This window comes from Macaca thibetana, chromosome 14 (assembly GCF_024542745.1).
Source record: "Macaca thibetana thibetana isolate TM-01 chromosome 14, ASM2454274v1, whole genome shotgun sequence".
NCBI classification, from domain to species: domain Eukaryota; kingdom Metazoa; phylum Chordata; class Mammalia; order Primates; family Cercopithecidae; genus Macaca; species Macaca thibetana.
The window spans coordinates 48,214,263-48,440,273 of NC_065591.1; the positions used below are offsets into that span (position 1 = coordinate 48,214,263).

General features: G+C 41.5%; 2 protein-coding genes, 1 long non-coding RNA gene, 2 other non-coding genes and 1 pseudogene across 6 annotated transcripts; 5 read left to right on the forward strand and 1 right to left on the reverse strand.

Annotated features, from left to right (window-relative positions):
- Positions 1-58,494: 58,494 nt before the first annotated feature.
- PIK3C2A (phosphatidylinositol-4-phosphate 3-kinase catalytic subunit type 2 alpha) lies at positions 58,495-177,601 on the forward strand. 2 transcript variants are annotated; one of them, XM_050758943.1, is made up of 33 exons: positions 58,495-58,629; positions 96,012-97,141; positions 111,249-111,358; positions 116,219-116,376; positions 118,717-118,837; positions 119,820-119,931; positions 121,529-121,608; positions 121,740-121,803; positions 128,125-128,268; positions 129,622-129,670; positions 129,758-129,968; positions 132,376-132,498; positions 134,624-134,791; positions 141,617-141,728; positions 142,099-142,244; positions 144,596-144,784; positions 145,562-145,655; positions 146,136-146,230; positions 146,860-147,040; positions 150,093-150,197; positions 152,245-152,337; positions 154,360-154,489; positions 159,653-159,789; positions 162,421-162,590; positions 163,516-163,672; positions 164,996-165,105; positions 167,714-167,921; positions 170,691-170,815; positions 172,819-172,936; positions 173,027-173,099; positions 173,436-173,545; positions 173,633-173,758; positions 174,282-177,601. In XM_050758943.1, exons 2-33 carry the CDS (start codon positions 96,077-96,079, stop codon positions 174,462-174,464), a joined length of 5,067 nt encoding a protein of 1,688 aa, XP_050614900.1. In that variant the 5' UTR covers positions 58,495-58,629; positions 96,012-96,076; the 3' UTR covers positions 174,465-177,601. The 2 variants fall into 2 exon arrangements, with proteins under 2 accessions (XP_050614900.1, XP_050614899.1); XM_050758942.1 differs by lacking the exon at positions 58,495-58,629 and adding an exon at positions 72,880-73,171.
- LOC126936312 (60S ribosomal protein L29-like) lies at positions 71,720-72,473 on the reverse strand (annotated as a pseudogene).
- Positions 116,383-118,691, forward strand: LOC126936313 (uncharacterized). Its single transcript, XR_007719426.1, has 2 exons — positions 116,383-117,613; positions 117,940-118,691. It is a non-coding gene; the product is annotated as an uncharacterized LOC126936313 (long non-coding RNA).
- Positions 148,804-148,915, forward strand: LOC126936651 (U6 spliceosomal RNA). Its single transcript, XR_007719482.1, has one exon. It is a non-coding gene; the product is annotated as a U6 spliceosomal RNA (small nuclear RNA).
- Positions 177,602-184,082: 6,481 nt separating the features above from the next.
- Positions 184,083-187,354, forward strand: RPS13 (ribosomal protein S13). The gene is made up of 6 exons (XM_050758945.1): positions 184,083-184,224; positions 184,365-184,413; positions 184,596-184,674; positions 186,229-186,398; positions 186,636-186,736; positions 187,277-187,354. Exons 1-6 carry the CDS (start codon positions 184,202-184,204, stop codon positions 187,308-187,310), a joined length of 456 nt encoding a protein of 151 aa, XP_050614902.1. The 5' UTR covers positions 184,083-184,201; the 3' UTR covers positions 187,311-187,354.
- Positions 186,997-187,087, forward strand: LOC126936775 (small nucleolar RNA SNORD14). Its single transcript, XR_007719571.1, has one exon. It is a non-coding gene; the product is annotated as a small nucleolar RNA SNORD14 (small nucleolar RNA).
- Positions 187,355-226,011: the final 38,657 nt, after the last annotated feature.

Below are 226,011 nucleotides of genomic sequence, written 5' to 3' on the forward strand. Positions count from 1 at the left end.
ACCAACTCCAGCTGGAGATTTATTGAGAGGCTAGTGGAGTAACTCATAGATAGACCTTGAGTAGGATACAAATCCTAGGGGCTGGAGATCTTCAGCCTTCTTTCTAGAAGTTGTCATTAGGTTAGTTCCTTCTGTCTTTGGGTATTCCTGATTAAGCTTCAAATTCTCAGTAGGAAGAATCTAAGTCCTGTTTGGGTCTGGTGTTCACTCCTATAGCCTGGAGAATAGAGTCTGTGACTAGCATAAACCTAGGAAGAGGTATTCAACAGGAAAAAAGTAATAGCCACCATACTTCCTTTGTATTATGTATCTATATTCTGTTAAAGTGACATAAAACTGGCTACAAAGACTTCAATAAATTGGAGTTTATTTTTCTATGATAAAGAAATACATCTGTCGGAGGCAGTTTTTGCCCTGTGTTCAGCTGCTAAGTAATATCATCATAGCCTCTCTGCATTCCTCAGCTCTGACTTTTCATCTTCAAGCTTATTGCCTGAGGTTGAAAGACAGCTAGCATACTTCCTAACATCATGAGTCATGACCACATTCAGAAATAGGAAACAGGCTGGGCATGGTGACTTACCTCTGTAATTCCCGTGCTTTGAGAGGCCAAAGTGGGAAAATCACTTGAGGCCAAGAGTTCGAAACCAGCCTGAGCAACATAGCAAGACCCTATCTCTACAAAAAGAAAAAGAAAAAGAAAAAAATTAGCTGGGCATAACAGCACTTTGAGACCCCATCTCTACCAAAAAAAATAAATTAAATGCAGAAATGAGCCAGGTGTGGTGGTGTGCACTTGTAGTCCTAGTAAGGAAACTGAGGTGGGAAGATCGCTTGAGCCCAGGGGCTCAAGGTTACAGTGAGCTATGATTGGCCACTGCCCTCTGGACTGGGTGAGAAAGTGAGACCCCATCTGTACAAGAAAAAAAAAAAAGTGAGGCGGGGCCAGGCACAGTGTCTCACACCTGTAATCCCAGCACTTTGGGAGGCCAAGGTGGGCAGATCACCTGAGGTCAGGAGTTCAAGACCAGCCTGGCCAATATGGTGAAACCTGTCTCTACTAAAAATACAAAATAAGCTGGGCATGGTGGTGGGCGCCTGTGATCCCAGCTACTCAGAAGGCTGAGGCAGGAGAATCACTTGACTCTGTCTCAAAACAAAGGAAAAAAGAAAAAAAAGAAAGAAAAGAAAAGAAATTGAAACACTCGGGATAGGAGATGGGGGGATGCAAGGAGGCAGCAAAAGAACCTTTTATGTAAGAAGTTCCTTCTCCTTTTGTTAGTAAAGGAAAAACTGTCACAGAGCCACCCCCACACACCACCCTACTCCCACCCACCAGCTCCAGCAAACAAGCCTTAAAGTTCCATTGACTAGAAATAGGTTATATGACCATTCTCCTGGTACAAGGTATGATAGGAAAGTTAGTGTCTGGCAAAGAAAGAGGAATGCAGTCATCATGACTGGCTTACACCAATTACAAGGAATCCCCTAAGTATGGACACACTGCTACCCCCACACCAAATTTTGGGTTCTATTAACAAGGAAAAAGAGGGTCTGGCTGTTAGGCAATCGTGCAGTTTTTGCCACATCTTCCTGATATAAAATCCCCAAACACTCATGATTCTGTACCCATGTCCTCTTTCCTTCCTTCTGTAACAACAAAAGGCAGTCCCTTTACCTATACTCTGAATTCCATTCCCCTCACCTCTCAAGGACTTCACTCCTTTATTTGGCTATTGCCTTTCCTTCCTATATGATGAATCTTCCCCTGGTTACAGAATCACATTCCAGGCATACAAACATGCTATAGGAGTGTCTTCCATCTTTTAAAAATCCCCTTCCCTATGGATAAAGAAATGTGATAATGCAAGCAGAGTAAAATTTTAAGTAGAAAATTTAGCAATTTTACTGCAAAATTCTTTCAACTTTTCTATATGTAATTACATACTTTTTATAATGTAATGTTGGAAATAAAAGCTGTTCCTTGACCCCAAATCCCCCTCCAAATTTCCCTGCTTATTGTTCAAATTCATTGAAAAAGTTCCTTCCCCTAGTTGCTCACCTCTCTTTTCCTCTTATTTATACTAGTCTGGCTTCCCTTTTCTCCAACAGTATACTGAAGTTGCTCTTTTTTTTTTGAGATTGTGTCTCACTCTGTCACCCAAGCTGGAGTGCATTGGCACAGTCTCGGCTCACTGCAACCTCTGCCTCCTGGGTTCAAGCAATTCTCCACCTCAGCCTCACAAGTAGCTGGGATTACAGCCACTCGCCACCACCCCTGGCTAATTTTTGTATTTTTAGTAGAGGCGGTGTTTCACCATCTTGGCCAGGCTGGTCTTGAACTCCTGAGCTTGTGATACATCCACCTCAGCCTCCCAAACTGCTGGGATTACAGGCATGAGCCACTGCGCCCGGCCTATTATTTTTATTTATTAAATTTTTTGTTTATTTTGTTTTGTTTGAGACACAGTCTTGCTCTGTCGCCCAGGTTGGAGTGCAGTGGCACAATCTCGGCTCACTGCAACCTCTACCTCCCAGGTTCAAGTAATTCTAGTGCCTCAGTCTCCTAAGTAGCTAAAATTACAGACATGAGCCACTGTTCCTGGCCGAATTTTTTTTTTTTTATTTCCTCAAGACAGAGTCTTGTTCTGTCATCTGGGCTGGAGTGCAGTGGCTGGCTGCAACCTCTACCTCCTGGGTTCAAGCAATTCTCCTGCCTCACCCTCCCAAGTAGCTGGGATTACAGGTGCCTGCCACATGCCCGGCTAATGAGATTGCTTTTATTAAGGTCACCTTTGAGTGGACACTTTTCTGTCCTCATCTTACTCAACTGCCCAGCAGCACTGTTTGCTGCTGACTCCTCTCTCAAAACACTTTCCTCTCTTAGCATCTGACACCACTCTCTTCTAGTTTTCTTTCTACCTTTCTAGATAATCCTTTTCAGGCTCATTTGCCATCTTCTTCTTCATTACCCAACTTCTAAAAGATAGAATGTCCCAGGGTTGGTTCTGGGACCTCTTATCTGTCCACAGCAAATTTTTTTCACAGGAGCACTATTGGCATTTTATGTGAGACATTTCTTCATTGAGCAGGATTTCTCGTGCATTGCACAATGTTTTATATTCCTAGATTCTACCCACTAAGTGCCAGTAGTATCTCCTTTGTCCCTGCAATCAATGTGACACCCAAATTGCTTTCAAACAATCTCTAGAAAAGTAACACTTCTCCAAGTGAAGAACAATCTCCTCTTTCATTCGGTGGTGCGAGCCAGTCCATAAACCATACACCTACCATGTACAGTATATGTAAATTCTCAAATATCTCTGGCCCAAACTTCTCTTAGGAAATTTAGACTATCTTTAACTATCTACATTTTTATTTGGATGGCCTGTTGTGGAAGGTCAATAAATATTTGATGAATTAATGATCTAATTAACTAACTTAGTCCCTCTTTTTTTGTGTGTGACAGAGTAAGACTCTGTCACACACACACACACAAAAAAAAAAAAAATCTGGAGTACAGTGGCATGATCTTGGCTCACTGCTACCTCTGCCTCCCGGGTTCAAGCGATTCTCCTGCCTCAGCCTCCCAAGTAGCTGGGATTACAGGTATCCACCACCAGGCCCAGCTAATTTTTGTATTTTTAGTAGAGACAGGGTTTCACCATGTTGGCCAGGCTGGTCTTGAACTCTTGACCTCAAGTGATCCACCCATCTTGGTCTCCCAAAGTGCTGGGATTACAGGTGTGCGCCACTGTGCCCAGCCTGTCCCTCTTTTGTCTAACACTAAATTGCTGATCTTCTCATGCCCGTTGTTCCCTGTGGGAGACCAGGAAATGTGCTGCTCAGACCCCCTTTCAAGAAAGGACCTGTTGCCCAGCTGTAGGAGTGTGGTTAGCTGAGAGTCTCTAGCTGTTACTGGCTTTAAGGTCTACCTCAGCTCTACAGCCAAAGTCACACTCTTCTTAGCATGTAGTTAAGTCATACTCTTCTTGGGCAGGTTTCCAGCCAATGAGTGGGCAAGGTGGTAGTTCATGGGTCTAGTCTAACACAGAACCCCTCCAACCGGAAATTTTTGCTCAGGAACCCCTCCATTGAGCTGGCAGAGACTTTGTCAGGTTTACATCATTATCTGCAAACTCTCCCTGCACAATTCTGCTTCTGTCCCTTTTCCTACACAGGTATTACTCCCCTGATAAGCCTTTGGCACACCTAACTCTGTCCTAGGATATGCTTCCCAAACAATCTGCTCTGCACTCTCTCTATCCTTCTCATTTTAATAATTTGTATGCATTCAGTTGATCAAGCTAACCCCCTACGAGTCATCTCTGATTCTTTGTTTTCCTTCATACCACATATTTACTTCATCAGCGTCAAAAGGTTCTGTTGATTCTACCTCTAAGGTACATAATCAATCTCTCTCTCTCTCTCTCTCTCCCCCTCTCCCTCTTCCTCTCCCTCTCTCTAATAACCCAGTCTCAGTTATCATCATATCTCAATGGAATACTGTGAATAGCCTCCAAATTACTGTCCTACTGTCAATTTGGCATCCATTCTTCACGCAGCAGTTGGAGCAATGCTTTAAAACATAGCACTACTTGCCACGCACGGTGGCTCACACCTGTAATCCCAGCACTTTGGGAGGCCGAGGTGGGTGGAGTTCGAGACCAGCCTGGCCAACATGGTGAAACCCTGTCTCTACTAAAAATATAAAAATTAGCCGCGCGTGGTGACACGCGCTTGTAATCCCAGCTACTTGGGAAGCTGAGGCAGAAGAATCGCTTGAACCGGGGAGGCGGAGGTTGCAGTGAGCCAAGATTGTGCCACTGCACTCCAGCCTGGGCAACAGAGTGAGACTCTGTCTCAAAAGAAAAAAAAAAAAGGGCACTACTCTACTTGAAAATAATGTGTTCTCACTTAACTTCTTACCATGTCTGTCAATCCTCTGTATGATGTCTCATTCATCTTTCTGTCCAGCCTCATTCCTCACTATTCTCCTTCTCTATCATTATACTTTAACCATGTTGGTTTTTCTGATCTTTGAAACTATTTCCACCTGAGGCCTTTGCCGAAGCTGTGCCCCTTTCAGCACATCACTATTCCCCCAACAGTTTGCATAGCTGGATTCTTTTCATTCATTGGAAGTCAAATGCCACTGCTTCAAAAAAAAAGCTACTTAGACCATTTAATCTAAAGCCATTTTCCTCTCCTCCCTCCTATTACTCTCTCTAATTGTGTGTGTGTGTGTGTGTGTGTACTTTTTTCCTTAATTGCTTTTTGTCTGTGTCTTTCACTAGACCATAAAATCGATGAGGGCATAAACGATATTTGATTTGTTTATGCCCAGAGCCTAGCATATAGCAGGCAATCCATACACATTTGTTGAACGCATGAAAAGTCATCTAATTATCTTAGGTACTCATATTGTTGGGTTGTTTTCCTCATAGTGTTTTGGCAAAGGGATTTAATTTTTGTTTTTATTGTTTTCTTTCAGAAAGAGAATAGGGCCTAGCATGGAGGCTCATACCTGTAATCCCAGCACTTTGGGAGGCTGAGATGGGTGGATCACCTGAGGTCAGGAGTTTGAGACCAGCCTGGCCAACATAGTGAAACCCCACCTCTACTAAAAATACTAAAATTAGCCAGGCATGATGGTGCGTGCCTGTAATTCCAGCTACTCAGGAGGCTGAGGCAGGAGAATCTCTTGAATATGGGAGGTGGATGTTGCAGTGAGCCGAGATCATTCCACTGCACTCCAGCCTGGGCAACAGAGCAAGACTCCATCTCAAAAAAAAAAAAAAAATGTAGTGAGAAAAAATAAGTTATGGCTGGGCGCGGTGGCCCACGCCTATAATGCCAGCACTTTGGGAAGCCAAGGCAGGTGGATCACCTGAGGAGTTCAAGACCAGCCTAGCCAATTTGGCAAAACCCTGTCTCTACAAAAATACAAAAATTAGCCAGGCATGATGATGGGTGCCTGTAAACCCAGCTGGTCATGAGCCTGAGGCAGAATCGCTTGAACCTGGGAGGCAGAGGTTGCAGTGAGCTGAGATCACATCATTGTACTACAGCCTTGGCAACAGAGCGAGACTCCATCTGGAAAAAACAAAAAACAAAAAACAAAACCAAATAATTTATAAGTTCAGTCATACTGCAGTGAGGAACATTATCAAATAAATATTGAGTGCTACACTTATATATATTATTTTTCATCCAAGAAAAGACCTTAGAGAGGCTTTGCAACGATCAGATCAATTACATAGATCTTGTTTCCTAACCTCTGGATTTTCATTCTATAAACTTAAACAAACAAACAAACAAACAAAAAAAACTCTTACCACCCCCAAGGAATAGGCAGTATATACAGTGAGCAGTCTTTTCAGGTAATTCCTGTAATTCTTCACTATGATAAAAGTTGGGCCAGGTGCACTTGCTCAGGTCTGTAATTCTAACACGTTGGGGGGCCAAGGCAGGAGGATTGCTTGAGCCCAGGAGTTTGAGACCAGCCTGGACAACAAAGTGAGGCCTCTGCTAATCAAAAAATTAGCTGGACATGGTGGTGTATGCCTGTAGTCCCAGCTACCCAAGAGGCTGAAGTGGGAAGATCACTTGAGCCCAGGTTTAGCCTGCAGTGAGCTGTGATTGTGCCACTGCACTCCAGCCTGGGAAACAGAGTGAGACCCTGTCTCAAAAAAAAAAAAAAAAAAAAAAAAAAGCCCTGAAATACTTGGAAAACTGAGTTTACATTTTTTATTCACTCTAAAACAATCTAAATCACATATAAACATCAACTTTTGGCTGGGCGCAGTGGCTCACGCCTGTAATCCCAGCACTTTGAGAGGCTGAGGCGGGCAAACCATGACCTCAGGAGTTCGAGACCAGCCTGGCCAACATGGCGAAACCCTGTCTCTACTAACAATACAAAAATTAGCCAGGCATGGTGGTACACACCTGTAGTCCCAGCTACTTTGGAGTCTGAGGCAGAAGAATTGCTTGAACCCGGGAGGTGGAGGTTGCAGTGAGCCAAGATCAAGCCATTGCACTCTAGCCTGAGCAACAGAGTGAGACTCTGTCTCAAAAAAAAAAAAAAAGAAAAAATAAATTCAACTTTTATGACTTTTTTTTTTTTGAGAGAGAGAGAGCGCCTACCTATATTGCCAAGGTTGGAATACAATGGCGATTCACAGATGTGATTATTGTGCACTATAGCCTCAAACTTCTAGGATCAAGGAAAGGATCCTCCTGCCTCAACCTTCCAAGTAGCTGGGACTAAGGGCACACACTACCATGCCCAGCTGTGATTCTTTTTGAAAGCTCTACTGATGCAGACATTCTCTTATGACATCACGAACTTACCCAAATAATCTTATGCTTTTTGGTGATGCTGTAAAAATTGTATCTTCCCACTCAATGCAATCCTGGGTTGCAGTCCTGAGATGAGATTAACACATGATGTCATAGGGGGATGATACAAAGAGATGTGCAAAGGCTTGCAATGGTATGGAGGAATGAGTTGTTATTCCAAGGTGTTAGAGCAATTCATGATGTCATAGAGGGTGTAGCCAAGCAACCCTCAAGAGTGGAGGGGAAGACTGTTCATCTAGTTTCATATAGTTCATGACATCACAAAGACAGGGCTCAGGACATTACAAAAACTTGACATCTTAAAGGGATGGTCAGACTCTGAAATCACCAGTGGGAGGTGCACAACAGGAAAAGGGTTGGGCCCATATTTGGGAAGTCAGTGATCAGCGATGTCATAAGGGAATGGAGCAGTCATTCATTCCTTCGAGCATGAACACATAGAAAAGTTTGAAAGTTTTAGGACAAAGATTATAGACTACTGCCCAGGGGTGAGATCTCGCCCATAGACATGTTTTGTTGGCCTGCACACAGGATTTTGTGTGTTTCTTGCCCAGTTAATTGCTGAATTTGGAATTTCTATAATAAAAATCAGGATTTCTGGTTTCTTTTCAAAAATGTTAGAGTTCTGACAACCTTTGGTCTACATTCCTACCTGGGAACAGCTGGCTGGAGCACACTAACAGCTTCCTTTTTTTGGGTGAGGCAGGTACTCTTAGTTTACCACAGTCCTCATTTAGTTAGTTTTACTCATATTATCCACCTAGCACTTGTGGGCATTCAGGTTTGTGACACTGGTTTGGGGAATTCCATATAACAAAGAGGTAAGGTAATGTCGGGAAATACATTGTAGGAGGGGAAGGTAATCTATGACATGAGAAGCTATGTAGACCTTAGGAAATTCATTGTGACAAGGATAGAAGCAGTGGGATATTGATACACTGCTATTTTAGCCCCAAGAATATTCTGATCCTGCCACCCTTGACTTCTGAGAGTATTTTGCCCCCATTGTGTTGAAAGCATTAAGAATATGCCACCCCAAAATACACTGCTCTGGCATATTGACTATTTTGAATTAAATATATATACACGTATATTGAGATGTGAGAAAAACAGTCGCACACTGTTGCCGGGGCTAGAGTGCAGTGGCGCGATCTCGGCTCACTGCAATTTCCACCTCCCAGGTTCAAATGATTCTCCTGCCTCAGCCTCCCAAGTAGGTGGGATTACAGGTGCCTGCAACTACTCCCAGCTAATTTTTGTATTTTTAGTAGAGACGGGGTTTCACTATGTTGGTCAAGCTGGTATCAAACTCCTGACCTCATGATCCATCTGCCTCGGCCTCCCAAAGTGCTGGGATTACGGGCATGAGCTACCGCACCCGGCCTGAATTAAACATTGAAAAAAAAAAACAAAAAAAAAAAAACCAGCGAATACAAGATCACTCTGACCTTCATTTTGTTTCTTAAAAGCAAGAGATGAAGTTCCTATGTGAAAGATGCCCTCTCTATAAACCAACAAACATTCTTATTATCAAGAACAGGAAGAAAATTCTGCACAAAGGAACCTTTTAAAACTAACTCTTATCTTCCTAGTCACTTCTCTACCCAATGAGCTACCCGAGTCCAAACTCTTTTGCCTTATCACATTTTCACAGTTACTATTCTTTGTCCAAAGTCCAATTCAGTATATAAGTGATTGACTCTCACTGCTTCTTTGTGTCTTCATTTCTTTATGATGGCTCTGGTGCCATTTAAAACTTGTATTAAATAAATTTCTATGCTTTTCTCCTGTTAATTTGTCTTATGTCAATGTGATTCCCAGGCCCAGCCAGGACCCTAAGAGGATGGAGGTAGAGTTTTGCTGCCCCACAGTGTATTCAAGAGTTTTATTGTGCATGCATTAATCATGGAATTAAACTGAATCAATAAAATTTGACTCATAAAATACTTTCCAAGAAAATTCACTGATATTGACATAATTCTTATTATATGTTTGTTGTTAAATATCCTTGGTGTTGACCGGACATGGTGAATCACACCTGTAACCCCAACAACTTGAGAGGCCAAAGCAGGAGGATGGCTTGAGGCCAGTAGTTCAAGACCAGCCTGGGCAGCATAGTGAGACCCGCAACTCTACAGAAAAAATAAATACATAAAAAGAACAAAAAACCCACACAAATCCTTGGTGTCAAATATCCTTGGGTCAGGTTTAGAAGAAATCTTATTACTCCCCAAGTGGTATAAACCATGATATTTTCAAAAGATCCATAATATCATCAACAATTGTCCTTGAAACATCCCACTCTCTTTACTGCCTGCATGCCTCAGCTCAAACTGCTCCTTTTCTTAGAAGGCCCTTCTCTTTCACTGACATCTGAATTATTCTTCAAATAACAGTGGAGAAATTACTTCCCCAAGCCACACTCTCCTAGCATTAAGAAACAACTCCTGGCTGGGCACGGTGGCTCACGCCTGTAATCCCAACATTTTCAGAGGCAGAGGCAGGCAGATCACGAAGTCAGGAGTTCGAGACCAGCCTGGCCAACATGGCAAAAGCCCGTCTCTACTAAAAATACAAAAATTAGCTGGACTTGGTGGTAGGTGCCTGTAATCCCAGCTACTCAGAAGGCTGAGGCAGGAGAATGGCTTGAACCTGGGAGGCAGAGGTTGCAGTGAGCCAAGATTACACCATTGCACTCCAGCCTGGGCAACAGAGTGAGACTCCATCTCAAAAAAAAAAAAAAAAAAAAAAAAAAAAAAAACAACTCCTCCTCCTACAGAACTTTGAAGACATCTTTATTATAAAATTTATCACAGTGGAGTACCTTTTTAAACAATTTTATCACTTTCCTTTGGTAGAATTAAAGATTGTGAGTTATTTAAAGGTAGTATTTTCTTTCTAGCAATCTAAAGTCATTTAATAAATATTTGTATAGTGAATGTTCATAAGCCAGTATAGGTCAAAAGTTTATGGGGTGGGGCCATGATGAGAAATGCTACTATATGACAAAAGTTGCCATATGAAAATGAGGCAGAATATGATGTCATGGGGAAAATCTATGCAAGCTTATCTGATGACACTAGTCTGGATGTGCTGACTACAACAGGAAGAGGAACTGAGCCCTACATTTGATCACTAGGGTGGCACAAGCTTCTAGGAAATCCTCCCATGTCCAGATCATCCTGAGCACTTACCACAGTGCTTGGAAGAGAATAGACCTACAGTGAATACCTACTTGATGAATAAATCAATGAGTGAATGAATATGAGAATAACCTAGCATATTCTAGGCTCTAAGCAATCCTAAATCAGGCTTCCCCCACCCCCCGAGATAGTCTCTCTCTCTGTCACTCAGGCTGGAGTGCAGTAGCACAATCAAGGCATACTACAACCTTGACCTGCCAGGCTCAAGCCATCCTCCCACCTTAGCCTTTGGAGTATCCGGGACTGTAGGCATGCACCACCATGCCTGCCTAATTTTATTTTTTGTACAGATAGGGTCTCTCTGTATTGCCTAGGCTGGTCTTGAACTCCTGGGCTTAAGTGATCCTCCTGCCTCAACCTCCCACAGGCTTTGGTTCTGAATTAGGTTAGTCTGGAGTGGTTCAGCTCTGTTGCAAGCTGTTCTTTGTTGAGCCAATGTCTTAGTTGAGGTCAAGCGTAGTTGTCTACGTCAGCACAGTATTCCCCCGCTTATATGCAATTTCACTTTCCTGGGTTTCAGTTTCCAGCATTCAAGTACAGTCCAAAAAGATTAAATGGAAAATTCCAGAAATAAACAATTCATAAGTGTTAAATTGTATGCCGTTCTGACTAGTATGTAGTATGATGAAATCTCAGCCATCCTGCTCTGTCCCACTCCAGATGTGAATCATTGCTTTGTTCAGTATATCCATGCTGTATACACTACCCATTTATTAGTCACTTAGCAGTCATCTCGGTTATCAAATCGACTGTCACAGTATCACAGTGCTTGTGTTCAGTAAGTCTTATTTTTCTTAATAATGACCCCAAAGCCCAAGAGTAGTGATGCTGAAATATTGTTATAATTTTTTTTTTTTTTTTTTGAGATGGAGTTTCACTCTTGTTGCCCAGGCTGGAGTGCAGTGGCCTGATCTCAGCTCATTGCAACCTTCACCTCCTGGGTTCAGGCAATTCTCCTGCCTCAGCCTCCCAAGTAGCTGGGATTACAGGCAGGCGCCACCACACCTCATGTTTTTGTTTTTGTTTTTGTTTGAGATAGAGTTTCGTTCTTGTTGCCCAGGCCAGAGTGCAGTGGCCGAATCTTGGCTCACTGCAACCTCCACCTCCCAGGTTCAAGCGATTCTCATGAACACATACAATGATGGTCCCATGATTTTAAAATGGAGGTGAGGGAGGCCGAGACGGGTGGATCACAAGGTCAGGAGATCGAGACCATCCTGGCTAACCCGGTGAAACCCCGTCTCTACTAAAAAATACAAAAAACTAGCCGGGCAAGGTGGCGGGCGCCTGTAGTCCCAGCTACTCGGGAGGCTGAGGCAGGAGAATGGTGTGAACCCAGGAGGCGGAGCTTGCAGTGAGCTGAGATCCGGCCACTGCACTCCAGCCTGGGCGACAGAGCGAGACTCTGTCTCAAAAAAAAAATAATAATAAAAATAAAATAAAATAAAATAAAATAAAATAAAATGGAGCTGAATAATTCCTATTTCCTAGTATTTACCATACTATACGTTTGAGTGTGTGTGTGTCTGTGTGTGTTTGTGGGTGTGTGACAGGGTCTCACTTTGTTACCCAGGCTGGAGTGCAATGGTGCAATCACAGCTCACTGTGACCTTAATTTCCTGGGTTCAAATGATCCTCCCACCTCAGCCTCCTAAGTAGCTAGGACCACAAGCTAATTTTTGTATATATACTTTTCTTTTTCTTTCTTTTTTTTTTTTTTTTGAGATGGAGTCTCGCTCTGTCGCCCAGGCTGGAGTGCAGTGGCGCGACCTCAGCTCACTGCAAGCTCCGCCTCCCGGGTTCATGCCATTCTCCTGCCTCAGCCTCCCAAGTAGCTGGGACTACAGGCACCCGCCACCACGCCCGGCTAATTTTTTTGTATTTTAGTAGAGACGGGGTTTCACCGTGTTAGCCAGGATGGTCTCGATCTCCTGACCTCGAGATCTGCCCACCTCAGCCTCCCAAAGTGCTGGGATTACAGGCGTGAGCCACCGTGCCCCGCCTATACTTTTCTTTTTTAGCACAAAGTCTCGCTCTGTCACCCAGGATGGAGTGCAGTTGTGCCATCTCAGCTCACTGCAACCTCCACCTCCTGGATTCAAGTGATTCTCCTGCCTCAGCCTCCAGAGTAATTGGAACTACAGGTGTGTGCCACCATGCCAGGCTAATTTTTGTATTTTTAGTAGAGATGGAGTTTCACTATGTTGGCCAGGCTGGTCTCGAATTCCTGACCTTGTGATCCACCCGTCTCGGCCTTCCAAAGTGCTGGGATTATAGGCGTGAGCCACAGCACCCGGCCTGTACTGTATCTTTTATCATTACTTTAGAGTGTACAAAGGTTGATGCAAAAGTGACTGAGGTTTTTGCAATTAAAATTACGGCAAAAAAATCAGGCACGGTGGCTCATGCCTGTAATCCCAGCACTTTGGGAGGCCAAGGTGGGTGGATCACCTGAGGTCAGGAGTTCAAGACTAGCCTAACCAACACAGTGAAACCCCATCTCTACTAAAAATGCAAAATTAGCTGGGCATGGTGGCACAAGCCTGTAATCCCAGCTACTTGGGAAGCTAAGGCAGGAGAATGGCTTGAACCTCGGGAGGCAGAGGTTGCAGTGAGCCAAGATCGTGCCATTGTACTCCAGCCTGGGTGACAAGAGAGAAATTCTGTCTTAAAAAAAAAAAAGGTAATGGCAAAAACCACCATCACTTTTGCACCAACCTAATACTTCTACTTATAAAATAAAAAAGTAAAACAGCCTCAGGCACACCCTTCAGGAGATATTTTAGAAGACAGTCTAGAATATCCAGAAGATGATGCTCTGTGCACATTATTGTCCCTGAAGACCTTCCAGGGTGACAAGATTTAGAGTGATATTGATGATCTTGACCCTATGTGGGCATAGGCTAATGTGTGTGTTTGTGTCTTAGTTTTTAACAAAAAAGTTTACAAAATTAAAAAAAAATTGTTTTAATAGAAAAAAGGATTATAGCATAAGAATATAAATAAAATACTTTTGTGTAGATGTACAATGTGTTTGTGTTTTAAGCTAAGTGTTATTACAAAACAGTCAAAAAGTTTTTAAAAAAATTTTAAAGTTGGTTGGGTGTGGTAGCTCACGCCTGTAATCCCAGCACTTTGGGAGGCCGAGGCGGCAGGATCACCTGAGGTCAGGAGTTTGGAACCAGCCTGGCCAACATGGTGAAACCCCGTCTCTACTAAAAATACAAAAATTAGCCAGGAGTGGTGGGAGGCGCCCGTAATCCCAGCTACTCCAAAGGCTGAGGCATGAGAATCGCTTGAACGTGGGAGGCGGAGGTTGCAGTGAGCTGAGATCATGCCACTGTACTCCAGCCTGAGCAACAGAGTGAGACTCTATCTCAATAAAATAAAATAAGATAAAATAAAATTTAAGTTTATAAAGTAAAAAAGGTACACTTAGCTAAGGTTAATTTTTTATTGAAGAAAGAAAAATATTTTTTATACATTTAGTGTAATCTGAGTGTGCAGTGTTTATAAAGTCTACAGTAGTGTACAGTAATGTCCTAGGCCTTCAAATTTACTCACCACTCTTTTAGTCCTGCAAGCTTCATTCATGGTAAGTACCCTCTGCATGTATATCATTTTTTATCTTTCGTATTTTTACTGTGCCTTTTCTACATTTAAATACACAAATACTTATCATTGTGTTACAATTGCTTATAGTATACAGCAACATTCCATACAGGTTTGTAGCCTAGAAGCGATAGGCTATACCACATAGCCTAGGTGTGCAGTAAGCTAACCATCTAGGTTTGTATACTCTATGGTAAGTACAGCTAGGTAAGCACACTCTGTGATGTTCATACAATGATGTACAACAAATTTCTCAGAATATATTCCTGTCATTAAGCGACACATTAAAACTACCTTTGCAAAATTATGACTGAGACAGTGAAAGAGATCTAACTTTACCAACTCCATCTTGCTTCGAACCTCCAAGCCATCCTTGTTCATTCCTGGGCATAGGCTCAAATAACTTTGGCAGAAACTCAGTTTGTAGTTTATAGTTTAAACAAAGATGGTAACAGCTCTTTCCCAAAGCAGACCTCCTTCTTGCCTAGGGACTAGATTGCTTTTGTAGGACTAACATTAGCCACAAGATTAGAAATTTTGGTTTAGGAGTCATACAGTTGGAGGCTACAAGGTTCAGATCCTCCCTAAACTGCTCCTAAAATCAGTGTTTGAGGTATTTTGCAGACCCTGCACTTGATGGATCAGCTGGCCCCACCCAGATCAATAAACTGGCTCAGTTGATATTGTGGCCCCCCCGACCTAGGAACTGACTCAGCACAAGAAGATAGCTTGGACTCCCAGTGATTTCATCCCTGACCAATCAGCAGTTCTGGCTCACTGGCTTCCCCCGACCCGCCAAGTTATCCTTAAAAACTCTGCTCTTCTGCGGGGCGTGGTGGCTCACGCCTATAATCCCAGCACTTTGGGAGGCTGAGGCGGGCAGATTGCCTGAGGTCAGGAGTTCGAGACCAGTCTGGCCAACATGGTGAAACCCCATATCTACTAAAAATACAAAAAAATTAGCTGTGTGTGTGGCGGGGTGTGCCTGTAATCCCAGCTACTCAGGAGGCTGAGGCAGGGGAATTGCTTGACCAGGGAGGTGGAGGTCACAGTGTACCAAGATGGTGCCACTGCACTCCAGCCTGGGTAACAGAGTGAGATTCCGTCTCAAGCAACAACAACAACAACAACAAAAAAAAAAACCACGCTGCTCTCCAAATGCTCAGGGAGACTGATTTGAGTAATTATAAAACTCCGGTCTCCCATACAGCCAGCTCTGCATGAATTACTCTTTCTCTATTACAATTTCCCTGTCTTGATGACGGCTCTGTCTAGGCAGGGGACAAGGTGAACCCCTTGGGTGGTTAAAACATGACTGTTTATATAGGGTTTAGTACTAGCCAAGGTTTCATTCATCAACTGGGGGTTTGGGAACTTATCCACCACAGATAACTAGGAACTACCCTAGTTATTTCATCCCTGGAATTAGAAACCCAAAAGAGTTCTGTAGTGACTTCAACATACCTATACATCAGAACAAGCTCTTTATGAGAGCCTTGAAGATTTTCTTTTCTTTTTTTTTGAAACGGAGTCTCACTTACTCTGTTGCCCAGGCTGGAGTGCAGTAGTACAGTCTCGGCTCACTGCAACCTCTGCCTCCCAGGTTTCAAGCCATTCTCGTACCTCAGCCTTCCGAGTAGCTGGGACTCCAGGTGGGCGCCACCACGCCCAGCTGACTTTTTAGTAGAGATGGGGTTTCACCATCTTGGCCAGGATGGTCTCCTCCTGACCTTGTGATCCACCCGCCTCGGCCTCCCTAAATGCTGGGATTACAGGAGTGAGCCACCACGCCCGGCTTCTCTTCCCAATCTCACCAGCTCCACTGTTTTTCTTATTGTCCCCAACACTTTCCATTGCAGTAAAATCTAGTGCTTATATGCCATGTTTGCTCAGTCTTCCTTCTCTTTCCCTAAATGTATCCTTTGGACTAAGATCCTCTGACTTTTTTCACTCTTCTCTCAATGTATATTCTTTGTCAAGGCCGAATTCAAAATTAGTCCTATGTAGGAAGTCTTTGACTGACCTATCCCAAAGCCTTTCTCTGTATAGGAAGGTAATCTTGGTAATTTCTCACTTAATCAAACCCAGCCCTTGTGCAGTCCTTATCCTTCTCGGGTCCTTGGCAGCATTTGATGCTGTTGGACAGCCTCTCCTTGGCACTCTCTCCTCCCTTGTCTTCCCTCATGGGGTTTTCTCAATTTTTTTTTTTTTTTGAGAGGCAGGGTTTCACTATATGTTGGCCAGGCTGGTCTTGAACTCTTGACCTCAGGTGACATGCCCGCCTTGGCCTCCCAAAGTGCTGGGATTACAGGTGTGAGCCACAGCACTTGGCCATTTTTTTTTTTTTTTAAGACAGTCTCACGAAGGCTGGAGTGCAGTGGGGTGATCTCAGTCCACTGCGACCTCCACCTCTCAGGTTCAAGTGATTCTCATGCCTCAGCCTCCCGAGTAGCCTGGATTACAAGTGCCCACCACCACACCAGATGAATTTTTGTATTTTTAGTAGAGACGTGAATCACCATGTTGGCCAGGCTGGTCTCAAACTCCTGACCTCAGGTGATTCTCCCATCTCAGCCTCCCAAAGTGCTGGGATTACAGGCGTGAGCCACTGCACTCAGCCCAGGTTGTCTCAACTTCTTCCTTCCTCCCTGACCTTTCCTCCTGTCTCCTCCTCCACCTCCTATCACCTAAACATAGGGAATCTTCAATGATCTCTTTGGGTTGAGCAGACTTATTTATTAGCAATGCCTTGTATGTTCCTTACCTCCCCTTCCCATCACACAGTACTAACCACTATAAGATCACGGCTTTACCTCCCCTTCAGTATTTGCACTATTTCTAGTGTTTGCCACACTCATCTGACAAGGAAAGAGGCAAGCTAAGAGCACACATGGGTCCCTGAGGGTCCCTGAGGCTCACAGGTATTGAGGTCTGCTCTGGAAGATGCCTCGTGAGCCCTGGTGGCCAAAGTCTCAGCATGGAGTGCATTGGCCAGTGAGGAGTGTATAGCCTTCAAAGGACCACTTGGAGGCTGCCATAGTTTCCTAGAAGTCGAGTGACTCAGATCCCCAAAGACTCAGCAGTCACTCAGCCAGAGGGAATGGGCCAAAGCAACTCCTGGCACTCAGACTTTGAAGCTGTTCTGGGAGTCAGGTAAGTTGGAAGGCAGCATGATTGTGTCAGCCCAGAAAACTTAGTTCCTTAAAATTACGAAAGTTCTATAGTAGCTGACTTTGCCTTTTCCCTACGTTAGAAAGAGAATCCATAGGCTTTTGGTTAATATGAGATACTACGATCAAGAAAGGCAGCAGCTGGAGTACAGGCCTAGGCCCTCAGAACATCCCTTTATCTTTGGAGGAAGGACAAGGCTCCATTTGTGAGCCTCCATTTGCAAGAGTGAGTGGACCTTGTTGCTCCTGCCAAGAACTGGGAAAACTCTTAATTGGAAAGACACCAAGCTGTGGCTTTCTATGAGAGCAGATCCTGACTTGGACTTCAAAGGAATGATCCCCAGAAGGGTTAGTTAAATATGTGTGTTGAGGATTTCAAAAAGATATGAATGCTTACTATGTGTCAAGCCCTGTGCTAGTCACTTTATGTATGTGTGAGAAAAGTAAGTTAAGACCAATTAATTTTTTCATCCTCCTAGGGATGAGCACACCCATATACTCTACAACCAGTAAAAAGAATAAGACAATTCTGATATGTAATAATCTTCAATATGGGCTGGGCGTGGTGGTGGCTCACGCCTGTAATTCCAACACTTTGGGAGTCAAGGCGGGTGAATCACCCGAGGTCAGGAGTTCAAGACCAGCCTGACCAACATGGAGAAACCCTGTCTCAACTAAAAATACAAAAAATTAGCTGAGTGTGGTGGCACATGCCTGTAATCCCAGATACTCGAGAGGCAGAGGCAGGAGAATCATTTGAACCTGGGAGGCGGATGTTGTGGTGAGCTGAGATCACGGCATTACACTCCAGCTTGGGCAACAAGAGTAAAACTTAGTCTCAAAAAAACAAAAACAAAAAACAAACAAACAAACAAACTTTTATATTTTTAAATTAAGAAATAAATAAGTAGAAACATTACGTATATATATGTTCATATTTGTGAATACAAATACACATACACATGGATGATCCATCTAGCACCTTAGTTTCTCAGTTCCTTAATATCTTGAATTATTGCCTTATATGAACATGACTAGAAAAAAACAGACAATCATGCTAACTGATCTAATTTTAAATGTATGACCAGCTGAGTGCAGTGGCTCATGCCTGTAATCCCAGCACTTTAGAAGGCCTAGGAAGGAGGACTGCTTGAGGTCAGGAGTTCAAGACCAGCCTGGTTAACATAGTGAGATCTCATCTCTACAAGAAATTTTTAAAAATTAGCTGGGCATGTTGGTACACATCTGTAGTCCCAGCTATTCAGGAGGTTGAGGCAGGGAGGATCACTTGAGCCCAGAGGCTGGAGGCTACAGTGAGCTATGATTGTACCACTGTACTGCAGCCTGGGCAACAAAGTGATACCCTGTCTCAAAATAAATAAATAAACAAAAATGAATAAATGTATGGCCAGAATCCTCAAGTGGACCTTCAGTGGTATATAGCCACCCTAATTTCCCTAAACCAATTCACTCTCCCACTCTCCTTAGTATACCATTTCACTCCTTCTCCTTCTCAACCTCTAATACTCCCCCTCACTCTCAGCTGATAACATTGCTCTTCATTTCACTGAGAAAATATTAGGAACCAAAGAGAATTTCCACATCCTCTCATCAATAAAATCTACTCATTGGCCTACATGTTTCTCTACCTGTACACTGTGTCTTCCCATTAACAGTGGATACTTCATTCAAGTGCCCACCTAAGGCCAACTCCCCCATTTGTGTGGTGGCTCTAACCACCTCTCCCCTAACTAGTTGGATTTTAGATTCATTGAATGGAATTTGAGATCCCATAAATCCAAGAAACTAAGACTTAAAGGCAAGTGTACGTGACAAGTTAAGGAAACTGAGTTGACTCCCAAGTGCAAGGCAGGGGTAGAGGTCCTCAGGATTTTTCACAGGGAGATCAACTGGGCTAAAGATTATGAGGTCTGTTGGAGGGTGTTGGAGGTTTTAGTAATGGCTATGCCACCTGCTGTGTGAACTTGGCCAAGTTACTTAGATTCATGGAATTGGGCAGGGGGTGAGGAGGCCACAGATAAGACCAGCAAAATTACCTTTTGACCCATGGAAGCCCTCTATAACATATTCCCTAAATCAGTCAATGTTCTCACAAACAACAGAAATCAATTGAGCTAAGCAGAAAAGAACTTGATTAAAATAATATTGGTGGTTCACAGGATTTCAATAAGGACAGGAGAATCAGGATTGAAGATTTTTACAGCTACGGACCAAGCTCAAAATCACATCCTAGAGCAATCTGATGAAGACAGTCCAGCTGCTACTGGGCCTACTGGACATCACAGCTTACAAGGGGCATCCCCCAAAACTAGAAACTAGACACTGGGTGCCTGCCTCTGAACCTGCTGCCATTGCTACCTCTGAGAATGAATGGAGCTGTGATTCTTGGAGCCACTTCTCTAGAAGAGATTCCACACAGCCCTTGCTAAGGAAGGAATCTCTTAGATCCCCAGCTTCATACCCACTGTCTTTTCCTAAGGAAGCTGCCTCACCCACAACCCTCTGCTAAGGGAAGGTGTGGGAGCCAAGGATATTGCATAGAGACCGCTATACTTGAGCAAGCCATAGGACCCAATTTAAGAACTCAATCCATCTGGCACAGTGGCTGATGCTTGTAGTCCCAGCACTTCACGAGGCTGAGGCAGGAGAATTGCTTGAGCCCAGGAGTTCAAGACCAGCCTGGCCAATATAGCAAGACCCCATCTCTATTAAAAAAGAAAGAACATTTAAAAAAATTAGGCCAGGCACAGTGGCTGATGGCTATAATCCCAGCACTCTGGGAGGCCGAGGCAGGTGGATCACTTCAGGTCAGGAGTTTGAGACCAGCCTGGCTAACATGGTGAAACCCTGTCTCTACTAAAAAATACAAAAATTTACAGAGCATGGTGGCATGTACCTATAGTCCTAGCTACTTAGGAGGCTGAGGTGGGAGAATTCCTTGAACTCAGGAAGTGGAGGTTGCAGGAAGCTGAGATCACACCACTGCACTCCAGCCTGGGTGACAGAGTGAGACCCTATCTCAAAAAAAAAAAAAAAAAAAAAAAGAAAAGAAAATTTTTAAAAATTAAATTAAATTTTAAAAGAACTACAAACCCAGAGACTGGCCTGTGACCTATGAGATGGCTCAGTGCTCATAGCTCTGACCAATGGGCCTAATAAAAGTTACCTAAGGCAATCTGGCTCTCTGTGTCTCAAATTTGAAATTTGTTTTTTTTTTTTTTTTTTTTTTGAGACACAGTCTTGCTCTGTCACCTTGGCTCACTGTAACCTCCACCTTCTGGGTTCCAGCAATTCTCCTGCCTCAGACTCCCGAGTAGCTGGGACTACAGGCGTGTGCCACCACACCTAGCTTTTTTTTTTTTTAATTATTATTTAGTACAGACTGGGTTTCACCATGTTGGCCAGGCTGGTCTCGAATGCCTGACCTCAGGTGATCCGCTTGCCTCAGCCTCCTAAAGTGCTGGGATTACAGGCGTGAGCCACTACGCTTGGCCAATTTGGGAAAATGTTAAGAGATTCACCAGTTGGCAGCAGGGGAAAATATGAAAAGACACAGAGAAACAAAGAGAGCTGCAGAAATATCATGAATGGGGTAATAAGTAAAAAGCGATGATAAAATAACCTTGCATTCTGAAGGATGGTTGGCATTAGATTTCTGTGAAACTCTCTCCCCCTTAGTGCTGCATGTATCCACCATTTGAGAACTACAAACAAGGCCAGGCGTGGTTGCTCACGCCTGTAATCCCAGCACTTTGGGAGGTGGAGGCGGGCGGATCACTTGAGGTCAGGTTATGTAGCTGAGCGTGGCCAACATGGTAAAACCCCATCTCTACTAAAAATACAAAAATTAGCTGGGCGTGGTGGCTCGCAACTGTAGTCCTAGCTACTCAGGAGGCTGAAGCAGGAGAATCGCTTGAACCTGGGAGGTGGAGGTTGCAGTGAGCAGACATGGCACCACTGTATTCCAGCCTGGGTGACAAAGCGGGACTCTGTCTCCAAAAAAAAAAAGAACTACAAACAGTTGGGCACAGTGGCTCACGCCTTTAGTCCCAGCCTGCCTGGGTGATGACTACAAAAATTATTAATATATTAATATTCAAACCTTCACATTAATACATTATACGTTCAAACCTTTTACATTAATACATTAACTCTCAAACCCTCTAATGAGAGCTCAGTTTTTCCAGGTTAGTTCCTAGACCTTTTGAGATGGAGTCTTGCTCTGTCACTCAGGCTGGAGGGCAGTGGCATGATCTTGGCTCACTGCAACCTCTGCCTCCCAGGTTCAAGTGATTCTCTTCAAAATTCCAGCTACCTCCCATGTAGGTGGAATTACAGGCATGAGTCACCACACCCAGCTAATTTTTGTATTTTTAGTAGAGACAGGGTTTCACTATGTTGGCCAGGCGAGTCTTGAACTACTGACCTCATGTGACCCACCCGCCTCGGCCTGGGATTACAGGTGAGAACCACTGCGCCCAGAGAGTTCCGAGACTTTTATGTTGCAGAATCAAGGAAAAGAGTAAAGAGAATCAGATGGAGAATGAGGAATCTGTTTCTCCGAGTCTGAAATTTTCTTGCTGGAGAAAATATTGAATGGAGACTGAAGGAAAGGCTGGGGCAGAAGGGTCTTCAGCTACATAAGCTAGTCGAGTTCAAAGTTAAGAGTGAGGGAAAAATTGAGTGAGAGAATAGTTGCTCTAAAAGTGAAGAGTGCTGAGTGAGGCAGAGGTACGAAGGAAACTTAGATTTTTTTTCTGTATCCTTTCCATTTCTAATTACATTTCTACTGATGGATTTGTTTCTTATAATGTGACAGAGACCAGGCTAACTCGACTAACTGGACCACACAGACCTTTGTTGGGTGGCTTGCTGAAGTCAAGACACTTCGAATGCCTGATAATAGCGAATATTCTATTTTTTTTTTTTGAGACGGAGTCTTGCTCTGTTGCCCAGGCTGGGGTGCAGTGGCGCAATCTCAGCTCACTACAACCTCCGCCTCCAGGGTTCAAGCAATTCTCCTACCTGAGCCTCCCAAGTAGCTGGAATTACAGGCATGTGCCACCACGTCCGGTTAATTTTTGTATTTTTAGTAGAGATGGGGTTTCACTATATCGGCCAGGCTGGTCTCAAACTCCTGACCTTGTGATCCGCCTGCCTCAGCCTCCCAAATTGCTGGGATTACAGGCGTGAGTCACCGTGCCTGGCCGTGAACATTTTTTAGATGGTTTTTATTAATTAATTGAAATTGTGCCTACTTATACTCCCTCACTTTATGGTGACATGTTCTTGTACAGGTTACCTTCTCTGTGCATCAATTTCCTCCTCTGTAAAATGAGAGTAAGAAAAATACCCATATTATTGCTCAGATTGTTGTGACAATTATCCAGTAGGACAGAGGTAAAACATGGCATCTGGAAGAGGGTCATCTCCCAACAAAGGTCTGCAATTATCATCTCCTTAAGGACCCTCATTTTACAGATGGGACATTTGAAGCAAAGAGAAGTTAGGCATCCTGCTCAAGGGTAGGAGCCAGGACTTAAAGCCAGGCTTCTGCCTCCAACTCATCCTCTTAGCTATTCTCTCTGTGCTGCCTAAACCAGTTCTGGCGCCAAGGCCTCTGCAGCTACCACTGCCTCCAGAGAGGATTTTCTGGGTCCTCCTTTTATCATTAGCTTCAGATTTAAGCTGTTTAGTGCATCAGAATGGCTGAGGCTAGCATGTGCTTGGAATATGAGTATCTGCCATTTTCAGCTCAGAGTGGGAAGTGACTCTGCCTCTTTCAAGTCTCACCAAGATTCTCCTAACCTAAGAAGTGAGCTTAGAAACTGAGCAGCCAATGGCCAGGTGCAGTGGCTCATGCCTGTAATCCCAACTTTTGGGATGCCGAGGCAGGCGGATCACCTGAGGTCAGGAGTTTGAGACCAGCCTGGACAACATGGTGAAACCCGTCTCAACTAAAAAAAAAAAAAAAAAAAAAAACGCCAGATATGGTGGCCCAGGCCTGTACTCCCAGCTTCTCAGGAGGATGAGGCAGGAGAATCACTTGAACCCGCACGCCGCAGGTTGCAGTGAGCTGAGATTGCACCACTGCACTCCAGCCTGGGTGACACAGTGAGACTCCTGTCTCAAAAAAGAAGCTGAGTAGCAAAGGGAGAAATGCCCACTCTTACCACTTTGTAGTCCTTTCTCAAGGAGAAAGCGAAGCTTGGTGGTTAGGAGAATAGAATCAGGAGCAAACTGCCTGGGCTCTGCTCCTTACTAGCCATATGTCCTCGGGCAAGTTACTTATCTCTCTGTGCCTCAGTTTCCTCATTTGTAAAATAGAGATAATAGGTTACTTATCATAGAGTTCTTAAAAGGATTAAATGATTTAATATTTATTTGCAAGTACTTATAACAGTGCCTGGCACTACTAAGCATTATATAAATATTACATAACTATAGAAATCATAGAAATTTAAAAATGAGTCATTTTGTCATGCAGTTTATCTCTTTTCAAGTAATATGTTGAGATACACTAATGTTAAATATATAATAACTTCAAAACTTTCTCAAAGGAAAAAGGGTAGGGAGGGATATATTTAGAAAACATAGATGGGGTTTCTTTTCTCTATGGTTCCCTTCCACATCCCTGAGTTGTGTGGAACTATGGTTGAGGATACCCGACATTTCTACTCATGTGCCTATGCACAGGACTGATTTATGTTTGGCTACTATTATAAGATCTCCTTCCATACCTGCCTTGTCCTCCGGAGATGCCCCTCCCTAATGCTTGAGCCAATTCCTTTGCCTCAGTCCTGCTCCCAGGCCCTACACGCATGGGATCTCCAAGATGCAGAATACCTGCCTTGCTAACTACATAGATGGGCCAGGCATGGTCTCTGCTCACAGGTCACTCGTATACCAAGAGGATCAGTACTGTTTTGTCTTGAAAACAGGCATTTCTGCTGTGTATGAGAACTTGACCATCTTTCATGGGGTTCCCTAGAAATAATTACATCCACACTTCTGACCACAATCAGTTACTTATGACTTATATTAAGCTACCCAGGGAAACAATCATTTCCTTAGAAGAAGTTATGTTATGACCAGCCTGACCAACATGGTGAAACCCTATCTCCACTAAAAGTACAAAAATTAGCTGGGCATGGTTGTGCATGCCTGTAATCCCAGCTACTCGGGAGGTTGAGACAGGAGAATCCTTGAACCCAGGAGGCAGAGGTTGCAGTGAGCTGAGATTGTGCCACTGCACTCCAGTCTGGGTGACAGAGTGAGAACCTGTTTAAAAACAAAACAAAGCAAAAAAGAAGTTATGTTAGCTTAATGTTTTATGTAGTTTATTTGGTTACAGTTTCATACATATAGCAGGAAAGCTCATCTCCAGAAAGAATTTCAAGCTGCATGACATTCTGTGCTGGAAGTCAGACATCTTGGAGTCTAATCCTAACTCTGCTTCTCTGTAACCAGGGGTGAGTTGCTTCACCTCTTGGGTCCCCTCTTATTTTTGGATGCTCTTTTTGATGGTAAATACTTTTTGATGCTCTCAAAATCAAAATCAGGCTTTTACTGAATCAATGAAACATGGGGACTAGGTACCAACTAGTCCAATCCCTCATTTTACAGAGAAGAAAACGGAGGCTAATGTTGATAAAGTGGTTCACCATGGTCAGACATCTAGCTGAAATCAAAGTGAAGACTATGTGATGAAGAATTATGCTTTGTTGCTTGCTAGACCCCAAGTCATTGTGTGCCTGTTGGTTATTATGAAGCAGTCAACAATATTGTGCTTAGCTTATTACACAGTTTTCCCCCTTTATTTAGACAGCTCCCTTTGAAGAAAAGAAAGGCCTTGGATTTGTTGTGATTTGCTTTGAGGGATTACAAGCTTTTATCTTAAGTTTTTTGTAATAATTAAAACTTTGAACAGCTTTAAACATCAAAACAAGTCAAAGCCTTGCTCTAAGTCCCTAGATATAGAAAGCCTAAACAGCAAGCATTAGGTTCTGAATTGGACATTTATGATCTTCAAAATAGAGGGGATGGTAAATATTATGGATGAATCCTTGTTGAAAACAGAGGTACGGTCAGGCGCAATGGCTCATGCCTGTAATCCCCACGCTTTTGGAGGCCAAGGCCAGAGGATTGCTTCAGCCCAAGAGTTCAAGGTTGTGTTAAGCTATGATTGGGCCATCATGCATTCCATCCTGGGTGACAGGAAGGAAGGAAGGAAGGAAGGAAGGAAGGAAGGAAGGAAGGAAGGAAGGAAGGAAGGGAGGGAGGGAGGGAGGGAGGGAGGGAGGGAGGGAGGGAGGGAGGGAGGGAAGAGAGCATCCTAGTGTCTCTCTGTGTGGAGGAAGGGGAGGAAGGGAGAGAGAGAGAAGGCAGGAAGGAGAGAAGGAAGGAGGGAAGGAGGGAAGGAAGAAAGTAAGGAAAGGAAGGAGGGAAGGAAGGAGAAAGAGGCAGGAAGGAAAGAAGAGGAGGGAAGGAGAGAAAGGAAGGGAAGGAAGGAAAGAAAGAATGAAAGAAAAGTAGAAGTGTAACTGGAAGTGCTGATGGTTGTTTGCAGCTTTGCTGCTCAAAGTGTGGCCCAGTAGCAACAGTAGCAATTGAGAGCTAGTTAGAAATTTGACATCTTAGGCTGGGAGCAGTGGCTCTTGCCTGTAGTCCTAGCACTTTGGGAGGCTGAGGTGGGTGGATCACTTGAGGTCAGGAGTTCGTGACCTGCCTTAGCAACATAGTGAAACCCTGTCTCTACCAAAAATACAAAAACTAGCTGGCTGTGGTAGCATGCCTGTAATCCTAGCTACTTGGGACGCTGAGGCAGGAGAATCGCTTGAACCTGGGAGGCAGAGGTTGCAGTGAGCCGCGATTTCACCACTGCACTCCAGCCTGGGCAACAGAGCACGACTCTTTCTCAAAAAAAAAAAAAAAAAAAAAAGGCATCTCATGCTCCCTCCTAGACCTAATGAATCCAAATCTACATTGTAATAAGACCCCTCAGGTGATTTTTCTTGGCACTGTCTATATTAGTCTGGTAGGGCTGCCACAACAAAATTCCACAAACTTGAGTGGCTTAAACAACAGAAATTTATTTTCCTGAAGTTCTGGAGACTGGAAGTCAAGATCAAGTTTTCAGCAGGTTTGGTTTCTTCTGAGGCCCCTCTCCTTGCCTTGTAGATGGCTGCTTTCTCTTTCTTTCTTTTCTTTTCTCTTTTCTTTCTCCTTCCTTCCTTCCTTTCTTTCTTTTTCTTTCTTTCTTTTCTTTTTCTTTCTTTCTTTCCTTTCTTTCTCCTTCTTCTCCTTCCTCTCCTTCTTCTTCTCTTCTCTTCTCTTTTGAGACAAGGTCTCATTTCCATGCCCAGGCTGGAATGTTGTGGCATGATCTCAGCTCACTGTAGCCTCAACTTCCTGGACTGAGGTGATCCTCCTACCTCTGCTTCTGGGGTAGCTGGGACCACAGGCATGCACCACCATGCCCAGCTAATTTTTTTGTACTTTTTGTAGAGACAGGGTTTCATTATACAGCCCAGGCTGGTCTTGAACTCCTGGGCTCAAGTGATCAACCCGCCTCAGCCTCCCAAAGTGCTGAGATTCCAGGTATAAGCTTCCGCGCCTTGCTAAGATGACTCCTTTCTCTGTGTGTGCATCCCTAGTGTCTCTCTGTGTGTCCTATGAGGACAACAGTCAGATTGAATGAGGCCCTTATAACCATCTCATTTTAACTTCGTCACCTCTTTAAAGGTCCTATCTCCAAATACAGTCACTTTTTGAGGTACTGAGGGTTAGGACTTCAAAATATGGTATGTCAGTGGGGATAGAATTCTGCCCACAACAGTGTCTAAAGCAAGTTTGGCTTGATCTGTCCTTTCCTTTGAAAGTCCCCAGCGTGACCAGAGCCTCAGAGACAGACTTGGGCTGCCCAAAATACACAAGAGCCAAATGCCAAATGCTAATCCAGTCATCAACAGAGAGACATCACTGTCATAGGACTGACATATTTGAAAGCTGCATGCCCTCATTTCTCTCTGTTGACTTACCTAGGAGGTCAGATCCTCCACAGGTCACCAAGTAAACTTGGCATGTTTACCCCTTCTCAATGACACTGTATTCCTCTAGAAACCTTAATGCGATCCATGGTGTTGACATATTACCAACCTGGGAAACCCTTAGTGTCCTTCATTCATTTCTTAAAAGCAATCCTGTGTCTCTCATTTTCTCAGGTTGGGGCGCATATCCCAGTAACCCCCAAACAATGTGATATAACTCACCTGATCTTATTATTATTTTTGTGTGTGTGTGAGATGGAATCTCACTCTGTTGCCCAAGCTGGAGTGCACTGACGTGATCTTGGCTCACTGCAACCTCCGCCTCCCAGATTCAAGTTATTCTCCTGCCTCAGCCTCACTAGTAGCTGGGATTACAGGCACGTGCCACTACGCCAGGCTAATTTTTGTATTTTTGTTAGAGATGGGGTTTCGTCATGTTGGCCAGGCTGGTCTTAAACTCCTGACCTCAAGTGATCTGCCCGCCTCTGCCTCCCAAAGTGCTGGGATTACAAGCGTGAGCCACCTCACCCGGTCTCCATGATCCTATTTAATGCTCACAACAACACTATGCAATAGATACTATTATCCCCATTTTACAAGTGAGGAAAGTGAGGCTCAGGAATGTTAAGGAACTTATTTAATGTTACACATTTGGTAGTAGGAGGTCAGAATTTGAGCCAACTCCAAAGCCTGTGGTTTTAGGTCTTGCAATATATACACCACCTCTGTGGCCTTTTCCTCAGGGAAGCTCCAAACCTGCTTTGCAAGCTATTATTTACAGACTTGTGACTGACTTGTTTTACTGCTCCTGCACGTGGTTCATATGTCATATGTCAACCTCATCATTATGATCACTATCATCTTCATCATTAACATTTGCTGAAAGCTGTCATGTTGCCAGGCAATTTAAGTTTAAACTCTTAAGGTATTTGTTTTAGTGCTGGAAGCTGGCGGAAACAACCATTTTGCTCAGTTATTCACCATGCACAAAATCTGAACAATTGGTCCTCTGGTTTCACCCTTCATGCTTGATGCCTTCAAATATCAAGATAAATCCTTTTAGCCAAAATAAAAATAAATCCAAAGGAACTTAATCTGTGGGCCTATTACTGCTCAGTGTTGAATGACTGTGCTTTTATTCTAGTCGGACTTCTTTTAAAATTTTAAAATGTGGCTGGGCACGATGGCTCATGGCTGTAGTCCTAAGCACTTTGGGAGGCTGAGACAGGCAGATCACCTGAGGTTAGGAGTTTCAGACCAGCCTGGACAACATAATGAAACCCTGTCTCTACTAAAAATACTAAAATTAGCCAGGCGTGGTGGTGCATGCCTGTAATCCCATCTACTCAGGAGGCTGAGGCAAAAGAATTGCTTGAACCCAGGAGGCGGAGGTTGCAGTGAACCAAGATCGTGCCACTGTACTTCAGCCTGGGTGACACAGTGAGACTCTGTCTCAAAAAGAAAGAAAGAAAGAAAAAAAATAAATTAAATTTTAAAATGCTTTGTTACTGGAATTTACAGTTTTGCTGCCTAATCTTCAGATCATGGATTTTTATATCAGTCAGTAAATGAATGTAAAGGAAGACAGATTATTTTGTATTTGAAGTTTGGTTAATATACTTACCAGTTTGGTCACTTTGGGAATGTTATTTAACTTCAAAGAGTCTCAGTTAATCTCCCTATTACAATGGGTTAATCAACTTTTTGTTTGTTTTTTGGGTTTTGGTATTTTTTTTTTGAGATGGGAGTCTTGCTCTGTCGCCCAGGCTGGAGTGCAGTGGTGAGATCTCAGGTCACTGAAACCTCTGCCCCCAGGTTCAAGTGATTCTCCTGCCTCAGCCTCCTGACGACCTGGGATTACAGGTGCATGCCACCAGGGCTGGCTAATTTTTGTATTTTTAGTAGAGACAGAGTTTCACCATGTTGGCTGGGCTGGTCTCAAACTCTTGACTTCAGGTGATCCACCCACCGTGGCCTCCCAAAGTGTTGGGATTACAGGCATGAGCCGCTGCGCCTGGCTGATGGGTTAATCAACTATTAAGAGTTTTTATTTTTTAGAGGTACATACTGAATAAAATGATATGATGGCCAGGAGTTGCTTCATGTCATCCAAGTGTAAGGGAAAGTGGGTGGGTATACAGTTGAAACAAGACAATATACTGATAATGGTTGAAGTTGGGTGATGGGTACACAGAGATTCTAAACTATTCTGCCTACTTTTCTATATGTTTGAAATTTTTCTTTTTCTTTTTTTTTTTTTCCAGAGATGGAGTCTTGCTCTGTCTCCCAGGCTGGAGTGCAATGGCGTGATCTTGGCTCACTGCAACCTCCGCCTCCCGGGTTCAAGCGATTCTCCTGCCTCAGCCTCCCGAGTAGCTGGGACTACATGCACATGACACCATGCCTGGCTAATTTTTTGTATTTTTAGTAGAGATGGGGTTTCACTGTGTTAGCAAGGATGGTCTTGATCTCCTGACCTCATGATCTGCCCGCCTTGGCCTCCCAAAGTGTTGGGATTACAGGCGTGAGCCAGCGTGCCCTGCCGCACTTTCTCTAAACTAGCAAAGAGACAAATTTGGAGTCAGTGTGACTGAAGCTCTTACTTTTCAATTGAGTAACTTGTTTGGTCTGCTCTATAACTAACGTGTCAACAATGCATGGAGTACTAGTTCAGGGTTAAGAACTGACTCTCTGGTAGGAAGACGGGGGAAGTTCTGATTTGTAACATTTGCAGGAGTAAATACATACACCATTGCCAATCTTGCCATGTCACTGAGTGCAGAATTGGGAGATATGCAGTTACTGCATACCATTACATAGGATTTCTACCATACAGGTGTAGTAGATATAAGTAACCTCAAAACATAGATCACAGTGAAATGTAGCAAAAATAATTAAGAAGTGATTAAACATGATTATCATGTTTTTGCCTTTTTTTTTTTTTTTTTTAAGACAAGGTCTGGCGCTGTCTCCCAGCTAGAGTGCAGTGGCACAATCTCAGCTCACTGTAACCTCTGCCGCCCAGGCTCAAGCAATCCTCCCACCTCAGCCTCCTCAGTAGCTGGGACTACAGGTGTGCACCACTATGCCTAATGTTTGTATTTTTTGTACAGATGGGGTTTTGCCATGTTGCCCGGGCTGGTCTTGAACTACTGGGCTGAAGCAATCTCCCCACCTCAGTCTCCCAAAGTTCCAGGATAACAGGCATGAGCCACTGTGCCTGGCCACATAAGTTAATTCTTTTTTTAATTTTTATTTTTATTTATATATTTTTGAGACAGGGTCTTGCTCAGTTGCCCAGGCTGGAAAGCAGTGGTGCCATCATAGCTCACTGCAGCCTTGAACTCCCGGGCTCAAGAAATCCTCTAGTCTCAGCTTCCCAAGTAGCTGGGACTACAGGTGCACACCACCTCACCCAGCTAATTTTATTTTATTTTATTTTTATAGTAGAGACAGGGTCTTGCTATGTTGCCCAGGTTGGTCTTGAACTTCTGGGCTCAAGTGACCCTTCTGGCTCGGCCTCCCAAAATGCTGGGAATCTAGCCATGAGCCACCATGCTCAGCTGAGAAGCTTACTGTTAAAGAGATCCACTGTTCACTTTGTTGAGGGCAATCAAGAGGGGAAAGTTTTTTACACAAGGAGGATTCCAGCCCTTTGTTAGAGCCAGCAATACAGCCTGAGAGGTGAAGGGTTTAATATCCAAGGAAATGACTGAATCAGGATTCTCATCAAGAACATCTTAGCACATCCTCAAGGTTCTATAGGTATTTAAAAGTTCCACAATGTGCTGTGTGATGATGTGCTATTGAGAGAGAGAGGGAAAAAAAAGACACGCCCAGAGCATAGGCTGTTTTCTTTGTGGTATGTCAGAGGACAGAGCACTTCTTACATAAGAGAGCTAATAAACATATTTTGGACCCTACTTATAGCATTTCTAAGCCATTTTGTCCTGGGCATCTTCTAAGATTTTACACCTTGGAGATACAGAGACAGCTCACTTAAAAGGTTTTCTCTTTCTGTCATGAACCATACATATTAAATCTGGATGGGTAGCAATGTAATCATTTCCCATCCAAGATGGCTGCATTCAAATGAGGCCACTAAAGAGTATAAAATAGATCATGATCATTTAAGAGTTTAAGAGTTTCAGTCTGAATATGCATCCTTGAAGTAGCATTATATTTCAGCCTTAAAAATGTTCATATCCTTTGACTTTGTAAAATTCTGTATAAAGGAAAGAATCCCAAATATGCAAAAAGTTTTATGACAGCCGGACGCAGTGGCTCATGCCTGTAATCCCAGCACTTTGGGAGGCCGAGGCAGGTGGATAATTTGAGGTCAAGAGTTCAAGACCAGCCTGGTCAACATAATGAAACCCCGTCTCTACTAACGGTACAAAAATTAGCTGGGTGTGGTGGCAGGCGCTTGCAATCCCAGCTACTCAGGAGGTTGAGGCATGAGAATCACTTGAACCTGGGAGGCAGAGGTTGCAGTGAGCCAAGATTGAGCCACTGCACTCCAGCCTGAGTGAGAGAGTGAGAGTGAGACTCTGTCTCAAAAAAAAAAAAAAAAAAAAAAAAAAAAAAAAAAGATGGCCGGGTGCAGTGGCTCACGCCTGTAATCCCAGCACTTTGGGAGCCCGAGGCAGGCGGATCACGAGGTCAGGGGTTCAAGAACAGCGTGGTCAAAATAGTGAAACCCGGTCTCTACTAAAAATGCAAAAAAGTAGCTGGGCGTGGTGGCGGGTGCCTGTAATCCTAGCTATTCAGGAGGCTGAGGCAGGAGAATCTCTTGAACCCGGGAGGTGGAGGTTGCAGCGAGCCGAGATTGCACCACTGCACACCAGCTGGGGTGACAATACGAGACTCCGTCTCAAAAAAAAAAAAAGAATTTTATGACAAAGTATTTACCAAAACATTATTTGTAACAGTAGAAAATTGGTAAAAACCTAAAGGTATAATAATAGAAGATATATTAATTATGGTATTTCAACTGGATGGGCTATAACGCAGGCATTTAAAAAGATGTTTCTGAATAATTTATAAACCCCTAGAAAAACACTTAATAATATAACATTGTTATTAAAAATTAAGACATAGGCTGGGTACGTGGCTCACATCTATAATTCTAGCACTTTGGGAGGCTGAGGTGGACAGATCACGTGAAGCCAAGGGTTTGAAACCAGCCTGATCAACATAGCAAGACCCTCTCTCTACAAAAAATAAAAAATAAAATTAGCCAGGTGCAGTGGCGCATGCCTATAATCTTAGCTACTTGGGAGGCTGAGACAGGAGGCTCACTTGAGTCAAGGAGGTCAAAGTTGCAGTGAGCTATGATGACACACCATTGCACTCCAGCCTGGGCAAAAGAGCAAGACATTGTCTCCTAAAACAAAACAAGGTGAGTGTGGTGGCTCACGTCTGTAATCCCAACACTTTGGGAGCCAAGGCAGGTGGATCACTTGAGGTCAAGAGTTCAAGACCAGTCTGGCCAACATGGCGAAACTTCGTCTCTACTAAAAATACTAAAATTAGCTGGGTGTGGTGGTGGGTGCCTGTAATCCCAGCTACTCGGGAGGCTGAGGCAGCAGAATCCCTCGAACCGGGGAGGTGGAGATTGCACTGCACTCCAGCCTGGGTGACAGAGCGAGACTCTGTCTCAAACAAAACAAAACAAAAAAACCCTACAAAACATAAAATTGGATATACAATATGATTGCAACACACACACACAAACCTAGGCTTAATTTTTTAAAAGTCAGGGGGAGGAAATAAACAAAAATGTTAATAGAGGTTAGTTACCTTTGGTTATGAGAGTACAAGAGGACTGGAATTATTTTCCCTCGTTCTTTTTTTTTTTTTTGAGATGGAGTCTCGCTCTTTTGCCCAGGCTGGAGTGCAGTGATGCTATCTCGGCTCCCTGCAGGCTCCGCCTCCCAGGTTCACGCCATTCTCCTGCCTCAGCTTCCCAAGTAGCTGGGACTACAGGCACCCACCACCGCACCTGGCTAATTTTTTGTATTTTTAGTAGAGACGGGGTTTCACTGTGTTAGCCAGGATGGTCTCCATTTCCTGACCTTGTGATCTGCCCACCTCGGCCTCCCAAAGTGCTGGAATTACAGGCGTGAGCCACCGCGCCGGCCCCCTCATTCTTTCCATATGTATTTTTCAATCTTTTTTGTAAAGAACCTACTGTGTATTTTCCTGTTGTTTCTTCATCTGTTTTATTGCCCTGTGTAACTCTTAGAGCCCTGGGCAGCAGTGTCACAGCAGCTGTGCTGTGGAAGGATTAGTATAACACCAAAGGAATGGAGAACCCAAGGAGGACTCATCCAAAGCTAATATTAGACAATGTTTCTCATGCGAACTTTTAATTTGCTTAGAATTTGTAAAAGTTACATAAGTCCCTAAATGACAACGAAGTAGCAGGCTTAGAAAACAACCTATCCACATTAAAGGAGACTAAGAACAGAGCTCCAAGATCAGAGCATCTCCAGGAAAACATGAACTGTCTGATGTTTGACTCTAAAAGCCTGCAATGAGAAGCTGTTGGAGTTTATGGGAAGAATTAGCAATAGATATATAGAAAATTAAGCCAGGCATGAGCCACCCCAACACTTTGAGAGACTGAGGCAGGTGGATCGCCTGAGGTCAGGAGTTCGAGACCAGCCTGGCCAACATAGTGAAACCCTGTCTCTACTTAAAATACAAAAAATTAGCTGGGCATGGTTGCTGTAATCCCAGCTACTCAGGAGGCTGAGACAGGAGAATCTCTTGAACTGGAGGGGCAGAGGTTGCTGTGATCTGAGATTGCCACATTGCACCCCAGCCTAGGCAACAAGAGCAAAAAACTCCGTCTCAAAAAAAAATAAAAAGAAATAAAATAAAATAAAATTAAATTAAGCAAATGTTAAAATGAGGCAATTATTAAATCTGGAGAAAAATAAATGTTAAGGAAACATAATTTATGTACAATACATGGCTCAGTAGTAAATGATACTTAATCATATTGAATTAACTAAACATGTTTACATAACTATACTGGAAAAAAGGGAGGAGTGGAACAGAGTGATTGAAGGATGCTAAATCTTTTTCTGCCATAATTACAAAATAATAATAATTTTAGAAGATAAATTAAGAAATAACACTATTAGGCCAGGCGCAGTGGCTCACGCCTATAATCCCAGCACTTTGGGAGGTTGTGGCAGGTGGAAACCCCGTCTCTACTAAAAATGCAAAAAGTAGCTGGGTGTGGTGGTCCATGCCTGTAGTCCCAGCTACTTGGGAGACTGAGGCATGAGTATCACTTGAACCCGGGAGGCAAAGGTTGCAGTGAGCCAAGATCACACCACTGCACTCCGGCCTAGGTAACAGAGTGAGACTTTGTCTCAAAAAATAAAAAATAAAATAGGGTGGGCACGGTGGCTCATGCTTGTAATCCCAAAACTTTGGGAGGCCGAGGCTGGTAGATCACTTGAGGCCACGAGTTCCAGACCAGCCTGGCCAACATGGTGAAACTCTGTCTCTACTAAAAATATAAAAATTAGTTGGGCATGGTGGCGCATGCTTGTGATCCCAGCTACTTGGGAGGCTGAGGCAGGAGAATTGCTTGAACCCGGGAGGTGGAGGTGGCAGTAAGCCGAGATCATACCACTGCACTTCAGCCTGGGGGACACGGGGACTCTGTCTCAAAAAATATATATAAAATAAAATAACACGATTAGCATATTACTTAATAATGTGGGTTCATGGACCAGAAGAACAACTAAAAGTATTGAAAATGGCTGTCTGTAGGGAGCAGGATCGGGGGACAAAGAGGATAGGATAGGGCTGAGGACATTACAAACCTTGTAGAACTGCATTATTTGACTTTTTAACCTTATGCAGATTTCATGTTGATTAAAAAAGAAACCACAGAACCACAATGAGATACCACCTGACACCCATTAGTATGACTAATATAAAAAGAAAGAAAATAGAAAATAGTAAAGTTTTGATTAGGATGTGGAAAAATTGGAACCCTTATTTTCTGTTAGTGGAAATGTAAAATGGTACAGCCACTATGGAAAACAGTATAGTGGTTCCTCAAAATATTACAAGTAGAATTACTATACAATCCAGCAATTCTACTTCTGGGTGTATGCCCAAAAGAACTGCAAACAAGGTCTGAAAATTTTTTTTTATATATCCATGTTCATAGCAGCATTATTCATGATAGGCAAAAGGTGGAAGACAACCAAGTGTCCACCAATAGGTAAATGGATAAACAACGTGTGGTATACATATGCAATGGAATATTATTTAGCCTTAAAAAAGAAAGAACTTCTGAGACATTCTACGACATGGATGAACCTTGAGGACATACTGCTAAATGAAATAAGCCAGTATCACAAAAAGGCAAATACTGTATGAGTCCACTTATGTGAAGTACCTAGAGTAGTCAAATCCATAGAGACAGAAAGTAGAATTGTGGTTGCCAGGGACTAGGTGGGAGGGGGAAATGGGAGTTATTTAATGAGTACAGACTTTCAGTTTCTCAAGATGAAAAGAGCTCTGGAGATGGATGGTGGTGATGGTTGCGCAATGATATGAATGTCCTTAATATCACTGAACTGTATACTTAAAAATAATTAAGGTGGTAATTTTTATGTTATATCACTTTATTTTTTTGTTTTTTTGAGACAGTCTCATTCTGTTGCCTAGGCTGGAGTGGAGCGGCATGATCTCGGCTCACTGCAACCTCCTCCTCCCAGGTTTAAGTGATTCTCCTGTCTCAGCCTCCTGAGTAGCTGGGATTACAGGCATGTGCCACCACGCCCAGCCAATTTTTGTATTTTTAGTAGAGATGGGGTTCCGCCATGTTGGCCAGGCTGGTCTTGAACTCCTGACCTAGGTGATCTGCCCACCTCAACCTCCCAAAGTGTTGGGATTAACAGGCTTGAGCCACTACACCTGGCCCATAAATGGGTAAATTTAAGCTGAGTCTTCAGCCTCAAATAATCTTTACACAAATTGACATTCTCTGCCTTGAAAAGGAGTCAAAAAAGTGAAAGTTTTCTATTGTGACCTGTCTCAACTTCAGATTTATGCCCTGAAGTCTCAGGAAAGAGCTGCTCAGGGATTCCAAAGGAAGGCGGAAATACAATACTTCGGAAATTAGACGGCATTTTCTTTGAAACAGGAATTTCTTTGCCTGAACCTCCCATTTTTGTTTGTTATTTTTCTTTCTTTCTTGTGTTTTGTTTTGGATTTTTTGTTTTGCCTTTAATCAACATGGACCTGGCTCCCTCTGCTGGAGCTAAAGTAAAATGCTGCTTTAAAAATCAATTCGGGGCCAGATGCCTTGGCTCACACTTGTAGTCCCAGCACTTTGGGAGGCTGAGGTGGGTGGATCACTTGAGCCCTGGAGTTCCAGACCAACGTGAACAACATGGCAAAACCCCGTCTTTACAAAATACAAAACTTCACCAGGTGTGGTGGTGTGCGTCTGTAGTCTCAGCTACTTGGAGGCTAAGGCAGGAGGATTGCCTGAACCGGGGAGGCAGAGGCTGCAGTGAACAGAGATGGCATCATTGCACTCCAGCCTGGGAGACAGGAGTGAAACCCTGTCTCAAGGGGAAAAAAAAAAAAATTAGCTGTACACATGAGTCCTAGCTATTTGGGAGGCTGTGGTAGGAGGATTGCTTGAGCCCAGGAGTTTGAGACCAGCCCGGGCAAGATGATGAGACCCCCATCTCTACAAAAAAAGTTTTTAAAAAATAGCTGTGTGTGGTGGCAACTGCCTATAGTCCCAGCTACTCAGGAAGCTGAGGCAAGAAGATCCCTTGAGTCCAGGAGTTGAGGCTGCAGTGAGCTATGATCTGGCCACTGCACTCCAGCCTGGGCGAAAGAGCGAGACACCGTCTTGCTCTGGTGATTCATTACCATTGAATCTCTTGAATTATATCAATATTGGGTACCGAATGTCTCCTGTGTGTACAGCAATATTCAGGGCCCTGGAGGAGGCTAAGAACTGCCATGTTTCTCCCCTCAGGATCTGTGGGTTTATTGTTTTGTTTTGTTTTGTTTTCGAGACAGAGTCTTGCTCTGTCACCCAGGCTGGAGTGCAGTGGCACAGTTTCGGCCCACTGCAACCTCCGCCTCCCAGGTTCAAGCGATCTTCCCACCTTAGCCTCCTGAGTAGCTGGGATTACAAGCATGCGCCACCACGCCTGGCTAATTTTTATATTTAGTAGAGACTGGGTTTCACCATGTTGGCCAGGCCGGTCTTGAACTCCTAACCTCAGGTGATCCACCCACCTCGGCCTCCCAAAGTGCTGGGATTAAAGGTGTGAGCCACCATGCCCAGCCATGGATCCGGGGTTTTTAAGGGAACATGGATGCTGTATACAGCGATTAGCATGGTGTCTAACATGTAGTAAGTCCTCTGTGGATGTTCACTTACTTCCTTTTTCCGCCCCTGAGTGCGGCTTCTGTTCAGGGCTAGAACCTCTGATCCAGGCCTGGTGGAACTTTTTTTTTCAGATGGATTCCTCCTGGCCTCTGCTAAATTGTCAATACCATGAGAACAGGAACCAAGTCTTATTCATGCTCCATCCATAGTTCTTAGGATACCTGGCACATGAAACACACTCAAAACATTTTGCTGAGTTAATGATGTCTCAAGGAAACTTACTCTACCCGTTGCTTGCTCCCATTGTTTAAAAAAGGGAGGTGACTGGCTGGGCGCGGTGGCTCATGCCTAAAATCCCAGCACTTTGGGAGGCCGAGGTGGGCGGATCACCTGAGGTCAGGAGTTCGAGACCAGCCTGACCAACATGGAGAAACCCCATCTCTACTAAAAACACAAAAAAATTAGCCAGGCGTGGTGGCGGGCACCTGTAGTCCCAGCTACTTGGGAGACTGAGGCAGGAGAATGGCATGAACACAGGAGGCAGAGCTTGCAGTGAGCTGAGATGGTGTCACTGCACTCCAGCCTGGGCGACAGAGCAAGACTCCATCAAAAAAATAAAATAAAATAAAGGGAGGTGACGCCAGGTATGGTGGCTCACGCCTGTAATTCCAGCAGTTTGGGAGACCGAGCTGTAATCGTGCCACTATACTCCAGCCTGGGTGACAGAGCGAGACCCTATCTCAGGAAAAAAAAAAAAAAAAAAAAAAAAAAAAGGAGGTGAAATATATCTTCCTATGACTTGTTTTGCCTAATCTAAGTGGTTCTCAATAAATGTAAATTCCCTTTCTACCTCCCCTTCTTGTCCTTCTATCATTGCCCTTATTAAAAAAAAAAAAACTTAGGCCGGGCGCGGTGGCTCAAGCCTGTAATCCCAGCACTTTGGGAGGCCGAGACGGGCGGATCACGAGGTCAGGAGATCGAGACCATCCTGGCTAACACGGTGAAACCCCGTCTCTACTAAAAATACAAAAAATTAGCCGGGCGTGGTGGCGGGCGCCTGTAGTCCCAGCTACTCGGAGGCTGAGGCGGGAGAATGGCGTGAACCCGGGAGGTGGAGCTTGCAGTGAGCCGAGATCGCGCCACTGCACTCCAGCCTGGGAGACACAGCGAGACTCCGTCTCAAAAAAAAACAAAAAACAAAAAACAAAAAAAAACAAAAAAACAAGTTTTCTTCTACCTTCTTCTTCTTCTTCTTCTTTTTTTTTTTTTTTGAGACAGTCTTGCTCTGTTGCCCAGGCTGGAGTGCAGTGGTGCGATCTCTGCTTACTGCAACCTCTGCTTCCTGGGTTCAAGTGATTCTCCTGCCTCAGCCTCCCGAGTAGCTGGGACTCCAGGCATGCACCACCATGCTCGGCTAATTTTTGTATTTTTAGTAGAGATGGGGTTTCACCATGCTGCCCAGGCTGGTCTCGAACTCCTGGCCTCAAGTGATCAGCCCACTTTGGCCTCCCAAAGTGTGGAATTACAGGCATGAGCCACCGCACCTGGCCTCTTCTACCGTCCTCTATTCAATTACTGGAGGCCTGCAAATGAAACTGACAAAAGACCAAGAAGAGAGTTTATGCATGCAATGCACATATATGTGGGAATGCTCAGTAATGAGTAACACAAAGAGGTGGCTAGAATTTGTGGCTTATGGCTGGGCGCAGTGGCTCACGCCTGCAATCCCAGAACTTTGGGAGGCCGAGATGAGTGGATCACTTGAGGTCAGGAGTTCGAGAGCAGTCTGGCCAACATGGTGAAACCCCTCTACTAAAAATACAAAAATTAGCCAGGCGTGGTGGCACACACCTGTAGTCTCAGCTACTCGGGAGGCTGAGGTGGGAGAATTGATTCAACCCGGGAGGCGGAGGTTGAAGTGAGCCAAGATTGCAGCATTGCACTCCAACCTGGGCAACAGAGCGAGATTCTGTCTCAAAAAAAAAAAAAAAAAAAAAAAAAAAAGAATTTGTGGCTATATCTAACAGTAGAGGAAGGAGGAGGAAGAAAAGGACAAAGAGATTTTTAAAGGAAATGTAAGTGGGTTTTTTTTTTGTTTTTTTGTTTTTTGTTTTTTTGAGACAGAGTCTCTCTCTGTCGCCCAGGCTGGAATGCAGTGGTGCAATCTCAGCTCACTGCAAGCTTCCGCCTCCCGGGTTCAAGTGATTCTCCTGCCTCAGCCACCTGAGTAGCTGGGACTATAGGTGCGCACCACCACCCCTGGCTAATTTTTGTATTTTTAGTAGAGTCTGGGTTTCACCATGTTGGTCAGGCTGGTCTCGAACTCCTGAACTTGTGATCTGCCCTCCTCGGGCTCCCGAAGTGCTGGGATCACAGGCGTGAGCCACCACACCCAGCCACAAGTGGATTTTTAAGAGAACAAATGAGAGTTAAAGTTTGTGATAATATGTGGCCATATAACTAAGTCTTTCTGCCTTCTTCAGGGCCATAAAACTTCCCTGGAGGGAGAATTCATGATAGCCTCATTTCTCAGAAGTTGCTGCTTTTAGTCAGATAAGGGAAGCTCCGAGAAGAATTCTTTATGAATCTATTGAATCTCAAATGTGTTCTGCTTACAATAATCTTTATACTAACTCTGGAGTTCTGAATTAGTATAAAGGTTCTTGCACCCTCATGGATATGAGACTATTTAAATCCCTTGCTGATATCCAGATTCTACTGCCTGTGCCTTCAGTGTTCCCCTAACAATCTATTAGCCAAATAATTTAAAACTTACAAAGTAACTGGGGAAATCCATCTTGAAACATGAAACAAAGAGGTATCGAGGCCTTTAAATGTGCTGAGTGACTAGGTTCAGACCAGATAGGAGTAAATTCAGGAGTTTCAAAAAGGGAATATTCCTTGGAGTTAGAAGAGGTTTTCTGCAGTTCCTAGGCTCAACAACTTATTCATGCATCTGAAGACCTGGATTGCTGGGAACAGTGGTTCATGCCTTAATCCCAGCTACTCAAGAAGGTAAGGCAGGAGGAGGTTGAGGCCAGGAGATAAAGACCAGTCTGAGGCTGAGCATGGTGGCTCACACCTGTAATCCCAGAACTTTGGGAGGCCAAGGCAGGTGGATCACGAAGTCAGGAGTTTGAGACAAGTCTGACCAACATGGTGAAACCCTGTCTCTACTAAAAATATAAAAATTAGCTGGGCATGGTGGCAGGCGCCTATAGTCCCAGCTACTCATGAGGCTGAAGCAGGAGAAGCGCTTGAACCTGGGAGGTGGAGGGTGCAGTGAGCTGAGGTCATGCCACTGCACTCCAGCCTGGGCAATACAGCAAGACTCCATCTTGGGGAAAAAAAAAAAAAAAAAAGACCAGCCTGAGCCACACAGTGAGATCCTGTCTCTTAACAACAACAAAAAAGCAAAGAACATGGTACTTACCCTCATGGAGTTCACCCTCTAGTTGAGTAGACATATAACTACCAAAGGAATAAATTAAGATAATGACGACAGAATATAGCGAAGAAAGTAAGCAGGGTGCTGTTTATATGTGAGGTAGTGTGGGACAAGAGTCAGCTTTAGAGAGGATGAGGGTCAGGAAGTCTCTCTGTGTAGCTGGCAAGGAACTGATAAGGAGTCTGTCAGGAAAGAACATTCCATGCTGACAGAGCAGCTAGTGCTGAGGCCCTTCGAGGAAGATTTGGCAATGAGGAGAAGAAGGAGTAGAGAATAGCTTAAGAAAAAGCAAGGGTGGGAGCGGTTTGCAGCATGGGTTGGAGGATAGAAGCAGTGGAGTATAAAGAAAGAAACAAGGCCAGGTGCGGTAGCTCATGCCTGTAATCCCAGCACTTTGGGAGGCCGAGGCAGGCAGATCACCTGAGGTCGGGAGTTCGGGACCAGCCTAACCAACATGGAGAAACCCCATCTCTACTAAAAATACAAAATTAGCCAGGCATGGTGGTGCATGCCCGTAATTGCAGCTACTCGGGAGGCTGAGGCAGGAGAATCACTTGAACCCAGGAGGTGGAGGTTGCAGTGAGCTGAGATTACACCATTGCACTCCAGCCTGGGCAACAAGAGTAAAACTCCGTCTCAAAAGAAAAAAAAAAAAAAAAAGCTAGGTGCAGTGGCTCACGCCTGTAATCCCAACACTTTGGGAGGCTGAGGCTGGCGGATCATGAGGTCAGGAATTTGAGAGCAGCCTGACCAACATAGCAAAACCCTGTTTCTACCAAAAATACAAAAATTAGCCAGGCATGGTGGCGCACACCTGTAATCTCAGCTACTTAGGAGGCTGAGGCAGGAGAATTGCTTGAACCTGGGAGGTGGAGGTTGCAGTGAGCCAAGATCGTGCCACTGCACTCGTGGCTGGCGGCAGAGCAAGACTCCATCTCAAAAAAAAAGAAAAAAGAATAGAAACAAACATGAATTCCAATGCAAAATTTTTAATGAAAAATATGCAATAATAGTGTTTAAGGGTACATGTATCTCAACATCTTTTGTTATTCCAAATATTTGAGCATTACTTTATATCTAAGCATATACATGTGAGTACATGCTCAAACATATAATTCCTATGTTTCTAAAGTCTTTGAAGCAATTTATAGAAATATAACATGAAATAAATTAATGGGTTAAATAATTGGTGTGGAGGAAAGAAGGCAAGCAGGAGAAGGAAAATAAGCTAAAACCAACTGTTATGACACACAAAACTGCATATTATATAGTTCTAGACAATAGCTAGACCTGGGCCATAAATTTGATTCTGAGCTTCCAGGGACAAAGCCATAGGGAAATCTGAACAATGATTGATGAAATTTACTTTCCCTTTGGAGTCTTGCTCTGTTGCCCAGGCTGGAGTGCAGTGGCACAATCTTGGCTCACTGCAAGCTCCGCCTCCCAGGTTCACGCCATTCTCCTGCCTCAGCCTCCCAAATAGCTGGGACTATAGGCGCCTGCCACCACACCTGGCTAATTTTTTGTATTTTTCGTAGAGACAGGTTTTCACCATGTTAGCCAAGATGGTCTCGATCTCCTGACCTCAGGTGATCTGCCCGCCTCAGCCTCCCAAAGTGCTGGGATTACAGGTGCGAGCCACCGCGCCTGGCCAAAATAAAGCAGCTCTTAAGAGAAATATAGCTTCCTGGTAATAAGATCCGAGAGAAATTTTCCCTAATTATGAGTCACTCTATAACACAGTGGTCAAAGTCCTCAACAATATCTTTACAATAACTACAACAGCAAGATTCCTAGGGCCATCTCTTACAACCAGCTTTGGTGTGTAAAACCAAAATGCAATTCAGCACAAGCAATTCTACAAGAGACAGGGGCAATCCAGCTACATAGCTTATTCTAATAGTCATAAATAAGGGATAACGTTTACATTGTTTAGAGAAGTGGATAGATTACTTATCTTTCAAGTAATCCCCAGTGAGTGTTATTTTTTTCACTTGAGTTTTTGATGAATAAAGTGCAGAGAAAGTTTGAAGTTATTTTTCTGGTATGAAACTAGAATGGAAATGATTTTGCTGCTGAGTAATAGTTGATTTAGCACTCAATGGAGCTGAAGGTAGGACTGACATTCTTTCAGAACAATGAGGCATCTAACAGTGTGATAGCCCTAAAAGAGGGCCATCCTACTGCCATTTGGAAATGGGCCTAAGAAGTTATATGTGCAAAGACAAGACTTTCTTCAGAAAATAGATCTAGACTCACTTAAACACATGGACAAGTGATGTCTCAGGCCCCAAAGTTCTTCCACACAAATGTAGTCGAGGTCATTCTAGCTCCCAGAAGTCAAGAGAATATCTTAATAAATTAGTTAAGAAATTTACTTACCAGATAAGGGCATTATTTGTATGCTATTTAAGTTTTCTGACAACAAATCAAAATATTGGAGAAAAGTTACCAAAAACAATATTTGAATGAAAAAAGAGTTGTTCTCAAGTCACGCTTTCTGACAATAATTATGCAGAAAGACTGGATGGTAATAATACCATATCTACAACATAAAAATAAAGGACTTTTCCTTCTTAACAAAAGACCATAAACTAAGCTCATCTAAAAGTTGTTACAGTTTGTTAAGGAGCACCTTTTGAAAAAAAAAAGGAAGTTCTCTCCTTGAACCAATAAAGTTATCTGATCTGCTGGCATGACAAAGACTGGCTAGCTGGTTACCAAACCATTTTTTTCCCCTGTGGGACCAGAGTTCAGCTACATTTCCCAGCTTCCCTTTTAGTTAGTCATGGGCAAGTAGTTCTGACCGGTGGAATTTGATGCATTTAACCTTCAAATGAAGGTACAAGAAACCTCAGAGTGATCCTGATATACTGACGAGAGCAGACTTTCATCATTCTGAGTTTCTCAACACCCAACCTTATATTGGGCTTATGTGGAGAGAAATACTCTCCTATTGTGTTAAGTCATTGAGGTTTCAAAGTTTATTTTTACAGCAGCTAGCATATAGTCAATATAGCATTTAACTAATAGTCAAGAATTATACTTCTAGGACAGGCGCAGTGGCTCACGCCTGTAATCCCAGTACTTTGGGAGGCCGAGGCGGGCGGATCACCTGACGTCAGGAGTTTGAGACCAGCCTGACCAACATGGCAAAACCTTGTCTCTACTAAAAAATACAAAAATTGGCCGGGTGTGCTGGTGGGCACCTGTAATCCCAGCTACTGGGAAGGCTGAGGCAGGGAGAATTGCTTGAACCCGGGAGGTGGAGGTTGCAGTGAATTGAGATTGTGCCACTGTACTCCAGCCTAGGTGACAGAGTAAGACTCTGTCTCAAACAAACAAACAAACAAACAAACAAACAAACGAATATACTTACATTTCAACTGTTCTGTACAAAAAAAAGTCTTTTAAAAAAGAAAAAAAGAATATACTTCTACTCTATCTTAGAGTAAGTCTTTTTTTTCCCCCCTGGCTGCTGGGTGACATGCAGGCCCAAATAAGTGTAATTTTTTATTTTTTTTTGAGACGGAGTCTCGCTCTGTCACCCAGGCTGGAGTGCAGTGACCGGATCTCAGCTCACTGCAAGCTCCGCCTCCCGGGTTTACGCGATTCTCCTGCCTCAGCCTCCCGAGTAGCTGGGACTACAGGCGCCCGCCACCTCGCCCAGCTGGTTTTTTGTATTTTTTTTAGTAGAGATGGGGTTTCACCGTGTTAGCCAGGATGGTCTCGATCTCCTGACCTCGTGGTCCGCCCGTCTCAGCCTCCCAAAGTGCTGGGATTACAGGCTTGAGCCACCGCACCCGGCCAAGTGTAATTTTTTATAAGAATTTACCTCTACCTCTCTGCACTTCAGTTTCCTTGCTTGTAAAATGAAGATATTAACAGCACTTACTTCACAAGTTTGCTCTAACAATTAAATATGTTAATGCATGTAAAGTACTGTACTTCTAACAGTGCCTGACAAATAGTAAACATTTCATTCATGTTAACTATCATTGTTATTATTACAAATCTTCCTAGTGGTATTAAGATGTAGCTTCCATGTAAGAATATCCCAAATTTTTTCTAACTCATTCAGACTGCAATTACAAATGATGTCACATTTATGTTTCTATCTGCATAGTGCTGATCCATGCCTCCATCACTGTAGAGATTCAGTACATTTCTCAGCACCCTGGGTTGTCTCATACATGCTCCGAAATTGTTTTTCCTCTCTGACCTCCATATTGTTGTCAGCCCACCATGTTTGAAGCTCCTGGGGCAGAACTGGGGGCAGAATGAGGAGAGCTTGCTACCATGAGTATGCTGATCCTGCCCAGAGATCCTGCCTCTCATTTGTCCCCAAGCTGCAGACACTCAGAATGCCAAAATAGACTTCTATCCACTTGTAATTGTTTTTTTTTTTTCCTAAATTTGCTTTAACTTTGGAATTTTGTGTAATAATTTACCTCATTTGGGGAAACATTAGAAACACATCTAAAAGATTACCTCAGATATCACAGAAACAAATTTTACTTCACTTATTTTTTCATTGTCCTTTTTTTTTTTTTGAGACAGAATTTCTTTCTTGTTGCCCAGGCTGGAGTGCAGTGGCGCGATCTCAGCTCACTGCAACCTCTGCTTTCTTTTTGGGCTATCACACTGCATTCTCCTGCCTCAGCCTCCCAAGTAGCTGGGATTACAGGCATGTGCCACCACGCCCAGCTAATTTTGTATTTTTAGTGGAGGCGAGGTTTTACCATGTTAGTCGGGCTGGTTTCAAACTCCTGACCTCAGGTGATCCACCTGCCTTGGCCTCCCAAAGTGCTGGGATTACAGGCGTGAGCCACCGCGCCTAGTCACTCATTGTCCTTTATCAATCATCAGGCTTATCGGAAGGGGAGACCAGTTCACACCACTGAATCCCTCTTCCCAGTAATTCCTGGTCAATTACCTGGGTCTACTTCTTGTCCATATACCGGGTCACTACCGTATACCTAGAAACTGCTCCCAGGCTTGGTGGCAGGGATTAATAACCTGGGGGTATATGGACCTGTCTCACCCAAAACTCCCTTCCCCAAAGAAATCAATGGAGGGAATTCAAGAGGCCTATGAACTTGAATGGGAAGGAAAAAATATCATGTCTTCATCTTCACTAACCTCAAATAGAAACTTAGCAATTCCTTCCCTTACTAATGTAGGCCACAAGTCATAGCAGTACTAGCTATATCTGTAACTTTGTCACTAACAGATATCCCAGATATTTCTTTTCTTTTTCTTTTTTTTAAATGGAGTCTCGTTCTGTGGCCCAGGCTGGAGTGCAGTGGTATGATCTCAGTTCACTGCAACCTCCCCGTTCTGGGTTCAAGCAATTCTCCTGCCTCAGCCTCCCAAGTAACTGGGATTACAGGCATGCACCACCACACCTGGCTAATTTTTTATATTTTTGGTAGAGATGGGGTTTCACCATGTTGGCCAGGCTGGTCTCGAACTCCTGACCTCAGGTGATATGCCTGTCTCGGCCTCCCGAAGTGCTGGGATTACAGGCGTGAGCTACCGTGCCTGACCACATCCCAGATATTTCTATGTCATATTATTGCAGTTAAAAATATCTTGAAACATCATTTGTGTTCATATTGCTATAAAATTATGGTAGTCATTAGACTGCCATTAGATCTTTTTATTTTATCAACAAAAAAGCATGTATATTTTATCCCATATGCTGATTTAATATTTTGAGAACTGTATTTCACTATAATAGGTTTCCAATTCTGTTTTAGCTTTGTATGTAAAAACATTTTTCTGAGTAGGGGGTCTACAGACTGACTGCCAAAAGGGTCCATGGCATAAAAAAGGAAAACCTCTGGGATTTGGACTTGATTGGATTTGACACTTACCTCTACAATCCCATGTATTTTTCCTTATTTACTCTCCTCTGTAGTCCCAAAGGACAAACATTCGGACCCACTGACATGCATTCCCCAAGGCAGCATGGTAAGATGATTAAAAGCTCAGACACTGGAGTCAGCCTGCCCTACTCTACCACTCATTAATCATGTGACCCAGGCAAGTTACTTAACCTCTCTGTGCCTCATCTTTTAAGTGTGAATTATAATTGTCCCTCATAAGGTTGTTCTGAAGGTTAAATGAGTTAATCTATTAAATGTTGGTTGGGTACAGTGGCTCATGTCTATAATCCCAGCACTTTGGGTGGCTGAGGTGGGCGGATCACTTGAGTCCAGGAGTTCAGGACCAGCCTGGGCAACATGGCAAAACTCTGTCTCTACAAAAATATACAAAAATTAGCTGGGTGTGGTGGTGTGCACCTGTAGTCACAGATATTTGGGAGGCTGAGGTGGGAGGATTACTTGAGCCTGGGGAGGTCAAGGCTGCAGCAAGCTATGATCATGCCACTGCACTTTAGCCTGGGGAACAGACTGAGACCTTGTCTGAAAATAAAATAAAATAAAATAAAATAAAATAAAATAAAATAAAATAAAATATCTAGCACAGAGCAAGCTCTCAGCAAATGTTAGCTGCTCTTCCAAGTACCTATCACCTGTTTCTTTATGACATTTCTGGGGAGGGGAAGAGGAGAGGAGAGAAAAGAGTAGGTTGGCTATTCCTCTTGTGAGTCACAGCCTACACATCATACTTTTATGGTGCACAAAATAGACATCCTTTTTAAAAGCACACCAAAGAAACAGTTGATAGTTCTTTGAAATTTTTCTAACTTAAATTTAGGTTTTATATAGTAACTTACAACTGAATTTAAAAAAATGATTCAGTGCAATACAAATGCTCCTCACCACTGGCTTACAAAGCAGGGCTTCCACTGAAATATTAGTCTTTCATAATTCATGCTCAGGCCAGATGCAGTGGCTCATGTCTCTAATGCCAACACTTTGGGAGGCCAAGTGGGGAGGATTGCTTGAGCCCACAGGTTCGAGACCAGCCTGGGCAATATGGTTAGACCCTGTCTCTAAAAAAATTATGTTAATTAGTCCAGTGTGGTGGAGAGCACCCATAGTCCCAGCTACTCAAGAGGCTGAGATGGGAGGATTGCTTGAGTCCAGGAAGTTGAGGCTGCAGTGAGATGTGATCATACCACTGCACTCCAGCCTAGGTGACAGACTGAGATCCTGTCTCAAAAAAAAAAAAAAAAAAAAATCATGTGAATTTCTATACAAGAGGTGAGTCTTGGCTATGTTGTTTTAAGTGAAGGGGAAAAGGTATTAAATACAAACGGAAGTAATTTCATTCAGTCACTTAACAATTATTAGGTTCTCTGAGCCAAGCACTGCTCTAGATGCAAAGGAATTAATGGTGAACAAGACAAAGTCCCTGCTGTCATTGAGCTTACATTCTAGTGTGGGAAAACAAACAGCTAAAATAAATAAGAAAAGTATCAGGAGGTAGTCAGTGCTTCACAGAGCATTAAAATAAAGTCTTGCTATATATATAGGGACTAGGTGAGTATTTTAGACTGGGTGGTCAGAGAAGTTCTCAGGAGGTAACATTTAACCAGAGATATGAACGCCAAAAAGGAGCCAGTCATACTCAAAGGGACAGCATTTCAGGCAAGGGAATAGCTAGTGCAAAGTCATTAGAGCAGGAGTGAGCTTGCATATTCTTGGCTGTTTAGGAATAGAAAGAAGGCTGCTGTTGCTGGAACACAGTGGTCAAGGGGCAGAGCGATACAGGAGAGGTAAACTGGATCAGGTCTGCAAGGCTTCGGAAGCAAAGGGAAGGTTTATTCTAGGTGCAATGGAAAGCTACTAGAGAGTTCAACCAGTTGGTGAGGTGATCTGATTTGCCTTTTATTATCTTTATTTTGTAAGAGACATGGTTTCCATTTGTTGCCCAGGCTGGAGTGCAGTGGTCCAATCATAGCTCACTGCAGCCTCAAACTCATGAGTGCAAGGAATCCCCCTTCCTCACCTTTCTGTGTAGCTGGGAGTGCATCACCATGCCCAGCTATTTTAAAAAATTTTTAGAGATGAGAATCACTATGTTGCCCAGGCTAGTCTCAAACTCCTGGGCTCAGGCAATCGTCCCACCTCAACCTTCTTAGCAGCTGTGATTTACAGGTGATTTATCATTTCATTTTATTTATAGACAGGGTCTCACTCTTGTCACCCAGGCTGGAGTGCAGTGGTGCGATCATAGCTCACTGCAGGTTCGAACTCCTGGGCTCAAGTGATCCTTCTGCCTCACCCTTCTGAGTAGCTGGGACTACAGGCATGCACCACCACACCCAGATAATTATTTTATTTTTTGTAGAGATGGGGTCTTGTTATGTTGCCGCGGCTGGTCTCAAACCCCTAGCCTCAAGTGATCATCCTGCCTCTACCTCCCCAAGTGTTAGAGTTGCAGGCATAAGCCACCCACCCAGTGATTTACCATTTCAAATCACGCCAAGAATTGCATGGAGTACAAACTTAAGGGGTTAAGACTGAATGCAGCAAGACCAGTTAGATGGTGGCTTAGACTAGGATTACAGCAGTAACATGGCAAGAAGGGTCAGGTTTGGCTTTACGAGGTATTTTGGAGATAGAGCCAGTAGGAACTATTAACTGGGATATGGGAGAATAAGAGGAATCAAGGATGACTCCTGACCCTCTGGCCTATGTAACTGGGCTGATGGTGCCAATTATTTAGGTGGGTAAATCTTGGGGGCAATGAGGGGATGCGGAAGTAGGGAACAGATACAGGGTGATAAATTGAGAATTCTCAATTTGTGCTCATTTTAATTTTGAGTTGCTTATCAAACATCCAAATGAGGTAGACAGTTACACAAATCTAGAGTTCAGAGGATGGGTCAGGAGCTGGAGATAAAAATTTCAGAATGATTGACTTAGGAATGGTACTTAAAACCATGGATCTTGGTGAACTCACCTCACCTAGCTGAACCATAAAATCAAAGAACTAAAAAAAAAAAAAAAAAAAGAGGTCAGGCACGGGGGCTCATGCCTGTAATCCTAGCACTTTGGGGGGCCAAGGTGGGTGGATCACCTTTGGTCAGGAGTTCAAAACCAGCCTGGCCAACATGGTGAAACCCTGTCTCTACTAAAAATACAAAAATTAGCCAGGTGTAGTGGCACACGCCTATAATCCCAGCTGCTCGGGAGGCTGAGGAAGGAGAATCGCTTGAACCCAAGAGGTGGAGGTTGCGGTGAGCCGAGATCAGGCCACTGCACTCCAGCCTGCGTGATGGGAATGAGACTCCCATCTCAAAAAAAAAAAAAAATGCTGAAGATGAAGTATTAGAGCTCTCCTACCTTTGGAAGTCTGATAGAAGGGAAGGAGCTGATAAGAGACTAAGAGGTAAGCAGGGAGGTAGAAGGAAAACTAGGGGGATCTGGTGTCATAACAGCCTGGAGAACAAAGTGCTTCCAGGAAGGAATGGTCACTACAGTCAAACACTGCTGAGTGGTCTGGAAAGATGGGGACAGACTTGACCGGACTTGGGCAAGATGTGGGTCACTAGTGACTTGATAAGAGACATTTCAGTATACAGAGGATATAAAATCACAATAGAGTAAGAAAGTAGGGTCAGCAAGTACAGGTAGTTCTTCTGAGTTTCATTATAATAGGAAGCAGGGAAGAAGGCAGAAGCTGGAGAAGGTGTAAGGTTAAGGGAGAGAGGGAAGTTATGTGTATAAGTGTTAAAGGGGGAGAGACCGGGTGGGGAGGCTTCAAGAAGAGAAAACATAGACATCAACTTTATTTTATTTTTTTAAAAGATTTATTTTAAGTGATATTTTCACTGTGCACAGAATTTCAAGGTTGGCATTTGTTTTCTTTTAGTACACTTGATCCTTGAACAATGAGGACATTAGGAGAACTGACCCCTACACAGTTGAAAATCTATGTGTACCTTTTGGCTCCCTTAAATTTTTTTTCTTTTCTTTTTTTTTTTTTTGAGACAGAGTCTCGCTCTGTTACCCAGGCTGTAGTGCAATGGTGTGATCTCAGCTCACTGCAATCTCTGTCTCCCAGGTTTAAGCAATTCTCCTGCCTCAGCCTCCCGAGTAGCTGGGACTACAGGTGCGCACCCCCATAACCAGCTAATTTTTGTATTGTTAGTAGAGAGGGGGTTTCACCATGTTGGTCAGGCTGGTCTCGAACTCCTGACCTTGTGATCTGCCTGCCTCGGCCTCCCAAAGTGCTGTGATTACAGGTGTAAGCTACCGCACCCAGCCAACATCAACTTTAAAAACATAGACATAAACTTTGGTTTTATGCAGACTAAATATACTACATACCAAAATTACCAAGCTCTCTTATGCTTCTTTTTTTATTTTACTTTAAGTTCTGGGATACATGTGCAGAATGTGCAGGTTTGTTACATAGGTATACACTTGCCATGATGGTTTGCTGCACCTACTTCTTTTTTAATTTGAAAGTAATACATGCCCATGGTAACAAAGTCAACCTGTACAACAGAAGTATATAGTAAAAAGGCTCCCTCCTATTGCTGACCTTCAGGCTCCCAGTTCCTCTTTATATACGTAGCCACTATTGCCAGTTTCTTGTGTATCTTTCCAGAAATATCCTATGCTATTACAGCACATTCCATTTTTTTAACATAAATACTGGCATGCCATAGATTACTTGGCAACTTGCCTTTTTCCCTTAATAAAATATATTGGAGATTATTCCATATTGGAAAATTTTCTTATTGGTACCTCTTTTTAACAGCTGCATAGTATTCCATTTTATGATATACCATAACCTATTTACCCATTCCCTATTGATGGGCATTTAGTTGTTTTCACTCTTTTCCTATCACACGAGTTTTATGGTGTGGGGACAAGAGTGACTGTATTTTAGATGCTAATCTGCCATGTGATTCCTGACTAACCCCCAATCCAGGAATACCTACCTCCAAGATGTCTAGTTGATTTATTACTCTTTATGTAGAAACACCTATTCACTGTAAGTTTTGTCTTTCCTTCAAAACCACCCCTGATGTCATTGCATAAATCACAAGCTATGAGATCCATAACCATCTACACATTTCTCCCAGAGCATGTATGATTCAAAATATAAGCCCTGGATTAGGGAGTTTGTGATGTGAAGATCTACCTGTCTTGTGGCCACCAAAGACCATACTTTTGTCCGTAAGCTCCCTAATAAAACACTCTATACCGACAAACCAGATTTGTCTTCCTTATTCTTTGGTTTCTTGGTTCCTTTTGTGTCTGCGGGTTGCTTTGCATATATAGCCCTTTCATGGAACATATGGATGGAATTGTGTACAGTCCCCCCAAACTCATATGATTAATTTCTAACCCTTAATATCTCAGAATGTGATCTCATTTAGACGCAGGGTCTTTACAAAGTAATTAAGATAAAATGACATCATTAGTGGGGGCCCTAATCCAATATGACTAGTCTCCTTAAAGAAGCAGAGATTTGGATAGAGACATTTAAGGAGGGAAGATGATATGAAGACAGGAGACAATGACCATCTACATGTCAAGGAGAGAGACCTGGAACAAATTATTTCCCTGGCAACCCTCAGAAGTTGGGTCCTCTGAAAGAAGCAATCTTAGGCCAGGTGCAGTGGCTCACACCGGTAATCCTAGCACTTTGGGAGGCCAAGGCGGGCGGATCATCTAAGGTCAGGAATTTGAGACCAGCCTGGCCAACATATTTAGACCCCATCTCTACTAAAAATATAAATATTAGCTGGGCGTGGTGGCGCGCATATAGTCCCAGCTACTTGGGAGGCTGAGGTAGGAGAATTGCTTGAACCCAGGAGACAGAAGTTGCAGGGAGCCGAGATCGTGCCACTGCACTCCAGCCTGGGTGGCACAGTGAGACTGACTCAAAAACAAAAAAAGAAGGAACCAATCCTGGTGGCATTTTGATCTGAGACTTCTAGCCTCCAGCATTTTGAGACAATAAATTTGTTGTTTAAGCCACCCAGTTTGTGGTCCTTTGTTATGATAGCCCTACCAAACTAATATGAAGATGGTGCTCTAATGAATATATTCATATGTATGTATTTTTCACAAAGATGCAGGTATATTGGTAGAATTCAAAGAAGTAAATGTATCACCTTTCAACCTATGATACTTTACCTCCTCTTCAAATTTCCTCAACTAAATAAATTATATTCCCCAAGCCCCTCTCACCTAGTCATAGAATGGCCAACAGCAGACCCTGAACACATTAACTTCTTTCATGCCTCTGTATCTTTGTACACATCCTTTGCTTTTCCTGGAAAGCCCTTTCTCCTGAAATGCTCCTGAAAAACTTGAATACAACTACTCATGTACTGCCTCTTCTGTGGAACCTACTGTGGTAGGCAGCCACTAAAATGAACTCCAATGATCCCCACCTCCTGCTATTCACACCTTTGTGTATTCGTCACCTTTGTGTATTTCCCTTTTCTTGAACGTGGACTGAATTTATTGACTCACTTATAATAAACAGAGTATGGCAGAAGTGTAAGACCATTTCTGAGATTAGGTTACAAAAAGACTGTGACTTCTTTCCATGGGTGCTCTCTCTCATATACTCTTGGTTCTCTTGCTCTCTTTCTTGGTCACTTACATTGGGGAATGTCAGTTCCCATGTTGAGAGGAAGCCCTGGGGAGAGGACTGCCTATGTCGGGAGAGATCAAGGCCTTCTAACAACCACATGAGTGAACTTGGAAGTGGATCTCCCCCCATTCAAGCTCTTAGATGGGATTGGCAGCTGACAGCTTGACTGCAATCTCGTGGGAAATCTTAAATCAGAAACACCCACCTATGCCATGCCAACATGCCTGTCCCACAGAAACTGTGATCTAGTAAATGTTTATTACTTTAAGCTGCTAAATGTTGGGGTAATTTGATATGCAGCAATAGATAATGAATACATTTTCCATCTTCCCTCTTATCTTTTCTCCAACCTTTCAGAGTTATTTGGGCTTGCCTCTAGTAGTGCTCATAGCACAATATACTATTTTTACTTCTAAGTTGTTCTCCCCTACTGGACTGTCTCCAAGGCCAGGAACCCTAGCTCAGTCAGCTTCACATTTATGTGTCTTTTTTTTTTTTTTTTTTTTAGATGGAGTTTTGCTCTTTTTGCCTAGGCTGGAGTGCAATGGCACGACCTTGGCTCACTGCAACTTCCACCTCCTGGGTTCAAGTGATTTTCCTGCCTCAGCCTCCTGAGTTGCTGGGATTACAGGCATGCACCACCACACCTGGCTAATTTTGTATTTTTAGTAGAAATGGGGTTTTGCCATGTTGGCCAGGCTGGTCTTGAACTCCTGACCTCAGGTGATCCACCCACCTCAGCCTCCCAAAGTGTTGGGATTACAGGCGTGAGCCACACATTTATTGTGTCTTATCCAAGGTTCAAGCCACTGTCATCACTTCCCTACACAGTTGCAATAAACTCCAGACTGGGCTACCCAAATCCCCTAGACCCTTCTAATCCTTTCTCCTCCTAGCTCTATGAAATCTTTCAAAAATGCAACTCTGATCACTTGAAGGCTTAAAATCTTTCTCTTCATTCTCAAGATAAAGACCTAAATTCTTAATATAGCCTCCCAGGCCTGGCATTATCGTCCTGTCTCACTATAGTGCCTAAGATGCTTCTGGCCAGGCACAGTGGCTCACACCTATACTCCTAGCACTTTGGGAGGCTAAGTGGGAAGATTGCTTGAGGCCAGGAGTTTGGGACTAGCCCAGGCTACATAGTGACATGCCGTGTCTAAAAAAAAATTTTTTTTTAATAAAGATACTTCCTTCTTCTCAGTATAACAACAACACTAGCCTCTCAGTTCCTCAGCTGAGCCATGCTCCTTTCTCAGTGTCTTTGCACACACTGTCCCCTCTGCCTGGTATGCTTTCACCCATCCTCAATTTCTACTTATCCTTTAGATCTCAGCTCAATGTCACTTTGTCAAGGAAGGCCTTCTTGTCTTCTATTCTAAATCAAAGAACACTGTAGTTTTCCTTCACACTGCTTATCATAATCGGGATTAAATAATTGGGCACAGTGGATCATGCCTGTAATCCCAGCACTTTGGGAAGTTGAGATGGGAGCATCGCTTGAGGCCAAGAGTTCCAGGCCAGCCTGGTCAATATGGTGATCTGTCTCTACTAAAAGTGCAAAAAATTAGCCAGATGTGGTGGTGTGCACCTGTAATCCCAGCTACTCTGGAGGTTTGAACCCAGGAGATGGAGGTTGTAGTGAGCACAGATGGCGCCACTGCACTCTAGCCTAGGCAACAGAGTGAGACTCTGTCTCAAAAAACAAAAATATATAAATAAATAGTTTGGTATAGTACCCAGCAGAGTCCTTCTACTCAGATGGGGATACGACATTGAGAAAGGAAAAAAAAAAACCTAACTATTATACTTATTAACAGCATTTTGTAGATGTTAAAATCTCCTTGGCCTGCTGGGGGAACTGTGAGGTTAAAAGAGCATGGGTTGTGCAGCCAGACCCAGTTTTGGATCCCAGCTCTACTCTTTAGTAGCTGTGTGACATTGGGCAAGTTACTCTCCTCTCTGTTCCTCAAATTTCTCAGCTATAAAATTAGGATATAATAATTATATCTTTTAGGAAGGTGGTTGGAGGAAGTCAATGAGACTCATAAAGTCAATGAGACTCATAAAACACGAAGAACAGGGCTTGGCCTTAGCAAATGCTAATCATTGTACGCCACTCTATTTTATCTGTGGTTAAAAAAAAAAAGATTGCCCATTTCTCATGTGGTACTGGAAGAGGCTGGGGAATATTTGTGTTACTGGGAAGTTGTCTGTGGGAAGTTAGGATTGAAACACTTAAAAATGTAAGGCCTCTGCCTGTAATCCCAGCACTTTGGGAGGCCAAGGCGGGCAGATCATCTGAGGTTGGGAGTTCGAGATCAGCCTGACCAACATGGAGAAACTCTGTCTCTACTAAAAATACAAAAATTAGCTGGGTGTGGTGGCACATGCCTGTAATCCCAGCTACTCAGGAGGCTGAGGCAGAAGAATCGCTTGAATCAGGGAGGCGGAGGTTGTGGTGAGTGGAGAGCACACCACTGCGTTCCGCCCTGGGCAACAAGTGTGAGACTCCACACTTTTTTCCAAAAAAAAGAAAAAAAAAAAAAAGTGAAGCCAGTGGAAGAAAGGAAACAGGAGAAATGGTTGCCACGTATGTTCTAGTTGGTTCCAAATGACAGCAGCACCAGTTTGTACTGTCTCCCAGAAGTCTGTGTTCCTACTGTTTACATATGCATCTTCACAAGCCATTGCTGACAGATGAGATATGCTGAGAGAGGGTTACCTGTTCTGGTTCTTGACACCTGGCAACTTGAGAAAGCTAATTTTTTTGGAATCTGGAAAACCATCAAACTCCTTTTCTTTCTCTTCACCTTATTGGGAACCTTTTGGTTGATGAGAGGCTACCATGGATCAGCCATTCAAAAGCTATAATAATGAAGTGGGAACTGCAACAAGGAAGTGACTCAAGAACCAGGGCCCTCTGCTGCTGGGACTCAGGGGAAATACTTTTCATTAAAAAAAAAAAAAAAAAAATTAGAAAAAAAAAATCCAGTCTGTCTGGCTGGATCAAAAAAAAGAAAGGAGGAAAGAGAAAGAAAGAGAAAGGGAGAGGGAGAGAGGAAGAAAGAGAAAGAGAGAAAGAGAGAAAGAAAGAAAGGAGAGAGAAAGAGAAAGAAAGAAAGAAAGACAAATAGTTACCCTTCCCTGAAGACTCAGTGTTCTCTCAAGGACTCTTCCTTCTTTCCTGAAGGCACACTCAGTTCTGGAGCAGAAGCTAGGAAGCTACCCTGAGATAAATCACTTTCCCCACCCTTTTTAATCTTGTGAAAGAGTTGCTGCCAATTTTAGAATTCCTCCTGTGATCAGAAGATAAAGCAGAACAATGCTGCGGAACTAAGTTGATTTCTAAGGGACATTCTTCTAGAACGTGTAGCCTGCCTGGAAGTGTGTGTGCATGGAGGAGGGGCGGGTTTGGGGGGAAAGAAAGGAGTAAGAAGTGGGGGTGCACAAGAGCCGGTAGCTACAGCCATAAGAAATAATCACACATTTGCTTCTAGAATTCCCCATAGAATAGAAACTCCATCCAATTTTCCCATCCCTGGGGAGGTGTAGGCATGTTTATTACAGCGCTATGAGGGATTCATCCACTCCACACTCCCCATTGCCCTAGCCCCCTTTCTCCGACCCCCGTCCCAGCCAAATCAGACCATTTTTTCTTTCCCGTTATTTGCTGAAGGTTCAACTTCTCTTAGAGCCTTCTAATTATGCGTATATACATATAGGCTGATAATTTTTAGTTTAGGCTGAGAAATGCAGGCTAAATCAGTCTGCTACATTAGATAGTGAACGTCTGGATGATGTGGACCCCCTTCTCCTATTGCTTAAAGGACAATCTGTTGTAAAACGCTATGGAATCTTTCCTCTCCGCTTAACATCTTTGTGCCCCAGAAGCACCATCTGTAAATGGGGATAATTTTCCTATCTCTTCCCATGGTTACGTAATTTTTAAATCTCACACATGAGGACCAAACGACAAGCATAATCTCATTAAATTCTCAATAAGAAGGTATTATTATGGAGATTGCATGTGAAAATACTTTGTAATGTAGAAAGAGTCGTCTGGCTGTGAGTTATTATCATGGGGATATCTTCCTTACCTGGCTGTTGTGAGGATGAAACGAGATGCCGACCTGAAAGCGTTTTACGTGCTATCAAGCATTTTACAGAAACCACGTGATAGGCTACTAATTACCCACCGTACACCACCTGACCCACCGTGAGGCCTCGGTAAATGCTGGTTGGAGTGGAGGAGTTTAAGTCTCGCCTGTTCCTTTCAGTCTTCCAATCACAAAGTAATCTCGGCGCCGCCGGGGGCCAAGACACAAATCTGGGAACCTCAGCCTAGACGGAGGAGGGTGCGGAGTCCCTGGAGAGGGGGTAGGAACAATAGGGTACTTCAGTGCGGGGCTTCGGACGCAGGGCCCGAGGAGCGGCCAGCTGGGGTGTCCTGGGAGCTCCCCTCCCCAGGTCTGGGGTGTGCACGGAGAGGGTCCGGAGCCTGCTCAGCATTCCCCGGGAGGGATCCGGACCCTGGTCCCCTGGGCTCGTGCTCCCCAGCGCCCCAGCTCCCTTGCTCACGCCACACGGGCAGCGACAAAGCCCCGCCCGCCCGCTCAGGTAGGCCGTCCGCGCCAGCCAATTCACAACAAGCCCGGGCGGGGAAGGCGGTGCTTCCCTGGTCGGAAGTGACGTGCTGGCTTGGCTGGCTGTGGAGTCGGCCGAAGCTCTCGGCGGCGGCTGAGCCAGCTGAGGGGAAAAATGGCTCGGACTGTGGCGGCTTCGGCGGCTCAGGTTGTAGTAGAGGCGGAGGCTCAGGCAGCTTGAGGTGAGGAGCGGTCGGTGCGGCTGGGGACGATATTCGGGATCCTGCTCTGCGAGGGTGGAGAGGGGCCCCGGGGTTCCCGGGCTGGAAGGGTCTCTTGTCGCGGCCCCCAGTGCCTTGGATGCCCGCGTCTGACCCTCCATCCCGTGCTCTTGGCGCTGCCCAGCCCGACTCCCCTCCCTCCGGGCCTTACTTCCCCGCAGGCCGTCGGCAAGTGCTGCGCTGGAGGTGCTAGGAGCCCGCGTCCCCACCAGGCCCCTCTTGTCGGGAGCGGAGGTGCGCCTGGGAGTTAGTTTTGTCCCACAGAAGGAGGGCAGGCCCCCTGGCCCGCCGGCCCCCCCTCCCCCGCCTTGTCCCGCGGGACCGGGCTGGAGCCGCAGTGGCCGGTCCTATTCTCTTGGCGGATTGTTCTGGCGAGTGTGTGTGTTGCACTTCTCAGTGACGGCCCCTTCTTTCACCTCCTGTCCCATCTCTGGCTCTGGGGGCCAAGGATACTTTTTCTTCTCCCCGGGCCCCCCACTCCCACCGCGTTGCCTGTAGCTGCGAATCCACTTGCTTTGGGAAGACTTTTCTTTCAGTGTGTATTTAGCGCATCATCCTTCTGAGAGAGCGGTCAGATTAAAAAATACTAGCTTAACTCTTCCTGAGGGACGGAGGAATAATAAATAATTGAAAAAAAAGGCACATACTTATTTTCCTCACTGAATTTTTGCCTTTAAAAACGAGATTCTCTAGCTGTGGAATTATTTTGCGGGGGGCGGGGAGGAGGGATTGAGGAGGGAAATGAGGAAGGAGAAACTAAGGAAAAAAGTCTGGAGATGAACGTGGAAGAGAGAGCCTGTTGTGGTTCTTTTCCTATACTGGCCTGATATAAATTGAGGTTATAATTATATTCTTATTTTGAACAGTGGGGGTTTGAATTAAGTGAAACGAAGGAGGCCTTCCTCTTTGAACAAGATTAGTTATTAAAGAAATGTCCTGAAATCTTTCCTAGTGGGTTTCAGGCAGAAAAGCTGTATTGGGAAAATTTTTAAATATATTGTAGCATCAAAGGCCACAGCATAGAAGAGATGCAAGAAGAAAGCTGTTTGCAGGGGAATGGTGAAGACATAGTAGAAAGGGGGAAGGCTGCACAGAAGTCCAGGAACTAATTCCAGGAGAGACTTTGTACCTTTGCCTCCTTGGCTTATGGTTCAAGTCTCCACAAGAGACTCCTTTAGCAGCTCTGCCATAGTTGGGGTTGGTGCTCTTTTTTTTTTTTTTTTTTTTTTTTTTTAATTTACATGGGGTCTCACTGTGTTAGCCAGGCTGGTCTACCATGCCCAGCAGAATGGTGCTTTTTTTTTTTTTTTTTAATTTGATCTAACCCTATCTGGACAGGATGGTGCTGTTATTCACAGTAGCAAATTAGACGAAAGGACCCTAGTTGAGGTATACAAATTTTATATTTATTTTTATGCAAGATATTTGTTTAATATCAAGACAGTGGATACATACTGAAAAACAATGTAACTGAATGAAAATAGAGAAATTTTATTTGTTAACTCAAATTTAGTTCAAAAGTGATTTTACGTAGGTACAAAGCACATGTGGAGTTTCTTCCATAAATTCCATACATTTTGGCTAAATTAATATATTCTAAAGCAGGTTTTTTCTTATCAAGGTCTGTTGGTATTTGTGTTTTATATGCATGTTTCCTGCAGTTTTCTTTACAAATGACATGTTTTAATGTTTTCATCCACAGATTTTACAATTTTTTCTGTTTTGGTTTGTTTTGTTTTTTGAGACGGAGTCTTGCTCTGTTGCCTAGGCTGGAGTGCAGTGGCACCATCCCAGTTTACTGCAACCTCCACCTACAGGGTTCAAGCGATTCTCCTGCCTCAGCCTCCTGAGTAGCTCGAATTACAGGCACGCACCACCAAACATGGCTTATTTTTGTGTTTTTTCAATAGAGACTGGTTTTCACTATGTTGACCAGGCTGGTCCTGAACTCCTGACCTCAAGTGATCTGCCCATCTTGGCCTCCCAAAATGCGGGGATTGAAGACTTGAGCCAGTGCGCCTGGCAGTTTTTTTTTGAGAGGGAGTCTCGCTCTGTCGCCCAGGCTGGAGTGCTGTGGCCGGATCTCAGCTCACTGCAAGCTCCGCCTCCCGGGTTCACGCCATTCTCCTGCCTCAGCCTCCCGAGTAGCTGGGACTACAGGCGCCCGCCACCTCGCCCGGCTAGTTTTTTGTATTTTTTAGTAGAGACGGGGTTTCACCGTGTTAGCCAGGATGGTCTCGATCTCCTGACCTCGTGATCTGCCCGTCTCGGCCTCCCAAAGTGCTGGGATTACAGGCTTGAGCCACCGCGCCCGGCCTTATCTGTTTTATAGAATACAAAAGTTGGCATGTTTGCATGGAGGAATTTTAGAAACTAACTTTTTGTAACGAGTAGCTGTATACTAAGTTTGTTTCTTCTGCAATTAATAGTTCTAAAATTTTCAATTAATTGAAGATTGCTTGCATTAATTCCCATGTCCAGGACTCTTTCTTTAATCTACCACACAGTTTTGCATTTAGGTAAGCACATTCAATAAGTGAACTTATACCTAAAGAGAGTGTTGAATTTCCTAGGAACTCAAGAGTTCTTATAGAGCATCAGAGCAGCAGTAGTGCAAAGCATTTTTTGTAACTTGTCTTTCTTTGATAACATAAGTTATTCCTTTTCTTTTTTTTTTTTTTTGAGACAGAGTCTCGCTCTGTTGACCAGGCTGGAGTGCAGTGGCACGATCTCAGCTCACTGCAACCTCCACCTGCCGGGTTCAAGCAACTCTCCCGCCTCAGCCTCCCGAGTAGCTGGGACTACAGGCGTGTGCCACTACGCCCAGCTAATTTTTGTATTTTTGGTAGAGACAGGATTTCACCACGTTGGTTGGCCAGGATGGTCTTGATCTCTTGACCTCGTGATCTCCCCGCCTCAGCCTCCCAAAGTGCTGGGATTACAGGTGTGAGCCACCACGCCCGGCCCTTTTTTCTTTTTTGAGACAGCCTCACTCCATCACCCAGGCTGGAGTGCAGTGGCATGATCTCAGCTCACTGAAACTTCTGCCTCCTGGGTTCAAGCAGTCCTCCTGCCTCAGACTCCCAAGTAGCTGGGATTACAGGTGCACACCACCATGCCCAACTAAGTTTTGTATTTTGGTAGAGGCGGGGTTTCACCATGTTGGCCAAGCTAGTCTCGAACTCCTGACCTCAAGTGATCCACCCGCCTTGCCCTCCCAAAGTGCTAGGATTACAGGTGTGAGCCACTGCGCCTGGCCTATGCATTGTATTAATTTTACATATTCCAAAAATAATTTAAGACAGGCAAGTAATAAAGGTGAATGCTTTTGGGTGGTGCATCACATTGTAGGTGATTTCATTTTAGTAGTTGTACCTGCGTAGGGCTAAAAAATAACCCTCTGAAAGCTCTGAGAGTGCTGGAGGGCCTGAAGGAGTGCCTGGCACTTCAAAGGTTCCCAGGGATAAGAAAAATGAGACAGTGCTTGATCTCAAGAAGTCCTCATCCATTTGGAAGACAAACATACGTTTTATAACAGTATAATTATAAGGGCAGGCTAAATAGGATATGGTCACCTGGGCTAGGATATGGAAAAGGAATGAGTGGGTTTGAGGAGGAAGAGGATGCTCAAGTTGAGTCTTAAATAATTAATTCCTTCTATTCATAAGGGCAGGATGAATAAAAGTGATCAGGTTCTAGGCCCTGCTCTGCTTCTATCAAGCAGTGAGATATTGAGCAAACTGCTTAATACTTCTGGTATCCATTTTCCTTATTCAGGATTCGACTACATATATAAAGCTGTACATTAGAAATATGTGAGCCAAAAATGGGAGTCACATAGGTAGGAGATTTTACATTATTTTTTTCTCCTAAATCTTTTAAATTTGGTGTATGTTTCATACTTGGTACATCTCAATTTGGAACAGCCACATTTCAGGCATTTAATAGCTCCATGTAACTAGTAACTACCATATTGGACAGTATAGATCTAGAGGTTGGGTGCGTTAGTGCATGCCCATAGTCCAGTGCTTTGGAGGATCGAGGCAGGAGGAGGATCGAGGCAGGAGGATCTCTTTTTTTTTTTTTTTTTTTTCTTTGAGACGGAGTCTTGCCGTGTCGCCAAGGCTGGAGTGCAGTGGCATGATCTTGGCTCACTGCAAGCTCTGCCTCCTGGGTTCACGCCATTCTCCTGCCTCAGCCTCCGGAGTAGCTGGGATTACAGGCGCCGGCCATCACACCCAGCTAATTTTTTGTATTTTTTTTTTTTAGTAGAGATGGGGTTTCACCATGTTAGCCAGGATGGTCTCTATCTCCTGACCTCGTGATCTGCCTGCCTCAGCCTCCCAAAGTGCTGGAATTACAGGCGTGAGCCACCACACCCGGCCAGCAGAAGGATCTGTTGAGCCTAGGAGTTTGAGACTGCAGTGAGCTATGATCACCACTGCACTCCAGCCTGGGTGACTGAGTGAGACACTGTCTCAAACAACAACAACAACAAAAAAGATCTAGAGGCTATTCTGTCTTGGTTCCCTGCTTGAAAAAGGAAAAGGAACTCCAATGAGAAAATTATCACTGGTAATTTATAATTTGTAATCATTTTGATGGTACTTGTATATGATGTTCTTTTGATGAGAATTATGGTCATACTTGCAAGTATTGCTGTAAGTATCTTTCAGGTTGTTCATAGGATTATGGTTGGGAGGAGAAGAAATGTCTTTGTTTTTTCTGCCTCTGTAGTGGAGTCATATTTTTGTTATCTTTATTTTGTTCATTTATGTATACTTTGTATCTTTTTTTTTCCTGCAGTATGTTCTTTCTTTCTTTCCTTCTTCTTTTTTTTTTTTTAAAATAGAGATGTCTCACTATGTTGACTAGGCTGGTCTTGAACTCCTGGCCTCAAGGGATCCTCCCATCTTGGCCTCCCAAAGTGCTGGGATTACAGGCATGAGCCACTGCACTCGGCCTGCAGTTTGTTTTTCTTAGGTGATGGATTTAAAACACAATGAGAGAGTGCATATGGACATTTTAGAAAGTTAAAAGGAGATTTATACAATTTTAAACTACTTGGATTTCTTAAAATTTTAAACTGAGCTGTTTGGGTACAAAAACAAATGGGATTTATAAATCCTCTTTTAATAGATTTGAAGGCAGTTATTGTTGGCTTAGCAGCAAGTATTTATCTTTTAACCTTGAGACTGCATTAAGATAGTGTATAATTAACATGCTTACTGTTAAACATAAGGCTTTCTGTTAGTATTACAGTATAACAGTTACATTATTTATATGACTGATGTGCAATGTTGGTTCACTTAATTTGCTGTGCATTGAGTTTGTTTAAAAAACACTAGTGGCTAATTTTAGACAAGATAACTATGACTGACAATACTACATCTTTACACTTGTATTGACTGATGGTTATAGCTTAGCTAACATTGTTTTCCCTCCAAGACCTTATTACCTGTGAAGTAAATACAGCAAGTATTCTCATTTTGCTGAGGCCCAAAGATGTTGTGACTTACATAATAAATTAGAAGCATTGCTTGAATTCAGGTCTTACAATGCTAGGCCCAGTGTTCTGGTTTTTTTTTTTTGTTTTTTTTTTTGTTTTTTGTTTTTTTTTGGAGGCAGGGTCTCTCTGTGTCGCTCAGGCTGGAGTGCAGTGGTTCCATCTCAGCTCACTGCGACCTCCGCCTCCCACACTCAGGTAATCCTCCCACCTTAGCCTTCCAAGTAGCTGGGACTACAAGCACGTGCTACCATGCCTGGCTAATTTTTGTGTTTTTTGTAGAGAAGCGGGTTTGCCACATTGTCCAGGCTGGTCTTGAACCCCTGGGCCCACCTTGGCCTCCTAAAGTGCTGAGATTACAGGCATAAGCCACCACGTCCAGCCCAGTATTCTTTTCTTTTTTTTTTTTTTTTTTTTTTTTTTTTTTTTTTTTTTGGAGATGAAGTCTTATGCTTGTCGCCCAGGCTGGAGAACAATGGTGCAATCTCAGCTCACTGCAACCTCCACCTCCTGGGTTCAAGCGATTCTCTTGCCTCAGCCTCCCGAGTAGCTGGGATTGCAGGTGCATGCCACCATGCTCGGATAATAGTTTTTGTATTTTTAGTAGAGATGGGGTTTCACCATGTTGGCCAGGCTGGTCTGGAACACCTGACCTCAGGCGATCTGCCTCCCAAAATGCTGGGATTACAGGTGTGGGCCACCGCCCCTGGCCCCAGTATTCTTTTCATTGCATCTCTTCATATGGCATTTGAGTGTTTAGATACACAGTACAAACCAGATTTTTGCAGTGTGTAATAAAGAAATGGTTACTTCCTGGCTTTAGGAAGTTTACATACCAACTAGGAGAGACCAACTAACTACAATCCATGTAGCAAAAAGTACTTCAGTTATTTGAAAAAAAATTGTTACAGGAAAGAAAAGATGTAAGGGATAATATAGTCAAATGGAAAATAGATAAGAGTTAATTAGACAAGATTTTTGAGTAAAGAGTTTAGATTATAAATCCTCACTATGGGAAGAAGATGATGAGGTGTTAACGATAGTGTTATTTCAATGCACAGAGAACAAGGGAAAACGTAGCTAAGGGAACATAAAATGTATGTTTAGGAAAGAGTTGTTTTTTTTTTTTTTTTGAGATGGAGTCTCCTTCTGTCGCCCGGCTGGAGTGCAGTGGTGCGATCTCGGCTCACCGCAACCTCTGTCTCCCGGGCTCAAGCGATTCTCCTGCCTCAGCCTCCCAAGTAGCTGGGATTACAGGCACACATCACCATGCCCAGCTAATTTTTGTATTTTTAGTAGAGATGGGGTTTCACCATGTTGGCCAGGATGGTCTCGATCTCTTGACCTCATGATACGCCTGCCTTGGCCTCCTGAAGTGCTGGGATTACAGGCATGAGCCACTGCGCCTGGCCTGGGGAAGGGTTTTCAAGGCTTATTTTTTATTTTTATTTTTTAGGTGGAATATTGCTCTGTAACCCAGGCTGGAGTGCAGTGGCACGATCTCAGCTCACTGCAACCTCTGCCTCGCAGGTTCAAGCGATTTTCCTATCTCAGCTTCCTGAGTAGCTGGGATTACAGGCATCTGCCACCACATGTGGCTAATTTTTGTGTTTTTAGTAGAGACGGAATTTCACCATGTTGGCCAGGCTGGTCTTGAACTCCTGACCTGAAGTGATCCGCCCACATCTACCTCCCAAAGTGCTGGTATTACAGACATGAGCCACTGTGCCTGGCTTGAATAGCCTAGTTTCATCTGACTAGATCTCATAATGACATTCATCAGGCTAGAATTCTGTGCATAGTGAAATATATGACATGATACTACAATTGTTAAGGATTCTTTTTGAAGAGTCATACTTATTAAGGTATAATTTACATATAGTAAAATTCATCTGTTTTAGGTGTAACGTTCTGTATAGTTCTGCTAAAACAGATGAATTACAAAAAACAGTGACAGTTGTGTAACTGCCACCACCACGATTAACATACAAGACATAGAATATTTCCATCACTCCAAAAATTTCCATAATTATGCCCTTTTGAAGTAAATCCCTTTTGCCCACCCCTCACTCCTTGGCAAGAACTCTTTTGTTTTTTATCCCTGTAGTTTTGCCTTTCCGAAAATGCCATATAAATTGGCATCACACAGTGTATATAGCCTTTTGAGTCTGGCCTCTTTCACTTAGCATAACACTTTTGAGATTCAAGAAGAAGTCTCTTTTTTATTAATAAACTATTTTTTAGAAAGTTTATGGAAAAATCGTGAAAGAAAATTTGTAACTATAGTACAGAGAAATCCCTTAAACCCTGCACCTAGTTTCCCCTATTTTTAAATTTAAACTACTAATTTTTGCTAATTGTCAAACCTGCAAGGTTCTAGAATTAAGTTTGTTGAAAATGGGAAACAATGTGAAGATTTTGATGAAGACGATGACTTTCTAATTTTTTTGCTTGTTTGTTTTTGAGATGCAGTCTTGCTCTGTCGCCCAGGCTAGAGTGCAGTGGTGTGATCTTAGCTCACTGCAGCTTCCTCCTCCTGGGTTCATGCGATTCTTGTGCCTCATCCTCCCAAGTAGCTGGGATTACAGGCACGTGCCACCATGCTCAGCTAATTTTTGTATTTTTGTATTTTTTGTATTTTTCACCATTCCAAACAGAAACTCTGTAGCTGTTAAGCAGGTACTATTCATTCTCTTCTCGACCCAGTCCCTGGTAACCACTAATCTACTTTTTTTTTTTTTTTTTTTTGAGATGGAGGCTGGAATGTAGTGGCGCAATCTCAGCTCACTGCAACCTCTGACTTCCGGGTTCAAGCAATTCTGCTTCAGCCACCCTAGTAGCTGGGACTACAGGCATGTGCCACCACGCCCAGCTAATTTTTGTATTTTTAGTAGAGACAGGGTTTCACCATGTTGGCCAGGATGGTCTCAATCCACCCGCCTTGGCCTCCCAAAGTGTTGGGATTACAGGCATGAGCCCCTGTGCCCAGCCTCTATTTTTTGTCTCTGTGAATTTACCTTTTCTAGATCTTTCGTTTAAGTGGAATTGTGTAATATTTAGCCTTTTGTGTCTGACTTATTTCACTTAGCGTAATGTTTTCAAGGTTCATACATGTTGTAGAATGTATCATTTTTATGACTGAATCATATTTAACGTACCACATTTTGTATATTCATTCATTGATGGATACTGCATTGTTTTCACCTTTTGGCTATTATAAACAATGCTGCTATGAGTATTAGTGTACTCCTATTTTCAGTTCTTTTGGGTATATATCTAGGAGTGGAATTGCTGGGTTGTTGTAATTCCATATTTAATTTTTTGAAGAAACACTAAAATGTCTTCCAAAGTGGCTGTACCATTTTACATTCCTCTAGTAGCAAAGTATCAGGGTTCCATTTTTTCTACATCCTTGCCACCACTTGTTGTTTTCCTTTTTTTTTCTTTTTCCAGTTACAGCCATTCTAGTAGGTTGACTAGTGATATTGAGTATCTTTTCATATGCTTATTGATAATAAGTTGGCTTTTTTTTTTTCTTTTTGAGACGGTGTCTCACTCTGTTGCCCAGGCTGGAGTGCAGTGGTGTGATCTCGGCTCACTGCAACTTCTGCCTCCCAGGTTTAAATGATTCTCCTGTCTCATCCTCCCAAGTAGTTGGCATTACAGGCACCTGCCAGCATGCCTGACTAATTTTTGTATTTTCGGTAGAGTGTTTCACCACGTTGACCAGGCTGGTCTCGAATTGCTGACCTCAAGTGATCCACCCACCTTGGCCTCCCAAAGTGCTGGGATTACAGGCCTAAGCCACAGCGCCCGGCCTAAGGTTGCTTTTTTTTTAAATGAGGTCTTGCTGTGTTGTCCAGGCTGGGGCACAATGGCTATTCACAGAGACAGTCGTAATGCAGTACAGCCTTGACCTGATAGGCTCAAAGGATCCTTCTGCTTCAGCCTCCAGAGTAGGTGGGAGAACAGGTGCATGCCACCATGCAAAGTTAATGGTAGCAACATATTGATGCTTGTTTCAACAATGGTCAAGGCAGGGTGATGTTAACATTTTTTAAAAGGAAAAATAATTGGATGGCAACGTGTATTTTAAAATCCCTATTATATGCTAAGCATTTTATTACATAATTTTATTTAACTCTGAAAACACTCTATTATCTGTGTTTTACAGATGAGAAAATTAAAGACAAAGAGAGATCAAGTAACTTGCTTTAAAAATCACAGAGTTGACCAGGCAATGTGGCTCATGCCTGTAATCCCAGCACTTTGGGAGGCCGAGGTGGGTGGATCACCTGAGGTCAGGAGTTCGAGACCAGCCTGGCCAACATGGTGAAACCCTGTCTCTGCTAAAAATACAAAAATCAGCTGGGTGTGGTGCTGGGCACCTGTAATCCTGGCTACTTGGGAGGCTGAGGCAGGAGAATCAGCTTGAAGCTGGGAGGTGGAGGTTGCAATGAGCGACAGAGCAAGACTCCATCTCAAAAAAAAAAAAATCACAGTTTATAAGAGGAAAGTCTGATATTTACTTGCTGCTACATGGTTCTTTCTCCTCTCCGCTACCACTATTATATAAAACTAAGAATTTAATCTACATGTTGATGTCATGTGAAAGTAAGACTTTTTTAGTCATAGAAATTGATGGAGTTTGGGGGAAGATTCCAGAAGTATTCATGTCAGTTTTTCGTTATTTATTATTTACTATTGAGGGTTTCTCAGTTGCAACTCAGTTTTATCTTCTTTCTACCTTAAGCCATGTTAAATGCAGGTATATACCATAACATTTAACACAGAGGCTTTACTGTTATCTGTCATGTTGGAATTGGGGTGATGTCAAAGTTTATTTAATGATTCATGTCAAATGAATGAACAATGAAGTAGATCAAAGTTCAGTAATCATCTCCACAAAGCAGTACTACTGTTGGGATTCTGAGTTAGATTGAAAACTTCTTGGTGAGCAAAATGTCTTTCAACAGGAATCTCTTGCTGTGACTATATCCCATTTCCTTGTCCCCCTCCCACATACATACAGTGATACACATATGCAGACATAGAAAATTGTCCTTGTTGGATTCCCTGGTTGTGAATCACTTATGTGTAGGAGGTTGCTCCTAAAGACTGAAGATGGGATAATGACTACTAGTGGATATTAAGCTACAGTGCAACCACTGCCTTTTGTCAAAATAGAATTAAGCCCTCTATTAATGTGCTTGTAGTACTTGTGCAGTGGATAATCATTTTAATAGAGTAATATGGAGGCTAAAGAATGGAGTGGGGGCCAGGTGCAGTGGCTCATGCATGTAGTCCCAGCACTTTGGGAAGCTGAGGTGGGTGGATCTCTTGCGCCCAGAAGTTCAAGACCAGCGTGGGCAACATGGTGAAACCCCATCTTTATGAAAAATACAAAAATTAGCCAGACATGGTGGCATGCACCTATAGTCCCAGCTACTTGGGAGACTGAAGTGGGAGGATTGCTTGAGCTGGAAGGTGGAGGTTGCAGTGAGCTGAGACCATGCTACTGCACTCCAGCCTGGGCAACAGAGCAAGACCTTGTCTCAAAAAAAGAAGAAGAAGAAGAATGGAGTAGGAGGCAGGTTAGGCTCACCTATCATTTTTTTTTTTGTTTTTTTTTTGTTTTTTTGAGATAGAGTCTAGCTCTGTCGCCCAGGCTGGAGTGCAGTGGCGTGATCTTGGCTCACTGCAGCCTCTGCCTCCTGAGTTCAAGCTATTCTCCTGCCTTAGCCTCCTGAGTAGCTGGGATTATAGGCGAGCACCACCATGCCTGGATAATTTTTTATTTTTAGTAGAGACGGAGTTTCACCATGTTGATCAGGCTGGTCTCGAACTCCTGACATTGTGATCCTCCCACCTCAGCCTCCCAAAGTACTGGGATTATAGGCGTGAGGCCCCGCACCTGGCCAGGCTCACTTATTTTTAAACATGTGACGAAGCTTGGGAAGACTCTCCACTTTTCTCATGTCTCACTCTTTTTTATGTCCAGGTTGTGGCTCCAATTTTTTTTTTCCCTGACTGCCCTATTAAAAATAGTATCCTCTCCGGGCGTGGTGGCTCACACCTGTAATCCCAGCACTTTGGGAGGCCGAGGCAGGTGGATCACAAGGTCAGGAGATCGAGACCATCCTGGCTAACATGGCGAACCCCCATCTCTACTAAAAATACAAAAAAATTAGCCGGGCATGATGGCGGGCGCCTGTAGTCCCAGCTATTTGGGAGGCTGAGGCAGGAGAATGGCGTGAACCCGGGAGGCAGAGCTTGCAGTGAGCCGAGATCGAGCCGCTGCACTCCAGCCTGGGCGACAGAGCAAGACTCCATCTCAAAAAAAAAAAAAAATAGTGTCCTCCCCAACTAAATCATTCTCTCTCACATTACTGTTTTTTTCTCCTATGTCATTTACTGTCTATATGTATCATTTTGTTTGCTTGTTTGAATCAAATCACTTCTTAACATTTCCATTGCTGTTATCCTAGTCCACATCATTATTCTAGACTTTTTCAGCTACCTGTTAATTGCTCTCCCAGTTTCCATTTTTGTTTCTTATGCCTATTTTCCACAGAACAACAGGGATCTTGAGCAATGTAAATAAATCAGATCGCATGACTGTGTCTGCCTAAAATTCACCCGGGGATTCCTATTATACCTAAAATTCAGTATAGCATCCCCCTTCTTGGGGGTATATTAAATTTAATAATTAAAAAAGTTTTTATTGATAGATGGAGATTTTAAGATTTTTTTGGAGAGAGTTCTGATTTTTGATAGTTGAGCTTAGTGATTTAACTTGTTTCTGATTTTTTTTTTCTTTCTTTTCTTAATCCCCAATGTGATAGTATGTTTCTTTTATTATTATATATTTTTTTCTTTCGAGACGGAATCTCGCTCTGTTGCCCAGGCTGGAGTGCAGTGGCGCTATCTTGGCTCACTGCAAGCTCTGCCTCCCTGGTTCACGCCATTCTCCTGCCTCAGCCTCCCGAGTAACTGGGACTACAGGCGCCTGCCACCTCGCCCGGCTAATTTTGTATTTTTAGAAGAGGTGGAGTTTCACCATGTTGGTGAAGCTGGTCTTGAACTCCTGACCTCAGGTGATCCACCTGCCTCGGCCTCTCAAAGTGCTGGGATTACAGGCGTGAGCCATTGCACCAGGCTAGAATGAATCTTATCATCCAATGTCTAACAACTTTATATACTTGAGAAATTGAAGCTCAGAGAGGTGAAGTGCTTTATTCAAGTTGAAATAGCTAATTAATAATAATAGGGTTGGGGCAGAAACTCAGTTTTTCTTTTCTTCTAATTCAAAGTCCTCATTTGTTAGTTTGTGATGCCTATATTTAGTGATTTTTTTTTCTTCTTTTTCTTAAGCTGTGGCTCCCGAAGCATCTAGAACCGGAAGCTATATTCAGCAATTTTTAAGTTGAATTTCTGTTAATACTTTTTACAAATAGGACAGGAGGTGAGGACCCCAGCCCCATGCAGATGGCAGCCCGGGCAGGTTGCACCAGTCCTTCTGTCCTCACGTTGGCAGACAGATACCTACTCTGAAGCCTTTGTAGGGGCCTGAGCACCTTTGTGAACCTGAGCCGGAACTGAAGCTGGAGTTGATCCTGGGCCTTGGTTTGATCCTTGGCCTTGGCCTTTGGCCAGCACAGCTGGAACCTCTTGGCAATGTGGGCACAAGCACGCTTCCTAGGCTTGGGGTGGGCAATGTAGGCAAGTCGTTGGAGCTTGCTGCTGACACCCTTTGGGATCTTGGGCTTAACCTCCTTTACGAGGGCCTTCATAGCCTCAGCACGTGGACTGATGGCCTTGGCATTGTCGGCCTGGATCTTCTTTAGGCCCTTCTTGTTGTGCTTCTTGGCAAAGCACATGTTCCTCAGGAACTTGGGGTCCACCCCCTTAAGAGATTCGTATCTTTGTGATCGGGGTTTCTTTTCTAAGAGTCTCGCTCTGTTGCCAGACTGGAGTGCAGTGGTGTGATCTCAGCTCACTGCAACCTCTGCCTCCTGGATTCAAGCAATTCTTCTGCTGCAGCCTCCTGAGTAGCTGGGACTACAGATGCACGCTACCATGCCAGCTAATTTTTGTATTTTTAGTAGAGATGGGGTTTCACCACGTTGGCCATGCTGGTCTCGTTCTCTTGACCTCATGATCCACCCGCCTCAGCCTCCCAAAGTGCTGGGATTACGGGTGTAAGCCACCACGCCTGGCTTGATTGTGGTTTCTTAATACCATTTCTGTGCCATTTGCGGGAATGGTTGTGTGTGGTGTGGTTCTTGGACTTGGCCATATCTGCACCTTAAGCCGTGGCTCCTGAAGCACCTAGAACTGGAAGCTATGTTCAGCAATTTTTAAGTTGAATTTCTGTTGATACTTTTTCTTTTTTTCTTTTTTGTTTTTTTTGAGACGGAGTCTTGCTCTGTCCCCCAGGCTGGAGTGCAGTGGCGCGATCTCGGCTCACTGCAAGCTCCGCCTCCCGGGTTCACGCCATTCTCCTGGCTCAGCCTCCCGAGTGGCTGGGACTACAGGCGCCCGCCATCTCGCCCGGCTAGTTTTTTGTGTTTTTAGTAGAGATGGGGTTTCACCGTGTTAGCCAGGATGGTCTCGATCTCCTGACCTTGTGATCCGCCCGCCTCGGCCTCCCAAAGTGCTGGGATTACAGGCTTGAGCCACCGCGCCCGGCCGATACTTTTTCAAGTATAAAACTTAGTGGGATAACAAAGCTGATTTCTAAGGAAATATTCTTCAGGGAATTTCAGTTTCTAACTACAGCGTAAAAATCTCTTATTTCAGGATTAGTTTTTATTGGAAGAATGTCTTAGTTTGTTTTCTGCTGCTATAACAGAATACCACAGATCGATACTTTATAAAGAAAATACATTTATTTGGCTTACAGTTCTGGAAGCTGGGAAGTCCGAGGGCATGGTAGTACCAACATCTGCTTGGCATCTGGTGAGGACGTTCTTGCTGTGTCATAACATAGTGCAGGTGAGCATATATGATAGAGAGGAAATCTGACTGAACTCATCTTTAGTCAGGTACCCATTCCTATAGTTATGGCATTAATCCCACAATTATGACATTGTGTGAGTGCACTCCCACAATCATGGTCATGAGGACTATTCCCTCCTGGCCTAAACATCTCTTAAAGGTCCCACCTCTTAATGTTATGACAATGGCAATTAAATTTCAACATGAGTTTTGGAGGGGACATTAAAACCATAGTTGTTTTCGTAGTTACCACATAATAATTGGCTGAATGTTTAAAGTCAAATAATGTATTTGCTATAAAAGGTTGACTAGTGATGAGGTTTCAATAACAGTTGTTTTGTGGCCAGGCATGGTTGCTCACGTCTGTAATCCCAGCACTCTGGGAGGCTGAGGCAGGCCGATCACTTGAGATCAGGAGTTTGAGACTATCCTGGCGAACATAGTGAAACCCCATCTCTACCAAAAATAAAACATTTAGCTGGTTGTGGTAGCACACACCTGTAATCCCAGCTACTCAGGAAGCTAAGGTATGAGAATCACTTAAACCTGGGAGACGGAGGTTGTAGTGAGCTGAGATCGCACCACTGCACTCCAGCCTGGGTGACAGAGCAAGATTGTCTCAAAAATACAAAACAAAACAGTTCTTTTGTGGGGATTATTTGTAGTTGTTGGACCAGAAGCAATTATTTTTTTATTTTATTTTATTTTTTTTTGAGACGGAGTCTCGCTCTGTCGCCCGGGCTGGAGTGCAGTGGCCGGATCTCAGCTCACTGCAAGCTCCGCCTCCCGGGTTTACGCCATTCTCCTGCCTCAGCCTCCCAAGTAACTGGGACTACAGGCGCCCACCATCTCGCCCGGCTAGTTTTTTGTATTTTTTAGTAGAGACGGGGTTTCACCGTGTTCGCCAGGATGGTCTCGATCTTCTGACCTCGTGATCCACCCGTCTCGGCCTCCCAAAGTGCTGGGATTACAGGCTTGAGCCACCGCGCCCGGCCCAATTATTTTTTTATACATTAAAAGAGTTATATAAAATATGAAATGGAGATGTACAGTATAGTAACGTAGCTTATTCAACTTGTTAAATTAAGTCTCCTGTTCTGATTTAGATTGACCCACAATGTTGAATTTAGCTTGGAGAATATAACTTTACGATATCAGCAATATTCCCCAAAGAGCAGGAGTGCCATCTTTAAACATATGGTTAAATAATAGGAGGATCCATACATTTCTATTACACCTGAATTATTAATTAATTAATTTATTTATTGAAACAGGGGTCTCACTCTGTTACCCTGGCTGGAGTGCAGTGGTGCGAACTCTGCTCACTGCAACCTCTGCCTCCTAGGCTGAAGCTTTCCTCCCACCTCATCCTCCTGACTAGCTGGGACTACAGTCATGCACCACCACGCTGGCTAATTTTTCTATTCTTTTTTTTTTTTTTTGGTAGAAGCAGGGTTTCCTTATGTTGCCTAGGCTATTCTCAAACTCCTGGACTAAAGCAATCTGCCCGCCTCGACGTCCCAAAGTGTTCAGAGTACAGGCATGAGCCACCACTCTTGGCCAAGCCTGAACTTTTAGCTAGCTTTCATCGTTGAACGAACCTAAAACTTTTATGAAGATCCTCTCCGAGTTAGCTAAACTCTAAAGTTTGAGGACACAGTCTTCCAGAAGACCACTTTCATTTCTGACACCAACTGCAAGTCTTTGGGAGCTGGGGAGGTTCCCAAAGTTTTGATAACTTGCTAAAAAGATGCTAGGAGAACTCACTGCTAAGAGCTATTATGTTCATGGTTACAGTTTATTTCAGGGAAAGGGTACCGATTAAAATCAAGGCACGGAGCCCATAGAACCAAGTTCAAGAGGGTTTCAAATGTTGGAGCATCTGGTGTTTGCTCCCCATTAAGTCAGGAGGTGTTACTCTCAGTATCAGTACGTGACAGTATGCATGGACTATTGCCTTCCGGGGAAGCTCACTTGTGCCTCAGTGTCCAGATTTTCAAATTAGGACTTCATTAAATAGGTATATTTGATTGATGGGTTGCCCACATAGTTGAACTCAGTCTCCAGGTTGGATTCAGACTGATACTGGGTGACCCAAAGTCCCATCCTAAATCACATGGTTGGCCTTTCTGGTTGGCCAACCCTGCCCAGAAAGACACCTCTATTTCGTATGACATAGATTACCTCTCAGGAGCAGAGGGCACCTGTCTTTGGGCAAGGCTAAATTCTTTAATAGGTAGGATGTAAAATTAAAACTTACCTCCATGGTTTCTTTAGGAACAGACTCTGTAGATAATAAATGGATTTGATCCTAACTCCATGTATTAATAAGAACCGACATAATTTCTTTCAAGTAGTCACTTAAACTACATTATAACCTCATTAGGTGAATCCTCTACTATATTTTTATCCTGCTTGGGCTTCACTGAACTTCTTGGTTTTGTTTGGTTGATGTCTTTCTTCACTTGTGGAGAGTTCTGGCCATTTCCTTTTAAAATATTTATTCTATTTCATTCTCTCTCCTCTCCTTCTTGGACTCCAATTACACATTATATTAGACCATTTGAAATTGTCCCACAGAACTTAGACATGCTGTTGTATCCCCTTCCCCGCTTTTTCTCTGTTTCAGTTTGGATATTTTCTGTTGATCTGTCCTCAGGTTTGTCAATCCTTCTGCTAAGTCCATCTAATTAATTATTGATTTCAAATATATTTTTCCTTTCCAGTATTTCTTCTCTATAGTTCCTATTACTCTGCTGAAATGTCTCATCACTTCATACATATTGTCTGTCTTTTCTACTAGATTTTTATCATAATTTTTTTTTTTTTTGAGACGGAGTCTCGCTCTGTCATCCAGGCTGGATGGAGTGCAGTGGCGCGATCTCAGCTCACTGCAACCTCTGCCTCCTGGGTTCAAGTGATCCTACTGCCTCAGCCTCCTGAGTAGCTGGGATTACAGGTGCGCACTACCACACCTGGCTAATTTTTGTATGGTGTTTCACCATGTTGGCCAGACTGGTCTCAAACTCCTTACCTGAGATGATCCACTTGCCTTGGCCTCCCAAAGTTCTGGGATTACAGGTGTGAGCCACCGCACCCAATCTATCATAATTATTTTAAAGTTACTATTTTTTTTTTGAGATGGAGTCTCGTTCTATTGCCCAAGCTGGAGGGAAGTGGCATGATCTTGGGTCACCGCAACCTCTGCCTCCCAGGTTCAAGCGATTCTCCTGCCTCAGCCTCCTGAGTAGCTGGGATTACAGGCACGCGTCACTATGCCCAGCTAATTTTTGTATTTTTAGTAGAGACGGGGTTTCACCATGTTGGCCAGGCTGATCTTGAACCCCTGACCTCAAACGATCCACCTGCCTTGGCCTCCCAAAGTGCTGGATTACAGGCATGAGCTACCGCGCCTATCCTAAAGTTACTATTTAATAATAATTCCAACATTTGGGGCATCTTTGAGTTTGCTTATTTTGACTATTTCCTTTACTTTTATTTACCATTGGTCACATTTTCTTGCTTCTTTGTATATCGCATAATCTTTTATTTTATACCAGACAACTTCGGTTTTTTTGTTTTTTTTTGAGACACAACCTTACTCTGTGACCCAGGCTGGAGTGCAGTGACTCAATTTTGGCTCACTTTTTAGTTTTTCATACTTCTCCAAAACTGTCTTCTTTTAAAATCACTAATATTAGGGAGGGGAAATATGACTGCTAATGAGTGCAGGGTTTCTTTATGGGGTGATGAAAAGTATTCTGAAACTTGGTAGTAGGTGATGGTCACATACCTCTCAATATACTAAAAATACACTAAAAACAACTGAATATACTAAAAACAACTGCAATCTCTGCCTCCCGAGTTCAAGCAATTCTCCAGCCTCAGTCTCCTGAGTTTCTGGGAGTACAGGCCTGTGCTACCACGCCTGGCTAATTTTTGTATTTTTGTATTTTTAGTACAGATGGGGTTTCACCATCTTGGCCATGCTGGTCTTGAACTCCTGACCTCAGGTAATCCACCTACCTAGGCCTCCCATAGTGCTAGGATTACAGGTGTGAGCCGCCGTACCTGGCCTGTATACCAGACAACTTCTATAAAACAAAGGAGAACCTGAAGTTTACTTATTTTTTACTTAATATTTACCTCCAAAATGCCATTTATTTTGTCTGGCCACTAAATTAAGTCTAATTTATAAGATGAGTAAGATGAGTCTGTGCTTTGTTGCAGCTGTAGTTTGATTCAGTTTACCACTGGGTCTAAATACTTTGGGGCAGAATTATGACTTTCTCCTCAGCAGGATTTGGGATCTAAGCACTGATATGATTTCAGAGATCTGTTTTGCCAGCTGAGCTGCCAGCTTTTTAGGTCGCTGGGAGGTTCTCTTTGTTCTTTAATTGTGCCTCTTGCCTTTTTGTGTCTCAGGAGATCTCTGCCTTGCTGCTCTTACCCTTGCCTCAGGAGGGCAGCTGTTTTACATTCTGTGAAGGCTTGGAATGCCTTGGAGGGCTTTTTCTCAGTTCTTGCCTCCACAGCCTTTGGTAGCCGAAAGCTTAGATTACCTCAGATGGATTTCTGTCTGCTCACTTGCCAGCCTCCTTTGGAAGATGACTGCCTTGTACTTCAGGGAGGCCTGTATACTTCAAATGGGATCTCTTTCAGTTCTTCTGACTTGTCTTCAGCTTTCAATGCACTACCTGTGTATTTAGTGAAGATCTGTAGGAGAGTTGGTAGATGGGTACAGATGGGTTCCGTGTCTGGGGCTCCTTGTAATTCTTATTCCAGCACATTAGACTACTCAGCTTTACCTCCACCATGCCTTGGAATTTTAATCTGTCATGCTAGCCTACATTTGGCATTAAAAATTTCTTAAAAGTCTGGTTTGTTTCTTCTTATCCCTGTCTATAGTACATTTTCTCCTGCTGCTGCTGCACCAGGGAAGAGAGTAGTATTGGGCCTCTCTCTCCTATTAAAGGGCAATCACTTTCTGAAATTTAATTCATTAGGTGTTTGTGTGTTCTCTGTTCTGTGACATTTCTTTTTCTTTTTTTTTTGAGACAGGGTCTCACTCTGTCGCCCAGGCTGGAGTGTAGTGGTGCATGATCTCGGCTCACTGCAATCTCCGCCTCCTGGGGTCAAGTGATTCTCCTGCCTCAGACTCCTGAGTAGCTGAGATTATAGGCATGCACCACCACGCTCAGCTAATTTTTGTATTTTTAGTAGAGATGGGGTTTCACCATGTTGGCCAGGCTGGTCTCGAACTTCTGATCTCAAGTGATCCATCCACCTTGGCCTCCCAAAGTGCTGGGATTACAGGCGTGAGCCACCATGCCCGGCCCAAAATCCCTGTATTTATCATCTTTATTTTGAGGTAGTAAAACATGCAAATGATGAAAAATTTAAAACTACTGAAATTTAGCAAAAAGTAAATCTGCTTCCTACCATTGGCTCCCAGCTGTCCCTCATTTTTAGTTATTGACTTAGTAGTTTCTTACTTTTATCACCGTAGTCCCCTAAGGCGTCTCTTCCTTTCCAAGTAAAACCTTTCTATCTGTGTTTCTGATAGTATCCTATTCAACTATATCCAGTTTGTGAGCGAGTATGCATCTTCTGTCTCTGTGCGTCTCAGTCTTTTTCCCTGAATCCTTCCCTTGAGTCTGTGGCCTTCCCCATTTTAAACAGCCATTCTGATACCACCTCCTCCTATCTACCTCTCTCTCCTAGTTCCCTCTGAAAGAATAATATACTCTTGTTACTTATAATTCCTTACTTTTAGTTTTTCATACTTCTCCAAAACTGTCTTCTTTTAAAATCACTAATATTAGGGGAAATGTGAAACCCTGCCAATTAGAAACTCTGCTAATGGGTGCAGTTTCTTTATGGGGTGATGAATGTATTCTGAAACCTGGTGGTAGTGATGATAACACACCTCTGAATATACTAAACACAACTGAATAGTATACTTTAAAAGTGTAAATTTTATATTAAGAGTTATATCTCAATAAAGCTATTATTGTAAACATCACTGAGTTCTTAGACCTAGTGTTTTTTTCCAGTCCTTATCCTATGTCATCTTTCTGTAGTTTCTGACAATATTAACCATTTCCTCCTTAGGATACTCTGTTCCTTGTATTTATTTGATACCGGTCTTCATGTGCTAATGGCGCTCATGATTTTTTTCTTGTTTCTTTTTTTATCTTCACTCTACACATTCTCCCAGGGCAATCTTCAACTACTTCCATGACTTCAGGTCTTTAGCTGTACACATAGATAACGCCTAAAGATTTATCTCTAGCCAAATTGCTCTGTTGAGCCCAAAGCCAGTATTTCTTTTTTCTTTTTCTTTTTTTTTTTTTTTTTTTTGACAGGATCTGCTCTATCACCCATGCTGGAGTGCAGTAGCACTAGGGAGCCTTGATCTAGCTCAAGCAATCTTCCCACCTCAGCCTCCTGAGTAGCTGGAACTACAGGCCCGCACCACCACACCCAGCTAATTTTTGTATTTTTTATAGAGATGGGGTTTCAGTATGTTGTCCAGGCTGATCTTGAACTCCTGGGCTTCAACTCCTGACCACTCGCCTTGGCCTCCCAAAGTGCTGGGATTATAGGCGTCAGCCACCGTGCCCGGCCAAGGTCGGTATTTCTATCTCCAAGCAGACATGAACTGTGTTTCTCACAGGTACTTCAAAATAGGAATGTGTTTTGGTCTGACTAAAAAGGGCCTTGTGGCTCTGAAGAACAATTCTGAGATATACATATGGATTTTCTTCTCTTAGAGGAAGAAATTGATGGCATATTATTTGGCACATTTAAGATGGCTTCTAGGCCGGGCGCGGTGGCTCAAGCCTGTAATCCCAGCACTTTGGGAGGCCGAGGCGGGCGGATCACAAGGTCAGGAGATCGAGACCACAGTGAAACCCCGTCTCTACTAAAAATACAAAAAATTAGCCGGGCGCGGTGGCGGGCGCCTGTAGTCCCAGCTACTCAGGAGGCTGAGGCAGGAGAATGGCGGGAACCCGGGAGGCGGAGCTTGCAGTGAGCCGAGATCGCGCCACTGCACTCCAGCCTGGGCAACAGCGTGAGACTCCGTCTCAAAAAAAAAAAAAAAAAAAAAAAAAAAAAAAAAGATGGCTTCTAAATACTTTAAAAATGAATGCAACAAGAGTGGGTTAAAAATCTATTGTATCTCTTTATTGTATCTCTTAGGTTAAAATACTCATTTTGAATGTGATATTTTTGTTCCATATTAGATTTAATTTCACCTATTTCTTTAACAAATACTTGAATGAAAGCTTTGTTATTCCAGGACTAGAGTGCTGGGACTATAGCAGTAAACCAGACAAATAAATCCCAGCTTCATGAAATTTATAGCCTAGAGGGGGAAATGCAGACAATAAACAAAATAAATAAGTAAATATATAGTATACTAGATGGTAGTAAATGCTGAGGAGAAAATTAAGGTAAGGTGATAGGCAGTGGAGTTGGAGAAAATTGTAGTTTTAACTCGGTTATCAGGGAGGACTTTACACAAGTGTCACCTTCTCAATGAAGACTTGAAGAAAGCAAGGGATTAAGCCATTCAGCGATTCAGGGGAAGAACAGCCTAGTCAGAGGTAACAGAAGAGCAAAGGCCGTGAGTTGGGAGCATAAGGTGTTTGAGGAACAAGGGGGCCAGTGTGACGGAAGCAGTGCAGAGTTACAGGAGAGAGATAATGAGAGGCCAAATATTAGTGTGCCTGGTGGGCTATTGTAAAGATTGTACCTTTTCTCTGAATGAGTTAAGAGCTGTTGAAAATTCTGTGCAGAGGAGTGACAGGTTCTAGGTTTTTCAAGATCACTCCAGCTACTGTGTTGAGGATAGTCTGAAGGTGAGGAATGGAGGGGTTATAAATATAGCAGGGAAACAGTTTGGGGAAGGCTATTTCAATAATCCAGGAAAGAACAAGAGGTGATGATTAATTGGTCTAGGATGATATTGAGAACATAATGAAGGAATGTTTACGTTCAGAAATATTTTGAAGATAGAGCCTGTAAGTTTCTGTTAAGTATCTGATATAGTGACCACTAAACATTGTTGCCTTCCTGATAAGCTATAATTGAATTAGAATTTTCTAATATAATAGAAATAAGCAAATTTACTAGATATGCATAAAATGATGAAAGTGTATAATCGTTTCTCTCACTGATTGTAGTATCTTACTACAGTAAGATATTATCTTACTACAGTAGTTTTCCCACCTTATCTTTGGTAGGATATGTTCCAAGATCACCAGTGGATGCCTAAAACTTCGGATAGTACCAAACCCTATATATACAGTCATATGTTGCTTAACGACAAGGATATGTTCTAAGAAATGCATCAGTAAGCAATTTTGTCATTGTGTGAATATCATAGCAAGTACTTAAACAAATCTTGATGGTGTAATCTATACACCTAGGGTATGTAGTATAGCCTTTTGCTCTTAGGCTACAAACCTTATGGCATATTGCTGTACGTATATTAAATGCTGTACATACTATAGCATGTTACTAAATACTGTAGGCAGTTGTAACAATTGGTAAGTATTTGCATATCTAAACATAGAAAAGGCACAGTAAAAATATGGTATAAAAGATTTTAAAATGCACCTGTGTAGGGCACTTAACTATGAGTGAAGCTTACAGGACTGGCAGTTGCTCTGGGTGAGTCAATGAGTGAATAGTGAGTGAATGCAAAGGCCTAGGACATTATACTACTGTAGATTTTATAAACACTGTACATATACTATCCTATATTTGCAAAAATATTTTTTTCTTTTTAATTAAAAAAAAATCTTTTTTAGACAGTCTCACTCTGTTGACCAGGCTAGTGCAATGGTGTGATCACAGCCTGGAATTATTGCAGCCTGGAATTCCTAGGCTCAAATGATCCTCCTACCTCAGCCTCCTGAGTAGCTAGGAATGTAGGTGTGTGCTACCACACTCGGCTAATTATTTTTTAAATTTTTTGTAGTTGAGGAAGGTGTTCTTGCTACATTGCCCAGGCTGGTCTCAAACTCCTGGGCTTTAAGGATCCTCTCCTCTTGGCCACCCAAACTGCTGGGATTATAAGCATGAACCACCATCCCCAGCTGTTTTTCTTTCTTTAGTAATAAATTAACCTTAGCTTACTGTAACCTTTTTACTTTATACACTTTTTATTTTTATTTTTTTAACTTTTGACCCTTTTGTAATATAAGAACATAGTACAGCTATACAAAAATACTTTATATCCTTATTCTACAAGTGGCTATTTTCTATTTTTTAAATTTTTAATTATTTTTTACTTTGTAAACTTTTTTGTTAAAAACTAAGACACAAACACACGTGGTAGCCTAGGCCTACACAAGGTCAGGATAATCAATGTAGCTGTTTTCCATCTCTACATCTTGTTTCACTGGAAGTCCTCAGGGGCAATAACATGCACGGAGCTGTCATCTCCTAGGATAACAATGCCATCTTCTGAAATACCTCCAAAAGGACCTACTTGAGGCTGTTTTACAGTTAACTTTTTTTTTCTTTTTTTTTTAAATAGAAGGAGTGTACTATAAAGTAACAATGAAAAATATAGGAAATATTACTAGGAGTTTTTCATCTCTGTTATAACATTATAATCTTTTTTTTTTTTTTAGAGACAGGATCTTACTCTGTGCTCAGGCAAGAGGTACAGTGGCATGATCATAACTCACTGTAACTTCAAACTCCTGGTTTCAAGTGAGTCTCCTACTTCAGCCTCCCAAAGAGCTGAAATTGAGTGGCTAGAACTGCAGGCATGTGCCACCATGCCTGGCTAATTTTTTTTTTCTTTTTAGGAGGATTCTCACTATGTTACTCAGGCTGGTCTCAAACTCCTGGGTTTAAGTATTCCCCATCCTCGACCTTCCAAAGGGAGGGTGCTGAGACTATAGGTGTGAGCCACCACACCTGGCCCATTATAATCCTGAGGGCCCACTGTCATATATATGGTCTGCTGTTGACTGGAGTGTCATGTGGTACATGACTATACTGTTTTTTCCTGTATGTACATACTTACGATAAAGTGGGGTTTTTTTTGTTTTTTTGTTTTTTTGAGACAGAGTCTCTTTCTGTTGCCCAGGCTGGAGTGCAGTGGCATGATCACTGCAACCTCTGTCTCCCAGGTTCAAGGGATTCTCCTGCCTCAGCCTCCCAAGAAGCTGGGATCACAGACGTGTGCCACCACACCACGCCTAACTCATTTTTGTATTTTTAGTAGAGACGGGGTTTCACCATGTTGGCCAGGCTGGTCTCGAACTGCTGACCTCAGGTGATCCACCCACCTTGGCCTCCCAAAGTTCTGGGATTACAGGTGTGAGCCACCGTGCCTGACCAATAAAGTTTAATTTAAGTTAGGCACAGTAAGAGAATAACCATAAGTAATAATAGAATAATTGTAACAGTATACTTTCATAAAAGTTATTTAAGACTTATGAATTGTTGATATCTGGAATTTTCTATTTAATATTTTTGGACCACTTTTGACTGTGGGTGACTGAAACCTTGAAAAGGGAAACTATGGATAAGGGGGAACTTCTGCATTCATTTTTTAATGTTTTACTTGTGTTTTAAAATACATTGAGGCCAAGCTTGGTGACTCATGTCTGTAATCCCAGCACTTTGGGAGGCCAAGGCAGGAGCATTGCTTGAACTTAGGAGTTTGAGACCAGCCTAGGCAACATGCATGGCAAAACCTCATCTCTACAAAAATTACAAAACTTAGCTGGGCATAGTGGTGCATGCCTGTAGTTCCAGCTACTCTGGAGACTGAGTTGGGAGGATTACCTGAGCCTGGGAGGTCGAGGCTGCAGTGAACTGTGATCATGCCACTTCACTTTAGCCTGGTGACAGAGTGAGAACCTGTCTCAAAAATAAATAATAAATAAATAAAAATGCGCTGAATGTTTTACATAAATTGATCATGTTATGTGCAGTGCTCATTAATTCACAGATGATGAACATTTGAGAAACTCTATTTTATAAAGTTTGTTATAGTCTTATCCTTTCCCCATATCTCTTAATGAGTAAGGGCAGTCTCCTTAATTTAGCCTCTAGATTGGCAGATCAAAGGGAGACAGTATAGCTTTTATTTGTATTTTTTAATGTTATCACTAAAAAAATAAACTTTTCAAGTTGAACTTTTTTTTTTTTTTTTTTTCTTTGAGGCAGTGTCTTATTCTGTTATCCAGGCTGAAGTACAGTGAATGATCTTGACTCACTGCAGCCTCACCTTTCTGGGCTCGAGTGATCCTCCTACCTCTCAGCCTCCAGAGTAGCTGGGACTACAGGCGTGCACCACTATGCCCAGCTAATTTTAAAATTTTTTGTAGAGATGGGGTTTTGCCATGTTGCCCAGGCTGGTCTCAAACTCCTGGGCTCCTCTTGTCTCAGCCTCCCAATGTGTTTTGTGAGTCACTGCACCCAGCCAAGAGTAGATTATTCTTTATGGTTAAGTAATGCACAGAAAAGTGCATAAATCATATATGATTACTTAACAAATAATTATAAACACTTGTGTAACCAGTCACTAGGTTAGGAAGCAGAATATTGCTAGTACCCGAAGTCCCCACTATATTTTTTTCTGATTATAACTTTATCAGTAACTACTATTATAACTTTTTTTATTTTTGAGACAGTTTCACTCTTATTGCCCAGCCTGGAGTACAATGGCATGGTCTTGGCTAACTGCAACCTCTATTTCCCAGGTTAAAGCGATTCTCCTTCTCAGCCTCCCGAGTAGCCGGGATTACAAGCATCCGCCACCACACCTGGCTAGTTTTTTGTATTTTTAGTAGAGATGGGGTTTCTCCATGTTGGTCAGGCTGGTCTCGAACTCCTGACCTCAGGTGATCCGCCTGCCTTGGCCTCCCAAGGTGCTGGGATACAGGCGTGCACCACCACCTGTGATAATCATTTCCTTCACAGTTTTGCCATAATGTAAGCATTCTTAAATAAAATAGTTTTTCATGTTTTTGAACTTTGTATGAATCAAATCGTGTGTGTGTGTGTATATATATATATATATACACCAAATGCTGGGATTACAGGTGTGAGCCACCGCACCTAGCCTTTTTTTTTTTTCTAGTAGTTGTTTTTAATGTATTAGAAAGATTAGCTCTTTGTGATACGAATAGCAAAAATTTTTTCTTGGTTTATTGCTTTTCATTGACATTTTTTATGGTTCTGTTGTTTTTATGTATTTATTTCTGACAGAGAGTCTGGCTATGTGGCCCAGGGTGGAATACAGTGGCACGATCATAGCTCACTGCAGCCTCGACCCCCTGGGCTCAAGCAGTCTTCCCATCTCAGCCTCCAGAGTAACATGTGCCACCACGCCCTGCTGATTTATATATATATATATTTTTTTTTTCCATAGAGATATGGATTCACCATGTTGCCCAGGCTTGGTTTAGTTATTTTTATTTTTGGTTTTCATTGCCTATAGCAGTGCCTGATGCATAGTATACACCCAATAAATATTTACTGAGGAAATGAATACATTCACTGGTGCTTTTTTGCCAAACAAAAGTTATTTTAAAAGATGTTTGTGTGCTTGAATCTTTCACATGTGGCTTCTAGATTTTGAGTCATATTAGGAGGCCTTTATGCTGAGGTTACAACGGAATTCTATGTTGTCTTTTGTTTTCACGATTCAATTTCTTTACACTTATTTAGAGCCAGGACAGTGGCTCACACTGTAATCCCAGTGATTTGAGAGGCTGAGGTGAGAAGATCACTTAGGACTAGGAGTTCGAGATCAGCCTGGGCAATATAGCCAGACCCTGTCTCTATAAACAATGAAAACATTAGCCGGGCCTGGTTATACTGGTAATCTCAGCTGCTCGGGAGGCTGAGGCAGGAGGATCCCTTGAACCTCTAGGAGTTTGAGATTACAGTGAGTTATGATGATGTCACTGCCCTCCAGCATCAGTGATAGAGTGAGACCTTGTCTCTATTTTTAAACATTTAATCTTTTTGTAACTTATCCTTTGTGGTTGATTGTGAACACGTTTCTCTCTAAATTGTTAACAGTTTTCTAAATCTAGAATATTAAGGTAATTAGGAAGTATATACTTTAAAAATTAAAAAATTATAAAGGATAAGACCTCATTTAAAGGCTATAGGTTGGCCAGGTACAATGGTGTACACCAGTAATCCCAGCGCTTTGGGAGGCCTAGGTGAGAGGATTGCTTTGAGCCAGGAGTTTGAGACCAGCCTGGACAACATGGTGAGACCCTGTCTCTACAAAAAATTTAAAAAGTAGTTGGATGTAGTGGTACATGCCTGTAGTCCCAGCTACTCGAGAGGTTAAGGCAAAAGGATTGCTTGAGCCCAGGAGTTCTAGGTTACAGTGAGCTATGATCGAGCCGCTGCCCTTCAGCCTGTGCAACAGAGCTAGACTCTGTCTTCAAAATAAATAAATAGGCCAGGTGCAGTGGCTCACACCTGTAATCCCAACATTTTGGGAGGCTGAGACAGGCGGATCACCTGAGGTCTGGAGTTTGAGACCAGCCTGACCAACATGGTGAAACCCCATCTCTACTAAAAATACAAAAATCAACCAGGTGTGATGGCTAGCGCCTGTAATCCCAGCTACTCTGGAGGCTGGGAAGCGGAGGTTACAGTGAACTGAGATTGTGCCACTGCACTCCAGCCTGGGCAACAGAACAAGACTCTGTCTCAAAAAAAAGTAAATAATAAATAAATAAATAAAGACAGTAAGTTATCTGTGGGACTTAAAAAAATAAAAAGAAAATTTTGTTCTCCCCCAGAATAACAGGAATTTGAGATATTTTTTGGCATGTGGAAAGAGATGACTGTTGAGAAGATACATTTTTCCTTACCACCCAGAAAGCAAACATACTTGTTCACCATGTTTTTTTGTTCCTGTTTCTCTCTTCATAAACTCTTAACCTTGCACTGTTCACTAGATACCTTTGGCTGCTGAGCACTTGAAATGTAACTAGTCCAAATTGAGATGTGCTAATGCATAATATACACCAGATTTCAAGGATTCGTGTTTTTTAAAACCATGAAATATTTCATTCATATTTTATATTACCTGTTAAAGTGACAATATTTTTCATATATTAGATTAAATATCTTTTTTTTTAAATTAATGTAGCTGTAGAAACTTTTATATGTGGCATTCATTTTTTTCTTTTCTTTTTTTTTTTTTTTTTTGAGATGGAGTCTCACTCTGTTGCCCAGGCTGGAGTGCAGTGGCGTGATCTTGACTCACTGCAACATGCACCTCCAGGGTTCAAGCAGTTCTCCTGCCTCAGCCTTGGGAGTAGCTGGGATTACAGACACCCACCACGATGCCTAGCTAATTTTTGTATTTTCAGTAGAGACAAGGTTTCACCATATTGGCCATACTGGTCTCAAACTCCTGTCCTCAGGTGATCCATCTGCCTTGGCCTCCCAAAGTGCTGGGAATACAGGCGTGAGCCATCGCTCTCGGCCTGTTTCTGTTTCTTTTGGACAGTGTTACTCTAACCTAATCACATCGAATACCTGGACATTCTTTTATTTTTGTCTTTGTGACAGATTTTTATAGTTCCTAACACCAGAATACTTGCTTTCTTTCATCAGATGACGTTTTTTCCTTCCATGAATCAGTAGAGTTAGGAGAATATTATCTTGTCATGTACTGGGGTTTTTCCTTTTAACAGAAATGGAACAACTTTTACTTTTAGTTTTCTATTACCATCTCCCTCCTAGTTTTTAAGATAATCTGCTCCCCCACCCCACCTGTTTATTCTAAACTCAACCATGTTATTTTTTAGTAAAGTTTGAATTATTAATAAATGAGTCATTTTAGCCTTTTTTTTCCTATTTCAGAATTTGAGCTTCTCTTTGATAAAAGGAATGGTGTCTTAGGTTCTCTAGTCATTGATGCATTCATTCAACTGCATTAGAAGTTTGAGAGTAGACGATGAAAAAAAGTTCTTGCCCTCAGTGAAATTACAAATTTGCTAGTCATCTGGTGATGATAAATTAACTGATAAATTGGTACATGTTATTTTTATTTTTATTTTTATTTTTGAGACAGAGTCTTGCTCTGTCACCTAGGCTGGAGTGCAGTGGCGCGATCTTGGCTCACTGCAAGCTCCGCCTCCCGGGTTCACACCATCCTCCTGCCTCAGCTTCCCAAGTAGCTGGGACTACAGGCGCCCCGCCACCGCGCCTGGCTAATTGTTTGTATTTTTAATAGAGATGGGGTTTCACCATGTTAGCCAGGATGGTCTCGATCTCCTGACCTTGTGATCCACCAGTCTCGGCCTCCCAAAGTGCTGGGATTACAGGCGTGAGCCACCACGCCCGGCTGGTACGTGTTATAACTAAATAACAGTATTAATTACCTCATGATATAATTAAAAGAAACAAATTTATTAAAATAACGCTATGATTGAAGATGAAAGTTGATATTTATAGTGGATAGATTATAGTAATTTAGACACTTACTCAGATAACTTTAAAGTACATTGTGGAGAATTAGTTCTGCCTGAATTTGAGTCCTGATTTCATCACTTGCTAGCTGCTGTGAGACTGAGCAGATTACATAACTTGTATGCTTAAATTTCTTCATTTGTATACTAAGGATACTAATAGCTACTTTATAAAATTCGTGAGGATTAAATTAGTTAATGCATTGCTTAAAGCAGTGTTTGGCATATAGTGTCTATATATCTCTCTGCATAGATAGAGATATGCAGATATTTGCTACAGTTTTATCAAATACTTTCCATGGTTACTGCAGTCGTAATTATTTTATTTTGGTTTGGTTTTTGTTTTATTTTTTAGAGACAGAGTCTCATTCTGTCCCCCAGACTGGAGTGCAGTGACACAATCATAGCTCACTGTAACCTTGAACACCTGGGCTCAAGTGTTCCTCCCACCTCAGTCTCCTGACTAGCTGAGACTACAGGCATATTCCAACACATCCAAATAACTTTTATTTGTAGAGATAGGGGTCTTGCTATGTTGCCCAGGCTGGTTTCGAACTCTTGACCTTAAGTGATGCTCCTGCTTTGGCCTGTCAAAGCCTCAAAGTGCTGGGATCATAGGCCTGAGCTGCCATACTCAGCCCATAATCTTTTTTTTTTTTTTTTTTTTTTTAATTTTTAAAATTTATCTATTTATTTATTTGTAGAGAGGGGTCTGACTATGTTGCCTAGGCTGGTCTGGTACCCATGGGCTCAAGCAATCCTCCTACCTCAGCCTCCCAAAGTTTAAGAGTCACCTCGCCCAGCCCATGATTTTATTTTTAATGGTGGTATAATATTCAGTTCTGGCTGGGCTCGGTGGCTCACGCCTGTAATCTCAGCACTTTGGGAGGCTGAGGCAGGTGAATCACCTGAGGTCAGGGGTTTGAGACTAGCCTGGCCAACACGGTGAAATCCCATCTCTACTAAAAAATATATATATACATATATATATATAAATTAGCTGGCATGGTGGTGGGCACCTGTAATCCTAGCTACTCAGGAGGCTGAGGCAGGAGAATCCTTTGAATCTGGGAGGTGGAAGTTGCAGTGAACCGAGATCGCGCCACCACACTCCAGCCTGGGCGACAGAGCAAGACTCTGTCTCAAAAAAAAAAAAAAAAAATTCAGTTCCATGGAAGTACCATAATTTATTTTACTTTAAGCTTTATATTCATTTGGGAGGACAAATATCTGTGTTGTTCAACTCAAATAATTCTTTTTTAGTTTTCTTAGTTGTCTTGAAATTTTAAGATCAGGAAAACATTTAGATGGGTAGCAGCACCGACTTGCTTTTTTCTGTTTTCTGGGGTTTAAATTTAAATTGTAAATGACTGTCTAACACAGAAGAAGCCAAGAACTTTTAAATTAATTCTTCTGTTTTGGGATATGCAAATGGTGTCCAAACGTTTAACTCAATAGTTTAATTACCCACTTTTGAAGAATTTTAAAGTAGCTACAGCCTTGTGATCTTCACTGGGTTACTTTATGTTGAGAAAATTTTGGCAGATGATTTGCAGGCCTCATTCAAATACTAGTTATATTGTCTTTCTCAGCTTGAATTAAGGGGACATTAGCATTGAAGTTTTCATTTTGAATTAGGATGTAGGAAATTATTTCCTGCTAAATGTTTGTCATCAAATGAAGTTTTATTTTAAAAAATAAATGGAGCATGTCAATGCAGCAGCCCCAGAAAAATAGCTGAAGCACAGGGTTACTTTTGGACAAACTGTTAAGTTCTTTTATTGCCATTTTAGTATACATGCATGATAACCTCTTGGAAAACTAAAATATGGTAACTTAGCTGGTAGCATTCAGCTCACTTTTACTACTTAGAGTTGAATTTACTTTAGCATGTACTACTTTGGTTGTTGGTACTAGAAACAGGGCAAGCAAATAAATTGGTGATGTGAGAAAAACCCATACTCACTATTAAAATATATTTCAAATGATTAATTTTATACTTTTATCAGTAAATGAGAGTTAACATTCATTTGAAATACTTAGAACAAGTGTATTCTCCAGTGAATAAACTATTGTAAACTAATTTTAAAAAATCTAGATCCTTCTTTCAGAATAATGCTGCATTGTTCATTACCAAATGTGGCAACAAGGAGACTACTTAAATAACAAATTGACATTATGCTTGTGGAAGATGAATTATATCTAAGTAGCTTTCTCTTTGTAAAATGCTATTGTGTTATTTTGTTTTGTTTTGTTGTATTGTGTTTTTTGAGACAGAGTTTCGCTCTTGTTGCCCAGGCTGGAGTGCAATGGTGACCTTGGCTCACTGCCACCTCTGCCTCCTGGATTCAAGGGTTCTTCTGCCTCAGCCTCCTGAGTTGCTGGCATTACAGGTGCATGCCACCACACCCAGCTAAATTCTGTATTTTTAGTAGAGACGGGGTTTCACCATGTTGGCCAGGCTGGTCTTGAACTCCTGACCTCAGGTGATCCACCTGCCTTGGCCTCCCAAAGTGCTGGGATTACAGGCGTGAGCCACTGTGCGTGGCTGCTATTTTGTTTTAATACATCTGATTTTATGAAAAATAGGCAGTATACTTTGGTGTTCCACGATAGGTGATTACACTTGTTTTATTTTTCCTACCATATATCCATCCTCTTGTGCCATTGGAAATGCCTTCTTTAAGACTGTCCAGGCCGGGCGCGGTGGCTCAAGCCTGTAATCCCAGCACTTTGGGAGGCCGAGGCGGGCGGATCACAAGGTCAGGAGATCGAGACCACAGTGAAACCCCGTCTCTACTAAAAAAAAAAATACAAAAAATTAGCCGGGCGCGGTGGCGGGCGCCTGTAGTCCCAGCTACTCAGGAGGCTGAGGCAGGAGAATGGCGTGAACCCAGGAGGCGGAGCTTGCAGTGAGCCGAGATCGCGCCACTGCACTGCAGCCTGGGCAACAGCGTGAGACTCCGTCTCAAAAAAAAAAAAAAAAAAAAAAAAGACTGTCCAATAGCCCTCATTCCCTCTTGTTAAAACACATGTTCAGCCAGGTGAGGTTGCTCACGCCTGTAATCCCAGCACTTTGGGAGGCTGAGGCAGGCGGATCACTTGTGGTCAGGAGTTCAAGACCAGCCTGGCCAACATGGCAAAATGCTATTAGTCTCCACTAAACTTTTTAGTCTCTACTAATAATACAAAAATTAGCCAGGTGTGGTGGCAGGCGCCTGTAATCCCAGCTACTCGGGAGGCTGAAGCAGGAGAATTGCTTGAACCCAGGAGGCAGAGGTTGCAGTGAGCCGAGACTGTGCCACTGCACTCCAGTCTGAGCAACAGAATGAGACTCTATCTAAACAAACAAACAAACAAACAAACCCCACATGTTCAGTAAATTAAGTTTTCATTCATTAAGCAAGGTACTTTTAAATGTTATGGGGAACTCCAAAAATAAACAAGTAGGCCTTTGCACTTAAGCTTATTTTAGTCTGTTGGGTGTAGACACATAGGTTCACAGATTCTGTGTTCATCAGGACATTTTTTGTTATGGCAGAAGCTTATTTTAAACTGGCTTAAGCAAAAAAGGAGACTTACTGGCTTACATAAATGAAAGGCTGGCTTTGGGCTTGGTTGGATCCAGATGCTTAATGTAATATTAGCCAGAATCTGTCTTTCTTCGTTTTATCTTAGCTCTGCTTTCCTCTGGATTGGATTCATTCTTAGGCAGTATCTCCTCAAGTGGCGACAAAGACGGCCACACCAGGGCCAGGCTTACATCTGAGTTTAGTAAGCTCAAAGAAGAGCTTTCTTTCCAAATAGTTTCAGCAGAAGTCCAGGAGTTAACTCTGATGGGCCAGATTTGGATCCTCTGGAGTGGATGGGGGTGGGGGACAAGGGTAGAGATGGCCAGTTCTATTTTAACTATGTGGGATAAAGGGAGATCAGTCTCCAAAATGGAAGCTGTAGGTTCAACAACGGGAAGCAAAGATGTTGATAGGCAAAAACAGCAAAAGGTCTACAGAAGTGAAGAAGAGAAAGCTGTGATAAAAATGTTTTGGTTAATCTAAAAAGATGAATTCTGATAAGAGCTGCTTAGGGAAAGCTAAAGAGAGGAGACAGTATTTGAACTGGGCCCTGAAGTACAAGTAGAGTTTTTCCAAGGAAGGATGTGTAAAGAAAAGATTTTCTAGGTCACTCATTGGAGAAGTATGGCATTGAAAAAAGAAAATTAAAATGGAAGCTTCTGGAATCCAAAGGGGAATGTTAAGATTTCCCCCCCCTTCAATATGGAGAAGACTTAAGCATTTTTGTGGCACAGGACCCTAAGCAAGTAAATAAGTTAACAATGCAAAGGAGGTAATCATTGATGAAGAAGTGGAGGGGAATTCAGTGGCGTTAAGGATACACATGGAGGAGGTCTCCTTAGAAAGGAAAAGAAAACCATTTGTTCCCTGAGGATAAGTTGAGGAAGGTGGTGGTGGAAGTTAAAACAGAAGTTTGTTGCTAAATAGTAAAGTGGCTTGCACTTTGTTTTCTAAAAGTAATAAGAAAAAGTTTATCAGTTATCTATTGCTATATAGCAGATCATTCCAAAATGATTCTGTAGGTTATCAATTTGACTTTAGCTCAGCTTGGTGGTTTCTTCTGCTGGTCTCACCTTTGGTCACTCATGGAATTGTGGTCATCTGGAGCGTGGATGGATGGTCTAAGATCCATGTTTGGTCTAAGATCACATGTTTGGTGGTTTGTGCTGGCTGTTAGCTGGCCCCTGTCATCCACAGTGAGCATTCACATAGCAGTGGCTGCATTTCAAGAGACAAAGAACTGAAGTAGTAAAGCCTTTTAGGACCTAGATTTGGAACTCCTATTCCCACAGTGTCACTTCCATTTCATTGGTAAAAGCCAAGTCACAAGGCCTGCTCAGCTCAAGAGAGTAAAGAAATAGAGTCCTCCTCTTTATGGGAGGAGCAACAAAATCATGGGAGTATGTGTTGAAATGGGAGGAATTTGTGCTCCTCTTGTTCCCTACTACCTAGCCTTTTATTTTGAAAATTTTCAGTCTTGGCAACCAAGTTAAAAGAATTTCAAAGTGAACACTCATATTTGTATCACCTAGATTCTACTATAAACATTTTTCTTTTTTTTTGAGACAGAGTCTCGCTCTGTCACCCAGGCTGGAGTGCAGTGGCGCGATCTCTGCTCTCTTCAAGCTTCACCCCCCCGGGTTCACACCAATCTGTCTAATCACATATTTATCCATCTATTCTGCTGTCCATTAATTCATCTTTTTAAAAAATGCATTTCAAAGTAAATTGTAAGAGCGAGGCACAGTGGATCATGCCTGTAATCCCAGCTGAGGCAGGAGGCTCGCTTGAGGCCAGGAGTTCAAGACCAGCCTGGGTAACATAGTGAGACACACCCCCCCATCTCTAAACGTCAAGAACAACAAATTGTAGACATTAGTACTTTCCTCTAAGTACTTTGTGCATATTTAACAAGAGTTCAATATTTACAGCATTTTCTTTTGATATAAAGTTTACATACAGTAAAGTGTGCATATTTTAAATATACATTGTGCCCATGCTTTGTAGTCTACCACAGAAGGGAAAATAATTATATGAAGGATTGCAAAATAATACCCCCCAAGAACATTCCAAGAACATTCTTTGAATTCCTCTTTCTTCATGACCTCCTCACTAATTTTTTTTTGTTTGTGTAGTATTACCTCAACACTTCGATTTTTGTTTGTATTATATTAGAGTTTATTTTGTTTTTTTCCTACTTCCTTGCATCACGCATATATTGAGCATATATGGTAGACGAGCACTGTGTTTGCTAGAAAGAAAGACCATAGAATGTAAACAGGAGCTCTCTTGCTTTCTAGGTATTTAAACTAGATGTATCACAAACCAGATTAGATTAATAATATGTACCATTTATTTAATGCTTATGCCCAAAGCCAATGATAAGCACTTTTATGTGTATTATTTCATTTAGTTTGTATACTAATTTAGATTGATACTTTTTTATTTAAAAAATTAGGAAAGTAAGACATACAGAAAAGTTTTCATTTGCCCAAGGTTGTATACCTTCTTTTTATTTTTTTTGAGATGGAGTCTCGCTCTGTTGCCCAGGCTGGAATGCAGTGGCGGGATCTCAGCTCACTGCAAGCTCTGCCTCCCAGGTTCATGCCATTCTCCTGCCTCAGCCTCCTGAGTAGCTGGGACTATAGGCGCCTGCCACCACGCCTGGCTAATTTTTTGTATTTTTAGTAGAGACGGGGTTTCACTGTGTTAGCCAGGGTGGTCTCGATCGGCTGACCTCGTGATCCGCCCACCTTGGCCTCCCAAAATGCTGGGATTACAGGTGTAAGCCACTGCGCCTGGCCGGTCACCTTCTTAAACTAAGGTGATGTGACTCCAGAATCCATATTTAACCCTTTCATCATATTGTTTAGAAGGAGGAAATGTGCTCTGTGTTACAGAGTAGCTAAGCAACCTTTTAGTTGGTCATACTGCTTCACAGGGTAATCTTGGTCTGAATTAAGTGTTTGTCTTAAATAGAGGAGTATAAATTTTTGTAAGCTAATCTATGACAAAGTAATCTTCTTATCTTTTCATGAATAAAAATATTTAAGGATTTTGAAAAGGAGAAATTTTGGTATTATAACTATTGATTTAACTGCAGATAATCAGAATAGAAATGTAATTAAAACTATATGACCAATTCAGCTGTAATTTAATCTTTGAGTGAAATATTACCTCAGAACTTCTAATAAGCCTTAACACTTTTGTCTTATTATTCAAATCCATGTTACATTATACATTTTTAATATTTCTGGAAGATTATTAAACCTTAATCAGTTTTGCACATAGTATTTTGATAAAATAATAGTTTCCTATTTTATTAGCTAGGTATTGGATGTTTTTATTGCTAATTGGCTTTTGAGCAATTTAACAAATAGCAAAAGATCAAAAACCATTTTGACTTGCTATTTCTGCATATCGGTAAACCCTGTCTGAACTTTTGAAAATATGTGACTAGCTCTTAAGTCATTTCATGCTAAGAATTCTGCCAGAAGTACCACTGGTGAATGGCAGCCATTGTGACTACTAAAATGAAAGTTAATTTACTGTGACAGCTTTCCAGTTGGGTCAGGAAATGGGGTTAAAGTAATGTGTATCTGAACATCTTCTGTAACCCAACAGTGTATAAGGTGTTAAGTGTTCCTTCACCCGGATTTCATCCAACTGTTTTTGTTTATTTTATAGTGTATTTTTCTAAGTGGCTTTAAGTCCTATATCATATGGGGTAGGTTGATGTTTAGAAATCTAATTGAGTGTTATGTTTATTTTTATGTATAGCTCTTGCTATTTTGGAAGCTACAAGAAAAAAATAGAGGAAGGAAGGTTTGATCTTTTTGGTGGACATGGCTCAGATATCCAGCAACAGCGGATTTAAAGAATGTCCATCTTCACATCCGGAACCAACAAGAGCAAAAGATGTGGACAAAGAAGAAGCATTACAGATGGAAGCAGAAGCTTTAGCAAAACTGCAAAAGGATAGGCAAGTGACTGACAATCAGAGAGGCTTTGAGTTGTCAAGCAGCACCAGAAAAAAAGCACAGGTTTATAATAAACAGGATTATGATCTCATGGTGTTTCCCGAATCAGATTCCCAAAAAAGAGCATTAGATATTGATGTAGAAAAGCTCACCCAAGCTGAACTTGAGAAACTATTGCTGGATGACAGTTTTGAGACTAGAAAAACACCTGTATTACCAGCTGCTCCTGTTCTGAGCCCTTCCTTTTCAGCACAGCTCTATTTTAGACCTACTATTCAGAGAGGACAGTGGCCACCTGGATTATCTGGGCCTTCCACTTATACTTTACCTTCTATTTATCCTTCTACTTACAGTAAACAGGCTGCATTCCAAAATGGCTTCAATCCAAGAATGCCCACTTTTCCATCTACAGAACCTATATATTTAAGTCTTCCGGGACAATCTCCATATTTCTCATATCCTTTGACACCTGCCACACCCTTTCATCCACAAGGAAGCTTACCTATCTATCGTCCAGTAGTCAGTCCTGACATGGCAAAACTATTTGACAAAATAGCTAGTACATCAGAATTTTTAAAAAATGGGAAAGCAAGGACTGATTTGGAGATAACAGATTCAAAAGTCAGCAGTCTACAGGTATCTCCCAAGTCTGAGGATATCAGTAAATTTGACTGGTTAGATTTGGATCCTCTAAGTAAGCCTAAGGTGGATAACGTGGAGGTATTAGACCATGAAGAAGAGAAAAATGTTTCAAGTTTGCTAGCAAAGGATCCTTGGGATGCTGTTCTTCTTGAAGAGAGATTGCCAGCAAATTGTCATCTTGAAAGAAAGGTGAATGGAAAATCCCTTTCTGTGGCAACTGTAACAAGAAGCCAGTCTTTAAATATTCGAACAACTCAGCTTGCAAAAGCCCAGGGCCATATATTTCAGGTATAGTCTTTTCTTACTAACTTTTGAAATTTAGTATAACAGAGTTCATATTTGTGTACGTAATTTGTTAAGAAAAAAAAATTTTTCATTTTGAATTTTTTCTTTGCTCTCAAGTGTGCTTTGATTGTTTGTGTGGCAAAGGATTAAATGTGATTAGGCCAATTGAAAAATTGCTTGCTATTAATATTTTTCCAGGATTGTAAATAAAAAGCCTCTAATGAAGGATCTGGCTGTCACTGAGAGGCATTTAAGATATTTTAAATTTGTCTGACCATGTCTCCTCATTACATATGATCCCTTCTTTCTCTTCCTTATTCCTTTTATTTTTTTAACGCAGGTAAGGAATTTTTATTTTTAGTCCCATTATGGAAATTCTCATGCATTTTGTTTTGTTGTTTTTAACCATGAATCAATGAATGAAAAAATAACCCCAGAGAGAGAAGAGCAACTTAAAGGACTCTCCCTTTAAACACTTTTATCGATAAAAGTGAAGAATGAAATATTACCATTGCGGATTTGTGTTTTGCTCTTCTATCTGTGTAACCTGGGAATGTTTAAGCCTCATTCTCACTTTAGTGTGAATTATATCATTCAGCTAATTAGATCAGCACCTGTCTACTATTTTGTCATTGGGAGTTAACTAGCATTTAGATGGGGAAGGAGGGATGGATTTTGCATGATTTGGATCGGTTTATGCTGAATTGTTGACTTTATTTATTATTATTTTGAGACCGAGTTTTGCTTTTGTTGCCCAGTCTGGAGTGCAGTGGTGCAATCTGGCTCACTGCAACCTCCACCTCCCAGGTTCAAGCAATTCTCCTGCCTCAGCTTCCTAAGTAGCTGGGATTACAGCATGTGTCTCTACACCGGCTGATTTTGTATTTTTAGTAGAGACAGAGTTTCTCCATGTTGATCAGGCTGGTCTCGAACTCCTGACCTTAAGTGATCAGCCCACCTCGGCCTCCCAATGTGCTGGGATTATAGGCGTGAACCACCACGCCTGGCCGAATTGTTGACTTTAAACAAAACCATTTGGATGTCTGGAAAGAAGAGAAATAGGTGTTAAGAAGGTTTAGACAGCATGATGACACGCTTGTAATCCCAGCACTTTGGAAGACTAAGGTGGGAGGATCACTTGAGCCCAGGACTTTGAGACCAGCCTGGGCAACATAATGAGAACCTGTCTCTACCACAATTATAAAAAAATTTAGCCGGGCATGATGGCATACTCCTGTGGTCCCAGCTACTTGGGAGGCTGAGGTAGGAGGATCGTGTGAGACCACGAGGTTGAGGCTGCTGTGAGCCATGATTGCACCACTGTACTCGAGCCTGGGCGACAGAGCAAGACTCTATCTCAAAAAATAGGGGTGGTGGGGGGAAGGCACTGGTCCCCCTGATCTTCCCATCCTGCAGGGTCCAGGTCACTGCTGGATTCATATTCGGATCAATTTCTAACAGGCAGATGACTTCCTAGCTGTGGGTCTCTATTTTATAGGTTTCTCATGAGAGAAACGAATTCCGTGTTTAGTGCCTGGAGTCAGGATTTGAGATGTAGTCTGGATTTAAGATGTCAACTGTTTAGAGTTGTTTGGGAAGGGCAACTCCCTTGAACCTGGAGAAAGACATTGGGGCTCTGAAAAGTTAGTCTTGCTATCAAAGGAAAGGAAGCCCCTTGTCTTGTAGGGAGCTGAGCTTAGGCTCAACCCTTGCACTGGTAGAAGGCAGAGCCCCACAATGAATGCATTGTAGCTACGATAGATTGTCTTGAAGTTAACACAGATGTTTATAAATTACCTTATATCTTAAATTCTGAATTTCCCATTGTTGAAAAGTCATTTACCTACTGAGAGAAATAGATTGTCCCAGCTGAGCTGATATTACCATTCCAGATGCATTGTAGTCATCATCTTAAGCAAGTTGAGGTTTCTGGGTAGGTGGGTTATTTACTGTCCACAGCTCCAAGACTGGGATTCGGAAAGCAAGAACTTACATGATTTTTATCTATGTTGTACGTATTCAAACTGAACTCTTTATTATTATTTTTTACCAATATGTTGCCAAAGCCAAAGGACTCTTCTACATTTTTTTTTAATCACTGAGACAGAAAGCTCACAAGAATCCTGTGAGGCCAGAGTATGACCCATCCCTATTTTACAGTTGAGGAAATTGAGATGTAAATAAGTTAAAAGGAATTATTGTTAATATTTTGGTGTAATAATGATATTGCAATTAATTAAATGAATCATATTTAGAGATATATACTGTAGAATTTAAAATGTAATAAAATCAAGTGAGGTGTTGGGGTTTAGAGGGCTTATAGATGAAACAAGATTGGCTATATGTTGATAATTGCTGAAGCCAATGATGGATACCTGGGTGTCTATTATTCTACTTTGTGTATATTTGAAAATTTCCATGATAACAAGTTGGACTGACATTCAAACCCATCTGACTCTAAAAGCCCTCCCCAGCTTTTTTTTTTTTTTTTTTTACTTTTTTGAGACAGAGTTTCTCCTTGTTGCCCAGGCTGGAGTGCAATGGCGTGATCTCAGCTCACTGCAACCTCCGCCGCTGGGTTCAAGTGATACTCCTGCCTCAGCCTCCCAGGTAGCTGGGATTATAGGCATGTACCACCACGACCGGCTAATTTTTTATTTTTAGTAGAGATGGGGTTTCTCCATGCTGGTCAGACTGGTCTCAAACTCCTGACCTCAGGTGATCTGTCTGCCTCAGCCTTCCAACGTGCTGGGGTTATAGTCATGAGCCACTGCGCCCGGCCAGCCCTCCCTTTTTCAAACTCCGGTGATACAACATGCTATTTTGGAAGGAGTAAGTTCCCTGTCATAGGAGATATTCAAATATGGTTCAAATGGCTTCCCAAATTTAGTTATATGTCACCGTATCCTACAGAGTTTAGGCCTACTCAGTCCTGATTTGGAGGAAGGGGTGCCAAAGGACAGTATGAAATTTCAGGGGGAAGATAACCAGTTTTTGCAAAACTTTCCCTAAGTGATTCTAATGCAGCAAATGTGTTACTCCCTTGGGAGTAACTGCATTTGGGACCTCTTGACTAGATGACTTTAAAGTTTCTTCATACTTTAGGAGCCTACAAGGTTGGGAAAACGACAAGACAAATAGCAAAGTGTAAAAATAGAGTTTCTTTTCAGCTCAAAACCCAAAGCATAGGTTGCTAATGCTTTCATTGCAAAACTCAACTTCCTGCCCCTGCTTGACCTTTTTAGTTTAGATTGGTCACTTCTAGTTCAACACATGTGTTCTCCACCCTTTCCTTTGGTGGGACAGGGGTGTGACACCCATGTAAGTCTCCCTACATTTATTTTTTCCTATGTATTAAAATATTTGTCACAGTACCATCTTGATATTTTCCTTATTTGGGGTGCTTTCAGAAAGTATCTTGGAGGAATAATGAGGATGGGTAGTTTCCTAAAGATAGGAAGAAGTTTGCCCAGCAAGATCTGGGTAATCAGGTCACATGGTTGTTACAGAGAGCTGCTAGTTGCTCAAATTCTAGGAATTAATTAACTAGGCTGCCAGCCAGGATTAGTTTTAGCAGAAACACATTCCTAGATCTTAGTTAAAAAGTATAGGGGAAGGATTAAAGTAGTAAGCAAATGAATTATGAGAGATATGAGCCAGAAACTGGGTAAGCAATAATATGACTTGATCAGGGGATCAATCAGAGATTGGAGCTAGATTACTACAGTGTAACATGTCAACAGCTTTACTGATAGCGTGCTATCAGAACTGACGTGGCTTAGGGTACTTGCCAGTCTTAGGGGAGTCTAATTGCAGCATGGCTGAGGAAGTGTTCATCATCCCATTATACTCTAATTAAACCCCATCTAATAATTTTGTTTGAGTATATCCTAAGAGGGGCCACCAGTGAGGAAACTGAAGTGTGTCTTTTTTTTTTTTTTTTTTAAGACAGGGTCTCACACTGTTTCACCCAGGGTGGAATGCAGCAGTGTGATCACGGCTCACTGTAAGCTATACCTCCCAGGCTCAAGTGATTCTTCTAATGCAGCCTCCTGAGTAGCTGGGACTACAGGTACATGCCACCACACCCGGCTAATTTTTTTAGTTTTTGTGAAGGTGAGGTCTCCCTATGGTGTAAGCCATTGTGCCCAGCCTAGAGTATGTCTTGAAAAGAGAAGACTACAGTTTTCAGGATCTAGAACTTATGCCATTTAAGGAACTGTTGGAGGTATTTTGTCTGAAGAAGAGAGTATTAATTGGAGTTAAATCACTGAATCTGAGTTTCTTTATCTATGAAATAAAGTTGGCTAGACTAGATCCCTTTCAGAAATAATAGTTGAAATTTGGGAAGTTGCTATGTGGAAGAGGAAGTGGACTTTTTTTTTTTTTTTTTTAAAGGTTTTGTATTTTGGACATACATTTTCAAACCAATTCAGAAAGTAGAATACCTGAAAGTAATGGTGCTCTTATAAAACAGGATGAAATATTGATATACTAATTTTTTCAGTATGTTAAATATATTAAGTATACTACTTTGTGTTACACTAGATGACAATCTGTGCTAGATTTTAATAGAAACAACTGGTAGAAGGGTAGGTGTGGTGGCTCATGTCTGTAAACCCAGTGCTTTGGGAGGCCAGGTGGGAGGATTGCTTGAGGCCAAGAATTTGAGACCAACTTGAGGAATGTAGGGAGACCCGTGTCTATGGGAAAAAAAAAAAAATAGCTGTGTGTGGTGACGCACGCTGGGACTACAGCTGTTCTGTAGTCCCAGCTACTCAAGAGGCTGCGGTAGGAGGAGCTCAAGCCCAGGAGTTTGAGGCTGCAGTGAGCTATGATAATAAAGCCCTTGTACTCAGCCAAGGCTATAGAATGAGACCCTGTCTCTAAAAAACAAAGAGAAATAACTGGTAGTAAGGGCTGAAAGTTAAAATACATTACATAGAAAAACTTAAACAAGTCCTATTTGTTTGTTTGTTTTGTTTGTTTGTTTGAAATAGGATCTCGCTCTGTCACCCAGGCTCTGGAGTGCAGTGCCACTATCTCGGTGCACTGCAACCCCCACCTCCCAGGTTCAAGTGATTCTCCTGGCTCAGCTTACCAAGTAACTGGGACTACAGGTGCATGCCACCACGCCCGGCTAATTTTTGCATTTTTAGTAGAGTTGGGGGGTCACACGATGTTGATTAGGCTGGTCTCGAACTCCTGACCTCAAGCGATCCACCCACCTCAGTCCCCCAAAGTGCTGGGATTATAGGCGTGGCCACCGTGCCTGGCCAAACAAGTCCTATTTGTTTATATATTTTTTTCTGTGAATTGAGAATTCAGTTTAGTAGCTTAATTTTAAAATCCATTGTCCTAAAAAGTAGAACAAGAACCAATGGGGAAGAAAATTCAGGGAGACAGGTTTCATGGTTAAATATCTACAAAGGAACTTAGAAAGAGACATTTCATGATGGTTGCTCTCAGGTTGTGTTAAGAGAAAAACTTTAGACATATTTAACATAGTTTAATTCAGCAAAGAAGAGGTCACAATCGGGCAGCCCCTGAACTAGAATGGGTTCAAGGAGACTCCAGTGCAGCCATGTGGTGGAAGATTTGTGGTCAGAAAAGGAAAGTGATATACAGAAAATGGAAATGAGGTACAGAAACAGCTGAATTGGTTATGGCCTGACGTTTGCCTTATTTGAACATGTTTTGAACCGTTGGCCACCCTTGATTGGCTGAAACTTGGTGATTGGCACAAGAGTAGGTTACAGTTTGTTTACATGTCCAGCTAGGTTACAGTTCACTATGCATGGAGAAATTGTTAGGCTGAACTTAAAATGTGTTAGGAGGCAGGTTTAGGCTAAATATAACAGTTGTAAACACAATTATTTGATGACTTAGAGGCTTGGCATGCACCTGTTATAAATGCTACAGATAGGATTTTTTTTTTTTTTTTAAAGACGGAGTCTCGCTCTGTCACCCAGGCTGGAGTGCAGTGACGCAATCTTGGCTCAGTGCAACCTCCACGTCTCGGGTTCAAGCAGTTCACCTCTCTCAACCTCCCTGCCAAGTAGCTGGGATTACAGGTGCCTGCCACCACGCCCGGCAAATTTTCGTATTTTTAGTAGAGATGGGGTTTCACCTTTATTGGTCAGGCTGGTCTTGAACTCGTGACCTCAGGTGATCCACCCACCTCAGCCTCCCAAAGTGCTGGGATGACAGGTGTGAACCACTGCACCCGGCCCAGAATGGATTTTTGTATAAAAAAGTTCTAAGCCTTCTTGTTAGTGCTAAGATTTCATTTTGTTTGTGTACAGGAAGATGAAGTTTGGTTTGATGTAGACCAAAATAGGGAGATAAACTGAACACTGGTAATAGGCTGACTTTGGAAATCCATGGCACAATTCATTGACACGGAGCTTTTAATTTTTCACACACCATTCATCTCTACAAACTTTTTCCTCATATTTTTTATTGGAAAATAATTTGCAATGCCTATTCTTTATAATTACTTCACATGCTTAAGTGTTCATTTCCTGTAAGAATTTTATGCTTTGTAGTGAAAACTCAACACAGAGGGTATTTTTCTTCTCACTCAGCAAGCTTACTTCCTGTTTCCATCTAGTGTCCTTTGTTTTATTAATAATACTCTAAATACTTTAGTTCCAATTTTTTTGTGACCAAAACCAGTAAAAGACATAATACTTAAAACTGTGTCTTCTGGCAATTTAAGTTTAAATCAGGCTTTTAGTTAATAGCTATGAATTTAAATACCTTGAGCAGATTTCAAAGAATTTTAGTAATGGATTGAATTATTTTCATAGAATTGGCTTTGCAAAGTTCTGTGGTTGTAAACTCTTTCTAAAAGTTAATTGTATTAACATTATAAACATTTCCCCGTTGGCAAAGCATCTATGATTAATTTTAAAGAAGAGGGAAGGTTAAACGACATGTGATTTTCATGGTCTGGCTGAGTGTATTTGAACAATACAGATAAGTTTCTTTGAGGGGAGAAAAAGTCCAAATAAGGATGTAACCAACTTTCTTCTGAAAAGTAACATGTATTTAATGTTTAAAGTGTATTTATTGAAAACTTGGTGGTGTATTCCATATAATTTCTGGGTAATAATGACATGAACCTTGAACTTGTATAGGTATAAATCTTCCCCATATTCTTGTAACTACTTTACAGAGTATTTATTGATAAATTTTTGTGAATTGTTTTAAACCTCCACCACTTTCCTTAAACCTCCAGACTTACTCTGCCAATTCTCTACCTTTTTTTTCTTTTAAATCGAGGTCAGGGCCATCCATGTGTGAACTGCTCACTTCACATTTCTCTCATCTTTTTGGTTTGAAAAGAAGAGATGTTCCTTCCCTTTTCCAAAACTTAACTCTTTTTCTTGTTCCTGTTTGTTCCTATCTTCCCCAAAGTTATTACTGTTTGTTTGTTTGTTTTTGTTGTTTTGTTTTGTTAAGGCAGAGTCTTGCTCTGTCATCCAGGCTAGAGTGCAGTGACACAACCTGGTCTCACTGCAACCTCTGTCTCCTGGGCTCAAGCCATCCTCCTGCCTCAGCCTCCTGAGTAGCTGGGACTACAGGGGCATGCCATCCTACCTAGCTAAGTTTTGTATATTGTGTAGAGATGGGTTTCACTATGTTGCCTAGGCTGGTCTCCATCTCCTGGACTAGAGCTATCCACCTGCCTCCCAAAGTGCTAGGATTACAGATAGGAGCTACCACACCTGTCCTTAAAGTAATTACTCTTTAAAAAGGAATTTGTACTCACTGCCTTTCCAGTCTCTTGCTCTCCTCCTCTTATTCTCATTATGTTATAGAATTGCCAATCCCTTGACCATATTCACCATTTAGCCCTTTTTGCTTATTTAAAAAAAATTTACTACATCCTTTTCTTGAAACTTCTGTTGCCCTGGGTAAATCTACTTCCTATTTTTCTTCCTGTGATTTTTTTTTTTTTTTTTTTTTTTAGACGGAGTCTCACTCTGTCGCTCAGGCTGGAGTGCAGTGGCTGGATCTCAGCTCACTGCAAGCTCCGCCTCCCGGGTTTACGCCATTCTCCTGCCTCAGCCTCCCGAGTAGCTGGGACTACAGGCGCCCGCCACCTTGCCCGGCTAGTTTTTTGTAGTTTTTTAGTAGAGACGGGGTTTCACCATGTTAGCCAGGATGGTCTCGATCTCCTGACCTCGTGATCCGCCCGTCTCGGCCTCCCAAAGTGCTGGGATTACAGGCTTGAGCCACTGCGCCCGGCCCTTCCTGTGATTTTTGACTCCTTTTTCTTTGTCTAGCCTTTAAACATAGGCATTCCTCCAAAGGTTTTGTTCTTGGTTGTCTTTAATAATGCTTTACTTGTTTTCCCTTGGTCAGTGCTTTATTCTTGAGGCTCCAATGTACTTAGATTGAAAGCTACTGATCTAGACCCTTATAGTAATGTGACTCCTTGGCTGTCTATGATGGAGATGCTGTGATGGTTAATTTTATGTTTCAGCTTGACTAGGCCGTGGGGGGTGTCCAGATATCTGATCAGACATTATTCTGGGTATGTCTGTGAGTGTGTTTTTGGGTCAGATTAATGTTTGAATTGGTCAGCTGGATAAAGCAAATTCCCTGCTTAATGTGAGTGAGCCTCATCCGATTAGTTGAAGAATGACCCTCCCAAAAGTAAAGGGGAAAGTCCTCCTGCCTGACTGCCTTCAAGCTGGAACATCGATTTTTTTCCTGCCTTTGGACTAAAATGGAAGCATTGGCCCTTCCTGGGTTTTGCAACTACACCATTGCTCTCCTTTGTCTCCAGCTTGCCAGCTGCAGATCTGGAGACTTGTCAGCTCATAATTGCATAAGCCTTTCCATATATATGAAAATAAAGAGATGTCCCAGTTCTGTGCCTCACAGATACGGGCCCTTATGTCTCCCTTAGCTTCCCAGAGAGACTGTTTCCTCTTAATGGAGCTTGACCCAAAGACTGCTGACTGAGAATTTGCTCTCTCAGTGATCCTGATGGATGCTGACAGCAGTTAACAGAGAGAGAGAGACAGTTCCCTGTAAAAAATTACAGAAATTGGATGATCCCTAAATCTTTGTCTCTAGCTCTGGAATAGAATATTTCTGGAGTAGAACATTTCTAGACGATGACCTATCATCTACATGGGTTTTCTAAAACAACATATTTACTAGAGAACTTTGTATCTTCCCGTGCAAACTTCTTTCTTTGTTCCATGTATTGGCTAATGCATTGGCAGTGTTTTCTTATTGATTATCATATATCTCTTTCATTTATTAAAAAGTGTGTATGGTTATGCAATGTGAGGACTGCACACATTAATCATTTGTAGACTTCACCATTAAAGAACTTGAGCTAGAAAGGGGAGACAAGATGTGAATGTGTGTAAATGCAGTACAAAATAGAAAGTCTTGAGTGCCACAGAAGAAAAGTCTGTGCAAGATCAATGGAGAAAAGAGATGATTTGATGCTTTGGTTTGTTTGTGTGGAGTTTGGAGGTGGGGTGGGAGTATGGGTTAAGGGAATATGTGTAAAATATATGTATTTTTTATTCCAGAGAGAGCAGAGGGAAAAATCCAAAACTGTTAATGTTAATGTTTGAGGTGAAATATTGGCAGCCTAGCTATTTTTTACCCTTTACAGACAAAACATTTGAGTTAACTTTCCGGATTCTATTATTACCTTGATATGTGACTAGATAATTATTATATTTAGTTTTTGTTAATTCAAACTCATAACTTGAATAAAAGGAAGGACCTAATTCATGAGAGACACAGCAAAAAATACAACAATTATTATTTTTTTTAAATCTTAAAATGCCACCTAAGGAGATTCAGAATCTGTTTTTAAAATAAGTAAAACATGAAGAACAGTTCTTCAGGGAAAGATGATTCTTAGGTGCAGCAAAGCTTTAGGTTTTCCCAGCACTGCTCCCGCAAAGGTCACAATGTTGTTTTTCACATTGTGTTTCTAGGGATTTTTAAGGATATTCTTTTGAGAGACAGATTAGCATGGTGATTAAGCATGTGACATTGAAGCCAGACTGCCTGGGTTGAAATTCACACTCTGCCTGTATTATCTGTATGACCTTGTGAGTTAATTAACTTATCTGTGCCTCATTTTTTTCATAAAATGGGAGTAATAATAGTTCCCACCTAATAGAGCTTTTTTTGATAAATAAGTTTATAAATGAATGAGTGCCCCTAGATATATTTATATTATATATAAAGTATATATTATATATACATACGTATTTTATATATATATAGTGTGTGTGTGTGTGTGTGTGTGTGTATATATATATATATATTTTTTTTTGAGATGGAGTCTCGGTTTTGTTGCCCAGGCTGGAGTGCAATGGCGCGATCTCAGCTCACCGTAGCCTCTGCCTCCTGGGTTCAAGCGATTCTCCTGCCTCTGCCTCCCAAGTAGCTGGGATTACAGGCATGTGCCACCAGGCCTGGCTTATTTTGCATTTTTAGTAGAGACAGGCTTTCTCCATGTGCGTCAGGCTGGTCTGGAACTCCTAACCTCAGGTGATCTGTCCGCCTCAGCCTCCCAAAATTCTGGGCTTACAGGCATGAGCCACCGCTCCTGGCCCAAATGTATATATTTAAAAATATAAATTAAATATTTAAAAATATATATTTTTTAATTTTTTAGTTTTAGATTTTTTTGTTTGTTTGGTTTTTTTTTTCTTTTTTTTTTTTTTTTGAGACAGGGTCTCATTCTGCCACCCAGGCTGGAGTACAGAATGCAGTCATGGCTTACTGCAGCCTCAAACTCCAGGATTCAAGTGATTTTCCCACTTCAGCCTCCCTAGTAGCTGGGACTAAAGGCACATGCCACCACACCCAGCTATTTTTTGAAGAAACTTTTATAGAGACAGGGTCTCACTATGATGCCCAGGCTGGTCAAGGACCTGTGCTCAAGTGATCCTCCTGCCTTGGCTTCCCAAAGTGCTGGGATTATAGGTGTGAACCATTGTGCCCAGCCTAGAAAAGGCTGATTTTATAGAATCAAATACTAATGAAAATGACTGCTACTCTTTTCGGAAGGTTATTGAAGGAACTACATATTGTCTTATATTTTTAAATGTTTTATGATTTCTATGATAGATTCATTGGTTATATGTAAGTGAATTTTAACTTGTTTTGGGGGGAGCAAAAGTTCACATTGAACTAATGACTGAATGCTTCTAAACTGGATACAAAAATACAAAATTCAACAAAATGCTATTTGTGTTCTCAAGGAGCTTTCACATTAGGACAAATATAAAACAGGATTTAATAATACGATGTTTGGTTCAGACTAAGTACTTAGAAGTATGGGGGGAAGAATTCCTTCATACTGAGTAATCATGAAGGGCATTGCCGATGAAGTTGCATTCAGTTGGACCTTTAAAAATTAATAGATTTTTGACGAATGTGGTGAAGGAAGTTTAAGAGGAAGGTGAAGGGAAAGGTCCAGAGGCAAGATAGCTTGATTTGTGTTTTATAGGAACAGGATATGATTCAAGCTAACTGGAACATAGAAATCTTTAGGGAAGTTCTGGGAAATAAGATTGGATTAGATTGTGGCAGATTTGGAGTGTGAAACCAGAGGATTTGCTAGGAAATATCAAATCCCATTCTTTAGAGTAATATAGTCTCTCATAGTGGTTGCTTCTGTAATACAAACTGATTGATGTGTGATAGGTAGCTATGAGACTGATGTCAGTATAATGGGGAAATAGCATTAGTTCAGACGTAATCTTTCCCAGCATATTAAATTTTTGAAATAATCAGAAACAAACTTCTCACAACCTAAAAGAAAGCTTTAGCACTATGAAGATATAAGGAAAACACTGAGAATTCTGCAGAAGTGTCCTCTTATTAGTGAAAATGAGTGGCTTCAGGAACAGTTTCACATTCCACAGTATTAATCTGTCAGCTGTAACAATGTTTGCAGACCAAGAAGCTGCAAAAACATTTCTCTTTGAATTTTTTTTTTTGAGACAGAGAGTCTCACTTTGTCACCCAGGCTGGAGTGCAGTGGCGCGATCTCGGCTCACTGCAACCTCTGCCTCCCAGGTTCAATCAGTTCTCCCGCTTCAGCCTCCTGAGTAGTTTGAATTACAAGTGCCTGCCACCACGCCTGGCTAATTTTTTTTTTTTTTTTTTTTTTTGAGACGGAGTCTCGCTCTGTCGCCCAGGCTGGAGTGCAGTGGCGCGATCTCGGCTCACTGCAAGCTCCGCCTCCCGGGTTCACGCCATTCTCCTGCCTCAGCCTCCCGAGTAGCTGGGACTACAGGCGCCCACAACCGCGCCCGGCTAATTTTTTGTATTTTTAGTAGAGACGGGGTTTCACCGTGGTCTCGATCTCCTGACCTTGTGATCCGCCCGCCTCGGCCTCCCAAAGTGCTGGGATTACAGGCGTGAGCCACCGCACCCGGCACAATTTTTGTATTTTTAGTAGAGACAAGGTTTCACCATGTTGGCCAGGCTGGTCTTGAACTCCTGACCTCAGGTGATCCACATGCCTCGGCCTCCCACAGTGGTACTGTGCTTTTAACTTCATTGCAATTATTGTTGACTAGAAGCATATGTCCTGAAGAATTCATATCTCAAATGAGGAAACAAGAGCCCCAGAGTTTTAGGCTTCAAAGGATGTAATGCTAGATGCAAATGGGAGCAGACATTTAACTGAGCAGACATTTAACTTGTTTTTATAAGAACCTGTTATTGTTTGATATTGTCTGATATAAAAAAATTATTTTTATTTTTAGAGAGATGGAGTTTCACTGTATTGCTTGCACTGGCTTCAAACTTCTGGACGCAACTGACCCTCTTAATTTAGCCTCCTGGGTACCTGGGACTGCAAGTGTGCAATACCACACCTGGCTACATTGATATTCAGTAGTCCACCTTAACTCTCTTTTCCCCAGGAGACTTGTTACTTTTTAGTTGTGCTTTTGTAGAACTCGAAGTATTTATTTTTTTTCTCCAAGTGTGTATATCACATTCTAGCAGAAAGGGCTCTGACATGTTTTAAAGGAAGGAAACTCATAAAGGAATTGTTGACCTAAATTTTCAGTTTAATTTTCTCACACAGAATCATCTTGTGTGCTGAGGCAGGCAGATTGCTTGCTTGAGCCCAGGAGATTGAGATCATCCTGGGCAACATGGTAAAACCCCGACTCTACAAAAAATACAAAAATTAGCCAGGTGGGGTGGCCTATGCCTGTAGTCCCAGCTATTTGGGAGGCTGAGGTGGATCACATGACCTCAGGAGGTCAAAGCTGCAGTGAGCCATTGTTGAGCAACTGCACTGTAGCCTTGGCGACACAATGAGTCCTTGTCTCAAAAAAAAAAAGAAGAATCTTTTTGTGTGCCATAGTCACTGAAAAGTGTTATAGCTCTTGAAATGTATGCACTTTGTTCTCACTGAATTTTGAATTGAGAATGTTCCAATTCTAATTTTAAAGAGAATTTATATTTGAAATTTGCCCCAAATCAAGTGTTTTTATGTAGTGTCAAAACACTCTAAATGGACTCTGCTGTTGGGCTATGCTTGGGTGGTGAATTGATCTCCCTGAAAGCTGTAAACAGTTTTTGACCAGACGTAAACTTAACTTTTGAGGAATTGTGAGGATGTTTGTATAAGTTTATTAACCTAGAAAATGCCCATTCTCTTACATAAAAAACCGTCTTCTTTCTTGGAATTTGGGGCCTAGTTGAATATATAGAATTTCTGACTGATTAGAAGAGTCGTAAATGGGCTTGATCTCTTCATTTGCTTAAAACAGAGAGTCCTTTAATTTCATTTAGTTGTAAAATTTCTAAAGTGTCTATTTTAGGAATATTTGGAATGGAAAGGTCTTTATCTTTCCATTCTTACTCTAGTACATCCTGTTTCTACTACTGATCAAGTAAAACCAATGAACTAAAATCAGGCTTAGTTGACATTACTTTTACAAAGATAGAAATATATAATTTAAAAATTTGTTATTGATATGATTTACTTCCATAGCTTTGTACATATTTTCCTAAAAATGTGTTTGTGCTGTGCTGCTATGTAGCATTTTGTGGATCTTCCACTGTTAAGATAAAAACACTCTTTTAGTTACAGAAAGACCCAAATGGGACCAGTAATTTGCCAACTGGAAGTTCTCTTCTTCAAGAAGTTGAAGTACAGAATGAGGAGATGGCAGCTTTTTGTCGATCCATTACAAAGTAAGGAATTTTTCTTTATAAATGTTCGTTTGAAAAATTGAGTTGAAAACCAGTTTAGTGCTTATAATGATAAAATTTTAAAAATTTTAATTATTTTCTTCTTGTGGCTAAAATTTCAAGTCAGAGTTAATTGGCATGTTACCACAAACTACAGTTGAACTTATGTCTTCACCTGTTAGATTTCTTAATATTTGGAAGAAAAAGTTGAGGTCAGACAGTAGACTTCTGATACTATAATAACCAGTAAAAAGTATGACTTACCTGTAAATTTCAGTACACTTAAAAAATACCTACTTTTGTCTTAGACTTAATTTTGCTGTAAACTTTCTAGCATTCAAAATACTGTCTTACACATTTAAGAGATGATATTATAACAGGCAAGTTTAGAAGAGCAAATATATTTCTGAAGTTTAGAGAAACACATTTATAGAATGTTCTCTCAATCTTAAATGTGTCTGATATTCATTGTAGGTGAGGAAACTGAGACTCAGAGAAGTATCCTAACAAAGTTTACTTGGCTAGTCAGTAATATCAATAATAGAACCAAGTCTCTTTTGCTTCTGGTTAAGCATGTTTTCTTCCCATTATATCACTATATTAGTCATGACTTCTGTTACAAGTGCTAAAACCCATCTTGAACTTAAAAAGGGTCATGTTCACAACCCAAATAGCAGATAGAGGAAGGATGGGGCAGAGTTCATTAATAGCAAGATTCAGGAATTCATTACTATAAATCATCCCTCCTTCCTTCGATTCTCCTTGTCCACTCCCTTTCCTTTCCTTCTCCTTCCTCACTTTTCTTCCTCTGCCTTTCCTCCATGCAATTGAATGGTCTCAGTAGCAGAGAAGAAAAAGGAGTCCCCTTAGCGCTAGCCAGATAGGAAAATCCCACAGGAGGAAAGAGTGGAACAACAATCCTTGTGGCCAAGAGGATGAGAGATCTGTTATCTAAAAAAGGGAAGTAGATCACCAATGAGAGATTTTTTTCTGAATCCAGCATTGTCTTCAGTGTGGTCTGCTTTAAGCATAGCAGGATTTGGGGTTCCCAGAACATTTTTGAATATGTACATTATTTTAATGTTAAAGAACTTAATATTTAATGAGATTTTCTGGACGATTGGTGATATTTTATTAAAACTTTGTCTTCCTTTATGTTACCTTTTAACCAGCATTTCTTTTCTTCAGAATACCTTAGGAAAAAAAATATTATCAGTAGAGTCACTTTTTCTTGGCAAAGGTTACTCTCCCCAAACAGGCCTTGTATTTTTCTGTTAGGCCATGTTAAGTAACTACTACATTTAAGCTTTGCAAGTTGAGAAGTTAGGTAGCTGAGACCTACCTTTTTTCTCCCATTTGAATCATAGAGCTATTTATACAAACTCTGCCACTAATTGAAAATGATTGTTTTTGTTTACACACACACACACACACACACACATTTATGTGGTACAAAACTGCAAATGGACTAAAGAGAGAATGAGTTCTTTTTGTAATTTTATTTTCATTAGTAGACTATGATTGTAACAAATATTAGAGCAGTAAGAAGTACTGGTGTTTTTGAAGCCATGTTCTAGGAACTTCTCTTGTTCCCCTGTGGTGACCATGGAGATTGAGGTGAGGAGATGTGCTTTGAAATTAGTGGCTCTATTTTTTCCCGTATGCTCATTTTGCAGCGGATTTTTAAAACAAATTTTAGGCTTTTAATTAGAGAGCCAGTTCTTTGCTTTTTGAGATCTCCAAAAATTATTCGTTTAAATTCAGCTGTGAAATTAGTGTCAGGCTGTCAGAATGATATTTGTTTATAGTTAAGATAAAATATAAAACAGACTTGGAATTTATTAGCAGTTCTAGGTATTGGTTCTTGTTGTTGTTTCTCATCTGTGAAATTAAAAGAGTTGGACTAGTGATTTCAAAGATCTCTTTCAGTTTAAGGTTCTGTAATACATTGATTCAGGACTACTTTTCATTACTATTGAGTTTTTGTCTTATTTCTTTATTTTTTTCATTTTACACCTATCATAATTGACAAAGCTTGCTATATCTACTAGTTACAGGTGCTGAAAATGGTTTTTTTTTTTTTGAGACGGAGTTTTCACTCTTGTTGCCCAGGGTGGAGTGCAGTGGTGCGATCTCGGTTCACTGCCTCCTGGGTTCAAGCTATTCTCCTGCCTCAGCCTCCTGAGTAGCTAGGACTATAGGCATGTGTCACCATGCTCAGCTAATTTTTTTGTATTTTTAATAGAGACAAGATTTTACCATGTTGGCCAGGCTGGTCTTGAACTCCTGACCTCAGGTGATCTGCCCACCTCGGCCTCTCAAAGTGCTGGCATTACAGGCGTGAGCTACCGCACCCGGTCAAGAAAGTTCTTCTAATAGTGTTAAATACCAGTAGAAGTTAGTGCCACTTTATTTGTGGTCCTTTAGGATAAGATGAGAAACCACACTCTACACCTGTCTTTCTGAATAGCTTTATGGTCATATAATATTAATATATATACTATTTATATCCTATACTAGTATCTTGACCCCAAAAACTTGCTATGTGTTTTCAAGGACTTCAGCTCTGCATTTGGTTAATTTTATTCTAAGTAGTGCTGATATACTTTCCTATAGAATAATGTTAATTCATTTGAAATCTTTCAAAACCCTCATTTTTATCTCTTCTCCTCTTTATATTCTGATTTTGTATGATTTGGTTATCTGTGCAGAATTTTAGTCTGATTGAGCACACAAAAGTAGAAAAATAAACCATAAAGGATTTTTGTTTCTGCATAGAGATACTGAATTTCCTAAACTGTAGATCTACACTAAACAGACAAAGCCTTTTATTTGGGTGATAGGGGAGTAGAAATTTTAGAAAAAATAAAAATTAGAGTTAAATACTCTTTATAGGTAGTTACTTAAGAACATCAAACTGTGATGTGTGGCTTAGAGTATCCATAAAAATACCTTATCTGGTCTATATTTAAAGTGAATAATTTACTCAGACAGCAGTTATTCATTTAGTAGTTTAATTTGATTTTGTATGTTTAAATGTTTAAACATTTAGTTACAAAAAAACCCACAAAAAAAACCTCAATTGTAAGGAATCTTACATCTTACGTGTTTTGTGGTTTTTGGCAATTTTTATAAAGCAAACAAACCATGGATTAGAAGAAATCAATTTTACAGAAAAAGGAAATTAGTGTATTTTCTGGATCTGGTATCTTCCATGGTACCAAGTAAATACAAAAAGGACCCATTATAAAAACATTTCTTAAATTGTGATAAAATATGTGTAACAAAATTTACCATTTTAACTGGTTTGAAGTATACATTTCAGTGACATAGTTACATTCACATTGTTGTGTAAAAGAAAGGACTTATTTTAAGAAAGGGAAATGCAGGTTTCCTCCTCTCAAACAAAGCTAAGTTTTATCACTGGAATTTTTGTCTAATAAATTCTTTTCTTAGCTATCAAGAATTTCTGCTTTTACTTTTGTCATCCTTAACGGTTTCTGAAAATTGAAAGCTTGCTTAGATATAGAAAAAATTCTCTAACATTTCATACATTAATTTCATGATTTGATGTGAGCATCTGTCTTAGTGTTTGTATTACTATAAAGAAATACTTGAGACTGAGTAATTTATAAAGAAAGGGTGTATTATATTTTTAATATTGGATCCTTTGTGTTGCTTAACAGTTCAGTGCAAAAACTAGATTTATTCCTTCACTAACTCATTTATTTGACAAGAAGGTTAAAGCACTTACCATGTACTAGGCACTGTTCTAAATGCTTTATAAACTAAATTCACGTAATTCTCACAACAACCCTATCAGGTAAGTAGTAGTATTACCCCCAGTTTATAGAAGAAAAAACTGAAGCAACAAGGAGATTTAATAACTTGCATAAGTTCACACAGCTAATAAGTAGTATAATCAGGATTCAATATAAGGTAATTTGGCTCTAGAGGATATGCACTAATGCTTACATGTGCTACTTCTCCAGAACCTTTTTCTGTCAACTCAAGCTGTTTTATTCTACTTCCGTGACCTGATTATTTTAATCTCTACAGAAGCAAGTATATACTTCTAGCATTCATTCCATTCATAACCCTATGAAAAGCAGGTAGGAGAACTGGTCCCTGTCTTCTAACCTCTAGAAAAAAATCAGTTTAAAAGAGCTCACAAGTGTAAAGAAGTTATCAAATCTGTCTTTGTCTTATGATAACAGCAGTGCTGGCTGGAGACGAGCCATACACCACATTCATATATTTAATTTTAAACTGTGTTGCTCCTATGAATACCTTCACAGGCAGTTCTTTCGATTCCCTAAGTTTTAGAAATCACTTTGAGGGAAGAAAGGCCTTGGAGCACTGTAAAAAACCATTGTCTGTATTTTGTTCGTTATCTAGCAGCCAAAAACAACGTTTGTAGGAAAAAGGTCCTTAGAAGAAAAAAAATTTTCAAGACAACAAACATTTTATCCTTTTGGCCATCACAGTTTTAGGACTACATTGCCTATAGAATCATTTAAAAGGTACCATTTTGTGTACTTGTACTGTGTAGCAAAAGATTTTTAAGCAGAGGACCTCATTTAAAATGCCATTTATCCAAGCATGTGCTTGGGTAGCGTTGATAATGTTACCAAAGCTATCCTGGCAGTAGGTCGTCTCTTCCTTTTCCTTGGGTTTCTTTTATTTAAAAGGAAAATGCTGGTATTTGGAGTTTCAACAGGAGTTCATTCATTGCAGTTTCATGAGCTGCTTGAGTTGGACAATGACACAGAACTGAGTGGCTATAAACATGTAAAACCTTGTTCAGAGCCCTCAGATGAAGTTTTTTAAAAAAGAATTTAATTTCTTCTTTCTTGTGAACAGATTGAAGACCAAATTTCCGTATACCAATCACCGCACAAACCCAGGCTATTTGTTAAGTCCAGTCACAGCACAAAGAAACATATGCGGAGAAAATGCTAGTGTGAAGGTCTCCATTGAAATTGAAGGATTTCAGCTACCAGTTACTTTTACATGCGATGGTAGGTTTATGGTTCCTCAAGCCTCTTGTTTTGTTCTGTAAGGGGGAAATGTTTAAAATATCAATATTGGCCGGGCGCGGTGGCTCAAGCCTGTAATCCCAGCACTTTGGGAGGCCGAGACGGGCGGATCACGAGGTCAGGAGATCGAGACCATCCTGGCTAACACGGTGAAACCCCTTCTCTACTAAAAACTACAAAAAACTAGCCGGGCGAGGTGGCGGGCGCCTGTAGTCCCAGCTACTCGGGAGGCTGAGGCAGGAGAATGGCGTGAACCCGGGAGGCGGAGCTTGCAGTGAGCTGAGATCCAGCCACTGCACTCCAGCCTGGGCGACAGAGGAGACTCCGTCTCAAAAAAATAAATAAATAAATAAAATATCAATATTATCATTCTTTTAATAAACCAATTTTGTTATCATGTGTCTTTTTGTCATTCATATGGATACTTTTCTGGTTAGAACTAGTGGGGAATCAGGTTACCTTTATAAATAGATAATTATCTGAAAAGTGCTGAGTAACTTTTTGTTAATCAGTGGCTCTTGGCCAAGGCCCAAAAGCATTGGATAGAAAAGCTAATTATAATCTAATTCTTTATTTTTATCCTTCATTTTATGACAGGCAGCATGCTTGCTTATAAAGAGCTGTCAGTGAAATTGAAATTCCAGATATCTTGCTAAGTTCTTCTATGGAGAAGATAATTCTCTTTTATTTTAATCCTTTCTTCCAAACTTGGTATGGGTGTCCTCTCTAGAGATGTCTGTAGGAATTTTTTTCCTTTAGTTTTAAAAACTAATTTTATTTCCTTGCAGAGTTTATTGCATTTCATAATATATATTATCTTAACAGGATTCCAACCAAGGAATGAGATCCTTTATTTCTACAGTACTTTGGCCTAAGAATTATGCAATTTTTATTCTTTAATGGTTATGACTAGGAATGTGTCTAATATTCAGATACATTCTTTCTAGCTTTGTACTTTTGAAGGCCCTTTGAAAAAATATAAATCTGAAACCGAAAACCATCAGCTACTGTAACAATTATTCTTTTAGTTGTTAAAGGAAAAGTTTTGTGGTTTTTGTTGTTGTTGTTGTTGTTTTTTGAGAGACAGTCTCACTCTGCCACCCAGGCTAGAGTGCAGTGGCATGATCTTGGCTCACTGCAGTGAGGGTGAGAGTTAGACCCCATCTCAAAAGTATAACCTACCTGCTGTATTTTTATTTTTCATTGGAAAATATACCAGGTGGGCGCGGTGGCTCAAGCCTGTAATCCCAGCACTTTGGGAGGCCGAGACGGGCGGATCACGAGGTCAGGAGATCGAGACCATCCTGGTTAACACGGTGAAACCTCGTCTCTACTAAAAAAAATACAAAAAAAAAAAAAACTAGCCGGGCGAGGTGGCGGGCGTCTGTAGTCCCAGCTACTCGGGAGGCTGAGGCAGGAGAATGGCGTAAACCCGGGAGGCGGAGCTTGCAGTGAGCTGAGATCCGGCCACTGCACTCCAGCCTGGGCGACAGAGCGAGACTCCGTCTCAAAAAAAAAAAAAAAAAAAAAAGGAAAATATACCAGGCAAATGTCAAACATTTAAAATGGTGAATCATTTTCTTGTAATTCATTTTAAATCATTGTTTGCTAGATACTGCTAAATATCATCTGTGGGGGATTGGTTCCAGGACCCCCTTCAGATACCAAAATCCTAGGATGCTCAAATCCCTGATATGACATAGTATTATCGTATAACTGATACACATCCTTCTGTATACCTTATTTATTTTTGGTTTAATTTTTAAATTTTTAACTTGCATGGGTACATAGTAGGTATATATATATTTATGGGGTACATATGATCTTTTTTTAAAGCATCAAAGGGAAGGGGTAAAATGATGTTTTGATACAGGCATACAATGTGTAATACTACCGTATACTTTAAATCACCTCTAGATTAGTTATATTACCTAATGCAATGTAAATGCTATGTAAATATTTGCTATACTGTATTGTATATGAATAATGACAAGGAAAAAGTGTGTACATATTCGGTACAGATGCAGTTTTTTTCTTTTCAAATATTTTTGTTCCATGATTGGTGAATCCACAGATGCAGAACCAACATATATAGAAGGTCAACTGTGTTAAGTTAAATAAAACATGTTATTAAAATTAGTTTCACCTCTTTCGATTTACTTGTTTCAGTGTGGCAACTAGAAAATTTGAAATTATATGTGTGGTCTACATTTGTGGACTGCATTATATTTCTATTGTATACTGCTGTCTTAAATTATAAGTAATACAGTCTTGAATAAGTATGAATGAGCAAAGTGCAAATGATGACTAACTCTTTTACAGTGAGTTCTACTGTAGAAATCATTATAATGCAAGCCCTTTGCTGGGTACATGATGACTTGAATCAAGTAGATGTTGGCAGCTATGTTCTGAAAGTTTGCGGTCAAGAGGAAGTGCTGCAGAAGTAAGTTTATTTAACTACTGAGCAACATCTTTGACAATTTCATTTTTAATGGTTTAATCTAGAAAAATTTCAAGTTGAATTTATAATGCAGAAATACGTTGGGTCCTATTGAATTGATTTATCGAATTAGTAAACTTTTATTCAAATATATGATGTCTAAGATGTCATGTCTAAGACAGTGGTGGGGGTTCAGAGATAAGTGAGACATTGTATTCCCTTAAGGAGCTTGTAGTCTTTACAGGAAGAATTTCAGGCAGCTGGTCAATAAGTGATATAATGGGTCTTTCTTACTGTAAAGAGTCGATAGTCACATCATTATAGACTCTATTTTCCTTTTGCAACATGCACTGTTACTTTATGCACAGTAGTCAGCTGTGATTTCCTTTTAGTTGCCTGAAATAATCGTTATATGAATCTTTTTCTTACCCAGGTATTTATTATATCTTTTTTTGAGACAGAGTTTCACTCTTGTTGCTCAGGCTGGAGTGCAATGGCACGATCTCGGCTCACCGCAACCTCCACCTCCCGGGTTCAAGCGATTCTCCTGCCTCAGCCTCCCAAGTAGCTGGGATTACAGGCATGTGCCACCATGCCCAGCTGATTTTGTGTTTTTGCAAAATACAGCCCTTTGGTCAGGCTGGTCTCGAACTTTCGACCTCAGGTGATCCACCTGCCTTGGCCTCCTAAAGTGCTGGGATTATAGGTGTGAGCCACCATGCCCAGCCTTGTAATTTATTATATCTAGCATTTAGTCTTTTCTTATTTCCTTCTTCATCTTTGTCTTCCTCTTCTTTTTTTTTACATTGACTCTTCTCCTACAGAATAATTTCTCTGTTTAAATGCTCAGATTTGATTTAAAAACTGTCTCTGTGTTTTACCATTCTCTTCAATTTCTGATGCAGGTGCAATTTAAATTTTACCCTCACCTTTATAGTTTCTAATTTGAATAGAATAATAGTGAATAATTAATATATCTTAACAGTAATCATTGCCTTGGAAGTCATGAGCATATTCAAAACTGTCGAAAATGGGACACAGAAATTAGACTACAACTCTTGACCTTCAGTGCAATGTGTCAAAATCTGGCCCGAACAGTAAGTGTGTACCTTATAACTGAATTTCATTTATTTGAATCTGAATAATTCTGCTAATTTGCCAATTTTCAACTTGTACATTTTATATGATTTCATAGTTGGAATGGGGTGATGAACTCATCCTCAACAGTAATCTTCTTAGCAAATGAGGGAGGATCTTCAATCATGGAGGTTTAGGTAACATAGTCCTTAGAGGTAGAGGCATATTTGAAAATCAAAGTGGAGAAATTAAACATTTGGTTGGTAATAGCTTTATACATGAGTGAAAACATCAGGGTGAGTCAGGGAAAAATGAGGAAGAAGGAAAAATTTTGATTACTAAATATTGGTTGGGGATGAAAAGAAAATCCACATTGACCTTTGTACCAAACTGAGAAAAATAAATTATTCATCACAAAATGAAAACTAATTCCCTGTTTTAAAAGTTCACTACTTCAGTAGGTGGATGTTCTTTTTTAAAAAAAAAAAAAAAAAAAACTTTCAATGCTTTCTTTTGAGGTTAAAGCAAAATAGAATGCAGGAAATGTAACCATTTTGTTTTACTGCATGAACCTTTGGTGAACTTATGATTGAATTTTTAATCTCTAAAGAGAGTTATTCTTCATTTGGTAGAATTTTGGATGGAAAAATATCAGTGATGTCTGTTTTCTTTTTTTCTTGGTTTTCTTGAGTTTTGCTTTTATGTTAGGGGTAGAATTCATTTCAATCGGGTAAAGACTTTCATAAAATTTAGTACATTTTGGCAGTCATTGGTAACTTTTCAGTTTCTTAAGGAATGATGTCCTTTTTTTTTTTTTTTCTTTTGGAGACAGAGTTTCCCTCTGTCATCCAGGCTGGAGTGCAATGGCGTGATCTCAGCTCATTGCACTTCTGCCACCTATGCTCAAGCAATTCTCGTGCCTCAGCCTCTGGAATAGCTGGAACTGTGGGCATGCACCAACCCACCCAGCAAATTTTTTTTTTTTTTTTTTTTGTATTTTTAGTAGAGACAGGGTTTTGGTGTGTTGGCCAGGCTGGTCTCAAACTCCTGGCCGCAAATGATTCGCCTACCTCAGCCTCCCAAAGTGCTGGGATTACAGGCATGAGCCACCGTGCCCTGCCAGGAATGATGTTCTTGACTACATTTGCATAATGTAGACCTAGGGTAGAAGAGACGAGTACCTTGTTCATGACGGGGAGTGGGAGGAAAATTGATTATCATTAGAAAAAATAATGCAGAAATTTAAATGACCTCTTCCCCATCTGTTTTCTACCCCATATTCATTTGGCTATCAGCCATCTTTAAAGTATTTTTAGCTCTCTATTCACTATATATACAACAGAAATAGTTTTTGTTCCAAAAGCTATTTATATATCTGAAAGTAGACTTGAAAGCATTTATGTTTTCCATTTAACAAACAAGTTTTTTTTCAGGATGTTGACTCACTTTTTTTCTGAGTCAGTTATAAATAATATTTAATTCTGATAGAATTTTATTTTCAGTTCTTGGAAAAACACTTTGGTTTCAAGATTTTATCATACACTTAACTATATTTAATTTGACAATAGAAAGACCAAAGAGTGGATTTGATTTTTTTGTGTAAATGTGTTTGTTTAGGCAGAAGATGATGAAACACCCGTGGATTTAAACAAACACCTGCATCAAATAGAAAAACCTTACAAAGAAGCCATGACAAGGTATATAATCTAAAGCATTAATTGCAGGTTTTCAGACTTTGTTTTTGGATGCAAATACACTTATTTTGGTGATTAAAACAATCATTTTGTGTATAGCATCCTTCAGCCACAATAACTGCTGTTTCTTTCAGACACCCGGTTGAAGAACTCTTAGATTCTTATCACAACCAAGTAGAAGTGGCTCTTCAAATTGAAGTAAGTCTTAATTCACATTTTGGCATAATGACTTAAAGATTCTTGATTCTTCTTTCTCTTAAATGGTAGTATTGGCATTAGAGTAAATATTTTAGGACTTTAAAGACTATATTATTTTTAATTTATAAAGAAAATAGGTTTAATTGACTTACAGTTCAGCATGACTGGGGAGGCCTCAGGAAACTTAAATCATGGAAGAAGGCACCTCTTCACAGGGCAGCGAGAAAGAATGAGTGTTGAGCGAACGGGGTCCATTATAAAACCATCAGATCTCATGAAAACTCACTATCATGAGAACAGCATGGGGGAAACCACTCCCATGATTCAGTTATCTCCACCTGGTCCCGCCCTTGACACGTGGAGATTATTACATTTCAAGGTGAGATTTTGGGGGGACATAGAGCCAAACCACATCATTGTGCCCCTGGCCCCTCCCAAATGTCATGTCCTCACATTTCAAAACACAATCATGCCCTTCCAATAGTCTCCCAAGGTCTTAACTCTTTCCAGCATTAACCCAAAAGTTTAAGTCCAAAGTCTCATCTGAGACAAGGCAAATCCCTTCCACCTACGAGACTGTAAAACCAAAAGCAAGTTAGTTACTTCCTGGATACAATGAAGGTACAGGTGTGGGGTAGAGACAGCCGTTCCAAATGGGAGAGATTTTCCAAAACAAAGGGGCTAGAGGTCCCATGCAAGTCCAAAATCTAATAGGGCAGTCGTTAAAGCTTAAAGACTTTCTTTTTTTTTTTTTTTTTTTTTTTTTTTTTTTTTTGAGACTGAGTCTCCATGTGTTGCTCAGGCTGGAGTGCAGTGGGGCAATCTTGGCTCTCTGCAACCTCTGCCTCCTGGGTTCAAGTGATTCTCCTGCCTCAGCCTCCTGAGTAGCTGGGATTGGAGGCATGCATCACCATGCCTGGCTAATTTTTATGTTTTTAGTAGTGATGGGGTTTCACCATGTTGGCCAGGCTGGTCTCAAACTCCTGACCTCAAGTGATCCTCCCACCTCAGCCATCTAAAGTGCTGAGGTTACAGGCGTGAGCCACCGTGCCCAGCCAAGACTATATTCTTGACATTGATGTTTCATGTCTTGTTTTCGGACCTAAGTTACGTCAAAAGTTTTCAGTAATGCTTAAATTAACATGTTTATTCTCACTTCAGCTCTATTGCTAAGAAGAACCTTCAGTTCAACTCTAAAAGCATTTATTGGATGCTTACTATATGCTGAATGCTAGAGTTTTGAAAATGAATGACCTAGTCCCCACCTATCAGGAACTTAAAAACTAGTGGTGAGGGATTTAAACAAAACTTCAATATAGTGTAGTAAAATGTATTATAGAGGTATGCCTTGGAGTTAAGGAGATTAAGGAAGGGCACCTTACCTAAATTGAGGGTTCAAGGAAGGCCTCTTAGAAGGGATGTTGCCTGAACTGTCTTATATAGTACGAGTTAGCAAGAAAAAAATTGGGAAGGGTATATAAACAAAAGCAGATAGGTGTGATATTTACATGGAAGTATAAGCAATTCTGTGATAGAGTACAAAGTATAAAATGAAAATTGGCAGATGACATGGGAGATAGCTATGTGATTATAATCCGTGTTAAGGAATTTTACTTTATCTTCTAGGTCAGGAGACCATATCCAGTCTACCTTCTAATTTGTAAATTAAAAAAAAAAAATTTAACAAAACCACACACCTGGTTGTTGTTGTTATTGTTGTTGTTGTTGTTGTCATTGTTTGAGACAGTCTCACTTTGTCACCCAGGCTGGAGTTCAGTGATATGATCTTGGCTCACTGTAATCTCTGCCTCCCGGGTTCAAGTGATTCTCCCACCTCAGCCCCCCTAGTAGCTGGGATTACAGGTGTGTGCCACCATGTCTGGCTAATTTTTGTATTTTTGGTACAGACAGGGTTTCACCATGTTGGTCAGGCTGGTTTCGAACTCCTGACCTCAAGTGATCCACTCGCCTTGGCCTCCCATAGTGTTGGAATTACAGGCATGAGCCACTGCGCCTGGCCCTATACCTTTTTTTTTTTTTTTTTTTTTAAACATATTGTCTCTTGTCATTTACATTTATGCTCCAACATTAGAGTTGGGTAGTTGGAACAGAGATTGTATATCCTGCAAAACCTAACCTGTTACTGTTTGGCCCTGTACAGAAAAAGTTGGCCGACTCCTGCTCTAGCCACTTAAGGTGTTTTTAGCCTAGAGTGGTTTGGGTGAATTGTTTAGTCCTGTGATCTGAAATCACTCTGGCTGTATTGTGGAAGTTAGATTTCAGGTTGGGATTGGTTTCAGAGCGAATATTTAGAAAGGTTTTTATAGTAGTCCAGGTGAAAGATGAAGAGCATGGAAAAGTTTAAAAGGAAAGAACTGATTAACAATATTTAGGAGATAAAATTGGAAAGATTTTAATAGGTGATGAGATGTGAGTGAAGGGGAAATAGTATAAGTGTAGGATGGCTTCCATATTTTTATCTACTAGTATGTTCTTATCAACATATAAATATATTTATTCAAAAATATTTACTGAATATCTCTGGTAAACTGGAGTTTACTAGAATCTGGAGTTTCGTATGGAGTGTCCAGGCTAGAGATAATAAAATTGGGAATCATCAGAATATAAATTGTATTTTGCAGCCATAAGACAGGATGAGGTCACCAGGAAAATCCTTGTAGATGAAGAGGAAAAGAGTTACCCATCCTAAAAAAAAAAAAAAAAAATCCCCACCCCGCCCCCTGCCGCAGGAGCCACACCATTTCTCTATTCTCCTTGCCACAAAACTTCTGAAAGTTAAGTGGTTTTGCTGCTTCCATTTCCTTTCTTCCAATTCTCTTACATGCCCACTCCAATCAGTTTAGTACTTCCCCGAAACTGTACTTATTAAGGTCATCAAGGACTTCCATGATCCTGAATTCAGTAGTCAGTTCCTAATCTGTTGATCGATTGATGGATGGATGGATGACAGGGTGTCACTCTGTCGCCCAAGCTGGAGTGCAGTGGTGTGATCACAGATCACTGCAGCTGCAACCCCCTGGTCTCAGGTAATCCTCCCACCTCAGCCTCCTGGGTAGCTGAGACTACATTCCATGCCCAGCTAATTTTTATGTTTTTTGTAGAGACACGGTTTCCCTATGTTGTCTGGGCTGGTCTTGAACTCCTGGACTCAAATGATCTTCTTGCTTCAGCCTCCCAAATTGTTAGGATTACAGGTGTGAGCCACCGTGCCCACCAAATCTTTATTCTTTTCAACCTGTCTGTATTTTTTGATACAGTTGATCATGTCTTTCTTTTTGAAATACTTAGTTGGCCTGTGGGATACCACCTTCTTGCTTTCCTTATTTCCATTAGCTGCTCTGTCTCACTCTTACTTGTGGCTTCTTCCTTATCTTCCTGCATATCCCCAGGGCTCAGTTCTAGAACCTCTTCTCTCTGTATTCACATCCTAGGTGATCTTGGTATATCCCTATACTGATTGACTCTGAAATTTATATATCTAACCTTAACCTTTTCCCCAACTCCAGACTCAAATTATCTATTACTTGACATCTTTATGTGAATATCTAATTAATTGACATCTCAAATTTAAGATGTACAAAACTGATTTTTTTATAGTACCTTTGTGTCTATTCACCCATCGGCCTTCCCTTTCTCTTTTTAAGAGGTTTTTTTTTTTTTTTGAGACGGAGTCTGGCTCTGCCGCCCAGGCTGGAGTGCAGTGGCCGGATCTCAGCTCACTGGAAGCTCCGCCTCCTGGGTTTACGCCATTCTCCTGCCTCAGCCTCCCGAGTAGCTGGGACTACAGGCGCCCGCCATGTTGCCCGGCTAGTTTTTTGTATTTTTAGTAGAGACGGGGTTTCACCGTGTTAGCCAGGATGGTCTGGATCTCCTGACCTCGTGATCCACCCGTCTCGGCCTCCCAAAGTGCTGGAATTACAGGCTTGAGCCACCGCGCCCGGCCAAGAGTTTATTTTTTAAGAGCAATATTAGATTCAGAGCAAGCTGAGAGGAAGGTGCAGAGATATCTCGTATACCCCCTTCCCTACACATGCATAGCCTGATCTCATTATTTCTCTTTTTAATAAATGGCAACTTTGTCTTCCATTTGCTCAGGCCAAAACCCTGGAGTCATCTTTGACGTCCCAAGAAAAAGATCTTATACATTTCACATTCAGTCTAATTCTGGTCAGCTCTACCTTGAAAATACATTTAGAATGTGAGTGCTTTCATCACTACCAAAGCTGTACTCTAGTCAATTACAGTAGTTTCTTACTAATCTCCCAGTGTCTACCCCTACAGTATGTCTTCAACAGGCAACCAAAATGATCTTTTGAAAATAAGTCACTAAATGGAATGTGATATCCTGGATTATATTCTGGGAGATAAAAAGCTCATTAGTGGAAAAGTTGGTAAAATCTGAATAAAGTTTAACATTTACTTAATAGCAATATACCAGTGTTAATGTCTAGCTTTGACAAATGTAACATGGTTTATGTAAGATTTACTTAGTCTAGTTTTCCAGCGTTATATGGGAACTTTGTATTATTTTTATAACTGTCTGTAAATTTAAAATTATTGAAAGGTAAAGATTTTAAAAATGAAAATAGGAAAATTAGCTGGGTATGGTGGCGTATACCTGTAATCTCAGCTACTCAGGGGGCTGAGGTAGGAGAATTGCTTGAAACCGGGAGGCAGAGGTTACAGTGAGCTGAGATCACACCGCTGCAGTCCAGTCTGGGTAAATGAGACCTGTCTTAAAAAAAAAAAAAGAAAAGAAAAGAAGAGCAGGAAGCAAAATAAGAGAAAATCAAAGGCAGAAGGTGGGGCTTTGAAAAGATAAAGTTTGTAAATCCTTTAAAAAATGTTAGATCATGTCACTTCTTCGCTGAGAATCCTGTTTACTATCTTACTTAGTAAAATTTAAAGCCCTAATTGTAGCTTCAAGGTTCTACACAGTATGACTCACTATCTCTCTGATCTGACTTCTTATCACTTCCCTGTCTTTTTTCTCTGGTTGATTATCTGCCAGTTATGTTCCGCACTGGGGACCCTTGTGCCTGTTGTTCCCCTCTAAATGCTTTTCCCTGAGACATTTTCGTGGCTCAACACTTTTTTAAGGTCGGTGTCTAGCTCTAGTATCAGAAAGGAGAGCAGAGAAAGGGTGGATTTGGAACTAATAGACAATATATTGATAATTGGCACTTAAAGAGTAATGTAGGCTGGGCGCAGTGGCTCACGCATGTCATCCTAGCACTTTGGGAGGCTGAGGCAGGCGGATCACCCAAGGTCAGGAGTTTGAGACCAACCTGACCAACATGGCGAAACCCCATCTCTACTAAAAATACAAAAATTAGCCAGGCATGGTGACAGACACTTGTAATCCCAGCTACTCGGGAGGCTGAAGCAGGAGAATCACTTGAACCTGGGAGGCAGAGGTTGCAGTGAGCTAAGATCCTACCACTGCACTCTAGCCTGGGCAACAGAATGAGAGTCCATCTCAAAAAAAAAAAATCAAAGTAATATGAAGTAATATAGGAGAATGGCATGACCTTCAAAACTGGAAAGGGTTTTGCGTGAAGGTGAAGTAAAAGGAAGCAGGAAGTATAAGTCAAATAAGCAAAAATGAGGAGCTAGAAAACAGGCCCTGAGGACTGCAGGGTAATTGGGTATTTGAGAAAATTAGGTGGTTTCATTTAAGCTTGAAGGTGAAGGTTTATAGTAGCCAAGCCTCAAGGGTGGAAAAATTTAAATTTTAAAGGGGTGGTATAGTACTGAGTTTCAGCCCATTCTAACAGTACTTGGCATAAAAGTTTGGCGTAAATGTTTTATGAATTAATACATTATATAAGAATGTTTCTTAATGAGGTATGTACTTCTCAGGTAAACGTTGCCCAGTGTTATTAATATGTGACTGACCTCTAAAGAACTTGGTTTTGATACCAAATTTTTGCAGGAGGAAGAGAAGGATTATTTTCAATGTGGAAATTATTTCCAAATGAGAATAAGAAAAATAAAAGCTCTAGTTTTAGTGATTTGTTACTAATTTACGCTTCTACTTCTGATTCTAATGGAAAATTAATAGCAATTTGCATATGAATAATTGTGTCAGATGAAGTGAAAATTAACCAGGCCTTGCCTTTTCCTACTTTGAAATAAACTATGCAATTGAAAAGCTATCTCATTTCTTTTCTTTTTCATCACAAGAGAGTAGAGAATGTCTGTTAGGGATATCTAAGATATCTAGTTTCTGACTTCGTCTCTGGAATTGGTCCTTTAAATTTCACCTACCTATTTTTATTTTATTTTGTGTTTTTAAAGAACCAGCACCGAGCAGTAGATCAAGTAATTAAAGCTGTAAGAAAAATCTGTAGTGCTTTAGATGGTGTCGAGACTCTTGCCATTACAGAATCAGTAAAGAAGCTAAAGAGAGCAGTTAATCTTCCAAGGAGTAAAACTGCTGATGTGAGTATTTTTGGTAACTAGGATTTTATTACATGCAAATATGTACTTAAACAGGAGATTTTTGCCTTCTCCTAGACAAAATATTGTCATTTTAACTTTGGCTTTTACTTTTGGGTTGAATCACTTACTTGGTTAGGTGGGGATTCCTTGGTAAGAAGTTGGGTTGCCTTGGAAGAGCTTTATGAGAGTTGACATTCAACAGGTGGATGTCAAACTGTGAACCCTTTGTGTATAGAGGAGGACCTCTGGCATAAATGAGTTGGTTTGGGGTTTAAGGATAGGTATTGAGCTTGGAAGACCTGGAGGACAGTAACTCTCACTTCTCCCTTGGGGTGGAAGCGTCCTGATTATTAGTGGGGGAAGTTCTACTTTGGCTAATACTCTCCCTGTTGAAAAGACCAAGGGCCTCAGCTATAATGCCTCAGAAGCAGCCAATTTAGGGGCCTTGCCTTTAGATTATACTGTTGGTTTTAATAAAAGCTGTCCCTCATGGTATTTCCCAGGAGATTTAATTAACTTGCTTCATAGGGACATTTTATCTTTAATTGCAAGGATGAAAGAAGGGGTGCATCTCACAGGCCACAATAAATATAAAGGATAGAAAAGTTATGTTGATGGTGTGCCCCTCGATATCTAGAAGAGGAACATAGTCCATGCATTCTCAGACAGATCGTGTCCGTATGGTATGTAGCAATGCGGGTTTCTTTTTTTCTACTTTTTTTATTTGCTGCTTTTTAGAAACTTATACATATACACACACACACATATATACATATATATACACATATATACGTGTATATATATACCCACACACATATATATACACACACACACACATGAAATTACTTGGAGGTGATCAACTACCATGGACCTAATTTTGTCTGAGGCTTCTATTTATTTTACCCATTTGCTGGATAAAGGAGCAGACAGCAGATGGGAGGGGAGTCAGTTTAGATATATATAAGCACTTTTTTGGGTCACCAGCCAAGTGGTAATAAATAGAGATCTAGATTTTTTTCTTTAAGGATATTCTTATGTTGTTTTAGAGCTACTAATGGAAAATAAAATACTGTACTTATCACTTCTAGATTTCAAATTAATATTAACCAAGCAGCTTTTGTTGTGTTTCAGTGATATTTTACAGTAGTTTTTAGTGATTCTGATTTTCTTAATACTAAAAATAATCTTGGTTTGTGGTTTTCCCTTTCTTTTTGCATTATTTATTTATTGTTTTATTAATTCTGTAGATACTTGGGAGGTTTCCCCTGGAAAAAGTTTCTTCGACATAGTATTTGACATTTTATATTATGTCATAGGCAATTTTCTGACTATTGTGTGTGTGTGCCTGTGTAGGTGACTTCTTTGTTTGGAGAAGAAGACACTAGCAAGAAGTCAACTAGGGGTATGTGTTTAAATCTTTAAATTTTAGCAATAATCATCACCTTTTCAGAGAATCTATTAAATTTTTCTTTTTTTTTTTTAAATCTAGGCTCACTTAATCCTGAAAATCCTGTTCAAGTAAGCATAAACCAATTAACTGCAGCAATTTATGATCTTCTCAGACTCCATGCAAATTCTGGTAGGAGTCCTACAGACTGTGCCCAAAGTAGCAAGAGTGCCAAGGAAGCATGGACTACAACAGAGCAGCTCCAGTTTACTATTTTTGCTGCTCATGGAATTTCAAGTAATTGGGTATCAAAGTAAGTAACTATTTAAACAGCCGGGCATGGTGGCTTGCACCTGTAATCCCCGTGCTTTGTGAGGCCACAGTGGGAGGATTGCTTGAGCCGAAGCATTGGAGACCAGCCTGGGCAATGTAGCGAGACCTCATCTCTACTAAAAAGAATTCTTAAAAAATTAGCTGGCCAGGCACGGTGGCTTATGCCTGTAATCCCAGCACTTTGGGAGGCTGAGGCAGGTGAATCACCTGAGGTCCAGAGTTTGAGACCAGCCTGACAAACATGGAGAAACCCTGTCTCTACTAAAAATACAAAATTAGCTGGGTGTGGTGGCATGTGCCTGTAATCCCAGCTAATTGGGAGGCTGAGGCAGGAGAATCGCTTGAACCCAGGAGGTGGAGGTTGCGGTGAGCCGAGATTGCACCATGGCACTCCAGCCTTGGCAACAAGAGGTAAACTCCATCTAAAAAAAAGAAATAGCCAGTGGTGGTGTGCACCTGTAGTCCCAGCTACTCAGAAGGCTGAGGCAGGAGTATTGCTCGAGCCAGGAGATGAAGACTGCAGTGCGCTATGATCATGCCACTGCACTCCAGCCTGGGTGACAGAGCAAGACCCTGTCTCAAAAAAATAAAAATAAAACATAAAAGAAAATACGTGCAGCTTTATCTGGCAACTATTCTGATCTTGTAAAATGTCAACAACCACTGTTATCTTGGTGTTTAAATGACTAACCTTTGTGATTTTCTTAAAAATTACAGAGGTGTTTGAAGCACTTCCAGTAAAGAAAATGTAATTCTTGCATGCCAAAAGCAGGAAAATATAGCAGGAAAACAGAGCAATTGTAAATTAATGCATATAGGCAGTTTAAGACAGGTGTTCGTTCATTCTTTTTTTTTTTTTTGGAGATGGAGTCTTGCATTGTTGCTCCCTGCAACCTCTGCTTCCAGGGTTCAAGCAATTCTTGTACCTCAGCCCCCTGAGTAGCTAGGATTACAGGTACGTACCATCATGCCTGGCTAATTTTTGTATTTTTAGTAGAGATGAGATTTCACCTTGTTGGCCAGGCAGGTCTCAAACTCCTGACTTCAAGTGATCTGCCCACCTCAGCCTCCCAAAGTTCTGGGATTACAGGCGTGAGCCACCACACCTGGCCACCAGTTTTAGTGTATTTGAAAATCAATGTATGAACTGAAAAGTCAGAAATATTTTTAGTGAAATAGTTTTATAGTAGCTTAATGCTGTGAAAAAGTCTACTGAAGAAATATCAAACAAGTTTTGCTTAAACTGGGCTTTAGATTAAAATATAGTAATTTAGTGACTTAAATGTGGTGTTTTAATTTATTCAATAAATATTTATTGAGCACCATCTGTGGGCAGTATTCTTAGTACCGGGGATTCGGTAGTACAAGGCAGCAAAAAACCTGTACTATTCTGGAACTTGCATTTAAATGGATATTGACGGTATCTGGAGGTATTTCATTACAGGGATAATAATCTCCACATTCTCCATAGGCACACGCACACACACACACACACACATTTGTACATAGACATGCACAAATATACATAGGGACACTAATGAGGTGAACAAATACTCGGTAGAAGACAATACAGAAAACAGTGATAAAGATAGAAAGTAAGTGAATAAAATGCTGACGTAAATAGGAGTAAATGGAATAAAGTTGAGAAAAATAACCAAGTAGTTAGCTTAGGGTTATTGTGTGAACCAATAAAATTTGATTTGAAATAAATTTAGAATGATAAATAAATTGTATATATGAACAAAGTGGTTAACATGTAAGGCTAGCAGTAAGTTAGATTAAGTAAAATACAATTTTATTGAATCTAAGACTCCTGCTTTACAAGATTACCTGACTGTATCCAACCAGCTGTGTACTTGGCAATTAGTGGCTGAGTCACTGCAATCTAATGAGAGAATACAATAGCATCTGTCCCCATAAATGGAAGACTCCCGATAGACTAGGAAGATTGGCTCAATGCAAGTCAGGCACATGCTTAGCTGACTATTTCAGTAGCTTAGCAAAGGAAAATGCACCAAGGGAAGGTAATGTTTGTACTCTTTCTACCTAGAAATGAATAAATACATTATTCAGTGTCGTTCAACTAAAATCTGAAGCTAATAACTGGGCACAAAATTAAATTATCCAGCCGGTGTTATTATGACCATGCTTTAAACTGGGACCTAGGAACATACATTCCCCTTTTTATCCCCTTTACCAAACCTCTTTTCTATTTTCATAGAATTTGCAGTGGTCGAATTTCAGATGGATTTCTAAAAATTCAAGTGAAAGGTGACCAGATTATTTCAGATATTAGTCTCTTTGGAGGAAGAACTGCTAATGTATTTGTATTAGTTAACTAATTTGTATTGTCAAGATAGAAATCAAGTTAAACTTTCTTTTCTCAGTTATGAAAAATACTACTTGATATGTTCACTGTCTCACAATGGAAAGGATCTTTTTAAACCTATTCAATCAAAGAAGGTTGGCACTTACAAGAATTTCTTCTATCTTATTAAATGGGATGAACTGTAAGTGAAATTTCTGGCTTTTTATTCTTTCGGTGTGTCCTGTTATCCTAACTTTAATTTTTATTGTAATTTTCATTGAAATTCATTAACTTCTTACTTATGTCTTAAGATCTCTTCTAGATATGATTTTGTAGAACAGACTGAAATTCTCATTAAAAAATATGAAATATCCTTTTAAGCCTTCATATTATTAAATTGCAAAAACATATCATTCTTTTTAGACTTTGTCAAGTTAAAGATAAATTTATAGTTATAGAAAGGAAGGAAAGTTATAGAAAGGAATCAAAGTTCTAGAAAGACAGTATTTTATAGCATTGCTTCAGTATTTATTCTGTAACACTATATAACAATTCTGGCTCTTAGATTAATCAACACTTAACCAAAAAAGTTATTTTTATTTTTTATTTTTTGAGATGAGTTTTGCCCTTGTTGCCCAGGTTAGAGTGCAGTGGTGCAATCTCAGCTCACTGCAAGCTCTGCCTCCCGGGTTCAAGCAATTCTCCTGTCTCAACCTGCTGAGTAGCTGGGATTACAGGCATGCGCCACCACGCCTGGCTAATTTTTTGTATTTTTAGTAGAGTTGGGGTTTCACCATGTTGGCCAGGCTGGTGTTGAACTCCTGACCTCAGGTGATCTGCCCACCTCAGCCCCCCAAAGTACAGGGATTACAGACGTGAGCCACCGCATCCAGCCGAAAAAAGTTATCTTAAATCCATGTACAAGATGATGTTTTGTACTATTTATATTTTTTAAATAGTGTTTTTCTTTTTTCTTTTCTTTTTGAGATGGAGTCTTACTCTGTCACCCAGGCTGGAGTTCAGTGGCACGATCTCAGCCCACTGTAACCTCAGCTTCCCGGGTTCAAGCGATTCTCCTGCCTCAGCCTCCCAAGTAGCTGAGATTACAGGTGTGTGCCACCATGCCTGGCTAATTTTTTTTTGTATTTTTAGTAGAGAAGGGGTTTTGCCTTGTTGGCCAGGCTAGTCTTGAACTCCTGACCTCAGGTGATCCGCCCACCTTGGCCTCCCAAAGTGCTGGGATTACAGGTGTGAGCCACTGTGCCTGGCCTAAAATAGTGTTTTTAAACTAAGGGAACTCTCATTATTTAGGCAGATAGACAGTTGCAGAACTTTTTACTATTTGTTCCACATTTATTAAATGTTTTCCTATTGTCATATTTTCTTTTATATTATAAAATAATACATGTCTGTGAAAGCAATCAAATAACACAAAAATGCATATAAGTAGAAAGTGTCACTCTGTTTTCAACATTTGCTATCTCAGAGTGCCTGCTCTTGACTTCAAGTGTTCTTTCAGACTTAAAAAAAATAATGCATTGGTAAACATATGTCTGTTGGTGTATATACTTTATTTTTTCATGGGAAAGAAGAGCGGGAGGAAAGGAAGGAGGAAGGAAAGCTGTTTGTGTATATACTTATTATATATGTTTGTGTGCATTCTTATATCCCAAAACAGAAATTCTCATAAACATTCATCTGGTTTTTCCAAAAGGAAATAAAAGTGACTAATATTATTTTGCCTGGAAATTAACACTAGAAATCTCAAAGGCATCTGCAAGTCTTTAAAGAAAGAAATGTTATATTTTGAAATTTTATACTGTTAATAAAATTTGTTTATTTAAAATTTTTAATAGGACAAGTTAGCCAGACTTCTGTTTAGCTAAAGTTTACTCAGTATTAAAGATTATTTGAGGCTGGTGTGGTGGCTCACACCTGTAATCCTAGCACTTTGGGAGGCCGAGTGGATGACCTGAGGTCAGGAGTTTGAGACCAGCCTGGCCAACGTGGTGAAACCCCGTCTCTACTAAAAATACAAAAATTAGCCAGGCGTAGTGGCGGGTGCCTATAATCCCAGCTACTCAAGAGTCGGAGGCAGGAGATCACTTGAACCCAGGAGGCAGGGGTTGCCGTCAGCCAAGATCGTGCCATTGCACTCCAGCCTGGGCAACAGAGCAAAAACGCCGTCTCAATAAAATAAAATAAAAATACCAAAATAAACATTATTTGAAAGGTTATATACAATACCTAAAATTGTCAGTCTCGTTAAAGTGTTAAATTTCACATTCAATCTAATTTGTTCTATTAATACATTTTTCCCCCCATAGAATCATTTTTCCCATCCAGATATCACAATTGCCATTAGAATCACTTCTTCACCTTACTCTTTTTGGAATTTTAAATCAGAGCAGTGGAAGTTCCCCTGATTCTAATAAGCAGAGAAAGGGACCAGAAGCTTTGGGCAAAGTTTCTTTACCTCTTTTTGACTTTAAACGGTAAGTATTACTGAGTTGTAATGATGAGTCACTATGGACACATCTGCACATCAGAATTGGCTAGATGACAAGGAGGTGAGGGGAGGAACATAGATGAGTGAATGAGCCTCTTCAGTTTTTCTAATGTGATAAAAGGAGGTCAGTTCAGAGACACGGATTAGAGGAAATAAAAGTTAGTCTGCTATAGTCTGAACATATCTGACTAGGTATGCACAGCTTTGTTTGCCACTCACTGTTCCATGGAGAAAAGCAGCAGCCAATGACTGTCATTTATATAAAGCACTATATTGTTGACATAATACCACAGTCTTATAAATTCCGTTGATACTAACCAAAGAACTTGGTTTTCCCTTTTCCTGTTTCTTTCCTACTCTTCTCCAGTTTCAGAGAATCTATAGGTGTACATTATTCCCTTCCTTAATTCTCTTTAGTAATCTATCCCTTACTGCCAAATGTCCCTAGTCTTTAATTGCCATACATCCCACAAGTATGCAAAACTCTATTAGGGATTCTTTCCCTTATCTTTAGGGGTAAAGGAATTTCTTTTGAGCTTGGTGTCTGTTAATAGCCACTGGGATAGCATAATCTATCTGGCCTTTTAGCTGAATATTTTAATTATGTTTTAAGGAATAATGTTTCATGAGATGATCAAGAGTTTTCCAAAGGAAAAAAAAATTTGGGTAAGTTTGGGATATGTTACATTCAGCACATGGGTGCATTCTGGAGAATAGATGATGCACACTGGCATATTAAAGCATCTCTAGGCAGGGCGCCGTGGCTCATGCTTGTAACCCCAGCAATTTGGGTGTCCAAGGTAGGCAGATCACTTGAGGTCAGGAGTTTGAGACCAGCCTGGGCAACATGGTGAAATCCCATCTCTGCCAAAAATATAAAAATTAGCTAGCTGGGCCTAGAGGCACACCCCTATAATCCCAGCTACTCTGTAGGCTGAGGCATAAGAATCACTTGAACCCAGAGGCAGAGGTTTCAGTGAGCCCCTCCCCTCCTGCCACAAAAAAAAAAAAAAAAAAAAAAAAAAATCTCTAAAGTTCTAAAAGAAAAATTTTTTTAAAAGGAGAAAAAAGCATCCCTAAAGCTTTGTAGTCAAGAAGCCTATTTAACTGCGTCTTATGACAATATATTTACTATAATAACAAACACTTATATAGCACTTACTATATGCTAGGTATTCATCTGAGTGCTACACAGGTATCCTTGTATTTCTCACAACTGCTCTATGAAATAAGTGGTGTTCTTATCCCTTTTTACAGGGGGGGATATCAAAGTACAGAGATTAAGTGACTTTCCCCAGGGCACTTAGCTAACACGTGGTAGAATTGGGATTTGAACCAGGCAATTTAGCTACAGGGTCTACATTCTTAACTATTACCCTATATTAACATACTCAAACTTAGTTGATACCATGACACTTTTTTGTTGTTCTAGAATATATCTTTTGAAACCCTGTGTTCCAAGGGAACCATTTGGGAAATGGTTTAATAATAAATCTATTTAACTTAAGATAAAACAAATACTGAGAATGAAAATTTCTGCTACTCTAATACTTTTTCTTCTTAAATGGCAAATACCCCATTTGATTTGCCAGTAATCATCTGTTGACAATAATAGGATGTTCAAAACACTGACTTTACAAATTTGTTCTTGAAATATTCTTTTCCCATGTGCTTAAAAATAACATTTATTGGCCGGGCGCGGTGGCTCACGCCTGTAATCCCAGCACTTTGGGAGGCCGAGGCGGGCGGATCACAAGGTCAGGAGATCGAGACCACGGTGAAACCCCGTCTCTACTAAAAATACAAAAAATTAGCCGGGCGCGGTGGCGGGCGCCTGTAGTCCCAGCTACTCAGGAGGCTGAGGCAGGAGAATGGCGTAAACCCAGGAGGCGGAGCTTGCAGTGAGCCGAGATCGCGCCACTGCACTCCAGCCTGGGCGACAGAGCGAGACTCCGTCTCAAAAAAAAAAAAAAAAAAAAAATTTATTGGCTGGGCACAGTGACTCACACCTGTAATCCCAGCATTTTGGGAGGCTGAGGTGGGTGGATCACTTGAGGTCAGGAGTTCGAGACCAGCCTGGCCAACATGGGGAAACCCCATCTCTACTAAAAATACAAAAATTAGCCTGATGTGGTGGCGCACGTCTGTAATCCCAGCTACTTGGGATGCTGAGGCAAGAGAATAGCTTGAGCCTGGGAGGCAGAGGTTGCTGTGAGTCAAGACTGTGCCACTGGACTCCAGCCTGGGTGACAGAGCAAGACTCCGTCTCCAAAAGAAAAAAAAAAACCACACATTTATTTAAAAAATATTTTTCTTTCTTTTAATCACTTCCCCCATATTCGAGGAGGCAGTATAAGATTTTTTGTTCTCTACATTTTAGTGGGTTCAGATTTTAATATCTGACATAATTTTGAACTACCAAAGGCTAAAGAAAGGCAGTTGAAGGGATTACTATTAATGGTGTGTATTAGGAACCTTTTGCTAAATATAATACATTACTACTCTAAAATAGAATATGCTGATAATACTGTGAAGAATTGTGTTCTCCACTGTCTGATAAATTAGTGTCAGAGAGCAGTTATGTGAAAGTTAAATATAATTTCATCATTATCATTAATTTTTATAAATAAATTCTGAAAACGTTCCTGCTCTTGAAAGCACCAGGAGTCTTTGCATAATTAGAGAACTATCTACATTTTGCCACTTTTATTGTCTAGTAATAAATGGTTTTGTTAGATAAATGATATAATATTCTTTCATAATTCAGGAGACTGTCAAGTGAAGGGCAGTTGACTTCTGCTAGACATTTAAATACTTTGCATCCAACACTCTGCTGTCAAAATAGTGAATAGATTGTATTAAGCTTGAGACTGCCAAGTAGTGCAGGCGACCTAGGTAATGTTAGGACTTCGCATTCAAGGAATACTCAGAAATTAAGAGAGAAGATGATTAAGAGAGATGATGATGATTATTATACTTTGTTTCTCTACATTAGCACATGTTTCTCTACATTAGTACATGTAGAGAAACAAAGTGTATAATATAGTCGAGTTAACCACTGTGTTATAATGATTAGTAATCCTAGTCTTGAAATTCTTTATGAAATAATTTCTGTTGAAGGTACAATCTTATATGACCTAATGGTCACTATTATTGAAGCCAAATGACTCAAAGGCATTTCATGCAGCCTTAATAACAAATGAGTTCTTTTTTAAAAAACTTTACTTTTCTTTTTTTTTTTTTTTTGAGATGGAGTCTCACTATGTTGCCCAGGCTGGTCTCAAACTCCTGGCCTCAAGTGATCTATCTTCCCACCATCTGATCCCAGATTATAGGCGTGAGCTACCATGTCCAGCACAAATGAGTTCTTAACTAATTTTTCTGAAAACTGGCATATAAACAGAATTAAGCGGTTAACCTGTCTTTCCTTTACAGTTGTTTCTGAGGGTTACCAAATAATTTATGTAGCGAAGTTTTTTTTGTTTTTGTTTTTGTTTTTTGAGATGGAGTCTCACTCTGTCACTCAGGCTGGAGTGCAGTGGCATGATCTCGGCTCACTGCAACCTCTGCCTCCTGGGTTCAAGTGATTCTCATGCCTCAGCCTCCAGAGTAACCGAGATTACAGGTGTGTGCTATCACGCCTGGCTAATTTTTGTATTTTGGGTAGAGACAGGGTTTTGCCATGTTGGCCAGGTTGGTCACAAACTCCTGGCCTCGAGTGATCCACCTTCCTCGGCCTCCCAAGTGCTGGGATTACAGGCGTGAGCCACCGCGCCTAGCAGTAATTGATATGACAACTTTTTTTTATAGAAAATCTTTAGCCTGTTATGGTGGCTCAGTCCTGTAATCCCAACACTTTGGGAAGCCGAGGCGGGAGTTTGAGACAACTCTAGCCAATATGACGAAACCCTGTCTGTACTAAAAATACAAAAAAGTTAGCCAGGTATGGTGGCTCGTGACTGTAGGCCCAGCTACTTGGGAGGCTGAGACAGGAGAGTCGCTTGAACCCGGGAGACGGAGGTTGCAGTGAGCCAAGATTGCGCCACTGTGCTCCAGCCTGGGTGACAGAGCAAGACTCCCTCTCAAAAAAAAAAAAAAAAAAAAAAAAAGAAAATCTTTAGATAATAGATGCAGAAGGAATGATAGATCTAGAATATTATAATTTTGCAACCCATGCTGAAATAATAGATTTTGGCTAGGGTTTCTCAATCTTGGCAATATTGACATTTCAGGCCAAATAATTTTTTGTTGTGGAAGACTGTTTTGTGCATTGTAGGATGTTCAGCGGCATCCCTAGATTCTACCCACTAAATGCCAGTTGTCCCCCTCAGTTTACAACCAAAATTATTTGCAAATTACCAAATGTCTGCTGGAAGGACAATCACTCCCAATTGAGAACTGTTGATCTAAGCAGTGATCATCAGTACCGCCTTTTTTGTTTTAAAACCTTACAGTTTGTGAAAATGCCTTCCTGAAACCATTACATAGTTTTTCTGCAACTTCATAATTGATGGCTTAAACTGATAGCACTTGAACTAAACTGATCAATAGTAACATCACAGAGAGATAACACAAACAATGTGTACCTTTTAATTTGATAGGATAAGAAGTGGTATACAATACCAACTGCGAAATAGTAAGTATTCTTGCCAAAGAACTGAATCTGAATCAAATCAGGCCTCTAGGTCTAACTTCTTCTGTGTGGAAAATACAGGAGGACATGTTAAATGACACTGGAGGAGTATAACCAGCAAAATTCAGGTTATGGAAAATTCTACAGAACAAAAGGCCTGGTATCATCAACAAATAAATAGCAAGTGGAGAAAAAAAGAGAAGGAGACTAGACAAGAGTTAACGAACTTTTTCTGTAAAGGGTGCCAGATAAAAGTAGTTTAGGCTTTGCAGACCTTATAGACTCTTGTCACAAATGCAAAAGCAGTCATAGACAGTACATAAACTAATGAGCATGGCTGTGTCTGGTAAAAGTTTACTTACAAAGCCAGGTGTAAAGGCCAGTTTACACGTGGCTATAAATAAACTTTGTAAAGGCAGGTTGGAGTTTGCTGACCCTGAATTAAAAGATGTTTAAAAAGACATCCAAATGTATTGTGCCACTCACTGTACTCCACTCTGGGCGACAGAGCAAGACTCCGTCTCAAAAAAAAAAAAAAAAGAGACATCCAAATGCAAGTGTTAGGCCTTGCTTGGATCTTGTTTTAAGCAAATCAACTGTTTTTTAAAAACATCATTTATGGGACAATCAGGGAAATTTGAATAGTGACTAGGTATTTTATGGTCTTAAGTAATTATTGTTAATTCTTTTAGGAGGGATAATGGTATTGTACTTATTACAGGAAACTTTATTTTTTAGCCATATGTAACAGTATTTATAGATGAAATAATATCAGGATTTGCCTTAAGTCTAGTTGGAAGTAAGTGTGGTTCTTAGACATAACGGACTATAGCCTGGTGTGGTGGCTCACACTTGTAATTCCAGCAGCTCAGGAGTTCAAGGCTGCAGTGAGCTGTGATCACACCACTGCATTCCAAGCAGGGCGGCAGAGTGAGACCCTGTCCCCATATATATGAAATGGATTACAATGTATCAAAGATTCAAAGCCTGTTTGTCAAGTGAAAATCTTAAAACTGGAGTCTAGTTTTGGTAAAGATATTTGCTGTTTGAATAAAATGAACAAATACTTGACAAACGTTATAGTTTTCTGCTTTCGTATATCTTATGTTGTTTTTCAGAAATTTCATCTGTGTAAAGATATGTCAATATCTTTGAAAGAATGTTTTGATTGAGTAGGCCACAAATTAGTAGTCTAGGGCAGGGGTCAGCATACTTGAGCCCATTGCTTCTTTTTATAGATACAAATACAGTTTGTTAGAGCATAGCATGCATATACATTTATGTGTTGTTCATGGCAAATTTGAACTACAACAGCAGAATTTAGTCTTGCAGCAGAGACTGTATGGTCCACAAAGCCCAAAATATTTACTCTCTGGCTCTTTATAGAAAAAGTTGGCAGACCCCTAGTCTAGAAACAGATAAAACTTCTCATATCTGGCCAGGTGTGGTGGTTCATGCCTGTAATCCCAGAACTTTGGGAGGCTGGGGCAGGCAGATCACATGAGCCTTAGGAGTTCAAAATGAGCTTGGGCAACATGGTGAAACCCCTTCTCTACAAAAAAAAAAAACAAAAAACAAGAATTAGCTGAGCATGGTGGCATGTGCCTGTAGTCCTAGCTACTTGGGAGGCTGCGGTGGAAGAATCATCTGAGCCCAGGGAGGTCAAGGCTGCACTGAGCCATAGTTTTGCTACTACACTCCAGCCTGGGTGACAGCAAGACCCTGTCTCAAAACAAAACAAAAAAACTTGTTTTGTTTTCTTTGGCATGTATTTTTGATCTAATGATTAAAGTCAGCAAGCAGTTCTGTAATCCAGACCACCACCTTGATGATGTATTTCTTTGTAGAAAATCTTCAAAGACTATTCTTAACCTTCCTATTTATAGAAGTTGTTTTCTGAGTCCTTAACATTTTTTGTGTTCTGTCCTCAACACCATTTTCCCCAAGATAATGTCCTTTAATTATCCCTCTCTTTGTTCTCACCCTACACTTCAATATTTACCCTACACCTAAAAAGTTTCGGTACAATGTGGAGAGTGAATCCTTCTGATATGTTCTTAAAAGTATCCTTTTTATTTAGTTGATCTAATACTAACTTTTCAAATTCATTACATGTGTTGTGAATTTTGAATTAATTTTTAAAATGAAAATCACATTATTCTTTTTACATCTATGAAGGTTTTTAACATGTGGAACTAAACTTCTATACCTTTGGACTTCATCACATACAAATTCTGTTCCTGGAACAGTTACCAAAAAAGGATATGTCATGGAAAGAATAGTGCTACAGGTAATGGTTACTTCTTGACATGTAGAGAAGTGTAAATTGAAATTTCTTCATAAAATGTGTGTGCGTATACCATGACTTGGGTTGTTAAAGAAACCTAATTGATCTTGTTTTAATCTCAGGATCTATCTTCTATTTTAATATCAATATTTCTGAGAAGCAGTAAAACATGCACTGTACTCATCCCAAGAAATATGTATGTGCTATTGAGAATTACCAACAATGGTAATCAATTGCAACAAGAAGCATTAATTTAATATTCAATGTAAATACACCCTGATTGCTAAGAAAAAATCTATTGTCTTAAAGACAAAGAGGTTAATGTGACAAATATGTAGACTCTAATTTGATCAATTTCTGTTAAATTTTAAAGGTTGATTTTCCTTCTCCTGCATTTGATGTAATTTATACAACTCCTCAAGTTGACAGAAGCATTATACAGCAACATAACTTAGAAACACTAGAGAATGATATAAAAGGGAAACTTCTTGATATTCTTCATAAAGACTCATCACTTGGGTATGCTCTGTTTATTCTGTTTTGGGCTAAGTATCTCCTATAATGTAAAGGTCAAGTTAAGGCTTACATTAAATATCCTGATTCTGTTCATGATTTATCAGCTTTCTTGGTGTGGAAAGTTTTCTATTTACTTTTTTTCCTTTTTTTTTTTTTAATAATCTACAAAATTTTTGTCTCGAGGGCCAGCTAGTATTTAACTTATTTTTAAAATTATATAAAAAGACTATATAACTGCATAAAAGTTTAGAAATTTGTCAAGTCAAACCTTTTTACTTAAACAAAAAGCAAACAATAGACTGGCAACTATATTTACAATAAATATCAAGAGTTTTTTTAACCGTAAAGAACTTCTTATTAATAAGATTAAAACCAACAACTCAGTAGTCAAGGAGACTAAGTATGAACAAGCAATTTTTTTAGAAAAATACAATGCTTTTAAACAATCTGAAAAGATGTTCAATTTCTCAGTAATCAAGGAAATATAAATTAATTCAAGATACCATCTAACACATCAGAGTGGCAAAAATTAAAATACTTTGTTAAAAGTGTTGATAAGGACATATAAAATGGGAATTACATATTTGCAGAAGTACAAAAAGCTACGTCTCCTTTGGAGAGCAATTTGGCAAAATCTACAAGGTTATAATGTGTATATTCTGTGACCCAGCAATGCCATTTCCAGTTATATAAAACTCTTTTATATTTTCTTATGGAGACAAGAATATTCACTGCAATATTTATTTGGATTATTGAAAAACTGTTTGGAGACTGGGCGTGGTGGCTCATGCCTGTACTCTTGACACTTTGGGAGGCTGAGATGGGAGGATTACCTGAGCCCAGAAGTTGGAGACCAACCCTGACAATATAGTGAGACCCTGTCTCTACAAAAAAATTAAAAGTAGCCAGGCATAGTGTTGTGCATCTATAGTCCCAGCTACTCAGGAGTCTGAGGTGGGAGAATTGCTTGAGCACAGGAGGTCGAGGCTGCAGTGATCCGTGATCTCATCACTGCACTGCAGCCTGGGCAACAGAGAACACCCTGTCTCAAAAAAAAAAAAAAAAGAAAAATTGATTGGAAATGTCCATCAATAGGGATTAAATTAAGACACATTTATCTGGTACAAAACCATGTAACTATTAAAAATGAGATTATAGACTGAACGTGGTGGCTGACGCTTATAATCCCAGCACTTTGGGAGGCTGAGATGGTGGCACACACCTGTAATCCCAGCTACTTGGGAGGCTGAGGCAGGAGAATCGCTTGAACCCGGGAGGCAGAGGTTGCAGTGAGCCGAGATCGCGCCACTGCACTCCAGCTTGGGTGACAGAGTGAGACTCCGTCTCAAAAATAAATAAAATAAAAATAAATAAAAATGAGATTATAGTTGTATGTACTAATGTTTAAAATAGGTTAGCTGAAGAAAACCAGGAGTAGAATCGTGTATATAGTGTTATTACCATGAAAATAAAGGAAAAAAGAGGATCTACATATATCCACATTTGTGCCTTTGTATGAATAAACTATCTCTGGAAGATCATACAAGCTTAGATGTTTGCCTCTTGGGAGGGGAATTAGAAGGAGAGAAATTTCACTATGTACCTTTTTCAGTATTTGAATTTTTTCATTACTCCACATGAAATGAATATATATATATATATAAATTAAGACACATTTATCTGGTACAGAACCATGTAACTATTAAAAATGAGATTATAGACTGAACGTGGTGGCTGATGCCTATAATCCCAGCACTTTGGGAGGCTGAGATGGTGGCACACACCTGTAATCCCAGCTACTTGGGAGGCTATATATATATATATATAGATGGATAGTAAAATAGTGAAACATTTCATTCATGTAAACATTTGTGATTAAGCTTAAAACAATTAGGATCTTCAAGTCCTTTTCATTTTGAGAATTTCTCAATTGAACTGTATAAATATGTTCCAAAATTTTATAGTAGTATTTTTTTTTTCCATAGCATTCGATTTTATTTGTATGAAATGGATGAAATCCTTGCTGTCTCTTAGGGTGGGATCTGCTTTTTCAGCCTGATTTCTAGTGCCTGGCATCTCATTAGAGCTCAATAAATTTTTATTATACTGAATTATCCTTCATTTTCATAACTAAGGCTCTTTTATCAAGACATAGTCATTTCTTTCAGTTCCCAGATTAGCATTAATTACTGGCATTTGCCATACATTGCATTTTTCTATTCCAAATTAGTATTAATGATTTTACGAAGAAGTAGCTGTCCCAAATAAATAAATTTCTTCTTTATATTTTTAATCATTGAGATTATATCATCATGCTATCACTGAGAAGTAATTTAATTCTATTATATCTGCAGACTTTCTAAAGAAGATAAAGCTTTTTTATGGGAGAAACGTTATTATTGCTTCAAACACCCAAATTGTCTTCCTAAAATATTAGCAAGTGCCCCAAACTGGAAGTGGGTTAATCTTGCCAAAACTTACTCATTACTTCACCAGTGGCCTCCATTGTACCCACTAATTGCATTGGAACTTCTTGATTCAAAGTAAGTCAAATACATTTATTTGCTATTGTTTTATTGTCAGTTTTTCCATTAAGGTATGTTGCCAGAAGTATTTCCTTTCCTTTTAACATGAAAGCAATTCAATATAATGCAAATGTGTAAATGTATATTTGTAAAAACATATCTTCTGCATTGAAGTTGTCAGTAAAGCATTTCATGTCCTTTAGAACTAGCCTAAAGAAAGGGTTAGGTTGTAAATTTTGAATAATTTATATTTTTATGATGTGGGCCAAAATTAATTTTTGTAAACTTAAGATTCCTAAATAGGCCAGGCGCGGTGGCTCACGCCTGTAATCCCAGGACTTTGGGAGGCCGAGGCAGGCGGATCACAAGGTCAGGAGATCGAGACCATCCTGGCTAACACAGTGAAACCCCATCTCTACTAAAAAATAGAAAAAATTAGCCTGGCATGGTGGGCGCCTGTAGTCCCAGCTACTAGGGAGGCTGAGGCAGGAGAATGGCGTGAACCCGGGAGGCGGAGCTTGCAGTGAGCTGAGATCGCGCCACTGCACTCTAGCCTGGGCGACAGAGCGGGACTCCATCCTCCCCCCAAAAAAAAGACTCCTAAATAATCCCTAAATTGAATCTGTATAGCACAATAAGATTGTCTTCTTACAAAAAGAAGGCATACATTGCTTTTGAATAAAAGAGATATCTTAGTGTTCTTTGTCAGGACCAGATTGAGATTGTGTTTTCAGGAAATAGAGCTTCACTGGAAAGAAATCACTGTCCAATCTTGGTTTTATGGTAATCTTCTAGATTTGCTGATCAGGAAGTAAGATCCCTAGCTGTGACCTGGATTGAGGCTATTAGTGATGATGAGCTAACAGATCTTCTTCCACAGTTTGTACAAGTGAGTTTTTTTACTAGATTACCTCCCTTTATACTTTCACTCTAGTTTTTGATGGGAACTTGCTAAGGGATCCCCCTTCTGTTTAGGTTAAAGGTAGTTTTGTAGTGTGGGAACACTGAGGGGCATTGCATTTGGATTTAGTGTGAATTTTTTCCCACTATTGTCATCTGCCATATTTGAATATTGTATACAGGTACCTGTATTTTTAGTTTTCAGACTTTTTAGAACAAACCTGACTTGAGCTTTTCCTTGATTTTTCTTTACTGGTGAGTTGAACATAGCTAACGAATGTTATTCTATACTTTTGTGCTTGATTTATTCATTTGGCATAGGTTAATTCATCTATCTAATTTTTATAAGTATCATCTTTCATCAGTAAGAGTAATACTTGCTTTATATAGTTTCTCTTTTGATAGTTTTATTGGAACAATTTAGCATGGGGACGGACCACTAATAATTCTTACTTTCTTTTACGTGTAGGCTTTGAAATACGAAATTTACTTGAATAGTCCATTAGTGCAATTCCTTCTGTCCAGGGCATTGGGAAATATCCAGATAGCACACAATTTATATTGGTAAGATTTAAATTCTATTAATTACAGTATTTCCATTCCTAGAATTTATAGAAATGCCATACTCTGTAAGTCTAAATGGCATGCCACACTACTTATTGTGGATACCAGATATTTTATTGAAGTTATTATTTTTAAAGGAGCTAAATTTACCCTCTAATGCAAACATTTGAAAACCCTCATTGCTTATAGCTCTATAATAATGAATGGGTTTTGACTTGCTTATGTAGCTTAAAATAAATTTCTGGTTATCAAAAATTGAGGCCAAGCGTGATGGCTTATGCCTGTAATCCCAGCACTTTGGGAGGCTGAAGCTAGTGGATCGCTTGATCTCAGCAGATTGAGATCAGCCTGAGCAACATGGTGAAACCTCATCTCTACCAAACATACAAAAAAAATTAGCCGAACATGGTGGTGTGTGCCTGTAGTCCCAGCTAGTTGGGATGCTGAGGTGGGAGGATTGCTTGAGCCTGGGAGGTGGAGGTTGCAGTGAGGCAAGATCACACCACTGGACTCCAGCCTGGGCAACAGAGCCAGACCTGGTCTCAAAAAAAAAAAAAAATTGAACTTATTTTTCCAAGAGGTTCACCTAGTTCTTAGAAGTGACTAACATAAATATTTTGCTGTATTAGGCTTCTCAAAGATGCCCTGCATGACGTACAGTTTAGTACCCGATACGAACATGTTTTGGGTGCTCTCCTGTCAGTAGGAGGAAAACGACTTAGAGAAGAACTTCTAAAACAGACGAAACTTGTACAGCTTTTAGGAGGAGTAGCAGAAAAAGTAAGGCAGGCAAGTGGATCAGCCAGACAGGTATGTACCCATAAAAGGTAATATAAATGTGTTGATGTTAAAGGAAGGATCTTTATGGTGCTGACTGATTAAGTTGCTATTCTTTGTTGGTAGACTCCCAGTAGAACTCTAACTATACCCATGCTATTTGGGGCAGATAAATTCAAAGATTGTTTAAAATATATAGGAACATATTTCACAACCTGTTAAAATCAGTGATTTTCCCATGCTTATTTATTTCCATGCTTATTTATTCCTTTCTGATGAAAATTGTTTTCTTGAATTCCTTTATCTCCATTATCAAAGTCCACAGTATTTTCATCACACCAGAAAGAAAGCATGTCCCCATTTTCCCCTCCCAGCTGCTAAACTGTTTTCTGTCAATATGGATACGTCTATACTTCTATATGAATATTCTGGACACTTCATGGCCTTTTCTATCTAGTTTCTTTCACTTAGCATGAAGTTTTCAGAGTTCATCTATGTTCCAGTATGTTTACTACATACCGTTTTTGGTTGAATAATATTCCATTGTGTGGATATGCCACATTTTGTTTAAACATTCATCAGTTGGTGGACATTTGGGTTGTTTCCACTTTTTGACTATTAATAATAATACTGCTGGCTGGGCACGGTGGCTCACACCTGTAATCTCAGCACTTTGGGAGGCCCAGGCAGGCAGATCACGAGGTCAGGAGATCAAGACCATCCTGGTTAACAAGGTGAAACCCCATCTCTACTAAAAATACAAAAAATTAGCCAGGCATGGTGGCGGGCACCTGTAGTCCCAGCTACTCGGGAGGCTGAGGCAGGAGAATGGTGTGAACCCAGGAGGCGGAGCTTGCAGTGAGCCGAGATTGTGCCACTGCACTCCGGCCTAGGCGACAGAGCGAGACTCCGTCTCAAAAAAAAAAAAAAAAAAAAGAATAATACTGCTATGAATATTCACGTATAAATTTTTGTTTAAACAATTGTTTTCACTTAAGAATGGCATAGCTAGGTCATGTGGTAGTTCTCTACTTAATTTTTTGGGGAATCATTAGAATTATTGTCTGTAGCAGCTATATCATTTTACATTCCCACCAGCAATATAGAAGGGTTCCAGTTTCACCACATCCTCACCAACATTGTTTTTTTTCCTGGTTTTTGATTATAGCCATTCTAGTGGGTGTGAAGCAGTGTTTCGTTGTGGTTTTGATTTGAATTTCCCTAGTGACTAATAATATTGAGCACATTCTCATATGTTTGTTGGCCATTCGTATTTCTTCTTTGGAGAAATATCTATTCAAAGTCCTTTGTCCATTTTAAATTAGACTGTCTTTTTGTTGTTGAGTTGTAAGCGTTATTTATATATTTCGGATACTAGACCTTTATCACATACACTATTTGCAAATATTTTTTTCATTCTGCAGTTGTCTTTTTACTTCCTTAATAGTGTCCTTTAATATATTAATACAGAAATGTTTAACTTTAATGAAGTCCATTTTATCTGTTTTTTTCTTTTGTGGCTCATGGTTTTAGTGTCATATCTAAGAATCCATCATCAAATCTAATGCCATAAAGATGTTCACCTGTGTTTTTTTCTAAGCTTTTCTAGTTTTAGCTCTTATGGTTAGATCTTTGGTCCATTTTGAGTTAATTTTGGTATGTGATATGAAGTAGAGCCCCAACTTTATTCTTTTGAATGAGGTTATCCAGTTGTCTTAGCACCATTTGTTAAAGAGACCCCCCCTCTCCTTCCTCTTGAATGGTTTTGGCATACATGTCAAAAATCAGTTGACCCTGTGCTTGCTTCGGCAACACATACACTAAAATTGGAATGTTACAGAGAAGATTAGCATGGCCTTTACACAAGGATTACATGCAAATTCACGAAGTGTTCCGTTAAAATTTTTTAAATAAAAAAAAAAGTTGACCACATATATGGGTTTATTTCTAGACTCTCAATTCTATTTCATTCATCTATATGTCTATTCATATGCTATATATTTTTTTTTTTTTTTTTTCCTTTTTCCTTGAGACAAGGTCTCTGTTGCCCAGGCTGCAGTGCAGTGGTGTGATCACTATTCACGACAGCCTCAAACTCCTGGGCTCAAGTGATTTTCCCGCTTCAGCCTCCCAAGTAGCTGGGATCACAGGTGTTTGCTGGCTTTTTTTTTTTTTTTTTTCCTTGTAGGGACAGGGTTTTGCCATGTTGCCCAGGCTGGTCTTGAACTCCTGGGCTGAAGCAGTCCTCCTATTTTGGCCTCCCAAAGTCGTAGGATTACAGGTGTGAGCCATCCACCCAGCTATCCTTTTTTTAATTACCATAGTTTTATAGTAAGTTTTGAAATTGGACAATGTGAGTCGTCCTACTTTGTTCTTTTTCATTATTATTTTGGCTATTCAGGGGACACTTGCAATTTCATATTAATTTTAGGAACCATGTATCCATTGCTGCAAAAAGGCAGTTGGAATTTTGATAAGAACTATAGATTAATTTGGGGAAGTATTACATACAATCTTAATTATAAACTATTACCTCTATGTACATTGTTTACCTATTTTCTCTTTACTAAACAATACTGCGACGAACTTTGGTTGGTGTGTACATTTTTACTTCTTTGCTAGTATTTCTTTCAGAAAATTCCTACAGGTGAAATAGCTGAGTCAAGAGCAACATATATTTTTATTTCTAATAGTTGTTACATTGCTCTACAAAAGAAGCTACACCTGTGTACACCTCTCTCCCTACCAATAAATTATGAAATTGTTTTCTAACACAGGATTTTGTTTTAAATTTTCATTTGATAGGTGAAAAATTGCGCTCATTTTTGTTTGGTTTCTATTTCTTTGACTATTAGTGAGCTTTAACATTTTTGTATACATTGGTTGGCCAAATGTACCTTTGCTCGCTATATTTATAGCCTTTGGCCATTCTAGTTTTATAGTAAAAATAACTCTCTTTAGTAACAACCTTTTTTTGACCATTTGACGACTGGGCATTTTATGAATTATATCCACAGCATAACTTGTCTGAAAAATAGATCTTCATTTGCATTATGTACTTACAGTATCACATCTCTTTCTATAGGTTGTTCTCCAAAGAAGTATGGAACGAGTACAGTCCTTTTTTCAGAAAAATAAATGCCGTCTCCCTCTCAAGCCAAGTCTAGTGGCAAAAGAATTAAATATTAAGGTGACACATACAATACTTATAAGTTCATATTACATTTGAAAATAATAGGAAGAAGGCAAATGGGCAGGTATGCTTAAGGCAAACGAAGGTAAAACCTGCATAGGTTGGTTATAAGCGTGGATGGTTGTGATTAGGATCCATATTTATCTTAGCATATTTTTTACCTAACCACCATTCCTGGAAAAAAAAAAAAAGTATACAATTATTTACTGCCTTGGGCTTCATTTTTTTAAATTGGTCTCACCGTCTTTTTTTTTTTGTTGAGACAGTGTCTCACTCTGTTGCCCAAGCTGGAGTGCAGTGGTGCGATCTCGGCTCACTGCAACCTCCACCTCCCGGGTTCAAGCAATTCTCCTGCCTTAGCCTCCTGAGTAGCTGGGACCACAGGCACACGCCACCATGCCCAGCTAATTTTTGTATTTTTACTAGAGATGAGGTTTCACTTTCTTGACCAGGCTGGTCTCGAACTCCTGACCTCGTGATTCGCCTGCCTTGGCCTCCCAAAGGGCTGAGATTACAGGCATGAGCCAACATGCCCAGCCTTTTTTTTTTTTTTTTTTTTGAGACGGAGTCTTGCTCTGTCACCCAGGCTGGAATGCAATGGCGCGATCTCAGCTCACTGCAACCTCCGCCTCCCAGGTTCAAACAATTCTGCTGCCCCAGCCTCCCGAGTAGCTGGGATTACAGGTACCTGCCACCATGCCTGGCTAATTTTTTTTGTTTAGTAGAGACGAGGTTTTGCCATGTTGGCCAGGCTGGTCTTGAACTCCTGACCTCAGATGATCCACCCGCCTTGGCCTCCAAAGTGCGGGGATTACAGGCATGAGCCACCATGCCCGGCCAGTCTCACTGTCTTAAATCAGCTTTTTAGTCTGTTTCATTTTAAAAGTAAGATTTGATCATTGCTAATAAAATTTTTAGTTTTTATGAATACTTCCATGGATAATTAATTAAAATAGTACCATAAACAGAAGAATGGAGGTCTCATCTAAGATCACAGTGATTTAGATGAAGGAAAAGGATATCACAAGATGTTGTGTTCTGTTGATGGATTAAGACATTTACAAAGCTCAAACTTTAAAAGTTTGTGTCTCAAGTTTTTGCTTCTCTGCCTAGCAAGAAGATGTTTTAGTCAGATATGCTATGTTAAAGTTTCAAAAAGTATTTTTACATATCTGTTATCTTCCAGAGAGTCTAGAAAAGCAATTCTAAATTAGCCGGGCGTAGTGGCGGGCACCTGTAATCCCAGCTACTCGGGAAGCTGAGGCAGAAGAATTGCTTAAAGCCAGGAGGCAGAGGTTCGACCTTGAACCTGGGAGGCAGTGAGCTGAGATTGCACCACTGCACTCCAGCCCAGGCAACAAGAGCAAACTCTATCTCAAAAAAATAAATAAAATGAAAAAGCAATTCTCATGTGTTAACTTCATTTGCTGCAATTCAAAAGAACAAGTGTTTAGCTGGGCCTGTAGTCCCATCTACTCAGGAGGCTGAGGCAGGAGGATAGCTTGAGCCCAGGAGTTAGAGGTTGCGGGAAGCTATGGTTGCATCACTGCATTCCAGCCTGGGTAACAAAGCAAAACGCTGTCTCTAACAGAAATAAAAATAAAAAATAAATCTAAAAAGAAGACACAAAGGAAGAAGTGAAAGGGGAAATGCGTAGGACAAAAAAAGAAATCTAAATCCATTTTTATTTTTTATTTTTTATTTTATTTTTTTTTGAGGCAGAGTCTCGTGCTGTCGCCCAGACTGGAGTGCAGTGGCCGGATCTCAGCTCACTGCAAGCTCCGCCTCCTGGGTTTGTGCCATTCTCCTGCCGCAGCCTCCCAAGTAGCTGGGACTACAGGCGCCCGCCACCTCTCCCGGCTAGTTTTTTGTATTTTTTAGTAGAGATGGGATTTCACTGTGTTAGCCAGGATGGTCTCGATCTCCTGACCTTGTGATCCGCCCATCTCGGCCTCCCAAAGTGCTGGGATTACAGGCTTGAGCCACCGCGCCCGGCCATCCATTTTTATTTATCTTTCTAATGCTTAACATGTTGTATTTGCAGTCGTGTTCCTTCTTCAGTTCCAATGCTGTCCCCCTAAAAGTCACAATGGTGAATGCTGACCCTATGGGAGAAGAAATTAATGTCATGTTTAAGGTGAGTAAATAATGTTACTATTTTTTAATGGCAATTTAGAAATTTTTTTATCAAATTACTTTCCCAAAATTGCAAAGGTGATTTTATTTAATATATTTTTTAATTCTTTTATTTATTTATTTTTACACAGTCTTGCTCTGACACTCAGGCTGGAGTGCAGTGGTGCAATCTCAGCTTACTGCAACCTCCACATCCTGGGTTCAAGTGATTCTCCTGCCTCACCCTCCCAAGTAGCTGAGATTACAGGCACCTGCCACCATGGCCTGCTAATTTTTGTATATTTTAGTAGAGACGGGGTTTCACCATGTTGGCCAGGCTGGTCTCAAACTCCTGACCTCAGGTGATCCACCCACCTCAGCCTCCCAGAGTGCTGGAATTACAGGTGTGAGCCATCATGCCCAGCCAAAAATTTTACGTGTTTTGATCATGATTTGTATAGTTTGAAGAAAGGACGAAGAATTTTAGTTAATTCAGTGAGTTGGACATGTGGAGGTTCATAAAGATTGCTTCTACTGAACCACCTTTGATATATATAATAAATTCCTTTGTACTCAGATCTGGTTTTGAACTCTATATTTTGTTTTATCGATGTAGGTGCCTTTTTCTAAACCAGTAACATCTGTTTTGAATACAAGAATTGTATGTGTTAAGTTTTATTTTTTTAATTTAATTTTTTTTTTTTTTTTTGAGGTGGAGTTTGCTCTTGTTGCCCGGGCTAGAGTGCAATGGCGCGATCTCAGCTCACCGCAACCTTCACCTCCCGAGTTCATGCAATTCTCCTGCCTCAGCCTCCCAAGTAGCTGAGATTACAGACATGTGCCACCACATCCAACTAATTTTTTGTATTTTCAGTACAGACGGGGTTTCACCATGTTGGCCAGGCTGGTCTCGAACTCCTGACCTCAGGTGATCTGCTCGCCTCGGCCTCCCAAAGTGCTGGGATTACAGGCATTAGCCACCGCGCCCAGCCAAGTTTTAATATTTTTTAAGGCAAATTCTCCTTATTCTTTTCCATAATTTTCTTGGCTAGTCTCAGAATGTATTCATTATTATGTGTTTTTAAATTATTTTATCCAGTTTAAAAAAGAAAATGAAAACTTGTTCAGGTTTTAGTTAAAAAGTAATTCATTTTGGGAGGGTTAATTTTTTTAAGTAAACTTTTCATTTTGAGATAATTATAGATTCATAGGCAATTGTAACAAACTGTACAGAGGAATCCTGTGTACTCTTCCTCATAGTAACATCTTGTATAACTGTAGTGCAGTATCACTATCAGGATATTGGCATTGATACAGTCAAAATATAGAGCATTTCATTATCCCATAGATTCTCCATGTTGCCTTTTTAGAAAATTGAATATAGGCCAGTTGCAGTGGTTCACACCTGTAATCCCATCACTTTGGGAGGCCGACGTGGGCAGATCACCTGAGGTCAGAAGTTCGAGACCAGCCTGGCCAACATGGTGAAATCCCATCTCTACTAAAAATACAAAAATTAGCCAGGCATGGTGGCAGGCGCCTATAATCCCAGCTACTCAGGAGGCTGAGGCAGGAGAATCACTTGAACCTAGGAGGGGGAGGTTGCAGTGAGCCGAGAACACCCCTCTGCACTCCAGCCTGGGTGAAAGAGCAAGACTCAGTCTCAATAAATAAATTTAATTAATTAATTAAGTAAGTAAGTAATTGAGTATAATTCACATACCATAAAACTAAAACTTTCAAAGTGTACCATTCAGGGAACTGAGATATGAAGAGGTTAAGTATCTTTCCCTAGAATGCTGCAGAAAGATAAAAAGGCAGTTCTGTTTTTCTCATCGGTGTGTGCAACCATGCCCACCTAATTTTTGTGTTTTTAGTAGAGGCGGAGTTTCCATCGTGTCGGCCAGGCTGATCTCGAACTCCTGACCTCAGGTGGTCGGCCCACTTTGGCCTCCCAAAGTGCTGGGATTACAGCTTTCATAGCATGTAATCTGTTAAGTCTTTTGGAGATCTACAAGTTTTGTTTTGTTTCCTTGATATCAAGGTTGGTGAAGATCTTCGGCAAGATATGTTAGCTTTACAGATGATAAAGATTATGGATAAGATCTGGCTTAAAGAAGGACTAGATCTGAGGATGGTAATATTCAAATGTCTCTCAACTGGCAGAGATCGAGGTAAGTTTATTAGCTGTGTCTTGATGTCTTATTTTTTTCCTTGAACTTAGCTTAAAGTGTACCTGCCCTAAAGGCTCTGATGCAGATACCCTGGTATCACAGTTGTTTCTTATTTTAATCTAGTGTTACTTTATTGATTGTTGCTCATTATTAAGTCTCTTTTAAAAATAACTTAGTGGCCGGGCATAGTGGCTCATGCCTGTAATCCCAGCACTTTGGGAGGCCGAGGTGGGTGGATCACATGAAGTCAGGAGTTTGAGACCAGCCTGGGCAACATGAGGAAATCCTATTTCTACTAAAAATGCAAAAATCAGCCGGGTGTGGTGGCGTGCCCCTGTAATCCCAGCTGCTCGGGAGGCTGAGATGGGAGAATAGCTTGAACATGGGAGGTGGAGACTGCAGTGAGCCGAGATTGTGTCACTGTACTCCAGCCTTGGTGACAGTGAGACTCTATCTCAAAATAAATTTAAAAAAAATTTTTTTTAAACTTAGTGTAGCCTAAATAAATGCTTTGCAGTAGCCAGAGGTGTCCATTAATTGACCCAGTGAGGATTTTATGGTCTTTAGCTTTTAAACTTAAAAATAATGCCATATCTCTGGGTGCAGTGGTTCTCACCTGTAATCCCAGCGTTTTAGGAGGCCAAGGGCAGGAGGATCACTTGAGTCTAGGAGTTTGAGACCAGCCCGGGCAACACAGGGAGATCCTGTCTCTACAAAAAGAAATAAATAGTCTTAGCTACTCTGGAGGATGGGGTGAAAGGATTACTTGAGCCTGGGAGGTTAAGGCTTCAGTGAACCATAATCATGCTACTGCACTCCAACCCGGGTAACACAGTGAGACCTTGTCTCAAAACCAAATAAATAAATAAGGCCATATCTAAGTTAAATCAACTTTGATTTTATTTTTGTAAAATAAAATCATACGAAGTTCTTTTCTACTAATAGCAGATTTCTATCTTATTATTTATTGAACCATTTTGAAATAATGAATGTAAAACATCCTAATATCTGATATGCCATCATTATTCTTATTCAACAAATGTTTGTTGTTTACCATCTATAATGGTAAGAATATGTGGTACTTATATTTTAGAAGGAAGCAATAATACGTACAAGTAATCAGAGTATGCTTTAATAAGCTGAAAGCTCTAAAAGTTGTAAAGGCAATACTGTCAGGTTTTAAAGGAAAGATCATCTGCTGTTGGTGGAAATGAGAAACACTTCACAAATTCTGTGCATAGACACTAGGAAGTCACCAGAAAGATAATCATCCTTCCAATATTTGCCATTCAACATATGCTGAAATGCCTATAATGAAGGGGAATTCACTGCATTTCAAGGCAGTTCATTCTATCCTGTGCAGCTCTGATAGCTATAGATTTCTTTTTCATATTCAGGTGATTAATGGGGACTGAGTCCTGGTGTCTTTTACCCATTGGTTACAGTTCTGTTCAGAGACTATCATATAATTAAATTAAATCCTTCTTCACCCCTACCAGTATTGTGGCCTCAGATTCTGAATTCCAAATTCTTCAGCCATTTATGAAAGATTACATTACTTTATCACCTTATTTTTCTCCTTGCAAATGATTCAGGTAATCTGTTGTCTCTAAGAATGGCACCTGGATTTTGTAGAATACAAAAGGGTGACCATAGTGTCACACATGTGAAACTATTCATAAATAAAATCAGTAAGTCATCATCGTACCAGCTCCTGCTAAGCCATGTCTTGGCCATCCTGTAACTTGTACATTTTCTTTTTCTTTTCTTTCTTTTTTCAGAGATGGGATCTTACTCTGTCTGTCACCCAGGCTGGAGTGCAGTGGTGTGATCATAGCTCACTGCAGCCTCAAACTCCTGGGCTCAAGAAATCCACTTGCCTCAGCCTCCCAAAATTAGCTGGATATGATGGCATGCACCTGTGACATGCCACCACACCCAGCTAACTTTTAAAAGTTTTTCATAAAGACAGGGGTCTCACTATGTTGTCCAGGCCGGCCTCGAACTAGGCTCAAGCAGTCCTACCACCTCAGCCTCCCAAGTAGCAGGGAATGTAGGCATGCACCACTGTGCCCAGCTATGTACTTGTACATTTTTGTATCTTAGAACCATGTGTAGGATGTTAGCTGTTAACTTTGTTATATTTGATACACTACTTTTCTATTCGTTGAGTTCGTTTTAAAACCTGATTTTTGAGTGTTACAGCTCTTTTAGAATTCACATAGCAGAGGCCGGGCACAGTGGCTCACGCCTGTAATCCTAGCACTTTGGGAGGCCGAGGCGGGTGGATCCCTTGAGGCCATAAGTTTGAGACCAGCCTAGCCAACATGGTGAAACCCCACCTCTACTAAAAATACAAAAAATCAGCCAGGCGTGGTGGTGCACGTCCGTAGTCCTGGCTGCTGGGAGGCTAAGGCACGAGAATCACTTGAACCTGGGAGGCAGAGGTTGCAGTGAGCCCAGGTGGCACCACTGCACTCCAGCCTGGAAAACAGAGTGAGACTCTGTCTCAGAAAACAACCAGAAAAAAAGGAACCAAATGAATTCATTCTGCCATATGTAACTAGACTACTAGAATTAGAATCTGGCCCCACATACTTTCTATCCGGGTACCCTGGCAGCCTTGGTCAACTTCTGTTTCCTCCAGTCCTTTGTCCAAAGCAGAGCTCTGTTTTCATGTATTTTATTTTAACACAAAAATGCATCTCCTTAATTTTAAAAATATATCAGTTAATTTTTTAATTGTATAAATAATATTTGCATATAGTAGAATACCCAGGTAGTGTATAACAGAATAAATTGAAAAGTGTTCATTTTCTCTCATACCTTCATCCTCAACTCTAGGTACCCTCTTTCCACGATATAACTACTTGTGTAGCCTTCTGGAAATGTTTTGTGTATATTCTAATATGCACAACCATCTTTCTTTTCAAACACAAAAGTACAGTTCTCCATCTGGATTTTGTCTTTAACATTATTTTTGAGATCTTTCTATCAAAGCACATAATTCCTCCCTTACTGTTTTTTTTGTGTGTGTAAATATCACATAATTTATTTGTTTGATACTTGTTTGCTTTTTTTTTTTATTTTTTGAGACGGAGCCTTGCACTGTTGCCCAGGCTGGAGTGCAGTGGCGTGATCTCAGCTCACTGCAAGCTCTGCCTCCTGGGTTCACGCCATTCTCCTGCCTCAGCCTCCTGAGTAGGTGGGACTACAGGCGCCTGCTACCATGCCTGGCTAATTTTTTGTACTTTTAGTAGAGTTGGGGTTTCACTGTGTTAGCCAGGATGATCTGGGTCTCCTGACCTCGTGATCCGCCTGCCTCAGCCTCCCAAAGTGCTGGGATTACAGGCATGAGCCACCGCGCCTGGCAGATACTTGTTTTAAAGGAGTCAGAGAGAAAATAAAAAACAATTTGTTCAGCCAGGCATTTATATTTCAATTAGGAGGCCAAAACATATACTTGAGATTTAATCATATCACAAGGTCAGTCTTCATCTGTTCTTCCTTTGAAAGTACTAGTGTATTCTGGAAGATTCTTATCTTGCCCAAATATATAATTAAAGAAATTTTTTTGTGCTGAAGTGGGATAGTGTGTATCATATGTAACTTGACCAGCTAAGTCAGTGTCTTCTTGTTTGTAATTAAAATAGTTTTCCTCGCTGGGCACGGTGGCTCATGCCTGTAATCCCAGCACTTTAGGAAGCCAAGACAGGCAGATCACTGAAAGTTGGAAGTTCAAGACCAGCCTGGCCAACATGGTGAAACCCCATCTCAACTAAAAAAAAAAAAAAATACAAAAATTAGCCGGGCATGGTGTTGGGCACCTGTGATCTCAGCTAGTTTTCCTTTGGGGATTAGTACATGGATGTATAGACTAGAGAGTCTCAAATAGTCAAAATTGATGTTTACATGTTAGATACTTTTGAAAATAAAGAATAAGGGATTAGTACATGGATATACAAACTAGAGAGTCTCAAATAGTCAAAATTGATGTTTACATGTTAGATACTTTTGAAAATAAAGAATAATTTTGATTGGTGGCCAGACTTGATTTTTTTTTTGACGACACGGTCTTACTGTCACCCAGGCTGGAGTGCAGTGGTGTCATCTTGACTTACTGCAACCTCTGCCTCCTGGGTTCAAGTAATTCTCATGCATCAGCCTCCCAAGTAGCTGGGACTGCAGGTTTGTGTCACCATGCCTGGTTAATGTTTGTATTTTTAGTAGTGGTGGGGTTTTGCTATGTTGGCCAGGCTGGTCTCAAACTCCTGAGCTCAAGTGATCCACCCACCTCAGCCTCCAAAAGTTCTGGGATTATAGGCATGAGCCACCATGCCTGGCCAGACTTGATTTTTTTTTTTTTTTTTTTTTTGAGATAGAGTATGGCTCTGTTGCCCAGGCTGGAGTGCAGTAGCTCTATCTTGGCTCAGTGCAACCTCTGCCTCCCGGGTTCAAGCAATTCTCCTGCCTCAGCCTCCTGAGTAGCTGGGATTACAGGTGCCCACCACCATGCCCAGCTAATTTTTGTATTTTTAGTAGAGACAGGGTTTTGCCATGTTGACCAGGCTGGTCTCAAACTCCTGACCTTAAGTGATCACCCGCCTCGGCCTCCCAGAGTGCTGGGATTGCAGGCGTGAATCACTGCACCCAGCCAGACTTGAATTTTTTTGAAAGTAACAATTGCTAGTTGGTTTCTTATGTCAAAGATTGAAAACTAACTTTTTAAAAGGCATGCAGCCATAAAAAAGAATGAGTTCATGTCCTTTGCAGGGTCGTGAATGAAGCTGGAAGCCATCATTCTCAGCAAACTAACACAGGAACAGAAAACCAAACACCTCATGTTCCCACTCATGTGGGAGTTGAACATTGAGAACACGTGGACACAGGGAGGGGAACATCACACACTGGGGCCTGTTGGCAGGTTGGAGGCAAGGGGAGGGAGGACAAATACCTAATGTATGCGGGGCTTAAAACCTAGATGACGGGTTGATAGGTATAGCAAACCACCATGGCACATGTTTACCTATGTAACAAACCTGCACATTATGCACGTGTATCCCAGAACTTAAAGTAAAATTTAAAAAGTAATAATTTTAAAAAATGTTTAAAGGCTTACTTTGGGGAGACAGTTTTACTTAGCTTAATATTTTATCGTTAAAGGCATGGTGGAGCTGGTTCCTGCTTCCGATACCCTCAGGAAAATCCAAGTGGAATATGGTGTGACAGGATCCTTTAAAGATAAACCACTTGCAGAGTGGCTAAGGAAATACAATCCCTCTGAAGAAGAATATGAAAAGGTAATTAGCATGTCTCCTCATTCCAAAAAGCTTTGTCAAAAATGTATTACAGGCCGGGTGTGGTGGCTCAAGCCTGTAATCCCAGCACTTTGGGAGGCCGAGATGGGCGGATCACGAGGTCAGGAGATTGAGACCATCCTGGCTAATAACACGGTGAAACCCCGTCTCTACTAAAAAAATATGAAAAACTAGCCGGGTGAGGTGGTGGGTGCCTGTAGTCCCAGCTAGGAGGCTGAGGCAGGAGAATGGCGTGAACTCGGGAGGCGGAGCTTGCAGTGAGCTGAGATCCTGCCACTGCACTCCAGCCTGGGTGACAGAGCGAGACTCCGTCTCAAAAAAAAAAAATGTATTACAAAGGTTTTAAGTGCTTTCATTTTCCAGCTCTGGTGACTAAATAATCATTAAGTCAGGAAAAGAGCGTCTTTTTCTGAGTATAGGAAAGAATATAAAACAGAATGCATTTAATGGCAGGAATCTGAGTGAAACCAATGCTAAATTACGCCCCCAAAAAATTCTAAACACATACTTAGAGGCTAGCAAAACAGGCATTTTTCTAACCCAGAATGTTATATTTCCCAAAGATCTTGGAAGAAGTTAGGGAAATAAGTAAAACGGGCTGCATCATGTGGTATTTAAGAACATAAATTAGGGGCCAAACTCTCTGGGTTTGACTTCAGATCCCAAGTCACTCAGCAGCAGCAGGGCCTTACGCAAATTATTATTAGTATTATTTATTTATTTATTTATTTATTTTTTTGAGATGGAGTCTCGCTTTGTCGCCCAGGCTGGAGTGCAGTGGCGCGATCTCGGCTCACTGCAAGCTCCGCCTTCCGGGTTCATACCATTCTCCTGCCTCAGCCTCCCGAGTAGCTGGGACTACAGGCACCCGCCACCACGCCCAGCCAATTTTTTGTATTTTTAGTAGAGACGAGGTTTCACTGTGTTAGCCAGGATGGTCTCAATCTCCAGACTTCGTGATCCGCCTGCCTCGTCTCCCAAAGTGCTGGGATTACAGGCGTGAGCCACTGCACCCAACCTATGCAAATTTTTTACCATCTTTGTGACTCAGTGACCTCTGCTATAAAGTATTGTATATATTATGGTATTATAGCATATACTATGGCTGTAAACATAAGCATTGAGATTTTTGTGAAAATTAAATGACTTAATGTATATGAAGTACTGCATAATGAAAGTTGTATAATTGATAGCTCTATTATTGGAAACATCAATTTTCTGTTTTGCTATTATTTAGAGTTACATATGAGGAAAGGGCAATTTTTCAGGACATAAGCCCTCTAATGATCCTAACTTGGCCTAAGGAAGACCCAAGAAAACTGAGTGATGATGTAGGAAGACTCCTGTTTTAATGTCATGGAGCTGCCTATTTTATGTTTCATTAATGGATCACCTTTATAGACATACACGTGCCATCTGTTGACCTACAAAGCTAATGCAGGGGAATTTTGACCTTTGTTAGATCTTTTAAACTGTGAGATCACTCCCTTTTCATACTTCTTTGTGGTCTGGGGAAAAAAAGCAGTGCAGCAGAAGCCAGTAATTGTTTTAGTAATGTTGGCCCTTTTGTGATTCCTGGTAAGGAAATAATTGCCAAGTAGCATACATTAAGCATCTTTTATGAATTTGGCTTTTTAATGTGATTTAATTAGTAAGAGGGAATATAACTTAGTGAAGTCATATTGCCTGGATTTGAATCCTCACTCTGCTACTTAATAATCTTGGGCAAACAACCTCTCTGTTTCAGTTTTCCATCTGTACAATGGTTTTGATGATAGTACCGAAGTCATTGATTGATGTGAGATTCTTCTAAATATGTTAATGTATATACACACACACACATATATACACATACAGAGAAGTGCCTGGTTTGTGCTAAATGCTGTATAAACATTTGCTGTTATCATCATTGGTAATGATTTCTGGGAAATGAACTACATGGGCAAGTCAGGCCAAATGAATTTACCACTCAGAAATACATTATTTTGTACAACTAAACTAAATACACATTCTTTATATTAAAGAAAAAGCTCATTGTATGTGTGTCTTGCTGTATTCTTCTATGTGATATTATATTAGTAATTTTAATAATCCCCAGGAGAGGGAGTACTTAAGATGACACACAGGGAATCACCACATGGGAAACAAACACATTACTTGTATTCTTGGATGTTTTCAGATATAAGCTGATTTTCCTTACACATGTCTTCCCTGCAGGCAGAGGAAAAAAAGCAAAAATATTCTATCCATCATGTTTGTGGAATCCTGCACCTCCCCGATTCTAAGCAGCAGAGTCAGTGAGGTGCAGGATTCCACAAACATGATGCTTAAAAACTGTTCGAAGGCAGCATGTACCTAAGTAGGGACTGGTAGGGATCCCAGACTTTTAAAAGAGAAAAGCTAGAGAAGGGGCAGTAACCAGCCTTAGAAGAGTGTTTTTGTTTTTGAAATATGAAAAGATTGGCTTTTATTACTATATCCCAATTTGTATGCTATTGAGAGAGTGGATTACAATAGTGTTTTTAAAGAGTGATAAATTACTTTAATACTTATAAATTCTGCCTCCTTTAAAAATAATTCATTTTCTAAAATAATTGTATATGTTTTTTATAGGCTTCAGAGAACTTTATCTATTCCTGTGCTGGATGCTGTGTAGCCACCTATGTTTTAGGCATCTGTGATCGACACAATGACAATATAATGCTTCGAAGCACAGGACACATGTTTCACATTGACTTTGGAAAGTTTTTGGGACATGCACAGATGTTTGGCAGCTTCAAAAGGTATAATGTTATTATTGCTGTTGCCAAAGAAATGAGACACTTCTTGTTTCACAAATTAATGTTTGTCTCAAGCTTTGCCTTTTGCCTTCTGCGTTTTGCCTTGTGGCTCCATTTGAACATAACTGGGGATGAAAAAGGCCCAAAGATGTGACCTTACCTGGTAGACAAGAATGTGTGTAAGTGTGTATAAACTTTGTTTTTTTTTTTTTTTCGTCGTTGTTGTTGTTTGTTTTTTTGGTTTTTTTTGAGAAGGAGTCTTGCTCTGTTGCCCAGGCTGGAGTGCAATGGCGCGATCTCGGCTCACTGCAAGCTCCGCCTCCCGGGTTCACGCCATTCTTCTGCCTGCAGGAGTAGCTGGGACTACAGGCGCCCGCCACCATGCCCGGCTTCTTTTTTTGTATTTTTAGTAGAGATGGGGTTTCACTGTGTTAGCCAGGATGGTCTTGATCTCCTGACCTCGTGATCCACCCGCCTCAGCCTCCTAAAGTGCTGAGATTACAGGCCTGAGCCACCACGCCCAGCTAAACTTTGTTGAAATGAATTAAGGTACATATATATTTTTTTTATCTAGTTAGCAGTAACTCTTAGAAAGAAATGGTTTCGTGTGTATATAACAGCAGTAAGTAGTTTTCTATGTTTGTAACTACTGTTTGTTCTCTCTTTGGGTATGTGGATTTATAAATATCACCTTATTTTCATATATAAGGAAATTTCGTACATAAGTTCTCTCTAAATAATGAGATTATTATGTGATAGCTTTCTTGAAAATGTTATTTTAAAGAATTATAGAAATTCAAAAGTGTGGTATTAAGTTTCCTAGTTAGAAGTGGCTGTACCTCAGATAGCTTAGTTTAATAATCATGTAATAGCACTATTGGAGTATCTGCTGTAAATAATATTTTATATGTACTTTCATTTTAAATAGGGATCGGGCTCCTTTTGTGCTGACCTCTGATATGGCATATGTCATTAATGGGGGTGAAAAGCCCACCATTCGTTTTCAGTTGTTTGTGGACCTCTGCTGTCAGGCCTACAACTTGATAAGAAAGCAGACAAACCTTTTTCTTAACCTCCTTTCACTGGTAACTATTCTTTATAAGCACTTAATTAGTTTTATATTAATGCATCTATGTTTCAATACCTAAAAAAGATTATTTTGTGATTTTGGAATAAAATTTGCTGTAGTCACAAATGCCAGATACATTATTGCTCAAATATTTTAAACTTACTGCCATGTGAAATAAGCCAGACACAAGAGGACCTACTGTCTGACTCCGTTTGTATAAAATACAAAAAATAAGTCAGTAGAGTGGCTCCCCTTGGGATGGGAAGTATTAGTAACTGGACCCCAAGACAGGCATCTGAGATGCTAATGAATGTTTTGTGTATTAATATGGGTATGAATTGTGAACATTCACTCAGCTGTACAATGAAGATTTCTGTACTTTCCTCGGTATATATTATAGTTAAGTAAAAAGTAAAAAACACAAACCCACTATGATTATTGTGACTAAATTGATACAGTAATAAACAGAAGGCTACAATTATCTTAAGTGAAATAACTCAGAAAGTTAAATATTGTGTGTTCTCACTTATAAGTGGAAGTTAAATGATATGTATACATGGACATAAAGAGTAGAATAATAGACACTCGGAGACTTGGGAGGATAGGAAGGGGGATGGCGGATGGGAGATGAGAAGTTACTTAGTGGGTACAATGTATACTATTCAAGTGATGCACTAAAAGCCCAGACTTTACCACTATGTGATACATATATGTACCAAAATTGTACTTGTACGCCCTAAATCTATAAAAGTAAAAACAGTGGCCTAGGCCGGGCATAGTGGCTCATGCCTGTAATCCCAGCACTTTGGGAGGCTAAGGCAGGCGGATTGCTTGAGGTCAGGAGTTCGAGACCAGCTTGGCCAACATGGCAAAACCCCATCTCTATCAAAAAAAAAAAAAAGTTTGCCGGGCATGGTGGTGCATACCTGTGATCCAGCTACTCAGGAGGCTGAGGCATGAGAATTGCTTAAACCTGGGAGGCAGAGGATGCAGTGAGCCAAGATCGCATCACTGCACTCTAGTCTGGGCAACAGAGTGAGACCCTGCTCCCTTCCTCCCCCCTTCCCCAAAGAAAGAGCCTAGACAAAAGGAGATCTGGATCTCACAGGTTTAATTCTATAAACTGGGTGTGTGACCACCAACAAATTGCTTGACTTCCTTGGCATCCATTTCCTTATTCGTAAGATAATCACCTAGGTCCCCAATACACTAATGAACCCCTCAAGACTGATTGTTTTTGTTTGCTTCAGTTCTGATTACTTGAGCAGCCCACAGGAAGGAGTGAGGAACACATTTTTTAAAAAATTTAACTCACAGAACTTTTTGTTTTCTTCTACAGATGATTCCTTCAGGGTTACCAGAACTTACAAGTATTCAGGATTTGAAATATGTTAGAGATGCACTTCAACCCCAAACTACAGATGCAGAAGCTACAATTTTCTTTACTAGGTAAAGCATATTTAAGTGTATTGCAGAAGGAACATAAAATTTTGCTTTGATTTGTTTTATCTTAGTTTAAACAAATGCTATTTATCAAAATTCTGATTTATAGGAACAAATTCTGATTCACAGTAATTGCACATAGTAGGCTGTCAAAAGTTTATTTGCTAATAAATGCAAAGGATTTGCAATAATATTTTTAAAAATATACTTATTTGTCTCAAAATATCTCAAGGTTTATTTAATATGTAATTTCAATGATAAAAACATTTTTCTACAGTGCCATATACCATCTTTTTTAATTTTTTATTTTGAGACTGAGTCTTGCTGTTTCATCCAGGCTAGAGTGCAGTGGCGCAATCTCAGTTCACTGCAACCTCTGCTTCCTGGGTTCAAGCAATTCTCCTGCCTCAGCCTCCTGAATACCTGGGACTACAGGCACATACCACTAAGCCCAGCTAATTAAAGTCTGTTTCTAAAATGTTATCTGTACTAATCTATTTTTCAGGATTTTGTCTTAACAATTTCCATGGAGACCTTTGGTGTTTTTAATCCAGCAAACCCTGGTCACTGCTCCAAGTAAACTATTATATGGCATAGTACTTGAAACACATATACCAATGACTGGTATTTGAATTTGTTATTGCTTTAAAAACAGATCTTCCGGCCAGGCGCAGTGGCTCATGCCTGTAATCCCAGCACTTTGGGAGGTCTAAGCGGGCTGATCACCTGAGGTCGGGAGTTCAGGACCATCCTGACCAACATGGAGAAATCTAGTCTGTACTAAAAATACAAAATTAGCTGGGCATAGTGTTGCATGCCTGTAATCCCAGCTACTCAGGAGACTGAGGCAGGAGAATCGCTTGAACCTGGGAGATGGAGGTTGTGGTGAGCCGAGATTGCGCCATTGCACTCTAGCCTGGGCAACAAAAGCGAAACTCTGTCTCAAAACAAAAACAAAAACAAAAACAGATCTTCTTGACAAATATGTTCTAAAGGTCTGGTGATCAGGCTGGTTACTGACTACTGCTGCCACATCATCACAATACCTTAGCAAGGAGGGGTACCTGAGCTCATGTTCTTTTCTCTCCTTTTTCTCTTGCCTTCTTCCTCTCAGTGGAGAAGAGGTATAAAACACTGACTGGACTTCCCTAGTCTCAAGAGTCTGGGCTGAAATGAATTGAAGGAAGCTGATTTTTGTATAGCCTTCTAAACTAATCCTGACAATTTCGGTATTGATGGGTTTTCTTTTGCTTTGTTTTTTAAAAGAGATTCATTGGCTCCCCTGGGCAAAACTACAAAGCAGGCGTGTATTCGCCTGCCTGCTCAGACTTCCATAACAAAATACTATAGACTGGTGGCTTAAACAACAGATATTTATTTTCTCACAGTTCTGGAGTCTAGGAGGTCTAAAATCAAGGTGCCAGCTGATTACATTACTGTTGAGGGCTTCCTTGCCAGATTGCAGATGGCCACCTTCGCAATGTGTCCTCACATGGTAGGGAGAGCTAGCTCTCTCATCTTTTCTTAGAAGGACACTCCTATTGGATTAGGGCTCTACTGTTTATGACCTCATTTAACCTTAATTACTTCCATAAAGGCCCTATCTCTAAATACAGTTGCAGTGTTGGTTGGGGCTTCAATATATGAATTTGAGGGAACACAAACATTCAGTCCATAGTGGGGTAAAAGCCGGTGTTTGAGATTCTCTCACTTCTCTTTTTGAATATCCTTCTTCTTTCTAGCTTCCTTAACCTTGTTTTTGAGACTTGTTTCCTTTGCTTGCCTAAAATGTTCTTTCCAGACCTACTTTCCAAACTCTCCATCCTGTCAAAACTTCTTTTTCCAACTGAATGAAAATATGATTACCTGAAGGAGTCTGACATGGAATTCTACAATTCTACTGTTCGATAGGAGAGGATTTTTAAAATTTGGATTACTTTGTTTTTGTGGGTTTTTTTTTTTTTTGGAGACAATCTCATTCCACCACCCAGTCTGCAGTACAGTGGCGCAATCTTAGCCCACTGCAACCTCTTGCCTCTTGGGTTCAAGCAATTCTCCTGCCTCAGCCTCTCGAGTAGCTGGGATTATAGGCGCGCACCACCACACCTGGCTAATTTTTCTGTTTTTAGTAGAGACAGGGTTTTGCCATGTTGGCCAGGCTGGTCGCGAACTTCTGGCCTCAAGTGATCCGCTCCCCTCGGCCTCCCAAAGTGCTGGGATTATAGGCGTGAGCCACCGTTCCCGGCCCTTGGATTACTTTCTTTCCCACCTATTTGTCATCTTTCTCCTTTATTAAAAGGGAATAAATTAATAAAGACATATTTTTAGCATTATACCAATCGTCATCTATCAATAATAGCTCTTTAATTAGTCTTGGGGATCCTACAGGGTTCAAGAAAACCAAGCATGAATTCTTTCTTGGGCTAAATTATTTTGTTGGGGTGAGATGTATTTTAACAAATCTTTGGCCTATAGAACAAAGGGAATCCTTGGCAAAGTGACAATCTGCTTAATATTTTTAAAGAAACGAAAGTGGTTTTTGTCATTTATTACGTTGAAAGAATATACCATGTGTTCTCATTTACTGTTAACAAATTTTCTGATTACTTTGTAGGCTTATTGAATCAAGTTTGGGAAGCATTGCCACAAAGTTTAACTTCTTCATTCATAACCTTGCTCAGCTTCGTTTTTCTGGTCTTCCTTCTAATGATGAGCCCATCCTTTCATTTTCACCTAAAACATACTCCTTTAGACAAGATGGTCGAATCAAGGAAGTCTCTGTTTTCACATATCATAAGAAATACAACCCAGATAAACATTATGTAAGTTTGATTTCAATATTTATAAACAATCATGCATGTATTATTGTTGTCCTTTCTACTTCCTTTGCTGACTCTGCTAAAGTTCCAAGCATTTGTTCTATTCATGCTGCTTTCTTCCATGAATGGTCCATAAATAAGTAAATGTACTTGAAGCATCCCTAACTTTTTTGTATTTAATTCTTGCTATATTTACTTCAAACAATAAGGATGGAGTGATATTCTGTCTTTTAGAGACAAGGCTATAAGAATGATGCAATTCTGCTTTTTCTCATTCTTCAATTTTTAAATTTTTATTTATTTGGTTTTTTTGTTCATTCTTCAGTTTTTTTTACATTTCAAAGGTAAAGTGTGCTTGTTGTACAAATTCAATCAATACAGAAGTATACAAAGTAAAAAGTCAAAGTTCCTATGCCAGTCTCTGATACAAAACACACACACGTTGTCTTTGAACAGAAACAGGAACTTCAGCGTGCTTTTTCCCCTTCGAGACTATAAGCGTTATCTTTTTTGTTACTTTTCACCCTTGTGCTAACTTTTTTGTTAGACAATACTTTCCAGAACTGCCAGTTTTAAAATTTTTGGCAAATTGATAATCTTAAAAAGGTATTTTACTGTTTTAATTTTCATCTATTCTGTTAATAAATTTTAGTATCTTTTCGTATGTTTATTAAGTTATCTTAACACCATTTTATTGCATAATCCATTCTCTCCCCAATATATACTACTACCTTTAAGTTTATATATATGTATCTCCAAATTTGTTTCTGGCCTTCTATAGATAGATCCTACTTGGCACCAGTATTATATTCTTTAAAGTACTGTAACTTTATAAAAGTCCGGGTGCAATGGCTCACGCCTATAATCCCAGTACTTTAGGAGCCCGAGGCAGGTGAATACCTTAGGTCAGGAGTTCGAGAGCAGTCTGGCCAACATGGTGAAACCCCATCTCTACTAAAAATATGAAAATTAGCTGGGTGTGGTGGCATGTGCCTGTAGTCCCAGCTACTTGGGAGGCTGAGGCAGGAGAATCGCTTGAACCCGGGAGACAGAGGTTGCAGTGAGCCAATATTATGCCATTGTACTCCAGCCTGGGTAACAGAGCAAGACGCTGTATCAAAAATAAAAAAAGTTTAAATAGCCAGCAAAATAAGTTTTCCTTCACCACCGCTCCCCCCGTAAACCTTTTGCCTTTTTTTAAAACTATTTATTTATTTATATTTTATTTTATTTTGAGACAGAGTCTCACTCTGTTGCCCAGGCTGGCGTGCAATGGCACGATCTCGGCTCCTGAAACCGGTGCCTCCCAGGTTCAAGCAATTCTCATGCCTCAGCTCCTGAGTAGCTAGCTGGGACTACAGGCTACCCAGCTAATTTTTGTATTTTTAGTAGAGGTGGGGTTTCGCCATGTTGCCCAGGCACATGGCCAGGTGAATTCCTGGCTCTAAGTGATCCACTCATTTCAGCCTCCCAAAGTTCTGAGATTACAGGCGTGAGCCACCATGCCTGGACTATTTTATTTATTTATTTATTTATTATTTATTTATTTATTTTTGCAACGGAGTCTTACTCTGTCGCCCAGGCTTGAGTGCAGAGGTGCGATCTCAGCTAACTGCAAGCTCTGCCTCCCGGGTTCACGCTATTCTCCTGCCTCAGCCTCCCAAGTAGCGGGACTACAGGCGCCCGTCACCACGTCCCGACTAACTTTTTTTTTTTTTTTTTTTTTTTAGTAGAAACGGAGTTTCACCGTGTTAGCCAGGATGGTCTCAATCTCCTGACCTCATGATCCACCCGCCTCGGCCTCCCAGAGTGCTGGGATTACAGGCATGAACCACTGCGCCTGGCCACCTGGACTATTTTTATTTTTACTTTTTGAGAAACGGTCTCGATCCGTTACCCTTGCTGGAGTGCAGTGATGCAATCTTGGCTCATTTGGCTGGCTTGGCTCACTGTAGCCTTGACACCTGGGCTGAGTTGATCCTCCCACGTTAGCTATACAAGTAGCTGGGGCTACAGGCATGTGCCACCACAGCTGGCTAATTTTTATATTTTTTTTATAGAAACAGAACCTTACTATGTTGCACAGGCTGGTCTCTAACTCCAGGGCTGAAGTGATCCTCTCACCTTGGCCCCTCAAAGTGCTAGGATTATAGGCATGAGCAACTGTGCCTAGCTTACACTTTTAAGTTCTAGTTTATATATCTTAGGATGGTTATGATCACTCTTAAAATGTAATTAGATGTGCTATAAATACAATGACTTGTATTTGCTTTTTCCTATTGTTGACATATATATTACCAAGATAAAAGTACTTGAACTACATAGAAAAATTAAGCTATAAATTTCTTTTCTGTCAGGAAAGGAGGTTTTATTGCTTCTTGGTCTTTTAGTTAAGATCAATATAGGAAAGAAGTGTTTTTTTTTTGTTTTTTTGACACGGAGTCTCACTCTGTTGCTCAGGCTAGAGTACAGTGGTGCCATCTCGGTTCACTGCAACCTCTCCCTCCTAGGTTCAAGCGATTTGCCTGCCTCAGCCTCCCAAGTAGCTGGGATTACAGGCACGCACCACCATGCCCAGCTAATTTTTGTATTTTTAGTAGAGACATGCGTGCTTTTACTATGTTGGCCAGGCTGGTCTCAAACTCCTGACCTCAGCTGATCCACCCACCTTGGCCTCCCAAAGTGCTGGGATTACAGGCATGAGCCACCGTGCCCGGCCTAGAAAGGTTTTAAATATAAATTTTATGTGTTTATGGTGTGATTTCTTTTCAGATTTATGTAGTCCGAATTTTGAGGGAAGGGCAGATTGAACCATCATTTGTCTTCCGAACATTTGACGAATTTCAGGAACTTCACAATAAGCTCAGTATTATTTTTCCACTTTGGAAGTTACCAGGGTATGTATCCATCCTTGTACATTAATCCTTTTTGTAGGAAACAACTTGTTATCAAATGTAGGTGGAAAGCTTTGTGTTAACACTTAGTAAGATATTATCAGCCATGTGTGGCTTATTTTCCTTTGTATCACAAGGACCTAATACAAAAGTAGACATAAACAAGGAACTATAAGTTTTTGTTGAATGAATAAATGATCAGGATGTTAAAATATGAGATTTTCTAGACTTCTAACTTTTGTTGAGCTTTAACTTTGCTGTCTCTACCATAGTAAGCAACACAAGATAGTAATTTGGTATCTTGGTTTTGAAAAAAGTCATATGCGGCCACGCATAGTGGCTCACACACTTATAATCCCAGCACTTTGGGAGTTAGAGGTGGGGAGATAGCTTGAGTCCAGGAGTTCGAGACTGGCCTGGGCACCATGGCGAAACCCCATCTCTATAAAACACACAAAAATTAGCTGGGCTGGTGGCACATGTCTGAAGTCCCAGCTACTCGGGAGGCTGAAGTGAGAGGATTGATAGATACCAGGATGTTGAGGTTGCAGTGAGCCAAGATCACATCACTGCACTACAGCCTGGGCAACAGAGTGAGACCCTGTCTCAAAAAAAAGAAAAAAAAAAGTCATATGCTAAATCAGTGCAGAAATAATCTATCATGGGCCATACTGAGCTCCTCTGATAAAAAAAACTGAAGCATGGCCATGTGCAGTGGCTCAAGCCTGTAATCCCAGCATTTTGGGAGGCCGAGGTGGGCAGATCATGAGGTCAGGAGATCAAGACCATTCTGGCTAACATGATGAACACCGTTTCTCCTAAAAAATACAAAAAATTAGCCGGGCGTGGTGGCAGGCGCCTGTAATGCCAGCTACTCAGGAAACTGAGGCAGGAGAATGACGTGAACCCAGGAGGTGGAGCTTGCAGTGAGCTGAGATCTTGCCACTGCACTCCAGCCTGGGCAACAGAGTGAGACTCCAGTCTCAAAAAAAATAAGTAACTGTAGCAAACACCATCAAGACTGTCAATCAAAATCTTAGTTTTGTATCAGATACCCTTTGGGAGTCTTCAGTTTTAATGTAGCTCAATGACCAGTAGATTTCCTGTGTCAAGTTGTTCATATTTTCTTCAGACTAGATTTCAAAAGTGAGGAGGAGGTGAAGTGGGTATTAGAGTTTGTTTCCGTGTACAGTTTCATTTTTCCACTGCTACCAAAATAAGTGGAATTAAGATTATCCTTTCAGCACCTTACTTAGGCCTTACGTTATTATTTGTGGATTTTACTAGTGTATATATAATAGTTATGGCTGATTGAGTAGTGATTTTTTTTTTTTTTAGGGATCAGATCTGGATAAAATATTTGAGTGATTATAACTTGAGAAGAAATAGTAGAAAATAAGTATTAGATAGGTGCAAAAGTAATTGCGTTTTTTGCCATTACTTTTAATGTCAAAAACCACAGTTACTTTTGCACCAAGCTAATAATAATAAGTATAGGAAATCAACACATACCTTTTCAACCAATGCTCATCAAAGGATAATGGGTAACTAAACTATGTCATCTCCAATACTTTGAAGAGAAATCACAAAAAATTACTTATTTTATTTTATTTTGAGATGGAGTCTTGCTCTGTCACCCAGGCTGGAGTGTAAGCAATCTCGGCTCACTGCAACTTCTACTTCCCAGGTTCAAGTGATTCTTCTGCCTCAGCCTCCCGAGTAGCTGGGATTATTGGCATCTGATTATAGGCATCAGCACGCTAATTTTTGTATTTTTAGTAGAGATAGGGTTTCATCATGTTGGCCAACCTGGTTTTACACTCCTGACCTCAAGTGATCCACCTGCCTTGGCCTCCCAAACGCCATGAGTCACCACGCCCGGCCACAAAATATTACTTTGTAATGGATTAAGACTACTTTGTCTTTAAGTATATATAGAAAAAGTATATTTCTAAAGAAATATTGTACTTATTCAAATCCCACTTGTTTTTGTTGTTCTTTTGTAGCTTTCCTAATAGGATGGTTCTAGGAAGAACACACATAAAAGATGTAGCAGCCAAAAGGAAAATTGAGTTAAACAGTTACTTACAGAGTTTGATGAATGCTTCAACGGATGTAGCAGAGGTAACCTTACTAAATGAGAAGTAATAACATCTTATACCTTTTGTGTTACATAATATTTAAACTAATGAATTGTTTTCTCTTTATTCTTAGTGTGATCTTGTTTGTACTTTCTTCCACCCTTTACTTCGTGATGAGAAAGCTGAAGGAATAGCTAGGTCTGCAGGTGAGATTATTTTTTTTCTCTTTATTGGTAACTCATGATCTGCAAGTCTGTAACTGCTCAATGAATGTGGTAGAATGACAGCAGGCTTACTAGCTGTAGTCTGAGAATGGGAGGAGAGTATTCTTTCTAAGCCAGTCTATTTCTGAATAAATATAACTTTCCTAATAGATGTGATTACTAAAGAAGTATAAATCAATGACCTACCAGGTTGTTTACTCCTTTTTCCCCTCCCTTCTATCCGCCCCACATGTGACAGTCTTGAACATACAGCAAAAATCCTTTTATTGCAGCTTGAACCACTACAACAAATAAAGATGAAAATATTTGTATTTTCAGATGCAGGTTCCTTCAGTCCTACTCCAGGCCAAATAGGAGGAGCTGTGAAATTATCCATCTCTTACCGAAATGGTACTCTTTTCATCATGGTGATGCACATCAAAGATCTTGTGAGTGATTACAAAGAATGATGGTTATAGAGGAAACCCTTACCTTGGTAGGAAGCATTACTATTAAGGGACTGTTTTTCTTTTTAGGTTACTGAAGATGGAGCTGACCCAAATCCATATGTCAAAACATACCTACTTCCAGATAACCACAAAACATCCAAACGTAAAACCAAAATTTCACGAAAAACGAGGAATCCGACATTCAATGAAATGGTAAGTTAAAATCATTTCTAGAAGTTACCTTGGTTTATTGAGTTTTTTTTTAATTTTAATTTTTAAGTTCTGAGGTACATGAGCAGGATATGCAAGTTTGTTACATAGTTAAATGTACCATCGTGGTTTGCACACCTGTCAACCCATCACCTAGGTACTAAGCCCAGCATGCATTAGCTATTTTTCCTAATGCTTTCCTTCCCCCCATCCCATCCCCCAACAGGCCCCAGTGTGTGTTGTTCCCCTCTCTGTGTCCATTGTTTTGAGATTTTAAATTTTAAAACATTTTAAGGCCAGGAGCAGTGGCTCCTGCCTATAATTCTAGCAGTTTGGGAGGCCGAGGTGGGTGCATCACTTGAGCTCAGGAGTTTGAGACCAGCCTGGGCAACATGATGAAATTCCATCTCTACAAAATTATGGTCACTCTTTGGCTAATATTGTCACATGTTTTCACTTGAAATGTTCCAAGAAACCAAACAAACTTTAATTTGTGATTTACTGTTTCTTTTTTCCTTTGTTGTAGCTTGTATACAGTGGATATAGCAAAGAAACCCTAAGACAGCGAGAACTTCAACTAAGTGTACTCAGTGCAGAATCTCTGCGGGAAAATTTTTTCTTGGGTGGAGTAACCCTGCCTTTGAAAGATTTCAACTTGAGCAAAGAGACGGTTAAATGGTATCAGCTGACTGCAGCAACATACTTGTAAACTAGTGAATGGCTGAGCTTTGGAAGCAAGAACAGTTATAAATGTGCATGCATACATGCACACACAGACACACACACACTTGTTAATTTTGTACAGTATTTTTATACTTAGACAGAACTTATAAAATTAAATATACTTGCTGCATTTCAACACATCTGTTGGACCAACAGTCACATAACTAACCTTTTTGAATTTTTGGAAGCCATTGCTGTTTTAAAGTCATTATACAGAATGCTACAAACCCTAAACTTAATATATACTAATCCCTGAAAAAGACTTTGAGACAGTACTGTGTCAGTTCAGCCACCTATTTTGCATTGTTTTCTATAAGGAGACAGAGCATATGTGTTTTCCTGTTATGCACCTTTTATAGCCTTTACCACTGTGTAATGTTCACAAACACCAAAGTAAAGGAAAAATGCAGGATGTTACCATAAAATCCAGCTGCTATTCATGGAGCTGAAAAACAAAGCACAAATAATAGATAGCTATGTTAAGAACTACTAAGTAGTTTATAGAAGTAGGGAAAAACATAATACTGCTTTTTATTCATGTCTTTAAAGCCTTTTTCAGAATAAGTGCCAATCACTGATGTTGTAAATAATGGTGCCTTAACTTTATATGCTTCCCTGGCACTTCATTTCTGATTTTTTTCCTGGTTTGATAAATAATTAGTACATAGGTTTCACTCACTTTCCGCTTACTAAAGACAAGAAATTATGTACATGTACTAATGTTTTTCCCACAAAATATCCTTTACTTCTGATGTATGAATTAGTTATTTAAATGGTTAATTCATTTACGTTTTTGTTGCCGAATACCTGAATAAGACTCACCAATGTGATTGTACAGTAAATTCCATCATTCCATTAAAATCCTACATTTATTCCCAGGAGTGGTAATTTCACCTCCCTACATCTATACTCCACTCCCTCAGTAAATAAGTGAAAATTGTTAACCCATGTGCCCATTCCTGAGTAGGGCAGACTCTTCACAAGAGGCCCATGACAAGAATTCTAGGGTCCAGATTGAACTTTAATATAGACCTTTGTCTACGTAGACCAGTTTGTCTTGTAAACTGTCTTACTTACATGTGTAAACATTTTACATTCACGTGAAAAGTTATTTTCCTTTATATTATAGGATTCAGAATCATAAGGGACAGGATTGAAATTATTCTACAGTAACCAGTAAGAATAAGATTCGGCCGGGTGCGGTGGCTCATGCCTGTAATCCCAACATTTTGGGAGGCCAAGGTGGGCGGATCACCTGAGGTCAGGAGTTTCAGACCAGCCTGGCCAATGTGGCGAAACCCCATCTCCACACAAAAATTAGCCAGGCGTGGGTGGTGGCGGGCAACTGTAATCCCAGCTACTCGGAGGGCTAAGGCAGGAGAATCACTTGAACTCAGTCACTGCCTGGGTGACAAGAGCGAAACTCCGTCTTAAAAAAAAAAAGAAAAAAGAGTAAGATTTATTTTTATGAGTTACTAATTTCAGACACAATTTTGAATTTGGATATATACATATATATAATAATAACTCTCATGGTTAGAGTAGAAATTCAGATACTTTAAAAATGGTAATAGAAATTGTACCAGTCAGGTTGCTGTGAGAAAACTGACAAAATATGCAATAAAGAATACCAAGAGAAAAAGGACAATCGCCAGTTCAGTTGCCCAGAACAGAATTTTTATGAACTGCACAAATGTTTAATGTAAATGGTGATACCTACAGGGAAGAAATAGAAAAGTTGATAATATATCAGTGGGACGGGGTGGGGGAAAAACTTGAAATTTTTGGTGCCTAACACTAATGGTCCATATGTAGTTAAACCCATGAGTATGGTATACGAATGTCTTTTTTTTATGTTAAAATGTGTTGTCTATTTAATAAGTTAATTAAAATGCAGATCAAAGCACCGCCATTTGCTTTTTCCACAGATCATTAACATTTCCTCAAAGTGTGTAAGTACCTTTGCAAATGCAAATGTGCTAGTAATTTTCACTTAAGCTTTTGAGACTTTATTCCATTCCACCAGTTATCACTTAGCCACTGTAATTTAAAAACAAACAAAAACTGTCTTGGTAGAGGTCATCGTTAATTAGACTCAACATGTACTGCCTTTTTGCAGTCTATTGTGACAGTGTCTTTTAGCACAAATAATAGAGCTAAAAAATGTCCTGTCACTTCCATTATAAGAAATCTGGATTCATATCTAAAAGTATATATAATACTGTACAGTTAAGAGTTCAGAATAAGTGGTAATGTTTTCTCTTAATTTAACTCATTTTGTGCCTTCTTTACTCATTCAAACACACATACATTTTACATATAGTTTATTTCTTTATGAAATGCTAATCTTCAGCCCATACCAAAAAATAAAAAAAGAGGGGAGCCTCTTTGCACTACTACTATCAATCAATTTTAAATTAGTTGGATTTTTAAGCATTTTTTAAAAGCTGACATTAAAGTAAATCTGAAAAACAAAAGTTTAACAAACTGACCAAGACACTAATTTTTATGTATAATCACAATATTTTATACTCACCTTTATTGACTAAAAATAATTATGCTGCATGTTGTCCTGCATCAGAAGAATTATTTCTTCTTGCCAGTGTTTTGGGATTTGAAGATAATGGTTCACTCAAAGAACCTATTATTTTCTCTACTGAGGAACCCAATGTAGAACTTGCACTGATATTTTTATTACTGCCTTTATATGAATCTATAGGTATCTAAATGTTAAGGCATGTATGATCTTTGATTTCTTTTTTCAAATTAAAGTTGTATAAAAGTTTCAGTATCTTGCCTTAAATTAGTTGCCTATTTCTAGAATTCAAATATTGTGGCATTTAAAAAAGAAAACATTCACTTTTGAAACTTAGACTTCAGATCAAAAAAGACTGAACCCCCACTATCATAATCTATAAATTTATTGCCATGTTGTTTGACTAGCAGTGCATATATGAATGAATATGGTAATTAGTCTCATCTATAAGAACCAAATACTTTAATTATATTAAGGTAGTGAATAAAGATGTATAATATTTTTATTAATACCCTGAATATATTCAGTGGATTGAATGTGACTTCATAACTGTACTACGATTGTATTAAAATATTTCTGGAATAAAAGAACTCTGCTATCATTTCTTTCCTTGTTGACAGTATATACTAACATTTTTGGTTCCAGACTTTGCTATGAGCTCAATCTTGATGTTCTTTCCATCTCACCCAGGAGTTTATTAGGTTTAATAATCCTCAATTTCAGAACTAACCTGTCAGTTGCCTCTAAAAATGTTCAAATAGAGATTCTGACTTCTGTTACTCTTTTTTTTTTTTTTTTTTTTTTTTTTTTTTTTTTTTTGAGAGAGTTTCATTCTGTCTCCCATGCCTGGAGTGCAGTGGCAACATCTCAGCTCACTGCACCCTCCATCTCCTGGGTCAAAGCAATTCTCCTGCCTCAGCCTCCTGAGTAGCTGGAACTACAGACATGCGCAACCAAGCCCGAGTAATTTTTGTATTTTTAGTAGAGATGGGGTTTTGCCATGTTTTCCAGGCTGGTCTCAAATTCCTGACCTCAAGTGATCCACCCACCTCGGCCTCCCAAAGTGCTAGGATTACAGGCGGGAGCCACCGCACCCTGCCTGAGTGTTACTCTTTGAAGGTGTGGATTGCAACCACTTTGCTACAGTCCCATCACTGTTTCTCAGAAGGGAAATGCTTCTGTGAGTATAGTCCCTGGCGTTTGGTACTTTACTTAAGATATTAAGTAGTCCTGCAGCAGTACTAAGTAGTCCTGCAGCAGTACCTTCATCCTGTAATGATAAGTGTGAAGCTGTGGTTCTCTGACCCTAAGATGACATGTGAAGGGCCCAGAGACCAATGAAGAGCAATAACTCAATTACAGCCAGCTTTGGGGGTGACAGTTTCTGTCAGAAAAAAAGGATCTTTATTTCATCCTTACTCTTTTGAAAAACTTCATTATGCAAATCTTTAATCATTTACAAAATTAGATAACAGCCTAATGAACTCCATGAGTGAATCCATCACACAGCTTCAACAGTTACTACCTTCAGGCTAACCTTGTTCCATCTGTATTAACTAAGATGTTCCTAGGTATGGGTATCTGAATTTATCCTATTTAAGATTCTTAAAACTGTGGATCAGGGCTGGGCGCAGTGGCTCACCGCTATAATCGCAGCACTTTGGGAGGCCGAGGCGGGCGGATCACGAGGCCAGGAGTTCCAGACCAGCCTGGCCAATATGATGAAACCCCCACCTCTACTAAAAAATTAAAAAATAACAGGCGCCTGCCTGTAATCCCAGCTACTCAGAAAGCTGAGGCTGGAGAATTGTTTGAACCTGGGAAGCAGAGGTGGCAGTGAGCCGAGATCATGCCACTGCATTCTAGCCTGGGCGACAGAATGAGACTCCGTCTCCAACAACAACAAAAAAAAGCCAGGCGCAGTGATTCACGCCTGTAATCCCAGCACTTTGGGAGGCTGAGGCAGGCAGATCGCAAAGTCAGGAGTTCAAGACCAGACTGGCCAACATACTGAACCCCCATCTCTACTAAAAATACAAAAATCAGCTGGGTATGGTGGCACGCACCTGTAGTCCCAGCTACTTGGGGGGCTGAGGCAGGAGAATCGCTTGAACCCGGGAAGCAGAGGTTGCAGTGAGCTGAGACTACGCCATTGCACTCCAGCCTGAGCAACAAAGCGAGACTCTGTCTCAAAAAAAAAAAAAAAAACAAAAACAAAAAACTGGATCAGTAGCTTTCTTCACTTCTGAATACTTGCTAGCCATTATCGTTTCAAACGTTTTGTCTGCCACCTTTTGGAACTCTGATTAAATGCATAATGTATAATAGACATTTCCACTCTTCTATGTCTTCTCGTCTTTTTTTTTTTTTTTTTTTTTTTGTCCCTGCATTCTCAATTTTTTCTGACTTATTTTTTATTTATTTATTTATTTATTTTTATTTTTGAGACAGTCTTGCTCTGATGCCCAGGCTGGAGTGAAGTGGCACGATCTCCACTCACTGCAACCTCCGCCTCCTGGGTTCAAGCAATTTATCTGCCTCAGCCTCCCGAGTAGCTGGGATTACAGGCATGTACCACCACGCCTGGCTAATTTTTGTATTTTTAGTAGAGACAGGGTTTCACCATGTTGGCCAGGCTGGTCTTGAACTCCTGACCTTGTGATCCACCTGCCTCAGCCTCCCAAAGGGCTGGGATTACAGGCATGAGCCACTATGACCGGCCCTGACTTATTTTTTAATTCACTACTTCCAACTGTTTAACCTATCCATTAGGTTTTAAATTTTGGTGGTTGTATTTTTCTTTTCTTTTTTTGAGACGAGGGTCTCAATCTGTTGCCCAGGTTAGAGTGCAGTGGCATAATCATGGGTCACTGCAGCCTCAACCTCCCTGGGTTCAAATGATCCTCTCACTTCAGCCTCAAACAGCTGGGACTACAGGCACATGCCACCATGCCTGGCTAATTTTTGTATTTTTTGTAGAAATGGGGTTTTACCATGTTGCCCAGACTGGTCTCAAACTCTCAAATACCTGGGCTCAAGCAATCTGCCCACCTTGGCTTCCCAAAGTGTTGGTATTACAGGTGTGAGCCATCACGCCCAGCCAATTCTTGTATTTTTTCATTTCAGTAATCAGTATTTGGTTCTTTTTATTTGTTTGAATCACGATCCAGGGAAGATACACACAACACTGTCAAGACCATTCAAAGAAAAAAGTTGTGGGTTTCTTTGACCATTTAAAAAAGAAAAGATTTTTCCAGTAAATGGTGCTGGGACAACTGGATAACCACATGCAAAAGCATGTGTAGGACTCTTACACCACATATAAAAATTAACTCAAATGGATCAAAGACCTAAATATAACAGCTAAAACTGGTTGGGCACAGTGTCTCACACCTGCAATCCCACTCCTTTGGGAGGTCAAGGTGGGAGGATTCCTTGAGCCCAAGAGTTCGAGGCTGCAGTGAGCCAGATCGCATCAATGCACTCCAGCATGGGGGACAGAGCGAGACCTTGTCTCTGGGGGAAAAAAAAAAGCCAAAACTAAAACTCTTAGAAGAAAACAAAAACCTGGGTGTACATACATCTTTATGACCTTTGATCTGATGATTCTTAGATGTGACACTAAAAGCATGAGCCACAAAAGAAAAAAATTGATTATTTGGGACTTCATCAAAATTAACTTTTGTGCATCAAAGGAAACTATTAAGGAAATAAAAGACAACCCGTAGAATGGGAAAAAATATTTCCCAATAGTGTATCTAATAAAAGGAATCAGACATATACAAAGAATTCTTACAACTCAACAACAAAAAGACACTTCAATTTAAAAATGGGCAAAGGGCCAGGCATGGTGGCTTACCCCCGTAATCCCAGCACTTTGGGAGGCTGAGGCGGGTGGATCACCTGAGGTCAGGAGTTCGAGACCAGTCTGGCCAACATGGCGAAACCCTGACTCTACTAAAAAAACCACACACAAAAATTAGCCAGGTGTGGTGGCACGCTCCTGTGATCCCAGCTATTGAGGAGGATGAAGCACGGGATCGCTTGAATCCAGAAGGCAGAGGTTGCAGTGAGCCAAGATCATGCCACTGCACTCCAGCCTGGATGACTGACAGAGCAAGAAAAAATAAAAAAATTAATATGGGCAAAGGGCCAGGCGTGGTGGCTCATGCCTGGTAATGCCAGCACTTTGGGAGGCCAAGGCGGGCGGATCACCTGAGGTCAGGAGTTTCAGACCAGCCTGACCAACATGGAGAAACCCCGTCTCTACTAAAAATACAAAATTAGCTGGGCATGGTGGCACATGCCTGTAATCCCAGCTACTCTGGAGGTTGAGGCAGAAGAATCGCTTGATCGTCTCAAAATAAAAAGTCCATACAATGGACTTTTATTCAGTCATAAAAAGGAGAAAAGTACTGATACATGCTACAACATGAATGAACCCTGAAAACATGCTTAGGAAGCTGGGCAGTGGCTCCTGCCTGTAATTCCAGCACTTTGGAAGGCTGAGGCTGGAGGGTTGCATCAGCCCAGGAGTTCAAGGCCAGCCTGAGCAAAATAGTGAGAACCCTGTTCCTTAAAAAAAAAAAAAAAAAAAAAAGTTCGGGCGCGGTGGCTCACATCTGTAATCCCAGCACTTTGGGAGGCCAAGGCGGGTGGATCACCTGAGGTCAGGAGTTTGAGACCACCCTGGTAAAAATGACGAAACTCCGTCTCTGGACATTTCATATAAATAGAATCATAAGGCCCGGCGCGGTGGGTCACACCCAGGCTAGAGTGCAGTGGCGCCATCTCAGCTCACCGCAACCTCCACCCTCCTGGGTTCAAGCAATTATCTGCCTCAGCCTCCCAAGTAGCTGGGATTACAGGCATGGGCCACCACGCCTGACTAATTTTTGTATTTTTAGTAGAGACGGGGTTTCACTATGTTGGCCAAGCTGGTCTCAAATTCCAGGGATGACAGAGAGAAATCAGAGAAAAATGGAGACATCTAGGTTTGTATTAAGTTTGAGCAAACAGGATCATGTTTAACTGAAATAAAGGGGCAAGGTTTGGGAACTGGAGTCATATTAAATTTGAGATACCTATTCCATATCTGAACTAAAAACGTAATATTGGCTAATGATAAACTTTGCTAGGAAAAAAACGTTACCCAAATAGGTACCCAATTTGACTAAAATTCCTGATGGTTTGGGAAAAGTTATTAATCAAATAGTGATAGATTATGGCTTTTCTTTTGGGGGGGGTGTTGTTTTCTTGGAGAATTGACCCCTTTTTGTTATAAAGGGTTCTCTCTTTATCCCTGATAAGTTTACTTTTTTTTCTTTTTTTCTTTTTGAGACGGAGTCTCGCTCTGTCGCCCAGGCTGGAGTGCAGTGGCCGGATCTCAGCTCACTGCAAGCTCCGCCCGGGTTCACGCCATTCTCCTGCCTCAGCCTCCCGAGTAGCTGGGACTAAAGGCACCTGCCACCACGCCCGGCTAATTTTTTGTATTTTTAGTAGAGACTGGGTTTCACCGTGTTAGCCAGGATGGTCTAGATCTTTTGATCTCGGGATCCGCTCGCCTCGGCCTCCCAAAGTGCTGGGATGACAGGCGTGAGCCACCGTGCGCGGCTATCCCTGATAACTTTATTTCAAATAGTGACAGGTTAAAAGTGGATGCTTCACTATCTAGTTTCCCAGTGTCTCGCCAGTTACTTTAAACTTGTCGACAGTTTGATTTCACTGACCTCCCTCCTTCCTAGAGCTATGCTTATAAAAAAAATTTAACCATTCAAAAATTTTTAAAAGTTGCTTCATTTGCCCATTCTTTCAACGCATGGTTGTGTACCAGCACTGAGTCAGTCTTTTTCTTTCCTTTTTTTTTTTTTTTTTTTTTTTTTTTTTTTTCTTCACGGCTCCAGCGATTCTCCAGCCTCAGCCTCCTTCGTAGCTGGAACCAAAGGCACCAGCCAGCACGCCCGGCTAATTTTTTGTATTTATCGAGACGGGGTTTCGCCATGTTGCCCAGGCTAGGTCTGTCTTAAAAGAGCTTCTTCCGGCCAGGCGCGGTGGCTCACGCCTGTAATCCCAGCACTTTGGAAGGCCGAGGCGGACGGATCACCTGAGGTCAAGAGTTCAAGGCCAGCCTGACCAACATGGAAAAACCCATCTCTACTAAAAATACAAAATTAGCTGGGCGTGGTGGCGCATGCCTGTGATCCCAGCTACTCAGGAGGTTGAGACAGGAGAATCGCTTGAACCCGGGAGGCAGAGGTTATGGCAAGCCGAGATCGCGCCATTGCACTACAGCCTGGGAGTCAAGAGCGAAACTCCGTCTCAAAAAAAAAAAAAAAAAAAAAAAAAAAAAAGCTATTTCCTTGACGGTTCCTTTTTCCCAGGAAATTCAAATGCCTCATTTTATCCCTCATCCTCTTGGCCTTTGCAATCTTGCTCCCAAGGCTCTTCCCTGCCCACCAACTGTCTCACTTGGGAACACGGCTCCGTAAGCCTCTGCCCAACCCTTCTCCCCAGACAGTCCAGCGCCCCAAAGCCCTGCGCAGGGGAATTCGAGTGCGGAGGGCGGCAGGCATCCGCGGGGACCTGGTTCAACTCCTTAGACCGTTTCTTCACCGTCAGTGACTCTCCCGTGACAGATAAGAGTAGGATTTAGAAATGAGAAATGGAAGCGCCGGCTGGGGGGTAGCTGCAGCCATGGCTTCCCGTGTGGTCCTCATCACATGCTATTGTATCTGTTATTTCATTAGGCGTAGGGCCGACTCTGAGGTATCTAGTTCCAGGGCAAAGCCAGGCACTGGTGAATGAGCAAACACCTGTGTATGGCTGATTCTTCTAGCCCTACCTGCTCCATGCCCACCCCCAGCGCAGCATTCGAATCTTTATGATCTCGGAGTCCGAAGTAGGGAATTTCAACGCAAGCAGCTGTCAGCCTCAAATTCCCGCTCTGGCCACAGGGCTGATCAAAGACCGATGCATGCCGGGATGAGGCCCGGCCGACTGACGAATCGCTTGCGACGCTGAAATGCATTTCGGGAGATGTAGTCACACAGACGACGGTGACTGCGCAGCGTAGCTCCGCCTCCTGCGTGCGAGGAAGCGTGGACGTGTGAGGTCACTTCCTGCGTGTTGGGTGGCTTCCTGCGGCGTTTGCATCCTCGCTCTCCTTTCGCTGCCTGACTGCCGCCATCATGGGTCGCATGCATGCTCCCGGGTGAGCTCGGGGCATCGAACCGGATTGCTGGGCGGGTGTGGGAGGAAGAGAGGGAGTTTGGGCAGCGGGCCGAGGGGATGATGTTCTGGGCTGCTCAGGCACGAGCCGACACCTCACTTAGAGACTGCTTCTCTCCCCAGGAAGGGCCTGTCCCAGTCGGCTTTGCCCTATCGACGCAGCGTCCCCACTGTAAGTAGCGCGCTGGGACCGGGGAGAATCCGAGGAGGGGGGTGGCATTTGTCTCGGGTGAAGCGACGCCGGGGTGAGGAACTTGCGTGTATGAGGAGCGCGGTTTTGCGGGTGGAGAGGGCGCTGTGCTTAGGCGGCATTCCTGGGTTCTCATCTTAAGGTTGCTTTCTATTCCATAACAGTGGTTGAAGTTGACATCTGACGATGTGAAGGAGCAGATTTACAAACTGGCCAAGAAGGGCCTGACTCCTTCACAAATCGGTGAGTGTTTGTGTAGCCTCTTTCGCCTGTCCTCGTGTGACTTGTAGGATCTAGTAGGTGGTAACGTTATTTTAAAAATCGCAAAAACTATGGTCTCGGCACCGTGCTACAGGCATCATTGTAAGCACTTTACGTGTACTGATCTCGTTTAATTCTGACCACAATACTTTGAAATAAATCTTCGTGGCTTTCCCCCCAGTTTACAGTTGAGGATCCAGAGGCACAGTGCAGCTGGATACTAACCAGCCCCAAATCACACAGCTCTCAAGTGGAGGAGTTGGAATTGGCTAAGCAGAGTGCCTGATACAGTTCTTCACAGTTAGGTGTGGTTTGAATCTCAGTTGCATGTGACTTCGTGCAAGTGGCTTCATTCAGCAAATGTTTGCCTTCTGTGTGCTGAACATGGTTCTGGGGCCTGAGAATATACTAGCCTCCTACTCCCCCGCCCAAAAAAGCCAGCGGCAATGTGCCTGTATTTCCAGATACAGGTGCAAAGGTGGGAGGATCACTTGAGCCCAGAAGTCCTAGGCTGCAGTGAGCTATGATGAAGCCACTGCACTCCTGGGTGACAAAGAGGCGCCACCTTTTTTTTTTTTTTTTTTTTTTTTTTTTTTTTTTTTTTTTTGAGACAGAGGCTTGCTCTTGTCGCCCATCCTGGAGTGCAGTGGCGCGATCTCAGCTCACTGCAACCTCCACCTCCTGGATTCAAGCGATTCTCCTGCCTCAGCCTCCCGCATAGCTGGGATTACACGCACCCGCCACCAGGCCTGGCGAATTTGTGTGTTTTTTTGTTTTTGTTTGAGACGGATTCTCACTCTGTCGCCCAGGCTGGAGTGCAGTGGCACGACCTCGGCTCACTGCAACCTCTACCTCCTGGGTTCATGCAAGCAGTTCTCCTGCCTCTGCCTCCGGAGTAGCTGGGACTACAGGCAGCACCACCCCGCCCAGCTAATTTTTGTATTTTTTAGTAGAGACGGGGTTTCACCATATTGGCCAGGCTGGTCTCAGACTCCTGACCTCAGGTGATCCACCGCCTCGGCCTCCCAAAATGCTGGGATTACAGGCGTGAGCCACAGCACCTGATCCCACCTCTTAAAAGGGGGAAGGGGGATGCAAAATATCTGTACTCCTGGAGCTTGTAGTCTAATTGGAGGTATGACACACCAAAAGAAAATGTGCCATAGATTGTAAGTAATCAGAACTCATTAGAGGTTTAAAAGAAATAGCGTGTAAAGTTTTTAGAAGAATGAGCAGAGTTCTCAATAAATGTTAGCTGTGGAATCTCAATTCCTTTGGTCATCTGTATTCCAGCAAACTATCACTGGGATGATAGTTTTCCAACATTCTTAGTTTCCACCAGAAAGGTTTTCCTTAGTCTTGGGTAAACCTTCCTTGGATGTCTGAGTGAGCTTTATGTGCATTCCCATGTTGGTTTCTGTGATGTATAAAAGTATACGTCCAGCTTACAGATAGGAACTATGCCCTGATTTCTGAGCCTCGACATCATCCAGTTAGTGTTTCGTGTTGAAAGTTAAAACATGATTCCCTTTTCAGGTGTGATCCTGAGAGATTCACATGGTGTTGCACAAGTACGTTTTGTGACAGGCAATAAAATCTTAAGAATTCTTAAGTCTAAGGGACTTGCTCCTGATCTTCCTGAAGATCTCTACCATTTAATTAAGAAAGCAGTTGCTGTTCGAAAGCATCTTGAGCGGAACAGAAAGGTAAGCTAATAAACAAAATCTGGTGCTAAATAGGACTGCTCGTACATGCATCTGGTTTGAATTATTCAAGGTGGCTTAGTACACAAACTAGTGTAGTGTTGCTTTGAAGTTCAAATTCTACCCAAAGAGATTTTCATTAGAGAAAGTGCGTAGTAGCTCTACATTGTCTTATTAATGTTTGATAATGTTCGGTCATTTTGGGTGGTTTTCTTGAATTGCACCAAATTTTATTTTTAGGATAAGGATGCTAAATTCCGTCTGATTCTGATAGAGAGCCGGATTCACCGTTTGGCTCGATATTATAAGACCAAGCGAGTCCTCCCTCCCAATTGGAAATAGTAAGTGTCAACTCTTTTGTTGTTGTTGTTGTTATCAAGCATAGGAGTCAGCCAGTAGTTAAAGTCCTAGTAGTGAATATGTTCGGCCTTGGGGGCTATTTGGTTAACTGCTCTTTGAGCTCTGGCCTGGTAGTGGGAAAACAGCCACAGGCAGTACATAATCGAATGGGTGTGGCTGCTTGTCTTTAATAAGATAGTAGGTAAGTTTTCCTTTCATACCTCTACTCCCAGGAGTTTGAATTAATTTTCGCATGAAATGCTCACTATGATGATTGATTGCCAGACATTCGCAGTTTCCACCAGAAAGGTTTTTCCTTTTGTTGGCCAGTTCTTCCTTGGATGTCTGAGTGAGCATCTTCATTCATTGTGCTTCAACGCAATGCGTTGGTTCAGGTATTCAGTAGTTTGGTGCACTTTATATAGTTTGGATTTATTAACTGTTTGAGAATAGCACCATTAGTGGGGAGATTATCTGTTAATGAATATGGAGGGACCGGTATTAATCCTGATTTTCTTTCTTTCCCCGTTTTTCTTTTTCAGTGAATCATCTACAGCCTCTGCCCTGGTCGCATAAATTTGTCTGTGTACTCAAGCAATAAAATGATTGTTTAACTAAAAGCATGTTTTATGTTTATTTTCCTAGAAGAAAAATGTATATATATCAGTGGTTCATATGTGTTGATCTTGTTTGATGGGGAAGTGTTTTAGGTGACTGATGTTAGGATTCCAGGGAGCAGTAAGATAGTGTACATCACATCCCTTCATTGGCCCCTTAAACCAGTTGAGCAGCTTATAACCTCATAGGTGGTTGCCTTAAATATGGAGAACTGGAAGACACTAGGAAATAATGCCTTTGTGTTTGTTTTGGTGTCATGGCAAAAATGTTTCTAAGTTTTTTTGATACATTTAATGTTAAAGACAGATAGATCTCTGGCAGATGTTAACCACTGGTAGCATCAGAAATAGTAATATGGGCAAAAGTAATTGCGGTTTTTGCCATTACTTTGATGCAAAAACCACAATTACTTTTGCACTAACCTAATACATAAAAGTGTCACTGGAGGGAGGGGAATCTGATATGGAGAGACATTGGATCTTGCAGTGAGGGTTAAAGATGAAGAAGGAACCTAGGGGACAGTAAACAGGCACAGTTCGTCTGGAGCGTTGGGGGTTTAGGAAGAATATTTGAAATGGGCTTGGGTTCCTGGCCTTTGAAAATATTTGGGTGGGTTAAAGTAAGATTTACTTGTTTTGGTATTTTGTTTTAATTTAATTCTTAACCTAATGGGGTACATGGGTATTGCTGCTTGAATGACTAAAATCTCAAGACAACCCTAGGGAGTGGTTCAAAGTTACAAGACTTTGAACCACTGTCAAAGTGGTTAAGCTGTATGTCTGGCTGGTGTTTGTTTATAGAGCCACGATCCTTCAGAATTCAGAAAAAGGGCTGCACGTGGTGGCTCACGCCTGTAATCTCAGCACTTTAGGAGGCCGAGGTGGGTGGATCACCTGAGGTCAGGAGTTCAAGACTAGCCTGGCCAACATGGTGAAACCCTGTCATTACTAAAAATGCAGAAGTAAGCTGGGCATAGTGGCAGCGCCTATAACCCAGGAGGTGGAAGTTGCAGTGAGCCGAGATGGCATCACTGCACTCCAGCCTGGGTGACAGTGAGACTCCATCTCAAAAAAAAAAAAAAAAAAGTTTCCATATGGTTTCTTTTTTTTGTAACATCTATTGACCCAGTTGAAATAGCATATGCACATTATTTGTCCTCATCTATCCATGTGAGCACCTAGAATTTGTAGGTTTCCTCCAACAACTGTTTACTTCCTTGAAAAATCATCTTTTCAAGTGGTAGGTGTCCATCTTACAGTATCCCTGTGTCGCCCAGGCTGGAGTGCAGTGGCGTGATCTCAGCTTACTGCAAGCTCCGCCTCCCGGGTTAATGCCATTTTCCTGCCTCAGCCTCCCGTGTAGTTGGGACTATAGGCACCCACCATGCCCAGCTAATTTTTTGTATTTTTAGTAGGGACGGGGTTTTACCGTGTTAGCTATGATGGTCTTGATCTGACTTCGTGATCCGCCCACCTTGGCCTCCCAAAGTGCTGGGATTACAGGCATGAACCACTGCACCCAGCCTTTTTTTTTTTTTTTTCTTTTTTTTGAGACGGAGTTTCGCTCTTGTTGCCCAGGCTGGAGTCCAGTGGCGCAATCTCGTCTCAACTGCAACCTGTGCATCCTGCGTTCAGGTGATTCTACTGCCTCAGCCTCCCAAGTAGCTGGGATTACAGGCATGAGCTACCATGCCTGGCTAATTTTGTATTTTTTTTTAGTAGAAACGGGGTTTCACCACGTTGGTCAGGCTGGTCTTGAACTCCTGACATGTGAGCCACTGTGCCCGGCCCATCCTGTTATTATTAAACTTACACATGTATGTGGTTTTATTTATCTTTTCAGACAGTCTCACTCTGTCGCCCAGGCTGGAGTGCAGTGGTATGATCTTGGATCACTGCAACCTCCACCTCCCAGGTTCAAGCGATTTTTGTGCCTCAGCCTCCTGAGTAGCTGGGGTTACAGGTGCCTGCTACCATGATTGGCTAATTTTTGTATTTTTAGTAGAAATAGGATTTTGCCATATTGGCCGGGCTGGTCTCAAACTCCTGACCTCAAGAGATCCGCCCACCTCCTCCCAAATTGCTGGGATTACAAGTGTGAGCCATTGCGCCCAGCCTGTTGAATCATTTGATAAGGAATAACTAAAAACAGTCTTTTCCTTTCTGCAGCCCTACCTTCCTGAAGATGAGGGCAACCACTTTAAATACATAGCTGTTTTTCTGGTATATAATGTGCCTTTTTTTTTTTTTTTCTTCTGAGACAGAGTCTTGCTCTGTCACCCAGGTTGGAGTGCAGTGGCATGATCTCGGCTCACTGCAGCCTCCACCTCCCGAGTTCAAGCAATTCTGCTTCAGCCTCCCGAGTAGCTGGGATTACAGGCGCACGCCACCATGCCCAGCTAATTTTTGTATTTTTAGTAGAGATGGGGTTTCACCATGTTGGTGAGGCTGGTCTTGAACTCCTGACCTCGTGATCTGCCCGCCTCGGCCTCACAAAGTGCTGGGATTGCAGGCGTGAGCCACCGCACCCAGCCCACCTTCTTATTTCTACGTAACATTCTTTTTTAAAAAAATTGAGGTGAAATTCACATTACAAAATTCCCCATTTTAAAGTGAACAGTTTAGTGGCATTTGTTTATTCATAATATTGTACAACCACCACCTTAATGTAGTTCCAAAACATTTTCATCACCTTGAAGCAAAACCCCACACTCCTCTTGACTTAGTCCCAGCATTTTGGGAGGCCGAGATGGGAGGAACGCTTGAGCTCAGGAGTTTGGCAGCAGCCTGGGCAACATAGACCTGTGTCTCAAAAAACAAAAAGCCCATACTCATTAAGCAGTTATCCCCATTTTTTACCCCCCCAACCCCTAGCAGCCACCAATCCACTTTCCGTTGTTATGGATTTGCCTTTTCTGGATATTTCTTTTTTTTTTTTTTTTTTTTTTTTTGAGACGGAGTCTTGCTCTGCCGCCCAGGCTGGAGTGCAGTGGCCGGATCTCAGCTCACTGCAAGCTCCGCCTCCCGGGTTCACGCCATTCTCCTGCCTCAGCCTCCCGAGTAGCTGGGACTACAGGCGCCCGCCACCTCGCCCGGCTAGTTTTTTGTATATTTTAGTAGAGACGGGGTTTCACCATGTTAGCCAGGATGGTCTCGATCTCCTGACCTCGTGATCCGCCCGTCTCGGCCTCCCAAAGTGCTGGGATTACAGGCTTGAGCCACCGCGCCCGGCCTGGATATTTCATATAAGTGGATTCATACAGTACCTGACTTTTCGTGCCTGGCAGTCTTTCACTTAGCATGTTTTTGAGGCTCACTAACATAGCATGTGTCAGTACTTCATTTCTTTTTGTGGCTGAATAGTATTTTACTGTGTGTGTGTACCACAGTTTATGCATTTATTAGTTGATGGATATTTGGATTGTTTCCACCTTTTGGCTGTTTCAAATAGTGCTGCTCTGAATATTTGTGTACATGTACTTGCTTGACTACCTGTTTTCAATTTTTGGGGTGTGTATCTAGGATAATTGCTCTAAATAACACTTTTATGCCCCTTTCCTGGCATCTTCATAATTCTATAATCATTTATGGCTCAATCAATATTCTATGTTTACAGTTCTATGACTTTTATATACAGTGTTGATGTGATTCCATAGTTATAATTCTGTAAATATATCTACAAAAAATATGTTAGTTATTACCTTGTTTTTCCATCTGCTTAAAGTTCTGTGTTCCTGTTTCTATCTCATCCCCAAAGTTTGAGCCATAGTTTAATCTCAGTACATTTAAACAGGGTTACTCTTTTTGTTTTTCCTTGGTGATACCTTCCTAGGACGCTTCATCCTCTAGTGCCAGTTTAGACAGCTTACCCTGAGACCTGTAGTTCTGGGATCCCTGTTCACCATCAATCCGAATATTCTGTCTGTCTGCAGTGTTAGATTCCTCCTTCCTTATCTTCTGTCTTCCTCTTTCTTGGTTTGCACCCTTTTGGAGGATGTGGGAAACACTGCCTCTAGCAGTCCCTAACAAAAGGCTCAGTCCTTGGACCTCATTTTTTTCTGTTCATCTCAACTCTTGGTAACTTCATCTAATCTATGGTTTTCCATGCCATCTTTAAAGCTACTACATTCAAATTCATACCTCCAGGGCAGACCCTCCTTGAACTCCAGACTTAGATGTGCATCTGCCTATTCTATATCCCCCCTTGAATCGCTAATAAACACTGGATATTTGGACTCCTTTTTTTTTTTTTTTTTGAGATGGAGTTTCTTGTTGCCCAGGCTGGAGTGTAATGGCACGATCTCGGCTCACTGCAACCTCCACCTCCCAGGTTCAAGTGATTCTCCTGCCTCAGCCTCCCAGTAGCTGGGATTACAGGTGCCCACCATCACTCCTGGCTAATTTTTTATACTTTTTGTAGAGATGGGGTTTCGCCATGTTGGCCAGGCTGGCCTCGACCTCCTGACCTCAAGTGATCTGCCTGCCTCGGCCTCCCAAAGTGCAGGGATTACATGCAGGAGCAACCGTGCCTGGCCGGAAATAATTTTCTTTAAACATTTTTAGCATCACTTAATTGTTTATAGCTTTAAAAACAAAAACCAAATGCTATTGCCAAGAAGTCAGATGTTATTCTGATTCCCACTCTTTTGTTTGTAACTTGGTAACTTTTTTCTTTTTTGACTCAATGCTTTCAGGATCATCTTATTAGCGCTTGGTGTTCTGAAATTTGCAAAAATACCTTGGCTTTTATTTTTTTCATGTTTTGCAAGGTACTGAGTGAACTATTTTAGTCTGAAAATTATCTTGCAGTTCTGGGAAGTTTTCTTGAATTATTCTTTTAATAATTTCTTCCCCACTATTTTCTATGTTCTCTTTGCGAAACTCATTATTTGTACATTAGACGTTCTGGAACTCCCACCATGGCCGATTTCAAGTTACTAATGGGATGTTACAACCAGGGGTTGGTATGAGATGCTCAGGAGCAGACCATTACATCGTATCTCTCCTCTGCAGATATAGCAGTCATAAATGACTTGGAGACCACGAATAATAGTTAAATGGTGTGAAATAATTAGAAAGTGGTGAGTTCTGAGGATTTACTAGTTTTGAATATACTTTATCTGTGAGTTTATATGATTTTTTCAATAATGCCTGTGTTTAACTGGCTTGCAGCATTCCTAAAAGCTTGAAAGTTGGCTCTTGCGAGCCCATACAAGCCAGCTCCAACGCGCACCACTGCTCAGAGTTCATCCTTGTTCCCTGACCGTTCTTTTTTTTTTTTTTCCTTTTTTTGGAGGTAGAGTCTTGCTCTGTCCCCCAGGATGGAGTGCAGTGGCATGATCTCAGCTCACTGTAACCTCCACCTCCCAGGTTCAAGTGATTCTCCTGCCTCAGCCTTTCGAGTAGCTGAGATTATAGGTGCCTGCCACCACACCTGGCTGATTTTTGTATTTTTAGTAGAGACAGGGTTTTGCCATGTTGGTCAGGCTGGTCTTGAACTCCTGACCTCAGGTGATCTGCCCACCTCGGCCTCCCAAAGTGTTGGGATTACAGGCATGAGCCACTGTGCCTGGACTTGCAGTGAGTATTTTATAAGTATGGTAGTTTCCCCACCTTTTCATGGTTTCCTTTATCCATGGTCAACAGTGGGCTGAAAATATAAAATGGAAAATTCTAGAAATAATTCATAAATTTAAAATAACTTATTACAGTATATTGTTATAATTGTTCTATTTTATTATTATTGTTGCTAATTTCTTACTGTGCCTAACTTATAAATTAAACCTTATTATAGGTATGTATGTGTAGAAAAAAACATAGCATATAAAAGATTCTATACTGTCCACAGTTTCAGGCAACCACTGGGGCCTTGGGACATATCCCCTGCGGACAATGGGGGACTACCATATTGTCTCATGGTCACTCTATGAGGTAGATAGTATTAGCATCTCCATTATTCAGAAGAAACTAAAGCACAAAAGGTAAAGTAGGCAGACAATTTGACACACTGTTGAGATGGAAAAGTCATAAGAGAGGCTGGGTGGCGCTCCCTCCTGTCATGCCAGCACTTTGGGAGGCCAAGGTGGGCGGATCACTTGAAGTCAGGAGTTCAAGACCAGCCTGGCCAACATGGTGAAACCCCGTCTCTACTAAAACAAAAATTAGCCAGGTGTGATGGCGCGTGCCTGTAATTCCAGCTCCTTGGAAGGCTGAGGCACAAGATTTGCTTGAACCCAGGAGGTGGAAGTTGCAGTGAGCCGAGATTGTGCCACTGCACCCCAGCCTGCACTACAGTGCGAGACTCAGTCTTAAAAAAAAAAAAAGAAAAAAAAGTTGTCATGGAGGAGCAGAAAGTGAAGCCATAGTCACATGAAATTGCCTAAGGATAGAAGAGTTCAGCTTCTTTCCCATCTTACCTCCATTGCACCCAGCTGGGCCCCTCTCAGACCTGCCCTCCTGGCAGTAAATGGTGTGCCTGGGTCCACCTCGGGTGTGGTAGATTGTATGACCACAACAGGCCAGATTCAGTGGCTCATGCCTGTAATCCCAGCACCTTGGGAGGCCAAGCAGGAAGACCTCTTGAGGCCAGGAGTTTGAGATCAGCCTGGGCAACATAGTGAGACTCACATCTCTACAAAAAATAAAAAAGTTAGCTGGATTTTTTTTTTTTTTTTTTTTTTTTTTCCGGAACTTGGAAGGCTGAGGTGAGAGGATTGGTTGAACCCAAGAGTTTGAGGCTGCAGTGAGCTATGATTGGGACAGAGGGACCCTGTCTCTGGGAAAAAAAAAGAAATGACCACAACAAAGTCTGTCCCACTTGTCTTCTTAGAACCTTACTGCCAATCAAGATGTGGTGTCTTAATTCCTCTCCCTATCAACATGGTAGGCTGTGGCTGGCTTTAACAATGGAATTCAGCTGAAGTGACACTTGAGGAATTCTGAGACCAGGGCAGAAAAGTCCTTGTTGCCTGGGACACTCGTGTCTGGGGTCCTGAGCTGCTGTGCAGGCCCACCCCGAGGTCTCCATGCTGTGAGGAAGCCTCAGCCATGTGCGGGTGCTTTGGGAAACAGCTATGGTGGAGGTCCCATGTGACAGCCCTCGCTAACCACCAGGCTCGTGGGTGAAGATACCTCCACGTGATACCTGCCTCCAGAGCCTTTGAGTCCAGCCACTCAGTCTTCCCAGCTGAGACTACAGACATTCTGGAGTATAGAAGCCATTCTGTAGTACCCTATCTGAATTCTTTTTTTTTCTTTTGTAGAGACAGGGATCTCCCTATGTTGCCCAGGCTGGTCTCAAACTCCTGTGGTCAAGTAGTTATCCTGCCTTGGCCTCCCAAAATGCTGGGATTACAGGCATGAGCCACTACACTTAGCCCTGAATTCTTGACCTACAGAATCCTTGAGCATAATCAAACGATTGTTTGAAACCACTAGGTTTTTGGGGTAATTGTTTCATAGCAAAAGTAACTAGAACATTTTGCTGAGGAGGAAGAGGCTGTGTTTCTACCGTCCCACGGCTGCTGGAGGGGCAGGGCAGAAGCTTTCACTTGCCTCTCCCCATTTACCATGCCTCCCAGTTCTCATCTCATCTCAGCCTGTATTGGAATTACCTGTGGATGTGTCTGTCTGCCTTGCTAGACTGGACTGTGAGTCCCTGCCAGGGAGGATGGCAGAAACTGTCTTGGTTGCCTCATATTCCCAGTGCCCAGCACAGAGCCTGGCACATAAGATAATCGGCAGATCCTTGCTGGGTACATGCACAGCAGTTGGTCTGATGTTTATTTCCCAGTTAGAACTGCTGGCAGTGGGGATCCCAAACCTTTTCCAAGGACTTCTTGGGAGCTGGAAGGAAGCTCTTGCTGGCTGCCTCCCACAGAGGCATATGATTGGACTGAAAGCAATTTTTCTGAAAGCATTCTGGTGAAATACAACATTTTGATTGAAACAATGATTGGATTGAAAATGAGTATTTCCCAGTTGCTGGGGTTTTTTTTTTTTTTTTTTTAATAATATTGGTCATTTTCATGCTTCATAAAGCAATTTTCAACACTTTAAGAGTTTTTAGGCATTTTTGTCCTTTTCCTGAACTTTTGAGGGGTTTTCCCTAATTATTTGTAATTTGTTTTTTTTTTTTTTTTTTTTTTTTTTTTTTTTTTTGAGACGGAGTCTCGCTGTGTCTCCCAGGCTGGAGTGCAGTGGCGTGATCTCGGCTCACTGCAAGCTCCGCCTCCCGGGTTCACGCCATTCTCCCGCCTCAGCCTCCCAAGTAGCTGAGACTACAGGCGCCCGCCACCACGCCCGGCTAGTTTTTTTGTATTTTTAGTAGAGACGGGGTTTCACCATGTTAGCCAGGATAGTCTCGATCTCCTGACCTCGTGATCCACCCGCCTCGGCCTCCCAAAGTGCTGGGATTACAGGCTTGAGCCACCGCGCCCGGCCGTAATTTGTTTTTAGCCTACTTTTACTGTTTTTCAGTATTTGTAATAGTACAAAGTTGGGACTGCCTAATTGATTAGTGGGCTGCTTAAATTAAGGTATGAAATATACCTAAATATTAATATATTAACATATATACAATAATTCCATTTTTGTAAAATTATGCACAAACATACAAATGTCTACAAAGATATCTACCAATGCTTCTTGACTAGGAGGGATTCATTGGGATACTCCCAGAAGACTTTTAAAAATACTGATCTCTTTTCTTTTTGAGACCAAGTCTCACTCTGTTGCCCAGGCTGGAGTGCAGTGGCGTTAGCTCACTGCAACCTCTGCCTCCCGGGTTCAAGTGATTCTCGTGCCTCAGCCTCCCGAGTATCTGGGACCACAGGTGTGCACCACCACATCCAGCTAATTTTTGTATTTTTAGTAGAGATGGGCTTTCACCATGTTGGCCACGCTAGTCCCAAACTCCTGACCTCAGGTGATCCAGCTGCCTCAGCCTCCCAAAGTGTTGGGATTACAGGTATGAGCCACTCCTCCTGGCCTAAAAATACGGATTTTTTTTTTTTTTTTTTTTTTTTTTTTGGAGACAGAGTCTCGCTCTGTTGCCCAGGCTGGAGTGCAGTGGTGCAATCTCGGCTGACTGCAGCCTCCCCATCCCAGGTTCAAGCAATTCTCCTGCCTCAGCCTCCTGAGTGCTGGGACTACAAGTGAATGCCACCACGCCTGGCTAATTTTTGTGTTTTTAGTAGAGAGGGGTTTTCACCATGTTGGCCAAGCTAGTCTCGAACTCCTGGCCCCAAGTGATCCGCCCAGCGTTGGCCTCCCAAAGTGCTAGGATTACAGGTATGAGCCACCGTGCCCATCCTAAAATACTGATTCCTTCATGCCTGTAATCACAGCACTTTGGGAGGCTGAAGTGGGAGGATTGTTTGAGTTCAGGAGTTTGAGACCAGCTTGGGCAAAATATTAAGACTCTGTCTCTACAAAAAATAAAAAAATTAGGGGCGGTGGCTCATGCCTGTAATCCCAGCACTTTGGGAGGCCGAGGCAGGTGGATCACGAGGTAAGGAGTTCAAGACCTGCCTGGCCAACATGGTGAAACTCTGTCTCCACTAAAAATACAAAAAAATTAGCCAGGTGGGGTGGTGGGCCCTGTAATCCCAGCTACTCGGGAGGCTGAGGCAGGAGAATTGCTTGAAACCAGGAGATGGAGGTTGCAGTGAGCCGAGATTGCACCATTGCACTCCAGCCTGGGTGACAGCGCAAGACTGTCTCAGGACAAAAAAAAAAATTACGCATGGTGGCACATGCCTGTAGTCCCAGCTACTCGGGAGGCTGAGATGGGAGGATTGCTTAAGCCTGGGAGATCAAGGCTGCAGTGAGTGTTGATCACACTACTTCACTCTAGCCTGGACCACAGAGCAAGACTCTGGTCTCTGAAAAGTAAAAACATTTTTTTTTTTTTTTTGAGATGGAGTCTTGTTCTGTGGCCCAGGCTGGAATGCAATGGCACAATCTTGGCTCACTTCAACCTCTGCCTCCCGGGTTCAAATGATTCTCATGCCTCGACCTCACAAGTAGCTGGGATTTCAGGCACATGCCGCCACGCCCAGCTAATTTTTGTATTTTTAGTTGAGATGGGGTAGCACTACGTTGCCCAGGCTGGTCTTGAATTCCTGACCTCAGGAGATCCACCCACCTACTGGGATTACAGGCATGAGCCACTGCGCCCGGTCACTAAAAAATATTTTTTAAAAATTGATTCCTTTACTCCAGAAAGAGAAGAAAGAAGAAGGAAGAAGAAGAAAGAAGAAGAAGAAGAAAGAGGGAGAGAGAGTGATTCCCAAACTCTGTCTGGGAAAGCAGAAATCTGCTAGGATGGGGAGTGGGTTGGGAGTGGGGAACCAGACATCTGTATTTTAAAAAGGCATTTGGGATTGGGACCCCTGACTTAGAATCACAGAAGAGTAAACCCGGTAGGTACTTAATTCAGTCCTCATTTTGTGTATGGATGAGTTCGACTCCAAGAAGGGACTTGCTCAGGGTCACACAGGGGGAGGGATGATGAGGTCTGGAGTCCAGGCTCCTGGCCTAGTTGCCCTTTCCTCTTTGTTCTTGCTCCAGGTGTGAACAGAAATTGTCTCTAGGTGGGATTATGGGATTTGTTTGAATCACTCATTTGCATGTTTCTATTTTCTGATGTTTCTGTAAGAGTATGAATTGCTTTTGGCACAAGATAAAAACAACGAATAAAAGAAAGGATAAGGCCAGGTGCAGTGGCTCATGCCTGTAATCCCAGGACTTTGGGAGGCCAAGGCAGGTGGATCATTTGAGGTCAGGAGTTCAAGACCAGCCTGGTCAACATGGTGAGACCCTGTCTCTACCAAATATACAAAAATTAGTCAGGCCTGGTGGCTCATGCCTGTAATCCCAGCTACTTGGGAGGCTGAGGCAGGAGAATCGCTTGAACCCAAGTGGTGAAGGTTGCAGTAAGCTGAGATCACGCCCCTGCACTCCAGCCTGGGCAACAGAGAGAGACTCTGTCTCAAAAAAAAAAAAAAAAAAAAGATAATTCTGAAAGCTATTTTACCTGGTGTCTCCTCCCCCACTTCCCTACCCTCCCTCCCTCCCCAACTACCAGCACCCCCGGGCAGTGGCACTACTTACCGTCCCATACTGCATTGCCTTTACAAAGACAGTGGCCTTTAGGGACAGTCTGGCTCAGAGTTAGGGACACACAGATCATAGCTCTGAGCCAGGTCCAGGGAAGCCAGTGTACTCTGGGTACACAGATCCCCTGGGCCTGGCCCACCCAAGAGTGCATAGATGCCAGGTGGGGAGAGGCAGGCCCCAGAGTAGAGGTCCCCAGGACACCGACCCTTGAGCCACCAGGGAGGCCCACCAGAGGGCAGCAGAAGCCTGGTCCAGAGCTCCCATCAAGCCTCCCATAGGGATGTCAGTGGGGTTCAGGGAAAGCTTCAAGGAGAATTTAGGTCCTGTTCTGAAGGAGGGGAGTAGGAAAGGGTACTTTAGATTTGTGTAAGGGCATGGCCTGTACAGAGCTGAGGAGGCAGGAATTCATGAATCAAAATGTGCCCAGGTGGGGACAAGAGAGCACTAGAATGTAAACTCCCTGCAGGCAAGAACTGTGTCTGTTGTGTGTATGCAGCTATACTGTTAGAGCAGTGCCTAGCACATGATATGTATTCTATTGATATTTATTAATCAAGTGCATGAATGGGAATACTGCTGGTGGTGAGGAAATGAGGAAGAGAAAGGGCAGCAAATGTTTGGGTAGAGGACAAAAAAGAAAAGAACTTTTACTTATTAAAAACCTACCCTTTGTTGGGCAATGTGCTAAATGTTTCTAAGCCAAGAAAGTAGTACATGCTTAAGGTGAAAAAAATATTAAAGTTTTTAAAAATATAAAACCAGGTCTTACCCTTACATCAGAACTTCTAGCCTCCTTTTCAGAAGCTAACAATGTTTTTTGCATATTTTTCTAGAAATGTTATACACATGTTGGCTGGGCACAGTAGCTCACACCTGTAATCCCAGCACTTTGGGAGGCTGAGGCGGGCAGATCACGAGATCAGGAGTTTGAGACCAGCCTGGCCAACATAGTGAAACCCCATCTCTACTAAAAATGTAAAAAATTAGCCGGGCTTGGTGGTGGGCCCCTGTAATCCCAGCTACTCGGGAGGCTGAGGCAGGAGAATTGCTTGAACCCAGGAGGCGGAGGTTGCAGTGAGCCAAGATTGCACCATTGCACTCTAGCCCAGGTGACAGTGCAAGACTCCATCTCATTAAAAAAAAAAAAAAAAAAAAGAAGAAGAAAGAAAAGAAAGAAATGTTATACACATGTACCTCGGGTCACCTGCTCCCTTCCGTATCTCTCAGAACTTCCAGGCACCTGACATATTCTCTTAGAGCAGCATTTCTCAAAGTGTAGTCTGGAACTTCCTTCAACAGAATCACCTGGTAGGAATGTAACTTATTAAACATGCAGAAACTCTTAGCTGGGCATGGTGGTGCACACCTGTAGTCCCAGCTACTTGAGAGGTTGAGGCAGGAGGATAGTTTGAGCCTGGGAGATGGAGGCTGCAGTGGGCCATGATCGTGTCACTGCACTCCAGCTTTAGCAACAGAGTGAGACCCTGTCTCAAAAACAAACAAACAAAAAAAAAACAGAATCTCAGGCCTCATACAGAACCCCACAATGAAGGGAAAGGAATCTGTATTTTAACAAACTGCAGGGGCCGGGCGCGGTGGCTCAAGCCTGTAATCCCAGCACTTTGGGAGGCCGAGACGGGCGGATCACGAGGTCAGGAGATCGAGACCATCCTGGCTAACACGGTGAAACCCCGTCTCTACTAAAAAATACAAAAAACTAGCCGGGCGAGGTGGTGGGCGCCTGTAGTCCCAGCTGCTCGGGAGGCTGAGGCAGGAGAATGGCGTAAACCCGGGAGGCGGAGCTTGCAGTGAGCTGAGATCCGGCCACTGCACTCCAGCCTGGGCGACAGAGTAAGACTCCGTCTTAAAAAAAAAAAAACAGGCCGGGCGCGGTGGCTCAAGCCTGTAATCCCAGCACTTTGGGAGGCCGAGATGGGCGGATCACGAGGTCAGGAGATCGAGACAATCCTGGCTGACACGGTGAAACCCCGTCTCTACTAAAAAATACAAAAAAACTAGCCGGGCGAGGTGGCGGGCGCCTGTAGTCCCAGCTACTCGGGAGGCTGAGGCAGGAGAATGGTGTGAACCCGGGAGGCGGAGCTTGCAGTGAGCCTAGATCACGCCACTGCACTCCAGCCTGGGCGGCAGAGCGAGACTCCGTCTCAAAAAAAAAAAAAAAAACAAACAAAAAAAAAAAAACAAAAAAAACAAACTGCAGGGAATTCTGATGCCCATTAAAGTTTGAGAAGCACTGCCTGGACTCACACAATCACTCACTGAGGGGAGGGTTCAGATAGGGATTGCATTGAATCTGTAGATTGCTTTGGGTAGTATGGACATTTTAATAATACTGATTCTTCCAATCCATGAACATGAAATATTTTTCCATTTTTTGGTGTCCTTTTTAGTTTCTTTCATCAGTGTTTTATGGTTTTCACTATAGAGATCTTTAATTTCTTTGGCTAATTCCTAGGTATTTAATTTTATTTGTGTCTACTGTAAATGGCATTACATTTTAAATTCTTTTTCAGATTGTTCATTGTTGGCATGTAGAAATGCTACTAATTTTTGTATGTTGCTTTTGTATCTTGCAAATTTATTGAATTTATCACTTCTAATAGGTTTTTATGTGGAATCTTAGGTTTTTTTGAAATATAAGATTATATCATCTATAAACAAGAATAAATTGACTTCTTCCATTTCAATTTGGATGCCCACTGTTTCTTTCTCTGGTCTGACTGCACTAGCTAGGATTTCCAGTACTATGTTGAGTAACAGTGATGAAAGTGGGCATCCTTGTTGTGTTCTTAGAGGAAAGGCTTTCAGTTTTTTCCCATTCAGTATGATATTAGCTGTGGGTCTGTCACATAGGGCTTTTATTATATTAAGGTATATTCCTTCTATTCCAGTTTTTTGAGGGTTTTTATCTTGAAGGGATGTTAAATTTTATCAAATGCTGTTTCAACATCAATTGAAGTGATCATACTGTTTTTACTCTTCATTCTGTCTATATGATATATCACATTAATTGATTTGCATCTGTTGAACCATCCTTGCATCCCAGGGACAAATCCCACTTGGTCACAATGAATGATCCTTCTAATGTATTGCTGAATTTGCTTGTATTTTCGTCTTGTTTTGGTATCAGGGTCATACTAGCCTCATAGAATGAGATTGGAAGTATTCCCTCCTCTTCTATTTTTTTGGAATACTTTGAGTAGGATTGGTATTAGTTTTTCTTTAAATGCTTGGTAAAACTCAGCAGTGTAGGCATCAGGTCCTGGGCTTTTCTTTGTTGGGAGACTTTATTACAGCTTTGATTTTTTTTTTTTTTTTTTTTTTGAGCTGGAGTCTCACTCCAGTCACCCAGGTTGGAGTGCAGTGGCGCAATCTCCACTCACTGCAAGCTCCTCCTCCCGGGTTCACGCCATTTTCCTGCCTCAGTCTCCTGGGTAGCTGGGACTACCAGCTAATTTTTTGTATTTTTAGTAGAGATGGGGTTTCACCGTGTTAGCCAGGATGGTCTCAATCTCCTGACCTCATGATCCGCCTGCCTCGGCCTCCCAAAGTGCTAGGATTACAGGCGTGAGCCACTGCGCCTGGCCCCTACAGCTTTGATCTTGTTATCTGTTATTGATCTGTCAGGTTTTGGATTTCTTCCTGGTTCAGTCTTGGTGGGTTGTATCTGTCTAGCAATTTGTCCATTTAGTCTAGATTTTCCAATTTATTGGCATATCTACTTGCTCATAGTAGCCACTAATGATCCTTTGAATTTCTTCAGTATCAGTTATAATGTCTCCCTTTTCATTTCTGATTTTATCTTGGTCTCTCTTTTTTATTTTTTTGAGACAGAGTCTTGCCCTGTTGCCCAGGCTGGAATCCAGTGGCATGATCTTGGCTCACTGCAACCTCCACCTTCCAGGTTCAAGCAATTCTTGTGCCTCAGCCACCTGAGTGGTTGAGACTACAGGCGTATGCTACCACGCCTGGCTAATTTTTGCATTTTTAGAGGAGATGAGTTTTTACCATGTTGGCCAGGTTGGTCTTGAACTCCTGACCTCAAGTGATCCACCCACTTCAGCCCCGCAAAGTGCTGGGATTACAGGGATGAGCCATCATGCCTGCCCCTTCTCTCTTTTTTTCTTAGTCTGGCTAAAGTGTTGTCAATTTTTTTTTTTTTTTTTTTTTGAGACAGAGTCTTGCTCTGTCGCCCAGGCTGGGGTGCAGTGGCCGGATCTCAGCTCACTGCAAGCTCCGTCTCCCGGGTTTAGACCATTCTCCTGCCTCAGCCTCCCGAGCAGCTGGGACTACAGGCGCCCGCCACCTCGCCCGGCTAGGTTTTTGTATTTTTTAGTAGAGACGGGGTTTCACTGTGTTAGCCAGGATGGTCTCGATCTCCTGACCTCGTGATCCGCCCGTCTCGGCCTCCCAAAGTGCTGGGATTACAGGCTTGAGCCACCGCGCCCGGCCTAAAGTGTTGTCAATTTTGTTTAACTTTTCAAACAACCAACTTTTTGTTTCATTGATCTTTTGTATTGTTTTCTTTATTTCAATTTCATTTATTTCTGCTCTGATCTTCATTATTTCTTCTACTAATTTTGCATTTGGTTTTTTCTTGCTTTTCTAGTTCTTTAAGATGCATTAATTAGTAGGGTTTTTTTTTTTTATGTAGGCACTTATAGCTGTAAATTTTCCTCTTAGTATTGTTTTTGCTGTGTCTCATAGGTTTTGATATCTTGTGTTTCCATTATCATTTGTTTCAACAAAAATTTAAGTTTCCTTCTTAATTTCTTCATTGACCTGCTGGTACATTCAAGAGAATGTTGTTTAATTTTTTTTTTTTTCCAGTGCTCCAAGACATCTGAAACATTGTTTAATTTCTGTGTATTTGTATAGTGTCCAAAACTATTCTTGCTATTAATTTCTGTTTTTATTCCATTGTGGCCAGAGAATATGCTTGATATTATCTCATTTTTTTTGTTTGTTTGTTTTATATTGTTTTGTTTTTGAGACAGAGTGTTGCTCTGTCACCCAGGCTGCAGTGCAGTGGCACAATCTCGGCTCACTGCAACCTCTGCCTCCTGGGTTCAAGCTATTCTCCTACCTCAGCCTCCCAAGCAGCTGCGATTACAGGCACCCACCACCACGCCTGGCTATTTTTTGTATTTTTGTAGAGATGGGGTTTCATCATGTTGGCCAGGCTGGTCTCGAACGCCTGACCTCAAGTAATCCACCCAGCTCAGCTTCCCAAAGTGCTGGGATTGTAAGTGTGAGCCACTATGCCCAGCCAATTTTTTTTTTCAATGTTTTAAGACTTGTTTTGTGACCTAACATATGGCCTATCCTTGAGAATGATCCATGTGCTGAGGAAAATAATGTGTATCCTGCAGTCACTGGGCAAAATGTTTTGTAAATATCTGTTAGTTCCATTAGCTGTACAGTGCAGATTAAGTCTGATGTTTCTTTCTTGATTTTCTGTCTGGAAGATCTGTCCAAATCTGAAAGAGGGGTGTTGAAATCTCCAGCTATTATTGTATTGGAGCCTATCTCTCTCTTTAGCTCTAATAATCTCTGCTTTGCATATCTGGGTGTTCCATTACTATGTGCATATATATTTAAAATTATTGTATCCTCTTGCTGAATTGACCCCTTTATCATTATATAGAGACCTTCTTTGTCTTTTTGTTTTGTTTTGTTTTTTGGGATGGAGTTTGGCTGTTTCACTCAGACTGGAGTACAGTGGCATGATCTCAGCTGACTGCAACCTCCGCCCCGCGAGTTCCAGTGATTCTCCTGCCTCAGCCTCCCAAGTAGCTGGGATTATAGGCACGTACCACCTCACCTAATTTTGATATTTTTAGTAGAGACAGGGTTTCACCATGTTGGCCAGGCTATCGAACTCCTGACCTCAGGTGATCCATCCGCCTCGGCCTCCCAAAGTGCTAGGATTACAGGCATGAGCCACTGTGCCTGGCCTCTTTGTCTTATAGTTTTTGTCTTCAAATCTATTTTGTATGATATAAGTATAGCTACTCCTGCTCTTTTTTGGTTTCCATTGACATGAAATACATTTTTCCATCCCATTATTTTAAGTATATGTTTGTCTTTATAGGGGAAGTAGTTCATAATATCTAGGCAGGGAGAGGAGGGTGATATTACTCCCCATATTGTGGGGGTATCCACACCCCTGTGAAATGGTTCATAATATCCACTGTGGGAGATGGGGGTGGTATTACTCGTAATATTCTAGGGGGATGATACTTCTAAAGTCGCAAAGGGTGTACACCCTGTGATATCATTGGTAATATTCAAGGGGGATGTTACTCCTAATGTAACAGGTGTCTACATATATTACATAATTATATCAAATTATTCACAATATACTAGCGGTATACTACTAGTGTCACAATGTGTGTACACCTTGTGATATTATTCGTAATATACTTGGGGGATGTTACTGCCAATGTCACGGGGTGTACACGCTGTGATATTATTTGTAATATTCTAGGGGAGTACTTTTAAAATCATAGGAGGTGTACACCCTGTGATGTTATTCGTAGTACCCTAGGAAGACATAACTCTTAATGTCACATGGGGTGTACACCCTGTGATATTATTTGGAATATGCTATGGGGATGCTATTCCCAATGTCACAGGGGATGTACACCCTGTGATATTATTCAGAATATCCTACAGGGATGTTACATTTAATGTCACAGACGGGGTACACCCTTTTATATTATTCGTAATATCCTAGGGAGATATTACTTGAAAAATCGGTGGGTATACACACAGGGCATACACCCTGTGATACTATTCACAATATCCTAGGGAGGTATAACTTTTAATGTCACAGTAGGTGTACACTATGTGTATATACCCCCTGATATTATTCATAATATTTTTGGATAAAATGACTCAATATCACAGTGGGTGTACACACTGTGATATTATTCATAATATACTAGAAGTATATTACTCCTATTGTCACAGCAGGTTAACACTTGTGACATTATTTGTAATAAACCAAGGAGATGATTCTCCTAAAGTCACAGGGTGTGTACACCTTGTGATATTATTCGTAATATCCTAAGGGGATGTTACTCCTGTTATCACAGGGGGTGTACTTTCTGTGCTATGATTCGTAGTATCCCAGGGGGGTGTTACTCCTACCATACAAAGTGTGTACACCTTGTTATATTCTTCGTAATATCCTAGAATGATGTTACTCCTCATGTCACGGGGGTGTACATCCTGTGATATGATTCTTCACATTCTAGGAAGATGTTACTCCTAATATCACAGAGGGTGTACAACCTGTGAAGTTATTCATAATAGTTTTGGGGGATGTTACTCCTAATGTCACATGTGGTGTACAAACAGTGATATTATTTGTAATGTTTTTTGGAAATGTTACTCCTAATATCACAGGGACTGTACACCCTGTGATATTATTTGTAATATCCTGAAGAAATGTTACCACTAATGTCACAGGCGGTGTACACCATGTGGTATTATTCCCAATATTGTAAGGGGATGTTACTCCTAAGGTCACAGAAGGTGTTCACACTCTGATAATATTCATAATATCCTAAAGGGATGTTACTACTGATGTCACAATGCATGTACACAATCTGACATTATTTTTTATATCCTTGGGGGATGTTACCTCTAACGTCACAGGGGGTGTACTCCCTGTGATATTATTCCTAATATCCTAGGTGGGGATTACTTCGAATGTCACAGGGGGTGTACATTTTGCGATATTATTCATAATATGTTAGAAAGATGTTACTCCTACTGTCATGGAGGTGTGCGCCCTGTGAAGTTATTCATAATACTTTTGGGGGCTGTTACTCCTAATGTCACACATGGTATACAAACAGTGATATTATTTGTAATATTTTATGGAAATGTTAATCCTAATATCACAGCGCAGGACACTTTTAATATCCCTGTTTCTCAGGGATACATCCATATGGTGTACACCTCCTATGATTTTAAACGTGTACCCCTAGAATATTACAAATAATATCACAGCGTGTACACCCCTGTGTCATTGGCAGTAGCATCCCCCCAGTATATTATGAATAATAGCACAAGGTATACACACACTGTGACACTAGTAGTAGTATACCACTAGTATATTGTGAATAATTAGATATAATTATGTAATTACACCTGGTAATATTATTTGTTATATCCTAAAGAAATGTTACCTCTAATGTCACAGAGGGTGTACATCCTGTGAAGTTATTCATAATAGTTCTGGGGGCTGTTACTCCTAATGTCACACGTGGTGTACAAACAGTAATATCATTCATAATGTTTTATGGAAATGTTACTCCTAATATCACAGCAGCTGTACACCTGGTAATATTATTCGTAATATCCTAAAGAAATGTTACCTCTAATGTCACAGGGGGTGTACACCATATGATATTGTTCCCAATATTGTAGGGGGATGTTACTCCTAATGTCACAGGGGGTGTTCACACTGAGATAATATTTGTAATATCCTAAATAGATGCCACAAATTCCCTTGATTTAGAACGTCTATAAACACTGTATAACAGCTGAGACCATGCCATCTGAAAATGAAATTAAAGTTGACAGTTCATAATCAGAAAATATTTCCATATGCCAGTTATGTTCTAGTGATTTCATCATTATGTCTTCTGACTTTCTTCCTTCAAGAGAGTAATTACTTACTCAAATAGGTGGGTCTTGTTTAAAAATTCATGTAAGACATAACTCCTGTCCTTAGCTTAGGTGGACTAGAGTTTTCTTTTTCTTTTTTTATTTTTTAATTATACTTTAAGTTCTAGGGTACATGTGCACAACATACAGGTTTGTTACATATGTATACATGTGCCATGTTGGTGTGCTGCACCCATTAACTCATCATTTACATTAGGTATATCTCCTAATGCTATCCCTCCCCCCTCCCCCCTCCCCCTACCCGGACTTAGAGTTTTCATAAGAAAGTCTGGCCAGATGCAGTGGCTCACGCCTGTAATCCCAGCACTTTGGGAGGCTGAGGAGGGTAGATCATGAGGTCCAGAGATCAAGACCATCCTGGCCAACATGGTGAAACCCCGCCTCTACTAAAAATACAAAAAATTTGCTGGGCGTGGTGGTGCGTGCCTGTAGTCCCAGATACTTGGGAGGCTGAGGCAGGAAAATGGCTTGAACTCAGAGGCAGAGGTTACAGTGAGCCGAGATCATGCCATTGCACTCCAGCCTGGGCAACAAGAGCAAAACTCCGTCTCAAAAAAGAAAGAAAAAAAAAAAAGAGGAATGAAGTATGTCGAAGTCACACTGATCACAGCCAATTTTTGTGAAGCAAGGAAGGGTCTATTCAATAAGTAACATAGATTTTTACTTTTGCTATCTCCTGCGTGCCAAGCAAGATATAGGCTCTGGGGAATCAGAAAAAAAAGAGACTCACTTGTTCCTCTCACAATATTCAGTACTTACTGAGATAAGGACAAAATAAAATGTCCTGTCTGGAATGCAGGGAAACCAGAACTTCAGGTCAGGGGATATTTCCGTTGAATTGTATGGAGACGAAGCTTAAAATACTAACGAATGTATCTAAAATTCCCTTTGCCTTTACTTTATGCATCCATCACATAGAGATCACGCAGTGGGCACCCACGATCAGTTTCATCATCGCTCACTTCCGTTGGATCAGCTAGAAATCAACTCAGATGAGAGTGCTGAGTCTCAGAGGATGGACATCTCACGCCTTGCCATACAGAGAGTAGAAAGGGTGGTATTCAAAATTAATGGCCAGTCTCTAAGATCCAGGTACTCTACTTCATGGTCTTCCAACTCTCAAAAAGTTTTTTTTTTTTTTTTTTTTTGAAACGGAGTCTCACTCTGTTGCCCAGGCTGGAGTGCAGTGGAATGATCTTGGCTCACTGCAACTTCCGCATCCCAGGTTCAAGCTATTCTCCTACCTCAGCCTCCCGAGTAGCTGAGATTACAGGTGCCCACTGCTACGCCCAGCTAATATTTTGTATTTTCAGAAGAGACGAGGTTTCACCATGTTGGCCAGGCTGGTATCAAACTCCTGACCTTGTGATTCACCTGCCTCAGCCTCACAAAGTGCTGGGATTATAGGCGTAAGCTACTGCGCCCAGCTTCAAAAAGTTTTAAGCAGAGCTCAGAGGTCTTAACCACAGGCACATCTGAGAAGCATTTTGAAATGAATTCCAGCTTCGTCAATAGGAATGGAAGCCAAACTCTGAATTTCTGACTCCTTTGAGGAAGTCGAGAGCTGTAAGGAAAGCTAGGAACAGAGGAAAGGGAGAGATGCATCCTGAATGATCCTGCGCCAATTCTTTCTGGAATCTTTGATGTGATCTCGGCTACCCCCCTTTTTTTTTTCCAATTATTTTTTGATTTTTTATTATTATACTTTAAGTTCTAGGGTACTTGTGCACAATGTGCAGGTTTGTTACATATGTATTCATGTGCCATGTTGGTGTGCTGCACCCATTAACTCATCATTTACATTAGCAAAGACTTGGAACCAACCCAAATGTCGGCTGCCCTTTCTATACTTGACATAGTGAATGTGGCACCCACTGTTCTAGCTGTGGTCTACCAGGAACCCCCAAAGGGAAGGGCACAGTGAGCAGGGCCATCTGCCTGAGTGACAAGGATTTGAGAGGGCAGGTTGGATGCAGGGAGAGGACTGGCCAAATGCCGTGTGTCTGGACTTAGACTGCCTGGTTCAAATGGGACTTCACCCTTTTCGACTTCATGATCTGGTACAAGTTATATGAAAATGCATTGATTCTTTTCTAGTCTGTAAAATAATAATGAAATGTGCACTAATAATTGGGAGAAGACTATGCGGATGAAATGAAAGAAGCTGCATAGACCACAGAGCTCAGAGCCTGGCATTTAGGAAGCCTTCAGTAAGGGTTCGTGATGCCATGGTGTCTAGCATCGTCCTCTTTATCCTCATCATCACCTTCATAATCTTTTTGTTGTGCTTAGGGAATAGTTTAGAGGACTCATTTTCTGCTCTCATGGGTGAGATGTCTATGAAAAGCACAACCAGTGTGGGAGGAAAGCAAAATTTTGAATAAGATTTCTGAGACCCCCACCACAACCAAGAACAGAAACTCCACAGTCCACTGAGCTGAGAGTTTGCACATTGGTCTCCTCCCATCTGCCCACCGCACTCCCGTTTGTCCTGAGGACGAGGAAACAAAACAAGGCTCCCCACTGTCCCTCAGCACTCACTGAACTGCGCTTCCCCTCTGCCGGGCCACCACCACGGAGAACCGGTCCACTGTCTTCCCTGCGTGGTGCATGATGGAGGCTCAGACTCCGTCCTCAAGCCGGGCAAGAAGACAGGGTCAGATATGAGCCTCCTGATGCAGGTGACGGGTGTGGAGCCCACCTGACTGGAACCTCACACTGCAGGGCTGGAGGTACAGACTGAGTATTTACTATTCCATGGCCTTAGGGGCTCAAGTCACAGAGCTCTTCATTAGCCAAATTCACCCAAGCTCCCCCATCTCTAAGGATTTCCTCATAATAATGCAGCAAGAAGAGAAAAGTGAGTGTCCATAGAAGCTGTGGGGCTCTTCCTCTAATCAGCAGAAATCCTGTGTGTATTATTCGCCTCTTTCTTCTCTTTTTAAAGATTCAACTGCTTTAATTTTCATCTTTTACTATGGTAAAATATACCACATATAAATATTAAAAGTTATAAATAAATATTATTTCATATAGAATGGCCAGTATAAACATTTACAATTTCCACTATTTTTAAGTTTACAGTTTAATGACATTAAGTACTTTCACATTGTTTAGCAACCATCACCTCTCTCAACTCCAGAACATTTTCATCTTTCAAAATGGAAATTGGACCCATTAACCAAACTCTCCACTCCTCTCTCTCGCCCACACCTGGGGGCCACCATTCTACTTTGCAACTCTATGAGTTTAACTACTCTAGAGACTTGATATAAGTGGAATCATACTGTGTTTAATTTTTTCTTTTTTGTTTTTTTAGACAGAGCCTTTCTCTGTCGCCTAGGCTGGAGTGCAGTGGTGTGATCTCGGCTCACTGCAACCTCCACATCCTGGGTTCAAGCAATTCTAGTGTCTCAGTCTCCTGAGTAGCTGGGATTACAGGCCTGGGCTACCACACCCAGCTAATTTTTGTATTTTTAGTAGAGACAAGTTTTCACCATATTGGCCAGGCTGGTCTCGAACTCCTGACCTCAAGTGATCCACCCGCCTCAGCCTCCCAAAGTGCTGGGATTACAGGTGTGAGCCACTGAGCCCAGTCGTGTTTATCCTTTAGTGATTTATTTATTTAACTGACAAAAATGTCTTCAAGGTTCATCCATGTTGCAGCTTGTGTCAGATGTGCCTGCTTTTTTTTTTTTTTTTTTTTTTTTTTTTAGATGGAGTCTCACTCTGTCGCCCAGGCTGGAGTGCAGTGGCACAATCTGGGCTCACTGCAACCTCCACCTCCTGGATCCAAGTGATTCTTGTGCCTCAGCCTCACGAGTAGCTGGGACTACAGGCATGCACCACCACACTTGGCTAATTTTTTTGCATTTTCAGTAGAGACAGGGTTTCACCATGATGGCCAGGCTGGTCTTGAACTCCTGACCTCAGGTGATCCGCCCACCTTGGCCTCCCAAGATGGTGGGATTACAGGCATGAGCCACTGCGCAGGCCAGAAGTGCCTGCCTTTTTAAGGCTGAATAGCCTTCCATTGTATGAATGAGCTGCAGTGTGCTTTTTCATTCATCTGTCCACGGACCACTGGGTTGCTTCCACGTTTTTGACTGTTGTGAATAACGCTGCTATGAATATGGGTGTACAAATATCTTTTCCACTCCTGGCTTCTAATTCTTTTTGGTCGGTACCCACAAATGCAACTGCGGGATCATCTGATAATTGTGTTTCTGATTTTTCAAGTACACTCCATACTATTTTCCATGTTCCTGCACAGTTTTACATTCCCTCTGATCATGTTTGAGCATTGCTACTTCCCTCTAGTTTTCATCATTGCTTGTTTGTTTATCATATTCATCCTAATGTGTGGTATCACATTATTGGTTTGATTTGCACTTCCCTATGATTAGTGATATGATTTCGAACATCATTTTATATGCTTATTGGCCATTGGTATATCTTCTTTAGGGACACGTCTACTCAAGCCTTCTGACCATTGTTAATGGGACACCTTGGGTTTCTTGTTTAATTCTAGCTGTTCTTTATATATTATGGCTATCAGCCTCTTTTCAGATATATGATTCGCAAATATTTTTCCTAATCCATGGGTTATCTTTTCACTCAGTTCACAGTGTTTTTTGATGCACAAAAGTGTTTCTCATTTAACTGTAATCCAAGGAATCTGATTTTCTTTTGTTGCCTATGCTTTTGGTGTCATATCCCAGAAAGCATTGCCCATCCTGATGTCATAAAAGTTTGGCCAATGTTTTCTTTTAGGCATATTATAGTTTTAGCTCTTGGGGTTAGGTCTTTGACCCAGTTTGTGCTAGTTTTTGCATCTGGTGTGACATAGGGTCCACCTTCACTCTTCTGCATGTGGAAATCAAGTTTCTCCAACACCATTTCTTGAAAAGGCTGCTTTTCCACCAATGAACTTTCTTGGCATTCATATTAAAAATCATTTGAACATATAGGTGAGAAGTTATTTCTGGGCTCGAAAACAAACAAACAACAACAGACAACAGATAAAGATACAGCATGGGCCAGGCGTGGTTGCTCACGCCTGTAATCCCAGCACTATGGGATTTGTAATCATAGTGGGTGCACAGCCTATGATATTATTTGTAATATCCTAGGGAGATATGACTGTATACCCTGTGATATTTTTGTATTATTTGAGGGAGATATTTCTCCTAAAGTCAGAGTGGGTGTACACCCTGTAATATTCTTCCTAATATCACAGTGGGTGTATGCCATGTGTGATATTTTCTCTAATATCCAGCAGGGGAGAGGATGATATTGCTTCCAATATCAAAGAAGGTGTACACCCTCCTGTGATATTGTTTCTAATTTCCAGGGAAGGAGAGGATGACATTATTCCCAATATCACTGAGGTTATACACCTCTGCCGTGATATTGTTCTTAATATCCGGGGGTGGAGAGAATGATATTACTCCCAATATCACAGGGGGTGTACACCACCTGTGATATTGTTTCTAATATCCAGGGAAGGAGGTATGATATTACTCCCAATATCGCAGGGGGTGATAGTGTGTCTAATATCCAGGGAAATAGAGGATGGTATTACTCCCAATATCGAAGGAAATGTACACCACCCCTGTGATATTGTTCCTAATATCCAGAGACGAAAAGAATGATATTACTCCCAACAGTGTAGGAAATGTACACCCGTGCTGTGATATTTTTCCTAATATCAAGGGGAAGAGAGGATCCTATTACTTCCAATATCGCAGGGTGTGTACACCCCCTCTGTGATCTTGTTGCTAACATCCAGGTTTGGGGAGGACACGACATTACTCCCAATATCACAGGGGGTGTACACCCTCTCTGTGATCTTGTTCATAATTTCCTGGTTGGAAAGGATGATATTATTCCCAATGTTGCAGGGGTGTCCCCCCCACCCTGTAATATTTTCCTAATATTCAGGATGGGAGAGGATAATATTACTCCAAATATCGCAGAAAGTGTACACCCCTCCTGTAATATTGTTCATGGTATCTAGGGAAGAAGAGATGATACTACTCCCTATATTGCAGAAAAAGTATATTCCTTCTGTGATATAGTTTTTAATATCCAAAGGGAGACCCGCTGACATTACTTTCAAAATAGCCGGGGTTTTCCACGACCCCGGTGCCGTGATATTGTTCCTAATATCCAGGTGGACAAAGAATCATATTACTCCAAATATTGCAGGTGGTGTACAACCCCCCTGTAATGTTGTTCCCAATATCCAGGGAGAGAGAGAAAGATATTACTACCAATATCGCACCAGGTGTACGACCCCCTATGATTTTGTTACTAAAAACCATGGGGGAGAGGATATTACTTTCAATATCGCAAGGGTGTACACGCCCCCCCCACCGTGATATTGTTCCTAATATCCAGAGGGCGAGAGGATGATAGTACACTTAATATAAAAGGGGGTGTAAAACCCCTTGTAATATTATTCATAATATCCAGGGAGAGGAAGATACTACTGCCAATATCACAGGGGTGTACACCCTCCCTGTGATATTGTTCCTAATATCCAGAAGGAGAGAGGATGATATTACTCCCAGTATCGCATAGGATGTAAACCACCCCCGTGATATTGCTCTTAATATCCAGGGGGAGAGAGGAAGATATTACTCCCAATATCTCAGCAGGTGTACAACCCCCTGTAATTTTGTTTTTCACATCCAACAGGAAGAGGATGATATTACTTGCAATATTGCAGGGGGTGTACACACCCCTGTGATACTCTTCCTAATATCCAGAGGGCGAGAGGATAATATTACTCCCAATATCTCAGGGGGTGTACACACCCCTGTGATACTCTTCCTAATATCCAGAGCGAAAGAGGATGATATGACTCCCAATATCGCAGGGTTGTACACACCCCCAGTTGTATTTCTCCTAATATCTAGGGGAGACAGAATGATATTACAGCAAATGTCGCAGGGGCTGTACATCCGCCTTGTGATATTGCTCCTAACATATAGCGGGGAAGAGGAAGATATTACTCCCTGTATCACAGGAAGTGTACACCCACCCTGTGATCTTGTTCATAAAATCCAAGGAAGAGGAAGATGATATTACTCACAATATCGCAGGGAATGTACTTCCTTCCTGTGATTTAGTTCCTAATATGCTGGGGGTGGGGAGGGAATGATATTACTTTCAATACTGCAGACGGTGTACACACTTCCTGTGATACTGTTTCTAATATCCATTGCAGGAAAGGACGATATTATTCCCAATATCACAGGAGGGGTGCACCCCTCCTGTGATATTGTTCATAATGTTCAATGGGAAAGATAATATTACTGGAAATATCGTGAATACACTGTGTGTCCACCCTCCTGCGATGTGGTTCATAATATTCAGGCGGGGAGAGGGGGTGATATTACTCTCCATATCATGGTGGTGTCCACCCCCCTGCGATGTGGTTCGTAATATCCAGGAGGGTAGAGGGGGGTGATATTAATCCCCATATCTCAGGAGGTGTCCACCCTCTGTCTTGTAGGTAACAAAACAATGGGTCTTCTTTTCTCACCCATGTAGCCACTCTTTGTCTTTTGATTGGAGAGTTTAGTCAATTTACATTTAATGTTATTATTGATAAGGACTTACTCTTGCCATTTTGTTATTTGTTTGCTGATTGTTTTGTGGTCTTCTCTTCCTTCTTAGCTTCCTGTTTTCCTTTAGTGAAGGTCATTTTCTCTGGTGATATGATTTTGTTTATTGCTTTGTATTTTTTGTGTATCCATTGTATGTTTTTTGGTTTGAGGTTACCATGAGGCTTGCAAATGCTATCTTGTAACCCATTATTTTAACCTGATAACAACATAATACTGTTTGCCTAAACAAATATGCAAAAAGAAAACTAATAAAAAACTGTATGCCTTAACTTTGTCTTCCTGCTTTTTAACTTTTTGTTGTTTCTATATATATCTTATTGTACTGTCTGTGTCTTGAAAAGTTGTTATAGTTTTTTTTTTTTTTTGGTTCATCATGTAGTCTATTAAGGAAAAGAGAAGCTTATGCATCACAGTTACATTTATAATATTCTGTGTTTTTCTGTGTGCTATTACCAGTGAGTTTTGTAGCTTCAGGTGATTACTTGTTGCCCATTAACATAATTTTCTTTCTGATTGCAGTACTCCCTTTAACATTTCTTTCTTTTTTTTTTTTTTTTGAGATGGAGTCTTGCTCTGTTGCCCAGGCTGGAGTGCAGTGGCGCGATCTCAGCTAACTGTAAGCTCTGCCTCCTGGGTTCACGCCATTCTCCTGCCTCAGCCTCCCGAGTAGCTGGGACTATAGGCGCCCGCTACCACGCCTGGCTAATTTTTTTGGATTTCTCGTAGAGACTGGGTTTCACCGTGTTAGCCAGGATGGTCTCAATCTCCTGACCTAGTGATCTGCCTGCCTTGACCTCCCAAAGTGTTGGGATTACAGCTGTGAGCCACTGCACCCGGCCCTTCAACATTTCTTGTAGAATAGGTCTGGTGTTGATGAAATCCCTTAGCTTTTGTTTGAGAAAGTCTTTATTTCTCCTCTATGTTTGAAGGATAATTTCACCAGATATACTATTCTAGGGTAAAAGTTTTTTTCCTTTAGCACTTTAAATGTGTCATGCCACTCTCTCCTGGCCTGTAAGGTTTCCACTGCAAAGTCTCCTGCCAGATGGATAAGAGCTCTCTTGTATGTTATTTGTTTCCTTTCTCTTACTGCATTTAGGATCCTTTCTTTATCCTTAATCTTTGGGAATTTGACTATGAAATGTTTTGAGGTAGTCTTCTTTGGGTTAAATATGCTTGGTGTCCTATAACCTTCTTTTACTTTGATATTGATATATTTCTTTCTTTTTGTTTTTTCTTAGGCGGAGTCTCATTCTATCACCCAGGCTGGAGTGCAGTGGTGCAATCTTGGCTCACTGCAACCTCCGAGATTCTCCTGTCTCAGTCTCCTGAATACCTGGAATTACAGGCACGTGCCACCACACCCGGCTAATTTTTGTATTTTTAGTAGAGACAGGGTTTCACCATGTTGGTCAGGCTGGTCTCGAATTCCTGACCTCGTGATCCACCTGCCTCGGCCTCCCCAAGTGCTGGGATTACAGGCGTGAGCCACCACGCTGGGCTGATATTGATATCATTCTCTAGGTTTGGGAAGTTCTGTTATTATCTCTTTGAATAAATTTTTTTTTTTTTTTTTTTTTTTTTTTTTTTGAGACGGAGTCTCACTTTGTCCCCCAGGCTGGAGTGCAGTGGCGCGATCTCGGCTCACTGCAAGCTCTGCCTCCCATGTTCACACCATTCTTCTGCCTCAGCCTCCCAAGTAGCTGGGACTATAGGCGCCTGCCACCACGCCCGCCTAATTTTTTGTAGTTTTAGTAGAGACAGGGGCTTCACCGTGTTAGCCAGGATGGTCTCGATCTCCTGACCTCGCCTGCCTTGGCCTCCCAAAGTTCTGGGATTACAGGCATGAGCCACCGTGCCCAGCCTTGAATAAACTTTTTATGTCTATCTCTTTCTCTACTTCCGCTTTAAGGCCAATAACTCTTAGATTTGCCCTTTTGAGGCTATTTTCTAGATCTTGTAGGTGTGCTTTTTTTATTTTTATTTTTTTTTCTTTTGTCTACTCTGACTTTATATTTTTAAATAGTCTTCAAGGTCAGTAATTCTTTCTTCTGCATGATCAACTCTGCTATTAAAGCACTCTGATGCATTCTTCAGTATGTGAATTGCTTTTTTCAGCTCCAGAATTTCTGCTTCATTCTTTTAAATTCAATCTCTTTGTTGAATATATCTGATAAAATTCTGAATTAATTCTCTTCGTTATCTTGAATTTCTCTGAGTTTCCTCAATACAGCTATTTTGAATTCTGTCTGAAAGGTCACATCTGTTTCTTAAGGATTGGTCCCTGGTAACTTATTTAGTTCATTTGGTGAGGTAATGTTTTTCTGGATGGTGCTGATGCTAGTACATGTTCTTGGGTATCTTGGCATTGAGGAGTTAGGTGTTTATCGTAGTCTTCACTGTCGGGGCTTGTTTCTCATCTTTCTTACAAGGCTTTCCACATATATGAAAGGACCTGGGTGTTGTAATCCAAGATGTATTTGCTTTAAGGGGCACCCCTAGCCCAGTAATGCTGTGGTTCTTACAGACTTGTAGAGGTACCACCTTGATGGTTTTGGACAAGATCTGGGAGAATTCTCTGGATTACCAAGCAGAGACTTTTGTTTTCTTCTTTTACTTTCTCACAAACATACAGTCTCTCTGTATTCTGAGCCACCTAAAGCTGGGGATGGAGTGACACAAGCATCCCTCTGGCCACTACTAATATGACTGTCCTGGGCCAGACCTGAAGCTGACATAGCACTGGGTCTTGCCCAAGGCCTGCTGTAACCACTCCCTGGCTACAGCCTATGCCCTGAGGCTCTTCAGTCTGCAGGTGGCAAAGCCAGCAAGGCTTCTGTCCTTCCCTTCAGGGCAGTGAGTTCCCCCAGGCCCTAGGTGGGTCCAGAGGTGCGGTCTGGGAGTCAGGGACTACAGTCAAAAACCTGAGAAGTCTACCTGGTGTTCTATTGTACTGCTGCTGAACTGGCACTCAAACCACAAGACACAGTCCTTCCCACTCTTCCTTCCTCTTTCCAAAGGTAGAGGAGCCTTTCCCTGTAGCCACCACCACTGCAGGCCATGGGGAGAACTACCAGACTATGGCTCATGTTCCCTTAAGGCCCATGGTGAATGCTTGTGGTGGAATGCTGCCTGGCTTGGGACTCACGCTTCAGGGCAGTGGGCACCCCTCTGGCCCAGGGCAGATCCAAAAATGCCATCCAAGAGTCAAGTCCCAGAATCAGGGACCCCAAGAGCCTGCTTGGTGCTCTACCCCACTGTGGCTGAGCTGTTACCTAAGGTGCAAAACAAAGTCCTCTTTACTTTTCCCTCTGCTTTTATCAAGCAGAAGAGTTTTGCCCTGTATCCCCCACAGCTGGTAATGTGCTGAATCTTACCTGAAGCCAGCCAGTCCAGTCTCTGAGGCTCACCCAAGGCCCTCCATGTAGTACCTGGGTATCCCTGCTGGTTATTCAGAGCCCAAGGGCTCTTCATTTAGTAGGTGATGACTGCTGCCAGCACTGAGTCCTTCCCTTCAAGGCAACTGGTTCCCTTCTGGCTCAGGGTATGTCTAAAAATGTCTGGGAGCTAGGACCTGTAACGGGAGCCTCACAACACTGACTGGTGTCCTAGCATGCTGTGGCTGAGCTGGTATCCAAAATGCAAGACAAAGTCCTCTCTACTCTTCCCTCTCCTTTCATCAAGTAGAAGGAAGAGGTCTTTTGTGGAGCAATGAGCTGTGCCGCCTGGGGTTAGGAGAGGGGTGATGCCAGCACTCCCTTAGCCACCCCAGATGGTGTCTCAGTAGGTCATGTGGCCCCTGAATCTCAGCCCAGTTCCGCTCAGCCCTAAGACTCACCTAGAGTTCAGTCCTTATGGCCTGGACTGCCTTTCAAGTTTACTTAGAGACCCAGAGCACAGTAGCCTTCAGTGGCAAGGTTTGCAAGAACTCAAGTCCTGACCACTGGGATCAATAATTCCCCTGTGGCTAGGGCTGGTTTAAATGTTCCCTCCATGGATGGGCAGCAACTGAGTTTGGTCCAGTTTTCCTTTCTGCTGTTCAATGCCTCATACTTGCGGTGCTTTTCCTCCCTCAGTGCCCAGAGATACTCTCCATATCAGGCTATGGCTGCCAGGGGTGGGGAGGGGTGGCATTGGTGGTTCAAGACTGTTTTTTCTATCTCTTCCATGCTTCTTTCTGTGATACAGAGACAAAACCAGGTACTATGAGGGCTCACCTGATTTTTGGTTCTTATGAAGGTGATTTTTCTATACATATAGTTGTTTAAATAGCAGCCTTGTGGGTGGGGAGACGATGATTGGATAATCGGTGGAGCCTTCTATTCTGCCATCTTGCTCTGCCTGTCCAGCTCAGGCCATTTTTTTTTTTTTTTGATGGAGTCTTGCTCTGTTGCCCAGGCTGGAGTGCAGTGGCGCAATCTTGGCTCACAGCAACCTCCGCCTCCCGGGTTCAAGCAATTCTCCTACTTCAGCCTCCCAAGTAGCTGGGATTACAGGTGAGTGCCACCATGCCCGGCTAATTTTTGTATTTTTAGTAGACAGGGTTTCACCACATTGGCCAGGCTGGTCTTGAACTCCTGATCTCATGATTAGCCCACCTCAGCTTCCCAAAGTGCTGGGATTACGGGTGTGAGCCACCACGCCCAGCCAGCCATATATATATATATATATATATTTTGTAGAATGTCCTTTAGAATAGACTTGTCTAGGCTGGGTGTGGTCATGTGAGGTCAGGAATTCAAAACCAACCTGGTCAACATGGTAAAACCCCCTCTCTACTAAAAGTAATCAAATTAGCCAGACCTGTAATCCCAGCTACTCAGGAGGCTGAGGCAGGAGAATTGCTTGAACCCAGGAAACAGACATTGCAGTAAGTCAAGATCATGCCATTGCACTCCAGCCTGGGCAAAGAAGTGAGACTCTGTATCAAAAAATAAATAAATACATAAATAAATAAAATTTGTCTGATTTTTTCATCATGACCAGATATAGGTCAGACATTTTTGCAGATATACTACATATGTGGTGTGTCTGCAGTGCATCATCTCGTCAGGAGGCACGTGATACCAGTTTGTCCTATTACTAGGGGTGATATTTAATTCTTATTTGGTTAAGGGGTATCCCCTACATTTCTTCACTGTAAAGGTACATTTTTCTCTTTGTAATTTACACAGGATGGTATCTAGAGGCTGTGTGGAACATCCTGTCCTCCAACAACTTTTACCCGATGTTTCAATATCCAGTGATAATTCTTGCCAGAACTACTTATTGTAGGGTACTTGTTAGATAGTGATTTTCTAATGCTGTCATTCTGTCTTCATTCATTAGTTGGCATTTTTCTGTAAAGAAGCACTTTCCCTTTCCTCCTTTTTGAACGAACATTATTATTATTATTGCTATTGTTATTTTATTTCATGTTTGTTTTTAGAGATGGGGTCTCACTCCGTTGCTTGGGCTGGAGTGCAGCAGCATAATCATAGCTCACTATAGCCTCAAACTCCTGCACTCAAGCGATCCTCCCATCTCATCCTCCTGAGAAGCTACAGAGGCATGTCTCCACACTTGGCTATTTTTAAAACATTTCTGTAGAGAAAGGATCTTGCTATGTTGCCCACGCTGGTCTCCAATTCCTGTTTTTGTTTTGTTTTGTTTGTTTTGAAGTGGAGTTTTCTCTGTCGCCCAGGCTGGAGTGCAGTGGCACAATCTTGGCTCACTGTACTCCGCCTCCTGGGTTCAAGTGATTCTCCTGCCTCAGCCTCTTGTAGCTGGGATTACAGGCGCACGTCACCATGCCCAGCTACTTTTTGTAGTTTTAGTAGAGACAGGGTTTAGCCATGTTGGCCAGGCTGGTCTTGAACTCCTGACCTCAGGTAATCTGTCGTCCTCAGCCTCCCAAAGTGCTGGGATTACGGGCGTAAGCCACTGCACCTGCCCTTACTTCACTTTATGTATTTATTTATTTTAGTTTTATATACATATATATAATATATATTTTAAAATTGAATATATACATACATATATTTTGAGACGGTTTCACCCTGTTGCTCAGGCTGAAGTGCAGTGGCACCATCATAGCTCATTGCAACCTTGACCTCCTGGGCTCAAGTGATCCCCCTGCTTCAGCCCCTCAAGTAGCTGGGTCTAACGGATGTGCCATTATGCCTAGCTAACATTTTAAAATTTTTTTGTAGAGACAGGGTCCCACTAGGTTGCTTAGGCTGGTTGAGAACTCCTAGGTTGACAACTCCTTCCACTTTGGCTGGCATTACAGACATCAGTTACCATACCCAGTCTTTGCTTCACTTTTTAAGCTTTACTTTCATCATCTGTAAAACAAAACCTACCTATAGGTAGTAGCGAGAAGTGAGATGATTGAGCTTGACAGATAGGGCTATGTAACTGTGAATTTCCTTCCTTCCTTTCTTAGCTGTCTTCCCTAAACTCAGCCTCTTGCCACCTGCCACAAGTTACCTATTAGAAGAGTTCATGAGATGCCGTGTGCTCCCACTCCATGACAAGTGTGTGGAGGATGTCTTCATGATGACTGCCACATTGTGGCCTGGGCACCAGGGTGAATCCACAGTGGCTGGGGATCCTCCTGAGTGTCTTACAGTAGATGTGGAAAAACAAGCACAGGACTTCGTTTTCACAAGAGGGAGGGCACAGATCTCCTGCTGAGCTTTCTACTTTTGAGCATGCCAGCTCTGCCCTTTCTCAGTTTCTCCACCTATAAATGCAGCCAATTTCTAATAAGAGGACTGACAGGCAAGCCAAAGGGGAACCTTTGATCTGGGGGAAGTGCTTAGGGCTGGAGGTCAAGAGTCATGGATTCTAGTTCTCCCTGGGTCCCAAAGGTCCCTTTGGGTCCTCAGACAAATACTCCAGCCCCTCACTTTATAGAAGAAGAAACAGAGAGCCAGGGGTGCTGGCTCACATTTGCAATGCCAGCACTTTGGGAGGCCAAGGCAGGTGGATCCCCTGAGGTTGGGAGTTTGAGACCAGCCTGGACAACATGGTGAAACACTGTCTCTACTAAAAATACAAAAATTAGCCAGGTGTGGTGGCAGGCACCTGTAGTCCCAGCTAATCGGGAGGCTGAGGCAGGAGAATTGTTTGAACCCAGGAGGTGGAGGTTGCAGTGAGCCGAGATCACATCACTTCATTCCAGTCTTGGTGACAGAGCAAGACTCTGAAAAAAAAAAAAAAAAAAAAAAAAAGAAGAAGAAGAAGCAGCAGCCACCCAAGGACCATCTCTAAGAACCGTACTAGTTTAAAAGTTTATGCATCTCTGATCTCTCCCTTTTTACCCGGGTCAGAAGCTGAGCTGTAGGACGCCCACCCCCACCCACCTCACCATTTGCTATCACTGCCACCTATGTGGTCTGCTGAGGTTGTGTGCACTTAAGGAGTTAGCTAGGACACAGAGGGGACCTGGGTCTTCCCAGGGACCCAGGCAGCCCCTTTCTTTTCTTTCTTTTCTTTTTTTGAGGCAGAGTTTCACTCTTGTTGTCCAGGCTGGAGTGCAATGGCGTGATCTTGGCTTACCGCAACCTCTGCCTCCTGGGTTCAAGCAATTCTCCTGTCTCAGCCTTCCAAGTAGCTGGGGTAACAGGCATGCACCACCATACCCGACTAATTTTGTATTTTTAGTCGGGTATGGTGGTCTCGAACTCCCGACCTCAGGTGATCCACCCACCTTGGCCTCCCAAAGTGCTGGGATTACAGGCGTGAGCCACCATGCCCGGCTCAGGCAGCCCTTTTCTATGTGCCTCTGACACTGGTCCCTTGGGAACTCTTTCCATTTCCTCCTCATCATCCTTAAAGCTGAACAGCAGTGTCCAAGATCAAAACTTCTCAAGTACTCTCAGGCTCATGAATGGATAGGAAATACCCAACATATATTAGATTCTCAAGCAGGAGGATGTCAGTCCTTCCTCCTCAGCAGTATTACATAACGATCATTAGTGCTAAAACTAACATTCTCTCCAGATGGCTCAAATGCAAGTTCTCTCATCGAATCCTTACACTAACTCTTTCTAGTAAACACCATCACTCCCATCTTACAGATGTTCAGGGCAAGTACATATCTAATAATCGATGGAATTAGGACTAAGAATTTATGTCTGTGTGGTTTCTCTGATCACACTAGACTGTGGCCACACAAAAAATACCAAGTAAAACACTATATAGCAGAGTTTAGATTTAAGTAACTTGATAGGATATCCAAATCCAAATTGCTTCATAATGGAGACCTGTTGCTAAAGCAGGACCATGTTTATAAGAAAAGGTGTTTGGGACTTTTTTTTTTTTTTTTTTTTTGCCTTAAATGCTGTAAAGTGTTTTCATGTGCTCTGCAAAATATTGAAAACCAACGACCAGGACTTGTGGATTGTGTTCTGAGGATGGGTTGTGGATGCTGTGGGATATGGTCCTAGGTATGTGTCTGAGTGCTCTGGAAAAAAAGGCAGACTTTGATATCTGGAGTTGCCAAAGCAGTGTGACAAAGCACATGCTGCATGGACTCTGAGCTGCACAGCAGTACTTTCAGGCTGCCTCAGTTTAAAACCCCTCTACAATGTGTCAGGTGTGTGGATTTGTATTTCCCTGTGGTCTGGGAAACTGACTGAGTCTGGCTAGTGATATGACAGTTGGAGGGGAAATAACAATAGGATGGCCTGTTACGAAGTGTTGGGGGCAGTGGGTTGGGCACTGTGGCTCAAGCCTGTAATCCAGCACTTTGGGAGGCCAAGATGGGAGAATTACTTGAACTCAGGAGTTCAAGACCAGCCTGGGCTGTATAGCAAGGCCTTGCCTCTATTAAAAAAATTTAAAAACCGAAAATTAGCCAGATGTGGTGGCATATGCCTGTAGTCCCAGCTACGTGGGAGACTGAGGCAGAAGGATCCTTTGAGCCCAGGAGATGGAGGCTGTAGCGAGCTGATATGGCACCAGTGTACTCCAGCCTAGGGGACGGAGAAAGACCCTGCCTCAAAAGCAAAACAAAACAAAAAAAGAAGTGCTTGGGGCTCTTAACTTTTTCTTCCCCTGTTGAAGAAATTAGTCCAAGAGCCATAGGAGGGGGTGAGCAAGGCATGTGTTGGATGTGTGTGTGTGTGTGTGTGTGTGTGTGTGTGTGTGTTGGAGTACAGGGAGAGAAAGAAGAGCTTCCTATGCCAAAAGGAGGGTACCAAGGAGGCAATGCAGGTGGGGAGGGTGCCCTTGATAGGGATGGCTCTGCTTAAGGTGTTGGCGGTCCAGTGGGATAAGGAAATTGTCCAATCAAGGTGGTAAGGCAAGGAAGGCATTTGTGGGGTGGGTGAGATGACATAGACCAGGAGTTGGAAAAAGGACAGAGTAAGGAGGGGGTCCAAAGTTGGGGGGGATGGAGGAAGATCTGCAGTGTGGTTGATGTGGGATGTCAGAGCCTTGAGTAAGGTAAGGAGGGCATCTGCATGAGGAAGGCACCCAATGGAAGACTGGCTACATACAGGGGGATTGATCAAATGAGTAAATACATTAAGAATCATGAGAGCTAGGTCTCTCACTGTTGGAGAAGAAGTTACTAGGGTATTGTATTAGAATTGGAGGTCTTGGTGTGAACTTACAGTTTTCAATATTTATCTATATATCTATATGCAAATATAGAAATCATTAAATATATAAATGTGTGTAGAGCTCTGCCCACTGAGAAGGCCTGGAAACAGCAACACCCTAATAGCATGAGCATACTTAGCACATACATCTTGGTTTTTGAACACCATTTTCCAATAAAAGAAACGAGGCTTCTCGGAGAAATGGCTGAATTTACAGCAAAGTGCAAGATGAGCCTGGAACATCTTATTATACCTGAAAGCAAGGAAGGACTCAATGAATGATAGTGACATTATCAAATGAACATAGCAACCAGCTCCAAGGGCTCACACTGGCAAGATCTGGGACAATTTGTGTATCAAAATAAATACCCATAGTAACAGATTATAACTCATTGAATAAGAGAAAACTGTGTGCATATGCAGACACGAATAAATGAATATATTGAATATTTGATGAGATGTGGAGTATTTACATAGTTTTAAAGTATCTCTTTGCAAAATATTTATTTCGAAAAGTACAAAAGGGAAATGAGTAACTTCATAGTAGACAGGCTTGACAGGTGCCATCATAATCAAGGGATCAAAGTGAATATCATCAGTAATGGGCTAACCTGAAGGCATGTGTTGCCTGATAGGGTGCAATAAGAATACAGCATCCCTTACGTGATATTTTTGCCAAAGATGCATACACTAAATCTAATCATAAGGAAACATCAGACAAACACAAAATGTGGGACATTTAACAATATAACTGGCCTATGATCTCTAAAGGTATCAGTGTTATAGTAACCAACAAAAGACATCAGGAACTGTTACAGAATGAAGGCTGCAGATACAACTAAATGCATCCCATGATGCCGAACTGAATCCTCGTGCTGGAAAGGACATTGTTTGGATAAGTGGGAAAACTGAATAGGGTTTGAAGATAAGATTTTAGTAATATGGCAACATTAGTTTCTGATTTTGACTTTTGGTGTTTGTGTTGTGATCACATAGGAGAATATCGTTATATGTAGGAAAAACATCTTAAAGTGTTAGGGAGGTGGTAATAAGGCATCATATGCACAACTTATGTGTCAAATGTTTACAAAAAAGTTCTTTGTACTATACTTGCAACTGTTCCACGGATTGTAAAATGAAAGTTAGAATTAAAAAGAGAAAAAGTGTCAGGGAGAGTGGGCTTCTTGGCTGAATCAAAAAGGAAAGGGGATGCAGCCCCTGAGCTGGCAGAGCTGTGAACAGGCTGGGGGGTTGGGAACTGAAAGCCCGGGGTTTCGGGGACAAGCAGTCCTCATCTGAAGCTAAAAGGCAGAAGGCTTATGGGCAGGTGGCTTCTGTTCTTCCTGAAAAGCCCTCTCTAGTTTGAGAGCAGCAAGGTGCTACCTGTTGCTATACCAGAGACCCCCAAGAGGAAGGGACTGTGTCTTACTGTGATGGTTAATTTTATGTATCAACATGAGTAGGCCATGGGATACCCAGGTATTTTGTCAAACATTACCCTGGGCATTTCTGTCAGGGAGTTTTAAATGAGTTTAACATTTTTTCAATTTTTTAATCATTATTTTTTTGAGACAAGGTCTCACTCTGT

What these genes read in the sequence shown, in the direction of transcription:
- PIK3C2A (XM_050758943.1), top strand. Translation starts at nt 96,077, where the DNA reads ATGGCTCAGATATCCAGCAACAGCGGATTTAAAGAATGTCCATCTTCA. An exon ending in TGGAAAGAATAGTGCTACAG is followed by an intron (nt 141,729 to 142,098) that starts GTAATGGTTACT and finishes TAAATTTTAAAG; the next exon opens with GTTGATTTTCCTTCTCCTGC. An exon ending in GCTACAATTTTCTTTACTAG is followed by an intron (nt 165,106 to 167,713) that starts GTAAAGCATATT and finishes ATTACTTTGTAG; the next exon opens with GCTTATTGAATCAAGTTTGG.
- RPS13 (XM_050758945.1), top strand. Translation starts at nt 184,202, where the DNA reads ATGGGTCGCATGCATGCTCCCGG. An exon ending in GGTCGCATGCATGCTCCCGG is followed by an intron (nt 184,225 to 184,364) that starts GTGAGCTCGGGG and finishes TTCTCTCCCCAG; the next exon opens with GAAGGGCCTGTCCCAGTCGG. An exon ending in ATCTTGAGCGGAACAGAAAG is followed by an intron (nt 186,399 to 186,635) that starts GTAAGCTAATAA and finishes TTTTATTTTTAG; the next exon opens with GATAAGGATGCTAAATTCCG.